This window comes from Microcaecilia unicolor, chromosome 1 (genome assembly GCF_901765095.1).
Source record: "Microcaecilia unicolor chromosome 1, aMicUni1.1, whole genome shotgun sequence".
Classification (NCBI taxonomy): domain Eukaryota; kingdom Metazoa; phylum Chordata; class Amphibia; order Gymnophiona; family Siphonopidae; genus Microcaecilia; species Microcaecilia unicolor.
The window spans coordinates 197,299,149-197,587,506 of record NC_044031.1 but is presented as its reverse complement, the minus strand read 5'-3'; the positions used below and the strand labels follow the sequence as shown (position 1 = coordinate 197,587,506).

Genomic DNA, 288,358 nt, shown 5'->3' with positions numbered 1-288,358 from the left:
TCATATTTTAATTGAATTTTATTTTTTTAAGGTTGTATGCATTTTTTATATTTATATTTATGTATGTTATTCATTGTTGTTAACTTCTCTGGAGCCTATAGGTAGGGGCACTGTATAAATCTGAAAATATATAAATAATTTTTTTCTTTAACTGGAAGAGGGCCTCTGGCAATATCTGTTACTGGTAGACCATACTGCTTTAATTCTACAAGGTGAGTGGGTATTGAATTCACTCTGAATTTGTTGACATTCTCCAATATTGTTCTGTGGTGCATATTTTATGTGCCCTTTGTGGATTTACATTGGAAAATTTACTATGTTAAGACTGATCCCTCCAGCTGAATACTTTGTAGACTGTCACAATGTCTGAAGATCTGGAGAGCAGACCATGTGAGCCTTTCGCTTGTCAAGCAGCAGAACAGTTAAAAAAAAATCCTGGCCTGATATGAGGTGGAAGAACACAGAATATGTCAGCCGCATTTTCTTTTGTATGTTGGAACTGGCTTTATGAATTCAGTTCAATAATATTCCAAATGGGTCCCACAAGTGCATGTTCAGCAAAGAGTTAATTTTAACTAGATTATTCTTATAAAAAGTGGGAGCTTCACACAAACTAAGTCATAATGCAACACAAGGCATGGCTCAGAGAAAGATCTTCTCATGCAAAGAGGCTTTATAGAAATTGATTTGATAAATATATCGGCATGGTAAATATAATCTAATGCAAATTGTTTCTTAGCAACAATTATGTATGTTCGACTGCTTCAATAATACACTATTCTTTTTTTCCCTCTTTCTGTACAGAAAGTAAAGAGCTGTCACTAACATTTTTTTTAAACAAAGTAATTTGCACAGAGTAGAAGCAGATGCACTGAAAGCTGTGAAAATGATTACAGTGAAGGCTCTTAAGATTAATAAGCTTGGTTGCTTGGCACCCTGATTCATCCATGGGAAAAAAAAATCCCTGCTCTGTTTAGTAGTCACTGGCTATATTATATGCTGGTTGAGAACACCAAATTATCTCTGTCCATTTTTGCCTTTAAGGCACTTATTTCAGTGTAGAGTGGTAAGTACATTAGGGTCCATTAAATTCTTCTAGATTAAAATCCCGTGTTCAGTCCTGCCTCACATTCTGTCTCACTACTCACACAATTGTTCTACATTTGTATGTTTGTATGTAATTTTCTGCTTTGGAATACTCTCCATAATTTGTTAAAATTCCAAAGATAGAATCTTTTAGCAACTACATGAGCACAATCAGATGGTGTTCTATCCAGTGGAAACAAAAACAGTTTGGAGGAAAGATTACTCATTGGGAAGACAAGACAATAGCCTAGGTCACACCAGGATCAGTGGTGTCTATGCCAAGGAGTGCAAGGCAGCTGCTGGCCAAAATGGTGCCCAAGGGTAGGGATGCTTTTAGTGCCTCCCCTTTCCTTTTTGGGTTGTATGCTTGAGGACTGACTCAAAAGGGTGGTTTGGCATCCTTTCCAGATCAGTGGCGAGGGCAGTCACCCTTCTTGCTTAACCTTACAATGGTGCTGAAGGGGTGCTTGCACTATCTGGGGGATTCCATGTATGGCAACTAAAGTTGTGCATGCATATCAGCTTAGGGTTACCATATGTCCGGATTTACCTGAACATGTCCTCTTTTTGAGGACATGTCCGGGTGTCCGGACGGGTTTTGCCAGTCTGCCCGTTTGTCCGGATTTCTGGACAAACGGGCGGGCGGCGGGCCTATCCTAGCCTCCCCTTACTTACTATCTACTGCCCTGGTGGTCTAGTGACCTCTTTGGGGCAGGAAAGAGCTCCCTCTTTCCTGCCCAGAGCGCTGCCTTACCCTGCATTCTGTTGCTGTGACGGTCTCGGGATTCAAATGGCCGCCAAGAGTTGAAGCGGCCTTGCAAGACTTCAACTCTCAGTGGCCATTTTGAATCCCGAGACCATCACAGCAACAGGATGCAGGGAAGGACAGAGCTCCGGGCAGGAAAGAGGGGGCTCTTTCCTGCCCCGAAGAGGTCACTAGACCACCAGGGCAGTAGATAGTAAGGGGAGGGGAGGTGACCCAGGGGAGGGGAGGTGACGGGGGGGCAGGGGAGGGGAATATGTGACGCGGGGTGTGGGTGGGGCAGGGGGGGCGGGACATGTGTCTTCTTTTTCAGAGGACAAAATATGGTAACCCTATATCAGCGTGCATTGCCAATTTGCGTACACAGCTTAATTGATGGATGAGCCAATCAGTCTAATAATTGGCTGCTAACAACCAGTTATTGGCATTAATTGGGATTTACGTTTGGATCGTATTCTATAATACTCTGTGCATAAATCCTTTAGCGTGTAAATTCAAGGAGGCATGGCCAGGGGCATTCCCAGAATTTACACCTATTGTTAATTTAGGCACCATTTGTGCATTTAGCCACTATTCTATAAAGGGCGCAGATCCTCTATATAATAGCGTTCAGCACTTAAATTTTTTAGCGGTGATTATTTGGCACCATTTATAGAATCTAGTCCTATACAGGTAATTTTCTAGCTGCATTCACTGATGCAAAGGCTGTGGATTATTTTTACCTTTGGACTTTGCCTCAGTTTTCAATGTGAAATTATTCTCGTATTTATGCTTTGAAAATTCTCTGCTAATATATGTGGCTAGTTCTTCTGATAGGGTTACTGGATTGTCTAGGTTTTCTGGGATATTTCCTTTAAAAAAACAAACAAACAAAAATCAAAAACTGGTGTGTCCGTTTTTAAAGATTTTCAGGGGATGTTCAGGCAGTGTTTTGAAAGTTGTTCAAATGGCACAGCCCTCACCTAAAAGTAGTCAAGGGAGCAAGCAGGAAGTACTTTGGGCTCCTGTGTCACTATTCCTAGCCTCCTCCTATCTAATGGTATGTCAAATAACATCTTTCCCCATGTTGTCCCTCCCCCATTGGCTAACAGTGGCACACCAGACCAATGGGCTGCATGAAAACATTAAAACATCAGCAGAGAGAAATTGTCCTGCCTCCATACAACCACACATACTCCACATGTGGTATTACACACTCCTGCCACTGAAAGTACTGTAGCAGCATCCTGTAGAACATTCTTTTCAGTCCAGGGCGCTTCCATTGAGAAGAACATCACAGTAGCTGCCTAGAGTTCATCCCCTCCCAGTGCCATCATGAGTGACAGGAGAGGAAGTCAACAGCAGGAGGAGAACGCTGCAAATTAATGCCTTTAACCCAAGTCCTGAAGAAAAGACTTTGAAACCCACAGTGCGGGCGTCTTCTAGGGGAAGGCAATTGGATATTTTTCTCGTCAAGGCTCAGCAAGCCCAGCAGTTGGACTATAAGATAAGTGCATGTGATTCAGCCACAGTGTTATCATTTTATGGCTATTGGTTAGCATTGACATTAACTTTAAGCACAGGTGCAGAGGGTGAAATTTGTGAATTGAGAATTTATATTACATGAATACAAGCACCACAAAAAATGGAAAAAAGAGTTACCCATGACGAAGTGCTGGACCACCAGGCAGTTATATTATTATCTGCCATACTGGGTGGGAACTCTGAGGGTACACTCAAAAAATTGAAAATACATTCATATATAAAAAATCTTGGTAGCCAACACTGTGACTTTTTGATTTTGGATTTGGTAACTCTTAGTCCTGGTTTGGATAACTGTTTTATGGCTGGCAGCTTCATAGGAGCCAACTTTTCAAAATTATTACAGGTGCTAAGCCCAATGGAAATAACCCTTACCTGGACACATACAAGGAATTTTCTCAATACTGGGTGTGCTCAAGCACCCACAGCACTGGCTCCTATGGGCAACTTTGTATTTCCTGTTTAATTGCTTGATCAGCTTACATTGAGATGGATTTCATAAGCATTAGGAAACTATACCTATGAATCAGCACTGTAGACTGCCACGAATGGGGGAAGGGGAAATTTATTTATTTTATTACATTTGTACCCCACGCTTTCCCACTCATGGCAGGCTCAATGCGGCTTAGGTACTTATTTGTACCTGGGGCAATGGAGGGTTAAGTGACTTGCCCAGAGTCACAAGGAACTGCCTGTGCCTGCAGTGGGAATCAAACCCAGTTCCCCAGGACCAAAGTCCACCACTCTAACCACTAGGCCACTCCTCCACTCTGCGCTCGAAGACAATTTCTACCATTTATTTCTGTATGCACACAGCAACTGTTCAAAACACATAAGGGACAATTACTCACCTTTCCCTCCTCCGAGCGAATTCCATTTACCACCACCTCTGGCGTCCGTCCGTCAACCAGTTCCTAATCCAGTTCACCACTTCGGGTCCTATCTTCAGCCTGTCCAGTTTGTTCAAGAGCCTCCTGTGGGGAACTGTGTCAAAAGCTTTGCTGAAACCGAGGGAATGGATCCTCAGAAGCTTAGCTGCGATTGGGTGGTGGGAGGCGGGGATAGTGCTGGGCAGACTTATACGGTCTGTGCCAGAGCCGGTGGTTGGGAGGCAGGGATAGTGCTGGGCAGACTTATATGGTCTGTGCCCTGAAAATGACAGATACAAATCAAGGTAAGGTATACACAAAAAGTAGCACATATGAATTTATCTTGTTGGGCAGACTAGATGGACCGTGTAGGTCTTTTTCTGCCATCATCTCCTATGTTATTAATTGTCCCCGCTCCTTAGAGCCAGTCTAACTTACAGAATGTTCCATTATGCACATACTACTACTACTACTACTACTACTACTAATTTCTATAGCACTACTAGACTTATGCAGTGCTGTACACATTATATGCAGGTGCTTTCTCAGTCCCTAGAGGGCTCATAATCTAAGTTTTTGTACCTGGGCAATAGAGAGTTAAATGATTTGCCCAAATCACAAGGAGCTGTAGTGGGAATTGAACCCAGATTACTAGGATCAAAGCCCACAGCACTAACCATTAAGCCACTGCTGACTTTACCTACTAACAGAGTAGGTGTTTCTGTGGGTGGGACTGGTGTGAGGTTTGCATTTATTCACATATGTTTGAATTGTCCAGAATATGTGTCTAATTTTGCATGGAAAAAGTACCCCCCACAAACAGCAGCTGCAAATTCATGCACACATTTTTCCTTTAGTCAGTTCTGAATGGCAATGTTTCCTTTCTGAAATAGGTGCCAAAGTTTGCAGGTATAAAGTACCCATAGACTTTAAACTTGGATGCACTGTTTGAAATTTCCCCATAGAGAAACCCCTGGATTCTGTAAAGGTCACACAAATTTGGGCGTGGATCCAAGATCCACATGCAAGCTAATTAGTTAATGTCACGTTTACAAAACTGGAAACTAGGTTGTGAGCCCTTGGGCCACTGTCGAGGAGCGGCAGTGGCAGGCAAACCCACCCCACGCTAGAGACAGGGCAAATCGCGGGCAAACAGTTAGGCTTCACCTGCACTTGGCCACTTTTCACCAAGAGTTGAGCTCTGGGTTTCAGGTGGCCGGCAGGACTTGCTGGACAAGGCAGGACTGGATAACAGCAAGGCAGCACAGGGACTGAGGGTCAGAGGGGAAAGGGAGGAACATGGGCAGCAAGGCAGGAGACTGGGCAAGGAAGGGAAAGCTAAAGGGCAGAACAGAAAGCTGCAGAATAGCCACTAAACAGGGAACAAACACTGACTAATAAGACACAGAACTAAGAGCTGCAAGCAGCCCCAAAGCCAGAACACAGACAAACAGAAACTAAACACAGAATTACAGACAAGAAACCAGGCAAGGAAAGCAAGTAAAACCTAAACTAAACACAAATTAATGAGCCAGCAACCTAGAGGTGCATTTTTACGCCATTAAAAAAATTATTATTATGCTGGCAATAATATATCTGGCTGACATTTTGCTCAGCATTGAAAACCTAGGAAGGACAGGTTTGTATCTATGCTATTAGAAACTGAAATTCTAGATTAATCTTACATCACCAGGAATTAACAGTTCGCAGACTAACTAGAAACAGGCAAGAATCTCAGGTAAACAACCGGACTAGCAGAAGTGCAGCAAGCACCAACATACCAGGGCCTTAGACGCAATGCAAAGGCAAAGCAGCAAGGTTTCAGAATGGCTAATAAGCCCAGCAGCACCTGGAGCTCAGCTGCAACCATTACCAGGAAACTATGGGTACTGTGTAGGTTCAATCCAAGCAAGCAAGTCTGGCAACCCAGAAGATCCGGACCGGACTGGGCTGAAATCTGGAACGGGTGACGGTCCACAGCAGCCACCGGTTCTGGCCACCAGAGGGCGAGGTGAGCACAGACGTGACAGTTAACAAGCTGTTAGTAGTCAATTATTGACGTTAATTGGCACTCATTTGGACTTACATGTGGCTCTGCCTATGCTCAATTCTATAATACTGTGCACTCAAAGTGTATCATGTGCAACTCAAAAGAGGGTGTGGCCATGGGAGGGGCATGGGCAGGTTAGGGGCATTCCAAAGTTTCAGTGGTTAGCGTATCTGGGTTTAAAAAAGGTTTGGACAAGTTCCTGGAGGAAAAGTCAATAGACTGCTATTGAGACAGACATGGGGAAGCTATTGCTTGCCCTGGGATTGGTAGCATGGAATGTTGTCACAATTTTAACTTGTGACCTGGCTTGGCCACTGTGGAAACAGGATGCTGGCTAAATGGAACCTTTGGTATGACCCAGTATGGCTACTCTTATCCTATATATTAAAACTCACCCTCAACGTTCTGAGGACACTGACGTCAATGCAGCCAAGCTACTGACATCACTTCCATCATGAAGGGTTCGTGGTGGTGAAGCCACCGAAAGCAACCCCGCCCTCACGTCAAACGTGATGACGTCGAGGGCGGAGCAATGGTGTCATGCATTGAGGGTGGAGCAATGGTGTCAGTGGCTTCAGAACCAAGAAGCTCATGAAGGTGCGTTCACGAGGTCCGGAGCAATGGCGTCAGTGGCTGCAGAACGATGAATGGGTGGGTAGGTAGGGAGGGAGGGAGGGGGGTGTTGGGGAGGAAAACCTTGCTAGCACCCGTTTCATTTGCTCCAGAAACGGGCCTTTTTTTACTAGTGTTCTTATATTATAAAATATCAGGGTTATGTGCCCAAGTTGCATGTCAGGATTTACACCAGGTTTCAGCAAGCATAAAATCCTTATGCCCACAGTGGGCATGGGAATCCGTGTTATGCGCTGTTCTACAAAGGGCGCTCAGCCTGGAGTGCTCTTTACAGAATAGCGCTTAGCATGGATTTTTCCTGGCTTCTAACTTTATTTATTTATTAGGATTTATTTACCGCCTTTTTGAAAGAATTCACTCAAGGTGGTGTATAGTAAGAATAGATCGAACATGAGCAATAGGCAATTACAGCAATAAAAACATTCAAATAACAATACAAAGTATGGCATGGTATACTACTTACAATGTCAACACAATATGTAATAGACATTTAATTGACAGTGAAGGGTATAAGCAAAGATGGAACATATAGATAGGTAAGAGAGCAAGAAGAGTTAGAAAGTAAGGTGACTGATTTGAAGAAAGTTACACATGAGGTCAGAGAGAGGTTAAACATTATATCAGCTAGGATAGGAGTGGATAAACATGTCCTGCTGCAGTATGCAACCTGAGCCACTCCTTGTGTGTGTGAGTGAGACTAACAAGTTAGTTACTGCTTCCATTAAAGGCCTGGTTGAAGAGCCAAGCTTTCACCTGCTTTCTTTGAGCAACCTTTACTGAATCTGGACCAAAGGGAGTCATTTTGTAGATGATTATTTAAAGACCTTTTTACATTTGTAAAATTACCCCAGGGGTTATAGGGCAGATTCCATCTATGGCGCCTGAAAAATCTGCACGGAACAAGTTTCCGCCTAAGCGTATTCTATAAGTGGCTCTTAGATTTAGGCCCAGTATATGGAATATGCTGAGTTGATATCCCAGCGCCTAGAACTACGTGCATCCATTTATACCAAGGAAAACATGGCGTGAATCCTGGCGCATAGATTTAGATGCAGAGCGGATATGCTATAACAGTGTGCGTAAATTTTGGAACGCCCATGAAATGCCCATTTCCATGCCCATAACCATTCCCCTAATTATTGCCAATTAGTGCTCATTATTGCTCGTTCAGTGCTGTTATCAACACTGATTAACTTGTTAAGCCAATTAAGCTGCTTGCGTTGTGAGAGATTACGCTTGGATTTTGGCACGGGACACTAGCGCTCTGGTTTACTAAGCCACGCTAGTAGCTGTCCGTGCGCTAGTGTTGACACAGCCTATTCACTTTGAATGGGCTGTGTCAGCATTTGTACACGGACAGCCACTAGCGTGGCTTAGTAAACAGACCCCTAGGTGTGATATATGGAATCCGGGGATATGTGTGTGAAGATATGTGTGGTGACAAAAAGGCATGAACTTTTAGGTGAACTGCTTGAAGGCGTATTCAAGGGCAGAACACAGGTGTATTCACAATTTGCAAATATTGTATATAAAATATATATGTATATGTTACACATGGTGAAGAGAAGGTAAAAACCCTATGAATTAGTCCAAGAAAGGAAACACAGTAGGGATGGACCAGCGGGTTTCAGTCAGGGAAAAACAATGACTGCAAGTGCGATTAGAAATGTAGATCAGACTGGGATTAAAGATATTATTATTTCCAGATGTCTCAAAGGACACACAAAAGAAACGTAAACAATGTTTGATATTGAAACCAGAAGTATTGCGGCTAGATGGAACATTTTATCTTTGATTTCCCTGTAAATGTATTGTATCCTATAATGCTCACAAATATGTTTTTATGGATCCATCTCATCTAACAACATTTGTGGCCTCTAAAAGAGCTGAAGGAGTGACATAATATTAACCTTGCTTAAATTTCTTCTAGATGTTAAATATCCTTAAAAGAAAATTTTCCTTTTAATCCTCCTGTACAATGGATATCTCTCTCGTACAATGTGGACTTGAGTGTTGTAGATGTTAATTCTATTTTCTTTTTTCTTTTTTGATTATTCCTAAAAGTAACACTTTCCAACCAAGTGTAACTCCTTGAAATAATTGTATATGCATAAAAAAAAAGAAAAGAAAAGAAATGTAGATCAGAAATGATGACTCCTGAATCAGGTATTTGTTTGCCAAAAACACAGCTCCATGTCAAGTTTTAGTACATGAACCTATGAATACATTTTTAATAAAACTTCTATCATATTTTTGAATCCTGGCTGTTGCTGTTCCCTGGCTGAAGCTCACTGGTCTATCCGTACTGCGTTTCCTTTCTAGGTTACACATGGACATTAACACCTGCTCCTGGGCAGGCATTTAATATCCACAGCTTCAAGCTAGGCATGGTTTCTACTGCTTGGGCCCTAGTGTTCTATAAAGGTGCATAAGCATTTATGTGTAGGGTCAACTTTGGAAGACTGTTGTCCAAGTTATGAGATTAAAGAAACTTTGTCCTGATTTTGAAGACTCTTAGTGCTTTCTTTGGCTATTTGGACTTTGTTCCATGCTTTGAACTCTCTCTGTGCTGTGCTGTGCTGCAGAAACAGCAGCTGACCAGTTAAATCACATGTTCAGGGCTATCCGCTAATTTTCAGTGGCACTTAACCAGTTATCACCATTGAAAATTAGTGCCTAAGTGAAAACCGACTATTTTGAGGACATTCCAAGGGTGGAGTCAGCACTCGGACAGTTAAGTGCTGATATTCAGGGTAACCACATAAATGGGACTGCATAAAACACAGTCCTATCTTTGGGGACCTCGTACCAAGCGGTGGTAAAAAGTGGCCCGCAGTAGTGCTGGCGTGTGGAATTGCCACACATTGAGGCCACTTTTTATTGTGGTGGGAAAAAGGCATTTTTTTTGTTTTGGACTCATTAATGGCCGTGTGCCAATATAAAAATTAGTGTGCGGCCATTTACTTGCTGAGCTCTTACTGCCACCTATTTAGAAGGCAGTAAGGACTTAAGCGCTAACTCAGCGGTAATCAGGCAGCATGCGGCATGTTCCCAGGAAAGCCCACTCCCCACCTCCCCATGCTAGAAAATAAAAATCATTTTCTAGTATGGGACACTAGCCCTACTGACGCTTGTTTTAATCTACAGCTGATTAAGTGCTGAATATCGACATAACTGGTTATGTGTTAGTCAGCTCTGCAAAAAAATGGATAATCAATGTCGAAGCCCATTGAATTTCCAGGAATAACGCGAATATTGACCCCATACTATTTTTGGTTAACCTTATTAATCTAGAATGATAGGGCCTGAATTTACAGAGTTTAAGGTTTTCTCTAGTGCATAGGCTTAATCATCCCACCAAATGTAAGGAAAGCTTTTGTTATATGAGCCGAGAAAAAGCTGATATCATTAAACACATTTTCTGCAGCTGTGAAAAGAACAAATGGGTATCTAAATTATGGGGCATTTTACTAAACCGTGTTAGGCCCTTAACACCGGGCTTACCAAGTGTTAACTGCTAGCACAGAGCTGAATTAAGGGGCTTTGCACCATTTTCACAGTTAGTGTGTGGAAAATCAGGTGTTAAGTGCTTTTTGTGTCAGGGTTGTGACATAGGCAAAGATTGGCCATGGAAAACTTTTGGCAGTTACCATATGCTGCCTAGTGCAGAGTTAATGAGGGACTGCTTACTGCCTTCTAAATAAGAAGTGATAAGGGGCCCTTTTACTAAGCCATGTAAGCATCTACGCATGCCCAACGCATGCCAATTTGGAGTTATCGCCTGGCTACCGCGTGGCTCTTGCGGTAATTTCATTTTAGGCACACGTCCAATATGTGCATCCGAAAAATAATTTTTATTTTCTGGCATGCGCCCCCTACACACGCCAAGTGGCATTTGACGCATGTAGGTCATTACCGCCCAGTAAACACGTGAGATCTTACTGCTAAGTCAATGGCTGGCGGTAAGATCTCAGACCCAAAATCGATGCGCACCAATTTTTATTCTGCTGCACATCCATTTTCGTCAAAAATTTTAAAAGCCATTTTTTTCAGGCTCGCTGAAAAATGGATCTACGTGCGCCCAAAACACACACCTATACTACCGCAGGCCATTTTTCAGCGCACCTTGGTAAAAGGACCTCATAGTGCTTCTGCGTTAATCAAGAGCAGATACAGCATATCAATCTAAATGTTAACACATGACCTGCAATAAAAAATAGCGAGAATGCCCCCAATAGGTGCCGTGTTAAATTTGCAGCCTCCCCTGTGATAAATCCCATGTTAAGCCACAGTAGCTGGAAATTTTACCTTTTTAGAAAAAGGGCCCTTGTGTTAAGAAATGTTTCCCTTTTGCAGTTATTTTCTCATTCCTCTGATATGATTTCCAGCACTTATTGTAGACTGTAGGACGGCTAATTTTGTGTTTAATATCTATGCATACACTTTTGGCTCACCTGAATTGATTCAGGTTGTAATGAGGTTCTTCTTTAGACTTATTGTTGCACAGATGTTCAAAATGCAGACCCGTGGTGACTGAACCCCCACAGATGCTGAACAATCTTATGCTGGAATTGGGTTTGGAAGCTTTTACAATCTACAGAAAAGATTTTACTTACGTCTCATTTCCACATTAAACTAATGCAGGATTACTTAGATTTTTTTTTTGAGCTTCAAACATTAGATGCCTATAATAACAGAAGCTAAAATATATCCAAATTTATTTTCCAATCATGCTGCTCTTTCAATAGTAATACATTCATTAGATGGACATTGGTTAAGCTTTACTCATGGGAATATTATTTGTTGTCTTAACTTACTATTGGGAAATTTAGATTTTCACAATCATATAAGAAAAGCATTATGGAACAATTTTTCTAGTAATGATAATGGGGAAGTATCTATACCTATTGTATGGGAAGCCTGAAAAGCCATCCTGATGAGTTAGATTATTAATTTTAATACCTGAAGGAAAAAGAAATCTGATACAAACTCCCCCCCAACCTTATATAGATGGGAAATGAAATTGTTCTGTTAGAGCAGAAACATATTACAAATAACTGTAACATTTCAAGTATCAATTCAACAAATTAATGAGCCAGCAACCTAGAGGTGCATTTTTACGCCATTTTAAAAACAATTATTATTATGCTGGCAATAATATATCTGGCTGACATTTTGCTCAGCATTGAAAACCTAGGAAAGACAGGTTTGTATCTATGCTATTAGAAACTCAAATTCTAGATTAATCTTACATTTATTTTATTTATTTATTTATTTATTACATTTGTACCCCGCTCTTTCCCACACAATGCAGGCTCAATGCGGCTTACATAGTAATTTAAAATACAAAGTTAAGAATAGAATTTTCAATAAAACAGTAGTAAAACAACGTAAAGTCGGGCTTAGTAGTGTATGATAAGTTGAGCTAGATAATATATGACTAGGATAAAAGAGGGTAGACAGGATAGGATAGTGTAATTTGGGAGAAAAGGGGTAAGGAGGGATTAAGGAGAGATGGAAAGAGAAGGATGGGAGGTTGGTATTTAAGTCAGAACAGAATTGGGAGTGGAGGTTGGTGAGATTAGGTTGGAGCATGAGGGTAGGCTTGCTTAAAGAGATGAGCTTTCAGCATTTTTCTAAAGGGCAAGAATTCGTTTATTAATTGGATTGGTCTGGGTAGAGCGTTCCAAAGCTGGCTGCCCAAAAAGGAGAACCTGGATGCATAGTTTATCTTGTTGGGCAGACTATGTTACTATGTTAGTAGGTCTTGTATTTAATTCCTCTACAATTGGAATTATTGCAACAGTTCACAGAAATATTCTACATGCTATAGTTCTGCGACCAGAGAATAACATAAGTGTTGCCATACTGGGACAGACCGAAGGTCCATCAAGTCCAATATCCTGTTTCCACCAGTGGCCAATCCAGGTCACAAGTACCTGGCAATATCTGTCTAGTGTAGGCCATCTTGTCCTTTCTGTAGATGCTAGAGGCTTTTTTGAGAAGCTCAATCTCTGAAACAGAACTAGATTGAGTGACTAAATCACTTCCTATATACAGGGCACCTGATCCCAATGCATTCTCTGTGGAATCTGGGACTCTCTCGAGGCCTAGGTTAGCCATGTTGTTCCATAGCTTATCCCTGGATGAAGCAATGCTTGGTGGCTTTGCAGAGGCATTGATGCTGGTTCCGGAAAAACTAGAAAGAGATAAAACTGTGGTTCAAAATTACAGGCAAATGTTTCTTTTAAATGTAGATGGTAAGATTTCCACTAAAGTTTTGGCAACAAGACTCAGTAGAATCATTGATGAATTAATCCATCAAGACCAGGTGGCTTTTGTGAAGAAAAGCCTAACTATTAAAATCCGCTAGAGTAATATGGCAGTGGGTTTGTCGGCGCTCTCACATTTCCTCTAAGGTGTCCCCTTATTTATCAATATGTGACAGCCCAGACTTTCCTCCTGGTCAAGGTAACTCAGTGTTTCGAGTCTAGCCTGAGAAAGGTATCCGTTATATAGTGCAAGTAATTACGGAGGACAATACCATGAGATCTTTTGATGAGCTGAAACGGGTTGAAACGGGCTCATAATTTACCGGCTACTCATCATTTTGCTTACATCCAACTTTGGCATTACATTGCATCTCTGCAATGGCAGGACCTCACAGAAGAAACACTGTCAGAAGCATTCATGTTGGGGTCACAAATGCCAGTGCCGTTACGGTTCCTTCATTGTTATTTAAAGGATGCTACCCCAGACATTGATTATACATCGTTGGCGAGAACTTTGTCTACAGATCTTGCTGGGATTATAACTGAAAGTTAGTTAAAAGATTTTGTACTTTGTCTGCCTAAGCATTATTATAATATGGTTCATACAGAAACAATGTACAAATTTATTCTTTGCTTATATACTTCCCTGCATAGGGCATTTGTGGCGGGTTTTGGATCCCAGGATAGGTGTCTTAAGTGTGGTGTACAATTGGCTACCTTGGGTCACATGTTTTGGCATTGCCCAATGATAGAGACCTCTTGGAAACCCATTCTGAGAGCGGTGGCTGACACCTGGCACTGTTCGGTAAGGTATGATCCCTTATTGCTTTTTGGTAAATACCTTATTTTAATGCCTGCCTCGTCTGGATTTAAATTCATTTTTTTATCAGGCTGTTCTTTTTGGCCTAAAGACAATTTTATTATTTTGGCCATCCTATCAGAGGTGGCGCATGCAACTTCTGGTGCAAATGAGGCTGGCTCACAGTGGGATACATGATTGGGACACCCAGGCAGGCCACAACTTCCAAGAAATATGGGAGCCCTTTTAGCAGACTCTGCCACCCAGGGCACGAAATGCTTTGTTAAATTATTGAAGTTATTTATAGTTCCTTGTTATATGATGTGTATGGAAGAGGAGAGTAGAAAGGGAGGGGGAGGGGAAGGGGAAGGTATTTGTTGGGGAGATAACCATAAATATTCTGTATTGTTTGTGACTTGTACCTATTTCAATAAACAGATTTAACCATACATAGCAAAGCCTGATTGCTTTAATGATTTATTACTAGCAGTCCTATATAGAAATCACTTGATCATGCCTGTTTTAGTCATTGTAGAAAAACATACAATCTTGTTTGCAATTTTTGAATGGTATGGACTTAAGAATAAATTCATTTGATATACCTGAATCCTGTGCATCTTTCCCAGGTCAAGAATACTGATCTATAATATGAGAACTGATAACTTTATATAAGCCAGATATGTTTCCTTTTACCACTATTTAATCTAGCATTAGAGCCCCTCCTTATAAGACAGTCTGAGCCCATTAGTAAGATAGTTTTTTGGAGGTGGAATGTATAATATTTTTCATTATTCATATTCATCCAAATAGTAAAATATGTTATTTGGTACAACTCTAGTACTAGAGGAAATGTGACACATTCTAAGGGAGGTGGTTTAAATCCTGAGCCATGGACATCACATAGGAACTGGCAGTGTGGAGCGGAGCAGTATGAGAATAAGTGCTGTCCTTTGACTTTCACTTGAAACTGGGTTCTGATAGCCCGGCGTTTCCCAAGCTGGTCCTGGAGTTACTACTACTACTATAAATCATTTCTATAGCACTACCAGTCGTATGCAGCGCTTTACAATTGAACATGAAGAAGAAAGACAGTCCCTGCTCAAAAGAGCTTACAATCTAAATCAGGACAAACAGAAAGGACCAAAAAGGATAAGGGAAGGACAGACAGAAGGACACATAAGGATAAGATAAAAGTTACAAGTCAGGAGTCGACAGCAGCATCAAACAGGTAGGCCTTTAGCCCGGATTTGAAGGCAGCCAGGGATGGAGCAAGATGTAATGGCTCAGGAAGCCTATTCCAGGCATAAGGAGCGGAGTCTGGAGTTAGCGATGGAGAAGAAGGGTGCAATTAGGAGAGATTTGCCTAGTGAACGGAGTTCTAGGGAAGGAGTGTAGGGAGAGTTACCCCCATGCTATCTGCAATGAATATGCATGAAAGAGATTTGCATACAATGGAGGCAGTGTGTATGTAAGTCAAATTCATGCATATTCATTGTGGATATCCTGAAAATGAAAACCTGACTTGCAAGAGGATACTCGTAAGAGAACATAAGCATTGCCATACTGGCCCAGACCAAAGGTCCATTAAGCCCAGTATTCTGTTCCAACAGTGGCCAATCCAGGTCCAAGTACCTGGCAAGATCCCGAAACAGGAAAACAGATTTTGTTCTGCTTATCCTATTTGCTCTCCTCTTTTTGTTCTAACAGTGACATGAAAGCACACCTTTATTCTAAACTCATTTTTCAACTGCATATTATTGTTCTGAACATATTTATGTCCTATATAATGCAGATTTGCCCATCCTTACTCCATTGTAAATTCTGTTTTTGTATACATTTTTTTAGAACAATCTTAAATACACACTTTTCTCTGTCCCTATTTTGTTCTACAGCACAGTCTTGCACGCTCACTTTCTTCTTACCCTTCTTTCTAGAGCAGTGCTTTCCAAACCTGTTCTGGGTCTGGTTTTCAGGATATTCACAATGGAAGTACAAGAGGTTATTTGCATGCACTGTCTCCACTGTATGTAGATTTATTTTATGCACTCGAACTTCCGGAAAACACTAAAAACAGATCTGTTCAGAAGAGCATATCCCACCGACCCAACATTAAAAGCCTGGACATTTGCGACACAACGTAACCAAAGACCGTAATGGACATACCCTAACTCTTCTGCTCCCTCCCTAAGTTCTCCCCAATTGTCTTTACCATACATGTACCTCACTCTACCATAATATCACCTTGATATTGTTCACACCTTGTATTTGTTCACAACGGAATCGGTTAACACCGTTTACGGTACTAATGTAAGCCACATTGAGCCTGCAAAGAGGTGGGAAAATGTGTGATACAAATGCAACAAATAAATAAAATAAATAAATAATTGCTGCATATGTGACTGATATGCATTTATTTGCTGCTTATCCAAGGAGGTCCTTTATACCTTTGAAGAAATTAGTTCAGGAATTTTCTCAGTGTTTTTCTGTATTTAAGGTAAATAGAGATAAATTGGAAATTATGCTCATGAATTTAAGTCATGAAACTGGCATAGGAGATTTTGCACTTATATGAACCTTTGGTAGCTTCAAATACTTGGACATTGTATTCAATAAAGATCTAGAGCAAATGTTACAATGTAGTATGGAAAACATTCTTACTCTTTTGGAAAAGACTTGCTGAGAAAGATTGCAATCACTTAAGAACGTTTGACACACTGGACAATATGTAACTGCTTATGGTTTCTGTTTGGTGCTAGAGAGAGTTTAATAAAGCACCGAAGATAAGTTGTAGTTCCTGGGAGTCCTGAACTGACAGAAGGTAAGCTCATGTTAAAGATAAGCTGTCTGGGAGATGTAGTAAGGATTCAGCAACAGCTCAGAGCAAACAGGAAGGTAATTAGGCACCTGGGGTCAATTAAGTGGTCTGTTGGTGAACTGAAGACAAAGTCAAGACTGTTTGCAGAGAAATCAAGGAAGGGAAGAGCTTAGGAAAGGCAGAGCTGCAAAGGCACAGAATAGTTTCAGGAAGGGGAAGCATTGAGGTTGGAAATGTATGATTAGTTTTTATAGCCCGAATGCTGTTAAAAGGAGCCATCAAAGTTTGGGGCAGTGACCAAAGTATACTGAGTTTATTATATGAAGGATTCTGATTAAAAGCCAAAGGGAAGCATTCATCTGGTTTTTGTTCTGAGGAGCAGCCAAGCAAGTTGGTAAAAGTAACTGTAGTGCCATTAATGTATATCCTGGTTTATTTATTTATTGCTATTTATATCTCCCCAAATCTCTCAAATATCTCTCAAGACAAATCCCTCCTTTCAGTACCCTTCTCCACCACCGCCAACTCCAGGCTCCACCCTTTCTGCCTCGCCTCACCCCACGCCTGGATCAAACTCCCTGAACCCATACGCCAGGCCCCCTCCCTGCCCATCTTCAAATCCTTGCTCAAAGCCCACCTCTTCAATGTCGCCTTCGGTACCTAACCACTACACCTCTATTCAGGAAATCTAGACTGCCCCAACTTGACATTCCGTCCTTTAGATTGTAAGCTCCTTTGAGCAGGGACTGTCCTTCTTTGTTAAACTGTACAGCGCTGCGTAACCCTAGTAGCGCTTTAGAAATGTTAAGTAGTAGTAGTAGTAATTGGTAGATACCATCTAATCTGGCTTATATCCAAGCACACGTGTGTTGCCGGAAGACTGTATGTGGGTTTGTAATGTTACTGACCAGGTTCTCAGGGGAAACAAACCTCCTCATTAAAATAACATTGAGTCTAAGGTCTGTGACATGGAAAGGCAGTCAAGGCAGTTGTAAATTTGCTGTACAAGTTAATTGCTGGTTAAAGTCTGTAGCTTGCAAGCTAGACTGTGGGTGGTGGTTGGGGGAGGGGAGTCCAAACATCTGAGTCTAGGGAATGCTTATGCTTATTATTATTAGTAGTAGTAAAATGTTATAGCACACTTTGTCCAACGATAACAGCAGATTATAGTCAAGCATACACAGTGGTAAAAACGAAAAAAATATTGGCATATTTCAAACAATACAAAATCAAATTCAATTACATAAAAAAATCTCTTTAGGAAAAACAAAATTAAGTAAATCAAGAATACATTTTAAATCAATGAGACTAGACAAACTTTATAAACTCTTTATACCTCCATACCTAATTATTTATAACTATGTTCCTGCAAGAACTTCTCAAGATCTTCAAACTGGGCAGACTGGATGGACCATTCAGGTCTTTATTTGCCATCATTTACTATGTTACTAAGATGTGACATATCAAAAAACATATACTGAATTCCCCTGTGATACAAAACATGCAGGGGAACCGCAAGAAAAAAGAAGCTCCTAGGGTCATTCCCCCTTTGATGTGGGCTATTCTTCTTTTTCTATTTTTTCTATTACTATTGTTTACCTCAGTTTGAAGATCTTTGTTTATTTACTATTATTGCTTAATGTTTGATTTAGAACATGTATATTTCAAAATGTTAATTAAAAAATCTCTTTAGTATTTTAACAGAGAGCTGTACTCATTTTCATTAAAAAATATTGAAATACATAAGAGCTGGAGTAAGCAAGTGAATAGAGATATATTTTGAGATGTTTCCTAAATTCTGCTGTACTAGTAATAAGTTGCAGCTTCAGAAATTATGCATTCCATAGGGGGCATAATCGAAAGGGACACCCAAGTTTTCCTGAGGACGTCCTCGCAAAACATCCCAGTGGAGGTGCGGGGAAACCCGTATTATCGAAACAAGGTGGAAGTCCATCTTTTGTTTCGATAATACGGTCAGAGATGCCCAAATCTTGACATTTAGGTCGTCCTTAGAGATGGTCATCCTTAGACTTGGTCATTTCTGATTTTCAGCGATAATGGAAACCGTGAACGCCCATCTCAGAAACGACCAAATGCAAGCCCTTTGGTTGTGGGAGGAGCCAGCATTCGTAGTGCACTGGTCCCCCTGACATGCCAGGACACCAATTGGGCACCCTAGGGGGCACTGCAATGGACTTCAGAAATTGCTCCCAGGTACATAGCTCCCTTACCTGGTGTGCTGAGTCCCCCAACCTCCCCCCAAACCCCACTACCCACAACTGTACACCACTACCATAACCTTAGGGGTGAAGGGGGGCACCTAGATGTGGGTACAATGGGCTTGTGGTGAGTTTTGGAGGGCTCACATTTACCACCACAAGTGTAACAGGTGGAGGGGGGGATGGGTCTGGGTCCGCCTGCTTGAAGTGTGTTGTTCTGGACATGAGCCCTTGAGCCCAGGCTGAGGCCTAGTATAGAATTTAGGCCAAGGCCCAGGGTAGACCGAACAGGCCCTATGCACCACCCCAGCCACCAAACCCCGCACACTCACAATAACCTACAGGCACCATCAGAAAGGGGAAGATAGAGCATTCAGGTGGGCCTAATGGCCTATCGGGAACCCACTCACGCAGAGACCAAGCAAGCGTGCCTCACGGCCGACCGGGAACTGAGTCACACTCTGGGAAAGGGGAAAGAACAACAAGGTTTCCACACAGAACTACAGCGCACACAGTGCAGGGTAAAGCCACAGAGAAAAGAGCGAGAGACAGAAGCCTCTACAGGAAAACAAAGCTGTGCCACAGGCGAACAAGAATACAGGAAGCCCCAGAAAGAAACACTGTAGGCTTAAACAGCACAGCATTCAGGGTAAAAGGAAACCAACTAAAGGAATATACTCTAGGCTGAACCAATCAGCACACAAGGGAACAAGTCTGTACTTACAGCACACAAAGGAAAAGGGAGAACTACCTAAGGAATACACAAACTGGCCCCACAACCCCCAAGGGAAAAAGGAGCTGCTAGAGGGAAAGAACAGGAGAGGACTATGCAGTAGACAAGGATAAGGGAAGAATAAACAAACAGAGGATGCTGCCTTGACACACACAGATCAGAACAGGAACGCTGCTCTCCGAACACAGGAGACAGCTACATCAAACAAAAGAGAACTAAAACAAACAAACAGGAGCAAAATACAAGGACAGGGGAAGGCAGAGCCACAGGGAGCAGAGCAGCAGCTCAGCACAACAAAGGGAACACTGAGGCCCAGATGCACTAAACTTTAACGACACTTTAACGAAGAAATTTTCAATCGTAGCATGCATTAAAGGCCATTTTCCGATGACGCTAGCAGCTAATGAAAATGGAATGCAAACGAGTCACTTCCAATTGTAAAGTGGACAATTCGGAATGCACTAACCATACCGACGATTGCACCGAATCAGTTACCGCGATATATTTAACATGAAGTCAGACCTGTCGTTAAGGCCTGAGCTGTCATACAGACACTGCTTCCCGCTTCTCCCTGCAGCATAAAAATCCAAGCTGGCACGTTTGAAAATATAAATAACCCACACAAACACTTGGCTCCCCGCTTCCCCCTGCTTAAAATATAAAATCAAACCAAAAATAAAAAAAGGATCGGGAGGGGGCAAAGGCGCTTGTCAGGAGCATCCTGTATGGACGGCCTTGTCCCCCCCCCCCCCCCAAGGTCGCCGCTGCTCCCCGATTCCCCCTGTATTAAATAAAAAATCAAAACAAAAATCAAACGTTTAGCAGCCCCGGCCCCCCTCCCTTCCTGTCTCTCTCTTTCTCCTTCTCCCACAGCTCCGCCTCCTGCCATCTTCCGCCCCCATGCCCCGCCCCCATGAGGTCATCGCCGCCGCACTCCCCCTCCACTGGACCCCCCTCCGCCTTATCGGGCCCGCGCAGCGCCTCTCACCTCTGTGTGAAGGCGCTGCACGGGCAAGTAGATCATCTGATCGCTGCGAGTCTTCAGGACGTATTGCCTTTCCTGACCTGGGCCCGCCCCCTTCCTACGTAAGTAACCTACGTAGGTTACTTACGTCAGAAGGGGCGGGCCCAGGTCAGGGAAGGAGAGACGTCCTCCTGAAGACTCGCAGCGATCAGATGATCTTCTTGCCCGTGCAGCACCTTCACACAGAGGTGAGAGGCGCTGCTCGGGCCTGGTAAGGCGGAGGGGAGGTCCGGTGGAGGGGGGAGCGGCGGCGACGACTTCAGGGGGCGGCGCATGGGGCGGAGGATGGTGGGAGCGGAGCTGTGGAGATGGAGAAAGAGAGAGGCAGGAAGGGAGAGGGGCAGGGGCTGCTAAACTTTTGATTTTGTTTTGATTTTTCATTTAATACAGGGAAAGCGGGGAGCGCGGCGACCTCGGGGGGGGGGGGGGGCAAGGCCGTCCATACAGGCGCTCCTGACGAGCGCCTTTGCCCCTCCGATCCTTTTTTTATTTTGGTTTGAATTTATATTTTAAGCAGGGGGAAGCGGGGAGCCACGTGTTGTGGGGTTTTTTTTTGTGGTTGTTGTTTGACGTTTGTGGCATGCACAGAGCAGCCAGCATAACGCTGGCTGCTCTGCACATGCTTTAGGGGCCGATTACCAACGGGGATTACAACAGTTAACGCATCTGTAATGCATTGTACTTTACAATACCGCACCGAACATGTGCGATTTTTTTTTTGGTGCATTCTTCATTTTTTCAAATTCGGTAAGCACTTTTAACGTTGTAGATTTTTTACATATGGTGATGCATCTGGGCCTGAGGGAGAGGAAAGCTAAAACAATAAACTGAAACAACTCAAGGCAACGGCCTTACCCCAGATGGCACAGCGTTAGAGCAGGAGAAGCAAACCAGGTGGGGGGAAGTGAGGGCAATCAGTCTCATGCTGGGAATACCAGCACACACACACACACACACACACAGGACCAGATGCACTAAACTTAACGAGCCATTAACGAGCAAGCAGTAAACCGTGGCATGCACTAAAGGCTTCACAGAGCCATTTCCGATCACAGTTAGCAGCTAACGAAAACGGAATGCAGATGATCCAAAGGCTATTATAATGAGATGCACTACGGTTTTTCTGATCCCCTTACCATGAAAATCTAACGGAGGTCTACAGCTCTCGTGGGGCAATCAGAAGAAAAAAAATGTCATCATGAACGTCCTTTGGACATGCTTCACCTGGAAAAAAAAACCCCACACCAAAGACGTTCTTTTTGGACGTCCTAAAACCTGTGCCACCCGAAAGGAAGATGCCGCACCGCTCACCCCCTCCACGGCCTGCTGCAGGAAGGCTCCGATGCAGCTCGATCCTAGCAGGAGAGTGCAGTTGAGGACGTTCATCCAAAAAGACGTCCTTTTTGGACGTCCTCCCCCCCCACCGCAATAATAAAAACGGTCTTTTTGGACGTCAGCTGAGACCTGGAAGTCTCTTATCTTCTCACCTTCTATTGAGCACCTTTCCGAGCATCAGGTAGGTCTCTTGAACTGTCAGGTCCTTAAACAACAACCTTATTTGAGTTTCTTTGTTAACGAGCTGCGGCTGATGGTGGAGGCGGTACTTTTTCTCTCTATTTGGATGTCTTTCGATTATGCCCCTCCTCCAGGTCTCTCTCAGCCAATCACAGTGCGTTTAGCTGATACCATTGACAGCTAAACGCACTGTAATTGGCTGAAAAAGACCTGGAGGAGGGGCATCGGACATGCTGCGGACAGGAAGAGATCGTTCCCTGATCCCCGGGATGTGGGAGAGAAGGCAGAGACGTCCTCGGTCCCCTGCAACTTGCTGCTGGAGGTAGGCGAAGGGGACTTGTGATCATTTACACACACACACACACACACACCAGATCTTTTTGCCCCCCTCCCCCCTTCATTGTTCTGGTCGGAGAGCCAGGGCTGGGTTCAAGGCACATGTGGCTCCTGTCATCAGTCACAGTTCTTCTGCTCCAAGTGCAATCCGGAGTGGCAGTGCTCCTCTCGGATGCACGTGCCCAGGCTCCTGCCTCCAGCTAGGCTCAGTGGCCTCCTCTGTCGCCTCTGTGCGCAGATACTCGTCGGAGACATCCCTTTGTTTTTTTTAAAGTGAAGGGACGTCCATAAAGAACGTCCTAGGCATGCGCAAGCGCCAGCATAAATGCTTGGCTGCTCTGCGCACGCTCGCCTGGCCGACTGTTTAACAATGGAATAGAGAATGCAAGTGAACTACAACGAGCAGCTCATTTGCATTCCTTTTCCTTGATGCATGCCAGTTCCTTACCGATTCGCTAAGGGAATCGGCAAGGGAAGGGCTCTAACAATTTTTTAGTGCATCTCCCCCAGAATCAGCAAGCACCAGGAGTTAGGCTAATACTCCAACGTGAATACAAGCGCCCAAACACAGGCTAGCTTCAGCAAAGCAATCAACGCCAAAGCAATGATTGTAGGGAAGAGGCAGGATTAAATGGATCAGGCTTCTGATGGCTGCTGGCTCAGCCCCTGACAAGGCAATCAGGAGTGAGTTCCAAACCTTCCCCTGCCTATCTAGCAGAATCATAACAAAGTGTACTGCACCCACTAAAACTGCTCCAGGGACCTGCATACTGCTGTGATGGACCTGAGTATGACATTTGAGGCTGGCACAAAATATTTTTAAAGATGTTTTTTGAGGGTGGGGGGGGGGGGGGGGGGGGGGGTTAGTGACCACTGGGGGAGAAAGGGGAAGTGATCTCCGATTCTCTCCGGTGGTCATCTGGTCAGTTTGGCACCTTTATGTGGCTTGGTCGTAAGAAAAACAGGTCCAGGTAAAGTCGTCCAAGTTCTTGTCAGGGACGCCCTTTTTTCCCATTATGGGTCGAGGACGTCCATGTGTTAGCAGGGGTGTATCTGTGTGGGGCCAAGGGGGCCTAGGCCCCCGCAGATTTCGCCCTAGACCCCCCTCCCGCCGTCAACCCTCCCCCACCCTCGCCATGGGCTAACTTTGCTGGCGGGGGACCCCAACCCCCGCCAGCTGAGGTCCGCTTCCTCCTGCCGCTGCCTTTAAAAATATTCCTTCAGCTGGCGGGGGACCCCAACCCCCCGCCAGCCGAGCCGAGGTCTTTTAAGTTCTTCTTCGTCCTCCATGCTGTTCAAAGCTGCTGAATCCAGTTTCGGAGTCACGTCGCAGCACGTTGTACGTGCAGGACGTCAGACATCACAGAAACAGAGCAACTTTGTATTTCTTAACATAGTAACATAGTAAATGACGGCAGATAAAGACCTGTATGGTCCATCCAGTCTGCCCAACAAGATAAACTCATTTACATGGTATGTGATACTTTATATGTATACCCAAGTTTGATTTGTCCTTGCCTTCTCAGGGCACAGACCGTAGACGTCTGCCCAGTACAGTTCTTGTACTAAGTTCTGAAGCTAATCGCAGCCCCTAAAAATTTACACTCCAGCCCATCCCTATCTATTCAATCACAAACACTATCTAATCTTAAAACACTAATCTAATCGGAGTAGAATAAACCAGGAGGAAAAAGCCTCAGATCACCACCTTTTTTACTGGAGCGGGCCGAATTGGCAGACATTTATGAATATGTTAAGGTGTGAACTGCTCACCGATCAGCGATGGTTTGTGCTCAAGGAAGAGAGGAGTAGAAGGAAGGATGAATCAGGAGCCGAGGAGGTGGAAGAAGTCTTCCTGCTGGTATGTGGGAAGAAAAATTCCACTTGCCCTCCCTCAAAGGGGTGGGGGTGGGTGGGGGAGGGTTAGTCAGCAGTCTATCACAGTGTGGGTGTGGTGGGGGGGGGGGGGGGGGGGTACCCAAGCTTATGCTCTTCAAGGAGGTCCTTCGAAGGCCTCTACCTTTCACCGTGTGTGAATGGTAGGCCTTTGGCATTTTGTCATCAAGTTATGCCTCGAGGTCCTAGGCTTGGGAGGTTTGGATAACTTGCCCTTGCTGCATGGGTGTGGCAAGGGGAAGATGTATTGGTAAGGTTTATTGTGGACAACCTTGTTTCAGATGGCAGGTAGTCCAGTTTCCTTTCATTGGTTGAACGTTTAACTCGAGTAACTGACTTAGAACCACCAGACGTAGCGGAGAGACTGAATGAATTCTTTGCTTCGGTCTTCACCGAGGAAAGATTTGGGTGGGATACCGGTGTCGGAAATGGTATTTCAAGCGGACGAGTCGGAGAAACTTACTGACTTTCACGGTAAACCTGGAGGACGTAATGGGGGCAGTTCGGCAAACTGAAGAGTAGCAAATCTGGACCGGATGGTATTCATCCTAGAGTACTGGATAGAACTGAAAAACCAGCTTGCGGAGCTACTGCTAGTGATATGCAACTTATCCTTAAAATCGAGCGTGGTACCGGAAGATTGGAAGGTGGCCAATGTAACGCCCATTTTTATATTTCAATTTGTTTATTAATTTTCACTTTTAACAAGAATACACTTGTTTTGAAATACAGCAATAATTGGTTAATCAAAGTGTAATAATTCTTCATATAAATAATAAAGCAAGAGAAAGTATTAACATACTTTTCAAATCTTATCAAACAGAATAATCATGCTTCCTTAGACCTCATTTAAAATCATGAGGCAATCAGAGTTAGGGAGAATTTTTCATTTCTATATACAAAAGAAACTTGGTGGCATAATACTCCCATTTACTTAAACTGTTTACAATGCTTAGAATCTAGAAATGATTTAAGACTTCTGGTGAATAAAGGTATATTAACCTGACCCAGCCTAACTAAACACTTTACACGGGTAGGCAAGAAAAAACAACCCACCTATCTCTAAAGTTCTTACTTTCAATGCTAAAAAGGCTTTCCTTCTTTGCTGGGTCGATTTGTAACATCAGAAGATTTGTACTTTTACCCCACCAAAAGAAGTTTGTAAATTTTTAAAATAGAGTCTCATAATATTATTCAAGTCCTGTTCAAAAATGAAAGAAACTATCAAAGTTGACCGCTCTGCTTTGTCATTCCACTGTAGATTCTAGTATTGCTGAAATATTTTCAAGGTCTAAATTAGCTTGTAATTCGTCTTGTTTTTTCCCTTTCCTCTCCTCTGGGATTAGGAATATAGTAAATCTTATTTACAGGCGGCATCGCTTCCAGGGGCATTTTTAAGACTTCATTTAAGTATCTTTTAAACAAGTCATAAGGATTAATCCCCGGGAGTTTGGGAAAATACAACAGACGCAAAGTTTATCTTCTGTTAAAGTTCTCAATTTGTTCAACTTTCTTCGAATATCTGCATTGTCCTTTAACCAGACCAAATTTAAATTCTTGAAAAGAATCTGCCTTTATTCTGAAATCAGTTACTTTTTCAGCAAAATCTGTTTTTTTAACTGGTGAACTTTAAAGTTCAATTCTTGGAATTTTTTTTCAAAAGCACTCACTGGCTCCTGATGTTCGTTGTAGTGTCGCATCCATTTTATTCAGCATTGTCCATATCATTGCAAGATTTACCTCCTTCGATGTTCCTATTGATCTTTCTTCTGCTTTCGGCGACTTCCCCGACGTTTCCCGCCCCTCACAAACAGTTTCGCACCGCAACACTTCCGGTAGGGCGTCTCTGCTCATCGGGCTCCGTCGTTGACGCCGGGCATGGAGGTTTCTCAATTGCAGGTGGAGAAAGAATATTTCTTCGCCTTGCAGGGCCTCCGCTCCCCAGAGAACCTGCTAAAGGCTCCGTATCTCCGTGTTGTGTGGGGAGACTGGCACAAAAAGCGCCCGATACCCGACTGAGGCACCATAGGAGTCGAGGTAGGTGGGGGAGCTACCCGCGTTACCCCTTTTCGTTTTGTATGTGGCATTCTGCTTAGAAGTATTTTTTCTGCCAAATCGGGCTCAGAGCTGCTTTCTGTGCGACTTACTATGCCGCCATCTTGGATCGCCCCCGTAACGCCCATTTTTTAAAAAGGCTCCAGGGGAGATCCGGGAAATTATAGACCGGTGAGTCTGACGTCGGTGCCGGGGAAAATGGTAGAGGCTATTATTAAAAACAAAATTACAGAGCACATCCGAGGACATGGATTACTGAGACCAAGTCAGCATGGCTTTTGTGACCAATTTACTTCAATTCTTTGAAGGAGTGAACAAACATGTGGACAAAGGGGAGTCGGTTGATATTGTGTATCTGGATTTTCAAAAGGCGTTTGACAAGGTACCTCATGAAAGGCTACAGAGGAAATTGGAGGGTCATGGGATAGGAGGAAATGTCCTATTGTGGATTAAAAACTGGTTGAAGGATAGGAAACAGAGAGTGGGGTTAAATGGGCAGTATTCACAATGGAGAAGGGTAGTTAGTGGGGTTCCTCAGGGGTCCGTGCTAGGACCGCTGCTTTTAATATATTTATAAATGATTTAGAGATGGGAGTAACTAGCGAGGTAATTAAATTTGCTGATGACACAAAGTTATTCAAAGTCGTTAAATTGCGACAGGATTGTGAAAAATTACAAGAGGACCTTACGAGACTGGGAGACTGGGTGGCTAAATGGCAGATGATGTTTAATGTGAGCAAGTGCAAGGTGATGCATGTGGGAAAAAAGAACCCGAATTATAGCTACGTCATGCAAGGTTCCACGTTAGGAGTTACGGACCAAGAAAGGGATCTGGGTGTCGTCGTCGATAACACACTGAAACCTTCTGCTCAGTGTGCTGCTGCGGCTAAGAAAGCGAATAGAATGTTGGGTATTATTAGGAAAGGTATGGAAAACAGGTGTGAGGATGTTATAACGCCGTTGTATCGCTCCATGGTGCGACCGCACCTTGAGTATTGTGTTCAATTCTGGTCGCCACATCTCAAGAAAGATATAGTAGAACTGGAAAAGGTGCAGCGAAGGGCGACTAAAATGATAGCGGGGATGGGACGACTTCCCTATGAAGAAAGACTAAGGAGGCTAGGGCTATACAGCTTGGAGAAGAGACGGCTGAGGGGAGACATGATAGAGGTATATAAAATAATGAGTGGAGTGGAACAGGTGGATGTGAAGCGTCTGTTCACGCTTTCCAAAAATACTAGGACTAGGGGGCATGCGATGAAACTACAGTGTAGTAAATTTAAAACAAATTGGAGAAAATTTTTCTTCACCCAACGTGTAATTAAACTCTGGAATTCATTGCCGGAGAAAGTGGTGAAGGCGGTTAGCTTAGCAGAGTTTAAAAAGGGGTTGGACGGTTTCCTAAAGGACAAGTCCATAAACCGCTACTAAACGGACTTGAAAAAATCCAAAATTCCAGGAATAACATGTATAGAATGTTTGTACATTTGGGAAGCTTGCCAGGTGCCCTTGGCCTGGATTGGCCGCTGTCGTGGACAGGATGCTGGGCTCGATGGACCCTTGGTCTTTTCCCAGTATGGCATTACTTATGTACTTATGTACTTATGTACCAATTAACAAAGCTGCGGCCATGTTAAATCCAAATAAATGTTCTGATGTTCAAAAAGGTTGTTTTGGTGTCTCATTGTTTGGGAGGGGGACAAGTCTTACATCCCTTGTTAGCCATTATTAAGATGGACTTGGGAAAAGCGACTGCTTATATCTAGAATGAGTAGCATAAAATCTGTTTTACTTTGCCAAGTACTTGTGACCTGAACTGGCCACAGCTGGAATCAGGATGCTGGGCTTGATGGACCTTCAGTCTGTCCCAGTACGGCAATGCTTATGTTCTTATGCAACTGCTTATGCATTGTATTCATATGCAGTGAAGGGGTTCGTTTTATTTCTGTAAAGAAAACTGTGCAATCATTTTAAAATACACTATGACTGATTATAGAAAATGATGAAATGCTATGCTATTTTTTTGTTCTTAAAGCTAGATGGATGGCCTGCAATATTTATAAAGCAAATAACAAAAAGCATTGTAAATAATAACAGCAGTAATAGTCCAGAGAGAAGTAATTTAGGAACAAGCTGCAGCTCATTTTGGCAGTATCAGAATTATTTTCCAGCTGAGGGGAACAAAGTGGGAAATCTCAGATACCACAGGTTTTTTTTTTTTGTTACATTTGTACCCCGCGCTTTCCCACTCATGGCAGGCTCAATGCAGCTTACATATTGTATACATGTACTTATTTGTACCTGGGGCAACGGAGGGTTAAGTGACTTGCCCAGTTATAATTTTGTATCAGGAAATTAAAACTAAAACCAATACCAATTTTTAAAAATTCATCTACCAGCTTTCCCTTTGTCATCACTCCACATATGCAGCAGTGTGACTGCTGCACAGAGGAAGAGGGGAATAGACAATGAAATACATCAGATTGGAGGAATACAAGAAGTCCCTCAGCCAGCGAATACCAGAAGCTCTGTATTACTATTAAATAACACTGCCCACCATACTGTTAAATAGAACATGGGGAATGGGGGAGGATAGTCTTCAAAGTTTTGTGCCTATGTTTGCAGTTATGTGCCACCCAGGGACAGGAAAATACCTATTGAACCTGAGTGTAAGTGACCTTGAACTTGTGAGAAAGACATGAGCTAAAACCAAATCCCTGCTATGGAAGGTGCGGCTCTGCTTATTCCGAGGTACAGGTTGCAGCAGGGCTTCTCTGGAGAGGGGAGGAGGGAGAGCTCTGCCAAGTGCAATAGCCGCGGGCTGTGACAGACGCTTCTACCTGCAGAGAATGTGACACTGAGTGGAAGATTACAGGAGTCAATAGCAGATTTTATAGTCTGATGTGAAAAGCCCTTTCGGGCTTAGGGTATTGATGTGTGTAAAAGTCTCAAGAGGTGCTAGATTACAAAAAAAAACAAACACACACACAGAAAATCTAGCGGCAAAATAGTCTGGTAAAATTGCACACAGGGGCGCTCCTTTTCATGAAGTCACTTCGAAACCCCACGGAAAAGGTAACCTTTCTCCTCAGCAAAAGTGCCACCCACTTCCTCCTCCATCCTTTGTAAGCAGGGACAAAGCTGAGCGGCAGATGCTCCCTGCTAAAGGCTCCCTCACGCTGCCACGTTTGATTTGCCTTTGACAGGAGCTCCCAGCCCGAGGATATCACAGATTTGGGAGGAGGGAAGCACAGCAGCGACAACAAAAGCCCAGAGGAGGGACGGAGAGAAAGCAAATGGGATGGAGGCAGTAAAGTGAGCTGAGAAAGCCCCGCGACGTTAGTTCAGCAGCAGAGGCAAGGAGAGGGAGCTGCTCGCTCGCCCCGATCCCTTCTCATGCACCTCCTCGCCCCTCCCCCTCCTCCTCCTCCCTGAGAACGAGCCATGCTCCGGGGGCTGCTGGCTGTGCTCACCGCCTCCGCCGCCGCCTGCTCCCTCCTGGACCCCCAGCCGCCGCCGTCATCCCCCAACGCCTCCCTGGAGGAGCCCGATCTTCAAGAGGAGGAGGAGGAGGGGAGCAGGGCCACCCTGCTGCTGGCGGAGCCGCCCGAGCCCGCCTGCAACGTGAGCGTGCAGCGCCTCCTGCTCACCTCGCTGCTGGTGCGCTGGAGCGGCCCCCGCCTGGGTTTCCAGTGTGACCTGCTGCTCTTCTCTAGTGCCGGCCCCGGCCGCGCCGCCTACGCAGCCGCCTACTCGCGTGCTGCCCCGCCCCTGCTCATCGAGCACCCGGCGCTGCCCGGGCCGCAGCAGGAGCTGAGGCTGTGCGTGGGCTGTGGCCGGCTGGGCGGGGGCCACCGGCGGGGCCACCAGCACCTGCCTGCACGGGGAGCGCCGGGACTTCTGCTGCCTGGACTTCAACCTGGAGGAGCTGAAGAGCGAGCAGGGCTGGAGGCTGAACCGCAAGCCCATCGAGTCCACGCTGGTGGCCTGCTTCATGACCCTGGTCATCATTGTGTGGAGCGTGGCGGCTCTCATCTGGCCGGTGCCCATCATCGCTGGGTTCCTCCCCAATGGCATGGGCAAAGGCGGACGAGCGCCAAGTGACTCTTTGGGCTGCGAAGCAAGAGAGGCATTGGGGTGCTCTGGAGACATTTTGCAACTCCCTTCTCCCCTCTTCAAAGCCCTGGCCTCTGGGATTCACTGCGACCCCCCCCTTTGTACCTGCCAAAGTTCTCCAGCAGCCAAGGGATTTACTTTGGCTTCTCTTTCTTAAGGGGGTAAAATCCAAATCCCTTTCTATTTCGAATACTTGTATTTTTAAAGTTATTGAAGTGGACACTGTCCTTGCAAGACGATGGAACAGTTGTTGTGATACAGTGAAAGAAGATCTCACTCGACTTCATTGCTTGATCTTTGTCTTTTTTTTTTTGTTGTTATATAGAAAGGCTTTTGGTAGAATTTAAATATCTGATCTATTGTTATAGCAGAAAGTTTTATAAACCTTTTACATACATTTGACATTTGAATTCTATTTGATGTGGTTTTTAGGCTATGTTGGAATACTTTGCTGTCATGCAGTATTTATATTTCTAGCTGGAGGTTATATACAGTTTTTTTTTCAGTAGTGTTTGTGGAGGATTCTGTAAAAACTCTCCTTGGTGCTGAATCCAGCATCCAGTGACACTGTAAGAGTTGCGTATGCTTTGTATTTGCTTCCTCAGGTAATTCTGATTTACAGGTGTGTGTACCATGGCTGTGTGATATGTAGTAGCATTTTAAATATGCAGAGATGCCCCTTCCCGTGTTATTTCTCCCTTCTACATTTGGTGATTTGGCTTTTTACAATTCCAGTGACACCCATTTCCAGTCAAATATTTTCCAATGTAGAACTAAAGAATTTATATTGTGTCAACGCAATGAACTCACAAGGTTCTACAGGTAGTATTATTGTGTTGTGAGGTAATATTTGCTTTGCTGAGGACCACTGAGTTCCTAATAAAGTCACAAATGATGGTGATCGCTTCCCAGCCTTGCTGCTTGTCTCCCCTCCTTTCCACACCTATTTCTAACCTGTGGTTGTAGTTGCACTGGAATAAGTAAGGCAAACCTAGACTTTCTTTCTTTCTACTTGATTTTACTATCTAGAAAGCTTTGCTAAATCAGGGCTTCTTTTACAAAGCCACTCTACCGATTCTCGGTGCGGCAAATGAAGCACGGCTTTGTAAAAGAAGCCCTCAGATCAGCTTTCAAATTCTTTCATGAATACACTGAGGGGTCCTTTTACTAACCTGCAGTAAAAGGTGGTCTTAGAGCGCCCTTACATGGATACTTGGGTGAATCACTTCATAAAGGCAGTTAACAAATCCCAATAAATAAATAAGTAAATATTTCCCATGCACTAGGGTCATTTTTGCCATAGCCACAAAATGGCCATTTAAAATTTTTTATTTTTATTTTTGTATTAATGGCCATTAGCGCAAACCCATTTTTAAGGATGACTGTGTGAGCACTTTCTGCCACTCATTTTGTAGGTGGTAAGGGCTCACTCGATATTCCTGTGCTAACCAGTTAGCATGTGCTAATATAGATGAGTCAGCTGTTTAGTACAGGAATGCCCAGTCTCCATCCCCTGACATGCCCCCTACAAAAAAAAAAAAAATTAGCATACAGTTAGCACAGAGGTCCTCTTACTAAGTTGCAGTAAAAGGGGGCCTGTGCTAGCGTCAGCAAATGTTTTTGATACACACCGAGGCCCCTTTTTACCGCAGCGGGTAAAAGGCTGTCTTTTTTTTCACAAAAAGAACATGCGGTATGTGAGCCATTTGCTGCATGGCCATTTCAGGGGAGCACTTATTGCCACCCATTGAGGTGGTGGTAAGGGCTCCTGCACTAACCTGGAGGTAACCAGGCAGCACCAATTATTTATTTATTTATTTATTTAGATTTTGCTCACACCTTTTTCAGTAGTAGCTCAAGGTGGGTTATATTCAGGTACTCTGGATATTTCTCTGTCCCAGGAGGGCTCACAATCTAAGTTTGTACTTGAGGAAATGGAGGGTTAAGTGGCTTGCCCAAGATCACAAGGAGCAGCAGTGGGATTGAACCCCACCTCTGGATTGCAAGACTGGTGCTCTAACCACTAGGCCACTCCTCCACTCTACTGGTTAGTTAAGCACATGCTGGGGGGTGGGGGTGGGGGTGGGAACTATTGTCGGGTTCCTGCAGTAGCCCGGTGGTAGTTCCCGATTGATACGCACACCAATTCTTTAGTAAAAGAGCCCAACAGTGCACATTTGTCAATTACCGCAGGATGCCTGAGTGTGTCCCACAATACACCATTTTAAGCTGTGTTAGGTGCATTAGCACCTAATAAAGCTTAGTAGAAGAACCCCTAAGTATGGAGTGCTCCAAGCCCATATCAGTGCTGGAGAAAAAGGGAGGTTATGAAAGCTTTTTCTGTCTGTAAACCTGTTTACATCCAGAAAAGGGCTTTTGTATAGAGCCTTTTTTTTTCTGCTTGACGCAATAGAAAGGGCTCTTACAAAATGATCTACATGTAAAAATGATGTCCGTGAAAAGTATGCACCTCCTTTTGTGAGGGGATGAATTGCAGTGGCACAGACCTGGGGTTGTAATGTATGCACATATGTTATAAAAGAGGTTTGTATGCATGTGGAGTTCGTGCACACATTTACATCTCCTTGGAGCAGGTGTTGTTGGCGTTGGTATTTGGGGCCTTTTTTTTTTATAAACATATGGGCACCTAAGTTGCCTTTGTAAAATAAGCACCTTTTTAGAATTCTTACATAGACAACCTGCTATAAAATCCAGCTCTATAGGACCAGCAAAAAAAGAAGTTGCAGTGTGTGAGGTTTCAAGAGCTTACATACCTCTTCTTCTGGTTGTAATGGTGCTGCAACCTATAAAGACAGATATATATACGAAGCAATTGAGCATCTGTAATTGTGTTGAATATTGGCAGGTATAGGGTTAACACTGTTCCCTCTGAGCTCATTTACAACGGGGGGGGGGGGGGGTGTTGCAATATTGTGCTTTTAATTACTAGGTTCAGGCATGTTCCCTGAAGTCCTGCATATTTGCCTGTCTTTCACTATTGAAAATGTGGTAGTGAAACAGCACCCCCTCCTGGCAGAACTGTAGGTAGAGGACTCCTGGACTCCTGCTCTGCATAGAGCTGTGCTACTTAAATCTGGTCCTGGAGCACCCCTTGTCAGTCAGATTTTCAGGATATCCACAATGAATATGCATGAAAGAGATGTGCGTATAAGGGTGGAAGTGTATGCAAATCAAGTTCATGCATATTCATTGTGGATAACCTGAAAACCTGACTGGCAAGGGGTGCTCCAGGACTGGATTTGGGAAACATTGGCTTGGAGGGAACAGTGGTATTAGATTAGGGATGGCTTATAACCCAGTGGTTCCCAGACCTGATCCTGTAGGTACCCTAGCCAGTCAGGTTCTCAGGATACCCACAATGAATATTCATGAGAGAGATTCGCACACACTGCCTCCACTGCATGCAGATCTCTCTTATTAATATTCATTGTGGGTATCCTGAAAACCTGACTGGCTAGGGTGCCTCCAGAACTAGGTTTGGGAACTACTGTTTTAACCATTAGGCAGGGGGGTGGGTTCCTAGGGCAGTAGCTCTTCTAGGGGATGACAAAGAGAAGTAACAGTCAAAGCAAAACAATAGGCTCTGATGCCACACTAACAAAGAACCAGCAGTGAGGGTGGTGGGTAATTTTCACATGGCCCTTTTACCTGGGTAAACGGATTTTACTGTATATATGAAACATAGTTTAATAGGTAAAATTTGATGTTCCAATTATGCAGTTTTACAAGTTTGTTCTGTAGAGAAAGCTATTGGGGTGATTACAGTTGCTTAGTTTAATTAGCAGATTCTCTGGGGGAGGGGGATAGGGGCCTAAAAGTTAATTGAAGGGGGCACAAAGCTGTAAGTTGCCCCATGGCACCTGATACCCGTGTATTAACCCTGATCAGGACTTTTAATTGAAATGCTCTAAATAATTAGATTGGTGGGTGAATTACAGTATTATCATGAGAGCTTCTTTCTCCTGGTCTTGTGTTTTACAGAGAAGATTTGCAATGACATTGCAGATAACAAAGGGACATTTTAATAAAGGACATTAAGCCCTAACATATGCTTAGCATATGGGAAAATGCTTAACACAAAATGTGTTAAAGTGTTTTGTGTTAATTTACCATTTCCTGTGTACTAAGCTTGCATTATTTTAATTTACATTATATTATTATAGTCTTACATCCCACAACTACCAACAAGTTTAGTGCGGGTAACAATATAAAAATCTGAAGTCTTCAGAGAATATACAATGCTGCTTATAGCAGAGACCATAACAAACCAAGAGGCTTTTTTACATAGGCGTGCTAGCTTTTTAGGGTGCGCTAAATGCTAGAGACGCCTATAGGAATATATGGGCGTCTCTAGCATTTAGTGCACACTTACGTTAGCATGCCTTTGTAAAAGGGGCCCCAAATACTCTAAAACAGAAATCAGTTAAGAACCTGTAACAAATCTTCTGAAGAGGAAAGTCTTCAACAGCTTTCTAAATTGATAATAGTTTCCCATTTGGCTAAGAAAATGAGGCAGAAGATTCCAACACAATGCTGCTTGGTAAGATAAAGAAGCCTTAAAAGGATGCAAAGCTTTCACATTTTGAACAGGGGGTAAACCTAAGGTTTCTAGTGAATCAAAAATACATTCCATTCAAAAAGGAAAAAATGGTCAGTCAGCTAGATTGGAATATCCCCATAAAAAGATTTAATAGTCATAAGAGCCACTTTGAATTGTAATCGAGCCTCTACCAGTAACCAATAGAGTTGTAATAAAAGAGGTGTCATTTTCAGAAATATTTTTGGAGGGGGGCGTGCCATAGGAAGGGAATGGGCATGAAAGCATTATTCAGGGAGTAGGTTATGATTAGCATGTGCTACCTGAATAATGCAGACTAACGCAGGAGTGTTTAACACTTCCTAAATGGGGGGTGCTAAATGCTCCCGTGTTAATTATTTGTAGTTGCACACTAGTGACAACATGAGCATATGACCTGCAAATTTAAAAAATGAATAAGCCTTATTTTACTGTTCCGTTAAATAGGGGTTTAGCATGCAAGAAAGGCCCATGTAGAAACACATTAAGCTCATTTTTAATGCAGATTAGTAGAAGGCCCCAAAATGTTATTGGTAAAATGGTCTTCTATCCTGCTATTACCTTGCAGTTCTAAGCGGGTTACAAAGAAGCCAGTTTTATTTTAGTTACATTTGTACCCCGCACTTTCCCACTCATGGCAGGCTCAATGCGGCTTACATGGGGCAATGGAGGGTTAAGTGACTTGCCCAGAGTCACAAGGAGCTGCCTGTGCCTGAAGTGGGAATCAAACGCAGTTCCCCAGGACCAAAGTCCACCACTCTAACCTGCACCAGGTAAACAACTACTGCCATTGGAGTTCCCACAGGTTAGGAAACCTGTAAAGTGAGTCTGTCATCTGAATTTTCATAATCAGCACTGTCATTTTGAAGCTTTTACCACCTTGTCATATACATGTTAATTTTACAAGAAATGCCGCATGGTATGTGATTATTTTTTTTTCTTTATTTTCATCATTCTGACTAGATTGGTATATGGACCTACTCGTTATTTACACACACACATCACTTCTATTGTATGGTTTCTTCATATGTAAAATTTCATATCTAGATACATTTGGAGGCTAAGGGACTGATTAATTTTCTTCTTTTTATTATGTTTAAAAACACTTTTTATGTAGTCTGTTGTATCTTATATGTTATATTGGTTGTTAAATGCCTTGTTATTGATTTATTCATGTTTATGCTTTGTTTTGGTTTAGTGGAATACTGCCCTGAAACAAAATATCAGAGCAGTTTACAACCAGTAAAAAGAAAAGCAGCAGAGGAAATGGGGGGGAAAAAAAAAAAAGAGAGAGAGCGAAAAGAGCAGAGAGCAACCAAGAGCTGAGTCAGGACCCCAAATTTGAGTGTTTGTCAACTCCTGTAGGCCAGGATCAAATACTAGGCCTTAAGGCCCGCTTTAAATCAGGGTAAAAGACTGATCAGTATGAAGATGTTTAGGTAAAGAGTTCCAAAGAAGCAGGGCTAGAATATAGCATTCAGAGCTTCTCGTAGACTTGTGATGTACCTTTGAAGGGGGGTGGAACTGGGAGCTTTGGAGTGAAGAGCACAGGAGGGATTAGCATATTGAATAAAGCTGCGGCTTGACCAGTTGTTAAAACGTAAAAGTCGACATGAGAACCTTAAAATTGATTCTAAATGATACAGAGAGCCAATGTACCACCTTAAGGGATGGAGTCACGTAGTCTTTGTGTTCTCTATGTACATCCACTTGCTGCTATAACTGTGATTGTAACAATAAATTATGCACAGCCTTAAGAAATGCTTTTAGACTGCAGCTAACCCAGTGACAAAGTAATCTGATCAAGATACAATAGATATGGATTTCAAGTACACTGTATAATGTAATAAACTGGCATGTGAGTGTGTGTGACAGATGATAAAAGTGAAGAGGGGAGAGATGAAAGTGAACATTGCGAAGCCAGTTGCTGATGGGAGATTTCAAACAGACTGAAGCACTCAGAGTGTGAGGTCTCAAGAGTGCCTTTGCCCTGTCATTAATATACTAGAGCTAGCAAGAAGTGAAAAATGGGGGGGGGGGGGATGTCAGAAGGTGGCAGAAACTAGCAGGATTTTTCTATGATTGTGGAACTGCGAGAAATGCTTTACACTGGACCATATGAAATGAAAAAACTAGTAGTGGAGGCGTGTACTCTGTGAAAGAGGACTCTTCCCACACAACAGTGGCAGGGATTTATCTTCTTTTGGATGATATGAACTCAGTGAAATAAGGTCTTCCTCCGGATTTATTAGTAATAAGCAGCTACTGGCAGAGGCAGCTTCAGAGGAGGATTTACTCCTTCATACCTAATCCTTTTTCTCTTTAGGGATTGTTGCTAGGAATTTGGTTTCTACTACTACTACTTAACACTTCTATAGCGCTACAAGGCATACGCAGCGCTGTACACCATACACGTAAAAAGACAGTCCCTGCTCAAAGAGCTCACAATGTAAATAGGACAGACAGAACAATTAAGAGGTAAGGGGGATTAAAGAGGTGGGGATAACAGGTACCGGCAAGTGAGCAATGATTAGGAGTCAAAAGCAGCGTTAAAGAGGTGGGCTTTTAGCCTGGATTTGAAAATGGGCAAAGACGGGGCTAGACGTACATGTTCGGGAAGTCTATTCCAGGCGTGAGGTGCAGCGAGGTAAAAAGAATGGAGTCTGTTTTTTTATATCTAGAAGTAGAAACTGAGGGTGCAGAGGGTGACTTAAAGCTGAAATAAAAAATAAATGCATGTTTTGTTCTACACCCAGTTTGGAACAAATGTTGCTTTCCAGTATATGGACTGTAAATACCTCTGCCTTGTTCTCTATGGACATGCAGGAGAAAGTTTCCCTATGCTCTGCAGCAATAACTAATGTTTTTATTTGCACAAAAGGTGAAGGGCCTGACTCTCTTGGGTTGGATTTTTGATTCTGCACCAGCACCCTGTTATTTAAATCCAGCACATGACCTTGGTCTGAGTTGGGTGGAATCCATATAATACTGTGCATGGATGCCATGTCTCACTAGCAAAGGAAGTGACTGGTATAGGACGTACAGAAGGAAACTCAGCCTGAATCATAGTGGGGACAGTTTCCAAAACAATGTGGTTACTTGCAAGATTCATGGGAAACTTATCAGTGACCTTGCACTGGTTCTGAAATGGAGAGTGTATGCGTATTTTCTCATTGAAAACTGCCTATGGAAAACTGTCGGCCCTCCCTCACAAATTTGTACCTGCTCCTTCAGCAGATACATTCTCCCTTCCAACAAAATGTGCAATTTTGATCCTGTGCTGTAGAATTTCACTTCCCTAATCCCATCCCTGGAATTCCTTCCCTGGAGTGGGTAAAATTGTGTATGATGTAAGGAATGCATGTACTTTCACTGCACACATGGTGGAAATTTTTCAGACAGCTTCAGTTATTTTGCAAATAGCCATTTACCAGCATAAATGCTTTTTTTTTTTTTTAATATTTCACCCCTCCCCCCCACCATGAATTATTGGTGTAGGCTTTGCCTCTCAGGAGTTAAGGTTGATGGCTGTGTCTTCCTTGTGTTCAGCATTTGACCTGTACATTACTCTGGTGTTGTTGCTCAGTGTGTGAACTTGTGAAAACGGAAAGAAGAATGAAGATGAGAAAAAATAAGAAAATAGACATAAAACACAGTGCAAAATAAGAGAATTAAAGGAAGATTATGGAGTAAAGACAATGGGGTCAATATTTAAAGCAATTTAACTGGCCAGAAATGGCTCCTGGCCAGGTAAATCACTCATTCACGGCTAACCATGCATATTCAGTGGCATCTAATTGGTTAGCACCTAACTCAAAAAAATGGCTAATTTGTTGGCATTGTGGGGTGGAGTCAGCACTTGACCAGTTAAATGCCGTTATTCAACACTGCTTAAAAGTTAATCCTATCTTTATGCAGCTCACCATAAACGGTTAAGTGCTGAATATCGCAGTTAACCAGCTACGGTTTCACCGGGTCTGTAAACCCAGAAGTTCAATGCCGGAGCCTGGACATCACCCAGCATTGAATTTCCTGGTTAACGCCAGCGGCAGTCTTCAAAGCACCGAGCACTGCTGGCTGACTGTCGACCCTAATGATGAAGAAGGTAAAGGGTTGTGGATTTGATATACCACCTCTCTGTGGCTCAACTAAAGTGGTTTATATTTTATTATATGCAGGTACTTTCGCTGTCCCTAGTGGCTTACAATCTAAGTTTTTGTACCTAGGGCAATGGAGGAGTAAGTGACTTGCCCAGAATCACAAGGAAGTGCTGTGGGAATTTATCCCAGTTATACAGATTCTCAGCCCACTGCACCAACCATTAGACTAAACAGAGGAGATCTGCCACCCACTCTTCCTTAGGCCTCTGAGGCTGATATTGCTGTAGATGCAGCTTCCTATACCTTGAAGCCTCATGCAAACAAACAAACACACACACATACAAAGAAAAGCAGGAAAGAAAGAAATATAACTATGGAGCATACATGAGAGATATCTGGAGACCTCTACCAGCTGTCAAATTTTTTGGCATATGTTGTCAGGGCATTTGCCTTTTTTCAAGTGTTATTTCATCCTATTGCAATATATCAGGAAAGGCTACATTAAGGGATACTTTTGCGTACGCCCCTAACTTTATTGCTCTGTTCACTGTGGCTTGAACAGCTGCTCTACAACAGCTAGTGGCCTGCACACCATGGTATGGGGGCTCTGGCTGGAAGAAACTGACTCTGGCCTGAGACAGGAGGAACTCCACTGAGCTTCGGTTTTACGCTGTGCAGCTGACTCTTTTCCAGGTGCTATGGATGAGAGAAATCCAGGATATCTTCCACATGAACAGGAAGATCAGAGGTAGGAATGAAGATGCAGTTCTTTTTCTTGATGATTTTGGGCCTGCTGCACACTCATACTTTCCAGGTTATACAGCTTTATGCCATGCCTGGGATTATCAGAGTTTTGGGCAGGGGTGATAGAGGCTTGTACTGGATGGGAAGTAGATGGAAGTGTGGAAACTCTGTTACTGGGAGATTTGGTGTACGGATGGTAAGTAAAGCCAGTTTCTTTGTGCAATTGGCCTTACTATCAGCTTGGAAATGTATCTTAATGCAATGAGCAGCTGTGGAGTATCGCCCTTGGTCATTCACTGGAAACGAGCAATGACAAATGTTATCATGCTGGAATGGATGGGATGTGTAGGGACCTATCTTTTGAGCAACAGCAGCCAATAAGGGATGGAGGGGGGGGGGGGGGGATAATAATAGATTGTCTAGGGGTGGTGCAATGCAAGGACAGGGAGAAATAGTAGGAGGACATATGACTGGTTGAGTGAGAGAGACAGGAAGGAAGGAAGGGGGGAGGGCTGAAACTTGGTGTGGTGGATGGGTTACCATATTTGCCTTGACAAAAAAAAGGACACCAATAGCTGTGCCCCTCCCCATCCACCACACTCTTTGCTATGCCCCTCCCCACTCCCATGCCACACAGTCACCTTGATCCCCCAAAGGCGAAGTGCATACGTACTGCTCGCACCGGCCCCACAGCCTTCCCTCTGATGTATTTCTGCCTAGGCGGAAACAGGAAGTTGCATCAGAGGAAAGGGCGTGGGGCCAAAATGAGCAGTGTGTATTAGTTGCTGCTCGCTGCTGGTGAAAATCTGCTATTTAAAAGGTATACAGGAGAGGAGGGATGTTTGAGAGACCATATGGCATGCAGGCGAGAGGAGAGACCAAATCACTTGTGGGACGGGGCGAGGTTCTTCTGCCCACCTATCTTGGGCCCAGGCCCACCCAAAATTGGGTGTCTGGCTACACCCCTGTAGCTCAATCAGAACACCTTTCTGTACCCTGAACGTGACTGAAACAGGTCTAACTTGAAGTCTTTCTTTTTTAGGTTTGGACGTTCCTTCCTGTTTGGTAGTTGTTGTTGGACGTCCTGAAACGTGGTGCAAATGCATGTGCCTATATTAGGTGCTTATCCCCCGTTATCCTATAACAACGTGAGTTAATTTTAGGAACACCCCATTACGCCCATGCCCCTCCCATTTCCATGCCCCCTTTTTTAGATCACATGTACATCTTAGGCGCGGACTCCATGCCTAAATGTATGCACCTAAATGCTAATTAGTGCTAATAATTGCTTGTTAACCAGCCAATTATCAGTGTTAATTAGCTCATCATTCAATTAAATTGCACACACAATTTTTGGTGACTTTTATGGAAGGGGTTGGCACTCTTTCTTGAATCTACCCCTATGTGTGTGTATATCTCGAGTATTTAGGTGCAAACACTTACACTAGCTCTATGGCTGGCATAGGGACTCACAGCTCATTTATAGGGCATGTATTTTACCTTTTATGCTAGTATTCAATAAACATAAGAATAGCCATACTGGCTCAAACCAATGGTCCGTCTAGCTCAGTATCCTGGGCTACCTTCCTTTTCAATAACAGAGACAATCTCTTGGTTCCTATACGCAGTCACAGAATTACCCCAACTGCCCAACAAGCAGTCTTGCTTGTTGGCGGTGATGAAAGAAATTTGGAGGCTGAGGCCAAGCTGCAGATCAAGAGTATCTCTATGCCACATCTGCAACCTCCTTCCACTTGCAGTGTTGGTACAGTGAAAGGGCACGAGGAGGCAGAGCTGCAGGTAGTAGGCCAACAGTTAAAGCAAGTGCGATATGTTCTCTTCTGTGAATCTGGCAAGGTCTTTCCCAAGCTATTTGAATCTGAGGATGAAAATGATGTTATTGTCTGGGATTTGAGAAGCACAGGGTGGGGTATTTCCAATGATACCTTTGTTGCTGTTGCTATGTTGTCCCACAGGTAATCTATGTAAGTGTTTCCCAAGTCCATTCACAATATCCACAATGTACATAAGTAATGCCACATTGGGAAAAGACCAAGGATTTATCGAGCCCAGCATCCTATCCACGACAGCGGATATGCATGAACTTGATTTGCATACACTGTCTCCATTATATGCAAATCTCTTTCATACATATGCATTGTGGATATCCTGAAAACCTGACTGGCAAGGGGGTACTCCAGGACCGGTCTTGGAAAACACTGGTCTATGCCAGCCTTCTCCACCCTGCCTGTGCTCTTTGTGCTGTCTTTGCTCAGTGCTTACTGTGATCTCTAGGGAGGGATTTTCTCATGCATACAAGTTTCATAAAAATGGGATGAATAATCACAATGTTATCAGCACAAAGCAGTGTGCTCTTTGCTTCCACCAATAGTTATCATGGAAATGATACAAATGACAGAAACAGTGAAAAAATAGCATAATGATATAAAGCCCAAATGACAGCGACACAAAGCAGACATTTTTTCTTGTACATTCCAAGGTTGAACCTTGAATCTTTATCAGAAAATGAATCCCATCTTCATGGCAGAATTGAGCAGTATGGTGGGGGGGGGGGGGGGGGGGGGGGGGGGGAGCAGAAGCATTGTTAAGCAGCACAGAGAAAAAAAGAATGTAGACTCAAACTAGACTGTCAAGGCAAGCAGCTCAGATAGGTCGGTGATGATCTGTGTGACTAACTGAAACCATAGTTGCAGCCCATCACCCAGAGCTCCTACAGCTTGACTGGATAGGTAAAATCATGACAGTACTTGAATTTATAGCTACATTCTGATTTTAAAAGGAGTGGAGGAGTAGCCTAGGGGTTAGTGCAGTGGGCTTTGATCCTGGGGAATTGAGTTCAATTCCCACTGCAGCTTCTTGTGACTCTGGGCAAGTCACTTAACCCTCCATTGCCCCTGGTACAAAATAAGTACCTGAATATATGTAAACCGCTTTGAATGTAGTTGCAAAAACCTCAGAAAGGCGGTATATCAAGTCCCATTTCCCTTTCCCTAAATGGGAACACAGTTGGCATTAGGGAGGTAGCCAGATGGGCCTGGGCCCAAGATGGGTGGGCAGAAGAACCTCACCCCATCCCACAGGTAATCTGGTCTCTCCTTCTCTCACTTGCATGCCACATGCAGGCTCATTTTCGAAAGAGATGGACGTCCAAAAACTGACATAAATCAACACTTGGACGTCCAAATCGGTAAATTGAAACCTGATTTTGGACGCCTTTATCGGAAGACTGCCACAAGGATGTCCAAATCTCAAGGGGGCATATCGGAGGCATGGTGAAGGCGCAGTGCTTTTTTTGTAGAAAAAAAGGTGCCGGTACTCATTATGGGCGGGGTCACCACATATGGCTCCACCCCTATGATAGCCACACCCACATTAACCACACCCCCTACACCAGCCATGGCGCATATAAACAGACATCATTGAAAATATTACAGTACTATAGGAGAAAAAAAATATCGTGATTTTTTTCATTATAAATAATCAATGTAAGCTCTTACAGCTCCAGTATACCCAGTGCAAAATAAGACAGCCAATGTAAATTCTCAAATTGGACATATTACAAACACTAAAATGAAAATAAAATGATTTTTTTTTCTACCTTTGTTGTCTGGTGACTGTTTTTCTTTCCATATTGGTCCCAGTCTGTGATTCTGCTTTCCTTGTTTTCGCTTAACTCTTCTGTGCCATTTGTCATTTTTGTCTCCTTTTTCTTTGCTTTCTTCAATATTTTTCAGGCTCTCTCTGTCCAGATTTAATTCATTCTTACTATCCATTCTTTAATTTCCTTCATCTACCTGTGGCTTTTCATCTTTTCCTCACCCTTGTTCTCCCCATGCCCTTCCTCTATTCTCCAGTCTTTCTCTATTCCCCCTTTTCCATCCAGCAGCTCTGCTTTCTCTCCCCTATTTCTTTCTGCATTCTTCCATACAGCGTCTTCCCTCTTTCTCCTCACCATCTTTCCGTTTTCCCTCTCTCTCTCACCATCCTTCCATCTGTTTTCCCTCTCTCTTTCCCCATCCTTCATCTGTTTTTCCCTCTCTCCCCAATCCTTCCATCTGTGTTTTTCCCCTCTCTCCCCAATCCTTCCATCTGTTTTTCCCCTCTCTCCCCAATCCTTCCCATCTGTTTTCCCTCTCTCTCCCCATCCTTCCATCTGTTTTCCCCTCTCTCTCCCCCATTCTCCCTCTCTCTTTCCCCATCCTTCATCTGTTTTCCCCCTCTCCCAATCCTTCCATCTGTGTTTTTCCCTCTCTCTCCCCATCCTTCCATCTGTTTTCCCCTCTCTCCCCATCCTTCCATCTGTTTTTCCCTCTCTCTCCCCATCCTTCCATCTGTTGTTTTCCCCTCTCTCTCCCCAATCCTTCCCTCTGTTGTTTTCCCTCTTTCCCCAATCCTCCCTCTGTTGTTTTCCCTCTCTCTCTCCCCCAATCCTTCCCTCTGTTGTTTTCCCTCTTTCTCTCTCTCCCCAATCCTTCCCTCTGTGTTTCCCTCTTTTTTCTCTCTCCCCAATCCTTCCCTCTATTGGTTTCCCTCTTTCTCTCTCTCACCAATCCTTCCCTCTGTTGTTTTCCCTCTTTCTCTCTCTCTCCCCAATCCTTCCCTCTTTCTCTCTCTCCCCAATCCTTCCCTCTGTTGGTTCCCTCTTCTCTCTCTTCCACAATCTTCCCCTCTGTTGGTTTTCCCCTCTTTCTCCCCAATCCTTCCCTCTGTTGGTTTTCCTCTTTCTCTCTCTCCCCAATCCTTCCCTCTGTGGATTCCCTCTTTTTCTCTCTCCCAATCCTTCCCTCTGTTGGTTTCCCTCTCCCTGCCAAGTTTCCCGCGAACGGCGCGAAGTCGCGACGCACGCGGCACCAGCCTCTATTTCCGGCCGCTGCTGCTTCTCCTGTTGAGCAGCAGCGGCCGCTACACAAAGAAAAAGTTAAAAAAAATTGAAACCTGGCTGAAACGCGGCACCCCGGCACTGTAGACAGCCATTAGGCATTGCCTGTTGCCCCACAGCCGCTCCTCCTCTTGCCTCTACGTCACTGCCCCTGGAGGAAGACCCCGGAGGAGCGCAGTGACGTAGAGGCAAGAGGAGGAGCGGCTGCGGGGCAACAGCCAATGCCTAATGGCTGTCTACAGTGCCGGGGTGCCGCGTTTCAGCCAGGTTTGAAGTTTTTTTTTAATCTTTTTCTTTGTGTAGCGGCCGCTGCTGCTCAACAGGAGAAGCAGCAGCGGCCGGAAATGGGGGCTGGCACTGCGTCCGTCACGGGGCGGGGGAGCAAAAAAAAGGTGCCGGTACGCCGTACCGTTGCGTACCGGCACAAAAAAAGCACTGTGAAGGCGGGACTTGGGCATTCTTAAGACTTGGATGTCTTTGAGCCATAATGGAAAAAAGCAAAGACGTCCAGGACTAAAACTTGGACGTTTTCACCGAGACCTGTTTTTATTACAAATAAGGGACAAAAAGGTGCCCGAAATGACCATATGACCACTGGAGGGAATCGGGGATGACCTCTTCTTACTCTCCCAGTGGTCACTAACCCCCTCCCACCCTCAAAAAACATCATTAAAAATATTACTTGACAGCCTCAGCCTCAGATGTAATACTCAGGTCCATGACAGTGAATGCAGGTCCCTGGAGTAGTTTTGTAGTAGGTGCAGTGCACTTCAGACAGGTGGACCCAGGCCCATACCCCCCCTACCCATTACATTTGTGGAGGAAACAGCGAGCCCTTGAAAACCCACCAGAAACCCTCTGTACCCACATATAGGTGCCCCCTTCACCCGTAAGGGCTATGGTAGTGGTGTACAGTTGGGGTAGTGGGTTTTGAAGGGCTCAGCACACAATGTAAGGGAGCTGTGTACCTGGGAGCATTTTATGAAGTCCACTGCAGTGCCCCCTAAGGTGCCCGACTGATGTCCTGGCATGTCAGGGGGACCAGTGTACTACAAATGCTGGCTTCTCCCATGTCCAAATGGCTTGAATTTGGATGTTTTAGACTTGGACGTCTTTGGTTTCGAAAATCGCGGAAAATCAAAGATATCCAAATCCAAGGACGTCCTTGGTATTTTCGAAAACAAAGATGGATGTCCATCTTTTTTCAAAAATAACCTTTTCCCCGCCTCCAAATTTGGATGTTTTACAAAGACGTCCAAATTCCAATTTAGACGTTTCTTTCGAAAATGCCCCTCGTGGTCTCTCAAACATCCCCCCCTCTCCTGTATACCTTTTAAATAGCAGATTTTCACTGGCAGCGAGCAGCAGCTAATACACATTGCTCATGTTGGCCCCATAGCCTTCCCACTGATGCAACTTCTTTCCACATAGGAGGGAATATGTGGGGCCAGCGCAAGTAGTATGTATCAGGTAAAGATCTGCTGTTTACAAGGTATGCAGGAGGGACAGTTGTTGGGAGTTTTCAGCTGGTGGGGCTTGGGAATCCTTGCCAGCCACATCATAGGTGTGCTGCTACTAGGTGGGCCTGAGCCCAAAGTAGGTGTGCCTTGGCCCACTCTTGGCTATGCCACTGGTTGGCATTAACCAGTTCTCTGGCTCCAGCTGTGCCACTTGAAGGCCATGCCCTATTCTATTGATTGTGTAATCAAAGAGGTCCAAAAGGGATTGTTTTCTGATGTCTGGGCAAGACCTCAATAGAGCTTGAATAGGGGTCAGCTCCAACATGGGAGTAAGTTCAGGCCATAGAGAAGAGTGTGTCAGACAGGCACCCAGGTCACACCCCTTGCTACTGGTGATGGGGTTCAGTAAAAAGGAGACACTCGGAAGCACAAGTCTGATTAACTTTCCTGAATGCTGTCAAGCCTCCTCTGCACAGTCCTCATTGCCAAGTTTTTCTTCTTCAAGCTGATCCTGGACCTGCTTACTGACTCCTATTGCAGGCCTACATTTCCAGTTTGTTCTTAGTTCTTGCTCAAGGCTTATTTGCTTACTGATTCCAGGTCCAGGCCAGGAGTTCCGGTTTACTTCCAGGTGGGATCTGCCACATTGTAAATTCAGACTCCAGTTCTGCTCCAGGGCCTGCCACCTGTAACTTCCAGGTTTGTGTCTCTGTGTACCAGAGTGTAACTCCTGACTTTAGCATGCTTTCCAGCCTATGCCTTCCTAGCCATAGCGCTCAACCTGAGGTTCAGCCCTGTCCTTTGCTCCATAACTACAATAAGGGTAATAATCTAACAATTAATTAGTTCCTTTCCCTTATGTCATCAGGGCTGTTAATGGGAGTCCTATGTATACTGTCTCCCCTATTGTAACCAGAAGTACATTTTTTAAAGTGCTACAGAATGGCCGAGAAAGTTGCCAACACATGGATAAAGGCGAGCTGGTTGATGTGGAGGGGCATTTTCGAAAGAAATATCTAAGTTGGGATTTGGACATCTTTGTAAAATGTCCAAATCCGGAGGTGGGGAAAAGCTTATTTTCGAAAAAAGATGGACGTCCGTCTTTCATTTTGAAAATACCAAGGATGTCCTTAGATTTGGACATCTTTGACTTTCGGTGATTTTCGAAACCAAAGACATCCAAGTCAAAAACGTCCAAATGCAAGCCATTTGGATGTGGGAGAAGCCAGCATTTGTAGTGAATTGGTCCCCCTGACATGCCAGGACACCAACCGGGCACCCTAGGGGGCACTGCAGTGGACTTAATAAAATGCTCCCAGGTACACAGCTCCCTTACATTGTGTGCTGAGCCCCCCCAAAACCCACTACCCCCAACTGTACACCACTACCATAGCCCTTATAGGTGAAGGGGGGCACCTATATGTGGGTACAGAGAGTTTGTGGTGGGTTTTGGAAGGCTTACTGTTTCTTCCACAAATGTAACAGGTAGGGGGGGTATGGGCCTGGGTCCACCTGTCTGAAGTGCACTGCACCCACTAAAACTGCTCCAGGGACCTGCATGCACTGTCATGGACCTGAGTATGACATCTGAGGCTGGCATAGAGGCTGGCAGGTAATATTTTTAATAATGTTTTTTGAGGGTAGGATGGGGTAAGTGACCCCTGGGAGAGTAAGGGTGAGGGGGTCATCCCCGATTCCCTCCAGTGGTCATATGGTCATTTTGGGCACCTTTTGTGCCTTATTCGTAATAAAAACATGTCCGGGTGAAAACGGCCAAGTTTAAGTCATGGACATCTCTGCTTTTTTCCATTATGGCTCAAAGATGTCCAAGTCTTAGGAATGTCCAAGTCCCGCCTTCACCATGTCTCTGATATGCCCCCTTGAGATTTGGACGTCCTTCCGACGGACTTTCACTAGAGACGTCCAAAATCAGGTTTTGATTATACCAATTTGGACGTCTCTGAAAGATGGACGTCCAAGTACCGATTTATGTCGAAAGATGGACGTCAATCTCTTTCAAAAATGAGTCTGATTGTGTATCTGGATTTTCAAAAAGTGTTTGACAAAGTACCTCATGAAAGACTCCAGAAGAAATTGGAGAGTCATGGAATAGGAGGTAGTGTACGATTGTGGATTAAAAACTGGTTAAAAGATAGAAAACAGAGAGTAGGGTTAAATGGTCAGTATTCTCAATGGAGAAGGGTAGATAGTGGGGTTCCCCAGGGGTTTGTGCTGGGACCACTGCTTTTTAACATATTTATAAATGATCTAGAGATGGGAGTAACTAGTGAGGTAATTAAATTTGCTGACGACACAAAGTTATTCAAAGTTGTTAAATCACAAGAGGATTGTGAAAAATTACAAGAGGACCTTACGAGACCGGGAGACTGGGCATCTAAATGGCAGATGACATTTAATGTGAACAAGTGCAAAGTGGTGCATGTGGGAAAGAGGAACCCGAACTATTGCTATGTAATGCAAGGTTCCATGTTAGGGATGGCGGTGTCCGTTGATGTTGAAACCCTGTGTTCAGTGTGCTGCGGCAGCTAAGAAAGCATATAGAATGTTAGGTATTATTAGGAAAGGAATGGAAAACAAAAGTGAGGACGTTATAATGCCTTTGTATCGGTCTATGGTGCGACTGCACCTCGAATATTGTGTTCAATTCTGATCGCTGCATCTCAAAAAAGATATAGTGGAATTAGAAAAAGTACAGAGAAGGGCGACGAAAATGTTAAAGGGGAGGGACGACTTTCCTATGAGGAAAGGCTGAAGTGTCTAGGGCTCTTCAGCTTGGAGAAAAGATGGCTGAGAGGAGATATGATTGAGGTCTATAAAATAATGAGTGGAGTGGCACGGGTAGACATGAATTGTTTGTTTACTCTTTCCAAAAATACTAGGACTAGGGGGCATGCGATGAAGCTACTACAAAGCAGTAAAATTTAATACGAATCAGAGAAAATTTTCCTCACTCAATGTGTAATTAAACTCTGGAATTCGTTGCCAGAGAATGTGGTAAAAAGGCATTAGCTTAGCGTGGTTTAAAAAAGGTCTGGACAGCTTTCTAAAGGAAAAGTCCATAGAACATTATTAAATTGACTTGGGGAAAATCCAATGCTTATTTCTGGGATAAGCAGCATAAAATGTATTGAACGTTTCAGGATCTTGCCAGGTATTTGTGACCTGGATTGGCCATTGTTGGAAACAGAATGCTCGGCTTGATGGACCTTTGGTCTGTCCCAGTGTGGCAATACTTATGTACTCTATCGCTATTATCCTATATTATTTGCTGCAGAGTCCAAAGCAATACAATGGGCCCTGTGGAAGATAACATAATAACAGCCTTTGCACACATACACATTAACAAATGATCAGCTTATAAAATACAGCTTACCATGATCTCCTTTTAAACATTATATCCTGAGTCAGGTTGGATAAATGTTGAGCAACTAATGGGAAAACTGAAAATAGGGAACCTTTCATACTGTAATACTCATTACCTGTTGGAGTAGCCTAGTGGTTAGTGCAGCGGACTTTGATCCTAGGGAACTGGGTTCAATTTGCACTGCAGCTCCTTGTGACTGTGGACAAGTCACTTAACCCTCCATTGCCCCAGGTACAAAATAAGTACCTGTATATATGTAAACCGCTTTGAATGTAGTTGCAACATACCACAGAAAGGCGATATATCAAGTCCCATTAAAGTTTACATATTAAGCTTCAATGTTACTGGATTCATTAGCATATCCACTAGAGAGCAGTATAACACAAAATATACAAATAACTGGCTTACTCTATGCTGAAGTCATCAGTTGGGTCATGCTTAATAATGATCCTCTGCTCCTTTTCTTTATGTATATAATCCTATATAATAAAACTCACCTTCAACGTTCTGAAGACACTGACGTCAGTGAAGCCAAGCCACTGACGTCACTTCCTTCAAGACAGGTTCGAAGGGTTCGTGGTGGTGAAGCCACCGAAATCGCCAAGTCTCCGGGCCCCCGCCCTCGCATCACACACCGAGGGCGGAGCAATGGCATACGGTGCGTTCAGGAGGTGCGGAGCAATGGCGTCAGAACGACGAAGGGGTCGGTCGGTAGGTAGGTAGGGAGGGAGGGAGAAGGGGGGGGTGTTGGGGAGGAAAACCTTGCTAGCGCCCGTTTCATTTGCTCCAGAAACGGGCCTCTTTTACTAGTGTTATTATAATACATCATAAATAGGGACTATCTACAATCTACAATCCAGAGGGTTGCAAGATCCAAAGCAATATGGCTCTACCAAAAGTAGATCAGTACATTCTATCATTCCTTTTGGGAATGTCCAGTAATTCAGGGGTTTTGGAAAAAGGTTAAGTCAGATCTGGGTCCTTTTGGGGACACGATAAAGGGGGAACTCTATTGTTTAGAAAAATGAGTCTTTTGGTGAGGGAATACATCTTACAATCTTGGACATAAACTACACCCTCTGAATCCTGGAAATGGAGAAACCAATTACATTTATTGACTGGGAAGCAAAGAAAGCCCATGGATTCCCCAAGTGTAAGAGATAGGTCTAAAGACCTGGAACCTTTATATACAGTGTGATGTTCCCCTTGTAGCTAAAAGCCTGCCTCACCCATTCTCTTTTCTCTCTTTATGATTAAAAATTCAAAAGATTCACTGGCGGGTGTCTTGAAACAGACTCGGCGAAACATGGACCATGTTAAGACCCATTTTTCAACCTTAAAAGCTAAGTGAAAGCTGATTATTTTCAATTGTTTAAATTAGTTTTTGCACAGAAGCAACACTATAAAGGGTGGCACTTGGAGGCATTACGTTATACCAATATAGAGATGTGCTGTGATTAAATGCCTGTATAATTTTTCAAGATCATGGATTCTGTGATTGCTCTAAGAAAACATATGAGCATGTCCTTATACACATATTTATCTGTATAAGGGGGAATGTAAATGTCTACGAGTTTAAGTGTGATGTCACTTGTGTTTTTTTAGTTGGGAACTTAATATTATGTAGCAGTATAGTGAGGTGAAGGAGTAGGATGATCTGGCCTTCACAATGACCCAGGGAGATGTATAAAATTTAAGTCTTTATTAAGGAGCATGAAGTGACTCGAAACAGCAGCTGTGTTTCAGTGCCTATGCGCTTGCTTCAGGAGTCTAAAAACACACAAAAAAATTATATACAAACTATACAAAACTTTGATTCACAAGAAACGTATTTACATAAAATAAAAATTCACATCTTAAAATTAAAATGCACATACATATATTATCTACAAATAAAATAAAGATAAAGATAAAATGTGGAAGAAAATTTTTTTTTGCAGTACATGTAGACATACACTTATATCACGTGACATAACTTGTAAGGTTGTATATGGGTGTGCTCTAGGCAACTAACCTTAAGATGTTCCAAGGTATAATTGAGAAAACAAAACAAGTTTTCTTATGTGGTCAGGTTATATGTGTCACAATCCTATGAGAAATATAAAAATGTATACAACAAATTACACATATACATATATATAATTATAATAAGCAGAGGGAGAGAATGCAATACCATGAAGGTTACACAAAAACCTAGCATATTCCAAAAATCCTATTTTGCAGATAAAAAAGGGGGATATTAAATACCTGATGTATAAAGATAAAATGTGCTATTAATGAAACAAAATGTTGATATACTACTATGAAACCGGAATAGTTAATATAAAAATTCTTAACTAGAGTGCTGATGTAAAAATATCTTTAAAAAAAACTTAACTAAAGATATCTAAAAAAAATGGAGTTCTAATAAAGAAGATCAGAGTACTGATATAAAAATATAAAAAGGGGAGAAAGAAACACTGAAGCACATAAGGAATAAAAGCTCTCATGTCGGTGATAGTTCACAATGATGAGATGACATCTAAACGCAAAAGTGTACCGCATCCAAACAATTTAATTTCAGGCAAGGGATGCCTTTGGGTGTAAATGTAAAATGGCCACCTAAGTCTGCAGAACCAACATAAACATCGAATAATGAAACACAACAATTAAACTAAGAAACGGACAACACTCAGTCCCTTTCCATGCGATCTCATTCTTGCAAACTGCATGGGACAATCCACACCAAATCTAATTAATTGTACTTCTACTCTGTATTTGTCCACCGGAGTTTGTACTCACCTCACCGGATCTTTGTAAGCCACATTGAGCCTATAAATATGTGGGAAAATGTGGGATAGAAATGCAACAAATAATAAATAAATAAGTCGCGGACAGAGGCAGCTGTACATAGAGGGGCATAATTGAACGAAAACGTCTATCTCCATGGGCGTTTATCTCCGAGAACGGGTCCGTGAAGGGGCGGACCGAACCGTATTTTTGCAAAAAATAGACGTCCATGTTTTATTCGACAATTTGTGAGCTGGGCGTTTTTGTTTTTCAGTGATAATGGAAAATGAAAGCGCCCAGCTCAAAAATGAATAAATCCAAGGCATTTGTTCATGGGAGGGGCCAGGATTCGTAGTGCACTGGTCCCCCTCACATGCCAGGACACCAACCGGGCACCCTAGGGGCACTTTACAAAAACAAAAAAAAAGGTAAAAGAGCTCCCAAGTGCATAGCACCCTTCCCTTGTGTGTTGAGCCCCCCAAATCCCCCTCAAAAACCCACTGCCCACAAGTCTACACCATTACTATAGCCCTAAGGGGTGAAGGGGGGGCACCTACATGTGGGTACAGTGGGTTTGGGGGGGTAGGACGACTAAGCATTAAGCAGCACAATTGTAACAGGTAGGGGGGGAGATGGGCCTGGGTCCACCTGCCTGAAGTCCACTGCACCCCCTAACAACTGCGCCAGGGACCTGCATACTGCTGCCAGGGAGGTGGGTATGACATTTGAGGGTGAAAATAAAAAGTTGTGAAACATCATTTTTTGTGGTGGGAGGGGGTTAGTGACCACTGGGGGAGTCAGGGGAGGTCATCCCCGATTCCCTCTGGGGGTAATCTGGTCATTTAGGGCACTTTTTGGGGCCTTATTCGTGGAAAAAACAGGGTCCAGGAAAAGTGCCCTAAATTCTAGCTACAAACGCATACTTTTTTTCCATTATCGGCGAAAGGCGTCCATCTCTCCTCGGCCGATAACCACGCCCCAGTTCCACCTTCGCCACGTCTCCGACACGCCCCCGTCAACTTTGTACGCTTCCGCAATGGAGTGCAGTTGAAAACGTCCAAAATCGGCTTTCCATTATACCGATTTATTCGTTTTTGTGAGATAAACGTCTATCTCCCGATTTGGGTCGAAATCTAGGCATTTTTCTCTTTCAATTATAAGGTGGATAGTGTACAAAGAAGTTTTGCTGGTCTGAACGCGTTGTGCCATTAAAAATCTGAAGTCTCATGATTATACCCACAAGGGTACAGTAAAAATGCGCGTGTAAAGATATAAATAGCCTCAGTCATCATCTAGTGAGCACGCTGTGTGAGTGCGATCCGCATTAAAGTAATTCTTTCAGATGCCACTTATGAGAAAAAAAAACACGGCGCCAAAAAATTAAAAAATAAAATATCTGAAAAAGCCATGTCTAAAAAACAAAATCCAATATGGTAGTTCTAGATAAACAAAGAGAACATCATTACTTACCTAATTTTGCAAATAAAATACTTCCACAGTCTGCACCAGCAGTCTAAGCAAAAAGTCGAAAAGAAGGATATGGACTACACTGTCCGTTGTTTAAATAGATCAAACTCGCGCCAAAAAAGTCAGGACTGAGCATATGCAAAAACGTGCCTGTTTGACAAATGAAGGAAATGGAAAAAAACGAGCAAATAATGTGCATGTGGTGTTAAAACCAAGTGGTCTCATTGATTTTGAAGCACAGGAAGATTTATAAACAAAAGTACTACATATGTGGATAATACTGAACAAAGAATGAAAAATAAAAATATTCAAAAATACATATGAAAATAAAAAAAGTTGGAAAAGTGAAAATATGTAATACAATAATGAAAATTTTTTTAAAAATTTTTTTATCCCCAAAAATACAACAGAAAATTTAAAAATGTGTAACTTATGTTTGTGCACATTGTAACAATGGAAATGAATAATTGCATTTCTGAGATAGAGTACTTATATATTCAATGATGTATTGTTCACATAAACTAGTCACCAAGACACATTGCTGCATGAATGTAAACAATTAAAAAATGGAAGATTAAAAAATTACAAAATATGGGTTATAATGCAAAACATATTTTAAAACTAATGATATTTTGAAACATGATATGTTGCAGAAAATTCTCAATTACACATATATATTTGATATGACAAAATAGAGGGATAATGTATTAGATATTCTTTTTCCGTGATTGTTCTTCATGTATATGAGCTGTTATGAATTAAGACAGACACATATATATATATGTTCCACATTATAAGGGCTATAGTTAAAATAAATCAAATAAAATTATTCTTAAGTTGCTCTATAAACTAAAAATATATGATGCACCTGAAAATGTCAAGGGTATTAAGATCTTCTATATATAATAAACCCTAATATACAACACATGTTTCCCTAAATTGCATGTTTTCTGCCTAATAACGTAAAGTGCATGTAATCTATTAGATCTTATACAAGATTATTTTATGTAAAATGGCTTATATACTCTGCATGAAAGGGGACAAGCTGATATAACTGAAAAATGACATCATTTGATTTCTGAAGGTATGCTTATGTATCCTATGCGATAAAAATCACAAAAATGGACTGTAATCAATATCTGCATTGAGACCATGTGGTATCAAAGTTTATAGGAGAAAAATTATCCTTTGTTCCTCTCTTAATAGTATACTGTTGGTCATCTTCCTACGCCAATTGTCTTTTAATATTTTAAAGACAAAGAACTTTAAGTCTTGAAAAGAATGCCCTGCTGTTTTCCAATGCATGACTAAAGGTGCAGATTCCACATTTCTTTTGAGACAACTGCGATGTTCAATATTGCGTGACTTTATTGGTCTCTTGGTTTTTCCAACATATGTGAGAGGACATGGGCACATGATGATATAAACAACATTGTGAGAATTGCAGTTGGAACTATGTCTCAGGTTATACTTTCCTCCAGTGCTTGGATTTGTGAAACAGGTGATTTCTAGGGCATGTTGACACACGCTGCACTTTCCACACTTGGCACTACTTGACATAGGAATTGAGAGGGTTCCTCCACCTCCTGTGGCTGCTCCTCACTCGTAGTATAGTAAGGACCATATAATCTAATCAGCACCTTGCACAAATACTTAGGACCCTGAACCTGCTCTGCACTGAAAGCTGATGCCAAGGCTTTAAAAATGACATTATAATGCACATGACATGTAACCAATTCAATCAATGGAGCACAGGGCAAATATTGTCACAGTCTATGCAGTCAAATTGCAGTCAAGGTAGGATGTTTGAGAGATCAAAGCAGTGCAGGATTAACCCTTTGGAGAGCCCTAAGCAAAAGGTACACTGGGTATCCTATTATAATATAAATACACCTTAAAACTCTCTGACTGGCCTCTGCATGGAGCTGACTATAAGGAAAGCCAGCAGAGGAGGAAGCAGCAGGCAAGAAGCACAGCTTACTGACTGTTTCTGCAGAGTGGAGGACAGTGCATAGGGGGTGGAGGGAACAGAGAGACCTCTGCAGGCAGTGTGCCACCCCCTCTCCCCCAACACTCTTCTTTTGCCGGAGCAAAAATTTGCTTTGGAAACCATTGAATTAGACTATCTGAGATCCCCTCCCCTCAATCATTTAGGCCCTAGGCACATGCCTAGTTTGCCTATGCCTTAATCTTGCCCTGGACCAAAGCACAAACTATTGCCATAGTTAATCCCCAAGACGACACAGTCTTGTATAAGAATGGCCAATTGATTCCATTTCATGAACTAACAGCACAGATGAATAAAGGTATTTCCATGCCACTGCTGAGACATCAGCATTAAATAGAGAGTTCAGAGTCTAGAATAGCAGGTTTTTAATGTAATCTTTTATGATCAAAGGAGTGCCATCCAACACAAGGCAATGACTGAATGTCAAAGAAAAAAGTCACAGCGAAGGGGACGAGACAGATGATGTTGAATAACTTCTACTGGACTCAAAGAAAGTTCACAGCAAAAGTTTTATTAATAAAATCTGGACTCGACACGAGTCGTGTTTCGGCCACTCAGGCCTGCCTCAGGAGTCCCTGTGGATGGTTGTTTGAATGGTATCTGGAGTGGTATCCGGATCTTCTGAACGTAAGTGGCTAACGTGATAGAACGAGCTGTGATGAAGAAACCTCTTATCTCAAGGGTTCCCCGTCGCAATGGAACATGTATCGTCTCAAAGATACCATTCAAACAACCATCCACAGGGACTCCTGAGGCAGGCCCGAGTGGCCGAAACACGACTCGTGTCGAGTCCAGATTTTATTAATAAAGCTTATGCTGTGAACTTTCTTCGAGTCCAGTAGAAGTTATTCCACATCATCTGTCTCATCCTCTTCGCTGTGACTTTTTTCTTTGGCTTGTCTAGTGCGGAGGTTTGTTTTCTTCTGTGTTTGTCGCCTTCCTTTGTTGAAGGACTGAATGTCAACAGGGATGCCTTACCACAAATTAAAGTGACTATCACTTAGTATTCAGCACCAACTTGTTTGGAGTCCATTAGGTTATAGAAAGCAGCAAATAAGTTCATTTTTTTTTCACATTTTCACTCTACACTTGGGGCCCTTTTACTAGCTGCACGCCAATCCGGAAGTACCGCAGGAGCCCGGTGGTGGGTCCCATCCCCAGGGTACGCCATTTCTGGCGCTACAAAAATATTTCCTATTTTTGCAGTGCCGGTGCTTACCTAGTGGTATCAGGCAGCACTGTACGCTGCCCCCTTACCTCCAGGTTAGCGCAGGAGCCCTTATTGCCACCTCAGTGGGTGGTGGTTAGTGCTTCCCTTGAAATGGCCATGCGGTAAGTGGTTCACTTACTGCACAGCCATTTCTCTCTCTCTTTTCTTTTTTTTTTTTTTTAAAGAGACAGCCTTTTACCTGCTGCTGTAAAATAGGGCCTCAGGTCGCATCCAAAGCATGCACTGATACTAGCGCAGGAAGCCTTTTACCACTACTTAGTAAAAGGACCCTTAATTAATTATTTATTTGTGACATTTATATCCCACATTATCCCAAACAAGTTTGAATTCAATGTTGCTTACAATATAGGATAGATAGCAAAGAATAATGCATACGAAAGTAATTTGTTATAAGAATCCAATTTTATAATGACATATAAAGCTGCATATCGACTGTGAAAATCTGAAGATTCATTACATATTCCTCAATCAGGTCCATTGGTGATTTCACATAGAAAATAAGCAATAGTGGCGACGATACAGATCTCCGTGGAATCCCAGGAAAGAAGTAGCAGAAAAAAGACTGACACAGAAAAGAGAAAAGAGGAGGCATGAAAAAGAGTAGCCACAGAAAGGAACAATCAGAAGTGGTAGCAACGGAGATGCCGGTGGAAGATAAAGGTGCAACAGAGGAGGAGGAGGATGACAGGACAGGAAAGAGAGTGAAGAGACACCAATGAATGATACAGGTTCAACATACAATATAAGACAGGCCTCAGAGGCCTGTCTGATATGGGTAACCCTTCAGCATAGCCCTCTGAGTCATTGAAACACAGAAGCCCCTCCACCACTACAAAAAAAAAAAAAAAAAAAAAGACTACAGTTCAGAAGAGAAATGCATTCCTTGCACACCGGGATCGTCTAAAAAAAAAAAATGAGAACTCAATATGGTCTTTTGTACCCAGCCTGTATGAGGGTCACACTCAATAACACTACCAGAAAGTTTGAAGATCCTGAAGCTCTGATCTTCTTTCTGGACTCCTGTGACCGCTAAACAGGTTAATTGGTTAATTGGATAAGTGTCTTATATAACTTCCTGTCTGTCTTACAGCAGAGCAGTTTCTGCTTCTTCACTACAGATTACAAGTACATATTGTCTGGCTAATATAGAAAATTATACTAAATTAATGTAAATACTCATAATAGCTATAATTGGTGTTACTATCAATTGTACTTATGGAAAGTTTTTAGTAATTTCATTGGCTCTTGTCTAATACTGCAGGTACTAATCTCTCTTTTTCAAGCTTCTTTATATGCTCATTTCTACAGGCATTAATCTCTCTTATGATCCCATGAAAAGAAGGGGTTGTGGTGTCCACGTGCTCAGACCTCCTTCCCTCACTGTTTCTCATTCAGCATGGCGGCTGCTGTGCTGCAGAGTGCTGGTATGTCCAGCTTAATTCAGTTGATTTTTTGTATAGCATCCATTGTAAGTTTGCTTTCTTCTTACTGCATATATTTTATTCACTCCTCACTCTTTAAGTACAGTGTTTCTGACAATGTCTGCCTGATCCTATGCAAAATATTTAGCCTCCATTTGGAATATGCTTATTACCACTATAAACACACAGGGTTTAAATTACCCTATTAAAAGGGACAAGATTATTATTATACTGTAAATATCTGAATGCTGAGATAATTCTACTTCAGGAAACTCACTTAAATGAAACTGATACTTCCAAATTGCAAGATAAAAATTATCAACTTGTGGGTTTCTCTCATGCTTCTCAAAAACATAATGGTGTTGCTATCTTGAAACGTAGATCAATTCCAATTCCAATTAAAAAACAAGCCCGTGATAAACAAGGTAGATGGCTATTACTAGACATTACTATATTTAACTCCTGCCTTTTACTGGTTAACCTACCGTATATGCCCCAAACACGGACTTACCCCAATTTTTCCATGACATTACTACTGAGATTATTAATATGGGCAGTTCTCAGATCATAATAGGTGGGGACTTTAATCAAGGGCAGGACATCATTTTAGACAGGAAATCTGCTTATCCCCCTAGGAAAACTAACTCCCTAGCCAAATTAAATGACCTGAAATCCACCCTGGGTTTATTTTTGTTATATTTATACCCTGCGCTTTCCCACTCATGGCAGTCTCAGTGGCTTACATGGGGCAATGGAGGGTTAAGTGACTTGCCCAGAGTCACAAGGAGCTGCCTGTGCCTGAAGTGGGAATTGAACTCAGTTTTTCAGGACCAAAGTCCACCACCCTAACCACTAGGCCACTCCTCCACTCTATCAGATCCTTGGTGCATATTTCACCCTATGGAACGAGATCATACATTTTACTCCTCCCCCCATAACAGTTTCTCCGGTATTGATTATTTCTTATTATCCTCAAAATTACTCCCTTGTGTACTTAATACTGATATCCTTGGAAGATCTCTTTCAGACCATTCTCCTATTACTTTAACTCTGGACAATATTATTGCTTCTAATAACAGACCCCCATGGAGGTTTAACTCTACTCTCCTCCAAGATACGGAATTTATCAAATTAATAAGATCTAGTATTTCTGATTTTTTTTTTTTATCTAAATGATGTTAGAGCTAGTATCTGGTGGGATGCTATGAAAGCTTTCATAAGGGGTCACATAATAAGCTATACAGCTAGTAAAAATCATGCTCACAAAAGAGAATTACAAAATTTAGAATCTGTCATCAAAGATCTAGAAAATAAATTCTTAGCTGATAATAATCCCAATACTTTAATGCATTTGCAAGCCAAAATATAAATTTAATTCTATCCTGTCAAAAGATGCTTCAGAGATAGTCCATATTCAAAACTCCAGGCTTTTTGCAGAAAGCAATAAAGCTTTTTTTTTTTTTTTTTGAAAATATTTTTATTGAAGGAAATGTTACATCACATGCCAACACAGTGAGCCAACTGACTCATACCTTTCCAACAACTACAAGATCACCGCTCTACTGTCGATTCACACAAGGAATGAGTAACAAAATTGATAACCAAATATACAACTCGTTGCCCACAAGCAAGTAATAACACAATCTACCATTCCTTCTAATTTGTTTTCCTTCCCCCCTCCCCACATAACCTTCCACCCCAACCAAGCAATAAAGCTAATCACCTTTTGGCACAATATCTTAAATCTAAATCTAATAAGTCTCGAATAGCCCAGATAGTTGATTCTATGGGGATTCCATATTCCTCAGATAGTGACATTGCTCAACAATTTCAGATATACTATAAGAAGTTATACTCTTCTGAAATCCAATTTACTTTAGAGGGTTGTAAACAATTTATAATAGATTTAAGGCATCCATCAGTTTGTCCATCCCAGAACTCCATATTGGACAGTGATATCACTGAACAGGAAATATTAACAGCGATCAAGACTCTTACTAAGGGAAAGGCACCTGGAAACGATGGATTTACAGTGGAGTTCTATCAGGCATTCACAGATTTATTAGTTCCAAAATTAAGTGTCCTCTTTCTATCTCTACAAACCGAACCTGATTGTAATAGTTCTTTCCTACAATCTACTATAATAGTTATACCGAAACCTGAAAAAGATCATACCAAAGAAAACTACAGACCCATTTCACTCATCAAATTTACGCAATAATTTTAGCAACCAGACTTCAGAAAATTCTCCCTAATCTAATTTATACTACAAATTCTAGAATAACCATTGCAATATCAGTTTTCAATCTTTATTAAATACTTTTCTTTACCACTACTATTTCTTTTTCACAATATTGTTTGAAACTCCCCAATCACTATCATTCATACTCATTCCTACAATCCTTTGAAGCAGGAATTTACCAGGGATTGTTGAACAATTTATGTTGAACACAACGTGAGTCTACAAGAAAGAGTCCTGGTATTACCTGGGAATGTGGAATGAAAGATCAAAAAATTTACAGATGAAGATTTTTGTACTGTTAAATTATTAATGACTATGTGGAACCATTGATTATTTGGAGTTGAAAGTACTGATAAGTGTATAAATCAATGTTATTTTATACAGTTTGACTGTGGATTGTATGAGCCCATACGCCAAGCCCCCTCCCTATCCATCTTCAAATCCTTGCTCAAAGTCCACCTCTTCAATGTCGATTTCGGCACCTAACCATTGTACCTCTACCCAATTAACCTAGACTGCCCCGATTTCTGATTGACTACACTTTTTGTCCTTTAGATTGTAAGCTCCTTTGAGCAGGGACTGTCCTTCTTTGTTATTTGTACAGCGCTGCATAACCCTGGTAGCGCTCTAGAAATGTTAAATAGTAGTAGTAGTAATATTGATGACTTGTAGTGACACCCATCCGATTTTCTTTGCATCTCTAGGCCCATTATTGACCTGCTTCCAGTTTCTGGCAAGCTTCCTTTTGAATGAAATTGTTCAAGCGTGCAGCATGAGGTGATAAAGATGGCTGGGCCATTGACATTTAAATGATCTGTATATGTCAAATTTTTTGATTACTAACTGAAAAAGATAACAATATTTATGTTAGGTGAAAGTTGTGTCTGGTAAGCCTCAAACCTGAGAAGGATGAATTGGTGTCAATAAAATCTTGTTCAATCAACTGTTGATTTTAACCATGACATCGAGTGTCACAGACTCAAGTGGATGACCTGATCATGAACTTTGTTGTAGATGATATGCAGGCATTCAGTGTTGTCAAGCAGCTAGCTTTTGTTAAGCTCATTTCTGGGTTGCAACCAGGGAGATCAGTTATGAGCCGGAAAACTCTGGTTGGACATCTTGAGGATAAATTTGGCAAAATTAAGGAAAAACCAGCAGCTCATTGGAGCAACTGCAAATATCTGGACAAGTTATAAATCAGTTTCTTCAGTGTGACTGTTCACTGGTTGGATGAAACTTTTCTATAGTACCACTCTGCTGCTCTTATATGTCAACGCATAAAGGGACGACATGATCTGATAGCATCAACTCTCAAGACTGTCGGCAATAAATATAATCTGGCAGCTAAGGTGACAATGACTATCACAGAGAATGGCTCTAACTTTGTCAAAGCCATCCATTTGGTTTCGGATGACTCAGCTGATCATAACTTTCTTCAAGAATCTGAATCAGAAGAGACTGTCTTTACTAATATTGGCAGTCTTTGCTGATGGTTGTGATACAACAGAAGAGCAGTATCCTTTCCACCTTATAATTGAAAGAGAAAAATGCCTAGATTTCGACCCAAATCGGGAGATAGACGTTTATCTCACAAAAACGAATAAATCGGTATAATGGAAAGCCGATTTTGGACGTTTTCAACTGCACTCCATTGCGGAAGCGTACAAAGTTGACGGGAGCGTGTCGGAGGCGTGGCGAAGGAGGAACTGGGGCGTGGTTATCGGCCGAGGAGAGCTGGGAAAAAAGTATGCGTTTGTAGCTAGAATTTAGGGCACTTTTCCTGGACCCTGTTTTTTCACGAATAAGGCCCCAAAAAGTGCCCTAAATGACCAGATTACCACCAGAGGGAATCGGGGATGACCTCCCCTGACTCCCCCAGTGGTCACTAACCCCCTCCCACCACAAAACATGATGTTTCACAACTTTTTATTTTCACCCTCAAATGTCATACCCACCTCCCTGGCAGCAGTATGCAGGTCCCTGGAGCAGTTCTTAGGAGGTGCAGTGGACTTCAGGCAGGTGGACCCAGGCCCATCCCCCCCCACCTGTTACAATTGTGCTGCTTAATGCTTAGTCGTCCAACCCCCCCAAACCCACTGTACCCACATGTAGGTGCCTCCCTTCACCCCTTAGGGCTATAGTAATTGTGTAGACTTGTGGGCAGTGGGTTTTGAGGGGGATTTGGGGGGCTCAACACACAAGGGAAGGGTGCTATGCACCTGGGAGCTCTTTTACCTTTTTTTTTGTTTTTGTAAAAGTGCCCCCTAGGGTGCCCGGTTGGTGTCCTGGCATGTGAGGGGGACCAGTGCACTACGAATCCTGGCCCCTCCTACGAACAAATGCCTTGGATTTATTCGTTTTTGAGCTGGGCGCTTTCATTTTCCATTATCACTGAAAAACAAACACCCAGCTCACAAATTGTCGAATAAAACATGGACATCTATTTTTTTCGAAAATACGGTTCAGTCCACCCCTTCACGGACCCGTTCTCGGAGATAAACGCCCATGGAGATAGACGTTTTCATTCAATTATGCCCCTCCACGCCACTGCACCAACAATGTGCTGCACACACTCTAAACTTGGCAGCTGTTAATGAATCAGAAGATGCTTGTAATGAAACAGCGTACAAGAAGATTTTTCGAAGCTCAACGGCAAAGTGTGCAGCATTATGGAACAAGACAAGTCAAAGTGCTCAGGCAGCTGATATTGTACAAGAAAAATGCAATATGCAGCCGATCATTCCGAATGCACTGCCGAGGAATTCTTTCTACACTGTTGAGAAATTTATTCCATTATCGACAAAAACATAAACTCAGATAGTCCGCTGAATGAATTGTGCACAGCTTTGGGAGTGACTGGCTTCAGACAGCATGAAATAATTTTTCTGGGTTAGTACTGTCGTGTCATGAGTCCACTGGCAGCTGCTCTGGACATCCAACAAAGTGAAACTAAATGTTATTTGGGCTTTTTGCTGTCAACTCTAGTCATGTTGAAAATTAAGCTGACTAAAGTTGGTCCAGTGGAGGAGTGGCCTAGTGGTTAGGGTGGTGGACTTTGGTCCTGAGGAACTGAGTTCAATTCCCGGCCCAGGCAGCTCCTTGTGACTCTGGGCAAGTCACTTAACCTTCCATTGCCTGCTGCATTGAGCCTGCCATGAGTGGGAAAGTGTGGGGTACAAATGTAACAAAAAAAAATATATGCCTCACCTCTGGTTCATGCACTTCAATATGGGCTCAATTAGTGCTTTGGCCATTATCTTGACTGCAAAGAGCAAAGATTTGATTCTGGTTGCAGTTATGCTGCCATAGTTTCATCTTTGTTGGGTTGAAGGCATCGAAATATAACTTAGAAATGAAGACAGTGAAGCTGTCATCAGAACAAACTATACAGTTCATCCAGCAGTGACTGTGGTGATGAAGATGGCGTCTTGCTTTCAGAATGTTGACAGCAGCCACAGAAGTGATGTTGCTGCTGAATCGGACCTATTTCTAAATGACAGTTCTTATGTGAAGTAGTCAGTCTACCACAATTTCTTCATATCAAGGCACTATTTTTGAAGTATAACATGGGTTTGCCTTCAAGTGCTCTTGTTGAAAGGCTTTTCAGCATGGGCAGACAAATTATGACTCTAAGAAGGTGCAGACTGACAGACAACATTTTGAAATGCAATTGCTCTTTCATTGGAATAAGAAACTGTTTACTAAACAATTTCCTATTCCAATGAAGGAGCAATTGCATTTCAAAATGCTTGAGTTTAAGCATTAGCAGGTGAAGATGTGCCTTAAGACTGATTATATTGCATTTCTTTCTTGCTTTAAACTTATGTACACCACCTTGACTGTTCTCGAATTGTGCAGTGTATCAAGTATGATTAAACATTAGAGTTGAATTCAATAAGAAAACTGACCTGATTTTGAAGTTAAGTGTGAATTTTCTTCAACAATACTATTGCCAGAATTAATTTTATGTAATGTTGAAACTGTTTATATCCAACAATTAAAAAGTAACTAAAAAATAATATATTACTTTCCACAGTAGCTTAACTTATTACTTTTATTAAAGTAACCAGTAACTGTAGAATCAAGTAACTGTAGAATCTAATAACTTTAATATATTATTTTTTACAATGTAACTTGCTCAACATTGGAAATGGGGCCATGCAAGGTATTTAACTTGGGGAAACTGGGATAGACCAATAATAAATATTGGTTAGAACAGCAGACTGAAAACCACATGAGCCTGGTTCAAATCCCGACCCCAACCCCCGTCAGCCGAGGTCCTCTTCTTCCGGTGCAAGGCTTCATTCTGTTTCTGAGTCTGACGTCCTGCATGTACAACATGCAGGACGTCAGACTCAGAAACAGAACGAAGCCTTGCCCCGGAAGAAGAGGACCTCAGCTGGCGGAGGTTGGGGCCCCCCGCCAGCAAAGGTAGGTGATGGCGATGGCAGGTTGGCAGCGGGAGGGGGGGGGGGGGTCGAGAGGGTCATCGGCAGGGGGGTCCAGGGCCAAATCTATGGGGGCCCAGGCCCCCACGTAGCTACGCCACTGCTCCAACAGAATGAAGGTTTCTGTCGCTGTTAGTAATAGTGTACTAATTCGTGGACAATAATACATTAAATGAGTAGGGGCTAACTGAACATATACAAAACAATGCTCTCTATTACTCACAATATTTGCATTTTTAAGGACCATCAGAATTATAGTCGATGTTTTTCAATCACCATATTGGTGTGATCATTTGCCATCAAAAGTTCCTCATCAGTCCATACATTTTAATCACCTTTTCTCAATAATATCCATTCCTACCCTAGTTGAGATAATATTTAACCATCTCTCTGACCTCATGTGCAACTTTCTTTAAATTAGTCACCTTACTTTCTTACTCTCTTACCTATTTATATGTTCCATCTTTGCTTTACCCTTCACTATCAATTAAAATGTTCTATTAAGTATTGTGTTGACATTCTAAGTTGTTTACTATGCCATATTGTTAGGAATATTTTTACTGCTGTAATTGCCTATTGCTCATGTTTGATCTATTCTTATTGTACATCACCTTGAGTTAATTCCTTCAAAAAGGTGGTAAATAAATCCTAATAAATAAATAAATATTTAAGTATTATTTTCATTTGAATATTATATCTCTTTTTCCTTTTTTCTTAAAAATGTAACTAGCATTTATACTGTATCAATTCAATTCAAAAAATTAGTCACTTATCTTTAAGATATATTTCAAGAGTGGACTTAAACCTCTTTACTGCGAGTCAACCTTTAAAATGCATTGTTCTTCGCAAGAGGTTGCTGGCATGGCAGCGATTCTGATATGCTGTCCAGAGCCGCCTCACCACTTTCCCTCTGCCACAGTCTGCCTAGGTGGAAGCAGGAAGTTGTGGCAGAGGGAAAGTGCCAAGGAGGCTGCGGGCAGCATATCAGAATCACTGCCACGCTGGCAACTTCCTGTGAAAAACAATGCATTTTAAAGGTAGATCGGGAAGGTGAGACGTTGGATGGTGTAGAGAGAAGGGGAAGACATGCTGGCCCACGGGGGCCCCTGGAGCAGCTATTTTTGAAGTAGACCAGGAGGAGGGGGTTCAAAGAGAGAAATACCAGACCGGGGTGAGGGAGGTAAAGGGGAAAAATTGATGGGCCTGGAAAAAGAGGAGAGGGAGAGAGATATGTTGAACAATGGAATGGAGGGTGGAAAGAGAAAGGGAGAGATGGTGGATAGGGGGTGACGAGGTTGACGCTACACACCTTTGCCAAGCATTACAAGGTGGACATGGAAGCACAGAAGCCAGTATTGGGGCTTTAGTCCTCAGGGCAGTGCGCCAGGATCCCACCCACTCTAGGGATTGCTTTTAAACATCCCACAGGTTCTGGAATAGTGGGAAGCTACTTAATGAAAGGAGAAATAGGGTCTTACCTCAATTTTCTTTCCATTTTTTCTTCCTACTATTCCAGAGGCCTGCCCGAGGTTTCTGAGATGTTTAGTTGTGCAAAGTAATGGGTCAAATAATGACTGTCACCCTGCATGGTGGTTCCTGCATATCTCTTGTTCTCTACAAGTTCTCCAGAGATGAGAAGAGGTCCACACATGTTTGCTCATCTGATTAGTGTTAGGTTAGCGAATTGTTTAAGTTTGTTGTGTTTATTCTAAGTTTCTCCTTACTGTTTGTCTATGTAAATACTGAGGAGCTGGACTAGATGCCAAGTGAGATATGGCTCAGCTCAGTTTTCAGTTCTCTTTCTCCACCTGCTGGTTGATGGACATAACTATCCCATAGGTTCTGGAATAGTGGGAAGGAGTCATAGGCTAGGAGGCAATGTCCTTCTGTGGATTAAGAATTGGTTATTGGACAAAAAAAGGGTAGGGTCAAATGGCCATTTTTCTCAATGGAGGAGGGTAAATAGTCGAGTGCTGCAGGGATCTGTACTGTGACCAGTGCTATTTAACATATTTATAAATGATCTGGAAATCGGAATGAAAGTGAGGTGATTAAATCTGCAGATGACACGAAACGATTCAAAGTTGTCAAAATGCATGTGGATTGTGAAAAACTGCAGGAAGACCTTAGGAAACTGGACAACTGGGCATCCAAATGGCAGATGAAATTTAATGTAGACAAATGCAAAGTGATGCTGTGAAGAATCAGTGTGTTTTAAGCCTGTAAAATGTATTGGATAGTTTCCTGCATTGATTATTTTCTGGAGTGTATTCAGATATAGGACTATGTTCACAGAGCCTCAGCAAAGAGTCAAATTTCAAATAAAAACTGGCTACATCACTACAGGCACTTCCTATTATCTGTGAGCACTACACTTTCTCCTATTTGGCCAGCAGATGGAGCATGTTTGTGCTTAAAGCTGTTACAGAGGACTGACTTCTCTTTTAGTTGGCACACAGATAAGAAGAGCCTATAATGATGTAACCAGTTTTTATTTGAAATTTGACTGTTCTGGGCTCTGATTGGCCTGGGGTTTGAAATTACCCGGCAGAAGCTGGCTGTTGCTTCAGTCTTAGTCCAGAAGGAAAGAAAGACAGATCTCTTTGCTGAGGCTCTGTGAACATAGTTCTATATCCTGACCTTCCCAGGTACTGTTTAGACAGTATACAGATGTTTAGTTTGTGTTATAATTGATCCATATTTCAGTTACCTGTTATTGTTTGCTAATTGCACATTTTTTTGTTCATTGTTCCAGTGTGAGAATAAACACATTTGTTTGTTTGTTCATTCTGCCTGTCTGGACTGATAAAGAATCCTGGTGGTTTGTGTGTTGGGTCTGTGAGTTCTTTCTGGGAAGTGTGGGACCACTGGGAGTGTGGCTCCAGTAACCTACAAATCAATGGGGATGATTGGAGAGCAGAGGCGGTTGTGACTCAGTTGGTGGGAGGAGGGTGCTAGTGTAGAACACAAGTGGCGGACCTGAGCTATGCTGGGGATAGATCCTCTAAGTGGCCGTGGGTTAACCCCAGGCAGGTGACTAGGTGTTTTGTGATAGACCTTTGTCCTTTTTTGGTGGCAGTGTGGTGGGATTGTCAGACTCAGTGTGTGGCATGAGGGTCACCATCCACTGAGTGGTTCAGAGTCTTTTTTATCTGTAACCTCCAGACATAGAGCACAGTGAACAAGTGCAACAGTAACAGGGTCTCTTTCAGTTCAGATTTTCTTTAGTAGTGTTAGGAGATTAGCAGCATGCTGATGGCAACTGGTAGCAGCCCTCAGACACTGGAGATGCCTGACCTAACACAAGAGCAACCAGATGGCCTCAGCGAAAAGGATATGCAGGACCAGCCTGTGCTGTGTTCTCCTGAGGATAGACCAGACTCCCTGTGGCAGGGCCAATTGCCACGACAGCTGAAATCTGTCAGATTTACATAATAGAACAATAGTGGCTAGACCAGTTGCGGCATGAGGAGTGTGAGCAGGAATTACAACTACAGAAAATGAAGTTGGAGATGGAAATGGCTCATATCCAAAGCTCCAGCCCAACTCCTTCGCCAAGGCCAGAGACAGGGTCCACAGCTCAGATCGGGCTCAACTTGTTTTCTCAGTTTGATGATATCAGAGGTGACATAGATGGATATCTAACTGCCTTTGAAAATATTTGCCACCCCAATGAGATTCCTCAGAAAGACTGGGTGCACTATCTGGGAGGAAAGCTCACTGGTAGAGCACTTGAGGCATTCCAAGGACTGTCCATGGAGACATACTCCCAGTTTGAGGAGGTGCGCAAAGCTTTGTTGAACCGTTATGCCATTACCCCCAAGACCTACAGACTAAAGTTCTGGACTTTGCAAAAGGGGGTGGATGATACAGTGAGTTTGTGATTCATTTAAGATATCAGCATCAATGGTGGATCAGTAGGGCTGAGGTTAAAACCCTGGAGGACTGCCAAAACCTGATGGTCTTGTAGCAGTTTCTGCAGTGTTGTCATCCAGAGGTAAAGGAACATTTTCAAGATCACCAGCCTCGTACTCTAGAGAAAGCGGCTGAGTTGGCTGACATCTTTATTGTTAATTGTCCCTGGTTGGCAAAGAGAAGCTGTCCTTATCCGCAGCAGCCGGGATCTAAGGGCAGCCAGGGCACTAAGCCAAATATCCCTGCAACCTCAGTGACTGTTAGCAAACCCTCTAGTGTTCCCTAAACACCTAAAGACTTTAGGCATGAACATCCTTGTTACCAGTGTGGGTGTACAGGACATTTCAAAGTGGATTGCCCAGATAATCCCAAGCCTGCACTAAAGAGCATTTCAGTTCCTGCACGTAAGCTGGCGGCTTTCATGGGTGGCTCCAGTACCACAAAGGAGACTCACCCAGTTGCCGCAGCACAAAAAGTTACTGGCCATTCATCAAGCAAGGAAACAGATGGATTTTGACAACACTACAGCACTCCAGTAACTGTGAATCAGACCCAGGTCTAGCATGACTTTGTTATGACCAGAGCTAGTGCTGGAAGATGCTATTCTACCAGGGCGCACTGCAGAGGTAGTGCTAGCCAATGGATCCAGAGAGACTGTACCCATTGCTTGAATATTCCTGGATTGGGGTACCAAGCCTGGATACAGAGAAGTAGGCATAATGAAAAACACGCTGGTACCAATGCTGTGTGGGACTGACATGGGTCTAATGAACATTACCCTTGATAGCCGAGTCAGCATTTTCACTATGGTGACCTGTAGTCAGGCCCAGGCAGTCCAACAAGCAAAAGCAGCAGAGATCACTTCTCCAGTTCCAGATCCTGAGCCAGTCCAGGTGGGACCAGATGACCAAGCGGCAGGAGGCGGCGCTCCAGTACTTCCAGTAGCCCAAGTTCTAGAGGTGACCAGGGCCATGAGTATGGAACAGCCTGACTTAACTGACACCTATTGAGCAGACTGATGACCCTGATTTGTCAGTCACCAGCAGAGACCCTTCCAGATATGGATACTGATATAGAACAGAGACATGCTTTTCAGGAAGTACAGCACTCTGACCCTGACCTGGAAGCCCTGAGGCAGAGGGCCGGTCAATCAATCAGTAAGACTTGTAAAGATCCTATCCAAATGGAAAGGGGGCTTGTTGTACAGAGAGACTGATCCTGTTGATCTTAATAGGCCCTGGATAGCAGGCAAGCAGCTTATAGTGCCCAGGTCATACAGAAAACAACTCTTACAGATTGCACATGATATTCCACTAGCAGGACATCAGGGGGTGACACACACATGCACTAGATTGACTCATAACTTCTATTGGCTGGGAGTATCTTGAGCCGTTACTGACTGTTGTCAAATCTGTGATAAGTGCCACAGAGTGGGTAAGACCCACGATCACCCCGAGCTCCCCTGAAACCTTTACACATTATCAGTGAGCCCTTTGAGAGAATAACTGTGGATATAGTGGGATCTCTAGCTGTCCCTAGCCAGACTGGGAAAATGTATATATTGACAGTGGTGGACTTTACTACCAAATATCATGAAGTGATAGCCTTATCCTCCACAGAATCAGAGAAAATTGCCACTTTCCTGCTAGAAATATTTTCCCAGTTAGGATATCCACGAGAAATACTCTCAGATCAAGGAACATAGTTTATGACCAAAAATGAACATTGAATGGAAATATTTTTAACACAAATAGGAGGAAATATTTTTTCACTTAACGAATAGTTAAGCTCTGGAACTTGTTGCCGGAGGATGTGTAATGGTGGTAAGCATATCTGGGTTTAAAAAAGGTTTGATCAAGTTCCTGGAGGAAAAGTTCATAGTCTATTATTGAGATGTACATAGGGGAAGCCACTGCTTGCCCCAGGATTGGAAGCATAGAATGGTGCTACTAATTGGGTTTCTGCTAGGTACTTGTGACCTGGATTTGCCACTGCTTGAAGCAGGATATTTGGCTAGATGGACCATTAGTATGACCCAGTATGGCTATTCTTATGTTCTTTCCTTTTCACAGAGTCTTTGAATATCTACCTCTGTGGTAATGTGTCTTTTTTCCTGGCAATAAGAAACACAATTATGGTGAAAACTCCAGTGATTTCTCATGAATCATCAGGTAGTTGTGTATTGCTGATTTACAGACAAGCTTAGGAAAGATTCCTTAAATCCACATTTGGTAAAGGGGTTAAATTTGCCTGGGCAGTGCTGGAGGGGTGGAGGTCCGGTGAGAGCAGGGGCATCTTTGGCAGCAGTGCGTTTCCTTATCAGCTTCGGCTGCATTGTTTGGCGGAGAAGTTGGCACTTGAGAGGCTGCTGGGGTTCGGAGTTTGTTTTTTTTGGCAGTCCCGGGAGAAAGGGGGAACATTCCGGTTGCAGCGGTGACAGTGGTAGCATGGGTAGCGATGCGGCATTAGAGAGCCGCTGTGAGAGGGAGGAGACGGCATCAGCTTTTTGGACAGCACGTTGTGGTGTCTGCGGCGATCCGGGAGGATGTTCTGGCCCTGGCGGCGGGACTGCAGGAACAATGTGGTGGAGCAGTGCGGTTCCTCCTGTGGGGTTTCGGGCAGCATCGGCGGGCTGCTTTGGGAGAAGAGGGACAGCTGTTTGACGGCGCAGGAGCACAGCAGTAGCGCTAGTGTGGGGGCAGAGGGAGAAAGCCTGTGAAAGTTCTAAGGCTCTGATTGGTCCTGAGTCGACGTCTGACGTTATTAATGACATCAGGTGCACGTTAGACGCAGGACGATAGGGAATCCCTAGTTTTAAAGGAGCCGGCTCATTCTAATGAGCAGAGCCGGTTCCTGCTGAGGAGAAAGTTTGGCGTGGGACAGAGTAAAGTGGAGGAAGTGCTTAGGTGCACTTATTTGGCGGTTTTCAATTTTATGAAGTGCAGAGGAGGGGTAGTCAGTTGGCACGCGATGCAGGAGTGCCACGAGGAGGGAGAGAAACAGCTGACAGTATGAGCCAGATGCTGACTCATGACAGGGAGGTGCAGCGGGCGCGTGCAGAGGAAAATTGATAACAAAACGCTCCAGGACTTTAAAAAGGTATGGAAAATTTGTTTAAATGTTATTTAAATGCTATATATTGCTAAAATGTTATGATTTATTGTACAATTTGTGTTTTAAAGCTGTTTAGTGGATTTTATATTAGTGCAGGGGCTCGTGCTGGGCTGGTGTCATGTAATGACATAGTAAAGGTTCTAAACTGTGTTATTAGGCAGTTGGGAGGTAGGTTTGATGCTGAACAGACCTGTGTTGATGGTTTCTGATCAGCTGTGAGGAGAAAATCTGTTTAAAAACAGTTTAAGTGAATTTTAAGAACTGTTTGTGTGTTGAGAGTGTGACTTAAATTAATTTTAAAAGCCTCCCACGTCTTTAAGGCTTATAGAGTTGTGGCTGAAGGTTGTATGATAATGCTGCTATTTTAATTATAAAATAAGTTAATATATCGAACAAAATTATTATTAGTTTGATAAGCTGGTGAGGCTTGTTCATTTAATAAATTGTCACACTGAGTATTCATGACAAATGTGTCACCTGAGGTGCACATTCAATTCTGTCATGCTAAAATGGGTTTTGTGAGAAATTTCTAAGTGAAAAACCCCGCAGAACCTCAGAATAAATTGTTTAAAAAAACAAAATTACATTGATTTAAAATTACAGTGGATTTAGAATAGCTGTGAGATGTTCTGATTCAGAAGATTTTACATTCTCTGAATTTGTTTAATAATCTCAGTAGGTCTGTTAATAAAAGAAAATTATACCGAGACATTTAAAATCCTTTTGAAAATTATTTGTGGGAGGGATAGAATAGGGTTAAACAATTATACAATTTTTTTTACTGGGAAAGCTAGATAGGGAAGTTATTCAAGAGCCACCTAAAAAGATTACTTGAATATCTGAGTTAGTTGGGGTTTAGGTTTATTTTTAGTTTTTTGAAGTTTAGAATAGTAGGTACCCTGGACCAGGTTCATGTCATTATCATGTATAAGGTACCCAACGATAAAAGAAAGGTGAAGACCCGAAGAAATACAAGAAAGCTGGAAGAAATAGCTAAGTTCCTTAATACATCTATACAAGTACATAGAGGACAGACACACAAGAGACTTACTATAGGGACTAAAACAAAAACATATATTTAATACTTACCTGCTCGTTAGATGAAGAACCTGAAAAAGAAATAAAAAGAATCAATTCTTACAAACTAGAGGAATTTTAAAATAAATTGGTGTTCAATGTATGTTTAGATTTAGATTCTTGCTCCGGATACTAGGGCTGAATATCCAGATTTATTTTAGCCACGACAGGCGATGCGTAAAAAAAAATGCTCATCTCCTTGGCTGAATATTGACCAATGCATTTCCAAGTAGACATAGGCAGGGTGGAGATCTTGCAGAAGAGAGTTATTGTAATCATGCAATGTCTTCACTGTGGGTTAATTCTTTAGGTCAGAACATAACTATGGGACTCATTTTCAAAAGAAAAACGTCTAAAGTGACAAAGCAGCATTTGAATGATTTTCCTCACAAAAATTTCTAGATCGGTATTTTCAAAATCCATTTTCCAGATGTTTTTCTATGCTGTTCACCTGCAGTGCATCAAAATCTGAAGGGGGCATGTCAGGAACATGTTATGGGTGGGATCTGGACCTAATCTGACTGTTTCAAACTGTTTGTGTTTCAAACTGGCTTATTGATATCTGTGAATCTGAAAACTAGATTTCTGATTTCAAACTGCCAGCAAGTATTAGAAATCTTTCTTTTGCCAAGTGTTTCAGAGCTCCTTCCCTCCCCCACCCCCTCAGCTCACCTGTTTTTTTTTTCTGCAGCCATTTTAAAAGCACAAGTGTGTTTTCTGTGGAGAGCTGTGTTGCTGGTCTCTGGCTGGGAGAAACTCAGATAAGACTTGTGCTGGCTATATTTGTGGCTTTTCCTACCCTAGAACTGTGGTTTTTTTGCACATCTCTACCTACTATCCTTGTCTTCCCCTTGTCCCAATCAGCTTCAAGGTTGCCAGCTGAGAAAAATTTTCCCAGCCCAAAACCAGCTGTAAACCCGCCCAAAAACCGCCCGCAGCCAACCCCCGCCCCCCGCATCACCGAACCCCGCCTCCTGCATCACTAACCCCGCCTCCCACATCACTAGCCCTGCCCCCATGTCACCCCTGACGTCAACCCCACCCCTGAAAGGCTTCTATTGGACCAAATTGGACCAATAGAAGCCCCGGCAGCGAGAAAACTGGCCAATCGGCGGCCGCGAAAACCCACCCAATCCCGCACCGTGGCCGCTCGAAAACCCACCCAAATCCTCGCAACCCACGTGATTAGAAAATTCCCCGCAGCCGTTTCCGAAAAGCCGCCCAATCGGGTGGCTTAACCGCAACCCTGGCAAGTTTGATCAGCTTTGTAGAAAAGAGGCTTAATAAAGGCCTAAGATAGGTTTTACAGCAAACACATTCCACAAGTTTAGGTTTATACCCACCCACCCCAAGACTGACACTTCCTAAATCCCTATTCTAACTACACTACTTATCACAAACTCCACCCGAATTACAACTGTCTCAAATTGCTGAGGAGTAAAGTTAATCTTGCACACTGTCAAGCCCCATCATAAAATACCTATTTATACCCATTCCAACAAATCAGGATGACTTATTCTCTGTAATAATTGTGGAGCTTTAGTTTCAAGGCCAATCATCTGGAAACTTAAGGCTTGTCCTATCTGTAATCAGCTTGCTAGTTTAAAACAAGAGCTCAGTAAATTAAAGCAGGAATTAGATGCACTTAAACAGGGCCGTGCCGATGCGGTAAGCGAGGTAAGCGCCACAGGGGGGCGCCCACCTCTGGAGGGCGCCGCCGCGGAGCTTACCCTCGCCCCGCCGAGGCCTTTAAATCTTTTGGTCGCGCCGGGTGTCACCAGAAAGGGGGGTGCCGCCGCTCCCGCTGTCTTCATCCTGGCACCCCCCCCCCCCCGCACCAGCCCTTTAAATTTATTTGCCGACGCGATAGCGAGCGCAGCACCTCGTGTGGAAGTAAAGGGAGCGGATCCGATCATCTCATTGGGCCTTCCCTCACTGTCCCGCCCTCCTCTGACGCAACTTCCTATTTCCTCTAGGGCGGGACAGTGAAGGAAGGCCCAATGAGATGATCGGATTCGCTTCTTTTACTTCCACACGAGGTGCTGCGCTCGCCATCGCGTCGGCAATTTCTTTTTAAAAACGGGTGGCAGGGAGAAGACGAGGCAGGGTGAGGGTGGGGGACAGATGGGGTGACCGTGAAGGTGGGGGAGGACTCGGATAGCAGAAGGGACTGGGTGGGAGACAGATGGGGTGAGGGGGACTCGGATGGGCAGAAGGGACTGGGTGAGGGGGACTCGGATGGGCAGAAGGGACTGGGTGGGAGCCAGATGGGGTGAGGGGGACTCAGATGGGCAGAAGGGACTGGGTGGGAGACAGATGGGGTGAGAGTGGGGGGCACTTGGATAGCAGAAGGGACTGGGTGGGAGCCAGATGGGGTGAGGGGGACTCGGATGGGCAGAAGGGACTGGGTGGGAGACAGATGGGGTGAGGGTGGGGGGCACTTGGATAGCAGAAGGGACTAGGTGGGAGACAGATGGGGTGAGGGGGACTCGGATGGGCAGAAGGGACTGGGTGGGAGACAGATGATGGGGTGAGGGTGCGGGGCACTTGGATAGCAGAAGGGACTGGGTGGGAGACAGATGGGGTGAGGGGGACTCGGATGGGCAGAAGGGACTGGGTGGGAGACAGATGATGGGGTGAGGGTGGGGGCACTTGGATAACAGAAGGGACTGGGTGGGAGACAGATGAGGTGAGGGGGACTCGGATGGGCAGAAGGGACTGGGTGGGAGACAGATGGGAGAAGGGGCATGGAGCTGGAACTGGGGTCTGAAAAGTGAGCAGGAGGGAGAATGGGGTCATGCCTGGGGCAGGGGTGGATGGGAGAATCAATGGATCTGGAACTAGGGGCAGCCGCAGGTGGGAACTGGGAGCCGAAAAGAGGGGGCAGTGAGAGAGGGGGGATAGATCCTGGATGGAATGGGGAGTGAGAGGGAGGGCAGACCCTGAATGGATGGGAGGGGAAAGAGAGAGGGCAAATGGTGAATCGAAGGAGCAGAGAGAAAGGGCAGACAGTGGATAGAAGGGAGTGAAAGAGCAGAAAGTGGATGGAAGGGGGCAGAGATAGAGGGCAAATGCTAGAGGGAAAGGAGAGAGAGAGGGCAGATGGTGGATGGAAGGGGGAGAGAGAGATGGCAGACTGGGGCAGATGGTGGATGGAAGGAGCAGAAATAGAGGGCAGATGTGGATGGAAGGGACATTAGAGAGGGCAGACAGAGAGCGAAGACAGATGCTGGATGGAAGGAAGACGGTGAAAAGAAGATGAGGAAAGCAGAAACCAAAGACAACAAACTGTAAATATATATTTTTATTATTTTGCTTTAGGATATAGTATTTTAGCTGTGTTAATAAATGTTTATAAATAGAACATGTAAATAAGGTAATCTTTTTATTGGACTAATTTTAATACATTTTGACTTAACTTTCAGAGAACAAAACCCCCTTCCTCAGATCAGGATAGGATACTGTAACAGCACTATACTGTATTGACCTGAGGAAGGAGATTTTGGCCTCTGGAAGCTAAATGTATTAGTCCAATAAAATGGTATTTTATTTTCTGTATTTGTTTTATTTCTATTTGTTAATTTGTAAAGTGGTGATTGGTATTTGTTAGTTTTTTCAAATTTACATCTGCTGTCTTTATATTTTGCACAGTACTAGGGGACAGTTTCTGTTTCTGTGGTGTTGCATTGTATACAGAGTCTGGCATCAGGGGTTCAGTTTAATTTTTGTCTAAATAGAAAGTTTATGATTACTTATTCTATAGTGGATTAGGGTGTATCTATTTGTGAAAAAGACATGGCTTTCGGTTGGCATTGACTGTGCAGGATCGACGATCTGTACTAATCTGTCTGTTTTCGTTTTACAATAGGTGAATTGATGTTCTAGTGCTCACTAGTGTTTAAGATGCTTTCCTTTCCCTTGTGTGACTCGTAGAAACGACTGCTTATGGTATGGTAAAATTGCTCTATAGGTCGTGAGTGTTTTGTATTCTCGGTATGCCTAGTACTGGATTTGGGGGGGGGGGGGGGGGGGTGTGGGTGTTAAACAATGACCGGCCCCGGGTGTCAACTACCCTAGCTACGCCACTGCTGCCGACGTCTCCCTTGCCTTGCACTCGTTGGTTCCCTCAGTGTCCTGCCTTCTTCTGACGTCAGAAGAAGGCGGACACTGAGGGAACCAAGAGCGCAAAGGGAAGGGAGACGTCGGCAGCGCTCCGCTTTCACTGATGCTGCTGCGACCGGAAGTAAAAGATTTAAAGGCCCCAGGGTGCGGAGGGAAGGGCAGAGAGGCATGGATGGGAGGGCAGGGCCCAAGGAGAGGACAAATTGCTGGAAGGGAAGGGGAGGGGAGAGAGGATTGCTGGCTATGGATGGAGGAGGGAAGGGCAGAGAGGGACAAGGATGGACATGGGGGCTCAGGGAGAGGACAAATTGCTGGAAATGGAGGGGAGGGGAGGGGATAGAGGAGGCAAGGATTGCTGGCTATGGATGGAGGAGGGAAGGGCAGAGAGGGACAAGGATGGACATGGGGGCCCAGGGAGAGGACAAATTGCTGGAAATGGAGGGGAGGGAAGAGAGGAGGATTGCTGGCTATGGATGGAGGAGGGAAGGGCAGAGAGGGACAAGAATGGACATGGATGGGAGGGCAGGACCCAGGGAGAGAGGAGAAATTGCTGGAAATGGATATAGAGCAAGAAATGAAGAAGAAAGGAGAAAAGTAAAGAAATAAATGGAAAGGAAGCCCTGGAAATGGAGTTAAGAGGACATATAGCAGCAGAATCAGATACTGGACCAGCATGATTGAAAAAAGAAAGTCACTAGACAACAAAGGTAGAAAAAAATTATTTTATTTTCATTTTAGCGTTTGGAATATATCCACTTTGAGAATTTACATCTGCTATCTTATTTTGCAATGTATAGCAATTTGTTTCTAAGAATATTGCTGACAATTCCTTTCAGTGTGGCAAGTGGTGAGCGATCATTTTCATGGGGGGGGCGTGATCATTTTCACGGGGGGGGGGGGGGGGGGGGGCGCCAACTGATAGTCTGCAGGGGGGCGCCAGAGACCCTAGGCACGGCCCTGCACTTAAAGCAACTTCTAAGACTGCACAAAATCACACTGCACAAAATCAAACCAAATTCACACCACTGCCTCAAAGGATAAAACCACCTAAGAATAGATGGTTCACAGTAGACTCAGGCAGACTTCGTCATGTGACACAGAGGCATACACCCTCACAAGTGTTACCCCTACAGAATTCTTTTGCTCCATTAAAGCACTGTGAGGTTCCTAAAAATAGAACTGAGCCAGAAGAAACAGCAAAAGCAAAAGAAATTAAGGTGGAACAAAAAGAGATGGAGGGACCCAAAGACAAAAAACACACCAAAATATCAAATGTTGAAACACATACCAGGAAATGTAAATGTAAATGGGAAGTGATGACCACAAATGCTCGCAGTCTTGGCAACAAAGTTCATGACCTTCAAGCCCTGATGTTGGAGGCAGACTTAGACGTTGTTGCAATCACAGAGACATGGCTCAATGGTTCCCATGAATGGGATGCAAACATACCAGGCTATAATCTATTTAGGAAGGATAGAGAGGGTCGTAAAGGTGGAGGAGTAGCTCTATATGTGAGAAATATCACAGCAACCGAAATGACAGGGAGCTGGGGTAAGGAAGAAGCGATATGGATCACCTTAAAAAGAGATGATAGAACCTCTGTCCACGTGGGTGTTATCTACAGACCTCCAACACAATTGGAAGAATTAGATAAAGACCTGATCGCAGATATTCAAAAGCTGGGAAAGAAGAGAGAAGTGCTGTTGCTGGGAGATTTCAATCTGCCGGATGTAGATTGGAAGGCTCCGTCTGCGGAATCGGAAAGAAGTAGAGAGATTGTGGATGCTTTCCAAAGTGCTCTGCTCAGACAAATGGTCATGGAACCCTCGAGGGAAGGAGCGATGCTGGATCTGGTGCTCACAAATGCGGATAGCGTGTCAAATGTCTGAGTGGGTGCATACCTGGGCGGCAGTGACCATCAAACGGTTTGGTTTGATATGACGGCTGAAGAGGAGGGTGGCCACTCAAAACTCAAAGTCCTGGATTTCAAGCATGCTGACTTTAGTAAAATGGGGTAATACCTAAGGAAGGAGCAGATGGGCTGGGAGGACGTACGAGAAGTGGAAGGACAGTGGTCCAGACTGAAAGAAGCTATAAATAGGGCCACAAACCTTTATGTAAGGAAAGTAAATAAAAGCAAGAGAAAAAGGAAACCGCTATGGTTCTCCAAGCAAGTGGCTGAGAAAATAAAGGCTAAAGAGTTAGCGTTCCAGAAATACAGAAAAACTCTGGAAGAGGAACACGGGGAGGAATACCGGAGGAAACTGAAAGAAGCTAAGAGAGGTACGTCTGGCGAAAGCGCAAGCAGAACAACAAATGGCTAGAAAGGTAAGGAGGGGTGACAAAAATTTCTTCAGGTATATTAGTGAAAGGAGAATGACTAAAAAGGGAATTGTGAGACTAAAAGATACTGCAAACCGCTATGTAAATGATGAAGAAAAGGCAAATTTGCTAAATAGATACTTTTGTTCTGTTTTTACTTTAGAAAATCCGGGAGAAGGACCACGATGGACTGGCAAAAGTTCATATGAGAATGGAGTGGATATAGCACCGTTCACGGAAGAGAGTGTGTATCAACAACTAGAAAAACTAAAGGTGGACAAAGCCATGGGACCGGATAGGATCCACCCCAGGATATTGAGAGAGCTCAGAGAGGTTCTGGCAGGTCCGGGAGAGGTTCCGAGGGATTGGAGAATGGCGGAGGTGGTCCCTCTTCACAAAAGTGGTGATAGGGAAGAAGCTGGAAACTACAGGCCGGTAAGCCTCACTTCGATTTTGGAAAAGTAATGGAGCGATGCTGAAGGAAAGGATAGTGAATTTCCTGGAAGAAAATGAGTTGCAAGATCCGAGACAACATGGTTTTACCAAAGGGAAATCGTGCCAAACGAATCTCATTGAATATTTTGATTGGGTGACCGGAGAATTGAACCGTGGACGTGCTATAGATGTAATCTACTTTGATTTCAGCAAGGCTTTTGACACGGTTCCCCACAGGAGGCTCTTAAATAAACTGGATGGGCTGAAGATAGGACCCAAAGTGGTGAACTGGATTAGGAACTGGTTGACGGACAGGTGCCAGAGGGTGGTGGTGAATGGAGTTTGCTCAGAGGAGGGAAAGGTTAGTAGTGGAGTGCCTCAGGGATCGGTGCTGGGGCCGATTCTGTTCAATATATTTGTGAGTGACATTGCCGAAGGGTTAGAAGGTAAAGTTTGCCTATTTGCAGATGATACTAAGATTTGTAACACAGTGGACACCCCGGAGGGAGTGGAAAACATGAAAAAGGATCTGAAAAAGCTAGAAGAATGGTCTAAGGTTTGGCAATTAAAATTCAATGTGAAGAAATGCAAAGTGATGCACTTAGGGAGTAGAAATCCAAGAGAGGCATATGTGTTAGGCGGTGAGAGTCTGCTAGGTACGGATGGGGAGAGGGATCTTGGGGTGATAGTATCTGAGGATCTGAAGGCGATGAAACAGTGTGACAAGGCGGTGGCCGTAGCTAGAAGGTTACTAGGCTGTATAGAGAGAGGTGTGACCAGCAGAAGAAGAGGTGTTGATGCCCCTGTACAAGTCATTGGTGAGGCCCCACCTGGAGTATTGTGTTCAGTTTTGGAGGCCGTATCTTGCTAAGGATGTAAAAAGAATTGAAGCGGTGCAAAGAAAAGCTACGAGGATGGTATGGGATTTGCATTACAAGACGTACGAGGAGAGACTTGCGGACCTGAACATGTATGCCCTGGAGGAAAGGAGGAACAGGGGTGATATGATACAGACGTTCAAATATTTGAAAGGTATTAATCCGCAAACAAACCTTTTCCGGAGATGGGAAGGCGGTAGAACGAGAGGGCATGAATTGAGATTGAAGGGGGGCAGACTCAAGAAGAATGTCAGGAAGTATTTTTTCACAGAGAGGGTGGTGGATGCTTGGAATGCCCTCCCGCGGGAGGTGGTGGAGATGAAAACAGTAATGGAATTCAAACATGCGTGGGATAAACAAAGGAATCCTGTGCAGGAGGAAGGGATCCTCAGGAGCTTAGCCTAGAATGGGTGGCAGAGCTGGTGGTGGGAGGCGGGACTGGTAGTTGGGAGGCGAGGATAGTGCTGGGCAGACTTATACAGTCTGTGCCAGAGCTGGTGGTGGGAGGCGGGGTTGGGAGGCGGGGATAGGGCTGGCGACGTCGGAGCGGCCGGCAGGTAGTAGCAGCCGTGAAAAGCGTGCGAGCTGCTGGGCGGCGCTTCGGGAGCCTTCCTTTCCCTCGCTCAGCTCTGAACGAGGGAAGGGAAAGGAAGGCTCCCGAAGTGCCGCCCAGCAGCTCACATGCTTTTCACGGCTGCTGCTACCTGCTGGCCGCTCCGACGTCGATGACGAGGTAACTTAAAATTCAGAGGGCGGGGGGACTGGAGCTTGGCCGGTCGGGGCAGGCGATTTCAGGCGCACTGCGTGGGGCCCCCTTGAGCGCGAGGCCCTATGCGGTCGCCTCACCCTAAGACCGGCCCTGACCTGCAGCCATAAGGGCTATTTTAGTGGTGTACAGTTGGATACAGTAGGTTTTTGGTAGGTTTTGGAGGGCTCACTATGATGAGATGTGTACCTGGGAGTTTTTATATGAAGTCCACTGCAGTGCCCCCTAGGCTGCCCCACTGATCTTCTGGGATGTTTGTGTGGCCAGTCTGCTAAGAATTGCTGGCTCCTCCTATTTCCCAATGGCATGATTTTGTGCATTTTTCACTTGGACTTTTTTTTCGAAAATGGACCAACAACATAAATGCACAGAGCACAAAAAGATCTAGCAGATAGTCATTTAAAAAAGAAAATAGATGTTTTTTTCTGTTTCAAAAATGGCTATATTCCCTACTTGAATTTTGGACAATTTTAGCAAAACGTCCAAAGTTGGACAGACATCCTATTGAAAATGCCATCCAAAATGCCCTGTTACTACAGTAAGAGCCTAAGGGTTACTCTAAGGAACTCTTCTGTGTTAATAATGAGCATGAGTACCCCTTATTCTTGAATACAGTAAGCATGTGGACAGATAATAGGAGTGTTTTTAGAAGAGTTGGTGAGGAGGTTTTGAAGGTAACTTGCTTTTGTCTCCTTTCTGCTAAGCATCAAAGAGGAAACACAGGGCTCCTGAGGCTTCAGGGAGTTGGATTAAGCCAGGACAAAGGAAAATTAGAGCAGTCTCTGTTTTTTTGATACCTAGAAGAAACATTGTGGGGGAAGCTGGAAGACTAAGACCAATGGTTTTGGAACTACACTGGGGGAGAGGGTGATCAGCCTGTTTACCTTTATCTAAGGTACAGAGTGCCTGAAGTGAAGAAATCTTGGGTTGGAAAAAAATTTACATGCCAGAAAGGAACGCCCTAGATGTAGAGGAAGGAGTTTTGGGAGCTTGCCTAACAGGAGTCCCCTAGAGGTTCACAGAGCTCATGTGTGGTAAATGAATAAGAATCAATGTGATGTGTTTTTCAGATGTAGGGTGGAATGTGCCCTGCCTGTGAAAAAGAGATTAAGAGTCTGAAAAGGGAGCAATGAGCAGAAGTCCCATTACAGAAAAGGACGAAGAGGGGAAAAGCAGTAATCCAGTGTCAACATATTTTTGTGTTTTGCATTTTCTATGTCTGTGAGCCAGGGGTGTAGCCAGACCGGCGGGAGGAGGGTCCAGAGCCAGAGGTGAGGGGGCACATTTTAGCCCCCCCCCCCAGTGCCAACTCTTTAGACCCCCTCTTCCCACCGCCGCCAACCCTTCCCTGCCACCGCCATCGGGTACCTTTGCTGGCGGGGGTTGTACGTGCAGGACATCAGACTCACAGAAACAGAAGCCTGCCCTTGCAGATCAGCAACGCGGCTGCGCCGGAGAAGAGGACTTTGGCTGGCGGGGATTGGGGACCCCCGCCAGCAAAGGTACCCGATGGCAGGAGGGGGGGGGGGCCAGGGCCAAATCTACAGGGGCCCATGCCCCCGTGGCCCAACGTAGCTACACCCCTGCTTTGAACTACTCTGATTTTTAAAACCTAGAAATTATGGGATATTTAGATTGCAGAAGTCAGCAGTTTAAAGCTGCAGTACAATGAAGCCCAAATATTCAATGGCAGGCCATGTCTGGGCACTGGCATTGAATATCCGGGGTCAACTGCTGACCCAGAAATTATGCAGGTGCCAGCTGACATTCAGTGCAGGGGGCACTGAGAGGGTACTGCGTACCGGCACCTTTTCCGTTGTCTGTTAATATTGACCCATGGACCCCAAGTTTTAATGATAGAGCTCAGGCTCTACACACCAATTCTGCCTTGTCATAGATTCTGTGACCGATTGCAGGGGGCTTGATTATTGTGGGATGAGTCCCTTGGTGATCACCCCCACCGCTGAAGAGTAGCCTAGCATTTGAGTACCGGCACCTTTTTTGCTAGAAAAATGAGTGCAGGTAAAGATAAATCAACCTTAAGCACTAATGTGCTGTTAAAGCGGGGGAAAAAGGCTTACCGCAAAACATGTTAATGCATTTTGCAGTAATCTGCTTGTCAGCATGCGTTTGTGTGCTTTTTTTTTGTTGTTATTTTTTCAGGACGGGGCATGTCATGGGCTGGGAAGGGGCATGTTTGCATTAATGCAGAGTTAAAATGGGAGCACCTACAGGCTCCTAAATAGTTGGCAGTAAGTCTCCTGCATTATTTGTTTGGTTCAGTGTGTACCCCCTAGCCCAGTATTTTTGGAAAGAGTAAACAAGCGATTCACATCTACCCGTTCCACTCCACTCATTATTTTATAGACCTCTATCATATCTCCCCTCACCCATCTCTTCTTTCTCCAAGCTGAAGAGCCCCAGCCACTTTAGCCTTTTCTCATAAAGAAGCCGTACCATCCCCTTTATCATTTTCATTGCCCTTCTCTGTACCTTTTCTAATTCCACTATATCTTTTTTTAGATGTGCTGACCAGAATTTCACACAGAATTGCCATTATCACTTAGTTATCATAGAGGGGCATAATCGACCAGAAACGCCTATCTCCATGGGCGTTAATCTCCGAGAACGGGTCCGTGAAGGGGCGGAGTGAACCGTATTTTTTAAAAAAAATAGACGCCCATGCTTTATTCGCCAAGGTGTGAGCTGGGCGTTTTTGCTTTTCACCGATAATGGAAAATGAAATCGCCCAGCTCAAAAACGAATAAATGCAAGGCATTTGTTCGTGGGAGGGGCCAGGATTCATAGTGCACTGGTCCCCCTCACATGCCAGGACACCAACCGGGCACCCTAGGGGGCACTTTTACAAAAACAAAAAAAAAGGTAAAAGAGCTCCCAGGTGCATAGCACCCTTCCCTTGGGTGTTGAGCCCCCTCAAAACCCACTGCCCACAAGTCTACACCAGTACTATAGCCCTAAGCGGTGAAGGGGGGCACCTACATGTGGGTACAGGGGGTTTGGGGGGGGTTGGACGACTAGTAGCATTAAGCAGCACAATTGTAACAGGTAGGGGGGGGATGGGCCTGGGTCCACCTGCCTGACGTCCACTGCACCCCCTAACAACTGTTCCAGGGACCTGCATACTGCTGCTTGGGAGGAGGGTATGACATTTGAGGGTGAAAGTAAAAAGTTGTGAAACATCATTTGTTGTGGTGGGAGGGGGTTAGTGACCACTGGGGGAGTCAGGGGAGGTCATCCCCGACTCCCTCTGGGGGTCATCTGGTCATTTAGGGCACTTTTTGGGGCCTTATTCGTCAAAAAACAGGGTCCAGGAAAAGTGCCCTAAATTCTAGCTACAAACGCATCCATTATCGGCGAAGGGCGCCCATCTCTGTTCGGGTGATAACCACGCCCCAGTTCCGCCTTCACCACGCCTCCGACACTCCCCCATCAACTTTGTCCGCATCCGCGACGGAGTGCAGTTGAAAGCGTCCAAAGTTCGGCTTTCGATTATGCCGCTTTATTTGTTTTTGTGAGAAGAACGCCCATCTCCCGATTTAGGTCGGAACTTGGGCGTTATTCTCGTTCGATTATAAGCAGGATAGTATTATGTCCTTTGTTGGTTAAATGTTGATTTTAGTTGGGAAAGGTTTTACTGAATCTGATGTGTATGAAATACCTGATATCATATTACAAATATATAAGATAATCCATATAAGTATAGTTTTTAATTATTATGTTGATTTTAGTCAAGATATGTTTATGAAATTTGTTGTCTACTAACCTGAGACTTAAATTTGTTACAAATTTCTTTTTACAGTATTGGAAGTTGTAATATTGTGATTGTTGAATTTACGTAGGAAGCGTCGCACTACGGTGATGGAGAATCTTGGTATTTATGTTTTTTTCTTAATATTTGATCACATTATTTTATTAATATTTCTTTTATTCTATTATTATTTTTCTGTAAATGTATTTGACTGATACCATTGTATTTTTATGTGTACAGACCCCTGATGCAGGCATCTGCCGAAACACGGGCCGTGTCAGATCCTTCAATAAAATTTGCTTCCTCGATTTTTTGGCTCTGCCCTGTTCCATCTATGGCCTACTTCTCTGTTATTGCTTCACTCAAACTGGCATGTGCCAAGGACCTAGCCACAGATGGGCCTAAGAGGGCTTAGGCTTATTCACTTTGGGCTCAAGTCCACCCAGCAGCAGTGAATGGCACCCCATTCATGCTCAGTTCTTGATGCTCCTGTTGGTCTTTTACTATTTTCCTCACTTTATGATAAACCAGCTAATCAGTTTCAAAAGGGTGACTCTCGCCATCTCCCTTCCTTTCCTGTTGGGATAACTCACCTTCTGTACCTGTATTTCATATCCTGTACTTTTGTGTAGCTGTAAGATGTAAGCAGTATAGATGTATATGGCAGTATGAGAGTATGGAGTAGGCATGATAATGAGGGACTGCCAGATCATTTTTCAATTTATATATTTATTTAACAATATGTGTATGCTGCTGTTCAAGTTACATCAAAGTGTCTTTCAATTCATCACAATTTATATAATATCAAAATTTCAAAACAAGATTCACATTCTCCCAACATTAACATCCTAGAATGTAATCACATTTGATATAATCACTGGAGGGAGAACAGCAGTGGCACACTTACCTTGGTTGCCACCCAGGGTAGACCCCCTCCTTCAGGTGTCCCCCCCCCCCCCCCCACTCTCCCTTCTGCAAGCAAGGGGATGCACTGAGCAGTTGTGTGGCTGTGAGCTCTGCCAGTCCCCTGCCCCTTCTGACATCAACTTCCTGTTTTAAGGCAGGGGATGGCAGAGCCAACAGCAGTGCACACCCTTGCTGCCTGCATCTGGGGTGGACCACCCCCACCGCCCTGCTGTTGGTACACCACTGGAGAACAGTAAAAAAAAAAACCCATTTCTGTAACTTTCAAGAGGTACACTATGTAATAAGAGGGTCCAGATATTCAAAAACACTTCTGTATAGTGACAAACACTAAACGAGTTAGTGCCCTATTCACCAACATTCCTACAGACTGCCACAACTCTCTCTGGATAGTGCCAGGGCAGAGCAAGGCCAGGGTGTGGGTATTCTGCATAACTCTACCAACCGCCGGCAATATTTAGTTGCTATCCACACAGCTATGTGGATAAAATTAGGCCGGCAAAAAAGATGTCCTAATTTAATTTTCTTTTCTTAGGTAGCTATTGTCCTGGTTTGGATATTAGTTATACATATATTGTGTACCAGAGACTGAGGGATATTTTGTGTATCGCTAATTTAAACCATACACGTATATGGATAGCACTGAATATCACTGCTATCTGTACAACCAGTGGCAGTCACTGGTCACTATTGCTCACTATTCAGACAGTGGCACTGAGGGGGTCTTTTACAAAGTAGCAGTAAGCCCAACACGGGCTTACTGCTCACTAAAATGGAAGTGCCGCTGGGCTACTGCAGCAGCCCAGTGGTAGTTCCCACTCCCAGTGTGTGCTATTTCTGGTGCTACAAAAATATTTTTATTTTTGTAACGCCGGTGTGCACCTGGCGGTAATCGGGCAGTGCCGCACGCTGCATGGTTATATCCGGGTTAGATCAGGAGCCCTTACCTAAGTACTCCCCCCCCCCTGAAATGGGCCCGTGGCAAGTGCTTCACTTGCCGCATGGCCATTTCTTTAAAAAAAGAAAGACCTGCCTTTTACCCACAGAGGGCCTCAGTGAGCATCAAAAACATGCGCCAATGCCAGTGCAGGCCCCCTTTTGCTGCAGCTTCGTAAAAAGACCCCTGAATATACAGAGTAAATTCAAATCCCATGGCTAGCATTTAAAAAAAAACATGCTGACTGCAGCATTTGAATATTGGCCTAGCATTCAGAGCCAGGTGAAAGAACTAAAGGGAGAAGCAAGAGTCAAAAGCCTACATGAAGCATGTAGGTAGTTTAAAATCACCACCATGGGAGGCAAGATAAAATGTATTCTACAACTGCAAAAAGATTGAAAGAAGAGCAAATGTGTAGCAGCATGGTTAAATGGCACAGGGAAAGAAGCTATTAAAATCAGAAGGCATCCTCTAAAAATTGACAAGTATAAAAGAATAAAAGAAAGAACATAAATGCTCACAAATTACTTGTAAAAAGTTGGTAAGGCAGCCCAAGAGAAAATATGATAGAAAACTGGCTAATAAACCAAAACATAAGATCTTCTTCAAGTATATTAAAAAAGACAGCAACTGAGTTAGGTGGATCATTAAAAGGATATTATAACAGGCTGTCCGAGCTGTGTGCCACATATTCATGTGTTACACCAATTTTAAAAGGTAAAGTGTGGAGGTATGGCCTAAAGGTTAGTGTAACAGGCTTCCATCCTAGAGACCTGGGTTCAATTCCCACTACAGCTCCTTATGACCTTTGGCAAGCCACTTAATCCCACATTGTCTCAGGTGCAAAAAGTGAGATTGTGAGCCCTCTAGGGACAGAGAGTACCTGTCCATAATCAGGCTTATTTTCGAAAGAGAAAGACGCCCATATTTCGACCCAAATCGGGAGATGGGCACCCTTCTCTCATGGGTGCCCAAATCGGTATGATCAAAAGCCGATTTTGGGCGCCTCCAACTGCAGTCTGTCACGGGAACGAACAAAGTTGACGGGGGCGTGTCAGAGGCGTGGTGAAGGCGGGACTGGGGCGTGTTTATCGGCCGAGTAGAGATGGGCGCCCTCGGTCAATAATGGAAAAAAGAAGGGCGGCAGTAGTGAGAATTTGGGCTGCTTTTTTTTCCACGAACAAGTCCCCAAAAAGTGCCCCAACTGCCCAGATGACCACCGGAGGGAATCGGGGATGACCTCCCCTGACTCCCCCAGTGGTCACTAACCTTCTTCCACCAAAAAAAAAAAAAAAACTTTAAAAAATTTTTTTTTGCCAGCCTGTATGCCAGCCTCAAATGTCATACCCAGCTCCATGACAGCAGTATGCAGGTCCCTGGAGCAGTTGTTAGTGGGTGCAGTGGACTTCAGGCAGGTGAACCCAGGCCCACCCCCCCACCTGTTACACTTGTGCTGGTAAATGGGAGCCCTCCAAACCGCCCCCAAAACCCACTGTACCCACATCTAGGTGCCCCCTCTTCACCCATAAGTGCTATGGTAATGGTGTAGAGTTGTGGGGGATTTGGGGGGGGCTCAGCACCCAAGGTAAGGGAGCTACGGACTTGGGAAGTATTTTAATTTTTCTTTTTACACTTTACAAGTGCCCCCTAGGGTGCCTGGTTGGTGTCCTGGCATGTGAGGGGGACCAGTGCACTACAAATCCTGGCCCCTCCCACAACCAAATGCCTTGGTGTTGTTCGTTTTTGAGCTGGGCGGCTTCGGTTTCCATTATCACTAAAAAACGATACCGCCCACTTCAAATCCGCTCAAATCCGATGCACTTGCCCGGCACCAACCATATTATCGAAAAAAGATGGATGCCCGTCTTTTTTGAAAATACAGTCTGTCCCACCCCTTTGCGGACCCGTCCTCAGAGATAGTCGCCCATGGAGATGGGCGTCCACGTTTGATTATGCCCCTAAATGTGTGATTGTCCTCCACCATGAACTTGATATGGTTAAGCAGAATATAAATGCCAAATTTTTAAAAAACTATGGAAATACATTTACACCTGTTTGAGGCATCTGCAAATTTGCAGTTTTATTCTAACCACTTCCATGCATATTTTATAAAATATGTACATTCCCAACCATGCCCAAAACCAGTTCTTGGGAATGCAGTTGAACAGACTGGACAAAGGGTGAATGTGCATGGTAGGTGTACATTTCTTGCACAATTTTAAAAGAGACCATTGCTACAAGTAAAATGCTGATTTTGCTGCAGGGTGAAATGGGAAAGAACAAGTATGGTATCAGCAAAGGGAATCCATTCTCTATCAGTGTGAGTGAGGGTGGGTCTCTGGGGCCTTCATTAATCATAGTCAGACAGTGGGTTAAAACTCAGTAAAATTAAACAGTTTATTGATGTACGGGAAAAATAACCTGTTCCTTTCATAGGTGAGTTTATTGCGATTTCCTAGACTGCTCTAGCTGCCAGGGCAGAGCACAGCGGTGTACAGGCTAAAAATGCATCAAAAAGGGAAAAGGAAAGGGAACTCCATAAAAAGCCAGAAAAGATATTCATTCACACACAGAGGATGAAAACACAAGAGGGAGAGCTACAATTTAAAGAATCTATACACTCTAGCTGGAAACTGCTGGCTATGCTATCTCACCAAAGGCTTGCCTGAAAAGCCAGGCCTTTAAATTTGATTTTAAACTCTTAATAGATGAGCCACTGTGGAGGGAGAGGGGGAGAGGAAAAAGAAAGCAGTGTGTCTGATTGTTTCCAAATGTGCAAGTTTGGGCTTGGTAACACCAGACAGTTCATTTATAGAGTGGAGCACCCTAGCAGGAGAATAAGGGATAGCAGGATGTGAAAGATAGTCAGGAACACCCATTCTGTAAGCCCTGAAAGTCAACAGTGCTATTTTATAGGTAATCTGGTATTCCATGGGTAACCAGTGGTGTTTCAGTAAAAGGAGTTGTGTGATCAGTGCAACAGGCACGACAGAGTAATTTGATAGCTGTGTTCTGTAGGGTTTGTAGCTTTTTCAGGGTAGAGGTGTGGTACGCCTGTCTAAATGATATTGCAGTAGTCAAGATGGGATGTGAAGAAGAGAATGCGTGCATGGAAATTGTTATGATCAAAAAGGTAATGGATAGCCCTTAATTGACAAAAATAGAAAAAGCAGAGTTTTACAAGGAAGAAATGTGAGGCAAAAATTAGTGAAGCATCCAGAATCACACCTAAGTAACGGAATTGGCTCACTGGAGAGAATGATGTTCCAAAGAGAGTGACAGGAGTGGAGGGAGGAAGTGTGGACCTGGAGAACCATCAAGCAGCAGTTTTATCAGGGTTAAGCAGAAGCTGATGCTCAAATAACCAATTTGCAACTGCATCCAAACAAACCTGAAGAGGGGCAACTGAAAGGGTGGATTAGTTAGTTGGATAAATGAGGATATCAATAAGCTGAGATCCCAAAAGAGTGAATAAAGGCTGGTAATGGACTGAACAGAAGGGGGGACAAGATAGATCCCTGTGGAACATTGCACTGGAGTTTTCTTATCTGAGAGGTAGAGGTGGGAGTGATGACTTGAAAAGAACAGTGAGATAGAAAGGAGGTAAACCAAGAAAGAACTTCACCAGAGTTCCCAAGGCAGATAGATGAGTGATTAATAGGGACTGATTGACAAAATCAAAGGCAGCAGAGAGGTCACGAGAAACTTCCAGTAGGACTTTATGTTGATCAAAGTAGGAATGGAGTTCACTTAGTAGTGCTGTCAGATCCGTTTGTTCTGAAATTGTTTCTAAAGCTGGATTGTTGGGTCTAGAGAACAAGAACTTTTTCAGAAAAATTGGTGAGCTGCTGGAATATAACTTTTTCAAGGACCTTCAACATGTAAGAAAGATTGGAAACAGGACGATAGTGACTTACTGATGAGGGATCAGTTATTTTTCTTTAGGATGGGGCAGGGAATTGTCCAGTAATGAGGCTGATGAGTGACAGAAGCATGGGAAGTAGGTTTTGAGTAGGGTTTTTTTAACCAGGCAGGCAGAATGGGATCTCTTGAGCAATAAGTAGACTTCATTGTCAACGTGATCACTTCATTGCTGACATGATTGTGTTTGTAAGGAGGACCATGTGGACAGTCCAGATTGAGGCAGGGGAGATGTACTAGCCATAAGGGAAATGGGAGGGGGAGGGAGAGGTTTGGGAAGGGAAGAAGAAAAGGGCTTAAGGAAGGTATCATTTTGGTGACAAAAAATAAAGAGAGTGTTTCTGCAGAGGGAATGGAGCTAGTCAGATGACCTTTTGGTGAGGAAGACATCTGCCAATATATTGAATATAGATCTCTCACAGGATTTGGTGATTTCAAAAGCTTATTAGAGATGCGGGCCCTTTTTGATTTTTTAATTGCAAATTATATTCTCGATGGAGAGCCCTACATTTCTGAAGGTCAGTAGAGGATTTGGACTTTTTCCATAATCTCTTGGCACGATGATATTGGCGTTTAAGTAGTCAGATTGGAGGAAAACCAAGGTTGCCCATGGGAAGGTTTGGGTCAAAGAATATTTTAGGGGGCAATACAGTCAAAACCATGTTTGAGTATAGAGTGCCAAGACTCAGTATGGATATCTAGGGATTCAGAGGAAAAGGTTTAGGGAATTTTAAATAGTGATGGAGAAAGGGAGTCAGCTTCAATATGAGAGAGTGATCTACTCCAATGACCAGGAACAGGTGAGGATGGTTGAGGAGGAAGAGGGCCAGAGAGGTCAAAGTGAAGCAAGCTATGTTCAGACCAGGAGAGGGGAAATGATGAAAGAGCTAAGAAAAGGTGGGGAATCCTGCAAGGTGATAAGGAGATCTTGGGGAAAGGGACCCATTGATGAAGAGACAGATCAGACAGAAAATCTAAAAAGGGCCTAGATTTGTTACAATGGGGGTTATCCATGTGAACATTGAAATCTCCTAGAATAAGTAAATTGGGAAGACAAACTGTAGTTTCTGTAATGGCTTGGAAGCAGGAGTACCATTGCTCCACAGAAAGGGAAGGGGGGGGGGGGGGGTGGACAGTAAAATAAGAGGACATGAAGAGGATGTACTGTACCACTTCTAGCTACAAGAAGTTCTGAATAGGAGAAAGGAGAGGGGATTTCTGAGACCTGTAGATTAGAGGCATGTATAATAGCCACACCACCTCCAGACTTAGAACGGGAGACAGAAAGAACATCAAAATTTGGCAGGAGACACCATAAAGAAGGGCCTCTTCACCCCTTCAGACCCAAGTTTCACTGAGACAGAGAAGGGAAAAAAGCATGATCCCTAACCAAGTCACAGATGAGAAAAGACTTTTCTGAGTGATCTACAATTCAAAAGGCCAACAGAAATGGTAGGGGGGGGGGGGGGGGGGGGGGTTAAAGGTTGTATAAATTTAGACTCTAACCTGTCTGCCCTCCGTCATGCAATGCAAACCCAATTCTAGTCAGACCTGAAGTGTCCACCACTACAGCTAATAGAATGACTTACAAATTACTAAAGAAGGAGAGAGACACCGAAAGCTATTGTAATATGAGAATAAGCATTTATTAAACTTACCAAATGAAGGATCAATAGCATACAATTGTTTCTGGATAGAAGGTACAGCTAATCAGCTGTCAATCAATACAATCCATAAGCAATTCTCATATGAGAGGGTAACGGGGCCGCAAAGAGCGTTTCCACAGTCATTACTTCTCTGGCTACTAAAGATTACAACTGTTACTTTTATACCTTTCTGATCACATGCTTTTTCATCATATATATATTTCCCATATTTCTTGTGCAATTAGTGATTTTCCATGTTATCAGCACTCGTTTACTGAAACTTAATTTTACATTTACAGTAATTTTGCCTAATATAATTACCATAAAGGTCATTCTTACTTGCAACATTATTTTTCCGGTCACCATAGTTCTGTTTTTCCAGTAACCCTAGTTCTGTTTTTCTGTTACCACCTGTTTAGTTACCAAAAATTCCCCTTACAACAGCAAAAGCTATGAATCATATTTCTCAGCAGCCTTAATGTAGTTCCTCTCTGCTTGTTTTACAAGCACTTAGAAGAATATATGTCACACTTATTAACTGGCATCTCAGTGACTGTACTTTTGACCTTTATTGAGGCCTAGCTCAACACACAACTATACAGGCTACATTTCAACCTGTTCTATGGTTCATGTCCAGCATGTTCCATATTAACAAGGTGTCTGAGGAAGAAGTGACAAAAGCCAACGAGGAACCAGAGGAGAAATAAACATACCAAAAGTCAGTCTTCCAAAAGGCAGCACAAACTGCTTGTCTCTGGCCTGGAGTTTCAGAATTAAAGCTTTGTCTTTTCAATTTTCAGCATAATCAGGTCTGGCCTAACTCAAGTTCCTGTTATGACCTGGTGAATGTGAGCCCTTGTGCCCCAACTGAGCACAGCGAAGATGAAGTGGCACCGCACTCGATCAGGCAGCCAGACAACCCCTAGCTTCACCTGGGGAGCGACCACCGTTCCCTGGGAGTTGAGCCCCCAGGTGCAGGTGGCCACCAGGACTTCTGGAACCGGCGGGGTTGCACAACCGCTGACCAGGCTGGCAGGCAGGCAGACACAGTCCAGGAGCAAAGAGTCAGTGAAGCAGCAAAACAGAGAGCAATCCGAAAGTCTGGGCAGGCAGCAATACAACGCGTGGTCAGTAAACAATCCAAGGTCAGGAACACAGGAAACCACTGGAACAGATGAAGACCACAACCTCTAAGCGAATAGAAGCATGGAAGGACTGGAAACAGGGCTTTAAATAGAGCAGGAATTAGGCTCAACCATGAGCAGCTATTCCAAGATGGCTGCCCCCATCAGCAGAGGTGCCTACATCCAAATATGGGCTTCCTTCCTGACCTCGTTACTCCAAGATGGCTGCCCCCTTCTGAGCTAGCCAAGATGGCTGCTGTCCATGATCCAACCCGGATGACGGCTGCTAGGTTAGGAAACAGAAACCAACCCATCCTGGAGAAGTGTAGCAGAGCGTAACAGTTCCAAAGATATAATGCAGCAGGGTTCCAAGATAACTTTGACCTACCTTAGTGGAGTTTCTGCTTCTTATAAGTGTTCAATAGAAGGCTTGAGGGCTGCTTTTCTGTATCCAGGGCTTCCCTTGATATCGCAGCCCAGCTTGCAGCAATCCTGGAGGAATCCTTAACCCGGGCCTCCCTGACTTGAGTGTAACCTGGGCTCTTAGTCTTCCTGGGCCATGCCCTCCTAGCTCTGACCCTGCTGAATCACTTCTCCTCTGAACTGGATAAGGTGGTTCTGTAACTGTGAGGGAGTGTTGGTGAGGAGGAACAGTAACTCCCTACAGATTCCCACACTTACCTTACATATTAAAATTGATTTTCAGAAAATATTTGAGAGTTTCTCATGAGAGATTCCTGAGAAAACTAAAAAGGCAGGTCTATGAGGCAACATCATACTCTGTGGAGTTGTTGCTATATCACTGGAGTAATTTCATACCTGCAGTAAAATTAAAAGCTATGTTCTCAGTATTGCAATACCAGCCCTGGTTCAATGCCCAATACACTTCTTTTTAAAATGTACCAAATTTGCCCATTTCCTATACATGCTCTCTCTCTCCCTCCCCCATACACAATCCACTCAAAAACTTTAAAAGTGGAAAACCTTCCAACCAATATTAAAAATGATTTAACCAGTCGGAAATGGCCACTGACCAATTAAATTGCTTGTTTGCAGCTATTTGGTCATTTTCAGTGGCACTGAAAATGACCAGTTAGTGCTGAATTCAAAAGCGGCTAACTTGTGGGCATTCCAGGGATGGAGTCTAGTTAAGTGTCAATTTTAGCCCGCATATATAGCAGTCCTATCTTTCAGCAGTTTGGCTTATGTGCTCAAGGGCTGAATATTGACCTAACCGGCTATGTGTTAGTTGGCTTAAAAAAACCTGGATATTCAATGATGAAGCTTGGACAAGGGCCCAGCATTGAATATCCGGGAATAACATTGGTGGTGGGCAGCAAAATGCTCACTGCCGCTGACTAAGTATCGGGGGGGGGGGGGGGGGGGAGGGGTAATGTCCCTGCCCCTATCCCAAAGGACTTACCTTCACAAAACATTTGGTAGCATTACACTCGTTTCAAATTTATAAGGGGTGCGTCATCACACTTAAAACACAAACTGCCAACACACACAGATATCTTATCATTTGATAAGTCTCTATTCTTTTTTATTGAACTTTTACTATAAAGTTTACATAAACATATAAGAATGATTAGTTCACATAATATAACAAGAAATTACAATAAGTAGTCATTAACTCAAACCTTCTGCAGTCCACATCATTGGGGGGGGGGGGGGGGGGTCAACAAATAAGAGAAAAAAAAGTTACAAAAAAGTTACATTTTTTTCTAGTAATAATCACTATTTTAACAAACAACCACCTCTCACACAATGTAAGCTCATTACCTTTAAAACAAGAAATGTTTCTAAATGTGATAGTTCCACATTGGAATACTTGTTTCCTGATGGTTCATGAAACACTTACATGGAAATTGGAGAAACAAATGGCACTTAAGGCCAACACTCGTGGCTTAAGTTGTAAAAAAAAGCTTTCTTCCATACCTGTGTGCCTCTGGCAACATCAAGGAACAGACCACAAAAAGACACCGGAGTTCTTCAGCACAAACAAAAATCAAGGAGGCCCTAATAGAGCTACTACTCACAGATGATTCCAAGAACTCCGAACCATCCAAGCTATCCTCTGATACTATAGTCCATTCCACCTCCTACGTTTTCATTTCTTTTCCTTGATGGCAAACAACAAAGCTCGGATAGCCCAATCTCTTCTGGTTTCAAAATCTTTAAAGAGTCCTTTAAATACATATTCCAGAGTTCTGTGGAGACAAAAGTCTTGTCTTGGGGAAATTTAATAATCATAAGTTCTTACTCCTACTGCATTTCCAAAGCTTCCATTTTTGAGAGAAGCGTGAAATTGTCCATAACTGACTGCAAAGTTGTAAACTGAGTAATCCAATTCCCCACCAATCTTTTAATCTCAGTCAATCTAATATCTTTTTCTGATATGTTGGCCACCATCTGTTCTGAAAATGCTGAAGTCATAGGCGCCCGGTATAAGAGGCTTGGATAGGCTAAGCCTCCCCCTGCTGCAGCAGAATGGATCAGCTGTGGAGTCCAGCTGCTCTGAGGGGATTAAACTGTTGATTTACCTCCATCCTCACAGCAGGAGCTGCAGTGAAAGCCCTCTAGCAGTTGTAGAAATTGGTTTATGGTTTGTTTACCTTACTGCTGGGAAAGCAGGGGGGGTTTGGCTGGAGGTGTCCTGGGTTGCCAGGGAGATATTTAACGAGGATGACTTCCTGACCTGCACTGAGGACAGATAGCAGCAGAACGGATACTGAGCCAGCATGATCAGAAAAAGTCACCAGACAACAAAGGTAGAAAAGATCATTTTATTTTCATTATAGTGTTTGGAATATGTCCACTTTGAGAATCAGGTGCTCAACATTAAAGGTTTATTTACTTATTTATGGCATTTTATCCCACATTAAACATGAATTAGGGTGTTTTGTGGCTCTACATGAGAATTGTGATGATATGATCCCTTGTTTCATATTGTTGACGGTCTGCATTTTCCGTATGGGTGGTATATTGGTGTATTAGGTCTGCCCAGTGTAATATTTATGGTACAGTAAGGTTCTGAGTGTGTTTTTGGACAAAGTTGTGCATAGTGTTTTGCAGTTGAGCGATTGTGGTTAGAATATGCTTTCAGCAACCACTTTATTCTTTGACATATGATACATATCTAATATCTAAATTTAATAAAAGGTATTAATTGTGACTTATTTTTATTTATTTATTTTTTCTGCGTGTTATCAGACAATTATGTATTTAAGCTCCACCCCTGGCCCCACCCCTAACCCCGCCCCCTTTAGCCTCCCCAAACAGTTGGGCCACCGACCGCCTATGGCTGAAGTGTTTATAACAAAATTAGCAGGAGAAGACTCAATTCTAGAAATGCCCTCCCAAATGTCCTCCAAGGTGGCCTTCCAAGACCCAATCAACTTCGTGTCAAAATGACTATGGAGATCACCTTTGGGACTGGAACCAAGGCAGATGAGGAAACCAAACCAAGTTTAGCGGTCCCAGCATCCAATACCCTCTCAGAGGCAACCAGTGAGTTCTTTCCTTCCTTGGTATTAGTCTTCTCTATCAACACTCCTCCAATAACAGCACTGGTTACACCAGCTTCATCTCACAATGTTGACTCAAACCAGGAGCTGCATCTGGGTCTCTCAAGGAATGCAGTGAGTTCAGCAGCCACTGGGGCTCAGCATCAAATCTGGCTCCCCTACTCCTTCATGGGCCTTAATGGATATGCTAGGGGTAAGATGGAAATGCATTGACCTCCAGGCAAGAGGCTTAGAAGCCAAAGAAATACACTGTCCAGCCTTCCTCTTCTTCCCCATCATCAGGGGAGAGAGTCAGACAAGGTAAGAAAGCACACAAGCCTTGAGAAGCAGCCACACATCCAGTGGGATGCCATCTTGGACCCATCCTGATAAGCCTCTATTCTAATAAATAAATGCTATAAACAGATTTGTTCAAAATCACTGGCTTATATGGTAAAAAATAACATCTACAGTAGTCCTTCATTAGATCTACCTCTAAAGCTATTCTAGTCTGGCAATGATTCACAATGACATTCTTCTATAGTGATATGGTTCATTCCAAAAGAACTATAGCAGAAATGATAGGAAGTCTGTATTCCCTCCTCTGGTCTTGGCAAGTAAAAACTTGAAGGTCTGATGGATCATATCCGAGGTGGTTCTGCCTCTGGGATGATTCGTGCTGTGCCAAGAGCAGGAGAGTGATTATGCATTTATAAAGCAGCAGCTTTGTGACTTTACAATTTGCACAGGTTATAAACAATTATGTGGAAACATCTTCCTATTGATTTCCAGTTCTCTCTGTTGTCTGCCAGCCTGTTCATTCCTTTTCTGGATTTGCTGAGTTTTCGGCAATAGGGTTGAACATAAAGAGACAAGAAGGCCTCGTAAAGGCCCATTTCACATAGAGTGTTGAAGTAGGAATTCAGAGGTTCAGATCAAGATCTGCTTATTTCAGTATTATTTTACAAAAGGCTGTACTGAACACTGAGCCTTTTGTACAATACCTATAAGGACATGCAGGAATGTACATGTTTTTGTCTGCATATGCAATGGGAACAGCCATTTTACAAATATATAGGTTGAAAAAAATTGGTGCAAATACTGCAGCTTCTATATGGAGGTGGTGATTTTGCAGTTTCTCAATGTAGCTGTCCGAATTTGCAAGTCTAGATAAGAAAAGGGTAAAGAGTTATGGATTTGATATACCACCTATCTGTGGGTACAACCAAATACATATATTACATGCAGGTACTTTCTCTCTCCCTGGTGGGCTCACAATCTTAAGGTTTTTTTTTTGTTACCTGGGGCAATGGAAGGTAAAGTGACTTGTTCAGGGTCACAAGGAGCTGAGGTGGGAATTGAACCCAGTTCCCCAATGCACTAACCATTAGGACACTTCTCCACCAATTAAGTAGTGAGCCCACAATTTTTATTTTCTTAGTTTGGGAGATGTAAATAAATCCTTCATTTTAAAGCCCTAGCCAAAATGAGTACTTGTTTGTTTGTTTTTTAATCTGTGCATGCCTATGCCTGTGCATGCCTATCCTTGCGTAAAAACCAATGGGGGATTTTTTTTTTTAAATGGGGAATACATGTGTAGATTTTTGTCTTTCCCAAAGCATGGTGAAAGCTTGTCCCCTTAAAATCTCTGCATGATGTAGATCTCCATGTGTAAATAGTGACTTTCTGAAATCACCATTTACACATGTGAATGTTGCCATTTAAGCAGGACTGGTGCTAGGGTTTTTGGCACCCTCTTCCCATCCAGGGGTGGGATTACTATGGATCTGCCCCTATAGTAGCCACACCTTACTGTAGCCACACCCCTTTTACCAGCCATGGTGCATATAAACAGGCATCATTGAAAATATTACACCAGTATAGAAGAAGAAAAATAACTTGGTTTTTTTTTTCATTATAAATAATTTCTGTAAGCTGTTACAGGTCCAGTATACCCAAAATGACACAAACCAAATTAGCATACAGACCAGGAATTAGGAGAACAGTCTTGCCAAACCTGAAATAATATGTTATCAAAATCTCAGAACCTAACAAACAGATTCCTATTCAGACATTTGGCCTTGCAGTCACACATACAGAACAGAGATAGCCCCTCTTCAAATTCTTCAAAAATCAACCTGAAATCCCAAGAAGCTAGACTCTTGTCTGCATGCAGCACAATACCAGAAAAATAGAAAGAAACACATTGCTATACATCACAAAATAAGGCAGCAGATGTAAATTCTCAAATTGGACATATTCCAAACACTAAAATGAAAATAAAATTATTTTTTTCTACCTTTGTTGTCTGGTGACTTTGTTTTTCTGATCATATTGGTCCCAGTCTCTGATTCTGCTGCTCTCTATCTATTCTCTTAACTCCATTTCCAGGGCTTCCTTTCCATTTATTTCTTTACTTTCCTCCTTTCTTCTTCATTTCTTGCCCTACATCCATAGCTAAAAGCTGGGTCATCCATGGACTTGACTGGAGGAGGTATAGAGTGGATCCAACTTTTGCCTATTTACTCCATCCATGTGCATTTTTTTCTCCTTTTCCTTTTCCCTCATCTCTGTCAGTATGCATCTCCTTCCTCTTTCTTTCTTCCTTCCATCCATATGCATCTCCTTCCTCTCTCTTCCCTCTCCTCCATCCATGTCCAGCATTTTTCCTCTCTCCCTCCATCCATGTCCAGCATTTTTCCTCTCTCCCTCCATCCATGTCCAGTATTTCTCCCCTCTCTCTCCTCCCCTCCATCCATGTTCATCTCACTTCCTTTCTCTTCCCTCCCCTCCATCCATGTCCAGCATTTCTCCTCTCTCTCCTCCCTCCATCCATGTGCATCTCCTTCCTCTGTCTTCCCTCCCCTCCATCTATGTCCAGAATTTCTCCTCTTCCCTCTATCCACGTCCAGCATTTCTCCTCTCTCCATTCCCCTCCGTCCATGTGTATCTACTTCCTTTGTCTTTCCACCCCTCCATCCTTGTCCAGAATTTCTCCTCTCTCTCCTCCATCCATGTGCATGTCCTCCTCTGCCTTCCCTCCCCTCCATCCATGTCCAGCATTTCTCCTCTCTCCCCTCCATCCATGTGCATCTCCTTCCTCTGTCTTCCATCCTCTCCATCCATGTCCAGAATTTCTCCTCTCCCCTCCATCCATGTCCAGCATTTCTCCTCGCCCTCTTCCCCACCATCCATGTTCATCTCACTTCCTCTCTCTTTCCTCCCCTCTATCCATGTCCAGCATTTCTCCTCTCTCCCCTCCCCTCCATTCGAGTGCATCTACTTCCATTGTCTTTCCTCCCCTCCATACTTGTCCAGTATTTCTTCCCTTCCCCTCCATCTGTGTGCATCTCCTTCCGCTGCCTTTCCTTCCCTCCATCCCTGTCCAACATTTCTCCACTCTTCCCTGTCCTCCACTCCATTCATGTTCAGCATTTCTCCTCTCTCCCCTCCATCCATGTGCATCTCCTTCCTGTCTTTCTTCTCTTCCATCCATGTCCAGAATTTCTCCTGCCCTCCCCTCTATCTATCCATGTCCAGCAACTCTCCTGTCTCCCCTACCCTCTCCTCCATCTAGCCATGCCCAGCAACTCTCCTCTCTCCCCCTACCATCTCCTCCGTCCATCCATGTCCAGCAATTCTCCTCTCTCCCCTACCCCCTCCATGTCCAGCGATTCTCCTCTGCCCTCCCCTCCCCTCCCATCCATGTCCAGTGAATCCCCTTTGCCCTCATCCTCCCCTCCCATCTATGTCCAGCGATTTCTCCTCTCTCCCCTGCCCTCCCCTCCCATCCCTGTCCAGCGATTCTCCTCTGCCCTCCCCTCCCATCCTTGTCCAGTGACTTACCACAGCCCCCCACCTGACTCCCTCTTCTCCCACAACATCCCCCTTTTCACTCCTGCCACCCTTCATTTAAATCTTTTATTTTACCTCAAGTCACAGAGGTGGCAGCTGCAGTGAAAGCAGCAGGCTCACCTCCAGCCTTCCCTTCCCTCTCAGTGTCCTGCCTTCCTTTGATGTAATTTCCTGTTTCCACAAGGGCAGAACACTAAGAGAGAAGAGAAGGCTGGAGGCGAGCCTGCTGTTTTCACTGCCGTCGCCACCTCTGCAACTTGAGGTAAAATAAAAGATTTAAACGCAGGGCGGCAGGAAGGAAAGGAGGGCTGTCAGGAAGCTGAGGGTGGGCAGGTGAGAACCGAGAGCTGCCTGCAGCTGGGGCTGGAAGTGTGAGCCACCTGGTGGTGGTAAGCATGGCTTGTGGTGCCCTCCAGAGATTGGTGCCCCCCTGCATTTAAGGGGGAAGTTATGAGCGTGGGCTATTTCACTGTTAACCTCAGTTTCTAGTAACTAGGTCTCATTGCATAAAATGGGCTTGTGTTACCATAATGTCTTAATGGTAGCTCATATTGATAACTACGCCCTTAGTTTACACATGGTGGTACTTCTAATGTAGGCCCCTTAATGGCATCCCTTTCTGGTAGTGGAAATGGAGTTACAGTTGCACTGGAAGGTTAAGCAAAAAGGAAGACTTCATGAACAATATAGCCACATGAGGCCTCCAACTTTGGGTTCAGTCTCCCCCCAAATTTCTGCAACAGCATCTGCTTCTAGAGCTGGGAGGAACCCCAAACAATGTTCCCTCTATGGACTGGCCTGGTTCATGCAAATCTTTTTCGTGTGAGCAACAAGTTTTAAAAACCAACAATATTTGAGCTTCAGTATTAGCAATGCATTTTTTTGTTACATTTGTACCCCATGCTTTCCCACTCATGGCAGGCTCAATGTGGCAATGCAGGGTTAAGTGACTTGCCCAAAGTCACAAGGAGCTGCCTGTGCCTGAAGTGGGAATTGAACTCAGTTCCTCAGGCCCAAAGTCCACCACCCTAACCACTCTTCCACTCTGTATATAACACAAAAAACAATCACACATATAATTATTAACTCATTTAAATTGGGTCGGTTATTGATTTAGTTTTATAGTTTAATTTTCTTTAAAAGTGGGGTCAGTATTTTTGTAAGCAACTATGTAAAATCTGTGAGTGGCGTTCTTGGAATGTATGAACAATCGCTGAAGCGCTCAGCTTTGTGGGAACACTGTTCCCAAGCTCTGTCTGTGGAAGAGGTCCTCCGCCAGCACCCTGGCAGTCAGTGGCTTTTTCTATGGGCCACCGCCGCACCAGCCCTCCCCCTGTGCCTGCTCAGTTTTTAAATATGTATATTCTAGAAGAGAAGAGAAGAGGGGTATAATGAAAATATTCAGTTATCTTGAAGGAATTAAATAATGTATTAAAAATATTTTTCAGTGGAAGTTCTAGAACATAAGTTGAGTGAGGGTGGACTCAGAAATAACTTTAAAATATTTATTTTTGGAATGAGTTGTGGCTTTGTGGGATGGGGATGAGGAAACAAGAATAGGGGAGAGAGGTTCTAGGATCTTGGGGGGAACTAAAAAAGAGAAGCAGTTCTGGGATCTTGGGAGGGGCCCAGAAAGCAGAATAGAAGGTGTTCCTCTCCTGGCTTTAGTCCTGCTACCCTCAAATCTAGACTCCTGTCTTCTCTTCCCCAAAATAGTGATCTTTCTCTCCCTTCCTATCTCCATTCCAAGTGCAACACTCCACCCTTGCCCCCCATATATACATCTTAATTCACCAGACTTTCTTTCACATCATCCAGGTCAAGACTTAGGCATAAACAAAATAAGCAACTAAATCTGATGCCAAATTTTGATATGTGACAGAGGGTCACACCACTGCTTCCATGTCATCACCTGAACCTGCTGTTGTGCTACTGAACCGTGACTTTTGATCATCTGTAGCTCTTCTCTGCTTGACTGCCTCAGTCTATTATTTCCTTGTGGTACTTCACTGTGCCCCTGATCACATGACTCTAAGAGTCAACTGGAGCTGAATCCAACCAATCAGAATTCAGAAAGGACAAAGATTTCAAATCTGGGCATTTGAATTCAATTGAGAGGGGGGGGGGGGGGGGTGCAGCAGAAGTGCTGCCTGTGATTGTGTGCAATTAGTCCTGCTACCTCCAAACTGAGTATCCCAGCTAGGCTAGACAGTGGGAGGTAAGTAAATAGCTTCAGATGGGTATCACTTCTCTGTTGAGCCCTTCTGGTTCCTGGAACCTGCTAGCTGACCCTTATGATCTGCAGATCTGTCAAATTAACTGGTTCTCAGTTGGAGATTTTAGGCCAGTCCTAGATTTCTGACAACCCTGTTCGTATGCATTATGAAACCTGCAGCAATGATTTCAATGGATAGAATCAGGGAATAGAATACAATCCTGTTTAGGTATATAAGTTAAAAACCAAGGCTGGACAGAAAGTCTCTCTCTCTATACATGAACCTACACAACTGGCATAGCCTCTCCCCCATCCCCATGCAAACACACACACACACACACACACACACACACACATGCCCCTATTCACAAAAACACCCCCAACAGCCTAGGGGTACACACGCATGGCCTTCACACATATACCACTTATCGGGTATACATATAAAGTAACACATATCATGTAAAATGAGTTTATCTTGTTGGGCAGACTGGATGGACCGTACAAGTCTTTATCTGCCGTCATTTACTATGTTACTATAGTCTCCCCCACCCATATAGCTGTGTTCATCCTACTGAGAACACTTCACCATATCCCTCTCCAGATTCCCTCACCCAGTCGAACCTGTCTGGCCATTAGAGGAAGGGGAAATACACCATTGTGCACTTTCCACCTTGCTTTTTATATTGAATGCTAATTTCTTCCTTCTTATCAAATTTGCTACCTCCTCAGAGATCCATGTGGTTTAAAGGATATACAAAGCAGTCTCACAGAACAAATGTATTATACCAGTTTTAAGTAACAATGAACATGTCTTTTTGTTCCTGGGAAATTATCAGAAAACCTGCTCCCCAACCACACGTATACACACACAGACTGCAATTGTATTGCTTTCAGGAAGGTTAACAAACAAAGCTGTAGGTGTTACCTTTTCATTTAATTAATTCAGTACAGTCTATGACTAGCTAATGAGAGATGGAGTATACAACTGTGTTAACTCAAGTGAGAAACTGAGGATTGAACTGTAGGATGTATGAGCCATTATCAAGATACAGAAGTTGCAGGGGTTGATTTATTGTATGGTAGCGTAAAATGTTTTAAACTTGATACAAATCAAAGACCAGCACATGAGTGAGCCACATTTTCTGTATTACTTCACTGTTTTGCATGTGCCTCCCTGGACAGATAGGCTTTTTGGGGTGCAATGATCTTAAATTTGTTTTTTATTGTTTGCATATAATGTTTATGAAAGTATACTTGTAACCCGCATACATTTAAAAATAAATAATAAATAAAACCCCACACCTCAGGACTAAACTAATCTTAAGAAAACCCTAGATGGAAGAGATCTTCGGGGGGGGGGGGGGGGGGGGAGTGCACTGACTGTGGATAGGGGGTGCAGTAATCAGCTTGGGTCATCCTAATCCCTTTTCCACTGCTTAATTGAGCTGAGGGAAGGAAGACATAGCTCCTTGATGTTATTGCACAGTAAAAGGCTAAACAAAAATGTAACAGCCACTGCCAAGTGACTTCCTGGTTTGCTAAAGGAAGAGCCCAAGGGAGTCACCCCTTGGGACCAATAACGGAGCCAGTGAGTGGAGCCTAAGAATCTTGTGAGGGTCCCGAATGGTAAGTGTTGGAATTACTCTGATTACAGTTTGGTGGCAATCTTTTCACTCAACATTTGATCTAGATCTGTTTTATTTTTCTTCTAATCATACGGAGAAGCAGAAGGACAAACTTTGAGTTATCCCTTCCTTACTTCCAGCCACTATAGCTGGACCCATTACATCTTTTTTTTTGGCCAACATGGTATCCACCACCCCTAAAACTGCTGATGAAACTGTTGGAAGAGTAGCCAAGGAATTAAGACTAATCATTCCCAAGCCTAGAAGTATCTTTAATTCCCCATGGGTGACCTCCACGTTTTCAGGAAACTTTCAGTCATGTGATGAGAATCTATCCAGATCTTCCACAACAGATTCAAAGGGGAAGGAGAACTGTGGAGCTCCAGATTGGGTAGATTTCTCCTCATACCTTTGTAAATATTTAGTGAAATTTCCAGGTAATGTTTATATTTTTGTTGACACCAATTAATTAGTCCTGCTATTGCATGGGAAATAATCCTTTCTTCACTTAAGAGCAATAGGTCACTGTACATTAAGATGTATAGGCCTATACATGAAGAGAGAGTGGCCTACTGCATCAGAGAATTTTAGGGCCTTGAATCAGAATAGTTATTGTTTAATCTTGTAAGTACCCTTATATGCCATTTTTTACAATTTTGGTTTTAAATTAATGCAATGTTTGCTTCATATTGGTTTTTACTGGGGCTGATATTCAACCGGTGGGAGGCAGCCTGCATAAGTGCCGCGGCTGGCACTGAGCCTAGATATTTAATGCCACCGGTCCATCTCCAGTGACCAGCATTGAATATCTGGAGTTTTGTTTTGGCCGGCGCTAACTTAACAAGCTAAGTGAATATTCAGCGCTGGCCAGTTAAGTTAATAGCGGGCAAAGATAGGACTGCTATTTATGTGGTCCGATTTGCCCGCTAAACTTAGCCGGTCAACGCTGAATATTTCCGGTTATTGCGCAATATAGTCGGTTAACTTTTTGGCACTGACTGCGAATATTCAGTGGAGATAACCAGTTATATTGTACTGAATATCCACTGTTAGGCGCTGAAAAGCTATTTAACCGATCAGTGCTCATTTCTAGATGGTTAAATAGCTTTGAATAATAGGGGATTGTACTTTGAAAATGATTTACTAAACAAATAATATATAAAATAGGTAAACCTGAAAGACAGCTCTTCACCATATATTTGTAAAATGGCTGCTGCAGATATCCCTGGTCCTGGACTTGGGGAGAAGAGCAAACTGCAGTCCTGATAACTCTTCATCCCCCTCTGGAAAATTCAGCTTTCCAGGAAGCAGCCATTTGTAGAGTCAGAGATGGACAGACTCGCCATGGGGGGGGGGGGGGGGGGGGGGGGGGGGGCTAAAATGCCAATTGTTCCTAAGGACAACTAAGCCATTTTATACTTTAGGGTCAAGACCATCACCTTGGCAGCAGAGGGGAGGGGAAACAGCATTGAATGGATATCATGGAGGAAGAGGGTGCCCCCCTCAGATGACAGGGGTTCTCAGGGAGAGGAGAGTTCCTCTTAAATGATATGCATCACTGGAGGTGTGTGCTGCCGGTTGAGGGCACCCCCTTTGGATAATGCAGCACAGCACTCTGTTCTAATGATAAAACATGCAGATGTGCTGCAGCAATGTTGTCACAGGTGCAGGTGGCACCTTCCCTCTTTCTGGATGGCTTGCTCATACCTCCTGGCCTGGTAACATGGGAGCCCGCCTGCCTTAACTAGCCCTTCCAACGGCCTTGCATATGGTTGTATCTTTACGTCAATTTTTATAGTTTTCTTTCCAATTTATATTGTATAGAAACTGTTGTTGCTGATTTACATATATCTCACATTTATACTGAGTTCTGCTGTACTACCTCAGAAATATTGACCTGTTACAGCTCTTTGTAATGATAGCCTTATTGTTATAGGGATGGCAGAATTACCACATGCTTACAAGAAAGAGTTGCTTTTGGGGACCCTGCAGACCTGTTCTGTGCCTAGGACATCCCAGAAGGTCCGAGAACAGGGCTGGCAGCTTGAGGGGAAGGGAATAAATGGGCTGTTGTGATTTTCTGCTAGGCTAAGTTGAGTTACCAACCTGGAAACTCTTTGAGATGTGGCAAATATTAAGTCACCGGAAGAATTTTGAAAACTGGTGGGATGGAACTTCCTGGCTGCTGATCTTTTATATCAGAAGCTGGGAACCATCAGACAGTGCATGGTTGGGGAAGCTGGCAGTGTTTATCCAACCAAATAAATGCACTGGCCCCGATCATTAGTTACTGGGGAAAATAGTTGGGGGTGGATAGAAAAGAGGAGAAACAAGGTCATGGAAGAGGGGCAGAAAGAAGGTTGGCACAGACCTCCCTTCACCACTTTATCACTGAATGGCCTGATATTACATTTTTTTTTAAAGACAGTCATCCTTGGGGACAGGGCTGCCAATAGAGAGCTGGGTCCCTTTGGATGAACAACTGGTCTAGGCTCTCCAGAGCCAGATCAAGAGAGGGTGAAGAGGGCAGAAGACATAATACTACAAGAAGCATCAGGCAACACTCTTTCCCCAACTCCCTCCCTTTCTCCTTCCTTCCCTCCCCATCTAACCACGCAGAATGGGCCACTACAGGTGATCTTCCTCTCCCCATGCATCCCTACACAGTGGCATCAGAAGATAGGTTTAATCTGATATCATTTCCTGCTGCCTTGGGGCCAAATATGAGTAGGGAGATTTGGTCCCATGGAAGCAGGAGATGACATCAGATTAAATGTGTCTCCTACTTCTGGCCTGTAGGATACATGGTGGGAAGGGATATCAAGTGTGAGCAATCCACAATGGCCTTTTCAGCCTGGTAGGTGGAGAACTGAGGGAAGGAAGTTAGAGAAAAGAGCTTGAGAAGGACAGACCAGAGTGTGAAGGGAGGAAGTTTATGAGGAGGGAAGAGCATTAAGTAGGAAAAGTCTCTTTACATGGAGGGAATTAGAAGGGGGTAATACAATACAACAGAATTTATATTTCCCTATATACCAACTAATGTGGATTACAAGTTAAATAAAACAAACTAGGCCATCACTAGGGAAAAAATACAATAACTACAGTTATACACAGACTAATCAGAACAATCTCAATACCATAAGCACAAAATTGCATTAAATAAATGGAAAACAGATAAGCCTTTAACAATTTACAAAAGTGTAGGTAAAATTCAACCAATCTCAATTTCAAAGGAAGGGAGTTCCAACATTGCACTGAACAATAGATAAAGCCGGAGCTATGACAGGACTTATACTTCACATACTTTACAGAAGGAAACTACAACAAACAACGTTCCTTAGATCTAAGAGGATGAACCGTTGTTCTTACGGTAAATAACTCCACCAGATAATCGGAAACAAAACCGTAGAATAATTTTGTGGATAAGTGTACAAAGCTTAAATTTACATCATGCTTCTATGGGAAGCCAGTGGAGAGATCGCAGTAAAGGAGTGACACGATCAAACTTATGCCTCCCACAAATCAATTTTGCAGCCATATTCTGCAAAATTTGTAAATGTTTTAAAGATGATTGAGAACATCCGGTGTAAAATGCATTACAGTAATCAAGCTGACACAGCACCAGCAACTGAAACACTTACCTGAAAATTAGTTTTACTTATCAAACATTTGGGGCTTCTTTCACAAAGCCACGCTACCGATTCTCAGTGCGGCAATTGAGAGGAAGCCCATTCAATTCCTATGGGCTTCCTTTCATTTGCCGCGCAGGAATGGCTAGCGCGGCTTTGTAAAAGAAGCCCTTGATGCATTGGAGCTGTCTCAGCCTGAAAAACACTTTCTTAATTGTGAAATTTGAAGCTTCATAGTTAAGTGGAGTAGTAGCCTAGTGGTTAGGGTGGTGGACTTTGGTCCTGAGGAACTGCGTTCAATTCCCAGCACAGGTAGCTCCTTGTGTGACTCTGGGCAAGTCACTTAATCCTCCATTGCCCACCACATTGAGTCTGCCATGAGTGGGAAAGCATGGGGTACAAATGTAATAAAAAAAAAATGAGGATCTAAAAGAATTCCTAAAACCTTTAATGAAGGTGCTAAAGAGAAATCTGAACCCTGAATATTCAAAATTGAACTAGAAGGGACCTTAGGAGGGGGAAATAAACATAAAATCTTTGCTTTAGAAGTTTAGTTTAAGCTTATAACGTGAAGCCCATTGCTCCATAATCTCTAAACAAGCAGCTATTTCATTAATGCTATCTTCAACTGCTTCTGTTAGTGGAAATAAGATTGTTATATCATCTGCATACAGATATATTTTTTTAAATCAAAAAAGTCTCTTCATGTCATTAAAACATTAAACAAAATAGGGGTTAAAGAGGAGTCCTGCTGAACTCCCACTATGGAATTCCAAGGCTGAGATTCTATTTACTCTTTAGAAATCCTATAAACCCTATTTACTAAAAAAAAACAAAAACCTCTAAACCATTTTATTACATCTCACACAATTGCTAAATTTCCTAGTACATCCAACAAATTAGCATGGTGCACCAAATCAAAAGCAGATGACAGATCGAATTGTAATAAAATGACTGGGAGCTCATTTCAAAGCACTTAGACTCCATAAGTTCCTATGTAACTTTCTACTGTAAGGCTAAGTGGTTTGAAAGTACGCCTTGTAACATGGAAACCCCAGCTTGTGCCAACAATGAACTCAGCAATGTTTTAGTACTGAAACCTTGTCTAAAGCCAGATTGTATTTGCAAAAGTATATTATGCCGATCCAATTAATCCTCCAACTGTTTTGCCACTAAAACTTCCATGACCTTAGCAAACATTGGGATACTGGCAATAGGTCTATAATCGCTTGTTACCATAGAATCCAAAGAAGGATTTTTAAGAATAGGTTTGAGCAAAATATCTCCCAAACTTTGGGGGAACATCCCCATTCTTAGGTGATCTGTAATTACAGAATAAAGCCACACCTTAAACGTTGGGGGAGCAGTTGCCAGTACAACATATCCATCTGACAACTAGAGTTAGAAAACCTATTATATACTGGAGAGAAAAGATTGAGGGGGGTTGGGAGGTTTGCCTGGAAGGAAGGGTTAGGAGAACCTCCAGAGAGAAAAAGAGGAAGAAGCAATCATAGGTTCCAGCTTTACGGGTGCAGTGGGTGCTGAGCATCCCAAGTACTGGGCAAGCATCCAGGGAGGGGTAATTTGTGTTGTTCTGGACACCCCTAATCATTCAGAAAGCTGGCGCCTATGCCTACAGCTACTGTAGCAGCTAGATGGAGTGCTGGCACCCTAGCCCCTAATGGGGTAAATTGGAATCCCAGGACAAACGTAACATTGAAAACTGACTTTCATTTTCAAAGCACTTAGACTTACAAAGTTCCATAGAAACCTATGGAACTTAGCCTCCCAAAGTGCTTTGAAAATATGCCTCTTTGTAACATAGCTGCCAAGTTACCCACTTCCGAGAGGAAGATTTTATTCCAATTGTGGATATCTGCTATCCCTAAGCCTGAGTGGAGGAGTGGCCTAGTGGTTAAAGCACCAGTTTTGCAATCCAGAGGTAGTTGGTTCAAATCCCACTGCTGCTCCCTGTGATCTTGGGCAAGTCACTTAACCCTCCATTGCCTCAGGTACAAACTTAAATTGTGAGCCCTCCTGGGACAGAGAAATATCCAGAGTACCTGAACATGTATACCCTGGAGGAAAGGAGAAACAGGGGTGATATGATACAGACGTTCAAATATTTGAAAGGTATTAATCCGCAAACGAACCTTTTCTGGAGATATGAAGGCGGTAGAACGAGAGGACATGAAATGAGATTGAAGGGGGGCAGACTCAAGAAAAATGTCAGGAAGTATTTCTTCACGGAGAGAGTGGTGGATGCTTGGAATGCCCTCCCGCGGGAGGTGGTGGAGAGGAAAACGGTAACGGAATTCAAACATGCGTGGGATAAACATAAAGAAATCCTGTTCAGAAGGAAAGGATCCTCAGGAGCTTAACCGAGATTGGATAGCAGAGCCGGTAGTGGGAGGTGGGGCTGGAGGTTGGGAGGCGGGGATAGTGCGGGGCAGACTTATACGGTCTGTGCCAGAGCCAGTGGTGGGAGGCGGGACTGGAAGTTGGGAGGCAGGGATAGCGCTGGGCAGACTTATACGGTCTGTGCCAGAGCCGGTGGTGGGAGGCGGGGATAGTGCTGGGCAGACTTATACAGTCTATGCCAGAGCCGGTGGTTGGGAGGCGGGGCTAGTGCTGGGCAGACTTATACGGTCTGTGCCCTGAAGAGCACAGGTACAAATCAAAGTAGGGTATACACAAAAGTAGCACACATGAGTTGTCTTGTTGGGCAGACTGGATGGACCGTGCAGGTCTTTTTCTGCTGTCATCTACTATGTTACTATGTTACTATGTAACTCACCTTGAGCTACTACTGAAAAAGGTGTGAGCAAAATCTAAATAAATATTAATGGGCATTGATTTTAATGGGTAGAATCAGGAACTACAAGTGCCATACTGCTTTGGTATGTAAATTCCATACAAACTAATCTCCAGTCCCATCTCAAGCTGTTTAGTTGCTGATGCTGGGTACAGTGGCGTTCCTATGATGGCTGCCACTGGGGACGGACTGCCCTTGTGCACCCCCTGGCATATCATCCCCCCTGGCACATCACCTCCTGGGGGTGCAGGAAGCAGTCACGTGGCTATCGGCTCCACCAGTTCCCTGCCCCAGAACAGCAAGTAACATCAGAGGAAGCAGGGACTGGCAAAGCTGACAACCGCACAGCTGCTCCTTGCACCCCTTACAGTGTGCACCCGGGGCAGATTGCCCCCACCACCCCATCCTTGGTATGCCACTGGCTGTGTAAGATATTGGTGGTGCAATAGCCCCTGTGTCTCACCCCATTCTGCTGCCTATGGCACTTATTTTCAAAGCAGATGGATGTCTCAAAAATGCCCAAAAAAGTCCATCTGCCGAAAATGTCCAAATTGCAATTTTCAAAATGTAGAATTTGGACATTTTGCACTGCAGTTTGTTCAAATAGCAAAAGGGCATGTTGGAGGAGTGTTTTGGGCGGGACTAGGGTGGGCCCAAAATTAGGACACCTTTCAGCGATAACAGAGTGAGAAGAAACTTCCAAGGCAAAAAAGAAGGGTGTTTTTATCTAGTAGAGTAGTGGCCTAATGGTTAATACAGTGGGCTTTAATCCTAGCAACCTGGCTTCAATTCCCACTGCAGCTTCTTGTGACCTTGGGCAAGTCACTTAACCCTCCATTACCCCAGATACAAAAACTTAGAGTGTAAGCCCTCTAGAGACAGAGAAAGCACCAGCATATAATGTGTACAGCACTGCCTATGTCTTGTAGTACTATAGAAATGATTAGTAGTAAGAATCAGGAGAAAATGAGTACCCAAGCATGTGACTAATGGTTTTATGTTTATTTATTTATTTTTGTTACATTTGTACCCCACACTTTCCCACTCAGGGCAGGCTCAATGTGGCTTACATGGAGCAATGGAGAGTTAAGTGACTTGCCCAGAGTCACAAGGAGCTGCCTGTGCTGGGAATTGAACTCACTTCCTCAGGATCAAAGTCCACCACCCTAACCACTAGGCCACTCCTCCATTCCATACTATGATTTTATTGTGTGTGTTCTATCTGTAATCCACTGAGAATTGCATAGATCATGCAGAATACAATATTTTTTAAATTATGCTTCCTGGAACTGGGTACCAAAGAACAAAGAGAACAACCAATCACAGCAGGCAAAAGTAGAGGCTGACCAAAGATGGATCACCACTGGAGATATAATCCAACAGTCTTTTATTGAGGAAAAATAAAGAAAGGACCCGACACGGCCGTGTTTTGACACCTACATCAGGAGTCAAAACAGTAAGCTCTATAGATCAAAAATAATACATTCATTATTTTATTATTTCATTATAATAATAAATTTATTATTTTATTTCATTATTTTTGATCTATAGAGCTTACTGTTTTGACCCCTGATGTAGGTGTCAAAACACGGCCGTGTCGGGTCCTTTCTTTATTTTTCCTCAATAAAAGACTGTTGGATTATATGTCCAGTGGTGATTCGTTTTTGGTCATCCTTCCTGGTACTGGGTAACTCGGCAGCTCTGGAAGTAGTGATTACTGAGTTTAATTACCCCAAGTTAAAGAGCCATGGACCTGGCTGCTACAATAGGCCAAACCGGAGGTGGATGGGTTAAACAATGCTCCCAACAGAAGAAAAAGTCCTGGAGCAGGGTCGGCAATTCTATCGAGAACATGATCGGCTGTTTCCTGTACAGTGTATACAGTACTGTGCAGCAGACTGCTGCAGAGGCTTTTACCTGCCGAGCAGGGAGGGACGGGGAGGAAGGGTGGAGCCGCCCAGCCTAGGTAGAGACAGAGAGAGGCATCAAGCAATTGCGTAAAAGTCGGGCGCATTTACCGTCGCCTGGAAAATCACTTCCCACGGGAGGCCGAAAAGTTTTGTGCGTGTGCATTTGGTGAACTCCAGCTGAAAGTGGCGGAGAGATGTGCGGATCTAGAAGTGCGGGACGGCTGCTGCTGTTGTATGGACTCTTCCTGGCCTGGCCGCCCATTGGTAAGTACAGAGCCTGGCGCAGCTCCTCGCAGATCACCTCTCAGGAGTGGGGAGAAGGTTTGTAGCACACCGAACCCCCCCCCCCCCCCCCCCCCACCAGAGTGGGCTTTTCTCTTGTTGCTTTGCTGGTAACGTACTTAAGAGTCTTGTTTTCTGCTTTTTCTCAGGCGGGCAGATGTACCTTTGTGCTCTAAGGTTGAGGAGGGGAAGGACTGTGAGCTGGGAGGAAGGAAGGAGGGAACTGGGGACAGATTTTCCGGGTTTTCTGGCTACCTGTGAAAAAACTTACAGGATCGCACACTTTCTTGGTGTGTGCCTGCCTAGCTGCTCTCCTAGCTTTCCGGATGACCACGCGGAGCTTGACTTGTGCAAGGGGGTGGGGGCCTTGGGGGAAATGTCCTTGTGGCAGAGCAGGATCAAGATTTAGGAAAACTAGGCATGTGCCTGGGGCCCTGTGAAATGTGCTAATTCAAAGGCTCCCAAGGTTAGCTTAAGTCAGCCTTTGGCTGTCGTAAAGGTAGTATATCAAACGAATAAATGTAAACCTTCCTGGACCAGAGTGGCAGGCTGCCCACAGTCATTAGGAGGAGGAGTTGGCAAGTAATGAGGTTCACGTTCACAGCACATAGACTTATAAAGTTGCATAGGAACCTAAGGGGCCCTTTTATAAGCTCGTGCCAATTCGGAACTACCACCTGGCTACTGCAGGACTGGAGCCCAGCAGTAGTTCCCACCCCTAGCTCGTGTCATTTCTGGCGCTACAAAAATATGATCTATTTTTGTAGTGCCAACCGGCAGTAATCGGGCAGTTACCGCTATCTCAATGGGTGGTGGTAGCAGGGCTCCCCCGAAATGGCTGCGTGGTAAGTGTTTCACTTACCACATGGCCATTTCTTTTCCTCAAAAAAAGACAGCCTTTTACCTGCTGTGGTAAAATGGGGCCTCAGCACGCATCAAAAACGCGTTGATGCTAGTATCAGGGGCGTAGCTAGGTGGGGCCACGGGGGCATGGGCCCCCACAGATTTAGCCAGGGCCCCCTCTACTTCTGCCACCGCCGCCAGGTACCTTTTCAGAACTCACGGAAACAGATCAAATGCGCCGGAGACCTGCGCTGAAGAAAACTTCGGCTGGCAGGGGTTGGGGACCCCCGCCAGCAAAGGTACCTGGTAACGTGGGAGGGGGGGGTGGCGGCGGGCTAAACTGCCTCCCACCTCGGGCTCCGGACCCCCCTCCTGCCGAGGTCTGGCAACACCCCTGGCTAGCACAGGCCCTCTTTTATCTCTTTTACAAAGAGGGCCCCATGTAACTTTGCAAGTCTATGTGCTTTGCTTTGAAAATGAGCACCAAGATCTTCTTCCTCTGATGGTTTTCCCTAACCACATGGGAGTTTAAAAATGTGTTTGTTATGATAGGGACAATTCACTAGTTTGCCTAAGGCCAGCAGAAGACTTAATCCTGCCCTGCCTCATTGTGTTTCAGCTATAGGTCATGTTTTATAGGGATGGCGTGTGCTGGGCAAACAATGGTCTTTTGATAAAGGTATGATATGAGTGACCAATATTAGTGGAGGTTTATACAGCACATTTTGCCGATGCACTGTGCTGTTTTATATGGTAGAAATGGTACGGTGGAAAGCCTCGCTATTTCTATTATTTATCTTAGATGTCAATCAGTTCTGAACATTCAGATTGTCCTGGAATATGCTGGTAGAATGTTCTTGATCGAAGGCTCTCTCATTTTGACTTCACTGGATTTTTTGTCCTGACGCACACAAACCACAACCTCAGGTGGAATTGGAAGCCATGTGGCTAAAGAGTGAAAACTCAGCCACTGAGTCAGCATGGAAGTGTTGTAAGAGCCAGCTGAAACACACCTCTGTCGGCACGGTTTTAGGGAGACCTGTTATAGTTTGATTCATTTTGGTCCAGATGTAGAAAGCTTTTTCTCCATTGGCACACACAGTGGCCTATTTATATTAGCTGTTAACACAGAAGTTAGAGTATGCTAACATTAAACATTGTGCTAATTTCTACTTAATAGCTAATGTGGAACTGGACAGAGAATGAATGGCAAATTGACTGGGTCTGCACCCTAAAGTTAATGCAGCAGGTAATGTGATGCAGTTAACACTATCTGAATAGGTGTACCTACTGTAATTGCACTGTATTATCTGCAATGCAGTATACACCAGGGATGAAGCCTGCCCTCCCAATTTTCTTTTTTTTTGGGGGGGGGGAGGCAATGTAGTCCATCTCCCCCCCCCCCAGTGCATTAAAAATAGTACCTTTGCTGGCGGGGATGCTGAAGCCCCACCAGCCACAGAAATTCGCTGTTGAGCTGCTCCCCTCCTCCTTGCATTGCTGCAGTAACCTGGAAGTCAGCGGGGTGCCTCGACCGGCCGACTCCGGGACTCCTGAGCATGCTCAGTTCTTGTGCAACAGCAGCACAAGGAGGAGGGAGCAGCTTGACAGTGAATTTGTTTGGCTTGTGGGGCTTTGTCATTCTCGCCAGCCATTTAATGAATGCAGTGCAGATTTGGAGGTGGCCCGAGCCCTAAATGGGGGAGCCCAGGCCCCCTAGGCCCCTCTGTGGCTATGTCACTGATGTATTTTATGTGTGTTAACTGTATGGGAAAGTGCTAGGAATGCTTCTGACAGCTACATATAGTAACGTAGTAAGTGACGGCAGATAAAGACCTGTATAGTCCGTCCAGTCTGCCCAACAAGATAAACTCATTTTACATGGTATACCTTGCATTCATTTTGGCAGCTCAACATGAGGTAACTGCAACACCTTCTTGCACTTTCAGAAATAGGCTCTGTGGTGGCAGAAATGTTAAAGTGGGTCAAGCCTTTTACGTTGCATTTGCATAGAGAAGTGTGTCATGACACATGGATTTGTCAAATGCATGTAGGGCATTGCATAAGAGTAGCTCCACCAACCAGCATGAGTAACTGTGATTACAAATTTTCATGTCTGGCATGTGGTTCAGCCAGTCAGAGATCACTTAAGCACTACATACAGTACAGAAATATATATACAATATCACACAATGAAACAGCAAGAAAAAACACAAATAAGAAAATCTAAGCATACTGGTTCCTCAAGTCCACCAGTTTGGGATCCAAGATCAAAATTTAGGAGGTCAAAAGTATAATAGGTAAATATTTAGGAAAAGTCTTAAACTATCTCTGACAATTACATTAAACTAGACAATATTATTACCTTTCCTCCTGAACTTGTGATGAAATAGTGATCTGTTACTAGAAAGGCAGTAAGTAATCATATTTACATGACTGACAACAAAGGTAGAAAAAAGTATTTTATTCAGAATTTATTAATTGGAATATGTCAGCTTTTGGAAATGTGCATCTGTGATATTTTGCACGCAAGTTTCAATTTCTTTAGTATTTCCGCATGCCGAGTCTGACTTCTTGAGGTAACTTTCCAGTTCAGTATTTTGCCTTCATATCTTTTGATTTCTAGTTCCTTGTGTCATATCTGTTGTCATGTGTTTTTCATGTGTGATCAAGGTGCAGTATTCTGCTAGCGTGTACTATTTGCAGCCCTTTTTGTTTTGTTTTATTTCACTAGGTAATGTATTGGTGTTTTAGAGCCTGGTGTAATTACAACGCTGCCTTTCCACGCAAGGTTGTAGCTCATCCTGTCCTTGGAATTAGTACTGTTATGGTTTGGTAAGGCTCTGAGTGTGTTTTTGCACAACTTTGTGTATAGTGTTTTTGCAGTGGAGAGATAGTGTGTTGGCCGTACTAAGGTGACATCAACACTTTAAATTAATTTTAGTTCGTTTGTCATAACATCAGACATGGTTTTGTAATATTTTGGAGGATCTCATGTTGAATTGTTAAAGGTATTAATTGTGACTCTTTTACTTTTATTTTTCTGTGTGTTTTCAAGACAATTATGGATGTAAGTCCCACCCCTAACCCTGCCCCCTTTAGCCTCCCCAAACAGTTGGGCCACCGACCGCGTATGAACGGCAAGTCTAACATTCTGTGTATTTGTGATATTCTGTGGTCCTCTAGTAGTTGAATGACGTAGTTGTCCCAGATGACTTGTGCTTTGGAACCTTTGACTTAGTGGGCTAGGATGTAATTGTGGATGTAGTCTCTATTCCGGTCGGTAACCCTGGAATTGGAGCTTGCTAGGGAAGCTCTTTGTTTCCAGCCCCAGTTTCCATTTTCAGAAAAAAATGCAATGCGGATGTAGGCACAGAGGCTCTGTATAGGGCAAAGGGGGCAGTTATCCGAGGCTCAGCTTTTCTGGGGGTCCTATAAGTAAAAGCCGCCCTGAGCACAGGGTCCATTTTGGTGCACCGTTTTCCTTCCCTGCCCCAGCAGCTTTCTAGGGAGGAAAAAGGCAGCATAAAGGGTAAAGTCTGCAGCAGTTGTGTCTCTGCTGGTTCCTTCCCTTTTGTCATGACTTCCTGTTTCTGGGGTTGGCGGCGTGTGGGGGGGGGGGGGGGGCATCTACAAGTTTTCCCAGAGCCACATGGGTAGTTAATGCAGTCCTGGATCTATATAGCTTCCCTTACAATACATTCTTATTTGTTTAGTTACTCTTGTAAGTTAAGAAGCAGATCTGTGGATGTTTGAAGTAGAATTGAAGTTCCTGTTTACTTATCTGCCATAACTGACAGCTTAGCTTAAAAAAATAAGATTTTCTGATTCCATGACCTGCGTGTGTGTGTGTTACCAAAGCTCAGGAGTTGCATGAATCTCGCAGCTGATCTGGAATGGGAGTAGGTGGTGGGATCGTTAATGAGGGGTACGGGGTGTGTTTGTGTGTAGAAGCAGCTGAGGGTTGAGGGCTGACTCTTGGTGCTTGCTGCCATCTATCTCCTCTTCAGCATGTAGGGTCTGGGGAGCATCACCAGCGTGCCACTTTTGCAGCCAGTTTGCTCTTGTGATGATTTTCCTCTCCCTGCTGTCAGGGGCGTATCTGGAATCCGGCGGTAGGGGGGGCCAGAGCCAGAGAGGGGGGGCACATTTTTGCCTCCCCCCCCCCCCCCCGCCGCCGCCTCTCTCCACCCCCTCCCCGCCGTCAACCCTCCCCCGCTGCTTACTTTTGCTGGCGGGGGGCCCCAATCCCCGCCAGCCGAGGTCCGACCCGCAATCTCCATATTTCGTCTTCCTCCGTGGCCATGTGCTTCAAGGAAGTAACGCTGCAGTGCTGATTGGTTGAATCCAGTTCGGCGTCAGACGCCGAACTGGATTCAACCAATCAGCACTGCAGCGTTACTTCCTTGAAGCACATGGCCACGGAGGAAGACGAAATATGGAGATTGCGGGTCGGACCTCGGCTGGCGGGGGTTGGGGCCCCCCGCCAGCAAAAGTAAGCAGCGGGGGAGGGTTGACGGCGGGGAGGGGGGCCAGGGCGAAATCTGCGGGGGCCCAGGCCCCTGTGGCCCCACGCAGATACGCCCCTGGCTGTCACTTAGATCCTCGCTTTGTCTATCTGCCCCCAATACTCCCAAGTTTATGTAATATACCAACCATTAGAAGCCTTTCTGAGAGGGTTAAAATAACAAATTTACATAAATTCAGACAAGAGAGCAAGTGTGAAAAGACATTGCAATTCAAAGAAAGAGCAAAGAAGATAAATAAAAGGCGTGTGCAACTAATTCAGCAGCTGTACTTCCAGGCATCGCCCACCCCTTGAGGCCACCAAGGTGGGGCATCGTGAAATAGGAAACATTTAGCCCCACCCTTAAAATTCTGAAAGAAATGCTCTATTGGGCAGATGATCGAAAGCCCTGTGCTGTTCCAAACAGCGCTCTAAAAATAGTGCTGGAACAGCATGGGGCTTTACCGTGTCTATGATCAGAGATAATAGCATGCAAATTTAAGCACGCTGTTATCTCTAATCATAGGATAAAAGTGTGGGAGGATTGTGCCTGAGCACTTGTTTGACAGATCTAGGCTGTCAAAAGCCCAGACCTGTCAAACACAGGGGCTGGAGGTCCATGGGACCACCAGACCCCAAGTACCCCCACCCTGAGCCAAGTGACACCGGGGCTGTTGGTCCAGTGGACCTCCAACCCCCATGACCCCCTCCGACACAAGTTAGGGGGCCTGGAGAGCCAGTGGGTCTCCAGCCCCCTCCTAGCATCCCCTTGAATGGAGCCCTGGTGGCCCAGTGGACCATGAGTCAAACTTCCCAATCCCCCTAACACAGTTTCGGAGGGTCTCCAGCCCACGTAGCATCCCCTCACATGCAGCCCTGGGCCGTGAGTCAATTTCCCCCCCCTCCCCCCAAGACCTGGTGGTCTAGCAGGCCTTCCCCACCCACTACCTTTGTTGCAGGAGGGAAGTGGCCTGCCTCCCTCTTCCATCGGTGCTGCCTCGAAAATGGCGGCACCCTGCCTAGTTCATCCTGAGATGTGCTGGGCAGGGCTTCACACCATATAAGGGAGTTTCTATTCTGGTTGGTCACCCTGGAAAAAGGGCTTGCTGGGGAAGCTCTTTGTTTCCAGCCCCAGTCCCAGTCTCCGCCCAGCGCATCCCCCACCTTTCATTGTGAGACACACAATAACACAAAAACACAGACACTCCCCCCAACCTCCCAGTACACCCCTCCCTCTCTCTCTCTCTCTCTCTCAAACACACAATATAGCTCTGTGACACACATGATCTTTCACTAACACACACAGACACACAACCCCCCCCCCCCCACCACAAACCCCACAGCAAAAAAAACACATACACTGATGCGGAACATGGATAAATGCACACTCCAAACCACAACCCTCTCAGCTCACCACCACCTGCCCCCCCTTTCATTGTGAGACACATGCACAAAAACAGAGACACTCACCCCCAACCTCCCAGTACACCCCACCCTCTCTCATTTACTCTCTCTCTCACTCTCACAGACACACTCTCTCACACACACAATATAGCTCTGTGACACACATGATCTTTCACTAACAGACACACATCCCCCCCCCCCCACAACAACAATTAAAAAAAAAAACACATACACTGATGCGGAACATGGATAGATGCACACTCCAAACCACAATCCTCACAGTTCACCACCCCCGCCCCACCCCCCTTTCATTGTGAGACACACACAGTATCACAAAACAGACTCGCCCCCAACCTCCCAGTACACCCCACCCTCTCTCACTTACACACACGAACTCTCTCTGTTACACACACACACACACAGAAACACTCTCACACACACAATATAGCTCTGTGACACACATGACCTTTCACTAACACAGACACACAACCACTGCCCCCCCCCCCCCCCCCAAAAAAAAAACAGTCACAAACACATACACTGATGCGGAACGTGGATAGATGAACAGTCCATCTCTCTCTCTATATCATCCCAACAACAATAACCACCCTCAAAGCCACACAACACTTCATCCCACTTTGCCAGCACGGGACATCCCCCCCCACACAAAAACAAAAATAAATATTACAAATTTAAACAGCAATTAGGTTATGAATAAAACTGTGCCACAAACTACTTTGTCACTCCCTTTTATAAATCCTACAAATACAATAACATAACAACCAACACAACAAAAAAACAAAAATACTACACACAACACAAGAATGTAAATTAATCATTACCATGACAACACAATGATCCTAAATATCCCTTTCAAAACATTAATTGCCCGTTTCATTGGTCTCAGAAACGGGCCTTTTTTACTAGTAGGAAAATAAAATGAATAAATCGTATACTCTGGTCCTACTCCTTCAAGCAATTTGAAAATAGTACAGGCCAGTTGGACAGTGGAATGTAAGTTTACAACCTAGAAATGGCCAAGGGAGAGGAGTAAAGTGATACCAGTATAGGCCGAAGGTACAGGGCCAATAAGGGCAAATGTTTTTGAGCTATTTTTGTTCAGTAGGTAGAGTGGATTACCCCCTTCAACCTAGTAGCTCCACCTTTTAGTTTTACTGGACAACTGAGCCAAGTAGTACTAGTACTACTTATAATTTTTATAGAGCTATGTCTATTCCAGGCATAAGGCACAGCAAGATAAAAGGAATGGAGTCTGGAGTTGGCAGTGTTCCCAGGGAGAAGTATAGGGAGAGATAAGGGTGGAGAGGTACTGAGGAGCTGCAGAGTGAATTCACTTGTAAGTCAGTAAGAGGAGTTTGAACTGTATGTGGAAACTGATAGGGAGACAATTGAGTGAATTGAGGAGAGGGCTAATATGAGCACAGCGACAGTGGCAGAATATAAGTCATGCAGCAGAATTTTGAAGAGGAGAGAGATGGCTAGGTGGGAGACCTGTGAGAAGCAAGTTGCAGTAGTTTAAGCGAGAGGTGATGAGTGTGGATAAGGGTTTTGGTAGTATGCTCGGAAAGAAAAGGATGAATTTTGGTGATATTATAAAGAAAGAAATGGCACGTTTTAGCAGTCTGTTGGATATGTGCAGAGAAAGAGAGAGAGGAGTCAAAGATGACCCCAAGGTTACGAGCTGATGAGATGGGGGTCATCCACAGAGATACAGAATCAGTGAAGAGGAGAGATGGGTTTAGGGGGTAAGATAAGAAGTTTAGTTTTAGGTGATGGTGAGACATACAGGCAGCAATGTCAGACAGGCAGGCTGATACTTGGGCCTGGATTCCTGCTGAAATTTCTGGTGTGGAGAGGTAGATCTGGGAGCTATCAGCATATGATACTGAAAACCATGGGATGAGATCAGAGCACTAAGGGAAGAAGTATAGATGGAGAAACAAAGAGATCCCTTAGGTACACCAACCGATAGTGGGATAGAAGTGGAAGAGGATCCATCGGAGTATACACTAAAAGTGTGATGAGAGAGATAAGAAGAAAACCAGAAAAGAACAGAGCCCTGAAATCGAAGTGAGGACGGTGTATCAAGGAGTAGGCAGTGATCAACAGTGTCAAAAGAAGCAGATAGATTGAGAAGGTTGAGGATAGAATAGAGACCTTTGGATCTGGCCAGGAATAGGTCATTGGAGACTTTAGCAAGGGCTGTTTCAGTTGAATGTAGAGGGCAAAAGTCAGATTGAAGTGGCTCAAGAATAGCTTGAGATGAAAAAGTCAAGACAGTGGTGGTGAACAGCACATTCAAGTATCTTGGATAGGAAAAGTAGGAGGGAGATGGGGTGATAGTTGGAAGGACAGATAGGGTCCAATGATGGTTTTTTGAGGAGTGGTGTAACTACGGCATGTTTGAAGGCGTCAGGAACAGTGGCAGTGGAAAGTGAAAGCTTGAGGATATGACAGATAAAAGGGATGACAGTAGAAGAGAGAGTGCTAAGTAGATGGGTGGGAATAGGATCAGAGGAACAGGTGGTTAGTTTCGAGGAGGAAAGAAAATGTGCAGTTTCCTTTTCAGTGATTTCAGAAAAGGAAGAAGAGGAGGAAGGGGTTAAAGGAGGGCTGAGAGAGTGGACTGAGGGAAGGAGAGGTGGAGGTGACTTGGCTGAGAATTCAGGGTTAATCTTGTGCACCTTATCATGAAAGTATTCAGCCAGAGTCTGGGGAGAAAGTGAAGGGGGAGTTGGAGATGAAGGTACTTTGAGGAGAGATTTCACTGTGGCAAAGAGACGGTGAGGGTTTGAGCCAAGAGAGTTTGTCAACTGGATATAGTAGTCCTGTTTGGCAAGTGAAAGAGCAAACTGGAAGGAGGTTGGCAAGAATTTGAAATGTATGAAGTCAGCATGAAGCACGGGATTTCAGCCAAAAGCGTCTGGCAGATCGGGTACAGGAACATAGGTAGCGGATTCTAGAGGTCAGCCAAGACTGGGGTTTGGTATGCCTTACTGAATGGGGAATGGGAGGAGCAAGAGTATCTAGAATATTTAGAGCAGAGGAGAGAATAGTATTATAGGAAGAGACAACTCCATTGACAGATTTGGATAACATAGTGGTTCAGAAGAGGTTTGAAACATTGGAGGACAGAGTAGAAGAGTCAATAGCCAGAAGATTCCTAAACATATTGGTGGAGATTGGACAGGGGAGGAGGGTGTTTAAGTGTGAAAGTTATGGCTGGAGAGGGGAAGAGCTGAGACACAGAAACTGGAGAGTGAGCAGTCAGAAGAAGATAAGATCAAGACAGTGGCCATTCTGGTGAGTAGAGGTAGTGGAGCACAGTTGAAGATTGAAAGAGGATGTTAGTGAGAAATTGAGAAGCATAACATAGAGGGGCATAATTGAATGGCTCCGGCTGAAATGTATTATCGAAAAAGATAGCCGGCTATCTTTTGTTTCGATAATACGGTTGGAGCCTGCCAAATGTCAGTATGGCCGGCATCGATTTCCGGCGATAATGGAAACTAATGCCGGCGATCTCAAACCTGGCCAAATGCAAGTCATTTGGCCATGGGAGGAGCCAGCATTTGTAGTGAACTGGCCCCCCTGACATGCCGGGGCACTGCAGTGGACTTCAAAAATTGCTCCCAGGTGCATACCTCCCTTACCTTGGGTGCTGAGCCCCCCAAATCCCCCCCCCCAAAAAAAACCCCACTCCCCACAACTGTACACCACTACCATAGCCCTAAGGGGTGAAGGGGGGGCACCTACATGTGGGTTTAGTGGGTTTTGGTTTTTTTTGGGCGGGCTCAACATTTACCACCACAAGTGTAACAGGTGGGGGGGGGGGGGGGGATGGGCCTTTGTCCAGCAGCCTGAAGTGCACTGCACCCACGAAATACTGTTCCAGGGACCTGCATACTGCTGTCAAGGAGCTGGGTATGACATTTCAAGCTGGCAAAAAAATAAAATTAAATTTTTTAGGGTGGGAGGGGGTTGGTGACCACTGTGGGAGTAAGGGGAGGTGATCCCCGATTTTCTCCGGTGGTCATCTGGTCAATTGGGGCACTTTTTGACACTTGATCCTAAAAATAAATGGACCAAGTGAAGCCGGTGACATGCTCGTCAGAGCTGGCCATCTTTTTTCCATTATCAGGCAAAGCCGGCCATCTCGTAACCACGCCCCCCATCCCACCTTCGCTACCCTGCCGAAACGCCCCCTTGAAGTTTGGCCGGCTCCGTAACGGAACGCAGTTGGCGCTGGCCAAAATCGGCTTTCGATTATACCGATTTGGCCGGCCATCTCCCGATTTGTGTCGGAAGATGGCCGGCGATCTCTTTTGAAAATAAGCTGGATAGTAACATAGTAAATGACGACAGATAAAGACCTGTACAGTCCATCCAGTCTGCCCAACAAGATAAACTCATTTACATGGTATGTAATATTTTATATGTATACCCGAGTTTGATTTGTCCTTGCCTTTCTCAGGGCACAGACCGTAGAAGTCTACCCAGCACTGTTCTTGTACTAAGTTCTGGAGCTAACGTTGAAGCCCCTTAATATTTACACTCCAGCCCATCCCTATCTATTCAGTCACAATCAGGGCATAGACCGTAGAAGTCTGCCCAGCTCCCATTTTGTTTCCCAATTACTGGCGTCGTCACCCAATCTCCACTAAGATTCCACAGAACCATTCCTTCTAAACAGGATTCCTTTGTGTTTATCCCACGCATATTTGAATTCCATTACCGTTTTCATCTCCACCACCTCCCGCAGGAGGGCATTCCACATATCCACCACCCTCTCTGTGAAAAAATACTTCCTGACATTAGTCCTGAGTCTGTCCCCCTTCAACCTCACTTCATGTCCTCTAGTTCTACCGCCTTCCCGTCTCCGAAAAAGGTTCATTTGCGGATTAATACCTTTCAAATATTTGAACGTCTATATCATGTCATCCCTGTTTCTCCTTTCCTCTAAGGTATACATGTTCAGGTCAGCAAGTCTCTCTTCGTACGATTTGCAATGCAAATCCCATACCATTTTTGTAGCTTTTCTTTGCACCGCTTCCAGTCTTTTTACATCTTTAGCAAGATATGGCCTCCGAAACTGAACACAGTACTCCAAGTGGGGCCTCACAAACGACTTGTACAGGGCATGAATACCTCCTTTCTTCTGCTGGTTATGCCCCTCTCTACGCAGCCTAGCATCCTTCTGGCCACGGCCGTCGCCTTGTCGCATTGTTTCTTCACCTTTAGATCCTCCGACACCAACACTCCAAGGTCTCTCTCCTGAGTTGAGCTTACTAATCTCTCCCCTCCTATTCAGTATCTCTCTTTTGGGTTTCTCCCCCTCAAATGCATCACTCTACACTTCTTGGCATTAAATTTTAACTCGTCTTATGAACAAACAGAGAGGGTATACAGCATACATAGAAAGTATACAAACAAAAAAAGCAACACTGGGCCTTCAAGACTGAGACAACAGGAGTATTTTATTGACAAATGACCCGACACGGGCCGTGTTTCGGCGTAAAACAACGCCTGCCTCAGGGGTCAGGGTGTATTTGCAAAGTGTGCACAATATATATGCATTCAATGCCTTTGAAAACAAGAGAAGTCTTTTAGACAAATGTTCCTGTTGCAAAAGACAGTCGTGATGTTGGACGTAAACTCCTATATTATCATTGATCTTAGCGAAAACCCGTCGGCTTCTAGAAAGTTAACTATCCTTTCTTTCAGCAGCGACTCCATTATTTTTCCTACCACCGACGTGAGACTTACCGGTCTGTAGTTTCCCACTTCTTCCCTGTCTCCACTTTTGTGAAGAGGGACCACATCCACCCGTCTCCAATCCCGCGGAACCTCTCCCGTCTCTAAAGATCAATTAAATAAATCTTTAAGAGGTTCCGCCAGGACCTTCCTGAGCTCCCTCAGTATCCTGGGATGTATCCCATCCGGCCCCATAGCTTTGTCCACCTTCAGATTCTTAAGCTGTTTATAAACTCTTTCCTCCTTAAACGGCGCAGTATCCACTCCATTCCCAGACGTTCCCTCAGCAGCTGACCGTGGTCCTTCTCCAGGATTTTGCTCCGTGAACACCGAAGATAAATAATTGTTTAGCACATTTGCTTTATCTTCATCACTCTCCACATAGCCATTCTCATTATCTTTCAGCCTCACAATTCCATTCCTATCTCTTCTCCTTTCTCCGATATATTTGAAAAAGGTCTTGTCACCTCTCTTTACATCTTTAGCCATTTTTTCTTCTGCGCGCTCTTTCGCTAGTCGTATTTCCCTCTTCACTTCTTTGAGTTTAATCCGATAATCTTTTCCGTGATCCTCTCGTTGTGTTCTTTTGTATTTCTTGAACAAAGCCTCTTTTATTATTTTTTCAGCTACTTGTTTGGAGAACCATATAGGCTTCCTGCTTCTCTTGTTTTTGTTTACTTACCTCACAAAAAGATCAGTCGCCATATTTAGAGCAGTTTTTAGTTTGGACCACTGTTTTTCCACATCTTCTGCGCCTTCCCACGTCAACAGCTCCGTCTTCAGATATTCCCCCATTTTATCAAAATCTGTACGTCTGAAAACCAGTACTTTGAGTTTTGTGCGTCCGCACTCCGCCTTCGCCCTTACTTCAAACCATACGGTGTGATGATCACTATTACATAGGTGGGCACCCACCCGGATATTGGAAACACTACCCCCATTTGTGCGCACTAGATCCAGCATCGACCCTTCCCTCGTGGGTTCTGTCACCATTTGTCTGAGCAAGGCACTTTGACAGGCATCCACGATCTCCCTACTTCTTTCCGATTCCGCAGACGGGACGTACTAATCCACATCAGACAAATTGAAATCTCCCAACAGTAGCACCTCCCCTTTCCTACCAATATTTTGAATATCTTCTATCAGATCCTTGTCTAACTTTTCCGTTTGCGCAGGAGGTCCGTAGATAAACCCCCGTGTGGATATAGGTTCTGTCTTCTCTTTTCAGGATGATCCATAAAGCTTCTTCCTTTCCCCAGGTTCCCCATATTTCAGCCACTCTGATATTGTCTCTCACATACAGAGCCACTCCTCCACCTCTTCGGCCCTCTCTATCCTTCCTAAAATGATTATAGCCCGGTGCGGTCACATCTCATTCATGGGAATCGTTGAACCACATCTCCGTAATAGCAGCAATATCCAAGTTTTCTTCAATCATCAGGGCTTGCAAGTCTTGAACCTTTTTACTTAGACTACGAGCATTTGTGCACATAGTTTTCCATGTATTTAGTGAGTTTAGGTGGTTTACTATATTTACATGACCTTTCCCTCTGCCATCATGTTTATTCTGGGGGTGACTTTCCGAAATCCCTTGTTTCCTTTTGTCACCCCCACCCTCTAGTTTAAATGTCTAGAAACATATTGTCTGAATTTCTCCCCAAGGATCCTTTTTCCCATCATAGAAAGATGTAGCCCATCATTGCAGTACAGCCTGTTATTTTTCAACGCATTACCCCATGTTCCTATGTATCTATAACCTTCTTCTTTACACCAAGACTCAAGCCACTTATTGAATTATTCTGTTTTGCGTAGTCTTTCCTCTCCCCTCCTCCACGTAGGAATTACTTCAAAAAAGCCACAGGCCGAACCAAAGATTTCAGTCCCTCCCCAAGCTTCTGGAACAATCTCTTTGCTGTAAACTTGCTATTGTTGGTCAGGTCATTTGTCCAGTCAGAGGGATCATTAGCATGAATGTTAAAATCCCGAAGAATGAGGGAAGGAGATGAAGGTTCAAGAAAGAAGGAAAGCCAGGAGTCAGTCAGTGAGAAAGGAAGAAATGGACATCAGGGGGTCGATAAATGACTTCTACTCAGAGAGGTAGAGGAGTGAATAAACGAATAGAGTGGACTTGGAAGAAAGAAAAGCAGTGAGACTGAGGTGGAAGAAGAGGTTGAATTCTACAAGAGGGTGAGAGTAGTAGCCCGACATCACCTCCACGGCCGACCGGGCGAGGAGTATGGGATAAAAGGTAACCTCCATGAAATAGGGCTGCATCAGAAGCAGAGTCTTCAGGACAAAGTCAAGTCTCAGTTAAGGCAAGCAGATGGAGAGAATGAGAGATAAAGAGGTCATGGATGTAGGAAAGTTTGTTGCAGGCATTTCACAGAGCACATGAATAGGAACAGAAATTATATTAGAGATATCATGGCGTGACCTGCATGAATAGGATGAGAGCTGATGTTGAGGATGAGGATTGGGATTGATATCCCCAGCAGAGAGCAAGAGAAGGAGCAAGAGAGTACATAGAAGAGTAGGAGAGGCATGAAAACAGCGACAAAGACGAGATGTACTCAGATAGAATGGAGATGGTTGAATGAAAGGAAGGAAATGTTGAAGGTTTAGAGCTAAGGAGATGGTGAGATGATGGAAAGCACTAGGTGGGCAATGTGTTCCTGTGATATTCAGTGGTTTCAGATGGAGAAAGAGATTGGGAAGGGACAGTACCAGAAAGAGAAAGTGTACTGGAACCATAAGAAGTAACAGAGAAATTACGATGCGCTACACCTGGGGCGGTAGCCCTGAGTGGCTCAGGGTGGACCTGGGAGTCTCCCTGGAGAAGGCTGTGAGGATATGCAGATGGGCTGAAAGTCATCCACAGCACCTGGAAGGCAGCTGGTGGAAGCGTTGGGCACTTGGAGCGGAGGCCCTGAGTGGATCGGGGTGGATCTGGGAGTCTTTCTGGAGAAGGCTGTGAGGATATGCAGATGGGCTGCAATTTCTCCGCAGCCAAGGATAATATCTTATTGTAGTGTGAAACATTCATATGGGTATGTGCAAAAGAGCTGGTAGTCATGTTGGTCCAGGAGAGAACTGGATTCTTTGGAGCATTTAAGTAGTCCAGCATAAGAATTATTGGATGATGGTAATTTTGAAAAACTTTTTTGAAGGAAAGTTAAATGAAGTCTGTGCTGTATTTGTGTTTTTCTTTGCTCTTGCTTTCTGCATGGTTTTATTAGAACCTGTGCAGATCACACAATGTTCTGGGTCAGATTGATGAAACTTTCTTTTGCATAAGTACCGAACTGTGGTGGATTTGTTTTGGTAGTGTGAGGGAATACTGCACTTTCTTTTAGTAACAAACAGTTCTCAGCCAGGTCATTAACCTTTCAGATATATATATATACACACACAGTAAGATGTAAAATATACAAATCCTAAAATTGTCAGTGGAAATATTATATAAACAAATGTATACAACCATTTTTTTCAGACATTACAACCTTACCTAAAATAATACAGTTTCCTACTTTGGAATGATCCATCTATGAAGTTAATGATTGGGCATTTGTATTAATTTTTAATGTAGGTTTTTATTACCAGTACCTTTTTCATACTCGATAACGTACCCATCAAGCCAGTTCTTTCTAATTTATCTGTAACATCACCAACTGTCTACTGAACCCACACAAGTCAGCATACCACTGTGATGAGTGTCCAGTGGCACCAACCAATCCTAAACTGCCACTTTATCAAACATGACGCAGTATTCTGACCCTCTGCTTTTATAGACACCAGTAAATGATCAGGTTTAAAGTAAGACGCTCTAAAGAGGTACACTATTTTGTGTGAGAGCAGGGGTGTGAATGCGTTGTTTGTAACTGTATTCTTAGAAAGACCCCCTGGCAGTGGTGTGCTGGTAAATTTTTAACAGGCTCTCTCCTCAGGTATAGCCAGCCCTGCATTTGGGGGGGGGGGGGGGGGGGGCATAGAGGTGGACTGCCGAGACTTACAAGGGTGCCTTGCAAGATTCCAGTGGAACGCCGGTAAAAGTCTTGCCAGCCATTTTTAAAAAGCAATTCGGCAGTGGGACGGTCAGCGCCGGCAGCGGGCAGGAAAGACTGGGGATCTTTCCTGCCCCAAAGAATCCACTAGACCACCAGGGTGGCTGCCTTCAGGTATGTGCTGGGACCCTGTGGCTCAGGGGGAGGAGAGGCAAACCGGCTTGCCCTGCCTGAACAACCGGCTCGCAAAATGTTACAAAAACAACTAACAACCGGCTCCAGCACACCACTGTCCCCTGGTTTTGTTCTCGGCTTTCTCTTAGTGGATGCATCTCTACAGAGTGTACTGATTTGAGGGGATGGACTGGAGAATATGGGTGTGAATGGAGTCTGGTGGAAATGATGATGAAATTGTAAAAAGGCATTAAATCTTATACTCAAGCTTTCTCTACTGGCTGATCAGGGGCACTTTTATGTTTGTGTGACTGTCTACTGCAGCTTTGTCCTGGATGGCCTTGTTTGCCCCCTGGTCTTCGTGAATTTCACCTTCCTTACTCCCTGTCCTCCCTCCCCTTTTCCTTCTTTAAAAAAACTGCTAGAACACTTTATTACACAGCTTTGTAACTTTTTTCCTTTTGTGTATTCCACTCTTTGTTTTTATGTTCTCTTCTATTATTTTTGTAATAGTGAACCACTTAGATATAATTTTGTTTTGCGGTATATCGAAGTTGATGACGATGACTTGGCAAACCTTGGAGCAGCTTGTTACTATCAACATTGTGGGAATGCAGAGTGAAACTAGTGCTTTTGTTTGTTTGAGGGTTGGTTTTTTTTTTTTTTTTTACACACAACTACTGTGGTTTAGCTCTGAAATCACTTTCCGGAAGAGAGTACACTGCAGACTTGAGGCCTTCGTAATAAGCAGAACATCTATTATGTGAGGGATTATCTGCCTTTCTAGAATAATGGTTAGTACAGTTCAGGTGAAATTGAATCTTGTTGGCACCTGCTATCCTGCCTGCTGCGGCAGATCATGTTTGGGCTAGACTTTTCAGATAACTTGTAGACTTATCTTTATGCCGTTGTAAATGTGACTCACTGATTTCCCATCTGATGAGGTGGAAATGTTTTTGTAATGACGAACAAATTATAATTCTACTTGTCACGGTTTCTTTTTTTCCCCCCAGGTTTGTAATAATTCTAGAACTGCCTTTGGAAATGAACCTCAGTTGTAAAGGCAGTGTAAGGGGGTTTATAGAACACTGCCCCTCACCCTTAAGAATAGTCTCTCATCCTGAGCCACCTTAAGAACATTAGTCCCGCCCTGGGAGGAGTGAGTTGAAATCAGGAAGCATAAAGGACGGGGCAAGACTGAGGTTAAGGAGGCCCAGGGAAGGAAAAATCGAAGCCCTAGCATACGCCACTACAGCTTACACTTAATGATTATGACCTGGCTGAGGGTAAACCAATTTTGTTTCCTGTTTGAGACTTGCAAGCCTTGCTCTGAGGTCTGGCTGGAGCCAGACCCTAAAATTGGAGAAGAACCGAGAAGGACTTGTAGGCTGTGTTTGGCCCCAAACACAGCCTACAAGTTCTTCTCGGTTTGTCTCCATATGTGCTGGTTTATGTTCACTAATCTTTACACGCTAGAAATTGGCACCTAAGTTATAGAGTAACAGTACTTATTAAACGCGTGCTTGGTGCCACAAATTGGCATTTGCGTGCATAAGTGCTAGACGCTGTTGTGTAACATATGCAGTGCTTTTTTTGTGCCAGTACGCGATGGTACGGCGTACCGGCACCTTTTTTCTGGGGCTCCCCTGCTCGCTCCCTGCTGTTTGCACCAATCCCTGCCTGGTAAAACTTATTTTTTCGTGAACCGGCAGACTGAAGAAATAAAACAAACAACTGACAGGCTTGCCTCCTTCGATCGCGTCGGCCGCTTCCTTTCCCTGCATTCTCAGCGCGTCCCGCCCTCCTCTGATGTCATTTCCTTTCCTCGAGGGCGGGACGCGCTGAGAATGCAGGGAAAGGAAGCGGCCGACGCGATCAAAGGAGGCAAGCCTGTCAGCTGTTTGTTTTATTTCTTCAGTCTGCCGGTTCGCGAAAAAAATAAGTTTTACCAGGCAGGGATCGGTGCAAACAGCAGGGAGCGAGCAGGGGAGGGGTGAGCAAGTGGGGCTGGGGGGGGGGGGGGTTGTGTGGCCAATTGGGGCTGGGGGGGTTGTGTGGCCAAGTAGGGCTGGGTGTGTGTGTGTGTGTGTGTGTGTGTGTGGCCAAGTGGAGCTGGGGGGTGTGTGTGTGGCCAATTGGGGCTGGGGGGGTTGTGTGGCCAATTGGGGCTGGGGGGGGTGTGTGGGCAAGTAGGGCTGGGGGTGTGTGTGTGGGCAAGTGGGGCTGGGGGTGTGTGTATGTGGGCAAGTGGGGCTGGGGTTTGAATGATCTCGGGGGCAGGTGGAGGCTGGGGCGAGTCACTGGACATTGAAGGGAGGGGGAGGATAGGGGGCAAAAGAGAATCACTGGACATGGAGGGGATGGGATAGTAGGGCAGGGGGGAGAGAGGAGAATGGAGAATTGCTGGGCAGGGGAGAGAGGAGAATGGAGAATTGCTGGACATGGATGGAAGGGGAAGGCAGGGAAGAGAGAATTGCTGGACTTGGATAAGAGAGGAGGGCAGGGGAGAGAGGAGAATCACTGGACATGGGAGGGGAGAGGAGACATGCTGGACATGGATGGAGGGGAGGGAAGATAGGAAGGAGATGCACATGGATGGGATGGCAGGAGAGGAAGGAGAAATGCTGGAAATGGATGGAGAGGAGAGCAGAGCAGGAGATAGAGGAGAATTGCTGGACATGGATGGATGGAGGGGTTGGTGGGGAGAGAGGAGAAATGCTGGACATGGAAGAAGAAAGGAGGAAAGTAAAGAAATAAATGGAGAGGAAGCCCTGGAAACGGAGTTAAGAGAACAGATAGAGAGCAGCAGAATCAGACACTTGGACCAGTATGGATAGAAAACAGTCACCAGACAACAAAGGTAGAAAAAAATTATTTTATTTTCATTTTAGTGTTTGGAATTTGTCCAATTTGAGAATTTACATCTGTTGTCTTATTTTGCACTGGGTATACTGGAGCTGTAACATCTTATAGAAATGATTTATAATGAAAAAAAATCACAAGTTATTGTTTTTCTCCTATACTAGTATATTTTCAATGATGTCTGTTTATATGCGCCATGGCTGATATAAGGGGTGTGGCTAATGTGGGTGTGGCTATCATAGGGGTGGAGCCACATGTGATGAACCCCGCCCATAATGAGTACCGGCACCTTTTTTTCTACAAAAAATGCACTGAACATATGCATCAAAATCGCATAACGTATAGGTATGAGGGGGCATCACGTGTGGGTGGAGAGTGGTAGGTGTAGCGTGACTTCTATTATAAGCTGGGCACACTTAAGTGCCAACAGTTACGTCTGCCATTGACTTGAGGAGCACCGATTACAGCTCATTAGGGGGAATTCTATAAATGGCACTCAAAGACTTTGAGTGGGTTCTCTATAGGGCACACACCCTATATAAAATCATGCTTGACACTAAATCCTGTGCTCAAATGTTAAGCACCAGACTTACACCTGCCAAAACCTAGTATAAATGCTGGTGCCCAATTTGAGCACACTGACACAGTATTCAGTAACTATTTATTTATTTATTAGGATTTATTTACTGCCTTTTTTGAAGGAATTCACTCAAGGCGGTATATAGTAAGAATAGATCAAACATGAGCAATAGGCAATTAGAGCAGTAAAAATATTCGAACAACAATACAAAGTATGGCATGGTATACTACTTGCAATGACAACACTATATGTATTAGAACATTATAATTGGTAGTGAAGGGTAAGGCAAAGTTGTAACATATACAGTGGTGGAAATAAGTATTTGATCCCTTGCTGATTTTGTAAGTTTGCCCACTGACAAAGACATGAGCAGCCCATAATTGAAGGGTAGGTTATTGGTAACAGTGAGAGATAGCACATCACAAATTAAATCCGGAAAATCACATTGTGGAAAGTATATGAATTTATTGCATTCTGCAGAGGGAAATAAGTATTTGATCCCCCACCAACCAGTAAGAGATCTGGCCCCTACAGACCAGGTAGATGCTCCAAATCAACTCGTTACCTGCATGACAGACAGCTGTCGGCAATGGTCACCTGTATGAAAGACACCTGTCCACAGACTCAGTGAATCAGTCAGACTCTAACCTCTACAAAATGGCCAAGAGCAAGGAGCTGTCTAAGGATGTCAGGGACAAGATCATACACCTGCACAAGGCTGGAATGGGCTACAAAACCATCAGTAAGACGCTGGGTGAGAAGGAGACAACTGTTGGTGCCATAGTAAGAAAATGGAAGAAGTACAAAATGACTGTCAATCGACAAAGATCTGGGGCTCCACGCAAAATCTCACCTCGTGGGGTATCCTTGATCATGAGGAAGGTTAGAAATCAGCCTACAACTACAAGGGGGGAACTTGTCAATGATCTCAAGGCAGCTGGGACCACTGTCACCATGAAAACCATTGGTAACACATTACGACATAATGGATTGCAATCCTGCAGTGCCCGCAAGGTCCCCCTGCTCCAGAAGGCACATGTGACGGCCCGTCTGAAGTTTACCAGTGAACACCTGGATGATGCCGAGAGTGATTGGGAGAAGGTGCTGTGGTCAGATGAGACAAAAATTGAGCTCTTTGGCATGAACTCAACTCGCCGTGTTTGGAGGAAGAGAAATGCTGCCTATGACCCAAAGAACACCGTCCCCACTGTCAAGCATGGAGGTGGAAATGTTATGTTTTGGGGGTGTTTCTCTGCTAAGGGCACAGGACTACTTCACCGCATCAATGGGAGAATGGATGGGGCCATGTACCGTACAATTCTGAGTGACAACCTCCTTCCCTCCGCCAGGGCCTTAAAATGGGTCGTGGCTGGGTCTTCCAGCACGACAATGACCCAAAACATACAGCCAAGGCAACAAAGGAGTGGCTCAGGAAGAAGCACATTAGGGTCATGGAGTGGCCTAGCCAGTCACCAGACCTTAATCCCATTGAAAACTTATGGAGGGAGCTGAAGCTGCGAGTTGCCAAGCGACAGCCCAGAACTCTTAATGATTTAGAGATGATCTGCAAAGAGGAGTGGACCAAAATTCCTCCTGACATGTGTGCAAACCTCATCATCAACTACAGAAGACGTCTGACCGCTGTGCTTGCCAACAAGGGTTTTGCCACCAAGTATTAGGTCTTGTTTGCCAGAGGGATTAAATACTTATTTCCCTCTGCAGAATGCAAATAAATTCATATACTTTCCACAATGTGATTTTCCGGATTTAATTTGTGATGTGCTATCTCTCACTGTTACCAATAACCTACCCTTCAATTATGGGCTGCTCATGTCTTTGTCAGTGGGCAAACTTACAAAATCAGCAAGGGATCAAATACTTATTTCCACCACTGTAGATGAGTAAGAAAGTAGGAAGGATTAGAAAGTAAGGTGATAGATTTGAAGAAAGTTGCACGTGAGGTCAGAGAGATGGTTAAATATTATCTCAGCTAGGGTAGGAGTGGATAAACATGTTCCGCTGCTGTATGTGCAGCCCGAGTCAATCCTTGTGTGTGTGAGTGAGACTAACAATTTAGTTACTTCTTCCATTAAAAGCTTGGTTGAAGAGTATAGTACAGTATATTGTATGCTTATCTTTTTGGAATGCCCCTGACATGCCCATTCCCCTTATTGAATAGTGTGCAGCCAGATGCACGCCCAAATTATATTGGGTGCCAATTAACTTCAATAATTGGTTGTTAGCATCCAATTATTGCTGTTTTAGCTCGTTATTCAGTTAATTTGCATGTGCAAATTTGGGCGCACAGATCTGGGCACCATATATAGAATCTGGGGGATATTCTATAACAGAATCTGGGCTCCGGATGCCGTTATAGAATTGGTTCTAAGCACATGGGGGGCCTAAATCATGGAACTGTCAACTTAGTACCTTACTGAGCCACTTATGTTAATATCCGTAAGGTTAGGGCTCTTCAGCTTGGAAAAGAGTCGGCTGAGGAGGGGATATGATTGAGGTCTATAAAATCCTGAGTGATGTATAACGGGTAGAAGTGAATTGATTTTTCATGCTCTTAAAAAGTATAAAGACCAGGGAACACTCAATGAAATTATATGGAAATACTTTTAAAACAAATAGGAGGAAATATTTTTTTCAGTCAAAGAATAGTTAAGATCTGGAACTCACCGGAGGATGTGGTAACAGTGGTTAGCATATCTGGATTTAACATGGTAACATTCATGGTGTATACATGCATGGTGTATAGTGTATATGAAACAAATTGTGATATATATATATATATATATATATATATACCATGTGATACATATATGGTAAAGAATAAATTGAGGTAGTGCAAGAAGATTCCTGAGTAGTACATACATGGTAAAGAATACATTATGGTAGTGCAGGAAGGTTCCTGAGTAATAGGTTAGATTGTAACAGACGTTAGTTCATCGACTATTGAGAAGTTCTGTTCAGCGTAAGGATAGAGAGGTAATGTTTGATCATTAATAGCAAAGAGGTTGAACAGTCAAGTGATAGAAGTTTGCATTTGTATAGATCGTGTATAATGTTAGTATTTAATATCTAAGCTATTCCCCTTTTCTTTACAGAAAATAGGACATCAAGTATGTACCAGTGAGGATTCGCTCCTACTAATGACCCCTCTCTGGTTCACAGTTCTAGTTGCTCTTAGGCACTCCACTTCTAAGATTCTTGGAGTCATTTTAGACACATCTTTATCTTTGAAGCAACATGTTTGTTCAGCTATTAAGACTACTTTTTAAAGTTATATTGTCTTAGAAGAACTTGCGCGCTTTTTGAGGAAAAGCATTTTTAAATTTTGGTACAGGCGATGGTACTTGCTAAATTGCTAAATGTAAACTATGGTAAATGTGTAGGAAATACAGGATTCACAATAATATATTCTCAAAAATGGGGAGGAAAAGACCTCATCAAGACCCCAGATCAATATCGGAGCTCAGATTGTTGTGGCTACCTTACAATGCGATCGGTCACGAAGAAACTCCCAGAAAAATGTTAGGTAGAATTAATAAATATCAAAACATTAATTTGTCATTGTAACATCTACGAAACAAAAGAACATTCAAAAAATAATAAAGAAAAATTGGGGCGCACAGCAAAGTAACATTGCCGAATGTAGGTTATTCTGTTAGCAGGCATTTTCAGGCAGTTCCTTATGTAGCGCCAAAAATGTCTCTGAATAGGCAAAGGTCCCGACAGGGACCCATTTTGCAAAGGCTTCTTCCGGAGACCTTGCCAAAGACACCTTATGCTGTGCCGTCTGGGACCTTTGCCTATTCGAAGAGACATTGTTGGTGCTATACAAGGAATTGTCTGAAAATGCCTGCTAACAGATTAACCTACGTACAGTAATGTTACTTTTCTTTGCGTCCCAAGCTATGTGCTATTTTCAATTTTGTTATTTTTTGAATGTTCTTTTGTTTGGTAGATGTTACAATGAAGAATTAAAGTTCTGATATTTATTAGAGCTACCTAACATTTTTCTGGGAGTTTTTTTTTCTTGACTGATGATGACTTTTTGACAGATCACATTGTAAGGTAGCCACAAGAGTTTGAGCTCCGATATTGCTGATCTGGGTCTTGATGAGGTCTTTTCCTCCCCATTTTTGAGAATATTATTGTGATTCCTGTATTTCCTACACAGTACCATAGTTTATGTTTGGAAGTGTTTTATTTTTTATATGATATTTGGATCCCCCCTTTTGTTGTTGTGACTTGCTGAATTGCACCTAAATTGAAAAAGGTGTGAGCAAAACCTAAATAAATTAAAAACAAAAATTGGACTGTTGTAATGAGATATTCTAGAGCTTATTTTCAAAGCACTTAGCCTCCCAAAGTTCCATAGAAACCTATGGAACTTAGCCTCCCAAAGTGCTTTGAAAATATGCCTCATTGTCTTCTTTCGGCAAATCTGATTGCCAGATTACAGGTGATGCAAAATACTTCAGCTAAGATTTTGAGAAAAAAAAGATCTGACCATATTAGAGCTGGTTTGATGAAATTCAATTAGTTACCTATTAAAACACTTTTTTTTTTCCAAATTATCATGTTAGGTTTATAAAATGTTCAGAGATACTTGTCCAGAATATTTAAATTCTTTGTTTTCTTTTCCATTATTTTCTTTTTTGTCATGAGCTGTGAAATCTTGTTTGGTCTATTTTCCATCTTTTGTTGAAGTTAAATATATAAAGTCTCTTATCATCTTCATTTCCCTATCGGGCAGTGTCAGCCTGGTGTTCTTTGCCTGTTGGGTTAAGCACAACATAAAAATACATGGACACCTGCGACACAATGCAACCAAAGAACGTAAAGGACATTACCTGACTCTTCCTCCCCCCCTTTCTAAGTTCCCCCAACTACACCTACCTTACATGTACCTTATCTACCACAACATCACTTTGTATTCATTCGTACCATGTATTTGTTCAGACCGGAATCGGCAAACACATCTCCAGTACTATGTAAGCCACATTGAGCTACAAAAAGGTGGGAAAATGTGGGATACAAATAAATAAATACATTTTTTATTTTTGTTACATTTGTACCCCGCGCTTTCCCACTCATGGCAGGCTCAATGCGGCTTACATGGGGCAATGGAGGATTAAGTGACTTGCCCAGAGGTCACAAGGAGCTGCCTGTGCCTGAAGTGGGAATTGAACTCAGTTCCTCAGTTCCCCAGGACCAAAGTCCACCACCCTAACCACTAGGCCACTATCCGCTTTGAACATGTTGATAGGAGTTGGTGGATTACAAGCACCATTACCATTGCCCCCCTTCCAGGTTTAGCCTGCCAGTGCTGTGTCTCTTGTTTGCACAGTTCTGTACAAGAAGGTTTCGCCTTTCTCCGTTCTCTGCGTACAATATATGCCACAGCTCGGCTCTTAAACCTTTTTTTTCTGTTCAGCCTATTAGTGCTGCCCCCCTTGGGTTACAAAGCACTGCACAAGGAAGTTTCTCCCTTCTCCCTCTCTGCGTCCAGCATATAGTGCTCTTATACCCCAATGATCAAAGGTAAATGCGGGCGCTAGAGGCTACCAATGCTGGACTAGTGTCCGCATTTACCAGCGCGGCATGATTGGAGGGGTCTGACATAAGCGTTCAAGCGAATACCACAGAGCTCATTTAAATTGGATTTAAATATAGGTCTTCAGTATTCTGCCTGTATGATCAGAGCTATGTGTAAGAGAAAATCCGCCGCAAGGCGGAGAGCTCAAGACTCCCCACGGAGAACAACAAGAGTACAGAAAGTGGGAGGACGACCAAGGATCCCAAAGACTAAGAAGATGTATAATAAAAGCGAAGTTTATTGTGGTACGGAGACTCGACACAATGTCGTGTTTCGGCCGTTAGGCCTGCATCAGGAGTCTGTAGCCAAATTTAAAAACATAAGAAAATAAGGAACAATACAACAAATAAAAAACATATCAAAATGTACAGGGATGTATATGTGAGATAATAAAGGTACATTACATTTTAATTCTGGAACGGATGTAAAAATAGACAAAGATTAAAAACTGAACAATGAAATAATGGCACCAATTGTATAAAAACAAAATCATATGCATATACTTTGCTTTTATTATACATCTTCTTAGTCTTTGGGATCCTTGGTTGTCCTCCCACTTTCTGTACTCCTGTATGATCAGAGCAGCAGAATAGCACCTTAACCCTATGCCAGCTTGGAACTGGCGTTAGGGTTAAGGCGCTATTGCTCCCCCTGTCCATGCCAGGCAGCCTGGGCTGCCACCGTCAGTCCTCGGGGTCCTGTTGACCCCTGGACCCCTCCAAAGGCAAGGCCCTGGTGGCTTAGTGCCCCCACATCCCTCCAGGATATGGAAGCCCCATCCAGCACATCCCAGGATGCACTGGGCAAAGTAAGGAACCGCCATTTTGGAGGCAGAGCTGGAAGGAGGAGGGAGGGTTTGGGGCCACTAGACCACCAGGTATGAGCTGGAGGTCTGGTGACCTCCAGTCCTGTCTTCTAGGGGGAGGGTGTTAGGGGGACTGGAGGTCCACTGGACCTCCAGCACCCCAGGTTTGGGGGGTGTGGGGGCTCGGGAGAGTCACTAGGCCACAAGGACATTGCTTTCTTTGTTTTTTTTTTTTGGGGGGGGGGGGGTCTGGGGTTCCACTGGACCTACAGTCCCTTGGAATATTTGACAGGTCCAGGCTTTTTGTTTTGGCAGCCAGGACCTGGCAAACATGTGGGAAGATTGTGCCTGAGTGCATGCCCAGGCACAATCTTCCTGCGCTTCCCCCAATGATCAGCGCTAATAACGTGTCTAAATTTGCATGTTATTAGCATTGACCTTTTGTGAAGTTTACTCCCCGTGTTGTTACGGTGCTATCTTTGTGGTGCTGTTTCAGAGCAGTGCAGGGAATTGGATCATCGGGTCCTTAATTCTTAGCACTGCTGTAATCCTTCACCATGTGAATAATCCTAGCTATACTTGATCCATGCCTAGGGTATTCTTCTGCCTAGCAGGGCTGCTGAGAGACTGAGCCGGGCCTGGGGAAGGGTTGCCCCACCCCACCAGGATCGCCGCTACCGCCACACCCTGCCGCAACTCGAAATACCGTGGCTGGCGGGGATCCCAAGGCCCCGCTAGCAGAAGTCTTCCTCCAGTGCTGTTCTTCACTCTGCCGCGTTGCCTGCCCAGTCCCTGCTTTTTCTCTCACGTCATGCATGCTCCGTTTCAAAACTGAGCATGCATAACCTGAGGGAAAAAGCAGCCGTTTAGCAGCTGGAGGAAGACTTCTTCTGCTGGCAGGTCCTGGGGACCCCCATCAGCCAAACCAGAGGCCTTGACCCGAAGCCCTGTGCCTGCTTCTCCCCAGCCTCCAAGGGGGGGGGGGGAGGGTGGCACCGTCTGAGTTTTCTCTCTCTTGCTCCTGTCGGGACGCAATCACCTGGGTCTCATCAGGAGCAGGAGAGAGACCCTGGCGCCAGGCCCCCCCCTAGGAGGCAGGGCCCGGGGAAACTTTGCACCTCCCCCCCCCCAGCAGCCCTGCTGCCTAGTTTGTTTTTCTGGTATCTCTATTCCTGCACACTACAGCTTTCCTTCTCCAGCCTAAGCCACCTTCTGGGCTCTCTTTCAGGGCTGCAGCTTTCCCAGCCCACTTTCAAGGCCACCATAATCCCAACTGTTCCCAAAAGGCTTTCTTTTCCCAGCCTCTCTCTTTGGTTTATTCATTGCTTTAGTTTCCTATTCACTGCCCTTGGAATCTCAGCCTGTGTGTGTGTGCCTTCTTTCTGTGCTCAGCCTCTCTAGATCCTTCGAATACTGCTGGCAGCTTGTGCTTCCAGCCACACCCTCCTGCAACTGAGCTGTTTGGCTCACCTGGGGAGAGACTAGATCCCAAACTACCTGTCTGTGGTTAAAAATATATTATTTTGCTCCTCACTCATGGCACAGCTTGCTGTAATAGGTAGAAAAGGATTTAGGCACGATAAAACTGTGCTGGCTTGAACCAAAAAGTCCTTTTAAATCAATATTTAACAAGCATGCACAGAAGAAGGATGATGAAAAGTAAAAGATAAATTGTCCATAAAATTATGGTAAACTGGTTGCAACAGAGCACTTCATTAATGAAAGAATTCAAGGTTTCCTTGCAGTAGTTTCACTTCAAACTCCCAACATCATTCATAGGCCTTTACAGACTGTATAGATGGAAGAACAGCTCCTTACTCCATAAGATGGTATATTGAAGTCTTTCTGGCTACTCTATAGCCCTCCTGTCCTGCGTTAGGTGAAATTGGAGCCTCTGTTCCTCCTTTATTCTCTCTCTCTCTTTCCTCTTGTGTGGCAAGAAGGGTTTCAGTGCTGTTGTCCTTTTACTTGATACAGACAGACAATCTGCTTTCCCAATCTGTTATTGGAAAAAAAAATTGATTATCATCTGCATAGATGCAATAACTTGCCTCTAGTTTCTCAAACACTTGCCCCAAGGATGCCATATAATTATTAAAAAGCAATGCTGATAAAGCAGACCCTTGTGGCACCCTCCTCTGCACTGTAATTACCTGATGAAGTCCTTGTCCTTTATTCAGAGCACCAGTAATTATAGCTACGTCATGCAAAGTTCCACGTTAGGAGTCACGGACCAAGAAAAGGATCTAGATGTCGTTGTTGATGATAACGTTGAAACCTTCTGCTCAGTGTGCTGCTGCAGCTAAGAAAGCAAATAGAATGTGAGGTATTATTAGGAAAGGAATGGAAAACAAAAATGAGGATGTTATAATGCCTTTGTATCGCTCCATGGTGCGACCGCACCTCGATTATTGTGTTCAATTCTGGTAGCCGCATCTCAAAAAAGATATAGTGGAATTAGAAAAGGTGCAGAGAAGGGCGACGAAAATGATAAAGGGGACGGGACGACTTCCCTATGAGGAAAGGCTAAAGCGGCTAGGGCTCTTCAGCTTGGAGAACAGGCGGCTGAGGGGAGGTATGATACAGGTCTATAAAATAATGAGTGGAGTTGAACGGGTAGATGTGAAACGTCTGTTCACGCTTTCCAAAAATACCAGGACTAGAGGGCATGCGATGAAGCTACAATGTAGTAAATTTAAAATGAATTGGAGAAAAAGTTTTTCTTCACTCAACGTGTAATTAAACTCTGGAATTCGTTGCCAGAGAATGTGGTAAAGGCGGTTAGCTTAGTGGAGTTTAAAAAAGGTTTGGACGGCTTCCTAAAGGAAAAGTCCATAGACTGTTGTTAAATGGACTTGGGGAAAATCTACTATTTCTGGGATAAGCAGTATAAAATGTTTTGTAGATTTTGGGATCTTGCCAGGTATTTGTGACCTGGATTGGCCACTGTTGGAAACAGGATGCTGGGCTCGATGGACCTTTGGTCTTTCCCGGTATGGCAATACTTATGTACTTATGTAACTGGGTCCAGTTACTGGTTCTTTGAATAAAGGACTCTTTGACTTCATCCCGTTGGCTGGTTGTGTTTTGTGGCATCCTCTACGCTTGCTTTGGACTACACGTAGAGGTGTTTTGCTTATCTTTAGTAATAGCAACATAAATCCCTCCGCTTCCAGACATGTTGTGAGTTAATACAAAACTGAAAAAATCCTAACTCAACATACATATAGCAAACCTACTATATAAAATAGCACTAATTCCTGTGAGTCAAACAATATGAACCCTACCTAAGAATAGGCAGCACTACAAATATTACATTGGGCCCTAGAACACTAATACACCTACTACTCAAAACAGAACAAGTAGGACTGGTACAGAGTTCTATGCAGAAACTGCATGCAGAGAGAATACCACACCTCGGTCACATTCAAAACACAATCAAATCCTCACCAAATACAGAACAAGGGATCACAAATTAGAAATATAAAGAAAAGAATTGAACTAGGGACACCAAGTTGTCAATTAGGCATGTACCATAACATAGGAAAAATAGAAATGCAATTTTGCCTAGTAGCTGTGATTATCATGGAACATTACTCATGAGTCTTACCTTCGGAACGGAGGAGGTGGCCTAGTGGTTAGAGCACCAGTCTTGACATTCAGAGGTGGCCGGTTCAAATCCCACTGCTGCTCCTTGTGAACTTGGGCAAGACACTTAACCCTCCTTTGCCTCAGGTACAAAATTAGATTGTGAGTCCTCCAGATACAGAGGAATACCCAGTGTACCTGAATGTAACTCACCTTGAGCTACTACTGAAAAAGGTGTGAGCAAAATCCAAATAAATAATTTAATTTGTTGGCCTTTTTGATGACCTTACACTGGAAAGTAATGAGTTTCCCCCTTTTTTTTTAACCTGATAATAGTTTGCTTGAAGGAGAATTGAGGTACTGTAGGTAGTAGCATGGGGGGACAACAATGGGTGGGAGGGGGAGGGAAGAGAGAGTCTTTAGAACTATAACTGGGGTTTTATTTGCAAGTAGAGAGGTGTGGGGGGAGGGAAGTGGATGGGGGAGTGTTACAGGGAGTAGGAGGGACTGGTTCCAAAGGGCCCTGGGTTTTGTGTCCTAATATGGGATGGGGTGGAGCCAATACAGCTTCTGTCAAAAAGTGACTTTACCAGAATCAAGGGGGGTGGTGGCTGGGACATCTCCTTGGCAGATAAACTGCCATAGGGACTATAAATTCATCTTCAGACAGAACAGAACCCTGATATCATTAAAAGTTATTACTTGTAATATAGGGGGAATTCACTTGCCCATAAAGTGGTATAAAAGTTTACACGTTTTTGAATTAGTGTACAGCAAATATTGTTTTTTTTGCAGGAGACGCATCTGGATGCTGTAGAGCATAACAAGCTCAAGAGGTGGTGGTTGGGAGACTATTTTGATTCTCCAGTAGTGGGGAAAAAAAGCAGGTGAAATTATACTAATAAGAAAGGGCACTTGTTGGTGACTCATAAAATTATTTGGGATGCAGGCGGCTGTTTTGTTTTAGCCTCGGTCTCAATAGATGGGGTAGTGCTGCTATTGTGCAATGTGTATGCCCCAAATACATATGATGTAAACTTTGTTTACGAAAATTTCTAACACCTGCATAGTTTTGGAAATATCCCAATTCTAGTAGGGGGTGATTTATATGAGGCTCTTGATCCATACTTAGATAAGCCATGTTCAACGGGTAGGGATTTCCTGAGGCCTACTGGAGGCATTCCTCTGTTATGCTGTCTGCTGGACATAGTGGATGTGTGGAGAACCTTGCATCTACTGAACATGATTACTCATCTTTGAAAGCACACTCCACCATGTCCAGGATTGATTATTTCCTACTGAGTCTCCTCACTGCAGTTGCAGCCTCTAAAATCGGTCCGATAGCGGTATCAGACCATGCTAGAGTAGAGCTGCTCCTCTTTTTCTACCCGTTCATCCTACCCTTACCACCAAAGGTTCCCAACTTATTTATATAGAGATGCAAATTTTTCTGAATTTTTGATATTGAAAAGTTATGCAGCCTGTAATGCAGTCCATTGCAGTGATCGGCTCCTCTTCTGGGAAGCCGCTAACGTGGTTTTGAGGACTGAAATTTTGGCCTATTCGAGTTTCCAGAGATGGATGAAAGATCTGGGCAAGTCACTTAACCCTCCATTGAGCCTGCCATGAGTGGGAAAGCGCGGGGTACAAATATAACAAAAAAAATAAAAAATGAAAAAAATAAAAAAAATGGTGAGGTTTTACAGCTGGAACACAATCGGGCTCATTTTCGAAAGAGATATCCAAATCGGTATAATTGAAACCCGATTTAGGACGTCTCCAACTGCAGTCTGTCGCAAAGATGTCCAAAGTTCAAAGGGGCGTGTCGGAGGCATAACGAAGGTGGGACTTGGGCCCGCCTAATATTTGGACGTGTTTGACCGATAATTGAAAAAAAAACAAGGATGTCCCTGACGAATACTTAGACGTTTTCACCCGGACGTGTCTTTTTTTTACGAATAAGGCACAAAAAGGGGCCCGAAATGACCAGATGGCCACCGGAGAGAATCGGGGATGACCTTCTGTTACTCCCCCAGTGGTCACTAATCCCCTCTCACCCTCAAAAAAAATGTTGTGCCAGCTTCAGATGTCATACTCAGGTCCATGACAGTGCATGCAGGTCCCTGGAGCAGTTTTAGTGGGCACTGCAGTGCACTTCAGACAGGCAGACCCAGGCTCATACCCTCCCTACCTGTTACATTTGTGGAGGAAACAGCGAGCTCTCCAAAACCCACTGTACCCATATATAGGTGCCCCCCTTCACCCATAAGGGCTATGGTAGTGGTGTATAGTTGGGGGGGGGGGTTGAGGGGCTCAGCACACAAGGTAAGGGAGCTATGCTCCTGGGAGCATTTAATGAAGTCCACTGCAGTGCCCCCTAGGGTGGTTGGTGTCCTGACATGTCAGGGGCACCAGTGCACTACAAATGCTGGCTCCTCCCACGTCCAAATGACTTGCATTTGGATGTTTTTGACATGGACGTCTTTGGTTTCGAAAATCGCCAAAAGTCATTAACTTTCATGTCTAGGGACATCCAAATTTAAGGATTTGGACATCTGACAGTATTTTCGAAATGAAAGATGGACGTCCATCTTATTTCAAAAATACAGATTTCCCCGCCCCTGGATTTCACCATTTTGCAAGGACGTCCAAATCGCATCTTGGACGTTTCTTTCGAAAATGCTCCTCCATGTCACTCACTCACAACGCCTATGTGGGGCGGCATTTTACATTATCTTGTGAAGCACAGTTTCTAGAGGTGCAATAAAACTTAAACACAGTTCTTTATCACCGGGCACAGAAATCTGCTGTTTATTATAATTATATTAACTATAGAAGTATGCTAATAAAAGTAGCAGCCTCCTGGCTAGGCTGATTCAACAGCATCAAGGACGAAAGAGAAGTTCTAGCACATACTGATGAAGGAATTAATAAAACATGCATTTTTTTAATAAGATTTTATATTCGGCATCTGGTACAAACCATTGGCTAGCGATATTTATTTATCTAGTATGGATCTCCCTAAAATTTCAGAGGAGGATCTGGAAATGTTGAATGCTAACATTGTCCAAGAGGAGGTAGCTTGGACTGTTCAGAGCAAATTTTATAAACTGCTAAAGAGTAAGATTCTGCTTCTTCTTACAGTGGTTAATACTATCATAGCTCAAGGGGCTGTATCAAACTCGATTGTTACTGCTCAAATCATACTTATATTGAAACCGGGGAAGAATCCTGAACTGCCTGAGTCCTATTGCCCTATCCCCCTCCTTGACTACTAGCACAAATCTTGGCTAATCATTTATCCAGAGTATTGCTATCTCTAATAGCACAACCTTAGGTTGGCTTTGTGAGTGGTCGAGTCATGGTTAAAAATATAAGGAAGATTTTCGCGTCAATAGAGAGAATGAAAAGTAAGAATCAAACTTTATTGTTGACCAGTTTTGATGCAGAAAAAAAGCCTTTAATAAGGTTATTTTGGATTTCTTTTATGGGGTTCTGGACTCTATGAATTTTTTTTTCTGCTGTCATGCAAGCTTTGTATTGGGAACCCAAGGGCTCAATTATGGGTTAATGGGATATTGTGATAGAACAGTATGTTTTAAGCCTGTAGAACTGCCTCAATTATTCTTGGTGTATTTCTCTAGTTGGCCAGCAGGTGGTGCATGTTTGTTTCAAAGCTGCTGCAAAATTAAGGCTTTTTCTCTTTGTTTAAGCCTTTTGGAAAGGCAGTCTGCAGTATACTTTCAAACTGTTGTCTGAGCTCTAATTGACCCAGGAGCTCATTTTCATTTGGATTGTACTGACTTTTGCCCCATTCTTAGCCAGGGAGAAAAGAAAGACATCTCTCTGCTGAGGCTCTGTGAATTATATGTCCTGATCTTCCCAGGAACTTTTTAGAAAGTAAAACAAATGTTTAGTTAGTGTTATAATCCATATTTCAGTTACCTGTTATTGTTTGCTGATTGCACTTTTTTTTAAATTAATTGTTCAATATTTTTAAGACAATAAACAAGTTTCAGTTTATTGCCTCTTTGTCTGGACTGATAAAGAATCCTGATGGTTTTTGTGTTGGGTCTGTGAGTACTTTCTGGGAACTGTGGGATCACTAGGAGTATGGCCTCCAGTAACCTAGAAATCATTGGGGATAATTTGAGAGCGGGAGACTCACCCAGAGGCAGTTGTGACCCATTCGGTGGGAGGAGGGTGCTAGTGTAGAGCACAAGCGGTTGGTGCAGGCAGACCTGAGCTGTGTTTGGGATAGACACTCTAAGTGGCCGTGGGGTAACACCAGGAGGGTGGCTAGGCATTTCATGACAGATATTATCAGACTTCTTCCCTATATGTGGAGGAACTTGACAGGGATGCGCACTCTCCCCATTAAGCTTTCTATTAACTCTAGACCCATTGATTTGGGAGATTCAACATAATCCTGATATTTGAGATGTTCACATTTGTGAGGAAGTGTTTAAAGTAGCTGCATATGCAGATGATTTATTGGTGTATTTTTCAGAGCCTCAAGATTCTTTCCTACATTGTTGAAGAGTTTTGGGGAGTATGGGAACTTCTCTGGTTTCAAGCTGAATCTGTCTAAATCTGAGGCATTGTCAGACTGATTCCTTTAGAAGAGTTTGAGGGGAGTCTTTTCCGTTGAGAAGGGCAAATGGGTTCTTTTCGTTATTTGAGCATTTTGCTGCTTTAAATATCTCCTCCTTATATAGTTTAAATATGGATAAATTACTGAAAGAGACCAAAGACCATTTGGAGTGTTGGAACCATCTTCCCTTGTTCTTGCAGGGAAGAATCAGTTTGTTTTGTATGATTATTTCCCCTTGATGCTTGTGCTCCAAACACTTCCAATTTGTCTTCTTGAGAAAGATCTGCGGGCTTTATAGTGTATCGTGGGTAGCTTCTGCTGGGGAAGGAAAAAGGCAAGGTTTTGGTGGAGTTAATTACTAGGTAACTGGAATCTAGATGGTCTGGACCTACCAGACAAAGTTGTATGATCAAGGTTGCCTCCTTCGACATCTTCGTGATTGGATATGGGAGACTAGTATATCAACAGATTTGATCTTTGAACAGGCTTATTTTAAACCTTGGCACTTAAATTGTTCACTCACATCCAGTCTTCTAGGGTGCCAATGGAATGTAGGAATAGCATTCTTTAGCAGCCTCTGTATTATTTGTGGAGGTTTATTTTATGGTTTTGGGGAATAGAACCCCAATAGTAGCGATTTTCTCCTACTAGTGGGCAATGCGGATTTTTCTCCTGGGATGGATAATGTTGTATTTAGGCGTTGGATAGTAGAGAGGTGTGATAGCCGTGTTAGTCCACTCTTAAAGGTTATCAATAGAAATCAAACAAAATAACACATGGAAAAGAAAATAAGATGATACCTTTGGCACTGGATAGAAAATTTATTGTGGGAGGATGGGACCATATTATCTTTTTCTGATCTTATACAGAGAATTGCTTTCAGACCTGCAGACAGATATGCATTTTTATAATTGTTTATTATAAAAACTTAGTATACCGCCTAGCCAACAAAGATCAAGGTGGTTAACATAACAATAAAATCATAAATTTAAATAGGAAGGAACGTCATTTAATTATTAGAAAATACCTGACCACATTCACTCAAAATATCTATAAACATACACAAGGCTATTGTCTTCGGAATACAGAAACTTAATAAATTCTAGGTTCCTCCTGCCCTATAAAATTGAACACCTGTTTAAAAAGTTTTTAATATGATCTTAAACTTTAATAAATTCATTTCTGTACATATTTCTCTAGGACTAATATTTCATAGAGAGGGTGCCAAACAGGAAAAGGCCATTTCCCTTGGCCACTCTTAAGGCTTATCTTCTCAATGGGGCAATGCATTTTGGGGCTTCTTGCAGGGGGATGCATTGGGAAGTGCCTTGTCTCTTGGTTACATAAAAAATTGAGCAACATCCAAACACCTGAATGATATGATTCTTTGGGGCAGCTTGGACTCAAGATATGGGGCTTCTCTTAGATATTACCCAGTTTAAACCATTGATCAAAGCCATTCTGGTCTGAGTTAGGGAGTGCCAGTATTGTATCATTCATAGAACATATTTTTCTCAGAAGCAAGCCTTTAATGCGGGTTGTGCCGGCACACCACGCGGTTTGAAATGCAAGGCTCATGATAACACATTGTTTCATGCTTTATGGAGCTGCAGGTGGATTAGGGCCTTTTGGGTGGCTGAGGTCAACTATCTACAACAGATCTCCTCTACAGTTGTTATTTATTTGGATTTTGCCAACACCTTTTTTCAGTAGTAGCTCAAGGTGAGTTACATTCAGGTACACCAGCTCCTTCCTTCTGCTGTAACTTCCTGTTTCACGAAACAGGAAGTTGCATCAGAAGGTGGGAGTCAGCAGGGAAGGCCCCAGAGCAGGCCTATGGGAAATCTCTTGCATCGTGATGGGGAGGAAGGTAAGGGAGGGAAGAACAAAGGAAGTAGGGAGGGAGGGAGGAGATGCCAGACCAGCAGTAATCATGGTTTTTATTTTTTACTCTGGGAGCAAGGCTTTTTACCACTCCCATGGGGCAATAAAATGTTTTTCTCCCACACCTACGGTAAATCTTGCTAAAAGGAAAATTTTACCACGGTTTACCGCAGATTACTGCGGGTCTCCATCCCTGTGTCATTCTCTAATTCTAGGGTGCTTGTGGGTGGAAGGGGCGTCATTGGGGTGAGGTCCGTTCTACAAAGATAAGGGAAGGTGGTGTAGGGTCATGAGAGTCTAGACACTGCTGCTCCCATTGGTTGTTTCACTGTGGTGTTACTGGTACAGGTTTATTTGGGGGGGGGGGGGGTTGAAGACTTTCTATACTTATTTACTGTATTTGTAAATGTTATATATTGTACTTTTTTTAAATAAAAGATTTGGCAATAAATCTATAAAATATCTGACTTTTATTACCATATCATCTTTTCCAGATATCTATATTTAACAGAGTGTAGCGCCTATTCTCTGTCAGCACTAAAATCACTTGTAGCCACAAACTAATTACACTGTACTTTCAGAGTTGTGCAGATGAATATTCAGATACTCTTTCCTGTTAGGGCAAGTTGAGCAGAAAGAGCCACCCAATTTCTGCAGAAAACTGTTTTATGAAGTGCCAGTACCCTGAAACAGGATAGCTTGCTATCCATTTAAGCTGGGCATTTTTCACACCTTTTCTTGCTTCCTTTTAGTGTGTGTTCTCTCTCTGTACAAGCAAAGATCTCTGCTTATTTCTGCCTACTGCTAAAAGTAAAGAACTACAGCAGCAGGAGACCCTGGCTCTGCATAGCCCCAAGGCCATGAAAGCAGTGGGGGCTACTGGGATAAGAGCCCATGCTGGCTCTGATCTCAAAAGGGCTGCCATGATCTCTAGTGGCAATCTTGTGAGACTGACGCAAGAGGTCACAGCAGCCATTTTGAGATAAAAGCTGAGTGAACTAAAATGGCGTCAAGCTCTGCCTATTGGCTTCAGCTCATATATTGACTAGATAGATTCACATTTGGAGCACTCTTTTGCATATAAACTACTATGCAAGATCACAACTGCATTATTTACAACCATGTTACAGGCAAAAAAGCAAAAACAAAGAATGCAAAGAGTAGCCCACCCCCAGATTACCTTACAGTCCCTGGCAGTCTAGGGGTTTAGCTAGGACAGGAGTGATCCCCAGTTGCTCTTGTAACGTGATTGCAAATAATGCAGTTGTGACCTTGCATAGTAGTTTTTATGCAAAAGAGTGCTCCAAATGTGAATCTATATAGTCCATTATATGAGCTGAAGCCAGTAGGCAGAGCTTCCAAGTGGTAGGTGGAGATTGATGCCATTTTAGTTCACTCAAAACAGTAGCAAACGCTATTGAAAACAATAGCCAAAGATGATTAGAAATAAGGGGCTTGCCTATACATGGTCCATCTGTAAAAAGTCAAAATTTGTTCCAGTTGGATAGACAGTGCCTTAAAAGGTGGAGGACAAAGGATTTTTATTTGATAGCTTTTTAATTTATTTGAAAGTGTCCCATATGCAGATATAAATATCATGAAATCAAAACTGAATAGCACTAAAATGGCTTCAAAACTTATTGTAGCTGGTGGGAAACAGCACTAATAAAGGCTGTATTTTATTCTCATTTTTCATACTTCTCTATACAATACAGTAATAATACATGGCCAGATTTCACTGAAGATATCCTGTTTACTGATGGGTTCATCTTAACTGTTGTTGTAATCTACCTTGGGAAGCCTGGTGTTTATAAAGATTGGAAGTAAAATTAAATTCTCCTTTCATTGGGGCACATGGAATCACATCTCATCTCTTTTGTACAAATGGGTTATTCTGTTTTGAGCATGTTTGAGGGGCAAGTGGTTTTCTTAAGTCAAAATAATAAAAGTAAATATTTTCTTTCATGCAGATCTCTCATTTGTTTAAACATAACTAAATGGGCTATAAGCTCCTAATGGAGTCCATTGGTTTTCTTATATTTTGTCCTTGTGATGACTTATACTGTGCCAAAGCTGGAAATACAGTGAGACAGAATAATAGAATTCAGTAACATCCAAAACTTATTAACATTATAATGGGTAATAACTGAGAAAATTGACAAATTAAAGAGTAGTAAATCACCTGGACTGGATGGCATACATTCAAGGGTACACAAAGAACTCAAGCATGAAATTGCTGATCTGCTGTTAGTAATATGTAACCTGTCGTTAAAATCGTCTGTAGTACCTGAAGATTGTAGGGTGGCCAGTTTGACACTGATATTTTTAAAAAGGGTTCCAGGGGTGAACCAGGAAATTACAGACCAGTTAGCCTAATGTCCAGTGCCAGGAAAAATAGTGGAAAATATTCTAAAGAATAAAATTACAGAATTCGTAGACAAACATGGTTTAATGAGACAGAGTCAGCATAGGTTCAGCCGAAGAAAGTCTTGCCTCACCAATTTGCTTTTTCTTTGAATGTGTGAATAAACGTGGATAAAGGTGAGCCAGTTGATGTAGTGTATCTAGATTTTCAGAAAGTTTTTGTAAAGTTCCTCATTAGAGACTCCTGAGAAATTTAGAATCATGGGACAGGAGGCAATGTTCTGGTGTGGATTAAGAATTGGTTATTGGACAGAAAACAGAGGATAAAGTTAAATGATCATTTCTCTCAATGGAGGAGGGTGAACAGTAGGGTTCTGCAGGGATCAGTACTGGGACCGGTGCTATTTAACATATTTATAAATGATATGGAAGTCAGAACAACGAGTGAGGTGATTAAATTTGCAGATGACACAAAACTATTCAAAGTTGTTAAAACACGTGCGGACTATGAAATATACTGCAGGAAGATCTTAGAAAATTGGAAGATGAAATTTAATGTGGACACATGCATGGTGATGCACATTGGAAAGAATAGTCTGAATCATAGTTACCTGATGCTAGGGTCCACCTTGGAGGTCAGCACTCAAGAAAATGATCTAGGTGTCGTCGTAGATAATACGCTGAAATCTGCTCAGTGTGCGGTGGCCAAAAAAGCAAACGGGATGTTAGGAATTATTAGGAAAGGGATGGTGAATAAGACCATAATTCCTCTGTATCGCTCCATGGTGCAACTGCACCTGGAGTATCACGTTCAGTTCTGGTCGCCGTATGTCCAAAAAGATTTAGTGGAATTAGAAAAGGTTCAAAGAAGAGCAACCAAAATGATAAGAGAGTACCTAAGTATTGCCATACTGGGACAGACCAAAGGTCCCTCAAACCCAGCATCCTTTTTCCAACAGTGTTCAGTCCAGGTCACAAGTACCTGGTAGGATCCCAAAACATTTTATTCTGCTTATCCTAGAAATAAGCAGTGGATTTTCCTCGTCCATTTTAATAATGGCTTTTGGGCTTTAGGAAGCTATCCAAACCTTTTTAAAATCCAGCTAAGCTAACTGCTTTTGCTACATTCACTGGCAACGAATTTCAGAGTTTAATTATGCATTGAGTGAAGAAATATTTTCTCCAATTCCTTTTAAATGTATTACTTTGTTGCTTCATTGCATGCCCCTAGTCGTCTTATTTTTGGAAAGAGTAAACAATTGATTCATGTCTATCCATTCCATTCCACTCATTATTTTATAGACCTCTATCATATCTCCCCTCTGCCATCTCTTCTCCAGGCTGAAGAGCCCTAGCCACTTTAGCCTTTCCTCATAGGGAAGTTATTCCAATTCACTTTATCATTTTCTTCGCCCTTCTCTGTACCTTTTCTAATTCCACCATATCTTTTTTGAGATGCAGAGACCAGAACTGCACACAGTATTCAAGGTGTGGTCTCACCATGAACCGATACAAAGGCATTATAATGTCCATTCCTTTCCTAATAATACCTAACATTCTATTTGCTTTCTCAGCCACCGTCGCCGTAACACACACAGAGCAGAGGGTTTCAATGTATCATCAATGATGACACCTAGATCCCTTTCCTGGTCGGTGACTCTTCTCATATGAGGAAAGGCTAAAGAGGTTAGGGTTCTTCAGCTTGAAAAATAGACAGATGAGGCAGAGGTCTACAAAATCCTGAGTGGTGTAGAATGAGTAAAAGTATTACTCGTTCCAAAAGTACAAACACTAGGAGCCACTCCAAGGAAGTTACATGATAATACTTTTAAAACAAATAGGAGGAAATATTTTTTCACTCAATGAATAGTTAAGCTCTGAAACGTTTTGCTGGAGGATGTGGTAATAGCGATTAGTGTGGGTTTAGAAAAGGTTTGGACATATTCCTGGATGAAAAGTCCATAGTCTACTATTGAGACAGACATGGGGAAGCAACTGCTTGCTCTGGGATTGGTAGCATCGAATATTGCCACAATTTGGGTTTCTGCCAGGTACTTGTGACCTGGCTTGACCACTGTTGGAAACAGATTACTGGGCTAGATGGACCATTGGTCTTACCCAGTATGGATGCTCTTCTGTTCTTTTATAAAATGCTGTTGAAAACTGACTTGAAGAAATAAAATATATGTCACAGAACTGGAAAATGTTGGCACGTTTAGTAACATAGTAGATGATGGCAGATAAAGACCCGTACGATCCATCCAGTCTGCCCAACAAGATAAACTCAATGTGCTACTTTATATGTATACCTGACCTTGATTTATCCTTGTCATTTTTGGGGGCATAGACTGTAGAAGTCTGCCCAGCACTTGCCCTGCCTCCCAACCACCGGTGCTGCCACCCAATCTCCATTAAACTTCTGAGGATCCATTCCTTCTGAATAGGATTCCTTTGTTTATCCCACACGTTTTTGAATTCTGTTACAGTTTTAATGTCCACCACCTCCTGCAGGAGGGCATTCCAAGTATCCACAGCTCTCTCCGTGAAAAAATACTTCCTGACATTTTTCTTGAGTCTGCCCCTTTCAACATCATTTCATGTCCTCTAGTTCTACCGCCTTCCCGTCTCTGGAAAATATTTGTTTGCGGATTAATACCTTTCAAATATTTGAACTTCTGTATCATATCACCCCTGTTTCTCCTTTCTTACAGGGTATATATGTTCAGCCTCTCCTTATATGCAAATCCCATACCATTTTTGCAGCTTTTCTTTGCACCACTTCAATTCTTTTTACATTCTTAGCAAGATACAGCCTCCAAAACTGAACACAATACTCCAAGTGGGGCCTCACCAACGACTTGTACAGGGGCATCAACACCTCCTTTCTTCTGCTGGTTACACCTCCTCTATACAGCCTAGCATCTTTCTGGCTACAGCCACCGCCTTGTCACACTGTTTTGTCGCCTTCAGATCCTCAGATACTATCACCCCAAGATCCCTCTCCCTTCCTGTACATATCAGAATCTCACCACCTAACACATACGTCTCCCGGGGATTTCTACTCCCTAAGTGCATCACTTTGCATTTCTTTGCATTGAATTTTAATTGCCAAACATTAGACCTTTCTTCTAACTTCTGCAGATCCTTTTTCATGTTTTCCACTCCCTCCGGGGTGTCCACTCTGTTACAAATCTTGGTATCATCAGCAAAAAGGCAAACTTTACCTTCTAACAGAATCGGCCCCAGCACCGATCCCTGAGGCACTTCACTACTCACTTTTCCCTCATCCGAGTGAATTCCATTAACGCCCCCTTCTGGCGTCTGTCCTTCAACCAGTTCCTAATCCAGTTCACCACGTTGGGTCCTATCTTCAGCCTGTCAAATTTATTCAAGAGCCTCCTGTGAAGAACCGCGTTAAAGGCTTTGCTGAGTCAGTTGTCCGGTCACCCAGTCAAAGAATTTAATGACATTTGTTTGGCATGATTTACCTTTGGTAAAACCATGTTGTCTCGGACCTTGCAACTTACTGGCTTCCAGGAAATTCACTATCCTTTCCTTCAGCATCGCTTCCATTACTTTTTCAATAACCGAAGTGAGGCTTACCGGCCTCTGGTTTTTCACCTTCTTCCCTATCACCACTTTTGTGAAGAGGAACTGCATCCGCTGTTCTCCAGTCCTACGGAACCGCCCCTGTCTCCAAGGATTTATTAAACAAATCTTTAAGAGGACCTGCCAGAACCTCTCTGAACTCCCTCAATATCCTGGGATGGATCCCGTCCGGTCCCATGGCTTTGTCCACCTTTAGATTTTCAAGTTGTTCATAAACACTCTGTTCCGTGAATGGTGCTATATCTGCTCCATTCTCATATGTACTTTTGCCAGTCCATCATGGTCCTTTTCCAGGATTTTCTTCAGTGAAAACAGATCAGAAGTATTTGTTTAGCACATTTGCTTTTTCTTTATCATTATCCACATAGTGGTTCGTCTTTCAGTCTCACAATTCCATTTTTAGTCTTCCTCCTTTCATGTACCTGAAGAATTTTTTGTCGCCCCTCCTTACATTTCTAGCCATTTGTTCTTCTGCTTGTGCTTTCGCCAGACGTATCTCTCTCTTGGCTTCTTTCAGTTTCTGTGTTCTTCTTGAATTTTTCTTTTTTTTGTTTTTGTTACATTTGTACCCCACGCTTTCCCACACATAGCAGGTTCAATGCGACTTACATATTATATACAGGTACTTATTTGTACCTGGGGCAATGAAGGGTTAAGTGACTTGCCCAGAGTCACAAGGAGCTGCCCGTGCCTGCAGTGGGAATCGAACCCAGTTCCCCAGGACCAAAATCCACCACCCTAACCACTAGGCCACTCCTCCACTCTTTAGCCTTTATTTTCTCAGCCACTTGCTTGGTGAACCATATCGGTTTCCTTTTTCTCTTGCTTTTATTTACTCTCTACGTGAAGGTTTGTAGCCATATTTATAGCTTCTTTCAGCCTGGACCACTGCCCTTCCACTTCTTGTATGGCCTCCCAACCCATCAGCTCCTTTCTCAGGTAAAAATTTAGACTGACTCTGAAGGTGGCTGTGCCCTCATTATTTAATATCTTTCTTTTAAATAGTAGTAATAATAGTAAGTGCATTTTTATAATATACCACTGCATTCCACAAAACAAAAGGAGCAAGTTGCTACAAACCATCGTTCTCTTTTTGTCTAGGCACAAAAAGATGTTAAATGTTCCCAGGTTTCAACCTTATTTGTTTAATGTAGAATATAAATGTCATAAATAAGTAAATAAATACATAAATAGATAGAAACTTTGAATGTCGAGCCTCTGATTCTCATTATATGATGTCTGTTTTAGTGGCCGTTTACCAGGAGAAAAAAATGTCTGCATGAATACAGGACGTGCTAGGGTGTCCCTATAACCAGCCCCTCCAAAAGACACACTGATTACGATTTATAAATTTATAACAAATTACTACTCTACCTATGAAAAGTTATTCTGTTGTTATACTTCCTTTGTGTACATCTGTGGGATCAAATAAAAATGCTACCAGCAATAAAAAACCAATAGTGAGGATGCAACAGCTCATAGGTTTGTTTGCTTTGGTATGAGTGTACTTGAATGACGGCTGCATGGGGGAAGGGGAACAGAGATTAACCAAGGTGGCTTCAACTTTTTTGACGTCATCTCGTCTCCTGTTTTCCTCAATGTTCTTGGTCAGCATTGTAAAAGCACTGTGGCTTTTAGTTTCAGTTTTGTTTAGCTGAGGTGTCCATGTGCGTGGAGGCTATTTTGCATGGAAGTAAAATATGTTCTTTATCTAAATAATATATATTGTGGTTTGGATGATTCTAAAGAACTTCCAGGCTCTCTTGAGTATGATGAAGATGCAGCATTTTAATCAAACTTGTGGCATACAGCAGCTAGATTCTGTGAGAAAGGAACCTGCAGTGATTTGTCGTTATGCACGAGTACTGCTTAGCGTTAGTAGGGAAATGATATTACAATGAAATAAAGTTTATATATTAGAAAATAATTTGAAAAATGTATTGCTCTTGTTTGTAATTTTTCAGAGCATATGGTCCTCCTCATTCAGTAAAATCAATGGACGTTAACATTTTTTTTTAAAATTATTGTGGATTATGCGTCAGGCTGGTATAATGTCCACAGGGCAGACCAGTATCTAGACTCCTTTACCCTGTTTTAGTAAGAATCTATTATAGCATACTCGTCCTTAATCAGTTTGTAACTAAATACAAAATGGGAAATATCTTGGTGCTACTTTGTCTTGTTACCTGTGCACTGTTGTGCAAGCATAAAAAGGTGGTAATCATCATTTTTCTTTTTACATCTTCTCACAAAGTTCCAGTCTCAGAGGATATTTAACTGCATCTGCATTGACCTGGCAATCTAAACATGCCAGACGTGTTGAGAAGTCCTTGTTATAATGGCTTTCTCAGTTGTCAGCCTGTGCTTGTAGTTCCTGGGTCTGGAGGGTAATAATCTCCCATGGTTTTAGCAGAGATCTACCAACTGCAAGCTCTGACAACCCCCAGTAGGCCTCATTGGTTCACATTCACACAACTAAACTGTTTCAGTTTTGGCTTTGGCCAAAACCAAGCTGAAACTTAAAAAAGCAGTTTTGGTTGGCCTGTGAATGAGATGGGAGATGCAGGAGGAGTGAGTTGCATGTAACAGGGAGCCTGGGCCCTGCTGTTGTAAGTATGGAGGATGCCAGAAGCATTGGAGCAGGTTATATAAAATGAAGGGGGAAAGTGCAAAGGAACGGGAAAGCGAGGGAACAGGAGGTGAGAGAAGGGTGAGAAGTGGGGTGCAGAACTGTTCTCCCTATGCCTGTAACCTCCCCCCACGTATCATACTAATTTACCTCACACTCCCATACCCCAAATTCCCTCCATACATACACACAATTATATCCTTCCCATAGACATGAACGCACACATTACACCACTCACACACCACATACACTCCTGTTAGCCCGCCAAGACATACACTGATTCCTCAAAACAGGCATGTCTGAGTCTGCCAAGAAGTCTTGCTTTTAGCGTGCACGTTCCATCTTGTTTAGATTAAGGACTTCCAAACAAATATTTGATAATGTAAAGTATTAAGATCCCAGTCAGGATGAAGTACTTAGAATTATTTATTTCATTTTTGTGAACTGAAAGTTGCTTATACTTTTATATCTTTATTTCCATTTTTAATTCTGCTGAGAAGTGTCCTACTCTCTTGGCTGTGAGCCACTCCATCTTGGCTGGCTAAGACAGGAAAATGAGCAGTAGGCAAGTCTTGGTATGCTTGTGACATCCTGTGGATGCACAGTTTGCAGTGTGCCAGGTTTGTAACCAAGTGAAAAAGGAAAGGAAGGGGAGAAAGGAACTGGGCATCAAAAACAGGGCTGTCCAACAGCTTCCTCAACCCAAATTAACTTAGACACCATTTTAGGACTCTATCAAGTTGGATTCCTACAAAGAAAATTTTTAAAATCCATCTAGTCTTGGTATTCAGCAAAATAAGATAATATTTTTGTTCCATAGGCTTACAGAACCCTTTTAGCAGTTTTACTGTCCACAGCAATGTCCTTTTCATTGTATTGGGTAAGAGCAATCGGAAAAGCTTTTTTTAGTGCAAGACTTACTCCCTTCCGTTCTTTGTCACATCTGTTGCATGACTATTTGGTTGAACCACATGGGCGTTAACCATTTTCATATTTGCTTCGTGCTGGTATGCATACTTGATAATTTTGTAATTCCTGCTTAAACACCTTCTGTTTTTCTTTGTTTTTTTTATACCAATAAATTCTGGATTTTGTTTGCCAGCAAGCTATGAATTAATTTAAATATAGCACTTTTAATATCTCAGATTTCTTTTTGCTTTTCTGCTAATTAAATGTGGCATGTTTTTTGCTAAAGAGACTTCGTGTGTTCAAAGGGGCAATTATGGTGGCACTTTTTGCTTTTCACTAAATGAAATCCCTCTAGTGAAAACATTTGCAGAAGTAGTGGCTTTTTTGTAATAAACTTTTGCATTTAGACACCTACTTGTGAAAGTTTGTTTAAGTTTAACACTTATGAGTTACTGCAATGCAAAATCATGCTCATTAATGTCATATTTTGCAAAAATGGTCTTATGGAAAAAGATTCATGGGCCTATTTTTCTCAAAAAAGATAACTACACTTCCATTACATCAGTTCAGACTAATGGGTTATGCCCTTCCGCCAGCAGGTGGAGATGGAGAGCACTAATGAGCTGTGCAGTATTTTGTATCTCTAGCAGGCAGATACAAGTTTCTGTGCAGTTCTGTGACTGTTCCTTTGGTGGTCTCCTGTCCTTTCTTGGAAAGGTTCAGTTGAGTTTGGGGTCGAGGTTCTGCAAATCTTAAGGTGTTCCGTCTCCCTCACTACCACTAGTCTAATTCTGTTCCTTCTCCCAAATACTTTCTCCTGCCTCCTTAAAAAAAAAAAAAAAAAAAAAAGAGATTTCTGGAAATTCTTTATAAAATTATCCCTTAGTGTCTCATAACCTGGGTTTCTCACATTTATATGAGAAGGATACACTAAGAATTAAAAATGAAATGGCCAGATGTGAAAACAAGATGCTTCAAAGGCTGCTGTCTGAATTCATATATTGTTGGCCCAAGGAGTGATCTTGCAGCCTATACTGTTTAGTTCTGCCTTACTCACCAGTCTCCATTAACATCATTTCAAATGTGACAGATCATTTTTCTTTTGAGGTGTTTCTGTAGAAGTGAACTTAATTTTCAACCTGTCTGCATGCCGGTGCGGCGCACTCAAAAAAAAGCAGCTCACGAAAAAGAAAGGGAAGTTGCTTAATTATGAAACACATACCCATTCCGACATTAATCCAATTATACTGTTTTGTTTTGTTTTCACATTTTGCTTTGCGGAAATGTTTAGTGATAACATTTCTAAAACTGCATAATGTAACTACAGTTCGATTAAAGGTAAACTAGAACATTTTCATTCAAACCTCTGTTTAGGAGTTATTTGAGTATCAGTTTTCAATGCTATGTATGATTTCTCTTTCTATGGTAAAGTTTGTTTGAAGATAAGGCCTTTGAATATATATGTAACTAGGAAAATTTGTTTCTTGGGAAGTGCAATACAACAATGTAGAAACGAGTCTATTCACACAAAATATTGTGCAGGGAAAAAAATAAGAAAGAACAGGGGAAAGACCTCAGAAAAGGTGACACACAGCAAAACTGCTGTAATTGTTTCAAAAAGGAAAGTCACCGTACCTTTGTCAATCATTGGTCTCAAAACCCCCCATCCTCCCTTTGTGTAGAAATTATTTTTTCCAAAAGTTTTTTTTTAAAGATTTGCTCAATGTACTTCAACAAAGTTGTAGAGTCTCAAAAAGAAGAAAAGACCACTTAGCTGGTTGCAGCGTTTTGGACAGGCATCCACACCCGACGGGCCCGTTTCACCGAGGGGCTTCTTCAGGGGATAAGGACGTCGACTCCAGGCGTGGGTATTAGTCAAGACTTAATAAATCAGCCTGGCTACCGGCTTGAAGCTCAGTGAAAATTTAAAAAATAGCTCTAATAAGATGAGTAGGAAAAGGTTATGGAGCAGGAAGAAGCTAATTTGTGTTAGAGTTGCAACTACTAGAATAAAATTTATTTACTTTGTATATTAATTTTTTTTCAAATGAGCCAAAACATGCGTACCATCTTCAAGGGCCGGTCATTGGTAGAAGTGATGGAATGAAGTTGTAAGACTAAGGGGAGAGGTGAGACATGGATATGCTTCTATGGAATAGGGTAGTTTGTGTGCGGAGATGAAGGGTAGATGGAAGACTTGACCCACTCGACATGATTTAACCAGGCAGAATGGATCTCATAGTGAGGATGTGCCAGGTACTGTTCAGTACGAACCTAATCCCATAGTGATGATGTGCCAGCAGTAGCAACATAAGCACTGGCAAGTTAGATGAAAAGCATTGATAAAGAAGGTAAAAGAGAATATGAAAAGAAACTTGCTGCAGAGGTAAAAACTCACAGTAGCAACTTTTTCAGGTACATCAGAAAGCCTGCTAGGGAATCTGAGAGACCATTAGATCATGACGGAACAAAAGGAGCATTCGGGGAGGACAAGACCATAGTGGAGAGACTGAATGAATTCTTTGCTTTGTTCTTTATGGAAGTAGATGAAATGGTTTTCAAGGATAATGATGTGGAAGAACTGAAAGAAATCTTGGTGAACTTGGAAGACGTGGAGGGGCATAATCGAACGGGGATGACCATCTCTAAGGGCGCCCATCTCTAAGGAGGTCCCGGCGAAGGGGCGGGGAAACAGCTATTATCGAAACAAGATGGGCGTCCATCTTTCGTTTCAATAATACGGTTGGGGACGGCCAAATCTCAACATTTAGGTCGACCTTAGAGATGGTCGACCTTAGAGATGGTCGTCCCCGGTTTTCGGCGATAATGGAAACCGAGGACACCCATCTCAAAAACGACCAAATCCAAGGCATTTGGTCATGGGAAGAGCCAGCATTCGTAGTGCACTGGTCCCGCTCACATGCCAGGACACCAACCGGGCACCCTAGGGGGCACTGCAGTGGACTTCACAAATTGCTCCCAGGTGCATCGCTCTCTTACCTTGGGTGCTGAACCCCCCAACCCCCCCCCCCTCAAAACCCACTCCCCACAACTGTACACCACTACCATAGCCCTAAGGGGTGAAGGGGGGCACCTAGATGTGGGTACAGTGGGTTTCTGGTGGGTTTTGAAGGGCTCACATTTACCAGCACAAGTGTATCAGGTAGGGGGGGTGGGCCTGGGTCCGCCTGCCTGAAGTGCACTGCACCCACTAAAACTGCTCCAGGGACCTGCATACTGCTGTCGTGGAGCTGGGTATGACATTTGAGGCTGGCAAAAATGTTTTTTTATTTTATTTTATTTTTTTTAGGGAGGGAGGGGGTTGGTGACTACTGGGGGGGTAAGGAGAGGTCATCCCCAATTCCCTCTGGTGGTCATCTGGTCAGTTTGGGCACCTTTTTGAGGCTTGGTCGTGAAAAAAATGGACCAAGTAAAGTTGACCAAATGCTCGTTAGGGACGCCCTCCTTTTTTACATTATTGGCTGAGGACGCCCATCTCTTAAGCACACCCCAGTCCCTCCTTTGCTATGCCTCCGACACCCCCCCCCCCCCCCGTGAACTTTGGTCGTCCCCATGACAGACTGTAGTTGAGGACGCCCAAAATCGGCTTTTGATTATGCCGATTTGGGTGACCCTGAGAGAAGGACGCCCATCTCCCGATTTGTGTCGGAAGACGGGCACCCTTCTCTTTCGAAAATGCCCCTGATACCGAGTCAAATGGACAAATTAAAGAGTAGTAAACCACTTGGACCAGATGGCATGTATCCAAGGATACTGAAAGAACTCAAACATGAAATTGCTGATATGCTGTTAGTAATCTGTAACCTGTTGTGTCCGTAGTACCTGAAGATTGGAGGGTGGCCGGGAAATTTACAGACCGATAAGCCTGATGTTATTGCCGGGTATAGTAGTGGAAACTATTATAAAGAATAAAATTAAGGAACATATAGATAAACATAGTTTGGGACAGAGTCAGTCTGGATTCAGCCAAAGGAAGTATTGCCTCACCAATTTGCTTCATTTCTTTCAAGGTGGAGGCAGTGTTCTGTTGTGGATTAGGAATTGGTTATTGAACAGAAAACAAAGGGTAGGGTTAAATGACCATTCCTCTCAATGTAGGATGGTGAAATGTGGAGTGCTGCAGGGGTCTGTACATATTTATTAAATGGTCTGGAAATCAGAATGATGAGTGGGGTGATAAAATTTGCAGATGACACAAAACTATTTAAGGTTACTAAAACACATGTGGACTGTGAAAAATTGTAGCTAGACCTTAGGAAATTGGAAGACTGGGCATCCAAATGGCAGATGAAATTTAATGTAGACAAATGCAAATGATGCACATTGGGAAGAACAATTCAAATCATTGTTACCTGATGCTAGGGTCCACCTTGGGGGTCAGCACTCAAGAAAAAGATCTAGGTGTTGTAGACAATACGCTGAAAATCTTCTACCCAGAGTGTGGTGGCGGCCAAAAAATCAAACATGATGCTAGTTATTATTAGGAAAAGGATGGTAAATACGACTGAGAATACTATAATGCCTCTGTATTGTTCCTCACCTAGGGTATTTCATTCAGTTCTGTTCACCGTATTAAAAAAAAGATATAGTGGAATTAAAATAGTTCAAAGAAGAGTCACCAAAATGGTAAAGTAACATAGTAACATAGTAGATGATGGCAGAAAAAGACCTGCACGGTCCATCCAGTCTGCCCAACAAGATAACTCATATTTGCTGCTTTTTGTGTATACCCTACTTTGATTTGTACCTGTGCTCTTCAGGGCACAGACCGTATAAGTCTGCCCAGCACTATCCCCGCCTCCCAACCACCAGCCCCTCCTCCCAACCACCGGCTCTGGCACAGACCGTATAAGTCTGCCCAGCACTGTCCTCACCTCCCAACCACCAGCCCTGCCTCCCAACCACCGGCTCTGGCACAGACCGTATAAGTCTGTCCAGCACTATCCCTGCCTCCCAACCACCAGTCCCGCTGCCCACCACCGGCTCTGGCACAGACCGTATAAGTCTGCCCAGCACTATCCCCGCCTCCCAACCACCAGCCCTGCCTCCCGATCTTGACTAAGCTCCTGAGGAGGGGATGGAACTCCTCTCGTAGGAGGAAAGGCTAAAAAAGGTTAGGGCTCTTCAGCTTGAAAAAGAGATGACTGAAGGGAGATATGATTGGTGATTGAGGTCTACAAAATCCTGAGTGGTTGTACAACAAGTAGAAGTGATTCAATTTTTCACTCTTTCAAAAGTACAAAGACTAGAGGACACTCAATGAAGTTACAAGTAGCTGAGCCTTAGAAGGTATTGATCGGTTTTGGCTGATTCTAGTTCCAAAACAGATCATAAAGTTCTTGCAGCTCGTGATTTTCTGAGAATTTTTTGGAACTTTTCATTCCTGTTTAACAGTGCATCCTCAATCATTTCTGGACTATGAATAACATTATTCAAGCTTTTCCACATTCCCTTGGATTCTATACATGGCGTACAAAATTGGGCGCTAATTGGCATTAATTAGAATTTACACATGCATTTTGCTAGGCGCTATTTTATAAAGATGCATGCATAAATTCTTGTGTGTGGATCTGAAAAGAGGGTGTGGCCACGGGAGGGTCATGGGCATTCCAGGAATATGCATGCAGTGCTAAAGAATACAGATGTGTGCCTAATTTAGGTATGGGGATTTACACCAGGTTTCAGTTTGTTTAAATCCTTGGGTTTAAATGCTAGGCATGGATTCTGGTGCTAAGCACTAGCCTATAAATGACACCCAACTCACAGCACCATTTATAGAATAATGCATAGCGCTCATTTTTTGGCGCTTATTTTTCAGTGTTTTATGTAGAATTTGGTCCATTATGGCTGATCCAACAGAGCAGTTATCTATGTGTACTCCTTTATATGAAGATGCAGATTCTGAAGATTTGCTCCCAAGGCATTTTATCATCAGATTGATTTCTTCCTTTGTAGCTAAGGTTCAGTTCGCAATGGCATCTTTGAGATCAGATTTGCATACCCTGTAGTTCTCGGGACTGTCATTGAACTCGATGAGCCCTAGATTTAGCGTCTCGCATTAGATCATGAGTTTGTTGAGATCTGACCTAACTGATCTTCAGTTTGGGCACGATGAAGTATTGCAGGAAGTTCTGGTGGATTAAAGAACTTTTTTGTTATTCTCTTTGTTGTTTCTAAATGGTGGCATGAAGCAAGGTTGATCAGGTGCGTTTGGTTCAAGCAGTGGGTATGTGGTTGAGGTTCTTACTAATTGCAGTCTGTTTTGTCTGGCGTCTAATCTAGGTATGAGACTGAGGTAAAATGTTTTTATGAATGTACCTGGATCATGAGCCAGCTGGAGTGCATCCATGTGTATTCCAGCATGTGGATCACTGTAGAAGCAGTTGACGTTCATGGTACATTGTGAGGGAGACTGACCTCTCTCAGGGGAAGATGCATCAGCAAAACGTAAAAGAACCGAAAACGTAAAAGTCACGTAGTAGACTTACCGATTTAGAAAAAACGATGGATGCTCTAAAAAAACAACTCTCAGGCATAGCTTCTACTGGAAGAGAGGGCTGCATTTTCACTGCATGAACTACCTCTCCTGGATCAGGCAGCAAGTGTGAACTGGAATGCTGTGAAACATCAGCTAAATACTGTATTTTAATTAATTAGGATTTATTTACTGCCTTTTTGAAGGAATTCACTGAAGGCGGTGTACAGTAAGAATTATAGGTCCTTTTATTAAGGTGCACTAATGGATTTTGTGTCCACTAATGATTAGTGTGCAGTAAATGAGTTGCCCATTGTATTCCAATGGATGTCTTATCATTCAGTGTGCGCTAATGATTAGCATGTGCTAAATCTGTTGGTGCATCTTAGTAAAAGGACCCCATAATGTGTGCAGATTTGTTTGGCTGTGTAAAAATAACTGGTATAATGCGCCCATGCATATAGGGACAGATTCTATATATAGCACCATAAAAATCAGTGCCAAAAAATACACCTAGGTGTATTCTATAAACTGTGCCCAAAGTTAGGCAAGGTTTATAAAATCCGCCTAGAGCCCGTCCACACGACTAAATTTAGTCGCTGGTATTTATGCCAAGTAAAACTTGGTGTAAATGCTGACAACTAAATTAGGCTCGGAGCGGGTGTATTCTGTATCGACGTGCATAGATTTTAGAAACACCCATGGCCACACCCCCTTTTCAGTTCTTCATCTTAGAATTTACATGCAGAGCTTTACAGAATACGCTTAGCAGGTTCTGTGCATAAATTCTAATGAATGTCAATTAGTGTCAGTAATTGCCTGTGATTTGGCAATTATCTGAGCTGATTGGCTTCTTAAGATAATTAATTTGAGCGCACAAATCAGAATATGACCTGATTTGCATGCACAACTCCAGTTGAACAATCGAATCCGGGAGATAATGTGTGCTATACCAGTTCTTTTAAACCTCTTGCTGTATTTGCTTTTCTATTACTATGATGGCATTCCTTTTCTTTCATTAATTGATATTATTTTAACACACTAAACTGCTTTGATCCTGTTGCTGGAAATTGCATTATATCAAACTTTTTAATAAACATAAACATAACACTAGTTTTTGAGGGCTTTTCATTTTAGATTCTTGAAGGCATTATTAGTGCATGAAACCTGCAAAAAAAAACAAAACCCAAAATGAAAAACCTTAAAAACAAATGCACTAATTTTGCAATTAGTGTGTCTTAGTAAAAATACACTGTAATAGCGTGTATATAGTATATATAGGACTAGATTCTATTTAACATGCCTAAAAAATCAGCACCAAAATGAAATTTACCTAAGTGTATTCTATAAATTATGATATAACTAGTAAAAAAGGCCCGTTTCTTAACGCAATGAAACAGGCGCTAGCAATGTAATGAGTTCCTGCCATTAATGTTTCCACGGTTGTATTCTGAATATAATTGTTGTTTACATGTGTAAGATTTCTTTATATACAATATTTTTTGTGTAAACTGTGTTACAATGTGGTAAAAGTTTTCCTTGTTCAGGCCCTTCAATCAGTTTAACAATCACATCAGAAGAGCTCCTTACTGGTGAGAATGCAACATACAGTTGCCCATGTGAGTGTGACAGTGTGTTTTACAGACAGTGTAAGAGAGAGATACACAGAGTAATTGAGTGTGTGTGTGTGGTTGATGTGTGTGAGTGACAAAGTGATTAAATGTTTGTCTTCCCTTCCGTTCTGTGCACTTGCCTCCACTGATGTTCATACCTCCCCGTATATGATTGTTTGTTAGAAGTTTAATCCACTCCACTTCCCTCCTCCAAGTTCCGTTCTGTCTGATTGGTGAGGGCAGGGACAGTGAGAGCCAATGAAATGCTGAACTACAGACTTACGAACCCTACACTGCCACAGTGCCACAGAGTCAGCTTCAGAATGTTGGAGGTGCTTTGTATTATAATATAGGATTTAGGTGTACTTTATAGAATACTAGACTTTGAGCCAGTAAAAACGGGCTATTATAGGAAGGGGGGGTTGAAAGGCCCGCCCCTACCGCCGAGTACGCCGCTGCCCCTCCCCCTCCGAGTTTGCGCCCCCCCCACCGAGCCGTCACCACCCACCTTCCACCCGGCCGGGCCCTCGCTCCGCTATTGAAACAGCGAGGGTCCGGGAACGCAGCACTGAGCTCTGCTGAGCTGCCGACGTCGGCCTTCGTTCTTCTTCTCTGCCTGAACCGCCCTCGTGTGATGTAACGTCGTCGAGGGCGGGACAGAGGCAGAGAAGAAGAAGGAAGGGCGATGTCGGCAGCTCAGCAGAGCTCAGTGCTGCGTTCCCGGACCCTCGCTGTTTCAATAGTGGAGCGAGGGCCCGACCGGGTAAAGGTGGGTGGCGGCGGCGACTCGGGTGGGGGGAGCGTTAGACGGTGGTGTCCCTCCCTCAGCAATGCGCAGTACAGACCCTCTGTGTTCCGCCCCCCGTCATCACGTATTGACGTGGGGGCGGGGCAGAGAAGGTCTCTACTGCGCATTTGCGGTGAGTACGGTCACTCGCCGTTTATATGTTTGACTAGTAAAAAAGGCCCGTTTCTGAAGGCAAGGAAACGGGCCCTAGGCAGGCAATTTCTCCCCCCCCCCCCCCCCCCCGTGCCAGCGAAAACCGCCCCCCGCCGTTCTGGACTACCTGTGCTGACGGGGGGGCCCAAACCCCCGACAGCCGAAGTGCTGTTGTGCCCTTCGCGTTGTTCATCTTCTCTGGAAGTTCCTCTGTGTGCGTCTGACAGTGGTGGGGGCAGTTTTCGGCAGGCCGGGGGGGGGGGTCGAGGGGGCCGTAGCGCGGGGGGGGGGGGTGACAGATGCTTCCGAGGCAGGGGGAGGAGTAGGGAAACACGCTGCTTATGTTTCCCTACTCCTCCCCTTGACTTGGAATCAGCTGTCCTGACGTCAGTGACGTCAGTGCATGTCTGCCTAGCAGACCACCACTTCCAGGGAGCCACGGTCCCAAGCACAGAACGTTGGAGATGAGAATTATTATATAGGAAGCCTAAATTTGCACATGGTTTATAGAATGCGCTGAGCACTGCTCTGCGTGACTACATTTAGTCATGGGCAGTTATGCCAAGTAAAACTTGGTGTAAATTCTGATGCCTTAATGGTGTGCGAACCGGGTGTATTCCATAACAACGCGCATAGATTTAGAAACGCCCATGACTTGCTCATTCCACGCTCACTTTTCGACTTTGCGACTTAGGATTTACATGCACAACCTTACAGAATATGCTTAGACAGTTCTGCATGTAAATTCCAATTAATGCCAATATCCAGTTATCAACACTGATTACCTTGTTAACCAATTAGCTTATGCATATTGTTATGGAATACACTTTTGATTTCCACGCAGAAATCTTGGTGCCGTACATAGGATCCCAGGGATAGTGTGCAGGGTGTGTTCTCTGTAAAAATGCGTATAACGTATGTATTATATGCATGAAAATACAGTAGTCTTAGTGTGCCAGGTAGGATTTTGTCAGAGTATTTGGCTGATTTCATGTCCGCTGCCACCCCGCCCAAAGCAAAACCCAAATTTAACTTCTGCTTCCCCTCCCACTCAAAGTAAATGAAATACCTGTGCTGGCAGGAATCTCCAAGCCCCACCATTTGAGGATCTCCTTCCCACCAAACTAGTTTACTTGTTGGGCGGCCGCAAACACTGTCCCTGAGCTGCTGTTGCCAGATGCTGGCCTCCACCTATGATCAATTCTGCGCATGTGTGAAAACTGAACATGTGCATGGTGGAAGGGGCTGGCGGCAGTGGCTCAAGGACAGTGCTGGCGGCCACCCAAGAAGTAAGCTTATTTGGTGGGAAGGAGGTCTTCGGCTGGCGGGGCTTGGGGATCCCCGCCAGCCACACTAAGGGAGATGAGATTTTGGGTGGGCCTGAGCTCAAATTGTGTGGGCCTCGGCCCACCCGTGGCTATGCCACTGGTATCTTTACAGGTTCTGCTTTGGCAGCTGTGCTCATTGTGAACAGATTCAAGTTAACTATCTTCACTGACCTTAAAGATATTGATGCATGTTTAGAAGAACTGGAATGGGGTGTAGTAATTCCATTCTGGCCTCTTTTTCTCTTTTTGTAGAATCTTCATCAGGCTTTTGCGTTCTTGATTATGCTTTTCTGAAGGTCCATTTCCTCAAGACTTTTCTTCTGTATTTCATTTTATTAACAGAGTAAATATGGTTTTCTGACAGGTGTTGGTAACTCTTACAGCTAGGCATTATTGACTAGATTCTATAAATCACGCCTAAAAATTTAGCACCAAAATGAAATTTGCCTAAGTGCATTCAATGCAGTATGCAATAATTTAGGCATACTTTATAGAAGAAACCTAAATTTCCATGCAGTATATAGAATACGCTGAGTGGCCATGACAGCGCGTAACTCTAGGTATGACCATTTACCCCAAGTAAAATTTGGTGTAAATACTGGCACCTAAGTTAGGTGCAGAGCAGGTGTATTCTATAACCCTATGTGCAGTTTTTCCGGAATGCTCACGACTCGCCCATTCCATGTCCATAGCCACACCCCCTTTTCAGCAGCGCGTATTAGAATTTACGCACAGCACTTTGTAGAATATGCTTAGCAGGTAGTGTGTGTAAATTCTAATTAATGCCAATTAGTGCGTATAATTACTTGTTAACATCCAGTTATCAGCACTGCTTAGATTAACTACGTTATGCACATTGTTATGGAATACGCTTCAATTTCCATGCCAAAATCTCTGCGTGATATATAGAATCCAGGGGTATTTGCCTTATTAATTTATTAGGATTTATTTAAAGCCTTTTTGGAGAAATTCGTCCAAGGCAGTGTACAGCAAGAAGAATCTGGACATAATAGAAATTACAGCAGTAAAAATATTCAAATAACAGTGCACATTATGGCATAGTATGCTGTTTACAATGCCAACATAATGCGCATGAAAACATCTTAATAGACATTATAGGATGTAAACACAGTTGGAACATATAAGGGTGCTCATTTTCAAAGCATATAGACGTACAAAGTTACATGGGTTCTTATGCAACTTTGTATGTCCATGTGCTTTGAAAATGAGCCTCCGTGGCAGATAGATTAACAGGAGTTAAGTGGAAAATAAGGGACTAACGTAAGGGTCATTTTACTAAGCTGTGGTAAAAGGGGTTCTGTGCTAGCATCAGCATGTGTTTTTGACGTGCTCTGAGGCCCCCTTTTACCGCAGTGGGTACTCGTAGCTCACTTGCATTCTCTATTCCATCGTAAAACAATCGGCCGGTCGAGCATGCGCAGAGCAGCAAAGCGTTATGCTGTTTGCGCATACCGCCGCTCACCTGAACAGCTGATATCGGAGAGTGCAGTTGAAAACGTCCATCACAAAAATAGCCTTCCATTTCGGCCATTATTCACACCCAAATAATAAAAACGTCCTTTTTGGCCGTGCTTCACTCAGCTGAGAGAACTGGAAGTCTCTGAGCCAATCACTGTGATTGGAATAGAATCCCAATAAACAAAATGGTTATTACATTTTACACTATATTTTATTTTTATTTTATTTTTTTATTTGTAGCATTTGTATCCCACATTTTCCCACCAATTTGCAAGCTCAATGTGGCTTACATTTGCTGTAGTGGCGGTTGCCATTTCCGGTTAACAGAATTACAAATGGTATTGCATTAAGGTGCGTACAACATACATGGTAAAGAATAATACATTGTGGTATTGCATATAGGTTCCTGAGTGATAGATTAGATTGCAACATATGTTAGGTCATCAATTATAGAGAGATCGTTTTCGACATAAGGATTAAACTGATATTGCATTAAGGTGCTTACATACATGATAGAGAAGAATACATTATGGTATTACATATAAGTTCCTGAGTAATAGATTGGATTGTAACCTGTGATAGGTTATCAATTATAGAGAAATCATTTTCGACATTAGGAATTAAAGTTCACTTAGTTTGGGATTGTTCTCTGCCTTGAACTTAATGGTTAGGTGGACTATAAATACCAAATTAAATTTAACATAATGCATTTAAAAATAAAAATGACATAGAAAACATTCCAGTTCAGACTGTCTGTGTCTTTGCTATACGAGCTTCATATTTTTAAAGAGGTTAAAAAGTGCAACAGCCTTGAGTAAAAAAAAAAGGGGTTTGGGATTTTCTTGTTCTTTTGTATCAATTTAATATCCTGTGTGTCATCTTTAAGGAGCAATATGTAATGGCCATGGAAAAACCCCCTCTTCCTGCCCCCCCCAAAAAAAGAGGCAGTTTGCATCTTTTTGAAAGCCATCCTGAGAAATGCATCAGTGATGACTGGTGGTATAAGCAGAGACAGATCAGCCTGAGTCACTGCTGGAAACCTCAGGCTGCACTGTGTGGAAGGAAAGGAATTGAAAATAGTTTAGAAATGAACCATAAATGATAAAATGAGCTTAAACTCTTAGAGACCTGCTGGTTTTGTCATAATAGTAGGCTTAACCGGGGGGGGGGGGGGGGGGGGGGGGGGATGCACACTGAACATTCTTCTCATCAGTATAAAATGGCAAAAAAAACTGATTAGCCTAAAACATAAAGGGGGGGTAAATTGTATAAATGGTGCTGACAGGCACCAAGAAGATCTGTGCGTGGAACACCCTTTATACAATACTAGCTTAGTATGAATCTCGTGCCAAACGTTGGCTGCTGAAACCTGGTGTAAATGCCGGGTTGCAGCTAATGGTGGTTGGGCATTTCAATGACCCTATTATGCCTAATTTCTGGGAATACCCCGTACTCACCCATGGCCCTACCCCCTTTTGAGTTACACAACATAAAATGTAGGCATGCATTTTATAGAATAGGGTGCAAGGCAGATCTGTGCGATGCTTACGACTCCTGCCCATTGTGGCAGCCTCTCTATAAGGTTGCTGGTGGAGTAGTAGGGGTAGGGTTACCATATGTCTGGGTCTCCCCAGACATGTCCTCCTTTTCAGGGGACTGTTGGGTGTCTGGATGTTTTTTTTTCCCAGCCAGCACAGGCAGGCTAGCCTTCTTACCCCCCCCCCCCCCCCCCCCCCGAATCTACAGCAGTGAGCTCTGGTGGTCTGAGTGGCCTCTTCTAGGCAGGAAAGAACCCCACTCTTTCCTGCCCGCTGCTGCTTCTTGGAAGTGGCTGCCAAGACTTCAAGCTGTCCATTCTTTCCTGCCTGCCGCCGCTGACCTCCCTGCTGCCGCCGCTTCTTGAAAATGGCAGCCATTTTCAAGAAGCGGCGGCAGCAGGGAGGTCAGCGGCAGCAGTATGGAAAGAGTGGGGTTCCTTCCTTCCCTGAAGAGGCCACTAGACCACCAGGGCTGTAAGGTAGACCTGGAGGGGGAGGGAGAGAAGGGGGGCAAGTTGATCATGGGCGAGAGGGAGAGAAGGGGGCAAGCTGCACATGGATGGGAGGGAGAGAGGGGGCAAGCTGCACGTGGATGTTTGCTTTTTTGGAAATGTACATCTTTTCTAATTTTGTATGTAGACTATGAAACAAAATACATTTTGTTTTACTAGTATTTTCAATGCTAATAGAATCTGGCTTTCTTGGAAGGCGGGGGGGGGGGGGGGGGGTCAAGGTGACTGTGCAGATGGGACAGGGTGGCATTTTATTTTTTGTGTCCTCCTTTTTTTTTTGTCTCCTCAAATATGGTAACCCTAAGCAGGAGGCACCGAGAAGTTGTTCCTGGGATCTACCACCATAAAGAGACTTAAATCAGTTTCATCTGGGGATGAAACCACCAGATGCTGTAACTAAAGTCTTTCTGAGAAGCCTCCAGAAAGCAAAGAGCCCTAACAAAGCTGATAAGAGACCTGTAAGCGCTAGACACAGTTGCTTTTTGCTTTGTCTCTGCCTGTTATATAGTTGTTGTTCTTCCTTTTATCTTAACATTCAAGATGGACTGTGTCTTGTTTGCTGTAATCTGCTACTTTTTTGGTTGCCCCCATTTTGTTTAAAGATGTTTATTTTAAGTCATTGGTTCCTAAACCTGGTCCTGCAGGCACCCCAGCCAGTCAGGTTTTCAGGATATCCACAATGAATACTCAAGATAAAGATTTGCATGCACTACCTCCTTCTTTCAATGTATGGAATTCCTCCCTTTTTTTTACCTCTCGATTTGTGTGATTGAGTGCACTCATTACTTCTCTTTGTTATATTTTTAAATATATTCTAAGCCACCTATATTGTACTCCCGGCTGTTGGATTAGTAAATTGTATTAAACTTGAATTATGTGTGTTCCTACCACCCGTATCTTGGTGCCTTCTTGTAAAATTACCTTCTATGTACTGACTCTCTACTCAAACGGAAGAAAAAACCAAATAAACTACCTAAGTCCTCTATTACTAACACTAAATCAAAATTACTTAGGATAAATCAAACCAATCATTTATACATAAAGCAACCAATATACCTTAATTATTTGAATTGTGCTCAGTCCATATCCATTACACCCATAGCGTCCCCACGGAAAGCATGTGGTAGTGTTTAGATGGAACCATCATAGCACAATTTGTGTTCCACCTCCGCAAAATGTATGCGCACACACCTGCTTCTACTAGTTATAATGCAGCTTGCAATTACTGATGTTTCGAACCCATATGGTGCAGATCACACTTAAATCAGCTACACAGTCTTAACTTATACTCAGTAGTTCTTATTATACCTCAGATACTAATAGATGCAGACATGCTTTAAATCTCAATTCTAAATAATACCCACTTATAATGCACATACAGTTTGCTATGACTACTAAATTTACACATACCACAAACACCAACATCACTGATAGAATGACACATAGTCAGTGAGCAAAAATATATATAGAAAAAGAGTCACTTCCCTTAGGAACCCAGCGTGCTCGTGCAGGTGATTTAAAATCTCATAAAAAAAATCATTCGTGCTCTTCAATCTCACGCCATCTCAATCATTTTCCCTTTAACTCTAGCTGAGTTTCGAATATCTTCCTCAGAAAGGGAACTGTAAACATGAATGTACATCAATAATCCAAACAATTTTTTCACCATGTATTAGAATGTAATTAAATATTTATACACACTCCACTTTCATAACTTAAATCAAAATACTTACATAAAAGTTTCCACTATTAACATCAATATCGGGCACTATCCCCGAGCAGGTAAATATCTGGAACACTCCCAACTCTCCAGAGCAGACAGCTGCACAACGCCTTGCTCTGTTCAAATACCCAAAGGGACCTACCCATTGGTTCCCATGCAGCCAATGAAAACGAGAGAAAGAAAGGGCCTCAAAGCAGGTTCCATATTAGGAATCATTGTTGGTGATATGTTGAAACCCTCTGCTCGGTATGCAGTGACAGCTAAAAGCAAATAGAATGTTAGAAATTATTAGGAAAGGAAAACAAAAATGAGAATGTTATAAATGCCTTTGTATTGCTCCATGATGTGACTGCACCTCAAATCGTTTGTATCGCTCCATGGTGTGATTGCACCTTGAATATTGTGCACAGTTTTGGTCACTGCATGTCAAAAAAGATATAGCTGAATTAGAAAATGTACAGAAAAGGGCAATGAAAATGATAAAGCGGATGGGATGATTTCCGTATGAGGAAAGTCAAAAGAGGCTAGGGCTATTCAGCTTGCAGAAGAGACGGCTGAGGAGAGATATGATAGAAAGTCTATAAAATACTGAGGGGAATGGAATGGGTTGTTTACTGTTTTTCCAAGGATACAAGGATTAGGTTGCACACAATGAAGCTGCTATGTAGCAAATTTTAAACAAATCAGAGAAAATATTTCTTCACTCTATGTGTAATTAAACTCTGGAATTTGTTACCAGAGAATGAGGTAAACATCAATAGAAAGAAAGGGGAAGTGATTCTCAATATAATATACACACAAGTGTTCCTCAAAAACAGTCGTATATCAAAAGGGAACAAAAGAAACTGTGATGTAAGAAAAGAAAGGAGGAAAAAAGGAACCGGAGGTATCAGACTTCTATCAGTGGCCAGGCTATCTTGTCTCCTATAGCGCTCAGCTATTCCAAACCCTTGAGCCTACTGCATAACATCAATCATTTGCCAACCGGGACCAAAACCTCCACAAAAACTGATATTCACACTTTATTTGAACAACTGAAACATTATATCAATTATAAAACATATATGTTGCTCACACCTTAATATCTTCAAAATCTAAAATCTCAAAACCAGCTCTAAACACATCAAAATTAATATGAATGGTGACTACTTATCCTGTGTTTGCAACTTCAGTGCTGATCAAACTTCCACTGCCTGATGCTGAAACATGTAAAACAAAAGTGTTTTGGTCAAATGACCTGCTTCCGGGGATAGTGGGACGTCACATTCACTAAAGAAAAAATATACATGAAAACAAAAAGCACAAAATAAGAAAATATCTTAACATCACAGAATATATCAAAAGTTCCAAAGGTTATCTCACCTATAGTGTTCATGGCAAAAACGCCGACAAAAAGAAAGATTCAGGAGGGTGGGACCCAGGTCCGACTTACATTTAAACAGTCTTACGTTAATCTTTGAGATAAAATTGTTTACTAAACACAAAAGAAAATATATTAAATAAAAAATCAGCTCCAGACAGAGAAAAATGACAGATGTTGAGATCTTGAACACCTGTAGTGCGATTCAACCCTTGCGGTATGAGAGTGATCAAAAATGAATTCAAAAAGAGTTCAAATAATGGATCCACTGGCGCTCTTTCATGCATGGATTTGACAGCCCGAATTTAAAGAATCTTACATGCTACATGGTGACATCTGAACTAGTACATGGTGTTTAAAACCAAATGTCTGCTCAACCAAACAAAAGAAAAAGAAGGAAAAAATAAAAATGATAATGAAAATAAAAATAAAAAAATATAAAAAATCGTACCTGTCGGAGATGGAGTGCGCCTCAAAGCTGCTGTCGGACGATCCCCGCCCGCCCGGTGCTCACCGGTCAACGTCGGCATTAGGAAGAGATTTGTGACACGTCGGTCACTCTTCATTTATATAGTAGGATTTTTGGAGTTCACCACTGCAGGAAATGATACAAAGGCAGGCTATGTTTAGGATTCTTTTTGTTCCTGTAATGATTGGCAATGTTGCCTTGTCAATAGGAAATTTTTCTAAAGGATCACATTTTTTTTGGATCCTTGTCCCAATGCTTGGCTACAGTCAAGTGCACAAGGTATTTCCCTGTCCACAGAGGGCGTACAGTATTTTTAAAAAATGTAACAAGGTCTTTTATTTAAGTAGTGTACAGCATTTACTCCCCCTGGTTACTTAGCCGCGCTGGCGGCTGCCGGTGTGCTAATGCCAACACAGCCCATTCACTTTCAATGGGCTGTGTAGTCATTGCCGCGTGGCTTAGTAAACAAGGGGGGGGGGGGGTTAGTCTGACTATATATTTCTACTTTTATTTAAGATTTTGATTGTACTGTTTGATATGATTTTAGGCGTCAAAATGACTTAGATATTTTTATTTAAAGATGCATTCCTATCTTAATTACCAGGTTTTGAGTATAGGACCGTCAACTTCTGTCACATACTATCTCTTATTTTTTTTTATATTTACTGTACTATTGCATTGTAACTACCTTTCCTATTTTATATATACAGCCTTTTTATAGAACTATGTACATTGCTCAGAAAATGCACTGAGTGGTATAACAAGTTTTAAATAAACTTGAAACTCGATCTTTGTCTATTGTAGAAATGCTAATTAGATGATTGAGTAGTTTACTCGAAAGGATAGTAGGCAAGCATCTCCATAGTTTGTGATATGCAGAATTTAAAGGATTAAAAAAAAAATCTTAAGCCCTTTAGAGACGGTGTCTTGTTGCTTGCATTTAGTCAGGAAGGAGATGTCTGTCTGTATCTAAGGTTTTTTATTTTATTTTTCTTGAGGATAATGGATTTCCCTTTATGTAGTTGAATTAATCCAGTGTCGACTTTGATGATGATAACTTTCAGAGGGGTAGCCATGTTAGTCTGGTGTAACAGAAATGAGAGAGACAGGTGACATTTTGTACACTAACCATTTTATTAATGCATGAGCTTTTGAGGACCAGAGTCCATTTAATCAGACAAAGTGAGGCTATCGCTAGAAGTTGCAACAGCCATTTTGAAAGCGGAGCTGGCATGGGCAAGAATGACTGGGGATCACTTCTGCTCTAACTACACTACTATACCAAAAGGAATTGTAAGGTTTGCCCAAGTGTGTGTGTGTGTGTTTGGGGGGGGGGGGGGGGGGGGGGGGGGGGGGGGGGGAGATAGGAGCCATCTCTGTGGGTGTTTGGGCACCCCCAATAATGAACAAACTCCTTGACTGTATCCGGGGAATTGTAATTCCCATTGGATTCAGCACCCCCAATAATTTTGAATAGTTGACTCCTATTGGGGGGGGGGGGGGGGAGTTTAGAGAGAGGGAGGGAGCAGAGCCAGATTAGTGACCATTGGATAAATTGGAATGTCTGATAATCGGGACTCAACTATATCGGTATTCCAGCATGCAGTCACATGTGCCACCATCCCCCTTCCCTCCCCGGTCTCCACTTCCTTGGGGAGAGATGGTGCTGTTTTCCCACACGGGGTCCATTCAAACCTAGCTGTGCTACTGAAAAAGACCATTTATGTATGCAAAGTCCTGAACTCTGCAACCTCAGGCTTATTAGAGCTATCCTTTCTTTTGAAATGTAACACTTACAGAAAGTACAGTAAGAAGTAGTTCTATTAAATCATGTGTGTTATTCAGACTGATTATAAGGAAGAAGGAAGTGGCAGGTTCCTGTAATGCTTATGGAGCTAGGTAGAAAATTATCAACAGTGACTAAAGAGCAAAGGCCAGGCATCACTGTTAAGTAAGAGACAAGATTGCAGCACTCTTGTGACTCCGGGATTTCAAATAGCTTGTAGGATGTTAATATCAGAGGTTTACAAATCTGGGGGGATAACAGTGCATATGTTGTTTGTGATTATAATTATGATTTTTTTTTTGGTTAGCCATTTACTTTCAAGCGGGGTACAAGTTTTTAATATAAATAAAGTAGATTTGTTTTAGTTGTTTCCTAAGCTGAGGAGCAAAACTCAGCATGGTGACCTGCTCTTTGAGAAACAGAGCTACTATGCTGCTTGTGAAAAGAAAACATAATGCTTTTGGAAGACACTAAATTTAACAATGACAAATGAGGTGTACAGGTGAGGTCATTTAAATTTGGTACTCGCATTCAGTTGATTTCTAGAGTACAAACATACACAGCAGTCTACCTGAAGATTTCTCGGACATATTTCCAGGTCCTGTAATTTATGGTGGTGAATCAGGTGACACTACTGTAACTCCCAGCTCACCAATTGATCATCTCGTACTGGCACCGTGAGCTAGGTCCTTCTTTCTGCAGTCTCTGTGATGCGCTGCTCACTGAGGTGCCGATGCTGATTTAGCCACTCACACACAGCAAGTGATTCACAAAGGGGGTGGCATGCAAATGAGCTGCACGGATCCCCCTTTGTGCATCACTCACTGTTTGCAAGTCCAAGCTGTCAAATGCATTTGACAGCTCCAATGCATCGGACCCCCAGTGCCTCCAGATCATTGCTCCAGATGAAAATTTACCGCTAACTGCTTAGCATTGAATTTCAGCACTAGGCAACTAACTTAGGAGGTCTTTTACTAAGCCGTGGTAGCATTTTTAGCTTGCAGTAGAAATCAGCTGGCGGTAAATCTTGAGACGCTCATAGGAATATAATGGACATCTCGGCGTTTACCGCCAGCTGATTTCTACTGTGAGCTAAAAATGCTACTGCGGCTTAGTACAAGACCCCCTTATGTTGTGTGTTATAGATTTATATCCAGTCTGTCTCATATAACTCCAGAACTGATTTATTGGCTGTTGTGACTTGATATGAGCAGCAAGTACTCATTAAAAAAATCCATATTCCTACATTTTGGAACCTAAGTTTAAGGCAGCTAGATTTGGGGAAATTTTAAATGAAAAGCTTATAATTTTAAATTAAGCTGAAAGTTAACATAAATTTAGGTATCTATGTGAAGCATAAGCACTTTGAGCCTTATTCTATAAAGGTTAGGCTCCTAAATTTACATTCCTAAAATTTATGTTCCTAAGTCCTCGGAGTACACCTAAGCCAGTGCATCTGGTTCTCAAAGCTCATGTCTCAACAAATTGGTTATTCTACAAAGGCACCATCTGCCTCTTTTACTTTCCCATAGTACTCCAAGGGGGATTTTGTATAGATCTATAGAATACTTCTACAGATTTTCTTATTTCTAGCAGGTTCAGTGAACTGGTTTATAAACCTGTTTTAGAAAAGCATTTAGATCCTTGATCACCTTTATATAAACAGGAACCTTTCATTCAGACAATGAATTTTTATAAATGAATACTTCCGGGAACATTGAAGCTGCCATTTCTGGCCTAGTTATGCTGGCAACATAAATCTCCTTATGAATACGCGTGAGAGATTTTCATACAATGGAGGTAGTACATGCAAATTTATCTCAGGCATATCCATTATTGTGGCTATCCTGAAAACCTGACTTGCTAGGTTTGCAGCAAACAGTGGGTTAAGAAACACTGGTTTATAGTAATAAAGCTCCAAATACATATCAACACTGCCTTTGGAGTTTCTATGGAAGACCCTCTGGGTTGACATCCTCGGATCACCTATTCCTTGGTTTTATGGTTTTAACACCCACAGCTGGGTTTTGCCTAAGTTAAATGTACCAATTATTACTGAATTTCTGATTTGAATTTTTTTTTTTTTCAGAATGTTTGACTATGTTTCTTCCAAGTGCTGATAACATGACCGTCACAATAAAGCACAGTTCCTTGAGTCCTGCAAAACCACCCTGTACTATCTGTACTCCCAAGGAAGGCTGCAAGGCCTCCACGCTTCAAATACTGCCTGGCCAGAATGTATCGTACAACTTCAGCTGTTCGACACCTGAGAAATACTTTGTCATGGAGATCCACAAAAGTATTGGTAAGCCTTAATTTTATTTTTAACAGTCTATAAAACTTGTGTGCTGTCATAGGCAAACAGACGCTGGGGTCTAAGCCGCTAATGCGGCTGGCTGTGCACTAGTCTTGACACAGCCCATTCATTTTGAATGGGCTGTGTCAGCAATGCAGCCTCTATCGCGGCTTAGTAAACAGACCCCAGAAAGTCATATAGATAAATGCATATAAATATCTATGTACAGAGAGAGTGAGAGCACTTTTACTAAATGTTCATTGAGCAGTTATCACATGAATTAGTATGCACTGTTAGCACATGGACATGGCAACAGTTGCCACAGTAGCATGGCATTTAGCATTGCTAATTCATGTGCTAAATGCATAGTGTGGATTGGGACAGGAAATAGGTATGGTCTGTGTTGTGCAGTTAGGGTGTGATAACTTACCACGATAGCACAGATTGTTTAATGCTAACTCATGGGCAGAGATGATCGTAAGCCCCATGCTGTTCCAAATCAGCGCTCTAAAAATAGCGCTGGAACAGCGCAATGCTTTTACCGCCCCTATGATCAGAGATAATAGCATGCAAATTGAAGCACGCCATTATTTCTGATCATTGGGTAAGTGCTCAGGCGCAATCCTCCTACACTTGGCTGACACTTCTGGGCTGTCAAAAGCCCAGACCTGTCAAACACAGGGGCTTGGAGGTCCGTGGGACCACCAGACCCCAAGTACATCCACCTCGAGCCAAGTGACACGGGGGCTGGAGGTCCGGTGGACCGCAGTCAATCCCCCCCCCACTTGGTGGTCTAGCGGCCCTTCCCCTCCCTTACTTTCGTTGAAGGAGGGAGGTGGCCTCCCTCCTCTTCCATCGGCGCCGCGTCAAAAATGGCGGCACCTAGCTGCCTGGCATGCGCTGGGTGGGGCTTCACTGGGCAGGGCTGAGTGCTGCCATTTTTGAGTCAGTGCTGAAGGAAGAGGAAGGAGGCCACTTCCCTCCTCCAATGAAGGTAGGGGGGGTGGGTAAGGGCCGCTAGACCACCAGGTCAGGGGGGGGGGGGGGAATTGACTTGCGGCCCACTGGGCCACCAGGGCTCCATTTGAGGGGATACAAGGGGGGGGGGGGGTTAGAGGGGCTGGAGGCCCACCGGATCTCCAGTCCCCCCCTGAACCTGTGTCGGGGGGAGGTCAGGTCAGGGTTCTTGTTCCTGTGGGGGGGGGGGCCTGATAGCATGCAAATGCTTGCTGGACAGGGCTCACCATTCCTCCCCAATGGTCTGCAGACCGTAACGCCAGCTCCAAGCTGGCGTAGGGTTTGCTGTGGACAGCACGCCAATGTTTGGCTCGCTGGTCATTGGGGAGGAATATGTTTAGCATGCATTTGCATGCTACTTGCACTAAGAGCCCTGTTTTGCATGCATTTGCATGCTAGTTGTGTTCAGATTCTGCGAGCGCGTTGTTCGGTGATAACATCCTCTAGTGCCTCCGTTTGCTTCTGATCATCTGGGCATCAGTAACAAGAAGGCTTTGAGTGAGTGGGAGAGACTGGTAAGTCACTCATATACAGACAAGGTTTCCATATCCTGGAGTCAGTCTCTTAATCGCTTTCTAGGCAGTGAGACAACCTCATTGCCAGCCAGTTGTGTTTCATGAAAGAGGATCACATCATACCATTCCACAGCTGGAGGGAGAGAGACAGACAGACCTTCCACACTCGGGTAGAAAGAGACAAAGATACACCACACCAGGAGGGGCAAACTTAAAAACCCAGCATCTAGACAGACACCACACCACATCATACCTACTACTGATTAAATGTGTCTGAATGTTTGATTCAGTATTGTGTCTTCTGTCTTGGATAAAGTAGTGTGGTTGCTATGTTAATCCTCTTTAAAGGTAATAAATAGAAATAAAACAAGCAAAACAAAGGAAAATAAGGTAGTACCACTTTTTTTTAAATACATTTTTTGACTAAAATGTGTTGTTATTCCCTTGAGAAATAGTATTGCCTTATTTTTCTTTTTTATTTTATTTCTATTTATGATCAGTATTGTGCATGCTCATTCTTGTATAGGCACTCAGGAGAGACTGGCTGGGTCTTGGCTGCTCACCCTAATTTTGCAGATTGTGATACCTATTGTAAGAATTATTCACAGATATTGTGCCGCCTTGTTCATTTTCTCAGATGTGACAGCAAGGCTAAGAGAAGGAAGTACATAGAAGGAGCTGTGTTAACAGATTAAATTTATGAGACCTAATTTAGATCGGGATTCATTCCCCACTCATTTACATCTTGACTTTTTTGTACTACGTTTAATGGTGATTTTTAGTGGCTGAGGCACTCCTATAATAATAGCTGTGCTTCCATATCGTCCCACAGATCAATCCACAGATTTGTGGGTTATTTCCCTGTGCTAGCAGGTGGAGATAGAGAGAACTTCTGAGGGTCACTATACGTGGTCATGTGCAGCCTCCTTAACCTCAGTTATTCTCTCCATCTAACAGGAAGACGGTCATAACTCTGCAGCTCTGTAATGATCAGGCTCCTGGCCCGTCTCCTGGGCCGAGTTGAGCCTTCTTTGGGGTCGAGGTCTCCCTACTGTGGAGAAGGGTACCCATGGTGGTGCCAGGTCCCTCCCTCACCTCCCGCCCCCGGTTCTTGCCTGAATTGTGTGCTGACAGCTGACTTTGCTTCTCTCTCTCTGCCTTTAATTAAAAAAAAAAAAAAAACCCAAGGAGAAGCAGTGCCGGTACATAAGTATATAAGCATCGTCATGCTGGGACAGACCAAGGGTCCATCGAGCCCGGCACCGTGTCACTGACAGCGGCCAAAAGAACAAGCAGTTTGTCCCGCCCACCCTAAAAATACTGTATTATTCCCTCGTCCATTCAATAACATTCTATGGCTTTTTCCTCCAGGAAGCCGTCCAACCATTTTTTGAAGTCCGCTAAGTTAACCGCCTTAACCAGCTTTTCCGGCAGCGAATTCCAGAGTTTAACTACGGGTTGAGTGAAGAAAAATTTCCTCCGATTCGTTTTAAATTTACCACACTGCAGCTTCATCACATGCCCCCTTGTCCTAGTATTTTTGGAAAGTGTAAACAGACGCTCCACATCGACCCGTTCCATTCCACTCATTATCTTATAGACCTCTATCATATCACCCCTCAGCCACCTTTTCTCCAAGCTGAAGAGCCCCAGCCTCTTCAGCCTATCCCGATAGGGAAGTTGTCCCAACCCCTGTATCACCTATGTTGCCCTTATCTGCACCTTTTTCAGTTCCACTATGCCTTTTTTGAAGTGCGGCGACCAGAATTGAACACAATACTCGAGGTGCAGTCGCACCATGCAGCGATACAATGGCAGAATAATATCCTTATGTTTGTTTTCAATCCCTTTCCTAATGATACCCAACATTCTATTTACTTTCCTAGCCACAGCAGCACATTGAGCAGAGGTTTTCAACGTATCATCAACGATGACACCTAGATCCCTTTCTTGGTCCATGACTCCCAAAGCTGAACCCTGTGAGCCCTTTAAAAACAAAACAAAAACCTCTTTGGAGTTTGGAGCGCGGCTGTCTAGAGCAGCGCATGGGATGGGGTTGGATGCCTGCTGGGATCAGCACTCTGTCATGTCATCACCATCGGAAACTGCCAAGCTCTGCTCCCATTGTGGGAGCCAGAGGTCAGGTTCAGGATCTTGTGCTGTGTGCATGCAGGGTTCCTCCAAAGACCTTCCGTCGGACGGCAGGGTTTGGCTTGAGTTGGGAGAACGTGCGGGGTCATTGGAGTCAGTTTTGGCAGGTGCCTCTGGCCTTTCTGCTTCACACCCTTCGGTGGGCACCATCTTTTCTTCTCTCCCACTTGCGGTGGCAGTTGCAGATATGCTGACAGAGGAACTCTTTCACTGCAGGTTTTGGTGGGCTCCTCTTGCCTTTCATCTGCGTGCCTGTCAGCTGGTGCTATTTTTTCTACCTCTTCGTATGGCCATGGCGGCAGATGTGCAGCTGGAGGAAATTCTTGCGGAGGTGGCTCCTGCATTGGGGCAACCTGATCCTGCTTATCTTGGGGGTTGCTCACGGGGGGGTGGGGTGGAGGACACCCCTTTTTACCCATTAGCTTGTGCTATTGATGTACAAAGCATTTTTGTTCCAGAGACCGGGAAGGCCCCAGGCTCCTGCTCTTTTCTCTGACATATAGGGGGCCCTGGCTCTTCCGCTGCCTCTGTTACCCAAGCGGCCACATTTTGAGGCCCCTCGGTATATGGAGAAGGCCTCTGTAACCTCTGAGGTGGATGATGGCCAGTTTTCATGTGGTTCCCAGCCGGCCCTGTTGGACTTGAGGAGGGGGAGTTGCCGCTGGACAGGGGTGATGACCCCACGGCAGTGCAGCTCTTTAGAAAAGAGGATCTTCCCACCTTTATTGTTTGGGCACTTGAGGTCTTAAACATCTCCCCTCTGGAGTCTTCATTGCAGTCCCTTTGGGCCCATCTATTATGTCAGAGACCAAGAGGCCTCCCAGAACTTTTCAAATTCATGGTGCTATGAAAGTCGTCAGCACAATGGGACATGCCGGATGCTGGCTTGTGGGTGGCAAGGGCTGTGCCTTGCCTTTACCTGTTGTCACCGGGGGAACTAGAGTCCTTGCGTCTTCCAACTGTGGATTCCTTAATTACAGTTGTCATGAAAGAGACTACTTTGCCAGTGGAGGGCGGAACAGCCCTTAAAGATCCCCAGGACCGGAAGTTGGAAACTTACCTTAAAATGTCCTTTGAGGTGGCAGCCTTATGTCTCCAGGCGTTGGTTTGCGGGTTGTTTGAGGCCTGGGCATGCCTTTCTTGGGTGCAGAAAACTTCTTTGGTGGATAAGCTGGTTAGCTCCTTGCCGTCCCTGAAAGTGGGCCTTGCATATCTGCTTTATGACCTTCTCTGAGCTTCAGCTAAGGAGGTTGCATTGGTGGTTACTGCTCGCCGTTGGCTGTGGCTGAGACATTGGGCGACTGATGTGGCTTCCAAATCTTGCCTGGTGTGCTAACCTTTCAGAGGTAAACTGCTTTTTGGAGAGGACCTGGATAAAACTGATAAGGACCTGGGTGACTTTAAGGGGTGGCGTTTGCCCGAGGATAAACCTAAGACCAGTTTTTGATGTAGTTCATCCCGTTCCAGTTTCTGGGAAGCGAAGCTTTATTGGCCAGGGTGTTCCGGCTCCTTTCTGAAGCCTCGTTTACAGCAAAAACAGCAGCTTTTTCAAGGGGAGTGGTGCGCAGGTTGCCCCTCCTCTCAGGAGACCCCTAGCCCAAGGTCCCAATGATGGGGCCTGGTCCATCCCCTGCCAATAACAGGAGGGTGGCTGTCCCGCTTTCTGGAGGAATGGGCCAGGGATACTTCAGACCAATGGGCCTTGAAGGTTATTCGGGATGGATACAAACTAGAATTCTCCCAAACTCTATTGGATTTTTTTGTGGAGTCACCTTGGAAGGCCGCTGCCAAGGTGGCGGCAGTCCAGGAGATTCTTGCAGCCTTGGTCCACCTCAGAACTGTGTCAACAGTGTCGTCATCAAAGCGCGAATGTGGCCAATACTCCATTTATTTTGTGGTTGCCAAGAAGGGCAGGTCTTCCCACCCCCATCTTTGATCTAAAAGGTATGAACAGGGCACTGCAATTCCGTCATTTTCGGATGGAAACCCTGTGTTTGGCCATTGCAGTGGTTCAGCCAGGGGAGTTTCTGACCTCTCTCAACCTCAAGAAGGCCTACTTGAACATCCCTATTTGGCCTCCTCACTAGCGCTTCCTCCAGTTTGTGGTGCTGGGTTAGCATTTTCAATTCTGGGCCATGCCTTTTGGTCTGGAGACGGAACCCAAGACCTTTTCCAAAATCATGGTGGTGGTTGCGGCCTTCCTCTGGAAGGAGGGAATACAGGCCCATCCTACCTGGATGATTGGTTGTTTTGGGCGTCATCCTATGACGAGAGCATGTAGGCGACAGAGGGGTAGTCAGTTTCCTGTGTTCCCTGGGGTGGATAGTCAATCTGCCGCAGAGCCACATGTCCCCCCTCGCAATCTCTGGAGCACTTGGGGGTGGTTTTCGACACTCGAGCAGGGACTGTGTCCCTCCCGGAGGCTCGATGGCTTCGGCTCCAATCCCAATTGAAGGGCGTTTTGCGAATGCCGGCCCCCAGAGCGTGGGATTACATGCACGTCTTGGGCTTCATGGCGGCCATGTTTGACATGGTGCCCATGTTGGACATTGTGCCATGGACCAGGAGTCATATGAGACCTCTCTAGTTGTCGCTTCTCAGCTAGTAACTTCCACTGTCGACTGATTACTTGGTCCGCCTCTCCTGGTCGTTCCAGTCACGAATCTCTGGTCAGAGCCATCAACACATGGTGACTTGCCACCTGGGGATGCCCCTGGCGACACCAGACTGGGTGGTAGTGATAATGGATGCTAGCCTGTTAGGCTGGTGAGCCCATTGCCTAATCCAGATGGCTCAGAGGATGTGGTCCCCAGTGGAGTTATCTTGGATGGGCAATCCAGCTGGTGCTTCAGGAATTTCGGATTCTGATTCAGGGTTGGCCAGTACATGTCCTTTCGGACAATGCTACTGCTGTGGCATATGTCAACAGGTGGGGGGCACCAAGAGTGCTCCTCTTGCAGAGGAGGCATCATGGCTCTGCCTCTGGGTGGAGAAGCACCTGACCCTTCTCTCAGCAGCGCACATTGCAGGATCTTTGAACGTGGAGGCAGACTTTCTCAGTTGCCATATACTGGACCTGGGGGAATGAGAACTTTTGAGTCAGGCACTTGCTCAGATCATGGATCATTGGGTGATTCCAGTGATCGATCTCATGGCTTGAGAAAAAAACAAAGGTGCCCTGCTTCTTCAGCAGGGGCAAGGAATCTGGGTCACAGGACATCAATGTACTTCTGCAGCCCTGGCCATCGTTGCTGCTCTGTGTTCCCTTCGAGGCCCATGGTGGGGCGGATATTGGGGCGCATTGCACGGTATCCAGGGCAGGTTATTCTAGTGGCCCTGGATTGGCCCAGGAGCCTCGGTATGTGAACCTGATCCGCCTGCAGTTCAACAGTGCTTTGTGGCTGCCAGCCTGGCATGGCCTACTGTTGCAGAGGCCGATCGCCATGGAGGATTCCTCCCCCTTTGGTCTTGCAGCTTGGCTCTTGAGAGGGCATGATTAACGAAGAAGGGTTACCCGGACAGGGTGACTACCATCATCCTGCAGGCATGGAAGCATTCTACATCAACAGCATACACATGCGTCTGTCGAACATTCGAGTCCTGGTGCTCGGCGGCGGGGCCTGCGTGTGCAGTCAGCCTCTGTGTCATCCACAAAGATCAAAACATGTAAAAATCTTCAAATATACCCAGAAACGTAGTAACGCGCCTAATGTCTTATAATGTCTCTGCTACACCACTATCTTGTATTTCTAATGTCCGATAATGTCTTCTGTTATACCGCTATCTTGTATTTCATGACCATGTAACCCAAAATCTTTCTGTAAAACCAAATGTATATCCTCTTCTTATTTCCAGTATCCATGATGTGTTGCAAGCCACATTGAGCCTGCAAAGAGGTGGGAAAACGTGGGATACAAATACAATATATAAAAATAAAAAAATACAATAAATAAAATCCTGGCGTTTTTGCAGGTCTTGATAAGTCTCTCTCCATTAGCTTGTCAAAAGTTCAGGTAGTGGCTTTGGTCTGTTTTCGAGGGTATCCAGACGTACGCTTTCTGTGGTGAGTGAACCACCTGTGCCTACTGTGTCTTCCCGTTGTCCCTGCCTGGAGCCTTAATTTGGTATTGTGTGCGTTCCAACAGCCGCCTTTTGAGTCTTTTGGATCGTTTGTCCTTGAAAGACCTTACATTGAAGATGATATTTTTGGTGGCCATCACTTTGGCTAGGTGGGTGTTGGAGCTGCAGGCTTTGTCTTGCAGAGATCTCTTTCTACACTTCATGGAAGCGGGGGTTTCTATTTGGATGGTTCCATCTTTCCTGCCTAAGGTTGTCTCATGTTTTCATTTAAATTAGCAGCTCTTTCTCCTATCGTTTTTAAGAGGGAGGATTATCCTGCTGAGTGCCCAGCAGTGCCTGGATGTGCGGCAAGTTCTTCTCCGCTACCTAGAGGTCACTAATGACTTCCGCTGGTCTGATCACCTTTTTATCCTGTTTGCTGGTCCCAGAAAATTGGATCTGGCCTCAAAGGCCACAGTTGCCCGTTGGCTGAGGGAGGCAATTTCTTCAGTGTGCCTTTCTATGGGGAAGGCTCCTCATTTGCGGGTGACAGCGCATTTCACCAGGGTGCAGATGACTTAGGCCCCTGAGTCCAACTTGATCTCTTTGGATGAGATCTGCTGGTCGGTGACATAGTCTTCGATGTATACCTTCTCTAAGCATTATCAGCTGGACGTGGTGGCGCATGGGAATGCTGCATTTTGGTGCTTTTATCCTGGCTTCTGGGGTGACAGTGTTCTGCCCTACTTAAGGACTGCTTGGGTACATCCCACAAGTCTATGGATTGATCTGTGGGATACTATGGAAGGTAAAATTAGTCCTTAGCTGATAATTTTCTTTCCATTAATCCTGACAGATCAATCCAGAGGCCCGCCCTATGTTTTTATCTCGGCATATTTTCTGTTACTAGTTGGTAGGTTGCAGTTTCTACATATGAAGTTTGCAGTTGATTGGTTGCCTGGGCCGGGTTGAAGGGGTCTCATAGCTCTGAGCTGTATGATTTGACCTCCTGCGGTAGCAGTTGGAGGACATACATGAGTTGTATGGAGACAGGAGATGTTGCTAAGTTGGTTTTCTACTCGTCTACACTGCTTGGGTAACGACAATACCGAGGTTAAGGTGGCTACAGATGACCACATATAGAGGGGCATAATCAAACGGCGCTGACGAAATCGATCGCTGGTGATCTATTTTGGTGGCGCCGCAACAGCTGGCCGGAACCGTATTATCGAAAAAGATGGCCGGCCAACTTTTGTTTCGATAATACGGTTGGGGCCGGCCAAATGCCACAGATCGCCGGGTTTGAGATGACCGACTTTGTTTTTCAGCGATAATGGAAACTGGAACCGGCCATCTCAAACCCGACCAAATCCAAGGCATTTGGCCGTGGGAGGGGCCAGCATTCGTAGTGCACTGGTACTTCTGGATGTTTAGATCTTGCTGATCAGTTATATTATGACTTACTTGTTCAGGAGTGCTGTATTTTGTGATACTGTTTTGAGAAATGTTCAAGAAAGACTTCATACAAATGAAAAAAGTCCCTGCCGTGCATTTTCCCTTGATCGCCGTCCCTGACGTGCACGTCCCTTAATAGCCGTCTTTCTCTCCGAAAGTGCACTTCTCTTAATGGCCGTCTTTCTCCCTGAACAGGGAAATCAAAAGTTTTTGTACACTGCTTTTTTTATAGTGACAGTGGGATTTGAACCAGCCACCTCTGCATTACAAGACCAGTGATGTAACCACTTGGCCACAGCTCCACTTACTTGGGTGTCCCTCCCTTTTGAATATACCCTTCCAGGTCTCTCTCAGCCACTCACAGACAGCTTAACGCACTGTGAATGGCTGAGAGAGACCTGAAGGGGTATAATCAAAAGGGAGGGACAGCCAAATAAGTGGAGCTGTGGCCAAGTGGTTACATCATGGCTCTTGTAATGCAGAGGTGGCTGGTTCAAATCCCACTGTTACTACTAAAAAAACTGTGAGCAAAAACTGTTTTGATTTCCGTGTTTGGGGAGAAAGCCGGCCATTAACAGAAGTGCACTTTCGAAGAGAAAGACGGCTATTAAGGGAAGTGCACGTCAGGGATGGCCATCAAGGGAAAATGAACGGCAGGGACTTTTTAAATTTGTATGAAGCCTTTCTTGAACATTTCTCAAAACAGTATCACAAAATACAGCACTCCAGAACAAGTAAGTCATAACGTAACTGATCAGCAAGATCCTTTTTTTTTTTTTTTTTTACGAGCTGGCCGACTGGCTTCTCCTCCTAGGAAGGAAATGTTTTAAAGTTTTTTTTTTTTTTTTGGGTGGGAGGGGGTTGGTGACCACTGGAGGAGTATGGGGAGGTCATCCCCGATTCCTTCTGGTGGTCATCTGGTCAGTTTGGGCATCTTTTTGAGACTTGGTCGTGAAAATAAATAGACCAAGTAAAACTGGCCAAATGCTCGTCATCGCCGGTTTTCTTTTTTCCATTATCAGCTGAAGCCGGCCATCTCGTAAGCACGCCCACATCCCGCCTTCACTACCCTGCTGACACGCCCCCTTGATGTTTAGCCGCCTCCGCGACTGAATGCCGGCGAGTGTGTCCAAAAGTCGGCTTTCGATTATACCGATTTGGCCGGTTTTAGGAGATGGCCGGCCATCTCCCGATTTGTGTCGGAAGATGGCCGGCTATCACTTTCGAAAATAAGCTGGATAGTGAACCTAAGAAGTTCTCTCTATCTCCACCTGCTGGCAGAGGGACATAATGCACAAGTCTCTGGATTGATCTGTCTGGACTAATGGAAAGAAAATTCAGGTAAGGACTAATTTTACCTTAAGGTTGGACTATATGTAAGGAAGGCAGTATATAAATATTACATATAACATTGATGTTGATATTAAGATGAGCATTGATGTGTACATGTTGTTGAGATGATTTCATAAATAGTGCTGTACTTTCCGAGGGCTGGATGGCACGGTATACAACTGAGGACTCCTGTGTTCACCGAATAGTTGCCTTTGTGGACTTCTTGTTGTATATCAAGCACTGGAAATAAATATTAATATTTAATATGGTGTGAATAGTAATGACATGCTCAAATATCTCTTGAAAAATCCATTAGTCTGATATGATGATTTTTTTTGTATTAATATGACATGACAATGTTAAATAACTCAGAATAGCTGTAAGCCGAGCAGCCTGCAATGGCATTGACATCTTTCACCTTGATGACGGTGAAGATTCAGCCCACCACGGACAAAGAGTAAATGCTGGCAGAAATAAAAACCAAACACATATATGTGTTGTATAAACTTGTGTTCTCTGCTCTCTGATTTTGTTTGTCTTTTTTGTTTTAGATTGCACATCTGGTCCCTGCCCCTTTGGTGCTGTGGGACTTCAGCCCTTAGGTTTACCCAGCCTGAACCGAACGTTCTCCTGGCATGTGAAAGCTATGCGGAACATCGGGCTAGAGCTCAGCTTTAACCCTTGGCTGAGGCAGATAGAACCGAATGACACATGCCCGGATTTGGCCACATTTAATGTCAGCACTTGTCTGGGTCCGAAGCCCAGCAACATTGGCACCTTCTGCAGGAATGGCTCGGTGTCTCGTGTGAAGGTCCAAGGAGGAGTGTTGGTGGCACTGCAACTCCCCTGGAATGAAAATCCCCTGCAGTCTGGGTTCACCATAGCAAACAGGTCTTCTATAAAACGTAAGCTGGAAAATAGTTCCTTCCAGTGAGTGTGCGTAGATTGCTAAAACATTGTCAAGTCGTAAATGCCTTCTAGTGATGGGATTTTTGAAGATGTTTACATTCTTTTTGTTTGTTTACAATTAACACATACAAATGTTAGGGAATCAATGCCACTGAAATGATTTTATTTTTATTTCACAATGTCCTTCTGTGGATTGGGAATCGGTTATTGGGCAGAAGCAGAGGGTAGGGTTGAAGGGCCATGTTTCTCAATGGGGGAGGGTGAATAGTGGAGTGCTGCAGCTCTGCAGCCATCTTACAGCTCTTAACTCAGCTCTCCTGCCGGAATCAGAGCAGTATTAAGTAGGCAGGCTAGAACACAGTGGGTCAGTATGAGTGCCTGCTTTCATGTTTGGGCTTGTGCCAATATATCCTGCTCTTTCACCCTGCATATAATCTCTAACATGTCAAGCTGTGACCTTGGCTGTGTTACATAGTATCATAAGGGAACTCGATTCTTATAGTTGAAATGAACTAAAAACACATTCCTATTGAGAGAGGCAAAAGACCTCAGAAATTGTTTTGAAAGTGTGCAATTTGTCTTTCTATAACCGGTTAATTTTCTTTCATCGGTCGTAAAAAAAAACCCCCCAAAAACCCTTTCGTATTAAAAATCCACACATTTTTATTGTGGTTAAATTTTCTTCCTGCGCCAAATTTAAACATTTTAATTCCACTGATACAGAGCACATTAGTTAAACACGCCAACCAGCCATTTAGTGAAGTTAGCGATCAGAGCAGTGCTAAAGAAGAATGATTAATTTGAGCATGGAGGAAGCCAGCAGTTTTTGTAAAACGGTGTCCCCTGGTAAGTGTTCTGTTTATGCTGGTCGGCACGTTTAACTAATGTGATTCAATGGAATTAAAAATGTTTAAATTTGGCGCATAAAGAAAAATTTAAGTGTAATAAAAATGTATGGATTTTTTTATTACAGTCAAAGCAGAGACAGCAAAAATGGAGGCGAGACTACAGGTGCAAATAGCAGGATCTTTATTAACTGACCTGACATGGCCATGTTTCGGCACAATGCCTTCTTCAGGGGTTGTTAGCTTACTGAGGTCAGATTCCAACACAGCACTCACTGAACAGCACATACCTTATCAGTTATCAGATTTCAATACAACTCTGGTGAAGAACCTAATAATGCCTTTGCAGCAGGTAAGGTCGTAAGAGTAGCATGTGTTTTTACTTCATTTCAACTATAAGAATCAGGTTGCCTTGTGATATTGTGAGCTGTGGTTCAGGTCATTGCATTTTGCAGGAAGCTCCAAGTCTTCTGACAGATGGGCCTAACAATATATTTATATTTATCACATCCCCCTCCCCCCCAACTAAAAAGGAAAATACAAAGCACAAGTTAAAAATGTGACTTGCCAGCCATATTTAAATGTCAACGGCAGAGCAGGTAATGTAGATATGGGAAAGACTCATTTGATCAAGTCTAATGCTAGAGAAGTACTCAAAGTCCTACCATCATTCTTTGCTTCAGCTCCAATTCATAAATACCAGCCTCTGTGCCTCTCAACCCCTGCAGCCTCTCTACGCCGTGCTTTCTCTCTTTCTCTCATCTATATCATATTTTCCCTCAGCCAGTTCTCATTTGTCTCTCTCCACCCTCAGCCCATCTACATCATACACTTGTATGATGATTGTGTGCACCTGAACTTTCTTTGCATTTTGGTATAGCACTGTGTACCTTTACTGTGCTGCCAAGCTGGGACAGGCAGATAAGAGGCCCATCTTCTTTGGACTCTGCAGGCCTGGAATCTATGAGTCCCAGCAGAAGTGTTAAAGAGGATGGAGAAACAGGAGCAGTTCAGGAAGTCAGGAATGCGCAGAGTAATGGACATGATCCAAGCCTGTCAGGGATAGGGAATCACAAACTGAGAGATGAGACTTCCCTTTATTGGCAGGGTTAACTCACCTGCATGAAAAGTGGTGAGGGGTGAGAGTAGGGAGGTCATGTAGGGATTAGAGAGCCATGCCTGCAGAGGAGAGCAGGTGGCTAGAAAGAAGCGAGGGGGAACCTGTTGGGGAGTAGAGGGGAAACAGAAAGCTGAGTCAAAAGAAAATAAGAATAGGGAAAGTTAATGGGATTAGAGTTGAGCGGGCAGAGAGCTATGAAAACCACCTGCCCCCAAAAGTCAAACAATGCCCATGCAGAAGAAGAAGAAATAAAAACTGCAGAGGGATTAAGGAGGGGAGGGGATAAAGAGGTTAAAGAAGAGACATGAAGAAAGAGGTTAGGAAAATAGGAGAATAGTGGAATTGAGACAGTAGTGGGGATAGAGATGGGGAGAGTGTATGGTGTAGATAGGTTGAGGATGGAGAGAGACAAATAAGAACCGACTGAGGGAATATATGATATAGATGGGCTAGAAGGAAAGAGAGAGCACAGTGTAGAGAGGCTGCAGGGGTTGAGAGGCACAGAGGCTGATATTTATGAATTGGAGCTGCAGCAAAGAATGATGGTAGGACTTTGAGTACTTCTCTAGCATTAGACTTGATCAAATGAGTCTTTACCATATCTATATTACCTGCTCTGCTATTTACATTTAAATATGGGCTGGCAACTCACATTTTTAACTTGTGCTTTGTATTTTCCTTTTTAATTGGGGAGGGGGGATGTAATATATATATATATATTTTTTTTTTTTTAAATATATTTATCACATTCCCCCCCCCCCAATTAAAAAGGAAAATACAAAGCACAACAAGTTAAAAATGTGAGTTGCCAGCCCATATTTAAATGTCAACAGCAGAGTTACATGGAGTTTGTTTAGCATCGCCAATCATTTTCAGACATTGGCTCCTGTGCACCCAATTCCTGTTGGGCCCATATGCTAGAAGGCTTGGAGCTTCCTGCAAAATGCAGTGACCTGAACCACAAGTCAGTAAGCAAGATAGTTAACCAACAAAACCAAAGCATTCTGCTGTCCCATTTTATTTCTGTTAATTGCATTTCATAAGTAAAACAGCACTTTTGATTCTTGGGAGATCTCCCCTAATATGGTTCTAAGCGATTGATGAACAGAAATGGGTCTGATTTTTATCAAGGTGCTCACAATGAATTTTTGTGTCTGATGTCTTATGTTATTGCACAATCTCAGCTTGTGTGGACTTGAGGGACTTTTGCTGCTGGTCTTCACAATCTGGAGCCCTGATTTTCTCCTGTTTCCTCCCTTGTTTTTGTTCAGCTGTCAGAATTGTCAGTTTCACCCATCCCTTTATCATAATTGAGGTTTTTATTACACATAATGGTAACCTTAAAACCAAATACTAGTCAAACATTTAAGATTTAAAATAGATATTTACACAGTGGTTTTGTGACAGCACACAGGCGAACTGGCTTCTGTTCTTCAGCCCATCAGGGGATGAGGGCACTGCAGAAGCAAAGATCACTATCCCTTGGGTGGCGAAAGGCCTCAGCATTGCAGAACAGCAGATTCTGTAGGTGGTGGTAAGGGTGCCACATAGAAATGCGCATCTGCTCGGTAATCCAAAGGGATCAGTGACCTGGCCGCCTCCTCACTGAGAACTATTTCCACAATGTGCAGGTTATAAATACAGAGATGCCAAGGGTGAACCATCCCAAAGAGTGAGATTTACTATGCCAAGGAGTGAGATATAAAGGCCAAAAAGTGAGATTTTTCAGACTGTACATCCAGAATATAAATCTAGAATGATTTAAGTGTATTATTGCTTTGCAAATGAATCAAAGCAGTGTTAAATGATATTGGCTTTTCCTTGCAGCTTCAGAAAGAATACAGATAAAGTGGGGAGCAATATGGATAAATGTTTTGAGCTCTTCCACTCAACAGTTAAAATATATGTAGATCGGTTTCAGACCACATTTACTTGTAGTAAAGGGAGAGGGCAAGGGAATCAGTAGGCAAGAAGGTGTGCTCAGATTTCTTATTGGTTGGACCACTTGGTTTACTTCTCTAAGGCTTCCCTCTCGTGAAAGCTGCGATCAAGATCGGTGCACTGGTACTGCAGCTCTGATGAGTGAGAAATAGGGCTCAGAGAGTGAGAAAGCTCTCAAATGAGTGTGACACACTCCTAATGAGTGAGACTTGGCATCTCTGTAAATAAGGAGCATGGCATCTAATTGGAGTATATCCCCTGGCAGATGCAAACAAGGCCTAGTGCATTAGTTTGGGATTTCCTTGTTTTCATAAACAGCAATGGTGGGGACAGGTTCTGACTAAGCTGGAAACTCAGATGTGGAGGAAGGTGAATTAGGTCAGAAGCACAAACAGAAGGTGATTACAGTTGGCAGGGCTGATTTGCTTTAAATTATTTTTTTTATTTTTTTAGGATTGGTCATTATTGAATCAACTTTTAAGACACAGTCTTCGGCAGTCCTGCTATCAGCAAACTATCCTCTGGGTTTCCCAGAAGATGAACTCATGACCTGGCAGTTTGTTGTACCCCATAACCACAGAGCTAGCATTCATTTTATCAACCATACCTCGCCCAACTGTGAGAAGAAGGAGGAACGGGTGGAATATTACTTACCTGGATCCCACAGTAACCCAGAGGTCTTCAAATTAGTCGAAACTCAGCCCGCCAACATTGCTGGAAACTTCAACATGTCCTTGCAGAGCTGTGACCTGGATGACCAGATTCCTGGGGCCCTTAATTTACAATTCAGGATCACAGTTCAGCTGTCTCCACAGGAAGGAAGTAAGTACTTCTCCTCCTTGTATGCGTTTGTTTTTGTACAGTTATGCGCTTCTGTAGGGTTTTTGTTCTCCCCCCACCCCTGCTGTCGGAGGGTCCCTACATGTAAGTCTGGTGTTTTGTTGGCCAGTATCACTCTTAGTAATGCTCTCACACAATAAAAGGTCATCAGTTACTTTTTGTGATGCATCTATGGATTTTACATTGATAGAGTATTATAATGTTACTTGTTTAAGGTACTTGGCTAAGGTGTCTAAAATATATATGCTACAATTTTGCCCCAGGAAAAGCTGTTTCCCGGTATCTGTAGTGCCCTATGTATCTAGGCTGTTAGGACTGCCAGCCAGTCAAATGATTTGATCAGCCAAATTCCTCTCCATTATTATCCTTCTTGTTCAGTTGTGGGTTTTTTTTTTTAAAGACAGTTTGGTCCTGGATTCTATATAGGTTGCCAAAATTTGTGCATTACAATTTTAGCGCTTGGGGCAGATTCATATGCAAATCAATTAATTACAAGTAGGGCTGCATGTCGATTAAAAATTTTATTTGCGTGATTAATCACATAAAGCAGGGGTAGGCAACTCCGGTCCTCGAGAGCCGCAGGCAGGTCAGGTTTTCAGGATATCCACAATGAATATGCAGAAGATAGATTTGCATACCATGGAGGCAGTGCTTGCAAATCTTCATTGTGGATATCCTGAAAACCTGACCTGCCTGCGGCTCTCGAGGACCGGAGTTGCCTACCCCTGACATAAAGCATCCTCTTCACATTTTTTTTCCTGTACTGTGCAAAATGTAGACAGCAGATGTAAATTCTAAAAAATGACATTTCAGTTACTAATCTGAAAATCAAATCAATTTTCTTAACCTTTGTTGTCTGATTCATTTTATTTTTCTAATGATCTCCTGTCCATTCACTATTTCTTTTCTCTCCTTGTTACTTCTTCACTTTCTGCACTATGTCCATCTTTCTTCCAGTTTTCTGCCTCCTTAAATCTATCTAGTTTCCATCTCTTCCCTTCCCTTCCATCTTTGGGCAGCATCTTCCTCCCTTCTCACTTCCCTTCCCTGCCATCCATGAGCCAGCATTTCTTCCTCTTTCTCTTCCCTTTCCTACCACATGTATGCATTTCTCCTCTCTCTTCCCTTCTCCCTCAGTTCATATCCAACATCTCTTCTATGCTTCTTTCATCCCTTATTTCCATCTAGCATCCCTCTTTCTCTGTCTCTCTCTTCTTCCATCCTACATTGCCCCCTCTCTATTTTTCCCCACCATCAAGTCATCACTCCATCTCTCTCTCTCTCCCTCCCCCCTTTTCCTGACCCTCGACACACTTCTTCTTCCCTGAGCTTGTCCAGAAGTCCCAGCCTCATTCCCCATAGCCAACCTGTTGGCTGGTTTTCCTCCAATGATTCCTTCTCCTGCTTCAGACCTTTGACTCCCAGGCAGCACTGGCTGTCTCTACTCCCCTTCTCCCTTCCACCACAATCCACCATTGCCCATCTGTACCTCTCTGTCCCCATTCCATCACCATCCAACATGGCTAGTCTCTCTCCCTTTTCTCTCCTGCACTCGCTCAGTCCTAGCTCCTCATCTGGACCTCTGTTTCTTGAGTCTGCATGCCAGCCAGTGGTGTAGCAAGGGAAAATGGTGCCCGGCTTCCCCTGCCCCTGGCATTGGAATGGGGGGGGGGGGGGGGGAGTCTCTTAACTGCACTCCCACAAACCTCTTAAATGCTTCTGTTATTCACCAGCAACGAGCAGGGTCTCCTACCCGCTGCTCGTGCCAGCTCGATCCTTCCCTCTCACATAACGTCCTGTTCAAAGCTGAACAAAGAACTGGAAGGTTGGTTCTCCATCTGGCCCCAGATATGACACAGACAGTTCTAATAGATCTTGAAATGTCACCTTCTGAAGGAGTTTCTAGGATCTGGGACATTGCTAAGCCGTCTAGTGATAACTGACCTGTTAGGAGATATTCTGCTTATCTAACTGGTGGAAGGTAGGATATTCAGCGGTTGATGGATTGCTTGAGGTGGAATATTTTAGATATTTTTGAACATTTCAGAAAGAGACACAAAGGAAAATTTCTTTAATTTTCCTAAGACTTAGAAAATTAAAGAAATGTTATCTTCTGTTGCTACTATTAAGGCTTTTGTTCTAAGTTCTCAGGGCTACATTGTCCTTAACCACAAACATATTGACATATTGTAGCATAGTACATTTGTAAAAGTTCAGCCCTTGTATTACAGTCAGCACGTGGCAGCAAGTGATTTTTCAAAATGCTGGACACCGTGGGCTGAATTGGACCTGGATAGAGAATGACACGGGGACAAAGTTTGTCTACACCCCATCCCTGTCCATCTAGCCCAGTATCCTGTTTCCAACAGTGGCCAGTTCAGGTCACAAATACCTGACAGAAACCCAGTTAGCAGCATCATTCCATGCTACCAATCCCAGGGCAAGCAGTGGCTTCCCCATGTCTTCCTCAATAGCAGACTATAGATTGTCCTCCAGGAACTCATCCAAACCTTTATTAAACCTAGATATGCTAACCACATCCTCTGGCAAAGAGTTCCAGAGCTTGAGTATTCATTGAGTGAAAAAAGTATTTCCTCCTATTTGTTTTAAAAGTATTTGTATGTAATTTTATTGAGTCTCACCTGGTCTTTGTACTTTTTGAAAGAGCAAAAAAATCGATTCACTTCTCGTTCTACCCCACTGAGGATTTTGTAGACCTCAATCATATCTCCCCTCAGGATACATAAATACTAACAAGGTACATAGTCCACAATTGAGGAAGGCAAGAAACCAAAACTCAGTCTTCTGTGCATTCTCTGACTGAGTTACCGAGCCAGTCTCTTAAGGATTCCTAACAATTCTCTGTCGGATAACTTTCCCATGCATTCCTAAATAACATTCATTTTTGTGTAATTACCATACTGTAGTTAACAATAATGAGTTGAACTCTGAAAGAAACCATTTACTCCCTGAAACTGTCAGGAAATCAAGAGATGCATAACTACTGAAAGCTGCCATACACCGAAAGTCTACTGAGCTATTAAAAAAGACACTTTTGTTTTGTGAAGAAAATGAAATAATTCTTCATATACACAATTAACAAATCTGTAATAATCTTACAGACACCAAAGAAGACCGCTTTTCTTTATAATGGTCAAGTAAGAAACTAGGTAAAACCAGGGTTTTTTTTTTCAGGGGTGTTCTCTGGGGTACTAAGTACGAACACCTTTTCACTGCATGCTAAAATTGACCCATTGTCCCCAAGAATTAATAAAAGATCCCTGGCTCTGCACACCAATGCTGTGTGCTCTGTGACTGGTTGCAGGGGTCCCCCCACCCACCCACCCACCTAAGTGATTGCTCCACCTCTGAAGGATGGCCTGGCATTTGAGTACCAGCACCTTTTTTGCTAGAAAAATACACTGGGTAAGACATATTGTTATTACATGTGTTAAGGTTTTTATTTAAAGCCCGACCCAAACCTGGATTTCTGGTTTTGGCTGAATTTGAATTTGTGGCCCAAAACAAAACTTGTCCCACCCTGTTTCTCCCAACAGCACTCGCTCCCACCCCTTCTGCCGAACCTACCTGTGGGCAGCAGCTCTCCTCCCAGGCCTACCATGTCGTTGGTTGCTAGTGGGGGCAGGAGCAATCCCCAATCTCAAAATGGCTGCCACAACCTCCTGCAGCAGTCTTGCGAGACTGCCACTGGAGGTCTCGGAAGCCATTTTGATGCAGAAGTCAGTGTGGACAGGAGCAAATGGGTGATTGATTATGCCCCCACAGGGGCGTATCTAGACTTCAGCAGTAGGGGGTGCCAGAGCCGAGGTGAGGGGGCACATTTTAGCCCCCCCCCCCGGCGCCGCTGACAGCCTCCCCCCCCCCCCCCCCCCCCCCGCCGCCATCGCCGACACTCCCTGCCGCTGCCAGCACCACCTCCAACAAGTTTGACCCCCCCCCGACCCACCTGCCATCCGTCGCCGTCTGTACCTTTGCTGGCGGGGGACCCAACCCCCGCCAGCCAAAGTCTTTTTCCTGCGTTTGGTTTCTTCTGAGTCTGACGTCCTGCTGCACGTACAACATGCAGGACGTCAGACTCGCAGAAACAGAATGAAGCCTTGCGATCTGCAGGGCTTCGTTCTGTTTCTGTGAGTCTGACGTCCTGCACATTGTACGTGCAGCAGGACGTCAGACTCAGAAGAAACCAAACGCAGGAAGAAGACTTTAGCTGGCGGGGGTTGGGGTCCCCCGCCAGCAAAGGTACAGATGGCGACGACGGGTTGGCGGGGGGGTTGAGAGGGGCATAAGCAGGGGGGGTCCAGGTCCAAATTTACGGGGGCCCAGGGCCCCGTGGCCCCATAGCAGCTAAGCCCCTGCCCCACTAGCTACCAATGACATGGTAGGTCCAAGTGGGAGACTGCCACCAATGGGTGAATACAGGAGGGGGGACTTTTTCTGGTCTGGGGTGGGGGAGGAGGGGAGGGAGTAGGGGCTGCACAGCACAGTTTCGGTTTCAGCCAAAAATGCCTCGGCATTTTTAGCCAAAACTGAAACTAAGACTGAAGACAAATTTCAGGCCTGCATCAGTACTGAAACTGAAATACGGTCGGCCTCTAATAGAGCTTGTGTAGGTGTAAGGGCATTAATGTCTTCATACAGTTAATATCTTTGAAATGCTGCAGGTCTTTGGTTACCTGCTACGAGTGTGCAACCCCCAAATTTTCATTTTGTTTCTCATTTTGTTTACATGAATATTTATTTTGTTCTTCTTTTCTTTGTTTTAACAATTTTTTTTTTTGTTTTTGTCACAAGACCAATATTATTAAGGGAGTCTTTTACTTAGGCGTGCTGGCGTTTTTAGCGCATGTTAAAGAAAGGTGTGTTCTAAATGCTAAAGATGCCCATAGGAATACATTGGCGTCTTTATTGTTTAGCGCGCACCTATTTTTAGTGCGCCCTAAAAATGTTAGCACACCTTAGTAAAAGACCCCCTAAGTTAGGATGCAGAAAAAAAAAATGAAATTTCTATTTTTTTTCCTGTGATTTCGGATAAGAAAATTTGACACACAATAATACTGGCATTTCCCATGTCATTTGAAATAAACGTACATCCCTGTGATCTGCCTTGCATTTGCTCAAAATGCACCATAGGTACTTATTTTTTCGCTTATGTGGCTTTACAAAAATACTAGCATAAATTGTACAGAAATCATGCCTAGATTCAACATACTTTCTTGTCATTGTGCATACGTTTATTCATGTAACTGCTGGAGTAATTTTACTAAAGCCAAATTACCCCCAAAATGTGCAGGTCAGAATCTTTATGACTCTGTGTGAGATGTGTGGGGGTTTGTCCATATAATTTGCCACTTAGTGAAACAAAATTTAAATTGATCTCAATGGAAGGTGTTTATTTTGTCTCAATATTCAAATCCATGCTGAACCAAGTCTTTGCCATTTCCAACTTTTATTTTTATATTTAACAAGTGAAGGGGTGCATGCCCTTACGCAGGTCTTTCCCACACACTAAGAACGTTTTTATTGTAGCCATAACAACTCTGATTTTTTTTTTTTTGCATTAATGTTGCCATTAATGCGCGACCATTAAAAAAAATAATTACTGTGTAAGCACTCACTGCCATATATTTTATAGGCTGTAAGGGATCAATCGTTATCCGTGCGCTAACCAGCTAGCATGTGGTTATGTAGATGCGCTAAATGGCTTGCGCAGGAATGCCCAGTCTCTGCCTCTGACATGCTCTCTCAAAAAAAAAATGAGCTCATGATTAGCACGTGCAGATTATAGTGTTACTGCAGACACCTGAGCACACCCTGCAGTATTCCATTTTTTTTGCTGCATTAGGCATGTGTTAAAAACCTAACACAGTATAGTAAAAGGATCCCTGAGCCAACTAATTGCATATATATATATATGTATGTGACTCCTCCCTTGAAAATGTTCTCTGTCATAAGGCTGGAGGGAGGATTTTCTGGGGGTCACTAAGGAGACAGAGCTGACTGACAGCCTGGTGGGAGAATTGGAACTAAACCCAGCCCTAATGGCAGGGACAGGAGTTAATAAAAGAGGTTGCTTGGAGAAAATTATAGTCTTTGGTAGCCCACCCTCGCCAAGACCCATAGCATTGAGGGGGGAAGTCCTGGGTACCAAGGCAGGAGAAGTTTGCAGTGTGTGGTGATTGGAAACCCCTTCTACAGGGCAGAAGTGCTTGCGGAGTGTTCCCGACTTGGGAATGACAAGGAGGGCTTGAAGAAAAAGGCACTCCAGGTAGAAGTGGGAGCAGGTGTGCCTCACTTCTGGCAGGACTTTCATTGCACGTGTGAATGACCCCTGTTTCGGGATAGGACAGAGAGTAACTGAAGAGACTGTGGAGATGATCAAGGACTGAGAATTTAAGAGGAGATTACCAGGTACTGTTTCTGGTTTAGCAAATAGAGGAGATTCTTCAGATAAAAATGAACTGTGATCTTTGATTGCCCTGATATCATTGGAGATTGTTTAGTGCTGTGCTGAAAGTTAGTTGAAAGCTAAATAGCTTGGAGATAAAAATCACTTAGCTCAGATGATGGCCAGCGTTTTGCTAATGCCTTATAGCACAAAGCTTCTTCAGGGTCCATACATTGGCGGAAAAACGATAGCTCCCCGTCTTGATTTTTGTCTAGCACTATCTCCAGGCTTTTTAGCTTTCAGCTAAATTTGATTGGCAGGAAGCAATAACAAGTAGTTGAGTTTTGCTTTTTGCGTCTGGAGATTTTTTCCCATGACATATTGTATGGATTTTTGTAACTAAATGCACTACATTTTTGGGTATGGGAAGGTTTTTTGCCTAGGATGAGGAATAGATCCTGTTTTGACCAAAATGATAGGTCAAGTGGATCATATGCAGCTCTGTAGACTTGTCAGTCAAGAGCTCCTTGAGGCTTTTTCCTCCCATTAACCTTAAAAGAGTTGACTTTCAGACTGTTCTTAAGATTTCATGTGGGGAATGTGAGTTGTATATCATCAAGGATACTGCCATGATTTAAAATACAAAACAATAGGGAGCAATTATATAAGTTGGCACCTCAGTGTAGGCCCAATGTTATGTGCTTTGCCCAATTCTATAATGGCAACTTGGTGTCAAGATTCTGTTATTGCTTAACTACCTTAAGATTGGCAGTGGTGTGTCTATATGTAGGCATACCGTCTTATGTTTTCAAAGGTGGGCATTAGTTGGTACACTAACAGGCTTATTTTTGAAAGAGAAGGATGCCCATCTTTCGACACAAATCGGAAGATGGGCGTCCTTCTCACAGGGTCGCCCAAATCAGTATAATCGAAAGCCGATTTTGGGCGTCCCCAACTGCTTTCCATCGCGGGGATGACCAAAGATCACCGGGGCATGTCGGAGGCGTAGCGAAGGCGGAACTTGGTCGTGATTAAGAGATGGGCGTCCTCAGCCGATAATGGAAAAAAGTGGAAAAAAGAAGGGCGTCCCTGACGAGCACTTGGCCGACATTACTTGGTCCATTTTTTTTCTTGCGACCAAGCCTCAAAAATATGCCCAAACTGACCAGATGACCACCGGAGGGAATCGGGGATGACCTCCCCTTACTCCCCCAGTGGTCACTGACCCCCTCCCACCCTCAAAATAAAATCTTTAAAAATATTTTGTGCCAGCCTCAGATGTCATACTCTGGTCCATCACGGCAGTATGCAGGTCCCTGGAGCAGTTTTAGTGGGTGCAGTGCACTTCAGGCAGGCAGACCCAGGCCCATTCCCTCCCTATCTGTTACACTTGTGGTGGTAAATGTGAGCCCTTCAAAATCCACCACAAACCTACTGTACCCACATCTAGGTGCACCCCTTCACCTGTAAGTGCTATGGTAGTGGTGTACAGTTGGGGGCTCAGCACACAAGGTAAGGGAACTATTTACCTGGGAGCAATTTATGAAGTCCACTTCAGTGCCCCCTAGAGTGCCCGGTTGTTGTCCTGGCATGTGAAGGGGACCAGTGCACTACGAATGCTGGCTCCTCCCACGACCAAAGGCCTTGCATTTGGTCGTTTCTGAGATGGGCGTCCTTGGTTTCCATTATCGCCGAAAATCAGAAATGACCAAGTCTAAGGACGACCTAAATTTAAAGATTTGGGTGTCCCCGATCGTATTATCGAAACGAAAGATGGATGTCCATCTTGTTTCGATAATACGGGTTTCCACGCCCCTCCATTGGGACGTTTTGCGAGAAGTCCTCTGCAAAACTTGGCCGTCCCTTTCGATTATGCCCCTCTATGGGTATGCATGTTGCGTGGCTGCAAAGTCACACACACAAATGGCCGTCTACATTAGAAAACAGTCACAGTCATGTCTGAGTTCTGCTTTTCCTTCCTGAAGTTCTTTGTGGAATTTGTTTTGAACAAGTACTTCCCAGTCCTAATACCAAGGTCAAGAGCCTTCAGGTCATGCTTGCAGATGGCCAATTAGTCTTTTGCCAAAGACTAGCTCTCTGTATGGAATGAGAATTCTGCCTTTGAAGATAGCAACATATTTGTGAGAATTGGACCTTCTCCGTTCTTTGTTTGAACTTAAGATAAACATGTCCGAACCATCAGATGCATGTGCTCCAACAAGGTGAAGATAGTAGGATTTGAGGACTTTGAAGTTTGGAAATTATCATATTAGAGAATGTATCACAGGTATCACATAAGAATAGCCGTACTGGGTCAAACCAATGGTATTTAGCCCAGTATCCTGTTTTCAACAGTAGCCAACCCAGGTCAAAAGTACTTGTCAGACCCAAATAGTAACTACATTCCCAATCCCTGGGCAAGCAGTGTCTTCCCCATGTCTGTCTCAATAGCACATTGGACTTTTCCTCCAGAAACTTGTCCAATCTTTATTTAAACCCAGATATATTAACCGCAGTTACTACATCCTCCGGCAAACAGTTCCACAACTTTAACTATTCGTTGAGTGAAAAAATATTTCCTCCTATTTGTTTTAAAAGTATTTCCATGTAACTTCATTGATTGACCCCTAGTCTTTGTACTTTTTGAAAGAGTAGAAAATTGATTTACTTCTACTCGTTCTACACCACTCAGGATTTTGTAGACCTCAATCGTATCGCCACTCAGCTATATCTTTTCCAAGCTGAAGAGCCCTAACCTATAGCCTTTCCTCATATGAGAGGAGTTCCATCCCCTTTATCATTTTGGTCACTCTTCTTTGATTCTTTTCTAATTCCGTTATATCTTTTTTGAGATACGGCAACCAGAACCGAATACAATACTCTAGGTGAGGTTGCACCATGGAGCAATACAGAGGCATTATAATATTCTCAGTCTTATTTACCATCCCTTTCCTAATAATTGTTAGCATCCTGTTTGCTTTTTTGGCCGCCGCCACAAACTTGGGCAGAAGATTTCAAGGTATTGTCTACAACGACACCTAGATCTTTTTCTTGGGTGCTGATCTCCAAGGTGGACCCTAGCATCGGGTAGCTATGTTACGGATTATTCTTCCCAATATGCAGCCCTTTGCATTTATCCACATTAAATTTCATCTGCCATTTGGATGCCCAGTCTTCTAATTTCCTAAGGTCTTTCTGCAATTTTTCACAATCGGCATGTGTTTTAATAACCTTGAATAGTTGTGTCTCATCTGTAAAAACTTTAACCACTTCAGTCATCGCTCCGATTTCCAGATCATTTATAAATATGTTAAATATTACAGGTCCCAGTACAGATCCCTATGGCACTCCACTATTTACCCTCCTCCATAGAGAGAAATGTACATTTAACCATACTCTCTGTTTTCTGTCCAATAACCAGTTCCTAATCCACAACAGAATATTACATCTTATCCCATGACTCTTTAATTTTCTCAGTAGTCTTTCATGAAGAACTTTATCAAAAGCCTTCTGAAAATCCAGATACACCATATCAACCGGCTCATCTTTATCCACATGTTTGTTCACCCCTTCAAAGAAATGTAGTAGATTGGTGAGGCAAGATTTCCCTTCACTAAATCCATGTTGACTTTGTCTCATTAATCTATGCTTCTGAATATGCTCTGTAATTTTGTTCTTAATAATAGTCTCTACCATTTTGCCCCGGTCTATAATTTCCTGGATCTCCTCTGGAATCTTTTTAAAAAATTGGCGTTACATTGGCCACCCTCCAATCTTCCGGTACCACACTCGATTTTAAGGATAAATTACATACAGTGGGGGAAATAAGTATTTGATCCCTTGCTGATTTTGTAAGTTTGCCCACTGACAAAGACATGAGCAGCCCATAATTGAAGGGTAGGTTATTGGTAACAGTGAGAGATAGCACATCACAAATTAAATCCGGAAAATCACATTATGGAAAGTATATGAATTTATTTGCATTCTGCAGAGGGAAATAAGTATTTGATCCCTCTGGCAAACAAGACCTAATACTTGGTGGCAAAACCCTTGTTGGCAAGCACAGCGGTCAGACGTCTTCTGTAGTTGATGATGAGGTTTGCACACATGTCAGGAGGAATTTTGGTCCACTCCTCTTTGCAGATCATCTCTAAATCATTAAGAGTTCTGGGCTGTCGCTTGGCAACTCGCAGCTTCAGCTCCCTCCATAAGTTTTCAATGGGATTAAGGTCTGGTGACTGGCTAGGCCACTCCATGACCCTAATGTGCTTCTTCCTGAGCCACTCCTTTGTTGCCTTGGCTGTATGTTTTGGGTCATTGTCGTGCTGGAAGACCCAGCCACGACCCATTTTTAAGGCCCTGGCGGAGGGAAGGAGGGTGTCACTCAGAATTGTACGGTACATGGCCCCATCCATTCTCCCATTGATGCGGTGAAGTAGTCCTGTGCCCTTAGCAGAGAAACACCCCCAAAACATAACATTTCCACCTCCATGCTTGACAGTGGGGACGGTGTTCTTTGGGTCATAGGCAGCATTTCTCTTTCTCCAAACATGGCGAGTTGAGTTCATGCCAAAGAGCTCAATTTTTGTCTCATCTGACCACAGCACCTTCTCCCAATCACTCTCGGCATCATCCAGGTGTTCACTGGCAAACTTCAGACGGGCCGTCACATGTGCCTTCCGGAGCAGGGGGACCTTGCGGGCACTGCAGGATTGCAATCCGTTATGTCGTAATGTGTTACCAATGGTTTTCGTGGTGACAGTGGTCCCAGCTGCCTTGAGATCATTGACAAGTTCCCCCCTTGTAGTTGTAGGCTGATTTCTAACCTTCCTCATGATCAAGGATACCCCACGAGGTGAGATTTTGCGTGGAGCCCCAGATCTTTGTCGATTGACAGTCATTTTGTACTTCTTCCATTTTCTTACTATGGCACCAACAGTTGTCTCCTTCTCGCCCAGCGTCTTACTGATGGTTTTGTAGCCCATTCCAGCCTTGTGCAGGTGTATGATCTTGTCCCTGACATCCTTAGACAGCTCCTTGCTCTTGGCCATTTTGTAGAGGTTAGAGTCTGACTGATTCACTGAGTCTGTGGACAGGTGTCTTTCATACAGGTGACCATTGCCGACAGCTGTCTGTCATGCAGGTAACGAGTTGATTTGGAGCATCTACCTGGTCTGTAGGGGCCAGATCTCTTACTGGTTGGTGGGGGATCAAATACTTATTTCCCTCTGCAGAATGCAAATAAATTCATATACTTTCCACAATGTGATTTTCCGGATTTAATTTGTGATGTGCTATCTCTCACTGTTACCAATAACCTACCCTTCAATTATGGGCTGCTCATGTCTTTGTCAGTGGGCAAACTTACAAAATCAGCAAGGGATCAAATACTTATTTCCCCCACTGTATTTCTAACAATAGCTCTGCAAGCTCATTTTTCAGTTCTATCAGTACTCTGGGTGAATGCCATCCGGTCCAGGAGATTTGCTACTCTTCAGTTTGTAGAACTGCTCCATTACATCCTCCAGGTTTGCAGAGAACTCATTAAGTTTCTCCGACTCGTCAGCTTCAAATACCATTTCCGGCACTGGTATCCCACCCAAATTTTCCTCGTTGAAGACCGAAGCAAAGAATTAATTTAATCTTTTCGCTACGGCTTTGTCTTCCCTATTGCCCCTTTTACTCCTCGGTCATCTAGAGATCCAACTAATTCTTTTGCCGGCTTCCTGCTTTTAATATACCGAAAAAATTTTTACTATATGTTTTTGCCTCCAACACAATCTTTTTTTCGAAGTCCCTCTTAGCCTTCCTTATCAGCACTTTGCATTTGACTTGACATTCCTTATGCCGTTTCTTATTATTTTCAGTCGGTTCCTTCTTCCACTTTCTGAAGGATTTTCTTTTAGCTCTAATAGCTTCCTTCACCTCACTTCTTAACCACACCAGCTGTCGTTTGGTCTTCCGTTCTCCTTTTTTAATTTGCGGAATATATTTGGCCTGGGCTTCCAGGATGGTGTTTTTGAACAGCATCCACACCTGATGTAAATTTTTGACCCTTGCAGTCGCTCCTCTTAATTTTTTTCCCCCACTATTCTCATTTTATCATAGTCTCCTTTTGTAAAGTTAAACGCTAACATATTTGATTTCCTATGTATACTTCAAAGCTAATATCAAATCCGATCATATTATGATCACTGTTATCAAGCGGCCCTAGCATCATTACCTCCCACTAAGGACTAGGTCTAGAAATTTTCCTTCTCTCATCGTCTCCTGTACCAACGTCTCTATAAAGCTGTCCTTGATTTCATCAAGGAATTTTACCTCCCTAACGTACCCCGATGTTACATTTACCCAGTAAATATCGGGATAAGTAAAATCACCCATTATTATTGTGTTGCCCAGTTTGTTTGTGTCCCTAATTTCCTTTAACATTTCTGCATCCGTCTGTTCATCCTGGCCAGGCGGACGGTAGTATACTCCTATACTCCTTTCCCCTTTACACATGGAATTTTAATCCACAGTGATTCCAAGAAGTGTTTTGTTTCCTGCAGAATTTTCAATCTATTTGATTCAAGGCTCTTGTTAATATACAGTGCTACCCCTCCACCAATTCGATCCACCCTATCACTACGATATAATTTGTACCCCGGTATGACAGTGTCCCACTGGTTATCCTCCTTCCACCAGGTCTCAGAGATGCCTATTATATCTAAATTTTCATTTAGTGCAATATATTCTAACTCTCCCATCTTATTTCTTAGGCTCCTGGCATTTGCATATAGACATTTCAAGCTATGTTTGCTGTTCCTATTTACATCATGCTTAGTACTTGACAGTATTAATTTGCAATCTTTTGTCTGATTTTTATTTTTATTTAGGGACACCTGATCTACTACAGTCTCTTTTGCAACCTCACTATCAGGACACCCTGTCTTCCCTGTTTTGGTGATATCTTTGAAAGATACTTTATCCCGAACCATGTGCTTTTGAGCGACTGTCGGCCTTCCCCCCCCCCCCCCCCCCCCCCCCATTTCTAGTTTAAAAGCTGCTCTATCTCCTTTTTAAATGCCGATGCCAGCAGCCTGGTCCCACCCTGGTTAAGGTGGAGCCCATCCTTTCGGAATAGGCTCCCCCTTCCACAGAATGTTGCCCAGTTCCTAACAAATCTAAAACCCTCCTCCCTGCACCATCGTCTCATCCATGCATTGAGACTCCGGAGTGCTACCTGTCTCTTGGGCTCTGTGCATGGAACAGGTAGCATTTCAGAAAATGCTACCCTAGAGGATCTGAATTTGAGCTTTCTACCTAAGAGCCTAAATTTGGCTTCCAGAACCTCTCTCCCACATTTTCCTATGTCATTGGTACTCACATGTACCAAGACAGCCGGCTCCTCCCCAGCACTATCTAAAGTCCTATCTAGGTGACACGTGAGGTCTGCCACCTTCTCACCAGGCAGACAAGTCACCAAGCGATCCTCGCGTCCACCAGCCACCCAGCTATCTATATGCCTAATGTTCGAATCGCCAACTACAACAGCTGTCCTAACCTTTCCATCCCGGGCAGCACTTGGAGACATATCCTCGGTGCGAGAGGATAGTACATCCCCTGGTGGGCAGGTCCTGGCTACAGGAGTACTTCCTACTTCACCAGGGTGATGCTCTCCTTCTAGGAGACCTCCCTCCTCCAAGGTAGCACAAGGGCTACTAGACTGGAGGTGGGACTTCTCTACAAAATCCCTGTGGGTCTCCTCTATATACCTCTCTGTCTCCCTCAGCTCCACCAAGTCTGCTACTCTAGCCTCAAGACATGTTCTCTAATCGCTAAGCCTGCCTAATCCTCTTGGTTGCTTAGCAAAAATGGAAGTTGCATTCTATAATGCAAAAGGAACTTGTGACTATAAATGTGGGCATCTGAAAAGTACAGAGAGTGGTTCACTCCTCCCCCCCCCCCCAATAACCTCCCGAATTTCAAGAAATGTAGGTATCATTAGATATGTTGCTCAAATTTTGTTCTGATCTGGGGGAGGGAGCAGCAGCTCTTGCAAGCGAGTGCAATTAGAAGATATCACCGTATGTTAACTTTTGTGTGTGTTAATATCACCATATGTTAATTTTTTTTTCTATGCTAATCTTTCTTTGTGTTCATTCATGTAGACTAACACAATAACTGTACTATTTTATCAAACTTGACGCAAACCGAGCAAGTAGGAGGTACTGCAGCATTTCACTGCAGTCACAAAAGGAAGGTTACTACTACCTCCCTCTGACTGCTTTATGCATTGTAAGTACTTTACCCTATCCCGCTATTTAATATATTATCCGGTGAGTTAAGGGTCTGAGTCATCCAGGTCTTTTCCCATAGACAACTTAGTAAAAGGGCCCCAAAATAAATAAAATAAAAACGGTATAAAAATGATTGCAAATCTTACTGGTGTATGCCACAAAAACATGGAAAAGCATAGTTTCCCTGTGTGGCATGTCTGCAGTGCTCATTGCTTTTAAGTAGTAGTAACACTTTACAGAGGGGAAGAAAAAAATAGTCTCCCTTAACTGCCTGAGTACTGAAAGCCATGTTATTGCAGCTCCTTACCTGCTATCTATTTATAGACATGATGGCTATTCCTCTTGGTTGCTTAGCAAGAAGACGACAGGAGGACACAATTTCTTTTAAGAAGCTATTGAAGAGCTATTTTTTATGTCTGCTGTATGCATTTTTTTGAACCGGCCGCTAGACTGAATGACCATGTACTCTGTTAAATTGTTTCTGTGTATATGTGTACTTTTTATTTTTGTTCTTTGGATTATGTATGTAATTTTTGTGTCCTGTCTTGGATAAAGGTGAGTTATAAATAATAAGCTATAAACAATGGCAGTGCTTAGTGAATCCCTTGCTCTTCCAGTTATGTTGATGGGGCGAGATGCTTATTAAACCTAATGAAATGCAAATCCTGAGTAAGAGCAGACTGTCTATTGTCTGTCAGTGTTTAACAGTTCATTCTTTCTTGAATGTAAACTAAAGATGTAAGGATACAGAATTTAATATGAAGCATTCATTTTTGTTTCCTGTCATATGTGTGCCAAAGTTCTCAGACTTGAGTTCTTTTCAGTAAATACGTAAAGGAGCTGATGACCTGTGCAGTTACAGGTAGGCCGGCGAGGGGCATGCCGAGCAGCCGCACATAACATGGCGGCTGCTGCCCGGCAGCTCCTGCGTCAGAGCGACCCTTCCTTTCCAGCTTCCCCATCGGTGATTGAGATGACGCAGCAGGAGACCCCCTTGCCGTTGGTTGGGAAGCCGGAAGGGGCAGGGCTACAGGGGAAAGCATAAAAGCTGCCAACGAGGGCTAGGGAGCCTCTTGTTGGCAGCGAGCGGAGCTGATGACCTGTGCAGTTACCTGCAGTTGTGCAACCTGTTCAGTGTGTTTCTACCTGTGCCGATCCAGTTGTTTGCAGGCTCCTGGAAAACTGCGTTTTGTCTTCAAGAAACCCCCACTTCACTTGTACCTATGATTAACAAGCATTGCTCTTCTTTCAGTCACTAATGTGAAAATAGGTGGGAAACATTTTGAAAAGGATAGTCTGCAGCCCTGACTAAATTGTGCTTCTCTGAAATTATACAGATCCAAGGTACGCTCTGCAGTCTATAGTCGGAGAGGTCATCTCCAGTGCTGCGTCTGGGTTCAGTAATTAGTGCAGAGTTGAGCAATATTTAGGTAACACTCCTAAAGAGTTTCACATAGAAGTGAAAGATTGAAAGTATAGTAAAAGTTGTCCCTAAGATTTTTCTGATAACAGCTGATAGCATAGCATTTTTTCATCTATTCCACATATACAATAAATTCAGGTTCAACGCAGATTACAGTTCAAAGAATATGGACAAAATTCCAAGAATTACAAAAAAAATTATTAAATTTAACATAACTTCCAACAAAGTCTGATTTTCTGAATATTCTGTAATCTGAAATTTAATCCGAGTTGGTAAAGTTCTCCAAAGTTTTGCGACCTGATAGTGAGAAGCCTGTGTAAGTGTCATTCCAATTTTGCATGATCACAAATAAAACGAAGAGAAAATGCTCTTATTGTCCTTGAAAGATGCTGCTGTAGATCAGAATTCTAAAGCCCTGGAAGTCGCGTCTCAGCATGCGGCTTTGTAATTTGTTACAAGTCAGCACAGCCATGTACAGCCTATGCCTCCCAGAAACTGCTAGCATCCTCCCAGTGACAATCCAAACCTGTGTATTGAGTTTTGAGAAAGGGTAAACCTTTGAAAAGAAAACAATGTAGATCATGGGCCTCCTGTAGTACTTTTAAATGAGTGTTTCAGGTCACCCACTTGAGGAACGAGTAAGACAAGATCTTAGGAGACACCCAACTATCGCCTACTGAACCTTGCAGTGGTGTTATTTCTGGAATCGAGAAACACTGCTTCCTGTGCAGGAGACAAAGTAAGAGTGAGGAGTGCCAGGAGCGTAACTGTAGTAGCAGTAAATGTTTCGTTCTCTTCATGTAACACAGTATCATGAAAATGCATGTTTGAGCTTCTGTCACTGACACATGCTTTCTAGCAGACTCCATGATTGGGTGCAAGCTGCAATGCGTTGAAAAGTCTTCACACCTTTGTACGTTTTTCACATTCTGCTGTCTAAAAATACAATCCAAAATGTGTTCAGGCAGGAGTTTGCTACACTGATCTGCACAATATACTTTGTATTTCCTTTGATTACTCCTAAGTCTGGCCCTTTCACCTTCATCTTATGCCCCCTTATTGCAGAGCTTCCTTTCATTTGAAAGAGACTGATCTCCTGTGCATTTATACCATGGAGGTATTTAAATTTCTCTATCGTATCTTCCCTCTCTCGCCTTTCTTCCAAAGAATACACATTGAGGTCTTTGTCCCCTTATCAATAGTGTATCAATTCAAGGTGTGTGTGTGTGTGTGTGTTGCGTACACCCCCCTGTCAGTCCCTTTTTTCTTCCTCCTTCCATATCTCTCCCTTCCCAGCCCGTTGCAATTCCCCCCCCCCCCCCCACCTGTGCCTTTAAATAATCTCCAGTCTTCACCCAGGCAGTGCCAGCGGCAGCAACACTCATAGGCTGCTTGCGGCCTGTACCGGGGCTTTCTCTCTGAACCATCCTGCCCCTTCTGATGCAACTTCCTGTTTTCTTAAGGGTGGGATGGTTCAGAGAAAGAGCCCTGGTGCAGGTTGCAGGCAGCTTATGAGTACCACTGGCCCTGCCTGAGTGAAGACTGCAGGTGATTTTAAGGTGCAGGGGAAAGGAGAGAATTGCGAGAGCTTTATGGGGCTGGAAAGGAAAGGGAGAGAGATGGTGGGAGGGAAATGCAGTGTGAGACATGCCCCTGTTGAAAAGTCCTGCCCTGTATGCTTAGAAAAAGAAAACATATAAAAACAGAAAAATGAAGGCAGATAAAGACCATATGGCCTATCTAGTCTTCCCATCCATGTCATCTACTATCCGTTTCTCTTCCTTAGAGAATAGAAAAACATAGAAAATGATGGAGATCACAGACTACTATGAAGACACAGTCTCCAGAATTGCACACACGGGGGGGCGGGGGGGGGGGGGGGTGGAGGGTCTCACTAGAGACTTCTATAGAGGCACTCACCACCTTTTTTGACTTTTGCTATCACATTTTCTGTTTGAAAGTGGATGGACTCATGAGTGATCTAAGGAAATACCTCTTTACAGAAAGGGTGGTGGATAAGTGGAATGGCCGCCTGGTACAGACTGGATTTGAATTGAAGAAAGCATGGGACAAGCACATAGGATCTCTGTGTGCAGAAGGGATAGTAGAAGGGAGGAGTGGCTAAACTGGATAGGTCGTATGGGCTTTATCTGCTTTCATTTTCTATGTTTCTATTATGTAAAGAATGTTTAATGTAAGCTTAGTTTAAGGAGTATTGGCATCCTGTGGATTTTATGCTACAGATAAAGTGAAATGAGTGAAGCAGTGCCATTGTTGCGTAACACTAGATTTAGCTAGTGATTATGTATACATGCTACTGTATAAGGGTGGTGCTACTGGTTGGTTAGCTTATGGATATGATCTGAGAGTTGCTAAGGGAGTAACCTCTCTTGCAACATTTGCTCTTGAAAAGTTAAGATAATATGTATCTTCTTCTTGTGTTCAAAACAGCAGAGTACACATACCATGGTTTGTTTACACTAGCTACCTTTCCCTCCAGTCTAGTGCATAGTAAGCAACTAGAACCCTTCAAACTCCTTGGACCAAATTACAGAAGTTTGTGTTTACCGAGATCTGCAGAAGGTGAGCCCTTTCATTAGGGAATGTATGGCATAAACGTGGGATAATTTGCAGATCAGGAGCCTCATTTATGAACAGAAATGTTGCCATACTGGATCAGAAAATTACTTTTCAAAAATTTCAAGAACTCAACCACTCAAATCTGAGAACTAATCACAGCCAGCAGTGGTTTTCTTATATTACTGTGTAGCTTAATGGACAATTTTCATTCCAGCCTACCATTTTTTATAGTACTTATTTTTAATTTTTATATCAATTTTCTGGATTTTGTTATTTTATTTTGTTATTGGGAAACGAGATTTACAAGAGGGAAAATGCCTCTGAATGTCAGCGGTCTGAATATTTTTGTACTGACAGATGCGCTGAACGACCACTCTTCACTGGCAAAAAACAGTCTATTTTATGTATTTCTTTCTCTTTATACATCTTTGAAAACAGTAAGTATAGCATAGATGATGAAATCTATCAATAAGTAAAGCATATATAATGCAATCTGTTGCTTGAAACTTCAACATCAATATCGCAAGTGTCAAAAAATATCAACTTGTCTTTAAGTCATCTTCTCTTAACAGTTCTATTAAGAGAAGATGACTTAAAGACCCAGGGATAAGCAATGACTTTCCCTAGGTCTACCCTAATAACGTTGTATGGACTTTTCCTCCAGAAGTTTGTCCAAACCTTTTTAAAACACAACTACACTAACTGCTTTTACTACGTCCTCTGGCGGTGAGTTTCAGAGCTTAGCAATGCACTGAGTGAAAAAATATTTTCTCCAGTTTGTTTTCAATTTATTATTATGGAACTTTGTCATGTTCTGAGTAAACAATCGGTTTGCATTCTCACATTCCATTCTATTGCACTCAGGATTATGTAGACCTGTAATATCTGCCATCAGTTGTATCTTCCCCTTAATCATTTTTGTAGTCCTTCTCTGTAACTTTTGAAATTGAAGAGGTGAGTTCCAAAACCTGTGAAGTAGAAAAAACTGCTCTCTGGATAAATGCAGGTTTTTATGTTCAAGAATTCTATTCAGTATAAGAACATTTGTTTCACTGAATATCATATACCTTATGAATAAATGCCTTTTATTGTAAATTTTACACATCTTATGACAATCTATATAAACATAATATGTTTTCATTCTTGAAAAAAAGAAAAAAAAAAGCTATATTGAGCAGGTTTTGGAACTCACCTCTTTATTTCACTGTGATGGGCATTTTCAATATGACATCTAAATCCGATTTTGGATGTTTTGTGGAAAACGTTCAAAAATCCAGTAGAGAACACGGCCATTTTCAAACCACGATAATATCCACCTTTTTGTATCAAAAATGGCCAATTGCTAGACGTTTGTGCTTAGTTCATCTGTTTTTCTGGGGGCCATAGGGAAAAATGCACAAAAACAAGCCATTGAGATGCATTTTTTTTGGGGGGGGGGGGGGGGGGGGGAGCCAGCATTCTTAGTAGACTGGCCACACAGACATTCCAGCAGAGCAGTGGGGCACCCTAGGGGGCACTATAGTGGACTTGACATGAAAAGTCCCAGGTGCACATCTCACCATTACCACCTTATATTGTATGAAGAGCCCTCTACAATCCACCAAAAACCTACTGTACCCAACTGTACACCACTACAATAGCCCCTATGTCTACAGGTGTCACCTATATGTGGCTACAGAGGTTTTTGGTGGGTTTTAGACTGCTCACACTGTGCAGCACAAGTGTAACAGAATGGGATATGGGTCTGGGTCCCCTTCTCTACAGTGTATTGCACCAACCAGTAGGCTACTCCAGGGACTTGCTTTCTGCTCTATTAGGCCTGATCATAACATCTGAAGCTGTCTTAGAACCTGGTATGTACTGTTTCTTCCACACCTTTGGGGTGGGGGGTGGGTGGGAGGAGGGTCAGTGGCAACTGGGAGAGTAAAGGGGTCATACCAGTAAAGGGGTCATACCTTAATCTCTCCTGTAGTCATCCGGTCATCTAGGGCACCTTTTTGTGACTTAGTCGTGATTGAAATAGGTTTAGATCAAACTATCTGTTAGTTCCGGACATTTTTGCTTTGCTCCATTATGGCAGAAAATAATAAATAAATCTTTTTTTAAGAACGTGGGTAGCGTGCTCACATGCAAATCCATTGTGGAATGCGTGAGCATGTCCCCCCCCCCGTCCCCCCCACGGTAGTTCATTTTAACCTGCAGTAAACACGCATCAGTGCTTACTGCGGCATAGTTGGAGATTTTGTACTTAACAATGAAGCACACAGCATTGCTGACATAATTGCATTTCAAGCAGTTATTGACTCTGCAATAGGGCAGCATCTTAAAAAGAAACCAAAAATTATTAATATTCTCTCAGCAAAATTTTATTCCTTTTCTGCAAAATAACTCACAAACAATCGTTCAGTTAATCATCTTCATGTGATTTAAACCACTCACTATAGCACCTGGTTATAAATACAAACTTTCAGCCAAATAATCCAATAGAACTTCATGAACATAATGACATCATCAGAAATGATCCAATCAGAGGAGTGAAAGTCATTCCATTAAGTCCTTGTGGGTCTACAGTATGTAATTTGCTCCTGACACGCCAGCTGGTAATCTGCCCCTTCCCAATGGTAAGAGGGGAATATAGTCAGTAATTCTTCAATGTATATCTGGTGTAGTGTGACCACTCACAGTAATGAGCTACCAATAGGGCCATATCTGCTCTAGTATTAATGCAATTATATGTTCATTTAAAGATAATTGCATCTGTCTTGTGCATCCTATATACATTTAGGACAGGGGCAGACAATAGCATAGATTACAAAAGATGAACTACAAGCACTGTTTTGTTTTGCGTTGATAACAGAGCGCACATTATGAACATTCCAGGATAAATCTTCAATAGTTGATTCACATCATAAGCAGTTGCCACATTTCTTGTGTCCATTCGTGGCTGGTTGCAATGAATGTGTAATTTTAGGTGCAATCATTTATCCAGTACTGTGACCATGTTGATATGCAGTGATGGGGAAAATTACATAATACCGAATGTTGAGAAATAATTGGCCAGAATTTTTTTTCAAAAGTCTCACAACAGACGATGTGCTTGTCATAAAGTTTAGAACACGACAGTGTCTCCTCCTGCTCATTGGCTTGATATTGAATAAGCATGCTTATCTTTTATATGCAGATTTTAATATTTCAGAGTCATATCCCCTTACAAAAAATCTCTATGTCAGATCACTTTCCCGTAAAGTAAAATCAGCCTTTGAAGAGCAAAAAACTATAAAGTCTAAGATACTGATTAATTGGCAAATTACATTTATTTTGTATGGATGTGACTTGAAAATTGAAAATAATTGTTTCTCTCCACTGGTTTACAATACAGGGAAGGACATTGAAGTGTTTAGTAGGGAAAGGGGATGGGACTTTCTGTGGTTACAATCAAAGCAGTTTACATATTATATACAGGTACTTATTTTGTACCTGGGGCAGTGGAGGGTTAATTGACTTGCCCAGAGTCACAAGGAGCTGCAGTGGGACTCAAACCCAGTTCACCAGGATCAAAGCCCACTGCACTAACCACTAGGCTACTCCTCCATAACTGACCATCACTTTTAAAAATATGTATATCCTGAAAATCAAAAGATATTTGACTGCAATGCATAGTGAGCTTCATATTCTGCTGCATTTCATATTGAGCTCATCCAAGGACGCTTACTACAGGAAAAAAAAAATCTCAAAAGCGTTTCCAATAAAGAACTGATGAACATTCTTGCGCTTGATATATATATATATATATATATATATATATATATATATATATATATATATATATATATATATATATATATATATATAGTCTTATTTTCAAAACAAACATTTAAAAATGGCACAAACCATTTCTTTTGCAAAAATATCCAAATCACTATTTTCGAAACTCAGTTATAAGACTTTCTCTATGCAGTTCCTCTAAATCACAAGGGGGCATGGTGGAAGCATGTTTTTGGTGGGACTAGGTTGGGCGTAGTTTTTCTGCAATAATGGAACATTATAAAAACCAGATGACCAGTAGAAGGATAAAGGCATGACCCCCTTTAATCTCCCAGTGGTCACTGACCCCCTCCCACCCCCACAAGAGGTGAAAGTGACAGTGCATTGTAAGCTGTATGACAGCTGCAGATATAATGGCCATTCCTCTTAAAGCAGCAAGAAAGCTCGTAGAGTACCCTAGTGCAGAGGCTCCCAAATCCGGTCCTGGACGCACCGCAGCCACTCAGGTTTCCAGAATATCCACGATAAATATTTATGAGAGAGATTTGCATGCAGTGGAGGTAGTGCATGCAAATCTCTCTCATGAATATTTATTGTGGATATCCTGAAAACCTGGTTGGCTGGGGTGCCTCCAAGACCAGGTTTGGGAACTACTGCCCTTGTGGTTGGTGCCATTGACTGTAGAGAAGGGGGACCCAGGCAAATATCCCACTCTAACTGGTACACTTGTAGTAGAAAGTATGAATGCCACAAAATACCTACTGAATCCACATATAGGTGATGATACTTGCATAAGGGCTATTGTAGTGGTGTACAGTTGGGTATAGTACACTTCTTGCTATTCCTGGAGGGCTTACCATACAATATAAAGGGGGTTATGATGTGATATGTACCTCCGACCTTTTATGTGAAGTTTATTGTAGTCCAAACAAATCTGCAGTCAAGCGGAGGACACAGGTATAGAAGAAAGTGGGATGTTTGACCACGGCAATACAGAACCTGGAGAGATGGATCTTAAAAATACTTTTTGAGTCTTTCTTTCATCAATAAACAAGTATTTTTAAGATCCATCTCTCCAGGTTCTGTATTGCCGTGGTCAAACATCCCACTTAAGTTTATTGTAGTACCCCCTAGACTTCCCCACTACTGCTGGCCCCCAGACATCCCAGTGGTTTGTTTCTGTCCATTTTTTTCCCTTGGGCTGTATGAAAACAGCCCCTAAAGAAAGACATATTGAGCACAAAAACAGCTAAAATAGGGTGATTTTCAAACCAAAAAAGATAAATGCATTTTCTGGTTTGAAAATGACCATGTTTGGCACTGGAGTTTTGGACTTTTTTGTGCAAAATGTCCAAAATCGGATTCGGACATCATATCAGAAATGCCTCTCATAATGTTGTTCAAATGACACCATATACTAGGTGGCTATTGATGGAGCAAAAGAGGCTCCCATAGCTACCCCATGCTTCTGCTGACATTTTCATTCAAAAAAATAGTTATGAAATACATATCTGGCCAAAAACAATATAAATTCAAGCATACATATAGGTACATTTGCCATTGCATGCAAAGTTCTCACAGTTGTAGGAAAAGCCACCTCTTGGGGAATGCAAGTATAGAGAGCTGTAACATTCATCATCACCATCCATATCTGGTCTCCAACTGTTGAAAAATTTGAAAAATGTGAGACATGACCTTAATGAAGATTTAATCTTAATGACAAAAACAATCTAAAAATTTAGAAAGGGGTTCCAGTACTAAACCTCTAGTAGACACACAGGGGTTGATTTACTAAAGGGGGGCCCTTTTACTAAGCCGTGTAAGCGTCTGCGTGCACCCAATGTGCACCAAAATGGAGTTACCACCCGGCTACTGCGTGGCTGTTTCAGTAATTTCATTTTTGACACGCGTCCGATACATGTGTCTAAAAATAGTTTTTATTTTCAGACACACGTATTGGGGCACGCCAAGTGGCATTTGATGCACATAGGTCATTATTGCCTGTTACCTCTTGAGTCTTTACCACTAGGTCAGTGGCTGGCGGTAAGGACTCAGACCCAAAATGGACACGCGGCAATTTTCATTTTGCCACAAGTCCATTTTTGGCAAAAAATTTAAAAAGGCCTTATTTACAGGTGCGCTGAAAAATGATTCTGCGCGCTCCAAAAACACACGTCTACATTACTGCAGGCAATTGTTTCAGCGCATCTTAGTAAAAGGACCCTTTAATGTGTGGTTAGTACACCATAGGCTACCACAGATACATTAATGTGGTATTTTGCTTGTTTGCGTGTATTAACCCATTTGTTACCAATTTTTTAGAAATATTTTTTTTGAATGAGGTGTGTCATGGTGGAGAGTGGGCCATCGTGTGTTGTCCAGCTAGCATGTTCTGATTAGTGTACAGTAATAGGATAATGAGGAGTTAATGTGGAAGCGCTTAGGAGGGTCTTTTACTAAGCCATGACGGCGTTTTTAGCTTGTGGTAGAAATCAGCTGTTAGAAATATAATGGGTGTCTCAGCGTTTACCACCAGCTGATTTCTACCGTGAGGTAAAAATGTTACCGTGGCCTAGTAAAAGACCCCCTTAGTGCCTCCTAAGACACCGCACACTAATTGGAACATTAGTGCACAACCTGCAATTAACATAACAGAAAAAGTCTTTAAAATGCCACTTTCAATCTGGGTTTAGCGAGCGGGAAAGTCCCTTGTTAAGCCCAGATTTTACCACAGTTTAGTAAAATTACCCCAGTAGATCTACCAGGGTGACACTCCACATTCTTTGGTATCTTAGGCAAAAATATAAATATAAGGGGTAGCTCTCAATAAGTTAATCTTTTCTTTCTTCTAGTGATTAAACAATTATCAAAATCATTCTGAGCAATGAGCATAATTTCATGACTAGTCTGTAAAGTTATTGACTGTATTTCTCCTCTCTATTGAAATGGGACAGAGATTACCAGCTGGCATATTGAGAGCAATACTGGATCTGCAAACTTACATACTTTAGGCACACAAGGACATAGGGGCGCTTTTACTATCTGCAATAAAAATGGTCCTGCGCTAGTGTCACAGGCTGTTTTTGCAGTGTGCTGAGGCCCTTTTTACCGCAGTGGGTAAAAAGGCTGAAAAAGGACATGACCATATGGTAAGATTGTTCTTACTGTATGGACATGCAGAAGAGAGCACTTACCACCACCCACTGAGGTGGCAATAAGGACTCTCGTGCTAACTCGGCGGTAACCAGGTAGCGCATGGCACTGCCCAATTACCACCAGGTAACTCCCTCAAAAATTCCTCATAGTGGGGGTGGAACTACCGCCGACGACCGCATTGGGCTGGCAGTAGCTCTAGATTTGCGCATGGTAAGCCTGCGATAAAAGGGCCCCTTAATGAGGAAATGGAATTACTTTCACTCCTCTGATTGGATAATTTCTCATGATGTCATTACATTCATGATGTGCTATTATATTGGCTGAATGTCTGTATTACCAGGTGCCATGTTGAATCATTTAAATTACATGAAGAAGATTAAGCTGACCTGTTGTTTGTGAGTTATTTTACAGAGGAATAAGAAAAGGAATAGTTTTGTTCAGCAAATATTAATTTTTGGTTTCTTTTTAAGATGCTGCCTTATTGCAGGCAATGATTGCTCAAAATCAATTGTGTTGTTGATCTTACTGAGTGCTTCATTGTTAAGTACAAACCCCCTAATTCTATAAAAGCTGCCAAAAATTGTGGGCGCAAATTTGGGCGTGCTCCCAATATGTGCACAGAATTTAATTGAATAATTAGCCAATTAGTGGCACTAATTAGATTTGTTTTATGCATGCCCCTAAAAAGAGGGTGTAGATATAAGAGGGGAGTGTCATGGGTGGAGCGTAGGCGTGGTTTTAAGTTCCGTGTGTAACTGGGGCACCGCGCATAAATTTAGGCGTGGTCATTTGCACCACATTTTTGTTGGTGCAAATGGTAGTACCTAAATTTACATGCAACCCCAGGGGTCCTTTTACTAAGATGCGCTGAAACGTGGCTTGCGGTAGTGTAGGCGCGGGTTTTGGGCGTGCGCTGATCCATTTTTCAGCGCACCTATAAAAAAGACCTTTTTTAATTTTTTGCCAAAAATGGACATGTGGCAAAATCAAAATTGTTGCGCGTCCATTTTGGGTGTGTGACCTTTCCGCCAGCCATTGACCTAGCAGTAAAGTCTCATGTGGTAACCAGGCGGTAATGACCTAAGCGCATCAAATGGCACTTGGCACGAGTCTAGTACACATGTCCGAAAATAAAAATTATTTTTCGGTTGCACGCCAAAATTGAAATTACCGCAAGAGTCACGCGGTAGTCGAGTGGTAACTACATTTTGGTGCACATTGGGCATGCGTAGACACTTACGTGGCTTAGTAAAAGGGCCCCCACATCCAAAGCATTATTCTATAAACCGTGCCTAACTGTAAGCGCGCTTTTTTTTGACACCATATATAGAAATCACTCCAAAATGTCCCAACTCTCTATATGAAAAATATTGAAATTCTACAACATTATATGTATTTATTGATACAAACTATTATAAGATGTTTGTGGAAATAAAAAATTTTTAGGTTACTAGTTTGAATGTCTTCACTAGTTTTTGTTTTTTTGAGGACCAATCATCATATTTTGAAGCACTGTTTCATTTCCATTCTGAAAGTGCTTTCACTATGATGGTCCAAAAGTAATTATATGATAAGAAATAGTGAAGCATTTGGTTTGGATATATAATGCTTGAATTTTATTTAAGACTATTTTTGATTACCTTTTTAAAATAGGCACCATTTTCAACTTGGACGTAGGTGTCTTGTTGGCATACAGGGGATAATTTTTATAACTACTCATGTTAGTTTTCCTATTTCTGTTCTCCTAGATGCATTGTTGGTTGATCTGTCCAAAGAGAGGGGACTGACTGTGAGAATAAAGCGAAGACCACAAACTTTCCGTCAGTTTGTACCAGAGTGTCTGATATGCAAGGGACACACAGACTGTGAAGAGGAAGTCACCTTAACATGGGGCAATACGTACCAGCTTTCATTCCTGTGTGACAACTTGGCAAAGCTGATGGTAACAGCAGAGAAAGTGATAGGTATATAACTCATTGCTACACCTTTTGAAAATGAATCCTCTCATAGATCTGAGTGTGATTCTCTAATTCAAGATGGGTCAGTTTGGATATTGGGATAAGTAACAAACACGTGTTGTTGTTGTTGTTTTTTTTTTTGTCACACTGAAAGATTTTGAAAGTCCTAAATGTTCACAGGCCCTGTTTATTGATAATTTATTCACATAATAACATATAAAGTGTATACCTGACTCTCTAATTTGTAAAAGAGTCCATACTTTTGGATGATAATTACATTCACTCTTATTTTTAGGAGGTATTGGAAAGTACTTTTAACCTTATATTTAGGGATTTTAAAAAAGTGGAAATGCTGATGGCGACTTAAATGAAACCAAACAATATACTCTTCACCAGCTATATATGAATGAGGGCATGATGCAAGCACTATGACCAGCATTAGCATTAAATCTGAGAGATTAACATCATACACCATGTACTCTAATTTAGGAGTGAGGTTCATTACTGTCGTGGTATGCAGAAAACTAATCCATTTGAAGATACTGTCCCCTTGAAAGAAAAGCATTAGGGGTATATAATGGCCTGGACAAATGTGCTAAGTAAATCTTTCTTAGAAGAAAATTGAATTAAAAAAAATAATCTCTGACTGATGATTGTGACATTAAGGAAGTTGAATAGGAAGGTATATAGAAATATTTAGAAGAACAGGAAGAAGCAACAATCCAAAGCAAATTACTGAGAGAGAAGACTAGTAAAGAATATTACAGGAGATTACAACTGATTCCAAAAAACGCTTTAAAATCACAGAGGACCCATTTACCAAGCTGTGGCAAAAGGGGGCCTGTGCAGACGTCGGCGCGTGTTTTTCATGTGCGCAGAGGCCCCCTTTTACCGCAGTGGGTAAAAGGGAAGTCTTTCTTTCCTGCAGGAAATGGCCATGTGGGTAGTAAAGCACTTGTTGCAAGGCCATTTCTGGGGGAAGCCCTTACCTGGCAGTTACTGGGCAGCACATGGCACTGCCCAATTACCGCCGGGTACACCCTGGCGCTACAAAAATAAATACATTTTTGTAGTGCCGGATATAATAGCATTCTAGGAGTGGGAAATACTGCCTGGGCTCCTGTGGTACTTCCTGTTTAGTGAGCAATAAGCCCGCATTGGGCTTTCTGCCGCTTAGTAAAAGGGGTCCAGAGTAAGGTAAAAGCAATTAATCAGCTAGCAATTTCTGTGCTGTCACCTAACTTTGGAATTGTAGACTTGCCTCAAAGGTATTGAAAAAGTGGATATACAAAAAAAAAAAAAAAAAATTCCTCCATGCTCACAGGGAAATTTTAAACTTGGCTCTAACTTGTTATATAGACGGTGATTAGAAATAACTATCAAATGGAACCTCAACTGCCTTGGGGTGCCTGCAGAGATGGTAGTCTATCACTGGTTCCGATACAACCTCTGAAACCCACTGCAAGTAAAACAACTCCCTAATGGAGAAAAAAAACCTTGCAGTCAACAAAACAGAGGAGAATGGCAAAAATCCAATTGTGAGATAGTCAATAATGTGTGTCTGACTTACATAGGGAAACCCTTTTACTTAGCTTAACCACCTGGGTGGTGACCGTCGACTTCAAAGCTTCAAAAACAGTGTCCAGTTCTTCCAAAATCCTCTCGGGGGTCCCTTGAGGTATTCCAACAGTAGCGCTGTATAATATCCCTGACAGAAAGCCTCTTGTTTCGTTTCTGCCTCAGGAGGACAACATCACGCAAAACAAAGCAGGAGTCTTTCGAAATTGTAAAGGCTCTATCTCATTATATTAGCACAGTTGGGTTTTTGCCATTCTCCTCTGTTTTTTTTTTTTTTTTGACTGCAAGGTTTTTTTCCTCCATTAGGGAATTGTTTTACTTGCAGTGGGTTTCAGAGGTTATATCGAAACCAGAGATAGACTACTCCCAATGCAATGGCTACTATCTCTGCAGGCACCCCAACGCAGTTGAGGTTCCATTTGATAGTTATTTCTAATCATTGTCTATATAATGAGTTTAGAGCCAAGTTTAGAGCAATATACAATTTTGAGTAGTTTATATGCAAAATTAACCTATTTGAAGACATTACCCTCTGCAGAGAACATCTATTCTGCAACCTAGCTCTCTTCATATCCTTGACTGTTGGCATTGTTAACAGTAATTCCTGACTGGATTATAGACATCTATTCACAATATACCACTTTCGTTTCTCCAACAAATATCCAGGCTTAAGTCCCTCAGGGGGTCTTTTACAAAGGCGTGGTAGCCTTTTTAGTATGCATGAAACGCTAGAGACACCCACAGGAATATATGGGCATCTCTAGTATTTAGCGCATGCTTATTTTTAGCATGCACTAAAAACGCTAGTGCGCCTTTATAAAAGTTACACTCGGTGTTCTAAATGTTATTGCCTGTAGGGTAGAGTGAATTCCAATTGAAGTTTGTAGTTAATACGACTTCCTTATATGGTGTCATTTTGTTTATCTTTACAATTGTACTTTTTTAGTGCTTTATCCCCAATAGAGCCAGTTTTTCCCGTAACAGATGGTAGGGCACAAAGAAGTGCAATTATTAGGATTAAAAAAAAACTTCAGTAGGGGTTTTTCTTTTTCAAAATTGTAAGCTCCTGACAACTTTCTTGTCAAAAAGTTTTCATAAGGGGAGAAAAAAACATTTCTGTATATCCTTTCTGGGCCCTTATTGGGAGTGTAGGAAGTTATTTCACAGGAGAGGTGAACTTTAATGTTTTTTCCGCCGAAAAGTTGAGTACCATTGTAAGTTTTATGAGCTCAGATGAGAGGAAAGTGCTTTTCTTTAATGGTAGTGAAGCTGTCCTCAAGATAGAGGAAGGATAATAATAATAATTTATGGTCTACAGTCTACGCCCTGATCCTGACTGGGATGGGCTGGAGTGTAAATTTTAAGGGGCTTCGATGTTAGCTTCAGAACTTAGTACAAGAACAGTGCTAAGCAGACTTCTACGGTTTGTGCCCTGAGAAAGGCAAGGACAAATCAAACTCGGGTATACATATAAAGTATCACATACCATGTAAAATGAGTTTATCTTGTTGGGCAGACTGGATGGACCGTACAGGTCTTTATCTGCCGTCATTTACTATGTTACTATGTAATTTAAAAAAAAAATCCTAAACTTACAAACCTAAGTTAAGTGCCTATTTTCATCTGAACTTAGACTCCTAAGTTTTGTCAGTGGAAAATTTGCTTAAACTTAGGCTCCTAAACTGGGATCTACCTTTCATTTGCCTGGATTTGGACCCACCGCTATAAAGTGATGCTAAGCTTCTAACTTTTATCCCTGTCCCAAATTTGCCCCTGTGGCTGCTGCCTTTTTAGGATTCAAGTCCTAACTTTAAGAACTTGTCCTAATCAATTTTCAGAGATGCCAATTTAGAAGCCTAACTTTGAAAATTAGACACCTAAACCCTTTGAAAACTGATGTAAGGATAGGGCTTTACTGTCATTTTGCTGTCCATATGCACACTCAGCTTTTTTTCTTCTAGGGTCATTCCTCTCCCCCTTACCTTTTAACATGTCTTTTGCTGCCACAGCTTGTTGGAGCCCAGCTTGCAACATAAAGAACCGGCCTCTCACAATGCCAGCGATACTCCTCCACCTTCCCATCCGACTGCATGAGTTTGTGTGGAAGCTGATTGCACTGGATGACATCAGTGCAGAGATCATATCTGGAAGCCTCAAACTGCAGCAGCAGTGGTTTCAAGGACCAATCTGCAACTCGAGCTACCACTATGATATCAACAGTGCTAGCCATGAGCACAACTTTGCCCTGGGTGCCTTTTGCCCTGGCGGAGCCATAGAGAGGATTCAAATGAGGGACAATGTTACCATAGTCCTGAGACCGACTCCAACAGCAAACCTCAGTGCCACTTTTAAGAATCATCTGAGAGTGTCTTTCATACCAGTCATCAAAGGCAAGGAGCTTTTATTTCTCTTGTTTTCCATGTACTTTAAGGTTATTGAGGGTCCTTTTTTTACTAAGCTGCGGTTAAAGGGGCCCTGCGCTAGCAGCAGTGGCTGTTTTTGCCCAAATTGGGTAAAAAGCCCAAAAAAGAAAAATGGCTACGCGGTAAGTTTGCATTTACCATGTGGTCATTTCAGGGGGAGCGCTTACCGCCACCCATTGAGGTGGTGGAAAGGACACCCAGTGGTAACCGGGCTGCTGTGTGTGGTGCCTACCTGATTACCACTGGGTAACACCCCTGTGGTAATATTTTTCTGGAATTTTAGGTAGCACCAGAAATGCCGCATGCTGGGGACAGAACTACCCCTGGAGGCTGTGTTAGTCCTGTAGTAGTTCCGATTTGCCACACGGCAACCCTTTAGTAAAAGGGCCCCTGAATGAGGTGGATTTTCTGCTTTGAGGCTTGTGAGCCTGGGAATATCTTTTAGAAAAGAATAGTGATCTACATTGAATCCAGATCATGGTAGAGACTTGTTAAATAAAGAATGAACAGCATGCAAAAGGGGGAATACATTTTAGCCACTTAAGATGACATTATTGTTCCCTTAGTATCATTTCAGCTACTTGTTTCTTTAGAGCAGGTGTGGGCAAACTTTGGGTTTTCAGAATTCCTCAGTGAATAACCATGAGATATATTTGCATGTACAGCTTCCATTCTGTTCTAATATATCTCATGTATATTCATATTGGAAATCCTGAATACCTGACTGGTTTACGATTCTCGAGGACTGAGTTTGCCCACCTGCCTTAAACTCTAAGGAAAAACAAGGAAAGGGGATGAGATTTGATGTACCACTTTTCTGTCGTTGCAATCCAAGTGGTTTACATATGATATTACATATGATATTGTGTACTTGGACCAATGGAGGGTTAAGTGAATTGCCCAGAGACACAAGGAGCTGCTGTGGGAATTGAATGGGTTCCTCTGGTTCTCACTGCACTAACCATTAGGTTACTCCTGGATCTATTAATGCCTTAGATAAATTTAAAAATCAAATTATTTTTTTTTAATTGCTGAGACTGTTTATTGATGTCAGATTTGTTTATTGCTCAAACGTAGAAAAATGAAAAGCCATGGATGTTTAAAGGTCGCTTATGACTCCAGTGTCTCTGCAGTGATTCTTATGAAAGAGCAGGTTACAGAAGATGGGTCCACTGAGAGGATGCAGCAGCCTTCTTCACAGTTTTAGGCAATGCTGTAAGCTTTTAAAGAAGCACAGCGCCATCTGCGTAGACTCTATTTTTATGGATCATGGAGTGCAATGGCACTGTAACTGTGTAATGAAACTAAAATACCTTGTCTGTTAATGTTTTACATAAAATACTGAAATTCAGCTTATATTGGAAAAGGCTTTTTGTTTAATAGTGTGTTAATCCGTGAAAACACATTGGGGGAACTGGCGCCAAACGTTAGGCGCTACTTTCACGTGGATTTTTCAGTGCGAAAAGAGCTTTCTAATAGATGGAAGGTGGAAAAATGGGGGCAGAAGTGGTAGTTTTGCACAAAAACACATGTGATTATTAAAAGAATAGCATGTAAGTGTTCCGTGAGCATGGGCAGATCATGGGCATTCCCCTAAAATGCACAGTGTTATAGAATTCAGGGGATCTGTGCCCAACTTGTGTGCCAGGATTTATACCTGGTTTCAGTTGGTATAACTCCTCGTGCCCTCTCCCCCCCCCCCCCCCCTTGCACTTTCCAGACTCACATGAATTTTCTGCAAGGTGAGAGCATTTTATTTTTTGACCTGGTAGTTTTACTCTTGAGGGTTTCCAACTCAAATGGAACCAGACTCTACGAGTCCATTTGCAGCTCTCTGAGGTTTTCCACTTATTTTTAAATCCCTGTTCAATGTCACCAGCCATTGCTATGGCAATCGATAGTCGAAGGTCACAGACTACAATCCTTTATGTATGCATCCTAACTCGGTTCTGTACATGTTGCCATTATGCAATGGGTTGGACACCTCAGCAGAGGGGGGCTCTGGCTATTGCCTGTTGAGAGCACCCCAAGCAGACCCATGGAGCAAAAGGCAGGTTTGGAGCTGAGCCTGTATAGCAGAGAATGTGACAAGCTAGACAACCTTTTAATTTTTTATAAGCATGGTTAAAACTATCACTTTTGATGTGTTGACTCTATCAAGAGACTTGATACAGTCTCATGATTCCATCCATCAAATCAGTACTTAAATTATATTAGACTGGACTTGTATCACGCTAATATAGTGATAGTTCAAAGCGGGTTACAGAAAAGTAAGAAGTAAATCATATGTTTAGATGATATAAAGAATCTGAAAGACTAGACAGGCAACCTTAAACTTAGTTCTTTCAGCTATTGATAGCCAGTGTAGCTTTGCAAGGTAAGGTGAGACACTGGTGTATCTATTTAGTTTGAAGAATAGTCTTGCCGCTGTATTCTGTGTGATCTGTAGTTTTTTTTTTTGGTACGGGGAGGAGTGACGAAAATGATGGAGGGGATGGGATGGGATGACTTTTCTATGAGGAAGGGCTGAAGTGGCTATGGCTCTTCAGATTGGAGAAAAAATGGCTGAGGGGAGATATGATAGAGGTCTATAAAATAATGAGTGAAGTGGAATGGGTAGACGTGAATCACTTGTTTACTGTTTCCAAAAATACTAGGACTAGGGGGAACGCATTGAAGCTACAAAGTAAATAAAAAGTAAATAATTTTTAATCATGAGAAGTTTTAACAGTAATAAATTCCAGTAAGATGCCACCTTATAAGAAATAGAAGTTGACAACAGACTCTTAAACCTAACATCACGTACTGACGGAAAGTGTAACAGACATTGAGGGGCATTTTCGAAAGAAATGTCTAAGTCAGAATTTGGATGTTTTACAAAGACATCTAAATTCTGAACAGTGAAGAAGGTCATTTTCGAAAAAGATGGACGTCCAACTTTTGGGTTCGAAAATACCATGGACATCCTGTGATTTGGATGTTTTGCAATTTGGACGTCTCTGATTTTCAGCCATTTTCAAAAAAAAAACGTCCAAGTGTAAAACGTCCAAAGTCAAGCTATTGGGACATAGGAGGAGCCAGCATTTTTAGTAGACTGGTCCCCCTGATATCCCAGGACAGCAGTCGGGCACCCTAGGGGGCACTGCAGTGGACTTCATAAAATGCTCCCAGGCACATATTTGACCATTCCTCCTTTACCTTATGTGCTGACCCCCCCCCCCCCCCCCCAAACCCACTATCCTCAACTGTACGCAACTACCATAGCCCTTACGGATGAAGGGGGCACCTACCTATATGTGGATACAGTGAGTTTCTGGTGAGTTTTGGAGGGCTCACAGTTTCCTCCACAAGTGTAACAGGTAGTGGGGGTATGGGCCTGGGTCCACCTGTCTGAAGTGCACTTCACCTACTACTAAACTACTTCAGGGACCTGCATGCTGCTGTCATGGACCTGAGTATGACATCTGAGGCTGGCATAGAGGCTGTCAAGTAATGTTCTTCACCACACTTTTTGGGGGTGGGAGGGGGTTAGTGACCACTGGGGAAGTAAGGGGAGGTCATCCCTGATTCCCTCCAGTGGTCATTTGGGGCACCTTTTTGTGCCTTATTTGTACGAAAAACAGGTCTAGCTCAAAACGTTTAAGTTTTAGTGCTGGACGTTTTTGTTTTCTTCCATTATGGCTGAAAGACGTCCAAGTCTTAGGAACACCCAAGTCCCGCCTTGAACACGCCCCTGATACCCCCCCCCCCCCCCTTGAGATTTGGACGTCCTTCTGATGGACTTCGGAGGTTTCAATTATACCGATTTGGACGTTTGTGAGATGCCACTTTTTGGACGTCCATCTCTTTCGAAAATGAGCCTGATTGTCTCTTTAAATGATCAGAAATATTGACTGTTTTCTCAAGATAGCATGGGGCTTCACCTTGCAATATCCTGAAAATTATAGTCCCTAATTTAAACTGCACCCACAGCTCCACCGGCAGCCAGTGCAAGTCATAGAAAGAATAAATCAGCCTGGCTGCTGTGTCCTGAACTATCTGTAACCTATACAATGAAGTTTTAGTACAGTGTGAAAGAATACTATTGCAATAATCAATTCTTGAAAGAAGTAGGGATTGAACCACTATGCTGAAGGCAGAGAAAGTAAAATATTTCTTAATATAGCGCAGCTTTTTAACAAGAAAAAAAGATTTCTGGACAATTAGATTTATATCAGCTTGCATATTTAGCATATTATCTAGCTTGCTTTTTTCGGGGATTATTTAACAGAAGCAAAGAAGTCTTCCCGGCAGCCATATTCTATTAGAAATTAAAATATAAACGCAAACCTATTTGACTTTTTTTCTTCTCTTTCTCTTTATTTTAAAACAGAGGAGTGCATTTTCAGCGTGACTCCAAACACCAGCTCCACGGTCTATCTGCAGACTCCTAACTGGGACATAGGTTTGCCAGATTATGTCTCTTTCTCATGGAACATAGTTGTCCCCCCAAAACAAGAGGCCAACCTGGCATTCCTGAAGGACAGGATGGATATTGTTTGTGAAACAGGACGAGCATATGTTAACATAAAAGAGCAGAAAATGCAAGGTGAAGAGATTATTCGGAGAGATGATCAGCCATTGCCTGAACCTAAGAGCTTCTACAACTCTTTCTGGGTGAACATTTCCAACTGCAAGTCGATGGCAAACAGTAACAAGCTTAAAGTGCAGTTCACAGTAACGCTCACCCAGAGACGTACAGGTAAGCTCCCTTTATCTCCTCTAATGATCAGTGAGCTCTCTAACAATCGTTTTCTCTGCTGCGTGTACTCAGCACGGAAAGAAAAAAAAAGTTGTCACTAGAGAGCGCTGTCTAACCACGCACTTGACCATTTTGCGTTCAGCAAACACAAAAATTCAACAGTCCATGAGGTCGATAGGTGCGGTTTGTGTGAGCTCCGTAGCACTTTAATTTCTGTCTGTGTCTTTAAACAAATTGTGATTTGTACGAGAGTACATTGTCAGACTATTTCTCATGTGGGTTCTGAAGCTCTCCTGTCAGTAGGTCAGATATATAGGGCCAGATTCTATAAACGGCGTCTAAAAAAACAAGCGTGTCCAAAAATAATGCTTAGCGCTATTTTATAAACCACGTCTAAAGTTAGGCACAGTTTAAAGAATAGTGCATAGGGTTGGTGAACGTGCCTGCATTTAGACTTACTACTACTACTACTTATCATTTCTATAGCACTACAAGGCATACGTAGTGCTGTACACTGTACACAAAGGACAGTCCCTGCTCAAGAGCTTACAATCTAGATAAGACAGGTAAACAGAACAATTAAGGGTAGGGAAAAGAGGTGAGGATAAAGGATAAAGACAGGTAAAAAGACAGAATAATTAAAGGTAGGGAATAAAGAGGTGAGGATAAGCCATTTATGCCACTGAAAACCTGGTGTAAATACCCGCTCCTAAATTAGGCGTGGTTCCTCCGAATTCTTCAACCACGCATGTAAATTTGAGGAATGCTCCCAACACACCCACACTCCTTCCATGGCCATGCCCCCTTTTCAGCTATGTGTGTTGGAATTTACACTATTTATAGAATACGCCTAAAAAGATGCACGTGTAAATTCCAATTATTGCCAATTAATGCTGATACTTGGTTGTTATTGGCCAATTATCAGTGCTGATTGGCTTTTTAATTAAAGTTGTACTTGTTAATTGGGTGCACACATAATTTAACGTGAGCAACTTGCCGCACCTTATGTAGAATCCAGGGGTTAGTGCTCCAGATTTTCAACGCATCTTGTTCTGAATGATCCATGTAAATATAGTAGTTGGATGTAAATTTTTCAATGCAATATGTATTCCATAAATCGGCAGGACTGAATCAGCTTTTTGGTTGTCAGGGCAGTTCTGTCTATACATATATATAGTAACATAGTAAATGATGGCAGCTAAAGACCTGTACAGTCCATCCAGTCTGCCCAACAAGGTAAACTCATTATACATGATATTCGATACTTTATCTGTATACCCGAGTTTGATTTGTCCTTGCCATTTTCAGGGCACAGACCGTAGAAGCCTGCCCAGCACTGTTCTTGTACTAAAAATTCTTAAGCTAACGTTGAAGCCCCTTAAAATTTACACTTCAGCTCATCCATATCTATTCAGTCACAATCAGGGCATAGACCATAGAAGTCTGCCCAGCACTGGTTTTGCTTCCCAATTACCGATGTTGCCACCCAATCTCTGCTAACATTCTGTGGATCCATTCCATCTAAACAGGATTCCTTTGTGTTTATCATACGCATGTTTGAATTCCATTACCGTTTTCAGGCTATCCATAATGAGCAGACCTGAGATATTAGTACACGTTGCATTAACTATGGAGGCACTATAGAAAGTGATTTAACTGGCTCAGGAGCAGATATTAAGAGACAGTTAACCGGATAGTGCTGCTGAATAACTGTTCTGACCCCCTCAGTGCTCTCTGATTAGTGTCAGGGCATAAGAGCATAAGTGTTGCAATATTGTGACAGACGGAAGGTCCATCAAGCCCAGCATCCTGTTTCAACAGTGGCCAATCCAGGTTACAAGTACCTGGCAAGATCACAAAACAGTACAATACATTTTATGCTGCTTATCCTAGAAATAAGCAGTGGATTTTCCCCAAGTCCATCTTAATAATGGCTTATGGGCTTTTCTTTTAGGAAGCTATCCAAACCTTTTTAAATCTCCGTGAAGCTAACTGCTTTTACCACATTCTCTGGCAACAAGTTCTAGAGTTTAATTACATGTTGAGTGAAGAAATATTTTTTCCAATTTGTTTAAAATTTACTACTTTGTAGCTTCATTGCGTGTCCCCTAGTTCTAGTATTTTTGGAAAGAGTAAGTAAACAAGCGATTCACATCTACCTGTTCCACTCCACTCCAGAGCCCCAGCCGCTTTAACCTTTCCTCATAGGGAAGTCTCCTATCCTCTTTATCATTTTTGTTGCCCTTCTCTGTACCTTTTCTAATTCCACTATATCTTTTTTGAGATGCGGTGACCAGAATTGAACACAGTATTCGAGGTGCGATTGCACCATGGAGTGATACAAATGCATTATAACATCCTCATTTTTGTTTTTCCATTCCTTTCCTAATAATACCTAACATTCTATTTGCTTTCTTAGCCACTGCTGCATACTGAGCAGAATGTTTCAATGTATCATCAACGATGATACCTAGATCCTTTTTCAGGTCAGTAACTCCTAATGTGGAACTTTACATCACGTAACTATAGTTTGGGTTCCTTATTCCCACATGCATCATTTTGCACTTGCTCACATTAAACATCATCTGCCATTTAGATGCCAAGTCTCCCAGTCTCGTAAGGTCCTCTTGTAATTTTTCACAGTCCTCTTGCGATTTAACAACTTTGACTAACTTTGTGTCGTTTGCAAATTTAATTACCTCACTAGTTACTCCCACCTCTAGATCATTTATAAATATGTTAAAAAGCAGCGGTCCCAGCACTAACCCCTGGGGAACCCCACTAACTACCCTTCTCCATTGAGAATACTGACCATTTAACCCTACTCTCTGTTTTCTTTTAACCAGTTTTAAATCCACAATAGGACACTACTTCCTATCCCATGACTCTCCAGTTTCCTCTGGAATCCTTCATGAGGTACTTTGCCAAATGCCTTTTGAAAATCCAGATACACAATTTCAACTGGCTCACCTTTATCAGTGTGCTAACTGGATTAGTGCCTGAATAAAGTTAGGACAGCAAAAGGGGACTCCTAACTTTATCTAGGCAGTTATCTGCAATATCGGCTGACACCCAAATAACTTCCAGCGGCAGACAAAAACCTTGGATATTCAATGCTGGTGCCTGGATTAGGTCCCATATTAATATCTGAATCTTTTTCTCACTGCAGTGGGCAGCAGCTTTGAAATCATTGACTACTAGGAGCTCAGTATCGGCTCCCATATTGATGGATACTAATACCTGTTGTATGTACTTTATGGAGAGCGTGACAGTAAGCTCAGTGAGTGTATTTCTAAGAAGTGGGTTGAGAGCCAATGGTATAAGTCTTTGCTGCTGAAGAGTAGAACTACTTTTGACTCATCTCTTTCCCTCATAGCGATCCAGTTATCTTTTCAAAACTAAAAAACCTTTGTTGGTCAAACCTGCCTTCAAAGAGACAAATTCCAGCATGAAACCTTTAGCGGCCATTTTGGGAAAACTACCTGTTAAAAACAAAATCTTTACTTGAAAAGATTTTCCATTTTACTGTGTTTTAAATTCTTGACATGATTAGTGAATCTGACAGGTTTCTTGAAGATTCTGTGTCTTTTATCAGGCCTAAACGTGTGTTAGGATTGATTTTTATTTGCTTTACCTTGTTTAAGTCCTGATGTCTCAGGAATGGATTCCATAGCTTTCAGGTGACATGATGAATTTGAAAGATGAGGCCAAATAATTCATGATAAAGATTAGGATAGAACTGATGATCATAGGAGCCTTTTTTGCAGCAGTCAAAGGTTGTTATTGCTTGATTTTATTTAGACTGTATCATTTAAAATATTTTACAGTGGTTATGAAACATAAAACTAATTTTGAAAAATACGTAATAATATTTTCATTAAATTAAATAAATTTACAAAGACGCAATAGCATTTTTAGTGTACACTAACCATGTAGAGGCCCATAATATTCCTATGGATGTGTATACGGTTAGCACGTGCCAAGGCGCTAAAAACGCTAATGCGCCTATGTAAACAGGGCCCTTGATTTTTATTTAATGGTAACACTTTTTATTAGGCTTTAAGATTTTATTTTTGTTCTTTTGTCTTATGAATGTATCTATGTATTCACTTATTTATTTGTTTTTACTAAATTGCTTAACAGGAGGTAATGTGTGTATCTATATGATATTGCAGTTGGTGTGTGTTATTTCCTACAAAGAATGCACAATGGATATTTTTTAGTAATACTTGTAATTTTGTTCAAAATATTTTACAAAACGTAAGTGTAAAATTGTAGTGGAATACATTTTTTTTTACGTGGCCTGAATGTTAACACGTGCCGATATTAGCATATTGTTAAATTTATTTGTCCCTCTTTTCTTTTAATAGATCCAAAAACTATATTGATTGCTGCTGTGGCTGGTGGGGTTGGGCTGTTGACAGCGGTGATCATAGGTGTGACCATGTGTTGCGTTAAGAAGAAGTAGGTTTCATTTTCCTTGAACACTTTTTATTGGGTGAAACAAACCTCTTGCGGTGTTTTTTGGGATGTAAATGCACAAGTCATTAACCAATAGAATATTTCATTCCTTTGAGTTTAGAGAAGAACTTGAACGTGAAATCGTACTCCAGTTTTGATTATGGACCCATGGCTGAGCAGTTGACTGAATTATTTGGTTAACATGCTGTCTCCTTCTTTAGAGATATTTCAAAAAAGTTGATTTCAGGAACATAGAAAGATGTTTTATCTCATGCGCTGACCAGGCCTTCACTGTGCACTCAACACGCCTCTGCTTGGCTTTTTACAAACACATATACACAGTAACAATCCACATTGACACACACCTAAACGCACTTCATATCACCCTACCACTATGCTCTCAACATTTAAAAGCCCTTATTGTCACACTTTACACATTTCACCCACAGCAGACACACCTCATGCACCTCTACCCTAGTATTTATTCCCCCTGTCCAGCATATGAATCCCAGCCTTGCATGTGTAATCCCCCATTATAATGGGGATTACTAAAGTTTGGTGTGTGGAACTCTCCAGAGTTTCGGGGGGGGGGGGGGGGGGGGGGAGGAGGGAGTGATGTGGACTGAGGACAGCGGTCCAGCCCAGAGGAGTGTGTTTAAGGAGTAAGTTACAGAAAGAAACTGTTCTGAGTTGGTGAATGACATGGGAGGAGGTATTAGAGAGATAATTACCTGTACCCCTGCCGCAACCCTTGGAGGAGAGGGGGGTTCCTGGGAAGGCAGAATAAACCAAGGCTGAATTAAGAAGTAGTTGCTACCCCAAACAGTAGCAACTGAGAAGATGTAAGGAGCTCTGGGTGGGTAAGGAGAACCTAGTCTGAGGAGCAAGGATCAGAGCAGGGGAAGCCTGTTCAATGCCAGGATGCAGCTCTGAGAAGTGCATTGCCTTAGATTATTAATGGCCCAAAGGGATGGGAAATGGACAGGAGAAACTGTATATATATTTAAATACCAAGTGACAAGCTACGGATGCAAATATGAGTTGGTGGGAGAATCTGATAGGGATTCCTCCTGAAAGATAACTGACTTGTTGGATATGGTTGAAGTTTGAAGTCATCAAAATTTGTCTGACTTCTTGAAAACGTCAAGTGTTTGCCTGCCCATTGCAGAAGTTCCAGTAAAGTTGATTTTGCATAGAAAAAGAATCCTTAGCTTGTAGAGTGGTCTTTAGTGAGTGAGGGATGCTTGCTCCCAGGCCTGATAAAGTACTACTGAAAAGCCCAACTTGAATTCCCCAATACTCCGAATCTCTATTCCGGACCTTGTCCCATTCCTAAGTTCGAAAAGGAGAGATTGTACTGGATGAGAAGTATGGAGTGTGTGGTGAAATAGAATTTGTGCTGTGGCCAGGTTCAGACTTTGGAACTGAGCTAGTGGCTGGGCAGCAAGGCTCAGGTTAAACATGCTCTTATTTATTTATTTATTTATTTATTTATTTATTTAAAAAAATATATTTATAACCCACACTTACCACAGTTCAAGACAGAGTACAATAAACATACATCATAATATATAAGCAATTTATTTTCTATCAGAACTCACACAGGTTCACCAATGTCCTCACCATCTGTAATACAGCATAATTGTTCTCTGACCAGCTGTGCACTAAAGGTTTTTCCCTTGTTAATCCATGTGCACAATTTGCCACAGATACCTCTTATTTTTCACACATACCCCCTGGTCCCCACTACCTTAGTGTTACAAGGGCTCATCTTCATTTTTCCGCCTGGGACCCATTCAATCCTAAAGAGAACAGAAAATAGTGAGAAGTGACAGAGGAAGATGGAAATAATAATCAAAGTCCACTGAGAAAATACACAGATGAGGGTAGAAACAAATGCTATTTTCAGTTTAAATACAGAGTGGAGGAGTGGCCTAGTGGTTAGGGTGGTGGACTTTGGTCCTGGGGAACTGAGGAACTGAGTTCGATTCCTGGCACAGGCAGCTCCTTGTGACTCTGGGCAAGTCACTTAACCCTCCATTGCCCGCCACATTGAGCCTGCCATGAGTGGGAAAGCGCGGGATACAAATGTAAAAAAAAAACTAAAAAACTATGTGATATTTGGAAGGTTTTGTTTTTAATCATTTTAAATTATGGGGTTGACTCAGAATGCATTTATAAATGGATTTTAATTTTAAATAAATGACACATAGCATTGTTCTACTTCTGTTTCAAGCATTGTCATATTTAGGAAGGGATATTTTGGCATATTTTCTCATTGGAAGTGCATAAAATAACTCTTCCCCTTCCCATCTCCTAAGCTCCCTGAAGTCATAATTTTATGCTGTCTGGAAGTTCAAGACAGGAGAAAGATGGGCCAGGTGATGGAAGAGCTGGGAGGCAGCCGCTAGGAAAGGAGGAAACCTGGGCATTAGGAACAGAGGAATAGGAAAGGGGGAGGTTAAAAAGAGGAAGGTCGAGGGGAGGTGAAGAGGATCAGTGACATGAAGTATAAGAGATGAGTAATGGGAGCAAGTTCCTAATAAGTGGAGGTGGAATGGTAAGAGAGGGCCAGCAAGCAGGAATAGTAGGAAGAGGGACCTGAAAGGAAAAGCGGTAGTACAGTGATTCCCAAACCTGGTCCTGGAGGCACCCCAGCCAGTCAGGTTTTCAGGATAACCACAATGAATATTCATGAGAGAGATTTGCATTCACTGCCTCCACTGCATGCAAATACCTCTCATGAATATTCATTGTGGATATACTGAAAACTTGGGTGGCTGGGGTGCCTCCAGGACCAGGTTTGGGAACCACTGTACAAGGCTGTAAGTTTCCTAGGCTGTTTTGTGACGAAAGTCTAAATCTGCTTTAATGAGCAAATATACAGTAAATGATTTTGAAATGTCCTTTTATTTATGTCACAGCTGTCTTTACTTTGCTTGCAGGAAGAAGGAAAACAAGAACGCCATGATAGGTGTGTATAATGCCAACATCAATACACAAATGCCTGGTCAAAAGGTTGTGTTTAACAAGGGAAGGCATAAGAATGAGTCGCACATCTACGCAGTCATTGATGATAACATGGTCTACGGTCACTTGCTGGATGAGTCTTCTAATGGAGTAATGACCCCAGCGATTGGTGTGTACCAGCCGTTCCAGGGTCACATGGAAAATGCTCCACCCGTACCATCTCCCAGCTTCCTGTTACAGAGGATGAAGGAGGAGAACTTTGTGGATCCTCTTTCTTCATCAATGAGAGACAATGAGCTGTACACCTTTGCACAACGAAAACCAGAAGAACCAATAAGCAGTGGAGATTCAGGTATCCACTTGCTGGAACATCACAACCAGGAAGACATAACAGACTCATCCAAAGGATAACTTTGTGCTGCTTTTACCATGTTTGGCATAGATGTGACTACATACACTCTGTCTCCGTAATCTTGCCTGTTCCAGAAATGAAAGGTAGGAGGGGGGAAGTCAGGTTTTTCTATGTTTTTTTTTTCTTTAACAGAAACCACAAAATTGAGCACAATTCCCAGGATACATTGATGGCATTGTGCAGATCTTATAAATATTTTTCTATCCATCTACAAATGGACAGCAAATATGGAGTTTTTGCTAGACAATTCAGGTTTTATTAAAGGTAAAGTCAGTTCTCAAGCAATACCTTAAACTTTTGACTATGTTCTCGCTTCATATCTTTTCACCAGGCAGTCACTTGGGTTTTATTCTTCTTGTCATGGTTGACTCCCGCGTCCCTTAAAGCTCAGGGATGAAGATATTAAGGAAGTTCATTTCAGATTGCTCAGCTTGTAGTGATATTGATTGTTCAAGTATGTGGTTTCCAAGGATGGCATAAAGATGCAGTTGGGAAGGATTACTGTAAATAAAATTATATGTATATTTAAGTAGGGACCCCTTAGCATAGACTGTGAAACTGATGTGGACCAGAGATAGAAATGCTTTATGATGAGCCTAAGGGCCATGGTGTGTGTCGAGAATGTCACAGGTCTTGAGGGTTTGTGTCCTAAGCTTTTCATGTATAAAATAAATTGCCTGTATACATTTTGCATAATAATACCACAAATATTTCATGTCACTTTAAAATCTTTGTAAATATCAGCTTTTATTTTTTTTCTTATATTTGGTCTTACTGTTGTGCCAAGGTCACCAGATATTCATCAGTAATAAAATTGTGTTATTTTCTACTGAGCATTCTGTATACTCCATGAAGAGAAAACATGGTTAAGAGGGGAAGATTACAAAATGCTGATATTCTATGATCTTTTTCTCTTAGATTGCTCCAGGAAAGAAAAAAATAACTTATTTAAGGCTGCTAGATATTGACTAGAGCCTTTTCATTGTTAAAGAAAAAAATAAAAGCTGATTCAGATTACGGTTTCACATGCATTGGTCATTTTCTAAGTTCTGACGGCAGTGTACTTTTAGTAAGAGAAATCACATAAGAATTTGGTGAGTGAATGGGTAGAGTATTTCATTAAGCCTCACTTGGAAATGTTTGAAAATAATTGGATTATTAGTTATTTTGAATTTTAGAAGCACTTTATTGGCAAAAGAAAATACATTGCAATTTTATTTCTATTTTTTTAAAAGTGTGAACAAAACATGTCATTTTCATGTTGTTGATATCATTCACAAGTCTAACCCCCCTCAGATAAACATCACACTTTACAAACTAGGCAGAGGAGGAGTCCTAGAATTAGAAATGTGAGACCTCTTTTTCTTCTCCTTTGGTATTTTTTGTAATGAGAGGTCAGCAGAGTGTTGAGACCAGAACAGTGCAAGCAAACATGAAGGGTCTAGGTTCCAGATCTTGATTGAACATGACCCCATCTTAAAAATCCACATGACCCCTTCACTCCTTCCACTTTAAAAAGACCACAAAACAGCAGCGGTAGCAGCAGTCTGCACAGGATCGTCTGTTTCTATGTGCACTCACAGACCCCAGTACCAGTCTTAACGAGAAGCTGACCCAGGAGGAGGGTCAGGGCCTGAGAACATCCACTGACTCACAGACCCCATGCTGACTACCCTTACTGGGCACCGGTTACAGTGGAGATCCACAGAGAGAAAAGGAGCCCTGTTTCTGTGAGCCCATCCACTGGTGATGTGCCTCCATTTGGGGTCCCAGCCCACAGTTTGGGAACCAGTAGTATAAATGTTTGCATTCAAGTGGGCACCCTCAAAGAAAACAAAACAAACAATAATATATCCACAGTCCTTCAGTTAGACAGTAGAAATATAAGGGCCAAATTGTTTTATTGTCTTGTTTAGATCATGTCCATTCATTTTTATCTTCTCTGGTCCAGGGCATGCATTGCTTTATGTCATCTCCCCTGATGGAACATGGGGCACTGTAAAATCCCAGGGCTTACAGGGGGCTGCAAGAGAGACCTCGAAGGTTCAGCCATGGTGTGCTTTTTGTGGCCAGCAGGTATTACCCTTAGAGTGCACCCAAAAATCCCATATGCAGATAAGGAACCAAAGATGTTGAGGACAGTATCTACTCCAATGGAATGACTATTAAGTTTTTAAAATTTCCAGATAGTAAAAATCAGACATGAATTCCTATGGCCCAGTTAATATCATGCTCATATGGGTGTGACATCTTTTGGAGTGACTGCTTCTGATTTATCCTATGCAGCCATACAGGGAGTAATTCTGTAAGAAGCCACATAGATTAACGCAGAAAAAAATGTGTGAAAATGCTGATAAATCTAGCTATTTAGGAGTGATTTGTGTCCACATACGCACCTAAATTGTTTTCCACCTAAAGGATATTCTGTAAAAATGTGCTTATGAGCCTACTGTACAGGTGGATGTTCAAATGGGTGGAATGTGGGCAGTGTGCACATTTGCACATTTATAAAATACTGTCATCGACATGCATTCTTTGTCAGTCTAGGCGCTATCATTTCCACCAACTTTGTAGCATATATTTGACCATATAGGCATAGAATAGACTTCAAAGAGGTGCATTGTTGGTGCTTAAAAATAGACACACCCTTAAAGAATTACCTTCCTAGTTATAAAGTCCTATTATATCTGATACATCACGCCCCAAAAGCTAGGTCTGGATTCAAGAATGTATCACAGGAGCAATGGCATAGAATTGAGCACTGACTTGAACTGGAAAAAATCAAAAAGCCAGCACTAAGCCAAAATAGGAAGACAGCAAATAGTAATAACCAAATAGCATTCAAGCTACGAACAAATTTGGATTTTGAAGCCATATATTCGTTTGTGGGGTCCTGTGATTTTGTTGCTGCATTTACTTTGGTACTGAAAATGAACATCTGGCTTGCCTTGTTGGAAAATACTGACTAGATGTAAGTGTATAATTTTTATGAACCGCGTTCTTTCCGAATAAGTTATTTATTATATACTTGCTCATTTTTTAAATTTTTTTTAATAAAAAGGTATGGTGATTTTCAGTTTTCAAATATTGTATGTATGTATGGGTATATATTTATATACATACACCCCATATATGTGTTGGGGTTTGTTTTTGTTTTTTTTTTGTTTTTTTTTACAAAAATTGTGTGGTAGAGTGTGTAATACATTCTAGCACTCAGCATGGACATCATCCTACAAGAGTACTTAAAACTGAATTAGCTTACGTGTTTGGGCTTTTTGTAATTGTAAATGTCTTTTTCTCTGCACCACATGTGTCACTGTAGCTTGCAAACATATGGCTCTGTAGGATGAGGCTTTTAAATAATGTTTATTTAAATTACTGTTTTTTGCTGGAATAAAAGATAAGGAAGTTAAATGGCTGTTTGACTGCTATTAGTTTATTGTCACTGTCATTCATTCTTTGTATTTGTTTTCCATATGATCTCTGTAAAATATGGCCCTTATTACATTTTAGATCTTATAAACTTTTGTGAGATCCATTCCCAGCACAATGGCATGAAATAGTGGATGTGTTTGTCTTTGATATCTGTACAGCAGTGTCAAACGTGCACCAGCAAGGGTTTTGTGAATAATCAAAAAATCCATCTGTGTCTATTTTTATAAAGGAATAAACCTATGAGTCTTCTCTAGGCATGCTGACTGCCACATTGATGACACCCCCCAAACTGTGTCACCTTATGTGGACACCTAGTCCATCTATTAGTTGGGTCAGCCCTGTATGCACCATGTACAGGGTGTGTCCCACACATACCAAGAAACAAGAGCACACTATCACATACCAACCACCCATGTCTCACTGAAAGTGTCCTTAAATATCTAATTGCTTCACCTTAGGAGATAAGGATGACTTCATTTCTTAAATTTCTTAAGTTTTGTCTCCTCTTGTAAGCTATCTAAAGTAAGTATTTCATGCCCTGATAATACTGACCAATGCTGTTTAATGAAGGAATTTATTTAGTGTGATAACCTAGAAACTGAAAATACAAGTGGTTTGCTCATTTTCCAGCATGAACGTTACTTGTAAAGGCCAAAGCTGTGCTTGTTTTATACACTTGTATGGATATCTCCACTGGAAAAATTTCATGAGCAATACTCAACTCTGCGTTTTAACATCCTGAAGATCCATACATATATGTTGTATGCAAAAAAACAAAACGCTGTCTGATTAGTCTAATTTTATAGGTTTTGGATAACAACCTTGAAAACCTAAAAAATAAAATTTATGTTCTGTAGATTTTCTGTACAAAGGAGTACAGAATCATTATTCTCTAAAAAAAATATCAATGTCTAAAAAAAGGAATATTTATACTGGATCCAAAATAGTATAACATCAAAAGCTTCTTAGCATCCAGTTAAAGTCCATTAAACATCCTTTTCACACAGATATGAATCATTCACTGCTACTTCAATTTTCTGTTCAACATTTCTCTACATATGAGAAAATTTATAAGCAATTTTGATGCTCACCGCCCTCCACCCTTACAGGATTTACGTGGCGATATCACAAGCATCAGCCTCTTCACAGGTTCACTTTTCAAACATTACTTCAAATACAAATAAATTCTTTCAATAATTATTGATTTATCTTTTCAAGACTCTATTTAGTCGGATCGCAGGGGGTGTGTCCTTGAGGCAGCTCGCTTGTAGAGCGAAACATGTCGGACAGTAGAACCCCTGGGTCCGACTAAATAGAGTCTTGAAAAGATAAATAAATCAATAATTATTGAAAGAATTTATTTGTATTTGAAGTAATGTTTGAAAAGTGAACCTGTGAAGAGGCTGATGCTTGTGATATCGCCACGTGAATCCTGTAAGGGTGGAGGGCGGTGAGCATCACTGAGGTCACTTAAAAATCCATCAAAATTGCTTATAAATTTTCTCATATGTAGAGAAATGTTGAACAGAAAATTGAAGTAGCAGTGAATGATTCATATCTGTGTGAAAAGGATGTTTAATGGACTTTAACTGGATGCTAAGAAGCTTTTGATGGTAAAAGGAATAGACATTTTGCCAAATTCTATAGTAAACATTAAATAAGGATTCTTATTGTTTTAATTCAACTACTATATAAAACTCAAAATGTAATTCCTTTGTGCCATTCTGTACCAAACTTAAGTCATAAATGTATCTCCCCCCCCCCCCCCCCCCCCCAAATCTGAGTCATTCAGTCAGAGGTGTATAACTTGTTTTCTTCAAAGTGGATGATCTGCAAAGTCTGGAGTCATAGAAGCCTCCCTAGCCGTGCAATGAATCTGTATAGTTAAAAAAAAAAAAATCACCATTGAACTCCAAAACGTCTTACATAAAGCCAATTGTGCCAATCCAACACTGATTAAGGACTGAACTGATGATGTTAATGACATGGGGGCCTTTTACTAAGCCACATAGGCGCCTATGTGCCCAAAGCATGTCAATTTGGAGTTAGCACCCGGCTACCGTGTAGCCTGGGTGCTAATTTCGTTTTTTGTGTCCACTGAGTTGAGCCAGAAAACAATTTTTATTTTCTGGCGTGTGGCGGAAACCGGGTGGTAATCATCATTCTATGTGCATAGACCATTACTGCCCGGTTAACACTTGAGGCCTTACTGCTAAGTCAATGGGTGACGGTAAGGTCTCAGGCCCAAAATAGACACGCACCAATTTTTATTTTGCTGCACATCTATTTTCAGCCCCCCAAAAAAGGTCTTTCTTGCAGGTGCGCTGAAAATGGACCTGCGCGCATCCAATACATGCGTCTACACCAGCGCAGCCCATGTTTCAATGCAGCTTAGTAAAAGGGCCCTAAGGTGCGCTGATGTTCTGAGGTTCTAAAATTTATATATGTGAAAGCTAAAACTACACGAGAGAGGTTATTATTATACAAGGTGATTTCCTTGCTTAGTGAGTCTTTTGAATCAATGAGTGAGGCAGTTACATTTTAATTTAGGGTGTTTCATACAATCTGTTTCAGGTTTTTCTCATTAGCCTTCATAAAATAAGAACCTAGGTGTTGCTATACTTTGTGAGACCAACGGTCTATCTAGCACTCTCCTGTTTCTATCAATGGCCAATTGAGGTCACAAATACCCGGCAGAATCCCAAAAGTAGAAAGATTCCATGCTACATACACTGACGGATAAACAGTGGCTTTCTCATGGTCTCCCTTAATGACAGATTATGGGCTAACCTCAATGAATTTCTTCAAACTTTTTTTTAAACACAGCTACATTAATTATTTTACCACATTCTCTGGCAACAAGTTCCAGAGCTTAACAATGCACTGAGTGAAAAAATATGTTTTCTATTTGCTTTAAAAGTATTTTTACCATGCAGTTCTTGGCATGTCCCCTAGTCTTTTCACCTTTTGAAAGAGTAAACAATTGATTTGTGTTTACTTATTCCACTCTTAAGTGGTTTACCATACTAACCAAAAGAGTAGTGAGACCGGCAGGGCTCTTCCATGAACAACAGGAAGACGATAAATTAGATGAGAATACTTTGTGTTTGCAATACTAAAAAATAAAAAAAAGAGCAGGAGAGACAATTGCAGCAGAGGGAGCATAGGTAGGAAAGAAGAAGCAGAGAGAATAGAAAGAGGAGGGGCATGATATAAGGAACTATAATGTTTTGTTTTCCATTCCTTATTAGGAAAGGAATGGAAAACAAAAATGAGGACGTTATAATGCCTTTGTTTCGCTCCATGGTGCGACTGCACCTCGAATATTGTGTTCAATTCTGGTTGCCTCATCTCAAAAAAGATATAGTGGAATTAGAAAAGGTGCAGAGAAGGGCGACAAAAATGATAAAGGGGATGGGTCGACTTCCCTATGAGGAAAGGCTAAAGCGGCTAGGGCTCTTCAGCTTGGAGAAAAGGCAGCTGAGGGGAGATATGAAAGAGGTCTATAAAATAATGAGTGGAGTTGAACAGGTAGAAGAGAAGCGTCTGTTTACATTTTCCAAAAATACTAGGACTAGGGGGCATGCAGTTTTTGTTACATTTGTACCCCGTGCTTTCCGACTCATGGCAGGCTCAATGTGGCTTACATGGGGCAATGGAGGGTTAAATGACTTGCCCAGAGTCACAAGGAGCTGCCTGTGCCTGAAGTGGGAATCAGACTCAGTTCCTTAGTTCCCCAGGACCAATGTCCACCACCCTAACCACTAGGCCACTCCTCCACTCCTCAATGAAGCTACAAAGTAGTAAATTTAAAACAAATCGGAGAAACTTTTTCTTCACTGAACGTGTAATTCAGCTCTGGAATTCGATGCCAGAAAATGTGGTAAAGGCGGTTAGCTTAGCAGAGTTTTAAAAAGGGTTGGATGGCCTCCTAAAGGAAAAGTCCATAGATCATTATTAAATTGGACTTGGGGAAAATGCACTATTTCTGGGATAAGCAGCATAAAATGTTTTGTACTATTTTGGGGACCTTGCCAGGTTTTTGTGACCTGGATTGGCCACTGTTGGAAACAGGATGCTGGGCTTGATGGACCTTTGGTTTGTCCCAGTATGGCAATACTTATGTACTTATGACAGGAAAGGAACAAGAAGACAGTGAGACAGAGGGAGGGAGTCAGTAGTTGTGTCCAACATGTCCCACCAAGGGAAAACCATCTTATAGCTAGGAAAAGGCATCAGCAATGAAGTGCACTTTTAAATTGAGATTTAAAGGTTTGTGAAGAATCAAGGTCACATAGGTGAGAGAGGGAAGCACATTCCAGAAGGAAAGACCAGTGACTGAGAAAATGCAGTGATGTGTGGCTACATGAGTTAGTTGCCTGAAGGAGAGAATAGCCAACAGGTTTTGCTGAGAACAATGAAGGGAAAGGGGGTGGGACTTGGTATACCACCTTTCTCTGGTTACAATCAACGCAGTTTACATATTATACTCAGTTACTTATTTTGTACCTGGGGTAATGGAGAGTTAAGGGGTCCTTTTACAAAGGTGCACTAGCGTTTTTAGTGTGCGCTAAGTGCTAGAGATGCCCACATAGTCCTATGGGCGTCTCTACCATTTAGCACACACTATCATTAGCGCATGTTAAAAACGCTGGCCTGCCTTTGTAAAAGATCCCCTAAGTGACTTACCCAGAGTCACAAGGAGCTGCAATGAGAATTAAACCCAGTAGGGTATCAATAAACTGGCCAGAAAAGCTGGAAGGCCAGCGGACCTGATTTTAAAGAACAGGAGAAGACTTTTATAAAATATGATAGGTAATTAGAAGCCAGTGAGCAGTCGAAGGAGAGGGGTAACATCTGTTCTTTATTCCCTAAATCGTCATTGACCTCCCCTGGATGAGAGGATGGTTCCTGTGAAGTTTCATTGCATTTGCTTATACCATGTCCTAATACATGAAGAATGAGCAAAACCAAACATATACAGTGGGGGAAATAAGTATTTGATCCCTTGCTGATTTTGTAAGTTTGCCCACTGACAAAGACATGAGCAGCCCATAATTGAAGGGTAGGTTATTGGTAACAGTGAGAGATAGCACATCACAAATTAAATCCGGAAAATCACATTGTGGAAAGTATATGAATTTATTTGCATTCTGCAGAGGGAAATAAGTATTTGATCCCCCACCAACCAGTAAGAGATCTGGCCCCTACAGACCAGGTAGATGCTCCAAATCAACTCGTTACCTGCATGACAGACAGCTGTCGGCAATGGTCACCTGTATGAAAGACACCTGTCCACAGACTCAGTGAATCAGTCAGACTCTAACCTCTACAAAATGGCCAAGAGCAAGGAGCTGTCTAAGGATGTCAGGGACAAGATCATACACCTGCACAAGGCTGGAATGGGCTACAAAACCATCAGTAAGACGCTGGGCAAGAAGGAGACAACTGTTGGTGCCATAGTAAGAAAATGGAAGAAGTACAAAATGACTGTCAATCGACAAAGATCTGGGGCTCCACGCAAAATCTCACCTCGTGGGGTATCCTTGATCATGAGGAAGGTTAGAAATCAGCCTACAACTACAAGGGGGGAACTTGTCAATGATCTCAAGGCAGCTGGGACCACTGTCACCACGAAAACCATTGGTAACACATTACGACATAACGGATTGCAATCCTGCAGTGCCCGCAAGGTCCCCCTGCTCCGGAAGGCACATGTGACGGCCCGTCTGAAGTTTGCCAGTGAACACCTGGATGATGCCGAGAGTGATTGGGAGAAGGTGCTGTGGTCAGATGAGACAAAAATTGAGCTCTTTGGCATGAACTCAACTCGCCGTGTTTGGAGGAAGAGAAATGCTGCCTATGACCCAAAGAACACCGTCCCCACTGTCAAGCATGGAGGTGGAAATGTTATGTTTTGGGGGTGTTTCTCTGCTAAGGGCACAGGACTACTTCACCGCATCAATGGGAGAATGGATGGGGCCATGTACCGTACAATTCTGAGTGACAACCTCCTTCCCTCCGCCAGGGCCTTAAAAATGGGTCGTGGCTGGGTCTTCCAGCACGACAATGACCCAAAACATACAGCCAAGGCAACAAAGGAGTGGCTCAGGAAGAAGCACATTAGGGTCATGGAGTGGCCTAGCCAGTCACCAGACCTTAATCCCATTGAAAACTTATGGAGGGAGCTGAAGCTGCGAGTTGCCAAGCGACAGCCCAGAACTCTTAATGATTTAGAGATGATCTGCAAAGAGGAGTGGACCAAAATTCCTCCTGACATGTGTGCAAACCTCATCATCAACTACAGAAGACGTATGACCGCTGTGCTTGCCAACAAGGGTTTTGCCACCAAGTATTAGGTCTTGTTTGCCAGAGGGATCAAATACTTATTTCCCTCTGCAGAATGCAAATAAATTCATATACTTTCCACAATGTGATTTTCCGGATTTAATTTGTGATGTGCTATCTCTCACTGTTACCAATAACCTACCCTTCAATTATGGGCTGCTCATGTCTTTGTCAGTGGGCAAACTTACAAAATCAGCAAGGGATCAAATACTTATTTCCCCCACTGTATCATCTCTTGGGGGCAATGTCTCACTCCTAAGCTATGGTGCATTGGGTATGATCTCAGTTTCTCATATTTACTGCTAGCACTTTCCTAAATACTTGCATTTTGCCAAGGACAGCTTCCTTCTGGAAATCATAGGATGAGTTATATCGTATATAGGCAACTTATCAAGGGGCACTTAGATTTTTTTTTTTAATTAATTAAGGCTACCACATTGCCATAGTCTCTGATTGCATGTTTTGGTACTAGAGGATCATCTGTCTCCACACAATGTACCGTTTATGCACAGAAAACATGCCACAAATTGGGGGGGGGGGGGGGGGGGGGGGGGGATGTGCCATACACATATGCAGAAACATTTTGTGGTATGCAAATGTTCAGAATAAAACACAAGTGCCAGCACACATCGGTGCCTAAATATGAGCCTTGAAAAATACAAAAGGAGACAACACTGGCAGTGAAATCTCAAAACCCAGCATGAAACCCTCTCCACGTTCTCATTATTAATCCTATGTCAAAAGCCCCTGTTTACCTCTCTGTATTGCCACAGAATACTCAATGACCTCATTTATATTTATATTCATTTTAAAGCAATGTGCAACCATGTACTCCATGTGGGTTAACACCTGTGCTCAATCCCTCTCTGCATTGCTTGGCATGTACAACCTGTGTTCAACCCTCAGTAACCATGTGGTTAGGCCTGTGGTAGCTTTCTGAATCAGCACCTCAATAATTTACGTTGGATTGCTGTTTCTTTCTGTATGCCTAGTTATTTATATACACCTTAGGGTCTTAGTTCCTCTATGTTACAGTCTATTTCTGTGACTAGTAAATATTTAGAAATTTTATTTAAAAAAATGTTAAAATAATCATGGTCAAGTCATTCAAATTTCTGTAAACCTTTTTTTTTTTCTATAGATACTATGAAACCACTGATAATAATTTGTTAAAAGTATGATCTGACCAAAGAGTTGCTCTGTGTATGTTGAATAATATGATTTTGCCAAGGGACATCATTTGAGACTATATAAAGAAAAATACAATGTGATCAGTGTGATCAGTTGGTGGCCTCATCTATAGCCAAGATTGATCACTTGTTATTTCTGCTTCAAAAATGAAGAAAAGCAAAAACTGTGGCCTTGTAGCTTAACTGGTGGCATTCATATGAATATGTTTGTAAAAAGGGCCAGCCGCACATGGAAGCGGTGCCACTTACACATGAAGTTGCAAAATTGCCGCTTCCATGCGGAAGCTGCTGGGTTTATGCATCTCTCTGGATTTGGCAAGGAACAGGTCATTGCAGACTTTAGAGAGTGCTGTTTCTATTGAGTGGAGAGGGCGAAAACCGGATTGAAGCGGATCGAGGATGGCCTGAGAGGAGAGAAAATCAAGGCAGCGGCTGTGAACAGCGCGTTCAAGTATTTTGGAGAGGAAGGTAAGGAGGGAGATGGGGCGGTAGTTGGAGGGACAGGTAGGGTCAAGTGATGGTTTCTTGAGGAGAGGTGTGACTACGGCGTGCTTGAAGGTCTCGGGGACCGTTGCAGTGGAGAGAGAGAGGTTGAGGATATGGCAGATGGAGGGGGTGACAGTATGAGAGATGGTGTTAAGTAAGTTGGTGGGGATGGGATCAGAGGAGCAAGTGGTGCATTTTGAGGAGGAAAGAAGGCGGGCGGTTTCCTCCTTGGTGATATCAGGGGAGGAGGAGAAAGAGGCCAGGGCTGGTTGGTTGAGGGGGAGGGTTGGAGGGTGAAGGGGAGGAGGTGGCTTGGTAGTGAACTCAAGGTAGTAGTCATTTTATCCACATGTATATTTGTAAAATGACTTCTCCTGGTGTACATGTGCACTCCTGCATATCCTTACAGATATTTTACAAAATACATCGTATTTGGCACACTCTTTGGCAAAATACCACTGAATTGAGCACATCCCGACCTGGATAACTCAGTTCCAATCTCAAAATTCTGTGTAAAATGGGCCTTATTGTCTATTATGCTTGAAAATTATTTTAAACACTTAAGTTACTTATTGTAACATGGAGTAGGTGAGGTTGCTATAGGCAACCAGAAGATAACTGAACCTGATGGATGCAAATTTGTATTTAGTGTACAAATGCTTGAAGGTCAGTCATCATGTCATTATCTAAATCTCACCAGAGCACCGACTTTAATATGAGTAGAAACTAGTCCTAACTCTACATAGTTCATGTTTGATTTCTAAATGTATCACAGTTAAAAACTCCTATGATCAAGGGTGGGAGGAAGGGAGTCAGGTTTGGATAGGACAGGGGAATTGTAACAGGGGCACAAAATCTCTTCTAGATCACTGATTATAAACCACCTTACATGTTCTTGCAGATGCAGCAAAGGGCGACTAAAATGATAGTGGGGATGGGACGACTTCCCTATGAAGAAAGACTAAGGAGGCTAGGGCTTTTCAGCTTGGAGAAGAGACGGCTGAGGGGAGACATGATAGAGGTATATAAAATAATCAGTGGAGTGGAACAGGTGGATGTGAAGCGTCTGTTCACGCTTTCCAAAAACACTAGGACTAAGGGGCATGCGATGAAACTACAGTGTAGTACATTTAAAACAAATTGGAGAACATTTTTCTTCACCCAACACATAATTAAACTCTGGAATTCGTTGCCGGAGAACGTGGTGAAGGTGGTTAGCTTGGCAGAGTAAAAAGGGGTTAGATGGTTTCCTAAAGGACAAACCACTACTAAATGGACTTGGGAAAAATCCACAATTCCAGGAATAACATGTATAGAATGTTTGTACGTTTGGGAATCTTGCCAGGTGCCCTTGGCCTGGATTGGCCGCTGTCATGGACAGGATACTGGGCTAGGTGAACCCTTGGTCTTTTCCCAGTGTGGCATTACTTATGTACTTATATGTACTTATGATGATTCCCATCTGAGTGCTATATGAAAATATATGCAATTAGTCAGTGGCTTCATTCCAGTCTCCTGTTCTGAAAATCACAGCTATGAATGATAAACATCTTTCATTGACAGTTAAGGCACAGACCCAAGGACAAAATTGACAAGGGGGTCAAACTTCCCCATTACTGTAAGCTTTTTAGAGCAGAGTTAAAGCATGTATTAGTTTTGTTAATAATTGGAGAACTTGATTGTCAGTGCTGGGAATATAATACTCTCCACAAGTGCTACATTTACACACACACACAAAAAAAGAAACTGCATTGGGGTACTTGACGGATAGTGGGAAAGAAATCCAACAGTGGCACAACTGAAAGTGTGAAGTGCTTCAGATGAGTCACATAATTCTTTGGTTAATGGCTGTGCCATACTTACTCATACATTTTTTGTTCAAACTATACTGATTTAGATTGTCATTTAAACTGCTGTTTCATGAATGATTCATCATGCCCTTTCATTAGGGAAATTTGTAGTGAATCAGCATGGTGAAGTTAATGGATAGGTCTCACCAGAATTCCTTTCTCGTCTTCTACGTGGGAAGTACCTGCTCGAGTAGGATAATTATACTGCTTATGTGATTAGGATAGAACAGGATCAAAATAATTTGAGAGATGTGCAGAACAAAGGGGCCTTGATAGTCCTAAATGTACCACTACCACTCATTTCTATAGTTCTGGTAGACATATGCAGCACTGTACATAGAAATGTAAAGGACAGTCCCTGCTTGACAGAACTTACAATCTATTCAAGATAGACCAAAAGGAAAAATAGGGACTTAACTTTATTATGGGAATGATTAAAACTACATGGGTATTGAACAGGAGCATAAGGAGTTAAGAGTTAAAAGCGGCCTGAAAAATAATGAACTTTTAGCCTGGGTTTGAACAGGGCCAGGGACATGCATGATGTAGTTTTGGTGTACTAAGACACAGGCATGGCCCAGGTAAGCTCTCCATAGGTGCATCTTGCATCATTATTCTGCACACCATGGGGGAGGGGGTATCATACTATTTTTGGGGGGACTGCAATCATGGGGTAATAGCAACAATGGGATTGGGAAGCACTGTCCTAGCAACCATAGGTCAGGATTTTGCCATAGTGTCCTGAATGTTCCTGGCTCATGTGATCATGCAACACTTACTGTGGTGATAGTCTTGGCTTTTGTGATAAGACTATGCCTCATAAGGAGACTCACTGCTTTAGGCTATTGCCAGAAAGGAAGAATATCTTAACAGTGTATCCATCAAGAATGCAGGAGTCTGGTTAGCTGAAGCTGTTCACCTATGATGTCTGGCGTGGAGGCTGGCTCTGTGGGTGAAGAGCACCCACAGTGCTGAGTGACTGAGTGAGTGGAGGGGTAAACTAATAGTTAGTGTAGCAGGCTTTGATCCTGGAGACATGGGTTTGATTCCCACTGCAGCTCCTTGTGACCTTGGGAAAGTCACTTAACCCTCAATTGTCCCAGATACAAAAACCTAGATTGAGAGCCCTCTAGGGACAGAGAAAATACCTGCATGAAATGTGTACAGTGCTGCGTACGTCTAGTAGCACTATAGAAATGATTAGTAGTAATAGTAGAGTGAATGCCTTCACTGTGTTCAGGTGTTGTGTTTAGATCATTATGCGAAGTTGGTGCCTATGAAATGTTCAGGGCACTGACACATGAAATGTCCCATGAGTTGTGGATTAGGCAATGGGAACTGCAGTGTCCCTTTGGCCAGTATGAAAGTGAGGTTCCGGACAGCTGAGAAGGAGCCAGAGAGGCACCCAAATTGTTGGGGAGAAGCGGGGAGGGAGCACAGCTGGGGTGCCATAGAGAAAGGAACAAGCTAGGAGACAGAATAAGAGACTGGGGCCTAAATGTCCTGGTCCTAAACAGTAGGGCCTACAAGGTGGTACATAAATGTGTTGCTCCCCTTGCACTAGTCACACTGAATCAGCTTTAGACACACACTGACTCCTGCATCACTGCCATCCCAGAGGAGGAAGGGAAGATGAGCTACTGAGCACCTGGGGGAGGGGGAGGGGGAGGGGGAGGGAAAGAGAGATGTTGAATACTGCAGAGGTGAGTGAGTGGAGGGGAGCTGCTGAACACCTTGGAGGTGGAGTGGGGAATGTTGAACACCATGAGAGAGAGAGGAGGTAGGGAAGGGGAGATGCTGGACATGAAGGGTGAGGTAGGGCCTTGCGCTGCCCTGTAGTGGTGGAGAACAGAGATGAAGGTTCACCTAGCGTGAATGATACCCTTGAGCCAGCCTAAGGAAAGGGAGTAATGTAAACTAGAAGAGGGAGAAATATTACAGGGCAGGGATAGAAGAAAGCAAGAGAGAGAGAGAGAGAGAGAGATGTGGGGGAGATATTACAGGGCAGTGGAAGGATAAAAACTAGAGAGTGAGCATTAGGGGTCAGCTAGGAGAAAGACAAAGGGAGGCAGCACTGGGTGAGAGAAGGAGAAGAAAAGCAGTAGCATTGGAGGGGAGATAAATTTTGAATCCTTTCACTTGCTTATTCTGATCTCCCTACCCTTTGCTTTCCACCTCCATCTCTCAAATTAAATTGTCAAACTTTGTACGTCTACGGCTCTGTCATCCTAGGTAGGTGATACATACAAGATTCAGCCCTCATCCATATTTTCCAGCCCTGCAACAATCCAAGCAGCTGCCAACATGAGGGCATCTGTTGCCCAAACCTCTGGCCTCTTAGGATCCTGTGTCCTTGCTGTAGATCCTCTTTTTAATGTAACTTAAAAAGTCAAGAAAGTAAAATAACAATTTGAAGTATTTAGGGGTAAAAAGCCTGGATATGTCTTGCTCAGATTTCTTCAAAATCAAGTCTGTAGCACAGATGTAAAAGTTGCAAATGAAAATGTACTTAAATAGCAGGGTACCAAGGACACTGTGAGAAAAATGATCTCATTAAAAAAGGAACATGAACTGCAAATGTTTGCAAGCATTATATAATATTGATTTATATTTTACATACATATATTTGGTGCAATAAAGTTACTACAATCAACCCTTGGCTGACGAGACTTCTTGATCCACCGCTACTTCTTGACTTTGACTGTTGTTGTATGAATGGGGGTTCTCGTACCCTGACCTGCGGGTTTCTGCTTTGGAACATACATGTATCGCCGTTTGTAGCTACAAGGTTTACCTACAAACAGGGTAGATGCTAAGTTTTCAAGGTGTAAAAAAATAGAGCTCTAATACATGCCTTAGAGACAGGGGTTATGCAGTGTCTATGGATCTGAATTTAGGACATAGGCCATCATAATCCAGCATCTATCTTAACCACATTAATCCATCACAGTAGGCCACAACCATTTCAATGCAACACAGTTACAATGATTGTTTTTTTGACATTTTATATACATTTGTCTAATATTCCTGAAGCTAGATCTGGCCTGCTGTAGCAGCAGACATGCACGTTGATGGCTACACTATTACAAACTGACAGATGAAAGGCAATTCGTTTCTGCACTTCTTGTCAAACCACTTGCCATTGGCTACTCCTGACAAGGCCGCACAGTTCTCCTGCTTCCCTCCATCGGGCTGGGTGGTGATTTCTGTCTCCCAGTTTTTGAAGCTGATGCTGCTGCCAGACATGTCCACCCAGGTGCCTTCGTTTGCCATGTCGTTGATGCCAATCCAGACCTCCTTCTCTGAGCCTAGGATCTTTCTCATGTACTCGTATAATGAGTCATTCTCATCACCATTTTCGGGGGTGCTGAGAATGCCTCCCTGAGCCATGCAGTCATTGTTAGCTTCGTGGTAAGTCTTTGCCTGGGAGAAGGGCAGGAAGCACTTGTTCTGGACCTTGAAACCTTTGAAACAAACTAATAAAAGAGAAAGACAAGAGAGTCCCCTGATGAACTTGAATCTTGCCATATGCCCATCAAAACACGGTATCTTTTTTTCTCTTGCCTCTTCCCTTTCCCTCTAGCCCTGCAATGTTGTAATTGGCTGATTTATCAAAGCAGTGCTCCATTGGAAAAACTGTTTCTGTTGCCCACTGAAGATGCTGGGGATTTGGACAGATAAATTCTGGAAAAAGATTTGTTTCCACAAAAGCAAACTATGTAATCACCCCCTCATACTGTATACTCACTCAGCTAGAGTATGAGCTTCCTGTAAGGAAACCAGCATCATTTACATTGGGCAAGTCGCTTAACCTTCCATTGCCCCAAGTAAAATTAACTTAGCGGCCATTTTACTAAACTGTGGTAAAAAGTGGCCTGTGGTAGATTTGGCACGTGAAATTGGTACGTGCTAGGCCACATTCTATCATGGCAGGAAAAAAGTGCTTTTTTAAAATGGAGCCTTAAATGGCCATGCGCTTAAAATAAAATTAGTGTGCAGCCATTTACGGTCTTAGCCCTTACCACCTCCTATTTTATTTGATTATTTTATTTTGCTGCATTTATATCCCACATTTTCCCACCTATTTGCAGGCTCAATGTGGCTTACAATATAATACAACTACAATCACATTGATGGAATAGAGAATCAGAGTATATATAACAGATAAGGTGCATAGGAATATTATGGCAATCATATTAATGGAGAAGAATTTCAGAATTATTGCTATTAAGGTTCATACGAAAATTATGATGATTAAGAAGTGGGTAAGTGGATAACAACATAATATAATGATATCAGGACAAGGTATAATTGTCAGTAATTATAAATGGATAACAACATAACATAATTTTCTAGGCAGTAAGGGCAAATGCGCTAACCATGTGGTAATCGGGCAGTGTGTGGCAATGTGGGTCACTGCCAGTTACTGCTGGGGATGCCTCCCATGGTAGAAAATAGAAAATAATTTTCTACCACGGGAAGCTGCGCACGCCAAACTTGGAACTGCTGCCAGGCCGGCAGTAAGGCCGATTTGGCACACACAGTGCTGGCATTCCTTTCTAAAAGGGCCTCTCAGATTCTGAGTCCATTAGGGCTAGAGAAGGTACCTGTATATAATATATAAACCATTTTAGTTGTAACACAGAAAGGTGGTATATCAAAAGCATTGCCCATACATTTTGGGTGATTAAAATCTCACCTTTTGTAATTAAAATGCTCCAGTAGTCCACACTGTGGGATCTGGCTGGTGCATGTGACCTGAACCATTACTGGTTATGGTTACATGATTGCTTGAGAGGTAAAAGAAGCATTGAGAGGCTGATGTAATAAGCTGAGTTGTCCTTTTGTGTGGCGGTTTACTTTCAATTCTCACATGTTATATTTACTCTCAAGGCAATAAGAGCAAAATTATATAACTTGGTGCCAAGATGTAGGTGCTACAATGGGGTGCACTTAGCACCAGTTCTATGATGGCAGTTAGATGTGCCTATGCCAGGGGCATAGCCATGGGTGGGGCCAGGTGGGCCTGGGCCCACTCAGTTTGGACTCAGGTCCACCCAGCAGCAGGTGCATCTTAAAAACACCAGCATTTGCTGTCCTGGCGCTTTTTTCCAATGGGGCCCACGCCAATCTCTTCTTTATTCCTTCCCTTACTTCACCATGACTCTCCTTGCTTCAGCGGGTCCCCAGCAGCAGCGGCACAGCAGAAATTCCTATATGCTGCTACCTGCCTCTAACCCTGAAGCCTCTCCTCTGCCGCAGCTTCCTGTTTCTCTGCCTGGGCGGGAATTGGTACGCGACAGAGGGGAGGCTTCAGGGTTAGCGGCAGGCAGCAGCATATAGGAATCACTGCTGCTGAAGGAGACCCACTGGAGCAAGAAGTGTCATGGGATGGGTGAGGTGAGGGAAAGAATGAATAAGAGAAGCTGCATGGGGGGGAGGTGAGAGAGGGAAGGAGAGTTGCTGTATGGGGGGGGGGGGGCAAAAGGGTGAAGCAGATTTGCTGCACGGGAGGGGGGACGAGAGGGGGAAGGAGAGTTGCTAAATGGGGGGATATGCAAGATAAGGAAGGCAAGTTGCTGCACAGGGAGGCAAGAGGGAAAGAGAGTTGTTGGGGGGGCAAGAGAGGGAAGGATAGTTGCTGTACGTGTGGGCTAGAAAGGGAAGGAGATGATGTACAGAGGGCGAGAGGAGGAAGGAAAGTTGCTGCACAGGGGGGCAAGAGAAGGAAGAAGAGTTGCTGCATTGGGGGGCAAGAGAGGGAAGGAGAGATGCTGCATGGGGGGGCAATAGAAGGAAGGAGAGATGCTGCATGGGGGCAAGAGAGGGAAGGTGAGTTGCTTAATGGGAGGGGGCAAGAGAGGGAAGGAGAGTTGCTGCATGGGGGGCAAGATAGAGAAGGAGAGATGCTGCATGGAGGGGAGAGGGAGGGATGATGCTGTATGGGGGAGAGATACTGCACAGACAGGGAGTGCAAGAGAGGGAGAAATATTAGGCATGATGGTGAAGGGGAGGAAGGGAGAGATGTTGGGCACAAGGGAGGGAGGGAGAGAGAGAGATGGTGGACAATGGTGGGGAGGAGAGAGGTGAGAGAGAGGGAGAATTGTTGGATATGGGATGGATGGAGGGGAGGAAGGGAGAGATGTAGCAAAGGAGTGGAGAGGGGCGAGAAAGGGAAGGAGAGATACTGCATGGAGAGGGGTGAGAGAGGGAGAAATATTAGGCATGATGGTGGAGGGGAGAAAGGGAGAGATGTTGGACCCAGGGCACAAGTGAGAGAGAGACAGAGATATTGGACAATGGGAGGGATGCTGGTCAAGGGGGTTGAGAAGGAGGGAAAGATATACAGGAGGTGGAGAGGGGAGAAAAAAAAGGAAAAATTGGATCCAGGAGCAGAGGGGAGTGATGGAGAGATGCCAGACAATGGGAGTGAAGGAAGAGAGGGGAGAGATGCTGGACTATGGGGGAGAGGGCAGAAATGCTGGACTATGGGTGAAGGGAGGAAAACGCTGGGAATGGTGGAACCATGTGGGAGAAGCCAGAAAGAGGAGGAAGGGGGTGGCAAGGAAATGAATGGGAGGATAGTGTTACTGAGGGTAGAAATATGGTAATGGGAATGGAGGGCTGAGGAAGAAGTGAGATGGGGAATGGGACAGCTAGAAGATGAGAGAAGATGAAGATTTGATAGGTAGCTGAAAAGTAAAAAGGAAAAGAGTGAGAAAGAGGGTGAAATTTGAGTTGACAGGCAGAAAATAAAATAAAAGATAGGAAAGACATAAAAAAAGAACAAACAATGTGTCAGAGGCAGGTGTAGTGAAGGAATAGATAGGAGAGAGGGGAAAAGAAATAGACAGCAGCCACTTGAAAGAGAATTAGCAGATGACAGACTGGAAAGCATAAAAGAAACAGTGCAACCAGCATGATGGAAAAATAAAATGTCCAGGCAACAAAGGTAGAAAAAGGCATTTTATTTTGAATGGAATATGTTAGCTGTGGGAAATGTGCATAACAAATGTCTTTGTATTGTGATCTATGAAATGCATTTCTGTTTTTTGTCTAAATATTTTTATTTCTAGTTTATGATCCCTTGTTCTATATTTGGTGAGGGTAATGGCAGGTGGGGAAATTGGAGGGGTTGCAGGGAGGAGAAGGGATCGGGAATGGGGGCTCTCCTTTATTTTCTGACCTGGGCTCTAGCATGTCTACTACTGGTCCTGACCCTTGCTGTATAGCTTGTGCAGATCTTCAGCTGAGGACCTCCTCCAAAGACAGCCAGAACTCTCTTCTACCAAGCTCTGCAGTCCGTGAAAGCATCCTTGAGCCCCTGACAACTAAGCATGCATATAGTGCAGGCATTAGTGGCTAAGGGCAGCTGCTCCCTGCACCCCTCCTGCAGCGTGCACCCAGGGCGGACCAACCCCACCACCCCGCCCTTGGTATGCCACTGGTGTTTAGCACATGCTTATTTTTAGCGAGCACCAAAAATGCTACCATAGCTTAGTAAAAGTCCCTATTAATGTCCTCCTGTCAATGATTATATGCCAAATTTCATTGAATTTTTATGGCTCCTTGCACCAGGTCCTGCACGCTGGTGAGGGCTAAATATAATATAGTTCCCCCCCCCCCCCCTCTAACATTGATTCCAGGATCTGCTGCTTCATGAACCTGTCATTTATAGTATCTAAAAACCTTTACCTGCCTAGTATATCCTGATGAAACATTTACCCAATCAATACAAAGGTAATTGAAATCTCCCATTGTTATTGAGTTGACAATTTTGTTAGCATTTCTCATTTGTATTACTGTTTCATTGTCTGTTTCTACATCCTGACTACCTCTCTTATTTCTAAAGAAATACTAGGTGTATGCTGCATAGTACAGACACATATAAGAAACTGTAAGCTCTGGGCAACAGTTGACATTCTCCTCACGCAGCTTCATGTGAAACAGGGCCGCTGTTGAGAGAACTATAAAGACCCCATGGATTGCGCTGTTATGGATGTGCTGTGGAATTGAACTATAAGAATTTTGTGGAGCTTGCATGATTTTGTTGTTTGGAGACTGTTAAAGGTTCTCAAAGTCTTAAATGTTCCTCCTTGGGAGTATCCTGTTTTCCAGTCTGTCCAACAACGTATAAGATAATGCTTGAAAATTTTGTGAAAGAAGATAATTTGGCACATTTATGTAGCAGACTTTTTTATGACAAGTGACTGGGACAGCTCTTTTTCACAACACTTTCTGTAAGTGGAATGAAAAGGGGTGCTTTATCTCTAAGGTCTTTTTCTCTCCACCTTAATTATATTGTTTTTCATTTTTTTAAAAGTTTTTGGCAGGACTAGTACACTACACCAATTTAGAGCTGTGTTATATTTCATGTTTTTTTCTGACTGAAACTGTTTCTCCATTGTGAGATTGGTGTACTCCCATTGTCATCCTCATTCTTGTCACACATGAAGTTTCTACAATGCATTCTTTCCTGCCAGGCTTTGATGCTTTGTCTGTATGCTATCCTTGTCACATAGAAGGGCATAATCGATTGGGGTGCTCAAGTTTTCCTGGGGCCGTCCTCGCAGGATGGCTCCATAAGGGGCAGGGAAACCCGTATTATCAAAACAAGATGGGCGTCCATCTTTCGTTTTGATAATATGGTCGGGGATGCTCAAATCTCAACATTTAGGTCAACCTTAGAGATGGTTGTCCCCGGTTTTTGGCAATAATGGAAACCGAGGACACCCATCTCAGAAACGACCAAATCCAAGTTATTTGGTCGTGGGAGGAGCCAGCATTTGTAGTGCACTGGTCCTCCTGACATGCCAGGACACCAACCGGGCACCCTAGAGGGCACTGCAGTGGACTTCACAAATTGCTTCTAGGTGCATAGCTCCCTTACCTTGTGTGCTAAGCCCCACAACCCCCCCCCCAAAAAAAAAACCCACTCCCCACAACTGTACACCACTACCATAGCCCTAAGGGGTGAAGGGGGGCACCTATATGTGGGTACAGTGGGTTTCTGGTGGGTTTTGAAGGGCTCACATTTACCACCACAAGTGTAACAGGTAGGGGGGGGGATGGGCCTGGGTCCGCCTGCCTGAAGTGCACTGCACCCACTAAAACTGCTCCAGGGACCTGCATACTGCTGTCATGGAGCTGGGTATGACATTTGAGGCTGGCATAGAGGTGGGAGGGGGTTAGTGACCACTGAGGGAGTAAGGGGAGGTCATCTCCAATTCCCTCCAGTGGTCATCTGGTCAGTTCGGGCACCTTTTTGAGGCTTGGTCACAAGAAAAAATGGATCAAGTAAAGTCGGCCAAGTTTTCATCAGGGATGCCCTTCTTTTTTCCATTATTGGCCGAGGACGCCCATCTCAAGCACGCCCCAGTCCCGCCTTCACTACGCTGCCGACACGGCCCCGTAAACTTTGGTCATCCCTGCAACGGGAAGCAGTTGAGGGCGCCCAAAATCGGCTTTCGATTATGCCGATTTGGGTGACCCTGAGAGAAGGACGCCCATCTCCTGATTTGTGTCGGAAGATGGGCGCCCTTCTCATTCGAAAATAAGCCTGATAGTGTCATCCCTCCACCCAGTTTTTTTTTTTTTTGTTACATTTGTACCCCGCGCTTTCCCACTCATGGCAGGCTCAATGCGGCAGGCAATGGAGGGTTAAGTGACTTGTCCAGAGTCACAAGGAGCTGCCTGTGCCGGGAATCAAACTCAGTTCCTCAGTTCCCCAGGACCAAAGTCCACCACCCTAACCACTAGGAGTTGATCTGTCCTCTCATTTTAACATACAGAACAGCAACCAGAGCAGATCTGGAAATCTTTATTGAAATAGACCCAACATGGCCATGTTTTGCCAATTAGGCTACATCAGGGGTTTTACAAAACACCGACAAGGAGTTGATGCAAGGTGTCCCCTAGCTAGTAATTGCACATCCAAGACTGCAATTGCAACTTCTGAATTTCACAAATGAAAGCAGAGCAACAGCTTCTCAAATCCATGTTTTATCCCCTGTGAAAATGTTTTGTAGGTGTGTATTTTTTACAATGTACAGTATATGTGCTTCAGGAATTCACTCAAACATCTCCCCTAAACATGACTAGATCCAACCCCATGCAAGTGCACACTTTTGTCATAGTGGCACTGGTATGTATGGGTCAATTCTATAAGAGGCTTTATATGCATGAAACAGTGTTAGTAAGTTATTAAGGGCAATATAGAAATGAAATGAAAATGATCCCCTAACAACTATCTCTGTACATGAAGATATCAAGGTGCAGTTAAAATCACCTTAATTTACTGAGGGAGGTCACCAACTGGCAGTAGTTCAGTAGCACAGGTTTCCAACTCCCACAGAACAAAATCAAAACTTCAAAAGCAGCGTTATTGTTCTGTCCTGGAAGCATTTGGCCACTTCTCAAAGGCACTGGTGCTAGCAGTAACGAACTGCCCCTCTCCCTTCCCTTTGAATGACATCACCCACTGCAAAGACCCCTCCAAGTTCTTCCTCCTATTCCAAACTGACTCCCAAGTAGTTAAGTACTTCCCCCCTCTCCACTGCAAAGGTCACCCAATTACATCCCCTTAAGTACAGCCAAAGCAGCCCCCCACCCCAGACCAGTATTGTCTAGTGCTCTTTTCAAATTCTCTTTTAGCCGTGGGTGGAGCATGTGCATCTTATAGAATACCATCCATTACACACATTGCCTTATACCTGCTACTGACCTGTCGTGAGTGGGTATGCTTAAATTTGCCTGTACACTAATGATTATAATGGCATAGGCCAGTGGCATAGCCAGACCTCTGCCCCACCCTACCCCACCTCAAAATATAAATACTTTAGCTAATGAGAATCCCCACATACTGTCAGAAGGTGGCCAGCAGATCTCCCTTTTACCAAGCTTGACAGGCAGCAGCAAGGTCCCTTAGCCACTAATGCCTGCACTATATGCATGCTTAGTTGTCAGGGGCTCAAGGATGCTTTCACGGACTGCAGAGCTTGGTAGAAGAGAGTTCTGGCTGTCTTTGGAGGAGGTCCTCAGCTGAAGATCTGCACAAGCTATACAGCAAGGGTCAGGACCAGTAGTAGACATGCTAGAGCCCAGGTCAGAAAATAAAGGAGAGCCCCCATTCCCGATCCCTTCTCCTCCCTGCAACCCCTCCAATTTCCCCACCTGCCATTACCCTCACCAAATATAGAACAAGGGATCATAAACTAGAAATAAAAATATTTAGACAAAAAACAGAAATGCATTTCACAGATCACAATACAAAGACATTTGTTATGCACATTTCCCACAGCTAACATATTCCATTCAAAATATTCAAAATAAAATGCCTTTTTCTACCTTTGTTGCCTGGACATTTTATTGCTTTCAAAAAGGTAAACATAGGAAGTCAAATATGTTAGGGTCAGCTTTAAAAAAGGAAGCTATGATAAAATGAGAACGGTAAAAAGAAACTTAGAGGAGCGACTGAGAGGGTAAGAAACCTACAACAGGCGTGGATGCTGTTCAAAAACACCGTCCTGGAGGCCCAGGCCAAACATATTCCACGTATCAGAAAAGGAGGATGGAAAACTAAATGACAACCGGCATGGTTAAAAAATGAGGTAAAGGAGGCTATTGGAGCTAAAAGGAATCCTTCAGAAAATGGAAGCAGGAACCGAATAAAGAAAATAAGAAGCGGCATAAGGAATGTCAAATCAGATGCAAAGCGCTGATAAGAAAGGTAAAGAGGGATTTTGAAAGAAAGATAGCGCTAGAGGCGAAAACTGATAGTAAACATTTTTTAGATACATTAAAAGCAGGAAGCCAGCAAAAGAATCAGTTGGCCCGCTGGATGACCGGGGTGTAAAAGAGGCAATCAAGGAAGACAAAGAAATAGCAGAAAAACTAAATGAGTTCTTTGCCTCGGTCTTCACCGAGGAAGATTTGGGAGGGATACTGATGCCGGACAGGGTATTCGAGGCTGACGAGTCGGAAAAACGTAATGAAATATCTGTAAAACTGGAAGACGTAATGGGAGCAGTTCTGCAGACTGAAGAGTAGCAAATCTCCTGGACCGGATGGTATTCATCCCAGGGTACTGATAGAACTAAAAATGAGCTGGCAGAGCTACTGTTGGTGATTTGTAATTTATCCTTAAGATCGAGCGTGGTACCAGAAGATTGGAGGGTGGCCAATGTAGTGTCGATATTTTAAAAAGGTTCCAGAGGAGATCCGGGAAATTATAGACCGGTGAGTCTGACGTCGGTGCTGGGCAAAATGGTAGAGACTATTATCAAGAACAAAATTACAGAGCACAAAATTTTAGGATATTAGTACAGGCAATCCTTCTCCCTCAGTTGGATTACTGTAATTCATTCCATTATAATATTTCGATCAAACTCCAGAAAACGCTGCAGCTATTGCAAAATACTATTGCTAGATTAACTTTTGGTAAAGGTAAGTTTCATAGTTCTGTTCCACTTTTGTCTAATCTTCACTGACTATCTGTCAATAAGCATATTAATACAAGATAGCTTGTATAATTTTTAAATCAATTCATGGTCAGAACTCAGAGGGAGTTATAGAACTACTTGTTATTCCTTCCTATAAACAAAATTCTTGTTTTCTTCAAACTCTGCAAATAGGCTATCCATCGCTTAAAAATGGACAGTTAAAATCCATTCACGAACATTCGTTTCCATTATTAGGTGCAAGAATTTGGAATGTTTTGCCTTGCGAGTTAAGACAATTACCATCTTCTATATGTTTCACAAAGGCTTTAAAAATGTATGTGTTTGAAAATTAATGTATTTATCCATATTTGATGATGATTATAATTCCCTCGGTTGTTGAGACCTTTTGATTGTTAACCACTATGAATCCAAATTTTGGAATGTGGGCGGGTATATATAGAACAGAATAGAACATCAAAGTGTTTCACAAAAGCCAGCAGTACCTCAAAGTAACATGCAGATAACCGCAACCACTTGATAGCAATAATGTGATTGAAGGATTTTCTGTGAATGCTCCTGAGGCAGCGCTTTTGCTTGGGTGTGAAACAGGGTCCACGTCGGGCATTTTTATTGCATAAACATCTTACTATGACTTGACGTGTGATCTGCTCTTTTGTGCTCCCTGATCACTGTCTGCAGACCACCTCTTCTTTGCTGTGTTCTACCTCAAGTGTGCGTTCTGCTTAACGTTCATAGAGGGTATTTGTAAGGGGGGGGGGCAAACACAGGGGCAAAGCATTGGGGGGACATAGGCCAGGATCCCACTCACGTGACTGTAAGTTATGGGAATTTCTGTGACACTTAGACACTCAACTCACACCAGCTATATGGCTGGGATGTGTGATCACACCTAAACGTTAGGGGCATTAGTACCTGGTTACACTAGTATTCTATAAACAAATGAAGGTGTCTACGTTCCTTTGTTAAAAAAAAAAGGCTCCTACTGCACACCCTGTGGACACGAAATTCAAGGCGTCGTGTTATAGAGTTACCCTCTTAGGAAGCTCTGGAACAAGAGGACATAGGATGAAGGTGAAAGGGGATAGACTTAAAAGTAACTTGAGGAAGTGGTGGAAACAAAAACAGTATCTGAATTCAAGAGAGCTTGGGACAAGTAAACAGGATCTCTAAGGGACTGATAAGGAGAGTGGATGGCATGGATGGGCAGACTGCGTAGGCCATATGGTCTTTATCTGCCTAAATTTTTCTGTGTATAACTGACTCCCTCACAGACTTCTTGCTTCAAATGTACAGGGTGAGGCAAAACAAGTAGAGTTTTTCTGTCATTTTCTCAGCAACTGTTTTGAATTTTAATGAGAAATTTTACGTACTTATTTAGTCATCATACTTACATATTACTATTAAACAAGTTAATTATCTTAAGTTATGTTGATGTTACTGACATTTTAGCGTACCTACCTAGCAATTTTTGCGCATTAAAATGTTCGAGCTAAAGCACAATAAAATAACATCACTCAAATGATATAACTAACAATGTGTCAGAAATTTGCAGTCACTGTGAATGCTCAAAGTGTTCATCCCCAGCTTTAACACCGGCCTTCAGTCGCTTTGGGAAGTTCTTAATAGTGATATTAGACCTGGTTTTACATAAATTAGATTTTATTTGCGTAATGTCCAAATTAACGGCACAAAAAATGGCAAGCTAATAGATTTTCATAAAATTGGAGACATTTATACAACGTGGTGAAACATTCAATAATTTACTAAGTTGATTTGCTGATATCTGCTTCCTGATGCATGGTTATTAATCTTAGGACCTACTGGAGGAGGTGTCGGGAAAAGCTTAGACAGGGCCGTAGCAAGCTATGCGTGGGCGGTGTGGCCGCACAGGGCGCAAAGGAAGTTGGGATGCCAAAATCATGCTCCTTCCATTGAGTTCCCTTGCAAAGTGGGCAGAGCAGGGGCACGTCAGCAGCATTTGGGATCGTGTTACAAAGGGCACGCACCAGACTTGCTATACTTCTGAGCACAGAGATAGGAGAGAGACATGGTTTACTCATTCCATTCTTCCTGAATAGAGGCATTAACTTCCTGTGGAGAGTTGTGTTTACAAAGAAATGACAACCTTAGAATCTGATGAACTAAAGTGCATTACTGTACAATAAGGAATATTTTTAAAGCACTTTGGGAAAATAGGTCCTATTTGCTGTTAAGTAAGCTGCACTAAGTGGTCACTGTGCTTTATAGTGGCTTTTTTTTTAGCATGATTTAGTGAATCAGTTTTGTAATGATGGTCTATCTAATCATGAGCTCAGGAGCAAGATGAGAGGGTTGTACAGAGAGATCCATTTCTATAGCAATCAAGTAGTGTTAAAATGGATTAACACTGCCCTCTTCTGCCTAGCTAAGTATTTGCAGACTTCTGCAAAATGGACACTATTAGGTAGATAGTGTGGATGTTTTCCCCAAAGTCTGTTTAGGTCAGGAGAGGAAAAACAGTACTTCCTTTCCTGCCCCAAAGCTACAAAGATTATGCAATAATCACCTGGACTTTGGTTCAATAATCAAATGTGACTGAATTCCATCTATAGGACAATGGGAATTTAGAAGTTGAAAGCGAATAAATCAGCAGAAAGTACCATTCAGACTCAACAGAGGAGATTCTCCAGGTTTGAAGCGACCTTTAGATCTCAGGCTGGCAGGGCTTAGGGCAGGGGAGATGGTCTTGGGACAAAGACAGGGAAGTGTGTTATTTTCACAGATCTTGTGACTAATCCTGAAGCAAGTGCATGTTCTGGAGTGGAGGGAACTTACTTGTTTGTAATGCCTGCTGTTCCTTCAATAGGTTCACACACATATCTGAGGCTGTGCATTATCTCCATTGGATAAAAGGCAAAGCCTATCAGGATGTTTTTCTGAAGAATTTATGTGGATCTGTGATGCTTTCCAAGGCACATTATAGAATGATTTTGTGTCAGGAAGGTGGTATATAAATCTTTATTATGCAATCTTCATCCATTCCGACCCTCCAGTTATACCTCATAAGATCACTATACAACTTTGTATTTGTTATTCACCGACTGAGCAAACCCATTTGACGGTACTATGCAAGCCACATTGAGCCTGCAAATAGGTGGGGAAATGTGGGGTACAAATGCAATAAATAAATAAATAAAAATAAATAAATAGATAAATGAAAAAAGACAGAGGAAGGAAATAAATAAGGCTGTGCGATAGGAATGTACACAGGCAAAAGTTTCTGGTTTGCTTCTGGAAAATGTGACTTTTTTCCATTGACTTTCATACTTTTTTCAGTTTCATATATTCATGCTAACAACAAATTTTCAACCCACTTTGGAACATTATAATGCATGGTATTTGATTGTATATTGTATGCACATTATATTGTTTTTGTGTGAACTGAGATTTTTAAGGCACTTAAACAGACTGAATGTTTGCTAAAAAAAAAAAAAACCCATAACCCTCCTATATGAGGCCTAGCTCACTGCTAAAATGAAGGATACAAGTAATATACTACCAGTATAAATGGAGTACATTTGTTTGCAGTAATGGTAGTGATGAATGGTCAATTCTGTGAAATGGTGATGTTGAAGGTTTGCAACAATAACTTACTTGTTTGTAATGCCTGCTGTTCCTTCAATAGGTTCACATCATGTGCGATGTCATTGATTTGCTTCTTTATCTCATCAATGATTTGCATGGTTACCACATCTGTTCAAGAAACCAAGTTATAAAATTGCAAATAAGAGTACATTTGCAAGATCACATCAATACAGGGTTACTAAAAACACATAGGGGAGTGGAGACACCTAAATATATAAAGAGGCTCATTTTCAAAACATATAGACTTATAAAGTTACATAGGCTATGTAAGTTATGTGCTTTGGAAATGGGCACCTTTAAAGCCTCACAGAGCCCTTCGTTTTTTGAATTTCCTGCCATAATATATTCTGCACGCTACTGCACATAAAAATCAAGGTGTTCTAAGAAATAATTTGAAACGATATTGAACTAGCAAAGTACTTTTACATTTCTAATGCTAGAAAGTCTGCTTCTCTCTCCTACCATATCTTACCTATTTGCCAGTGTCTAACTCCCCTATTTACTAAGCCACGCTAGCGGCTACCATGTGCTATTGCCAACACAGTCTATTCACTTTGAAAGGAGGTAAATGATTAGATTTACAGATAGAAATTGGTTTAAAAATAGAAAATCAATTCATAAAATATGGTTTGGAGCGGATTATAACTAGATTAACCAGAAACAACTAACTGGAAATTACAAAATAATAATATCAAAGTTAGTAAAGCTAAAACAGGATTATCTTACAAGAGCACGTTTCTTAAATTAAACAGCCTTATTCAATCTGTGAAAAGAATAATAAGCTAAACTTGTTGGCAAAGTATTTGGCTGCTTGATAAGAAAACAAGCATGTGTTTCAACCATAACTCTTAAAAGTTGGAAAAGATAACCTAAAAGTGTTACGAGTAGTAATTCCCGAACTCAACATTTTAATTAGAGGACACATATAGGGCTTCTTTTACAAAGCCCTGCTAGCGATTCCCATGTGGCAAATGAGAGGAAGCCCATAGAAATTGAATGAGCTTCCTCTCATTTGCTGTGCAGGAATCACTAGCGTGGCTTTGTAAAAGAAACCCATAGGCTGAAGCAGTGGTTCCCAAACCTGGTCCTGGAGGCAATCAGGTTTTCAGGTTATCCACAATGAATATTCATGAGTGAGATTTGCATGCACTCTCATGAATATTCATTGTGGATATCCTGAAAACCTGACTGGTTGGGGTGTCTCCTGCACCAGGTTTGGGAACCACTGGGTTGGAGCATATCCATGGACTATTTTATAAACAAACAACATAGCTTAAAAATGATTCTGCCCTGTATTGGTAACCAATGAAGTTGGATACAATAGAGAGAAACACTGTCAAATTTCTTTAGCAAACAAATTAACTGAATTGCAGTGTTTTGTATGGTTTGCAACTTTCTTAATATATTCTTAGAACAACATATAAAAATAACCTTGGCTGAAAAGTAAACCAAATATCAGAAATTATTTATTAAGCCAACTAATTTCATAAAATCATTGTGGCAAACCTATCTAGGACATCAGTAAATGTTCCCACCGACAGATAAATAAACACTGCCAGGCCCCATGAATATACAGAGCCAGCTATGTTAAAGAAAAATAACACCCACTTATCTGAAGAAAAACATTGCTGATTCAAACTCAAGCGGTAAACCACAGTCAAACTGCAGATGAAAGCATCGTAACAGGCTCTGTCCCAAGTATTTCTTAAAGATATCACCCAGAGTCAATCCAGCAAATTTAGGAACGTTCAGAAAACGCGCATTCAAGCTATGATTGTAGTTTTCAAAAGTTTCTATTTTTCTATGAATTAAAGTGTTATCCTTTACCAATGAAGCTGTTAAATCTTGCACGGATTTCACACATCTCTGTTGAATTTGCGTTGAAAAATCTGACTTGACTGCCTCAACATTTTTAGATAAAATATTGATTTTACCCAGGAGTGTAGACAAGTCAGTTGAAATCTTGGTTAAAGAGGCTTCCAAACTTTATAGCATTTGCCACACACCATCCAGAGTCACTCCACCGGAAGCAAAAGATGAAAAATCCACCACAACCAGAGGAAATCCCAGCAGAATTAGAACCCAAAGGGCAGATCACCTCTAGCGACTTCCCAGCAGCGCCTTCTGCATTCAGGTCAGGGGCTGTCAAACCTTTTGATTCTGCCAGGCAGGAAGACAGATTGCAGATTGGTAGAGACAACGATGTTTCTAAGCTCAAGTTCTTGGGCTCTCCCACACCAATGGGAACAGCGAGCTCTACTACTCCATCCTTCACAGGGGTACCAGTGGCATACCAGACAATAGACTGCTTTACTGGGGTAGATGTACAGGTCACAAAGGCAGCAGTCTTAACCTCCCCTTTCTGGTTAGCATGAGGCATTTAGGTATGTGGAAAAAGAAGAACTAAAGTTGTGGTAAGCTTCAGCCTTCTCAAGAGACGCCACCAGCAGTCATGCTGCTATCTTGGTTCTGCCCCTTGTTGACCCTCTAACTAATATGCATTATAATATAATACACATGATTTGTCATTCAATGAATGTTAAGGGGCAAATAGTTTGAGTGGAGGAACGGTCTAGTGGTTAGGGAACGAAGGTGACAACTAGGGAAGCCCAGTTCAAATCCCACTACTACTCCTTTTGATCTTGAACAAGTCACTTAACCCTCCTGGGACAAGGAAATACTGGGGGCATGGCAAGATGGCGACCTGAAACTCGCACGCTAAGCAGCTCTGTGGTTTCCTGGAGTTTTCCGCTTACATGTTCTGTTTGTCGATGCCGCACACGAAGAGAAAGGGAATGGCAAAAAGCCAACCGTCGATGGCCAGAACTTCGTCCCCCCATCCAGCAAACTTTAGACTGCTATGTGATGAGTGCCCACAGACAACCGGCTTGACGAGTCCCGGGCAGAGTGCTGGCAGAGGAGCGCCGGCACTCCAGGGCCTAGAAACAACTTTATCCTTGCCGGAACTAAATCCACCTCCATGTCCTGCGAGGTCCAGAGGCAACATGGAGACCCTAGCTGAGATGGAGCGCGTTTACAGCGGTGCCCAGACCGGCGGTGCAGTCTCTAAACCCACAGAACTCACTAACTTGGAGCATGAATCTCCCGTGGAGGCTACATTTGGAGCCATATGGAAAGCAATCCAGGAATTAACAGTAGCAGTTACTAAGTCGACCCAGGAAACAACACTAATTGTGAGTAAAATGGATACTCTTACTGAATCTCTGGAGAAGCTAAAAACTGAAACAACAAATCAGGTTGACAGGCACAAACAGAAGTTAATAAGATAAAGCTTACGATGGACGCTTTGGTAAAAGATAAGCTAGTAACATACCGAAAAATAGAACAAATGGAGAATCACAATAGGCGACTAACATTGAGAATATTGAATTTTCCTAGCTCGGCAGGTATAACACCTCATGATTTCTTTAAAAAGTATTTACTTGAAATTTTGAAGATTTCTTCGTCAGCTGTTCCCCAGTGTAATTAAATTTATTATTGTATTGTAACATTTATACCCCGCGCTCTCCCACTTATTAGCAGGTTCAATGCAGCTTACAAATATAACAGGTTTACAAAATAACACAAAATGGATAAAACAGCTGAATATGTGGACAATAAAAAGTGGGTAAGTAAGATGGGTAAGGGAGGAAGGTGGTAGAGGTAGGGAGTGGGAAGAGGGTGTAACTTGGGATAGTGTGTTGTAATTAAGGAAGAATGTATAATGATGGTTAGAAGAGGGATGAAATCAAAAAGGGTAAATGAGGAAGCATATTTCAGGTTCTGTCATAAAGTCAGATCCGGGAAGTGCAGAAGGATCTTAAATTAAGTTAAGTCCTTTGTGTAGGCTTGCTTGAAGAGGTAAGGTTTTAGCAGCTTCTGGAAGGGTATATGGTTATTGACTGTTCGAATCAATCTTGGTAAGGCGTTCCAGAGCTTGCTACCTAAAATGGAGAAATTGGATGCATAATATGTTTTGTACTTGATTCCTTTACAGTTGGGAAGATGTAAGTTTAGATACGTTCGAGAAGATCTAGAGCAATTCCTGGTAGGAAGGTCAATCAGATTGTGCATGTAGGCTGGTGATTCTTCATAGATAATCTTATGAATCATCACGTGGACTTTGAAATTTATTCGTTCCATAACAGGGAGCCAATGAAGTTTTAATGGAGAGGTGTTGCGCTCTCAAACCGCGAATTACCAAAAATAAGTCTGGCTGCTGTGTTTTGGGTAGTTTGGAGTTTTTTCAGAATTTGGGCCTTGCATCCAATAAAAACACTATTGCAGTAGTCAACGTGGGTGAGTACAGTGGATTGGTCCAAATTGCGGAAGGTTTTTAGGGGAAGATAGGGTTTCACATGCTTCAACATCCACATCATGTTGAACATTTTCTTTGTTGTAGCTTTTGCGTGATTTTCCATAGTTAGGTGTTTGTCTAATAATACTCCTAATATTTTTAGGTTGTCTGATATGGGGATGGTGACGTCATAGAGAGTGTAGAGTACTTGGATGTAAGGATTTAGCATTGTGTTTTCCCCTTATTCAATTTCATCTTGAAAGCATTGGCCCAAGAGGCTAAGGTGTTCATCCCATTGATTATTTTATCGGAAATTTCTGCAATGTTGGATTTGAAGGGGATAAAAATAGTAACATCATCTGCATAAATGAAGGGATTCTTTTTGAACAGAAGATGGATTTACCATCTTCTGTTCAAAAAGGAGGGGAACCTGTAAATCTTGGAAATTTACCTCAAATACAAAGAGATGAACAAGGTGTTCATGATTTATCAGCTTTTCTAGAAGATTCATTGACTGAAGTATTTACTCTTGGGACATTAATTGTTTCACTTGTATTTGAACAAGATCCATACTCAGTGATGAGATTATACTTTAAAAATTCTTCTATACCATTCTGTGGATAAAAAGTATGGATTTATCCAGATGTGGCAAAAGTGACACAAGAGAGAAGGAAGCAGTTTCTGACTCTTGGAGAGGAAACAAGAGCTTTAGGAGCAACTTTTCAGTTAGCATATCCATGTAAATGCTTGATACGTTTCCTGGGAAATAAGTATGTTTTCTTTGAACCAAATCAACTACGAACTTTTTTGGACATGAGAAAGCTATCCAGTGGACCGACAGAACAACTGATACAGGTTAAGAATTAGAATTTGTAGGAACACGCGGGCCAGGCCATTTTCCTCTTGATATTTCAAGTAATGTAATCTTAATTTTACTTAAACCCCCTTATCTGACTTTCAAATAGTGGTCTAAGGAAGAGTATAGTATATAATTTACTTTGACATTGTATTTTGTTTCTTCATTATTATTTCTCTGGATTTCATTGCAAGTTTTCTCTACTTGTAAAAATTAAATTGCAAAAAAAAAGGGGACAAGGAAATACCTAGTATACCTGACACTTTGAGCTACTACTAAAAAGGTGTGAGCTAAATCCAAAATAAATAGTCATGTATCATTCCCTATGCACATATTAGTAACTCTCCCCCTTATATGGCTAACTTGTTTCTTGTCTCTTTTTCTGCACTTCATTTTCAGTAGCTTCCATCTGTTTCCCTTTCAGATTAGTTCATCCCATCCTCTATATATGTTTGAATAAATATTTCCTGCAGGCTGCCATACTACCTTTTAGGCTGACATCAGAATTAGCTATCATAGTGTTCAAAGGAAGCAGTTTTCTAGTTTCTACCGGTAGTACTCTACACTGATTCATATCTAAGCTGTGTATCAAATTCATTTGAAGGAAAGATAAAGGCTGTGTTTACCATATCAATCAATGTACCTGAGATATCTGAAGCAATAAATCTTGAGTGCAGCATCCCATTTATTGCAAAATTCAGCTTTCTTGTATTTACTCATTAACCTATTTACAGGATCTATCTATATTAATATTGGCTATATGCATTTAGAGATGCATTCTTCTCTAAAATAGAAAACAATCTTTTTTTTTTTTTTTTTAACAAGTAATGGCATTAAGAGAGGGTTTTTTTTTTAAGTTATATGGGACAACATTTCAACCAGGGCACAAAACATGGCCATTAAGTACCTCTAATTTTTCTTTATTGGAAACTTCAACAAATTTATATCAGGTAAGTCTTCAGACTCTAAAAGAATTTACAGCATCAATACAGAACCTCATGTAGGGAAAAACAAATCCAGGTAGTCAATCACCATAACACACATTAAGAGGATAATGAGAAAAACTCTGCTACCACAATGAAAGAAAACAAAAATATATCACCAGGAGCAAGATTTGAGAACACTATGATGCTCCCTAAACTCTTGAACATAGGGTTTGTACTGTCAGTCTTATCATCCTTCTCAAATTTCAAGCTGAGTTGGTTAAACCTGCATTTTGTAAAGAAAATACTTATTTAAAGTGTTGCCCACAATTCCAGACGTGTCCTACCTTTCTTGGAATTGGTCGGTTTCTGTCTGGGTTTGCTGTTGCTTTGCTGGATGGTGATTTGTGCAAGGTTGAGGAGACACAGGATTAGGCATGCACTTCTGAACGCCATTCTGCTTTTTGCACAGAGAGGGTGGCTGGGGCTGTGCTTCTTTAGTTAGGCTGTGCTGTAATCAGGAACGTCTGCTGAAGGAATACTTCCAGATTCTCATCTTTTTTTTGTTTTGTTATCTTTATTTTAGATCAATAGCATTCCAACAACACAAAAGAGAGAAATTTTGGAATGCAGGGTTAGGGATCACGAGAAATCGAAGTGAACTCATTTTGTGACTTGGCAATTTCTGTGTTAGTAGTAGATTATGGTCAAAAGGGTTATAATAAATTTTTTAAACAAGGACATTAATAATTGTTTTAGAAGTGTAACCTGTACAATTTTTGCAGTCCTGTCGGGGCTTCTACCTTGAAGAGAGACCGGGACATACTGGGTCAGACCAATGGTCCATCTAGCCCAATATCCTGCTTCTAACAGTGGCCAATCCAGGACAAGTCACAAGCACCTGGCAGAAACCCAATTAGTAGCAACATTCCATGCTACCAATTCCGGGCAAGCACAAGATTTTTTTTTACTGCACTCCAGATCCTGACAAGACTTCAAGACAGTTTATATAACTTTTGTCACACCTCGGAGGGGAAAGGAGAGGCCGGATGGCTTATCAAGTTTCCTCTATTCATTTAGGGTCTTTTTTACTAAATCGTGCTAGTGGCTCCCGCGCAGCGAATGAGCTGCGGTGCATTTACCGCACTGGGAATTGCTAGCACGGTTTAGCAAAAAAAGGCCCTTAACTTTTTGAGTCATAATATCAGAAAGCTTTGACCTCAGCTAGGCAGTATAAGCAGTTTTAAACATTAAAGTACAAATGCTTATTGTAATTTTTTAATGCTAGGGCTAACCATCTTATATTGTTTCCAACTTCCTCAAAATAGAACAAGGGACCCTACTTTTACCACAAAACAGCACACAAATGAAGGGGTGTTCAGAGGTGAGAAGAATGGGCAGAATACTGTAAGTTATGAGCTAAAAGCACCAAAAGTAATAAGGTTCACCTTATTGTCATTGCTCTTCCCTAAGCTCCACCTCCTTTTGATGATGACATTGGATGTGATACCATAACTCTGCCCTACACATGCTGTTTTTTTCCAAGATGGCAATCTCCATGTGATGAGAATGACATCACAAATCCCAAGATGTTAACAACCAATCTCATATGATACCAGTGCTATCATGACTCCTTCCTAAACCTCTCCCCTTTTTATGTCATCACTGGAAGTGATGTAATAACTCATCACTGGAAGTGATGTAATAACTCTACCCAAGCCACAGCACATGCATTTTTCCAAGATGACGGCACCCATACTACTCCACATGCGCACTGCATCTAGGTGCTTAATGTGTTGTTCCCAATTGTAGAATTGCCCCCTATAAGTGCAGGAAACATTCTGTTTGATGGTATTTACGTGCTGTAGGCCTAAAGGAAGCTTCAACAGTAGCTAGTTATAAATATGAAACCAGTTTAGTGCTTCCAATTTCTAAACTGAGTGAATTTCAAGAATATATTTTAGTAGGTTTATTTACAGTTCGTTGTCTCTGGTTTCTGCTTTCCTCATCTTTTCACTGTCTTCCTTCTATCCAGCATCTGTCTTCGCTCTCTCTCTGCCATCCAGTGTCTGCCCTCTCTCTCTGCCCCTTCTATCCACTGTCTGCCCTCTCTCCCTTCCATCCACTTCTGCCCCTTTCATGCACCATCTGCCCCAGTCTGCCATCTCTCTCTCCCCTTCCATCAACATCTGCCCTCTATCTCTGCCCCTTCCATCCACCATTTGCCCCAGTCTGCCCTCTTTCTCTCTCCCCTTCCACCCACCATCTGCCCTTTCTCTCTACCCCTTCAATCCATCTGCCCTCCCTCTACCATTCATCCAGGGTCTGCCCTCCCTCACGCTCCCCCTTCTATCCCCTCTCTCTCTCTCTGCCCCCTCTTTTCAGCTCCCAGTTCCAGCCCCCTTATTCCACCTGCCCCTAGTTCCAGCCCCAGCCCACATCTCCCACCTGCCCCCCTTTTCAGCCCCACTATCCCACCAGTTCCCAGCCCTTTTCTCCCATCAGTCCCGAGCTTCAGCCCCCAGCCACTTCTCCCTGTCCTCTTTTCAGCCTCTAGTTTCAACCCCAGCCCTTTTCTCTCACCAGTCCCGAGCTTCAGCCCCAGCCAGTTCTCCCTGTCCCCTTTAAAGCCCCTAGTCCCCACAGTTTCAGCCCCCTTCATCCACCACATGCCTTACATCCCCCCCTTTTCAGCCCCAGACCCACTCTCCCACCTGCCCCAGGCATGGACCCATTTTCCCTCCTGCCCCCTTGTCAGACCCCAGTTCCAGCTTCAGACCCCTTCTCCCATCTGAGCACTCCCCTCCCCCTCTGAGCACCCCCACCCTCTCCAATCCCCTTCTCCCCTCTCTGAGCACCCATCTGAGCTCCCCCACCCCTCCCCAATCCCCTTCTCTCCTCCTTGATGCTCTCCCACCCACCCTAATCCCCTTTAAGCACCCCTCTGAGTTCTCCCACCCCTCCCCAATCCCCTTCTCCCCTCTCTGAGCTCCCCACCCTCCCTAATCCCCTTTAAGCACCCCTCTGAGCTCCCCCACCCCTCCCCAATCCCTTCTCCCCTCCTTGATGCTCTCCCACCCTCCCTAATCCCCTTTAAGCACCCCTCTGAGCTCTCCTACCCCTTCCCAATCCCCTTCTCCCCTCTCTGAGCTCCCCCACCCTCCCTAATCCCTTTTAATCACCCCTCTGAGTCCCCCCCCCGACCCGACAGCTGAGATCTGTTCTCCTGCTGCTCCTACCCTGTCCTGCCTTAAAAAAATTTTTTTCGAAGCGCCGGAGAGTGGCAGGCAGCGTGCCTCGCGTCTGCCCTGCTAGTAAAGAAGATCTCGTCGATGTCATCATCCTTCCCACACTGAGTCCCGCTCGCCCTCGCGGGTAATAGGAAGTTGCCTCAGAGGTGGGCGGGACTCAATGTGAGAAGGGCGATGACGTCAGCGAGATCTTCTTTACTAGCAGGGCAGACGCGAGGCGCGCTCCCTGACACTCTCCGGCGCTTCGGAAAAAAATTTTTTTAAGGCGGAGCAGCGGGAGCGGAGCACCCCCCACCCGATAACACCCGGGGAGGACCGCCCCCACCGCCCCGCCCTTGCTACGCCACTGTGTGTGTGTGTGTAGTAGGTCTTTCCTATCATTTTATGGAGTTCTTTTTGAAATTGAGTTGCCAAGTAGTGGTGCTGAGTGGATTTTAGAAGAGGAGAGGTTTAGTATAGATTAGAGGAAGTGAGTTAAGTTACTTAATTTTCTAAAAAAAAAAAAAAAAAGGTTTAGATTTATTGTAATACCAAAGGGAATTAATCGGGTATGCATGAAATCGTGTTTGTGTGTTTGGAATGTTGTATGAAGAGCTGATAGAATCCCAGAGTGACAGCATATGCCCCTTCATTTGCCCTTCCTAGTTTAGGGACATAAAAGTAAAGTGCAGGCCTGGAAGTAAGGGAATATTTTAATTAATTTTATTTTTATTAGATTAATTGACCACAGTGTTTTAAGAATTGTTTAATGTCACCTATTGGAGTTTAATGAATAGTGTCAGGAAGTTAGGGTTTTCTTCCCCAAATTTAATTTGAGTAAGAGAGGTTTAGGAAGAAGCTTTGCAAGAAAAGGAAAGAGAAAGCTGTGAACCACAACCTGGAAATTCTTCGGGCCCCCACGCAAGAAAGAATTCTGCACTTCAGATTTCATCTGGAGAATAATATTTTCAGCTACAGCTAAGTAACTGCATAACAGAAAGATAAGCTGATGTACTCACCTGAATATTTGCTGGGTTTTCTAAAGTGAATCCTGTGAACACACAAAAATACCCACAAAGAATCAAATTCTTACTATATACAAGAATTTTAAAGTTTAAAGAAAAATTGATACATTTTAATGTTGGAAAATGTATACTTATCTGATGGTTGTTCTTGTTCTGGGGTATTTGAGGTAACTCTGTTAAGAGAATAAAAATAAATATAAGTAAATAATTATAACCACATATAGAATACTTATGTTCAAATGTTTGAAGAAAGGAAATATTGTTGAATTTAAGAAGAAAAGGTTAAATACTTACTAAGTTCTGTTCCAGGAAAAAAAAATAATTTGTGAATATTTTAAATGGAAGTTGTAACTGGACATGTGCTAATAAAAATATTGGCATGCAGTAATTTACTATTTTAGTAGGTGGTAATGGTTCATGCACTAACCTGGTGGTAATCGTACAGTGCGCGGCGATGGTCAATTACCGCTGGGCACATCTACACTGCATCCCTGTACTAGAAAATAGAAAAATATTTTCTGGTGTGGGAAAAGCCACAAAGCCAATACAAAACTATTGCAGGGCACCTGGGTGTGCCCTGCAGTAGTGCCATTTTGCCATGTGCTACCCACATGGTAGCCCTACCCCTGCTTTGTAAAAGGGGCCCTTAATGAGTTAAGGTGCTAAATACCTTTTATACATATGTCAGCTCATAATGAGTTCAGTTTACAGACTTAGTTTCAATGCACTTAACCAGTCAGAAGTTTACTAATTAGAAGTTTGCCTAGCTGATTTACGGTGGTGCTTATTTTAGTTTACAAGAGGGGAGAAAAGGACTGGCAAAGACTGAAAGATACAAATGATTTATGACAATAGAGATAACTTTTCCAATGGTAAGCTTTTATATTCCTATCTGGAAATTAATTAGCAGAAAATGAGCTAATATATTTCAAGAGCTGGGATAAGATTTAAATGCTCACTTGCTAAAAATGTAGCTTTTACTGTATTTTCTATTTTTTCTCTGTAATTATCTATATAAAATTATAAATGTTATCTCCACTGTGATCGTTTGAATAAATGGCAGATAAAAACCTCACTTTTCCAGATTCCCTGTGGTAGTTTGTTCAGTACATTTTTTCCCTTGGATTGCATGACTTGCTTTGGTTTCAATTAGTTGCAAGAGATAATAACACTATAAAACAGGGCACATGACCCTTTTTTTTTTTTTTTAGAAAGGATGTGAAAAGGGGAGTTCAGATGTCAGGTTGTGATGCAGAAAATTCCCACAGTATTTTACAAGACGCTCAACCAAACCTAGAGGGTCTTTTACTATGGTGTGCTCATGTTTTTGGCGCACGCTAAAATTGTGGGCGCGCTAAACGTTAGAGATGCCAATGCATTCCTATGGGCATCCCTAACATTTAGCATGCCAACAATTTTAGCGCGCACTAAAAATGTGTGTGCGCCTTAGTAAAAGACGCCCCTAGAGCCTCTTATAAACTGCACGTATATGTCCCTTCATATCCAGGAATAGCAGCAATTTCAAAAAGCTACATGTGGGGAAAACAGTCATGCAAGGACTTCTCATATCTGCATGGGAGCAGTGCTTTGAAACCACTGCTCCTACATTCACTGTTGCCCCTCCCCTTCCCTCAAGATTGTTCCCTCCCTCCTGATCACAACTGCCATCCTCTGATGCCCCCAGTCCACAGTTATTTAATGGAAAACAAATATTTGTGAACTACACTCTAAATGTTGCTGTTATTTTGTTTATAGACTAGGATTTGGTCAGAACAATTGTTTTTCCTCTATTCTTTTCCCAAACATGCTATTGGGAGGCAGAGCGGAAGCTAGGAGGAAGAAAGACTAGGGAGGCAGTAAAGAAATCCTGCCTTGGCATGGCAATCTATGATAGACTCTAGGTTTTATGGAACTGAGAAGTGCAACTAGCAGATTCCTTTCCCAAACCAGAGAGAGACAGAGAACAAGCAGTTAGAGAGAACTGAGAAGAAAGCATTGAGGCTGTAAAGGGACAGAGAAAGATGATAAGAGATGAAGTTATACGGAATGGCAAGGAGAATGAGTGGAATATCCTATATAATAAAACGCACCTCCAACATTCTGAAGCTGACTGCATGGCTGAGGCATTCTTGCTCTCTGTATCCATCTCCTGAATTGACATCACGTACTTCCGGGTTCCTCACAAGCAGAAGTGACCAACCACACGAGGTTTCTCGGCTTCAGAATGTTGGAGGTGCATTCTATTAAATAGGATTGGTCAGTTCCTTGAAGCACAGCCAGAGCTCAGTGTCCTGCACAGTAATGCTCAGACACCAGAGAGAGAGGGGGTGGGGGGGGGGGGGGGGCCTGACACCAGAGAGAGAGAGGGAAGGGAGGCCTGACACCAGAGAGGGGGTGGAGGTATCTCTGTCACACACACACTCTCTCTCTCACACACTCCCTCTCTCTCACAGTCAAAGTCTTTCTCTCTCTCACTCTCACACACTGTCTCACACAGAGAGGGGGGGGAGGTATCTCAGTCACACACACACTCTCTCTCTCACACACTCCCTCTCTCTCACAGTCAAAGTCTTTCTCTCTCTCACTCTCACACACTGTAAGCTCTTGAGCAGGGACTGTCTTTCTTCTATGTTTGTGCAGCGCTGCGTATGCCTTGTAGCGCTATAGAAATGCTAAATAGTAGTAGTAGTAGTAGTAGTACTCTCTATGTCTCACACTGTATCACATTCACTCTCTATGTGTCACACAGTCACTCACACACTCTCTTGGTCTCATACACTCAGTCTCACAGAGAGTCTGTGTCTCACACACACTCACTCTCTCGCATACACTGTATCTGTGTGAAACACTCTCTCTCTCTCTCACTGTGTCTCACATACGCACTTGCACACACTCTCATTCTCACACACACACACTCTCTCTCACAGACACACTCGCACCCAGACTCACTCTCTATCTCTCTCTCACACACACACACTCGCACATTCACTCTCTCTCACACACAGTCACTCTCACATACACTCTCTCAAACATACACACTCCGAGGAAAACCTTGCTAGCGCCTGTTTCATTTGTGTCAGAAACGGGCCTTTTTTACTAGTGGACTAATAAGGGAGAGAGAGCTCAAACATGTGAGAGACACAGACTGAAGTACAATCATAGAAGAAAATAATATAAGAATAACAACAATAGATTAGATAGAATTACACCATACATCAAACAATTAGTGGAACATTACCTATCACTGGAAAGGTGTAAGCTAAATAAAATAAATCAAGATAAACCATGTTTTAGTTCTATGGACATTAAGGGGTCCTTTTACCAAGCTGTGGTAAAAGGACTCCTGTAGAGGCATCCAAGGCCCCCTTTTACTGCAGCAGAAGGATTAAAAAAAAACAATCAAACCAGAAATGGCCAAGTAATAAGTTAAGCATGTGCCGTGTGGCCATTTCCTGGGGGAGCCCTTACTGCCTCCTATTAGGAGGTAAGGGCTTTGCGCTATCCAAGAGGTAAAAAAAATAAAATTATATTTTGAGTGCTGGAAATGATGTGTGGTACACACTGGCACTACTGCCAAACTCCTGCTGTAGCCCGACAGTAGGGCCAATTTGCCATGCGCCATTGCCATGGTAACCCTACCACAGCTTAGTAAAAGGTCCCTTAAATCATTCCAATTTGGAAATAAACCATAAAAATTTCAATCTAAATTCACTAAAATAAGCACCTATATTCCTTTTCATCTTGTTGGCAGTCTGATCCCTCACAAAATGAAACTACCATACAAATTTCAATAAGTCCAATATACTAAAGTGTGCTAAAATCCTCAAAAAGTAAGTTTGTGTGCTAAAATCTTGTAGCATGTGTTAAAGGGTTATGAGCATTACTGACCCCTTTAGCAAGCATATTTATTTATTGGGATTTATTAACCGCCTTTATGAAGAGATTCACCTAAGGCATTGTACAGCAGGTACAGTTTAACATAAAACATACAATTTTGTTAACAGCATAGCAATAGTAGAATAACCAAGTACAAAACATAAATACAGTAAAGAGGTAAACTTGAAAACAGTAAACTGAAACCTAATAATAGAACTACCGTGAAACAGTATAAAAATAGACACATTTAACAGCACTAAAATTCAAATACCAGAGATATAATACAATGTTGGCATAGTATTAATGATACACCTAATAAGCACACATTAGAAAATTCAAGTAACATAGATATGATGCTAATGATTTTCTACATTACAGCTTACCATATAGTTAAGGGACCAAGAGCAGATATATGAAGGGAACAAGATACGTGGTTCAGTGTCAGTTGGGATAATTAGATGTATAGTTAAGCAAGAGTTAAGAGACTGATCTAAGTTACAGTGTTTGTAGTAAGCTAGTCCAGGTGCAGAATGAGTGTATAGTTATTTTTTTGCACAAACAGTAGATATTTTCATAAAAATTCAGTGTTGGAGTGACTAACACAAATTTATAGTTAAACATTGCTAAACTATTTAGCTATACCTAAGGAGATATACTTAAGCATTTTGAGGAAAATTTTAAAAGCAGTATCTTGTTCACACAATAGGTGCTTATAAAATTGCACACATGATATGCATGTAAAGTTAAATACATTCAGCTTTTATATATGTAGCTTTACCCAAAGTAAACCAAGGCATTCTTAGGAAGGAAATTGGGAAGGGGTTTATATGTATGCACATAGGAGCCCTTACTAAAGGGCATTAAACCCTTAATGTGGGAAAACAGGCTACTGCAAAATGCGTTAAAGTGTTTTGCGGTATTTTGCCTGTTTTCACATGCTAAGGGCTTGTTAACTTTAAAAACTTTTTTTTTTAGAGGGGACGTGTCATGGGCAGAGAGGCTCCAATGCTCAAACTCCGGTGCTGTATAGAACAGAACGGAGGAGGAGGAGTGGCCTAGTGGTTAGGGTGGTGGACCTTGGTCCTGGGGAACTGAGGAACTGAGTTTGATTCCCAGCACAGGCAGCTCCTTGTGACTCTGGGCAAGTCACTTAACCCTCCATTGCCTGTCGCATTGAGCCTGCCATGAGTGGGAAAGCACGGGGTACAAATGTAACAAAAAAAAAAAAAACAGCACCAGAAAAATAGCGCTGGGACAGTGCAATACAACTCCCTAATGCTCAACGCTAATGGTATGTATATATAGGTATGTCATTAGCATTCAGCATTAGGGAGTTCAGGGGGCATGTACACAAGAGCATGCTGTGGTGTCCCTTATGCCAACCCCTTCCCTATTAAATTAAAAAAAACCCTGGCCTGGCCCTGGTGGTCCAGTAGACCCCTGACCCCCAAAATAGATAGAACCCTGGTGGTCTGGTGGACCCCTGACACCCCCTTTCAACATCTTTGTAAAACCCTGGTGGTCCAGTGGGACCCCAGCCAGACCAGGACCACCCCCCCCCCCAAAGACTACCCTGGTGGCCTAGCGGTAGCCGCTGATCCCATCATACATGGGAGAAAGATTCCTACTCCCTCCTGCTGGGCACGTCATCAAAATACCCAGTGTATCATGGGATGTATTGGGTGGGCCTAACTATCATATAAGGGAGTTTTTAGGCCTCCAAACATATCAAAAGTGAAATGACTTCGTGGATCTTGGAGAGAGGGTGAAGCAGACAGGTGCACAGGTGGTATTCTTATCGATTCTCTATGTTGAGGGTAAAGGCCAAGGCAGAGAAGCTCATATCCTGAAGATGAATGTGTGGCTGTGCAGATGGTGTGTTCAAGAGCGTTTTGGCTTCCTGAACCATGAGATGCTTTTCCAAGGGCCGCTGAGCAGAGGTGGTGTCCATCTATCAAAGAAGGGATGAAATGTCTTCAGACTGGCTAACCTACTAAAGAGGGCTTTAAACTAGAATCATTGGGGCAAGGTGATCAAAGCCCTCAAATACCTCTACACAAATGGGGAAAAGGGGCAACATCTGGAAAGCAGTATATACTAATGCCTGAAGCATCGGAAATAAAGTTTTAGATCTTGAGGCTGTTATGGAGGAGGTTGATTTTGATTTAGTGGCAATCACAGATACATGGTTCACAGCAGGGCCGGTCTTAGCAAGTGCGGGGCCCTGTGCAGACCAATTTGGTGGGGCCCCATCCTAGCCCTGCCCCCACCCTAGCTCCGCCCCACCCTAGCTCCACCCCATTGATAAGATTATTCCATTTTTAGAATTTTTTTTTATTTATGAAATTTCAAATAAAGACAAATGAAGCTAAACTTGTACAAAAAACTGATTGAAATAATAAGCACAATGCTATCATCATGAAACCTCCCCTCCCCAGAAATTATTCAGTTCAAGTCCACTACAATTAGTAG

The 288,358-nt window shown here is 43.0% G+C and overlaps 3 protein-coding genes and 1 long non-coding RNA gene across 4 annotated transcripts; 2 read left to right on the top strand and 2 right to left on the bottom strand.

Annotated features, from left to right (window-relative positions):
* The first annotated feature begins 29,757 nt into the window (after positions 1–29,757).
* On the top strand, positions 29,758–30,780 carry TMEM158 (transmembrane protein 158). The gene is given in 3 exon segments (XM_030189997.1): positions 29,758–30,458; positions 30,460–30,662; positions 30,665–30,780. Coding segments are annotated over 3 exon segments (657 nt in total). The 5' UTR covers positions 29,758–30,030; the 3' UTR covers positions 30,691–30,780.
* A 7,092-nt stretch (positions 30,781–37,872) lies between these two features.
* LOC115460159 lies at positions 37,873–58,043 on the bottom strand. The gene is made up of 4 exons (XR_003940392.1): positions 58,031–58,043; positions 54,164–54,170; positions 51,063–51,069; positions 37,873–37,962 (listed from the first exon to the last, which is right to left on the bottom strand). It is a non-coding gene; the product is annotated as an uncharacterized LOC115460159 (long non-coding RNA).
* A 55,967-nt stretch (positions 58,044–114,010) lies between these two features.
* On the top strand, positions 114,011–245,790 carry CDCP1 (CUB domain containing protein 1). The gene is made up of 9 exons (XM_030203594.1): positions 114,011–114,249; positions 181,740–181,955; positions 193,027–193,380; positions 197,744–198,112; positions 225,491–225,706; positions 229,288–229,668; positions 234,074–234,442; positions 238,813–238,906; positions 241,849–245,790. Exons 1-9 carry the CDS (start codon positions 114,180–114,182, stop codon positions 242,282–242,284), a joined length of 2,505 nt encoding a protein of 834 aa, XP_030059454.1. The 5' UTR covers positions 114,011–114,179; the 3' UTR covers positions 242,285–245,790.
* A 12,434-nt stretch (positions 245,791–258,224) lies between these two features.
* Positions 258,225–278,236, bottom strand: LOC115460158 (tetranectin-like). Its single transcript, XM_030189996.1, has 3 exons — positions 278,103–278,236; positions 271,689–271,787; positions 258,225–259,070 (listed from the first exon to the last, which is right to left on the bottom strand). The coding sequence occupies exons 1-3, from the start codon at positions 278,209–278,211 to the stop codon at positions 258,670–258,672; spliced, it is 609 nt and encodes a 202-aa protein (XP_030045856.1). The 5' UTR covers positions 278,212–278,236; the 3' UTR covers positions 258,225–258,669.
* Positions 278,237–288,358: the final 10,122 nt, after the last annotated feature.

What these genes read in the sequence shown, in the direction of transcription:
- CDCP1 (XM_030203594.1), top strand. Translation starts at nt 114,180, where the DNA reads ATGTGCGGATCTAGAAGTGCGGGACGGCTGCTGCTGTTGTATGGACTC. An exon ending in GGAGATCCACAAAAGTATTG is followed by an intron (nt 181,956 to 193,026) that starts GTAAGCCTTAAT and finishes TTTTTGTTTTAG; the next exon opens with ATTGCACATCTGGTCCCTGC. An exon ending in TTTCATACCAGTCATCAAAG is followed by an intron (nt 229,669 to 234,073) that starts GCAAGGAGCTTT and finishes ATTTTAAAACAG; the next exon opens with AGGAGTGCATTTTCAGCGTG.
- LOC115460158 (XM_030189996.1), bottom strand. Translation starts at nt 278,211, where the DNA reads ATGGCGTTCAGAAGTGCATGCCTAATCCTGTGTCTCCTCAACCTTGCA. An exon ending in ACCGACCAATTCCAAGAAAG is followed by an intron (nt 271,788 to 278,102) that starts GTAGGACACGTC and finishes TTTCTTGAACAG; the next exon opens with ATGTGGTAACCATGCAAATC. An exon ending in ACAGCAGGCATTACAAACAA is followed by an intron (nt 259,071 to 271,688) that starts GTAAGTTATTGT and finishes CTCTTTTATTAG; the next exon opens with TTTGTTTCAAAGGTTTCAAG.